Raw genomic sequence first — 243,793 nt, 5'->3', positions numbered from 1 at the left:
GCATCTCAAGTACAAATATCTTTTCTCTAAATCCTATGGAGTCAAGTGTCTTTCCTTCCTAGGCAGTAAATGTGGCCAGTCTGACACCAACCCCTCTGCCCAAGCTGATCTTCTGTTTAATTTGGTCTGTTTAATGAGAGATTAAGGAAAGGTAAGAGGACTGTCAGACTGGCCCCAATGGGACATGTCTTCACACTTGTGTCTTCTATGAAATAAAACCACAACTAAACAATAATCAGAAGGTGAAAGAGGAAGACTCTCGGTGGTACAGACAAACATTCTCTTTATTAAGCTACACATGAATTTTTCCATTAGTTAGAGAAAGAAATTGGCAGTGTCTAATAGATCACAGAAACCTCACCAATTGGTAATAGAAAGGCTTAGAAAGATCTGGCATTTTTTTTAGAGATGTGTATAGGTTTTGTGTGTGTGTGTGTGTGTGTGTGTGTATGTGTGTTTAGTTTTCTTTTGCATTTTCCCCCCCCAGATTTTAATTGAAAAAGGGTGCAATTGGCTTTTTCCAGCAAAGGTACTGCTTACGGGTGAAATGTGAAGACTTCCGACTGCTTAATCAGAGTAGAAATGACAAAATGTTGGTCATGAAAATGGTGGCTTTTAAAATAATAGAAACACTACATTTGATTTTGTTTTTCATATTTTTTTTCATTTTTTGTTGCTTTTTATGTGTGTTTTTAATTTTTATATCATTTTTTCCTAGTTTTTTGTCTTTTTTTGTTTGTTTTTGCAGCACAAACAACAGAGAGAGAGGGGGGGAGAGAGAGAGAGAGAGAGAAAGAGAGAAAGAGAAAACAAGGAATACCAGCACAAAACATAAGGATTGGAAAACCAAGAAGGGAATGAAATGCAAAATGAAGAAATGGATTCACGGGGAGCATGGAAACTTTAAAATATAAAATGAAATCAAATTCCGAGAGCAGAATTAAAAAAGAAAGAAAGAAATGCTCCCAACTCAATTAACCCATTTTCCAAAAATAAAAGACTGAAAATGGATGTATGGTACACAAAGTGGCCTTCAAAGAAGAACAAACATTAAAACAAGATCACAGGGAGTAATTTCGGCCCCTTGGACCAGTGACAGCTGTGCTTTTGTAGAAATGAAATACAAAACCAGAGAGTGAACAAGACAAGCAGAACAACCATTATTAAAACCCTTCTTCCCCACCCACCCCAAATAAAATGTACCCCATTTTGTTGGCCGGTCCTAAAGTGATGGTTGCGCCCGAAAGAGTTTTGGGAGGACTTTCATGGAGGATCAAGGGGAAGGAGGGAGTTGCAATGACTATGATTATGAAAATAAACCTGGATATTTCCCATTGGTGTTCCTGGCCGTTTTGGTGCATCTAAACTTATCTCTTATCAGCTTCAAACCTAAGGTGTGGGGAATGACTTGGTCATAGTGCCTCCCTTTCTCCATGTCCTGTGGACAAAAAACAGCACCTGTTATGATAGGGAGGAAGGATTGGGAGGCAAGACCAAATTTCCCCTAATTTCTGGGTCATTTGCTCTACTGCCTATTACGAGGTGGGCAACTCTGGTGCTCCTTTGGCTAATTCCCAAACATTCACCAAAGCAAAACAAGGTTTCCCCTTTTTCACCATCAAGGTTCCGATGGGGCCATCACAACCATCTTGGAAGCCTTCCTTAGCATTGGTTCACCCCATTGGCGTGTTTGTGTGTGTGTGTGTATGTGTGTGTGTGTGTGTTTGTTTGTTTGTGTGGGGAGAGGGAGTGAGCAAAAGATGGCATGTAGGTATATGTGTAGATAGGCATATGTGGATATGGAAGTGTGGTTGGGTGTTGCTTGCATGTGTCAGCTGGAAGGACTTGAGCAATCCTTCTGTTCTTCCCCAGCACTTATGTTGAGCAAATATTTTTGATTATTATTCTCATCTTCTCTTTTGGAGTTGGCTTGTTCGCCTCCCAAACATCAAAAGAGTCAGGCAAAGACTCCCTTTCATGGCGTCTCATAAAACTAGCCATGATTCTAACACAGCAGACAATGCAAAAAAAACCAAAACAAAACCCCAAACATGCTTGTGTCAGCCTGATGCTGGAGTTTGGGAGCAGAAAGTCTACTCTAGAAAGGTCAGAAGATGGCTTAGGCCTGAACACAAATGCTGGTGTTGCATGCATGGATGGAGGTACCCCAAAGAAGCACTAAAAGGAACCGTTCTCCTAGTCACAGCCAAATAATAAATGTTATTGGTTCTAGGTTGGTTCTAGGTGCTCCTACCCACCTAGCAGTTTGAAAGCATGCAAATGCGAGTAGATAAATAGGCAACCTTTCAGTGGGAAGATAACAGCGCTCCGTGATGTCATGCTGGCCTCATGACCGTGGGAATATCTTTAGACAATGCTGGCACCCGTGGCCAAGAAATGGTGATGAGCACCATTGCCCTAGAGTCAGACATGACCAGACAGGGAAAACTTTCTTTTTAATAAACGTTGTACTAACTTGGTGGTGCATTGCTCCTTGGTAAGAATTTGGCCTTGTCGTTGACATCCAAGGCTGAATGTCCTCCCCTCACTTGATGGGGCCAATGTGGCAGGTCCAACTTTCAAACCACGGATGGAATTTTTTTTTTCCCTTTCTTGGTCTCCCTTGTGGATGGGAAGGGGAAACAGAAAAGACCAAACATATCAACTTTAGCTTGGGGACAAAAAAAAGGAAAGGATTTCTAGCAAGCTAAGAGTGGGGTGAGGTTGCTGTATAGTGTGGTCTCTTTGTGGAGGGACGAAGGGGAAATCTGTGTTTCGTGCACATTTTTTCTTTCAATTTTCCCTTCGCCTTCCTTTGCTTTTAACCTTTCCAAAGCTGATTGGACCAACGAACTGGGAACTCTTGGTGGTAATGTACCTTGAAGAAACTTTTCCATACATAAAGGTATCTTTAAAAATCCTTTAGAGCTAAGGGGAGAGGAAAAAAAGCCTTTCCTTAAAGCACCCTACGCATAAATGCCTTTAAAAAAAATAACATTGCTACTTTTTATTGTTATTTATTCTTTTGTTAAAAGAAAATGGTTTCCTTTTTAAACTTGCAGGAGGATACATTCTTAAAGATGCGGCTAGACGCTTTAGAAAAATTAACTGTTTTGATCACTCGGTTATTCTTATTAATTATTTTCCTCTATATTTCCTGAAGGAAGGGAAGAAAAACAAAAGGAGGCTGAATTATCTGCTGTCGAGTTACTTAAACAGGAAAGAAGAACTATGTTCTTGAGATAGGGATAAGGGAATCCTTTGAGGCAAACTTGAAATTAAGAAGTGCATCTCTGTATGCGTCTGTCTGTGTAATCACGATGCCTTTTCGGTTACCGACTCTCATGGTTCATTTTTTAGTCTCTTTGTGTGTGTGTGTGGTGTGTGTGTGTGTGTGGTGTGTGTGTGTGTGTTTGTACGTGTGTGTGTGTGTGTGTGTGTGTGAGACTCGCACTTTGTTTTGCCTTTTTTTTTCTTCAAATATTTTATTATATATTATTTATTTATTTTTTTTCCTCTCGCTGCGATTGTTTCCAAATATGCTGCTTGCTATACAGGATGGGAGGAAGGGAGAAAAGGGGAGGAAGAGGGGAGGGGTCAGTATAAGCCGCAGCCTCGAAGATTGTTGGCAATGATGATGTCGGTGACGGCATCAAATACGACCTGGATGTTGCCTGTGTCTGTTGCACAGGTCATGTGACAATAAATCTCCTTGTTCGGCGAACGGTTTTTGCTTTCAAATTGTGCTTGGATATAGGCTGCTGCATCTTCGTACGTGTTGGGTCCTGCGGAGAAGGGAGAATTCGTTTCAGTTGGTTGTTAGGAGGCGTGGTTGGACTTCGACGGCCAACTTTGGTGTAGTGGGGCTAGAAGCCAGGCGCTCCTGAGTTCTAGTCCTGCCTTAGCTAGCTGGGCCAGCCATTCTCTCTCATCCCTAGGAAGAAGGGGCTAGCAGGTGGCTCCTGTGCCCAAATCTATTTGAAGAAGACTAACCCATGTTTGAGAGCCAGGTGTGGCGGTCAAGGCATTAGACTAGATGCCAGGAGATTAAGAGGGGAGAGAGGGAGGGAGAGGGAGGGAGAGGGAGCGGGAGAGAAAGGGAGGGAGAGGGTGGGAGGGATAGAGGGAGGGAGGGGGAGAGTGGGAGGGGGAGGGGAGAGAGAGGGGAAGGGGAAGAGGAGGGGCAGAGGGAGGGAGAGAGGGAGAGAGAGAGAGGAAGGGGGAGAGAGAGAGAAGGAGGGAGGGAGAGGAAGAAGGAGGGAGAGGGAGGGGATGAGGGGGAGGGAGAGAGGGAGGGAGGAGGAGAGGGAGAGAGAGGGAGGGAGAGAGGAGGGGACAGAGACCTTGTCTAATGATGGGTTCTGGAGAACTTGGTCAACTGTGTTTTAAAAGCAGCCAATACGTTAATGCAGCTTGGCAGTTTCAGTTATATTGATCGACAATGACATTGGATACAGCTAGTATGGAGAAACTGGATTATAAGTAGTCCTTGACTTCTGACCACAACTGAGCCCAACATTTCTGTCGCTAAGTGGGACAGTTGCTAAGGGAGTTTTGCCCCATATTGCAACCTTTCTTGCCACCGTTGTTAAGTGAATCACTGCAGTTACTAAGTTAGTAACATGGTTGTTAAGTGAATCTGGCTTCTCCACTGACCTTGCTTGTCAGAAGGTCACAAAAGGGGATCCCGTGACCCCAAGATACTGCCACTGTGATAAGTGGGAACCAGTTGCCAAGGGGTCAAATTTTGAGCATATAATCACGGGGATACAGAAAATAATAAGAATAGAATAGAATAAGAAAGAATAGAATAGAATAGAATAGAATAGAATAGAATAGAATAGAATAGAGTAAAGTAGGGTAGGATAGAACAGAAAATAATAAGAATAGAATAAGAAATAAGAGAAGAGAATAAGAAAGAATAGAATAAGAAAGAATAGAATAAGAAAGAATAGAATAGAATAAGAAAGATTAGAATAAGAAAGAATAGAATAAGAAAGAACAGAATAGAATAGAATAGAACAGAGTAGAGTAAAGGAGAGTAGGATAGAACAGAAAATAATAACAATAGAATAAGAAATAAGAGAAGAGAATAAGAAAGAATAGAATAGAATAGAACAGAACAGAGTAGACTAAAGTAGGGTAGGGTAGAACAGAAAATAATAAGGATAGGATAGGATAGGATAGGATAGAAGAGCAGAGAAGAGAAGAGAAGAGGAATAGAATAACAGAGTTGGAAGGTGTGAAAAGCAGTCATAAGTCACTTTTTTCAGTGCTGTAACTTCAAACAGTGACTGAACGAATGGTTGTAAGTCAAGGGCTACCCGTACTTTAAGTTGTATACAAAACACATTGTTATATCCATGGGCTCTTCCAGGGAACACAAGAATGCTTCCGTTTCCTTCCCAGGTGGGATCCTCTGGCCATTTTAGTGGCTATCCAGTCATTTTCTGAAAGTAATCTTGTGATTCTTTGATATGATCTGACCCCAAATTGGATAGTCCTCAAAACCAGCAAACCGTCTCTGGATTGACCAGATTGGTCTGCTGCAGAAGAAAAAATGGAGCTTTCTAGCATTCCCAGGCCGCAAGTGAGTGTTGTACACCCTAATAACGTTCACATGTTATTTCAGAAATAAACATGAAGTGACATGTTCATCAGGATAGGTTCTTGTTCTAGGACAGGTTGTGCAAACAGGTTTATTTTTTGCACAGATTCTCTGTAATATAAGGAACATCCACCCTCTACACACACACACACACACACACACACACACACACCAACCATGCATTCCCTGAACAGGCCTCTGGGACGTGGATTCCATTCAAGTCAAAATGTGGAGCCAACTGCATTCAATTCATTGAAGTGAAGCCATGATGTCATTTGCCCCATTGAAATGCCTGGTGTCACTCACTCTGACAGCCCCCCTTGGAACAACTACAACCCTGAAAGGGGCTTTTAGCTGTGGGGGGAGGCTGTGGCAACTCAACCCAAAGCGAAGCGACATGGCAACTTGTGTGTTGTTCTCCAGAAGACCAGGGTTTTGTTGCTTCACAAAGTTTAATTAAAGGCATCTTTGGTTTGTAGCATCACTCAAGCATTCTCCCATTGCATCTTTGCAGAGTTCCCAACTCCAGTGTGTTAACACAAGACTGGAATCCTTTTTTCCTCATATCCTGAAAATGTCTTAATTGCACCGGGTAATGGTGCTGTTTCTTGGTGATTATGACAGTGGAGGGAAGACATTTTAACCAACCAGAACTCAATTCTGGTGTATTTGGGTGCAAAGAAGATAATGCCCTCAAAAAGCCAATCTTGATCTTTTAAAAAGATTATATCCATGCCTAAACTCATGTTTTGAATTTCACTTGAGAACATAAAGAAAGATCCTTCAAGATTTGGCTATCCCTGTGACCTGTGGCTATTTTAAATTATATTTTAAAATTCTGGAGCCTTGTCCAGTTTAATAAGACAATGCCCATATTAGAACAAGTTAGTATTCCACAGAACCACTGGAATATATGATACAAATGGTTGTACAAAAAGGAAGTAAAGATGTCTAGTGTAACTGATTAAACAAACAAGGGAAAATGGAAATAAGGATAAATGTATGTATAGCTATGTATATATGTAAAGTAATATAATTAAATAAATATTGTATTATAATTGTAACAATAAGTAAGGATCTAGAAACCCTGTTCTAAGGCTAAGATAAGGCCCTGTTACTCTTCATTCATCCTTCTGAATCAAAACATGGAATTATTGAATGGAATCAAAGTAGATGCCTTCAGAATGATTAAAAGAAAACACTTTGGTTGCCATTCAGAGACTGATTTTGCACTTATGCAAACAGGCTATTTCTGACTGGAGCCCAAAGAAAGCTGGCTGACTCAATTTTTTTTGTTTAAAAAAACCCACCAAACCGTACAGTTGAACTAGATTGATTCAACTTCAATTTTTCACATCCACGGTGGTGCAATGGTTAGAGTGCAGTACTGCAAGCCACTTCTGCTGACTGCTGGCTGCCTGCAATTTGGCAGTTCAGGCCTCACCAGGCTCAAGGTTGACTCAGCCTTCCGTCCTTCCGAGGTGGGTAAAACGAGGACCCCAAATTTCTGAGGGCCAGAAGCTGACTCTGTAACCAGCTTAGAAAGGGCTGTAAAGCACTGTAAAGCGGTATATAAGTCTAAGCGCTATTGCTATTCAAAAGGGATGAAGGTTGTGTTGCACAATTTTAGAAGACCACAAGAAATGTCTTGAGAGCAGGGCTGAATTAAGAGCAATAGCAAGAGCACTTAAGACTTATATACCACTTCATAGTGCTTTATAGCACTCTCTGAATAGTTAATGCCAGCATACTACTCTCAAGAATCTGGGCCCTCCTTTTACTGACCTCAGAAGGATGGAAGACTGAGTCAACCTTGAGCTCATCAGGAATGAACTGACAACAGTCGGCAGAATTAACAATACTACGTTTTAACCACTGCATCACCATCGTGCAAGAGGCCAGGATCTTCATGTTCTCTACTGTTTCAAGAGACTCTGATTGATCTGTGAGTCCAATGTTCCTAGGTGTCTAGTACAAGTCACAATGATGTCCTTTGTTATGTCATTGGTGTGATGACATCCCAGTGCCTGACTTGTCAGTCCCCCTCCCACGGGGATGCTTGGATTGTTTAGCCCTTGCAATCTAGAGGTCTATTTTTCAGCCTCACTAACTTAAAGTTGTCCAGGTTGAAAAAGAACCCATCTAAGAATCCTACACGGAGCCCTCCTTACCTGTGTATTCAGGGAAGCAGATGGTCAGAGGCGATTTTTTGATCTTCTCACCAAACAGGTCTTTCTTGTTGAGGAAGAGAATGATGGAGGTATCAATGAAGAATTTGTTGTTACAGATGGAATCGAAGAGCATTAAAGACTCGTGCATGCGGTTCTACATTGGAAAGAAGGAAGGAGATGGCAGAAGAGGAGAAAAAAAGAGGAATTGGAGAGAGAGAGAGAGAGAGAGAGAGAGAGAGAGAGAGAAACTAAGTTAAGCTTAAAAGAACAATTGCCAAGCCAGCAGTGAAAACAAAAGTTAGAGAATCCTGCTGGATGAATTATCATTTAGGCTGAAGAAGAAGTAAGAAAATTGGAGGTTAATTTCATTTCCACGAAGGACCTGGGTTTTGTCCCCATCTTCATGCTGGTGTCTCTTTTTTATATCACCTTGAGCACGCAATACAAAATTTTAAAAAAAGCACGAGGTCATGGCCACTTTTTGAAAGTCCCAATGCTTTCTTCCTAGTTTTCTTTCTCTTTTAAGCCATCCAGAAAATTCACCTCACATGATAGAGTTATTGAGAATAAGGAAGATGCTACACCTAGTTGAGGAACTGAAAAAAGTCAGAAGTCACTGCTTTCTTATCATTTTTATCTTCTCTTACACCTTTCTTTCTTTCTTTCTTTTTCTTCCTTCCGAAGTGGTACCTATTTATCTACTTGCATTTGCAGGTTTTCAAACTGCTAGGTTGGCAGGAACTGAGGGGAGGATGGGAGGTCACCCCATCGCATAGCACTTGGATCTCAAACCTGGCTGTTGGTTTTCCAGCTGACAAGCACAGCATCTGAACTGCGAGCCATCACAACGCTCTGTCTTTGTAGAGGAAAATCCAATAAAGTGTCTTGGACACTAGAAAAGAGCTGGCATTTTATTAAGATTTGGTAACTAATAAATACATGACAGCCAATAAATTATTACAATAAGAATCAAAAGAACTCTCTGATTGGACTGAGGCACATTCACACATCATACAAAATGATCATTAATACCGTTGCGGCCGATCAAACATGCAAACATGGAAAAAAAATCATAATAAAAAGATTCTGCATCTAATTTGCAAACATAAAGGAGAGGTTCAGCAAACTCTTGTCTCCTTCAAAACTCTTATCTCTGTAAAGCATTTTAAGCAGCCAGCAGGGAAAAAGGAAGAAAAAAGAGGCATGTTAGGGGAAAAAAAAGGAAATATCAAGAAGACTGGATAATATAGTACAGGGTTGCATGGGACTCTCCAGATTGGCTCCAGACTCATTATTACTTTTTTTTTTTATTGAGACAGAAAGGAAAAATCATTAAATACATGTAGAGGTAAAGATACCTTTGTGTTGAACTCAACTCCCTGGAAAGTCATGGACATGTCCATGCACTTTCCTTGGCAGTCATATATTTTATTTATTTATCTAATGATGCTCATAACACGCTCCATTTCCAGGGAACTCTGGGCAGTAGAGGATAACAACCATCATAACACACATACTTTTGCCATTGATTTCTACCTGCATCCTTTTTACTTCCTTGTAGCCCTGAGATTCTCTGAATGTCCCCCATCAAAAGCCCAACTGGCCCAATCCCATTGAGCTTCAGAGCTCAGAAAAAGTTGGTCAGATGCTCCCACCTGCTGAGACGCCTAGTGATAAGCCTGATAAAACAATTTCCAGGTTATATCTGTACATCTCTGATCCAACAATTTGGGATGGCCAACGTTGGAACCCAATTGACTTATTCAATACTGGTGTTGTGGCCTATTGGTCACTGACCCCTCCAGCAGCCAAATAAGAGGAGGAGGAGGTGATATGGGAGTCAGAGTTAGCATCAGGGCAACCTGGGAGCTCAGAGGGGGAAGAGGAATGGAGCTGTCAAAAAGAGAGACAGAGGTGGAGTCTGGGCCACCAGTCAGCCCTCAGATGGAAAGTCAACAGCTCCCAGGCTGATGAGAAAGAGGAGGAACAGCTGGGTCCAGTACCTGACACACAGATGCAGAGAAGTCAGAGGAGAGGAGAACAATAGAAATCTATGAGCCAGACCTTGGGACGGAAGATCCGCCACTGCTAGCGAGGCCCCATCCTAGCTCTGGGGATAAAAGGCAGGGGGTAGAGATGAATAGATGTGGCAGACAACTATGCATCTTCTGGCTGGCCAGACTTGTTAGACTACGAGAGAAACTTTGCTGGGGCTGCCGGCATTCCTAACAAAGGAACCTTTTGAGTTCACATCAGGGGGTTTGTCGTGTTTGGGAAGCTGGGTCAGAACAGTTGGCAAAATGCCGCCAAAAACCAGGAACGAGATTTTTCTGCCGTTTTGAAGTGGAAAACAGAATAGAATTGTAACATAGGGGTTCTGCTAGTTCAAATGTTTTTCAATAAAATGACAAAAAGCAGTGTTGGGCCAATGCAACTTGGTGCATGCAGAAAAGGGTTGGAGGAGGTTGTGCTATGGCAGCATGATGCTGCTCGTGCCATGTGCCCCCCTTGGTTTTCCTGCCACTATAGCATAACCCCAAAGTAGGTTTAATGCAGTAAAATATCAAAGCTCCCCGGACTGTTCCAAATTAGGAAATGCAAAGGATTACAGTCCCCAACGCCCCCGATCTGGGCACTGGCACCAGTCTGTGGCATGCCAGAAATTGGCCCTTTATTGGGCCTTGCAAACAAGCTGTGGGATGCAGGCAGCATGGCCACAGCTTGCTGGGTAGCATGGCCACCACAGCCCCTCTGGACCACAGAAAAACCACTCTCCACGGAACAGGTCCCTGATGCTCAAAAGATTGGGAGCCACTGGATTACAGGGTTGTTTAAAGAAGGAAAAAAACCCACAAATCACAACTTCCTCGTTTCACACACCACACAAACCTATAAACTAAGGTTTATGGACCACATGGGTGGAATCTAGACTAAAAGGAAAGAAGTTACATTACAACTTACTGTGATGGGTTAAGGCAGCCTTTCTATATAGTATCACTCATATCTTTGTGCCGAAGAAAAATTGAAAACAGATCCCTAAGGTACGAAGAGGCCCCAAATCAGTTGTTTTACATCACACACACACACACACACACACACGCACACACACATCACTTTACAAGGGGCTACAACATGTTATGCAGACACAGAGAGTAAGATCTCTCTTGAAATGTCCAAAAAGTTTTGCAAAACATCTTCCCATTTTGACCATCGTTATTAAATAGGATTGCTGGATACGTTATCCACCATGAGCATCGTATTACCTAGAAAGCTTTTAACCATTAACACAAAATGTCTTATAGCCAGCCCTTCTCTGCAGTGCAGAGATAATAAAAACCCAGCAATTTACGGCTTTGAGGCTCTGTTTGGTGTCATAGGTATTTGTTACAAGCCACCGTGTTACCACGATGACACGCGGCACGATGACATCATCCTACCGACAATGTCAGTAGGCAATTCACATCAGTTGAGTCAAGTTGTTTGTGCTGATGATGTCACACAGCACAAACGTCCTTTGCACCATGAACAATTCTCTGCTTATGATCTTCAAACACCATCAGAGTGAATAAGACCTTTGGGGGCACTGAAGGCAATATAAGATGTTCACATTATCAGTCACTGCAACACTGCAGCTCACCTTGCCATGATAGCGATCAAAACCTCACAACCTCACCTAAATCCACATTTTAAAGATCACACCACACCTAACCGTCCGAATTCAAAATTGTTTGGCTGCAGAAGTCAAACAGGTATTCTTAAGGGTATAAATGTTGCATTTCCACAATAGCTGTTTCACATTCTTTATGGCCAACACGTTTGTGCATATTCACAAAGTTAAATCCAGGAAAAGCATTTTCCTTCATTATATTTTGGCATGGATTTCAGTACAGGTAGTCCTTGGCTTACGGACCACAACTAAGCCCAAATTTCTGTTGCCAAGTCAGACATTTGTTAAGTGAATTTTGCCCTATTTTGCGATCTTTCTGGTCACGGGATCTGGCTTCTCCCTTCATGTTGCTTGCCAGAAGTTCGCAAAAGGGGAACACGTGACCCCAGGAGTGGGAGGAGGGCTGCAAGTTTCTGACCCTTCACATTGTGGGCAGAGTTTGGGGAAAAAAATCTAGAAATAGTGACTTAGGTAACCACGAGTATAATAAGATTTTTCAGAAATGAGAACATTTCTGCATCCTGCATTTTCCACCTGTAGCAAATAGAATATCCATTAGGCAGGCCGGCCACACAGATAATTGGGTATGCTATACAAAATGAAACAATAGCCATAATGTAGATGCATCATTGGAAGTTTGGACACACCAGATTGGGGACAGAAAAACAAAAATCTAACTATGTGGTTGCCAAGAATCAAAACCAACTTAACAAGCAAACAACTAATCCTCCATCAGTCAGCAACCTCTTCAGGTTGTGGCGTTTATACATTGCAACATTGACCTTTCTTCTCACTGCATTACTGGAAAGCAGAATTATAGCAGACTTAATGCATGCAATATACACGCTTCTCATATGAATAATCATGGCTTAATTCACATTTGCAGAAGGCACTCGCGCTGAAGAAGCCAACTATTTCTTTGTGAGTCTGACTCCTTGGAAGAAGCCCTTTGTCACCCAGTACTGATTTACTGATAAATAGAGTAGGACTATCTTGCTCGCTTGCAAAAGTTAAAGGAAAAGAAATAACACAGTGTGTCATGTTTGTTGTGGCTACTCATCCCTGCAGAGGACAATTATGCAAGGATGAACTAAGAATATTGCTAGGTTTAGCAGGAGCATGTCTCTATTTGCAGGTTAATTACCCTCTCTCTTTTTGTGGCAAAAGAGACAATGTTCTGTTGAGTTGCTCTGAGATTAAGACAATAATGCAGCTCCCTCCAGGGTCATGGGGAATTCCACCTGTTCTAGAACATGCCCTGCTACAGGAGGCTATATTAAGATTTGAAAAGCCAGAGATAAAAAAATGCTTTAAGATTGGGAAACACTGCTGAAATTAATATGCAAGTCTTGAATTTGGGATTTCCACCAAGGCATCTGCATTGATTTAAGATTCTCAGCCAATGTGACTGGGCAAGATAAGTAGAATTTTACTACTTTTTAGTTCCTCAAAGGGATTAACTTGAAACTGAGTATGTGCAAATATCTAAGGATGGAAAGAGCCTGTGTTGTAGCAATCTAGTGCATTTTCTCAGTGATAGTTAGATAGCTCTGCAAGAATTATGCAGACAGGTTAGGTGCCCTCCCAAAATGCCAAGATTGAACCTTCCCAAATTCCCAAGCAGAACGGTCAACCATCACATCATTTTAATACATTTGGAAGGTACCAAATCTGTGTTTCTCACATTTTAGGAGAATTTTTTTTTAAAAAAAAAAAAACTAAAATTATTGCAAAGATGTTCCAGGAAAACCACAAGACCAGCTATCCTTCAGAGCAAGATAAGTGTAATCTCAGCTATTTTAAGATGTATGGACTTCATGTTCGCTGGGGAATTTTGGGAGTCCATGTACCTTAAAAGTGTCTGAGGTTGAAAACTCTGCCCTAGAGATACAATCAAAGGCCAAACCTTTTAATTTAGGCCTTATTCAGGGAAAAATAAGATGTGAATTTGCTTCAAAGCACAAACACAGCTCTGAAAATATTTGATAGGAACACTCTCAAAATATTACCTGCCTGCACCACTAGTTAGACAATGTCTCTATTCCATCTGTGAAAATATGACAGTCGGCTTACACTAACACTTAGTCCATAGTATGTTTTGGTTTAAATTAGGCAACAAAGATAAAAAGCAAAAATGAAACCCATACATTCAGCATTAGTCTTCAATAGTTAAGCCTCTGATACCCAGATACATTTTCCAATAACACGGAGTCCATTGTTCGCGTTCTTCTATCAAGCATCTACAATTGCAGTAATTTTAAGTTCCCAACCAAGTTTTTATTATACTTCTATTTATTTATGCATTTAAAGGATGTATATGGCCGCCTATCTCCCATAGTGGTTCATAAAAACAGAATAAAAACAGAACGCCCCTTCTCACCCGATGCCAGAACAACCAGCTATCAAATTCCTGGCTTCAATTTATTGAGTTGAATAAATTGAATAAAAGTAGAAGTTGATAATCCAATTGTGAATTTCAGACTTAGTTTCAGACTTAGGTTTCCAACAATACCGCATTTAAATTCAACTCTCCTCTAGCTCAACTCTATTTTTGCCATTTTTTAAATGTGGTTCCTTCTTCTTTCCTCTACTTAGGTCCCCATCTTGTCTTTTTTATTTATTTTTTCTTTCTGAACACCCTTCTTTCTTTTTATTCTTTCTTCCTAGTCATCATTTCCAACCTGCATTTTACTCCCAAGAGCTTCCAAAAGAGTCCACGTGGTTCATTTGAGTACAGGCAGTCCTCGAGTTACAACAATTCATTTAGTGACCGCTTGAGGTTACAATGACGCTGAAAAAAGGGACTTATGACCGTTTTTCACAGTTATGGCCTGCAGCATCCCCATGATCATAGGATCAAATTTCGGATGCCTGGCAACTGATTCATATTTATGACTGTTGATGTGTCCCAAGCTCATGTCATCCCATTTTTTGACCTTCTTGACAAGCGAAGTCAATGGAAAGGCCAGCTTCACTTAACAACCGTATTACTAGCTTAACAACAGTGTTTCATTTAACAACTGTGGCAAAAAAGGTCTTAAAATGTGGCAAAATTCACTTAACCATCTTGCTTAGCAAGAGTAATTTTGAGCTCACTTGTGGTTGTAAGTCAAGGATTACCTGTAACATTTTTAATGGCACTTTGTTGAAGACTCAATTATTAGTCGCTCTTTTTTTTTAAAAAAAAAAATCACTTCTAGTCTAATAATTAACAAACTGGTTCCAAACTTTGCAGAAGATGCACAACAGATTCCTAAGGGCAGGCTCATATCTTTTAACTTATCACTTCAGCATTTCTGCTCTCATCCATTCGCCTAAATTCCATCAGCTGAAACAAAATTGCATTATCCTGTGTCTCTAATCTGCAATGGCCATCTGATGCCTTCAACGTATCGCTTGAACATCCCTCCCATAATCCCCAGTTAGCACAACTAACCATCAGGAGGGTGGATTATGGGGAAATGGAGCCCAATAAATATAGGAAGCATCCGATAAGAAGATCTTTGTTTTTCTACTGATATTTCTGATTCAGTTAATCCACTTGCCTTCCATAGATGCACACACATCTAGCATTCTTCTATGGTTTCAAGAAAGTCTTACTAACTGGCCCAAAAGTCGTAACCACCTGATAGATTAACAGAATAGCAGAATTGGAAGGGACCTTGGAGGTCTTCTAGTCCAACCTTCGGCTCAGGCAGAAAACCCTAGACCAGTTCAGACAAATGGTTGTCCAGTCTCTTCTTTAAACACCTCCAGTGTTTAGAGCACCCACAACCTCTGGAGAACCTAATCCAAGACTTTCCCCAGTTGGTTTTGCAAGCATTTCCTCCTGGCCTTTGAAATATGTCTTTTGCTACTTTTCCCATTCCAAAATCAACTTCCTTGGACTTTCTATCTGCCTTCGTTCAAACTGAGGAGTCTTCTGCATAACTCTTAGCTTCATTATCTGTCTTGCTTGCTTTTTCTTTCATCTATTTACTCCCATATTTCCTGTGGCCGATTGCCCTCTTCCCCTTTCTCATGGCACTTTTTGACACTCTTGTCATCTCAAAGCAGATTCCAACCTCCATTGTCTCTTCTTCACTCTGACCATCGTGATATCTGATAAATCTGCCTATGAGCCAGGAACACTGCCTTGGACCATAATTCTGCTGGATATGGTGATAAACCGTTCTATTTATTTATTTGTTTGCATTCTGCCTATATTATTTTAATGCAAAGCGACAAACATATCCCACACAACTTCCTCCTTCTTTGCCCGGCACAACCACCCTGTGAAGGTGTGTTGGGCTGAGGGAGACTGGTCCAATGTAACCCAATCAGCTTTGATGTCTAAGGTGGGACTAGAATCACCGTCTCCTAGCAATTGGTCCAAAGTCACCCAATTGGCTTTCATGGCTCACAATCTCCTGCTTTCTAGCCTGGTGCCTTCACCCCAAGACCAAACTGGCTCTCCTTACTTCCTTTTCTCTACTCTACTTCCTGTTTGATTGGCCTTGCACCTTACCTTTCTAAAGGAAGAACATACACAAAGCTGGCTTTGAATTTAAACGGCTCCTGTGATGGGACCTTTGGTGTACCCATCCAAATAGATGGTCCCTTAAATGTCCTTCCTATTTCTTTCCATGAAAAACGAAACCTTTGCTTAACACACCATGTTCTTTGAGAACCCTTCATTCATGGTTAGCTACCCAGAATTGTGTGCTGTAAGATGGGTGGCTATAAGTTGTGGGAGTTCCATCCCTGGATGTTTTCAAAAAGATGAGGAAAACTGTGATCCTGGGAGTTGAAACTGCGCAGGCTGCTCTTTTATCGGGTTTAAGAACTGGCCAGTGATAGTCTATTCCTGGAATGTGTGAACTGGGTGTATGTTTGCCCCAAGGGCAAAATGAATATGTGCAATTCTTGCTCTGGAAAGTCATCATTCTGATGTTTCAGATGTATTTCAGAATGGAAAAACAGTAAAATTTGAAGGCAAAAAAGTCCAGGTTGGGTGGAAGGGAAAAGATTGGAGAGGAGGAGAGAAACAATGGGGAAAAAAGCCAAATATTAATAATATATCTATTTTGTATGGTCTTAAGCTTTTTGAGAAAAAAGACATCAGAGCATTTAAAGGCAGGAGGAACAGAGGTGGGAAAATGGAAACGAGAGTTGAAAGTTTGAACAAGATTTGGGCAATTTTTATGAAATTTCCTTCAGCGTTTTTCCAGAGCTGATTATTCACTCTTTATCCCTTCATGCGTATGCAGTGGGAAAAAAAAACACACCCTATGAATGGAGGCACAGACAGCAATTTCCCTTTTCCCCACCATAAAACACCAAAGTGGAATAAAGAACCCAGGCTCCCCGACATCTGAAACAAACGAATGCGTCTTAGGGATACATACGAGAGTAAGGAGACGGAATCAAACAACGCAACGAATTGAGATTCTTCTACAGAATGGGGGGCCGGGGGGGAGGAGGAAGGAGAAAGGGACTTTTAATATAGTCCACATCCACGCAAATTATTGGCAATTATGACATCAGTTACAGCATCAAAGACAAACTGGATGTTGTTGGTGTCCGTGGCACAGGTGATGTGAGTGTATATCTCTTTGTTGGATGACTTATTCTTGCTCTCGTACTGCGTCTGGATGTAAGTCACCGCATCCGGGAAGTTGCTGGGTCCTGCAAAGGAGAGAAAGAACAGCCAAGAGAAAGTATGATTCTCCCCCGACTCCCCTAGAAGAGACTGTCAAATGGTGGCTCCCATTGACAGGTGGGCCAACCAATCCAGGGGAAGAATGAAAGGTTTTGGAGAAGCAAGGTTTGAATTTCCTCAAAAGAGTAGAGTAGAGTAGAGTAGAGTAGAGTAGGATAGGATAGGATAGGATAGGATAGGATAGGATAGGATAGGATAGGATAGGATAGGATAGGATAGAAATCAAATCGAATAGAACAGAACAGAACAGAACAGAACAGAACAGAACAGAATAGAAGAATAGAAATAGAAATAGAAATAAAAATAGGATAGGATAGAAATCGAATCGAATCAAATCAAATCAAATCAAATCAAATCAAATCAAATAGAAGAATGGAATAGGATAGGATAGAAATAGAAATAATAGAAATAGAAATAGAATAGAATTGAATTGAATAGAATTGAAGAATGGAATAGGATAGAAATAGAATAGAATAGAATAGAAGAATGGAATAGGATAGGATAGAAATCGAATCGAATAGAACAGAACAGAACAGAATAGAAGAATAGAAATAGAAATAGAAATAGAAATAGGATAGGATAGGATAGGATAGGATAGGATAGGATAGGATAGAAATTGAATCAAATCAAATCAAATCAAATCAAATAGAAGAATGGAATAAGATAGGATAGAAATAGAAATAATAGAAATAGAATAGAATTGAATTGAATAGAATTGAAGAATGGAATAGGATAGAAATAGAATAGAATAGGATAGGATAGGATAGGATAGGATAGGATAGGATAGGATAGGATAGGATAGAAATAGAATGGAATAGAATAGAATAGAATAGAATAGAATAGAATAGAATAGAAGAATGAAAAAGGATAGGATAGAAATCAAATTGAATCGAATAGAAGAGGATAGAAGAATGGAATAGGATAGGATAGAAATCGAATCGAATAGAACAGAATAGAATAGAAGAATGGAATAGCAGAGTTGGAATCAGAGGTGGGTATTCAACAGGTTCTGACCAGTTATGTAGAACTGGTAGCAGAAGTTTTGAGTAGTTCGGAGACCCGGCAAATTCCACCTCAGACTGGAGATTTTACAGTATCCTTCCCCTGCCACGCCCACCAAGCCACGCCCACAGAACCAGTAGTAAAAAAAATTGAATCCCACCACTGGTTGGAAGGGACCTTGGAGGTCTTCTAGTCCAACCCCCTGCCTAGGCAGGAAACCTTACACCGCTTCAGACAAATGGTTATCCAAAATGTTCCCAAAACATAAAGTTTTGGATCCTATAATGATAAAGAATTCAAAGCATGTTTGCTTGGAATTCTTAAAGCTGTACACAGGTAGTCCTCGACTTACAACAGGTTTTTTTGGTGACTATTCAAAGTTACAATGACATGGAAGAAAGTGACTTATAAGTTATGACCAGTTTTCATGCTTATGAGTGTTGTAGAATTCCCTGATCATGGATCAAAATTCATGTTCATGACGGCCACAGAGTCCTGGGATCAGGCGATCCCCTTCTGCGACCTTCTGAGAAGTCAAAGGAGAAGCCAGATTCACTTAACGACCATGTTATTAGCTTCACATCTGCAGTGATTCACTCAACAACTGCAGCAAGAGAGGTCGTAAAATGGGGCAAAACTCACTTAACAATTTGTTTTGTAAGTTGAGTACTACCGAGAGAGAGAGAGAAAGAGAAAGAGAGAGAAAGAGAAAGAGAGAGAAAGAAAGAGAAAGAGAAAAAGGAGGAAGAGAAAGAGAAAGAGAGAGAGTAAGAGAAAGAGAGAGAGAGAGAAAGAGAAAGAGAAAGAAAGAGAGAGAAAGAGAAAAAGAAGGAGGAAGAGAAAGAGAAAGAGAGAGAGTAAGAGAAAGAGAGAGAGAGAGAGAAAGAGAAAGAGAAAGAGAAAGAGAGAGAAAGAGAGAGAAAGAGAGGGAGAGAGTGTTAGTTCCATCCATTGTTTTTTGTCTTATCTACAGGTGCTTGGGAAAATGTTGGCCCTCTTTTTCTTGTAGCAGCCCTTCAAGTATTGGAAGACTGCTATCTCACCTCTAACCCTTCTCTTGAGTAGACTAGGTATACCCAATGCTTGCAATCTTTTTAGTTTCTAGGCCCCTAATCAATTTTTGTGGGTCTCCTCTGAACTCTGAGCTTGATGGGAATCCCCTTCTGATTTACAAAACTCAGCTCCATGAGTGAATTGTCCCAGGGCTAATACAGGAGTGGGTGGGGTATGTGCCCATATTATTAAAAATATGTTCCCATCATTGGAGGTTAATAATAATAACGAAAGTTTTAGGGCTTCTTCTTCTTCTTCTTCTTCTTCTTCTTCTTCTTCTTCTTCTTCTTCTTCTTCTTCTTCTTCTTCTTCTTCTTCTTCTTCTTCTTCTTCCTCTTCCTCTTCCTCTTCCTCTTCCTCTTCTTCCTGTTCCTCTACCTTCTTCTTCATTCTCCTCCTCCTCCTCTTCCTTCTTCCTTCTCCTCCTCTTCCTTCTTCATTCTCCCCATCCTTCCCCTTTCTCCTCCTTCTCCTCCTTCTTTCTCCTTCTCTTCCTGATCCTCTGTCTCTACCTCCTCCTCCTCCTTTCTCCTCCTTCTTCATCCTCCTCCTCCTCCTCCATCTTTCTCCTTCTTCCTCCTGCTCCTCCACTATGCCTTCAACTCATTCTGAATAAAAAGTTCTGTGCTCTCCTGAATAAAAATTCAGAGGAGCACAGAACTATAAAGAAAGAAACTGATGCAATTCCTTTAGTCCACTGTTGTTGGCGATGATAGCAAAATGCTTAATAAATTTTCCTGTTCTGCAACCAAAGCATGGAGTCTAGGTTAGGATGAGGAAAAGAACGTCTCCTTAGCTAATGCTTCTTTTCAAAGAAAGGTGTTAGGTACCAACAGCATCCATGTTACGCACACATTGGACTTCTTCTTCTTCTTCTTCTTCTTCTTCTTCTTCTTCTTCTTCTTCTTCTTCTTCTTCTTCTTCTTCTTCTTCTTCTTCTTCTTCTTCTTCTTCTTCTTCTTCTTCCTCTTCCTCTTCCTCTTCCTCTTCCTCTTCCTCTTCCTCTTCCTCTTCCTCTTCCTCTTCCTCCAAGGTCCTCGTTGTAATCTGAACCTCTTCAAAACTATCTCTGAGTTTATTATCTGATTGTGATTTAATCAACTCTAAGGCCATATTTAGATATTCTTAATGCTTCCCTAGCCCTTTCAAACACAATTTTAATACAACATCTGGTCTATTTGTGGACCATAGTTTGAGAATGTTTGCCTCAACAAAGGGCAAACAGTTGAGTCACAAAACACTCTTTCTGTATATATTTATTTATCTTTTTTTAAGTGAAAGGATGTGTTTTATTTACCTGTATAATCTGGAAAGCAGATAATTAAGGGGGATTTCTTAATCTTCTCTTCAAAGATGTCCTTCTTATTGAGGAACAGGATGATGGAGGTATCTGTGAACCATTTATTGTTACAGATACTATCAAACAGCTTCAATGATTCATGCATGCGATTCTGTAACATAAAAGAGATAGCATGTCAGGCCAGGATGGTTACAAAGCCACCTTCAACATGTAGGGAAGCATCTAAAATTAAGAAAGAAAGAAACTCAAAAGGAAGCAGACAACAATGGGTGCAACACAGCCCATATTTAAACACGGAAAAAATATATGTGTATGTATATGACAACTGGGTTTGCACAACACACTTAAAGAACCATCTACAGAAGAAACTCAGTTTGATCAGTTTTAACTATGGTCAGTTTTTCTTTTTACGGCTTCGCTTGTTGAATTCACCAAATCCTTTTGATTGGGGGTAGAGTTTGATTTGTTGTGTGAACCCAGGAAGTGGGTCTACTCAACAACAGTTAAGTGTGTTGCATGAAACACAGCCAAGGAGACGCCGTTGGTATAGATGTGAGCTTCGGTTAACAGCACCAAAGCATGTGTGGCTTTGTTTTTCTTTTAATAAAGCTTTATGATTTTGAATAATATTTAAAAATAAATAAATTAACAGGATTCCATCTCAGATAAAATCACCATGCACATGCATTTCGATGGCTGAGTGGAGGAAGGAACCGTTATTGCCCTTACAGGCTGCAAATTGAAGCCGGAAGCAAATCATGCAGATTTGTTAGAACAGATCAGTAAAAATGTTGACCGTAGGATCATTGATTGCGTGGGACAGTATTTGACTGTAGACATTAACCAAGGATGGCTGGATGTCACCCTTGAATTAATCCAGAGTTGAAAGCAGTCTAAGAGGGAGAAGGCTCTTCAGGACAATAATCTTGCTGTGTGGTTTTGGGGCCTTTTTGTTATTTCATTTAACATTTGTTAGTTGGTTGGTTTAATATCAGCATCCTTGAACTGATACTTTTTGGAAGGTGGGGTTTGCTCAAAATCATAGCACAAAAGAAACCAAGGACGAAAGAAAAAAAAAAAAAGAAGGGAAAAGGAAGGGCAAGGAACTAGGAAGACCATACCTACGAATAATGCGAATATTTATAGATTGATTAAGTTTAGTTCATGCCTCAAGCGGAAAGATTACATGAGATTGTAATTTGGAGTTTTCCAATAATGGGAAAATAATAATAACAAGGGCCACAAATTCAAATGCAAGAATGAGAGGAATGTGAATTTCAGTTTGAACGCATGCAGAGAAATAACAATACGTGGATAAGTGATTGTTAGCAAAAACCAGAATTGATGCGTTAATTAAGGAGTGACAAGATAAAGGGTATATGGTTCACAGCAAAATCAGCCTGGGTGTGTCCTGTCCTTCAGCTGCTTTCAACTCGATGGTTTTTCTCAGTTCAAGAGAAGCTTCATACCTGCCAAATTGGAAGGGGGTCTCTCAAAACCTCATTATTTTTGCCTTTGTTCTGTTAGATAAGATCAGTCGGCCCAGGGAAAGTGACGGTGAGGAAGCCTGCTGGAGTTGGAAGCAAGAGGCCCAAGGTGGAAATGGAATAGCAGAAAGGAGCAGCCGTAACGGAGGTAGAAGCCAACCCAGAGAGTCATAATGGGTTATCGAGAAGCAAAGCAGATATTAGACCTGAAAGGTGGTCTTTGTTTTGGTCTTGTTGGGGGGGCACCACGTCAGGTGCCGTAGTTCCTGCTGAATGCGGCTTGGTACAAATTGCAACTAACCAAACAAAGAGGATAGACATAAAAAGAGAGATACTTTCAAGTGACGGGAAGATCTGTGGAAGGTCCCTGAGGTAAAATCAACCCCTCTCCCCTCTGTGAAAAAAAAACACAATCAACCAGGACTTTTCAACACAACCATCAAAGCATGGATTTTCAAATCAAGTTCCAGCGAACATGAGGTATCTTTGAAGCCCGCCTAGAGGCTCATCAAAATGTGAAGGACCTTGAAGTGGGAGTGAAGAGGGGGCATTTCCCCCCTACAAAAGAAAGCAGGGGAAACTCATTGTCTGCTCCAAAAAAGAGTCAATGGTGAGAACTGGAAGACTGGATTAATGTGAATTAATGACGTGTTGTGAGAAATGTGCCCAAATATTCAGATAAACGGAGGAATGACAGAAAGAGATTCGGGAGGTAAAACGTTAAAAAACAACAACTCCTGTACGAAGCTATTCATCTCTTCCACTGAGTTTTTATAGCCACATAGATGGTGTGGCAGAGTGAAGTTAATGAGCTCTCATCTACCACCACAGTTCAAGATCCTTTGAAAGCTCCTGGATGACCATTTAGATAGTCTTAATTTAGGCTGATGTGCCTTTCTTAGTCTGTCCCAAGTCTGGGCAAATGGACCCTCCGTTAATTAGTAAATTTCAATTCTTTCAGAGCATGGGTCCAACTCAAAATTAACTTCTGGAGAACATTCTCATAGGACAAAAACAGCTTAAACGTCTTGCTTGCTTTTGACTAGCCTGGCATTTTCACATGGGCAGAGCACAGAGTTGGTTGACAGGAAGAGAAACTCTTTATATCATGACACCAAGAGACAAACCACACCATCTATGTCATTTGCACGTTGGCCTCATCACCTATTTGATTTCTGTGAATTCTAAAGGGTGCCCATTTCTAAAGTCACAGCGTTCTACTCTACAATGTATGGTTTTATAGACACATCAAATGGAATGGATATAACCTCTGTAAATATATTTGGAAGACATCCGGCTAGACCAGTGTTTCCCAATCTCAATAATTTTGAAATGGGTAGATGCAAGGAACCGAGAACCACATGAGGAGTTAGTCAGAATGGTTTCTTTATTGTTGCTCACCTCTACACAAGAATCTTGCCAGACTAAAGCACAAATCTACATATCTGTTGAATATACCCTGTGTCAGTGTTCCAACTAACCAACTCCAAACCAATAAACTCCGAGACAGGCATTTTCTCAAAGTTCCATTTTATTACAGTTGTCATATTGGCACATCTGGGGAAAGCCGAATCTGAGAGTTCTGGGTTTTCCCTTCCCAAAAGAAAATCAAAGATCTATCCCCTGTTCCCAGCAGTCCATCCCATGGTCCAGTCAAAACCAATCAAATTTCCTAACTATCGTGTGAAAGTCATTTTTCCCAGATTACTGTTTTGCTTTAAAATATTACAGCGTAGAGACAGTTCAGACAACATTCCTAACCAGGCCAGTTAAAACACTACGGTTTTATTTGCACAGTACACTATACTTGCTTATTTTTCAGTTTGGTTAATTTTTTTGATGGTTCAGCATATTGGGTCAATCATTCATTCTTTTATTCATTCACTCATCTTTCAATTTAGATCAAAAACATAGGAAAATTTAAAAAGAAGCATATTGTAAGTACCCAGAAAGACTTTAAAGAACGATAAAACCCATTTCACAGGAGCTCAACCATTACTCAACTCCAAAGCTTGAGAGCATAGCTACGTTTTCCATGTCTTTTACACAACATCAAGGTGGAATTAGATGAATCTCTGGTGTTTGCACAGGTATAAAATGGTGTCACTCTATAAAAGGAACCCTCATCCCTTTGTTGATTCAAACAGAGTTATGTTTTAAAGGTTTCATGAAGTGGATCAGCCATGATCTGCCCAGGTTGAGTAACTGGGTCCAATGCATTGTGCACCTCCAGAAAGAAAGTTAATTCAATAATCAAGTTAAGCACCCACCCTTTAGTAGTTGAAAGAGGAAAACAGATAACAATATGGAAACAATATGTTCTGCAGAAGGCCATACAAGCAACTGGTACAATACAATGGTACAAAACAACTTCAGAGGAGTGCAGCTTAATCTTTTTGAACACCAGGTAATTTTTTCTCTCTGCTGCAAACATCTATAAAGCTGGCTACCTGTTTCTTGATCTAATCCATTTAATTCTAAGATCCAAAGACTCTAAATTAATCATCCTCTTAAATCAAAGAACAAGCTTCACCCACCCAATTTTGTCCACCCTCCCAGCTTAGAAACAGGCAGCTGAATCTTAAAATCCCTTCAGTTATAAGCAAAGGGGGCAGTTGACTTTTTAAACCTACCCAGTTCAAGGAACATCCAAAATTAACTTTCCAGGTAAGTATTTGTTTCCACTTGCAATGTCAAAACCTAGAGTCATGGGGTAGAGATTTATGGTACGAGGAAGCACAGGTTGAAAGAAGAATCACAAAGTTATTTAATAACTTTTCCCTTCCCTTTTCCCTTGCTGTTTGTTTTCGAGTTTCAGTCTGATTTTTATCATTTGAAACTTTTAGAAATGTCCCGAAACTTCTTAAATCTCATGCCAGGATGAATCAAGATAGCAACATTTTTATGTACATGAAAGAAGGATCTATGTGCTGAGGACGTGCCATGCTATTCCAATAGTTCTGGGAGATACATCACCTGGAAAATTTTGGACTTGCTAATATGCACTTTTCTTGAGTGTATAATTAAAAGGCATTGGTAAATTGTATAATTTAGAGGAATATTAAAAGTACAAAACAAGCAATGAGTCAGAAGTTTAAGTACTGTACATGCTTAGGAATTGTGATTGAGAAAGAAAAAGCAACGGATCTATAAGAGCTAAGCAAGCCTTAGGATTTTCTCTGCCCCAACCCAAAATTTATTAATTTTCCTGCCTGAAAAGATAAAGAAAAGGAAGGAAGGAAGGATCAGAAGGGCTAGGTTTTCACCAGTTCAAAATTCCTTGACACTCCACTGTACATTTATTCAGAGAAACAACATACAGTAATCCATAACTTGAATAATTTTAAATTTGCAACTTCTGATATGAACCAGCTATTACAAAGATACTGCCTTCTCTCTCAGCAAAATTTGAGTATTTCCAGACAAAGTTTTCATGACCCAACCACCTTACTCCAAATATTGCATTTCACAGGGATTAAATAATTTTTTTTTTTATAAACCGAATACATAAAATAACAAGGGGTTCAGGTAATAACATTCTCCATCTGTCATTCTCTCCCTTTCCTGTTTTATGCCCCTTGCCCTCCACCCAATTCATTAAGGAGAGAAAAATTATTGTTCAACATATTTCCCTTAATATCACATGGGGTTCTGCTCTATTTGGGAGAAATAACGTTCTTTTATTTTGGGAAACAGGTTGCCAGATTTGAAACCTCATGTGATAATTTTGCTGGACAGATTGCTACACCTGAAATCTCAGTCCTAGCATAAAGGAAAGGATTCCTTACTCTTACATGTCTTCTGTATGATTCTTTACATTCCTACTCCTGCCCCGTCCCTGTGAAATCCCATTCTTGCTGGCTATGTATGGAGATTCTCAGTCATCCGTAGACTGAGAGTGGATCATGGCTGACTCAAAGGTGCTTTTCCAAAGGCAACTGGAATTTGTTTTTCCTCGAAGATCTTTCCCTTCTCAATCAAGAAGCTTCTTCAGTTCTTCCATTCTCCACCATTCAGTCAGAACTGTAAGAAGCTTCTTGGATGAGAAGCAAAACATCTTCAAGGAAAAAAAAAAAGGAAGGCCAGCTGCCTCTTGAAAAAGCACCTTGAGGACGGTCTTGCTGGCTTGAATCAAGAGGAAGTGAGGAGGATATCTCGGAAGCTCCAATAAGAATATTTATTAGTAAATAAATACAGATAGTCCTCAACTTATGACTTCAATTCAGCCCCAAATTTGTACTGTTAAGTGAGACATTTGCTAAGTGAGCTTTGCCCCATTTTACAACCTTTCTTGCCACAGTTGTTAAGCGAACCACTGCAATTGTTAAGTTAGTAAGACGTTATTAAGTTAATCTGGCTTCCTGGTTGACTTTGCTTGACAGTTTGATGACTCTCGCAAACAGGCACAACCTGGTATCTGTTTCTATTAGTTTGTTTCAAATATTTTCTTTTCTACCTGTTCTGTTCTTTCATTTTCATTCTGTCAGCACCCAGGACAGCAAGTTATCTCTCAGGTCTTCCTCCCCTTCCCTCTCAGCAGAATAAGAATAAACAATAAAACTTTTAAGGTTGTTTTAACCCCCGCTTTCTTTGAAAAAAAAAACTGTTATTCATCAGGGATACCTGGTCAGATACAACCAACGAGAGAGGATAAGAGTTCTGGATAAATTCTTGAGTTACTGTAAGGAGTGAATGAACTGAATTCCTGGGCTATGACCATCCTGCCAATTGCAGTGGCTTAAACCCAACTATGGTTGGAGAATAAGGGATCTCCATTGCATCAAAGGAAGACATGTGAAAAATAAAGAATATTGTTGGATCCTTTGGGCTTAAGAAAGGAGCCCGATGGTGTGGTGGCTACGAACAAAATGCAGGAAATCGAAGAGCCATGGCAGGGATTATTTTAGCCGGGGAACTACTCACCGTTGTCTCATCTTCATGAAGTACCTGGTCATACCCACTCAGAGCGACACAGAAAATGATTGCCGTGACATCCTCAAAACAGTGGATCCACTTCTTACGCTCCGATCTCTGACCCCCAACATCAAACAGCCTTAAGAAGAAACAAGGAAAACTCTCCATCATTTCATCCTAGCACAAAAGGGTATAAGTGACTTCAAGTGACGCTTATGCTCTGGTTGGCAGGTCCAGGGCAGCGCTCTCAAAAAGAGGTAGGAAGGAGAAAGATGTGGATAAGACAGGGATTACAGATGATCAAATGGTGCTTGTAGGTCATCTAGTCCAACCCTCTGCCCAAGCAGGAGACCCTATACCATTTCTGACAAATGGCAGGCCAATCTCTTCTTGAAAGTCTCCAGCGATAAAGCTCCCACAACTTCTAAAGGCAACTTTTGTTCTCACTGTCAGAAAATTTCTCCTTATTTCCACGTTGAATTTCTCCTTGTTCAGTTTCCACCCATTATTCCCGTGTCTGGCTTCAGGTGCTTTGGAAAATAGCTTGACCCCCTTCCTCTCTGGCAGCCCCTCAAATATGCTATCATGTCTCCTCTGGTCCCTCTCTTCACTAGACTAGCCATACCCAGTTCCTACAACCGTTCATCGTATGTTTTAGCCTCCAGTCCCCTCATCATCCTGGTTGCTCTTCTCTGCACCCATTCTAGAGTCTCAAAATCTTTTTTATAGTGTGGTGACCAAAACTGGATGCAAAAGGGAGCAAAAGTAAAGTTCACAGAATTAACATGCTTATACTGTACAACTCATTTTGCCTTCTGTTCCTCTTGCACTTTTCCTTTGTTGATTTTATTGCAATTTCTTTGTTTGGATGATTATGTTGGGAGTTGTTGGGAGTTAGGCAGCCTATAAGTTTGATAAATTTTTGCCATTGTTGTTAGATTAAAAATGGAAAAGCCATTTTGGGGACCAAATCAAAGATTTCTTGATTGACTTGAGGTTGATATCTTTAGTCTAGGTCCAAATAATTTTAAGGCTTATTTCATAAGCTATGAACATTTTGAACTTTCGTTTCTTATGAAATATTCCATAAAACATTCAAGAAATAAATGTCCAAATTAGAGGAAGATTTCAAAGCTTTTTGTAACAAGGTATAAAGCAATGAGACAGTTTGGTGTAATGGTTCAAGCTGCTGGATAGGAGAACTGACCCAAAGCCAGCTGGATGATTTCCTCAGCTGTAGATTGAGAAGTAAAATAATATCTCAGAATAACGTGCTGGAAAACAATTTCTGCAAACTTTCCTCCCAAAACTGAAAGGACTCATTCCTAAACTCATAGACTCATTCATATGAGGCAGAGAATTCTGCAGAAACTGAAGGAAACCTAAAGAAAATTCCTGAAGTAATTCTGTTGAGTGGGCATTGCTTTGAGACTCCACAGCTTAATTTGTACTGGTAGTTTTCAGAAAAGGCACAAAAATGCAGAGACTTTGTAAAATAGAAATATATGTTTGTTTGTTTGTTTGTTTAAAATCCATCGGCTCTAGTCTCTTTGCATTCTAACTACATCCAGTGCAGGTTTTATTCCACCCTTCAAGTTTGAGAACGACTTTTTGTGGAGTTGTGTAGGTAATTCCTAGGGTTGGGCAAAACTTTGGATTCCTCTATAAGACACTCCATTGGAGCATGTGGGGGGAAGAGGTGGGAGATAAGGCAAGTTAGAGGGGAGGGAAGGGAAAGGAAAAGAAAGACAGAAACAAAAGGAAAGAAAGAAAGAAGGAAAGGGAAGGAAGAGAAAGAAAGTGAAGTGAAATGAAGGGAAGGGAAGGGAGGAGGGAAGAGGGAAGAGAAAGGAAGGGTGCAGATGAGTGATAGTGATGACCAACTGAACCAGCCTGTATCAAGCCCCACCTACCATGGCAGTCATTTTGTGGCAATGCAGACCACACACAACACCCCCAATGCCTGCCCATTGGTAAATGAAAAGGACAAGAGCCACGTCCGTTGATTATCTACCCAGTCAGGGTGATTCTTTCATGCTACCCGCATTCTTCTTACCTGAAATGGAGGTTTTTGAATGTGAAATGGGTTTCTACAATGCCAGTTGTTTTGACCCTGGTTCGAAGGATGTCTTGCTCTGTGGGCTGGTAATCGGCAGCTCCAATTCGATCTAAGCAGTCTAGATAGCTGTAAAGCAAAAATGCGAAGAGGAGGGATTAGGATAAAAATATGACTTTTATCTCTAGCAATGCTGAAGGAAGACAGAACAAAACAAATAAACGTGACGAATTATTATTTACGTTTTATACCTCTCCCTCATAACACCTTATGAGCTTTCCTTTGTGGTCTTTGTTAAACCAAAAATTTTACTATCTTAAGGTTTCTTTTCTTTTTGTAAGATTAAAGATTGTTTTGTTAAAAATATAGATATTAAATTAATTTTAAAAACATATAGGAAAGTTGCTTCAGATATGGAGGAATTTCTTGAAATTCCCAAGGAAGAATTCAATATTCTCCTCCATGTACAAAAAGGAACTGATTTCTTCTTTTTCTTTTCAAGTCTCTCCTCAAAGCCCTTTTAGGATGTTTTTGGAAGAATTTTAAAATCTTCATTCATTTTTTTCTCAAATAAGATGGAAACTCCTTTATGCTACGGCTCTAGACTGAATTTTTGGATGTAAGCATCTTGCAACAGGAGCTTGTCTTTTTATTGTTAATCTGTAAAACGCTATATTGGATATTCCTAATATCTCAAAAAACAGAAGGAACTGTGCAGAGCATCACATTTGCATCAAAATCAACACAATTGCTATCACATTTCCTTTCTTTTCTCTCTGTTTATTTCAGCTCCATTTTACATTTTATAATTCACCAGAAACCCATAATTTAGTTACTGAATTGACCCTGATCTTTTCTTCAATTACTGCATTATATTTGGACGCAATATATTATTTTATTATACATTGTTTATGTTAACTGCCACCAACAGCTGAGTTGAGTACTGCAGGGGGAAATCAGTAAAATAAGGCAAGATATTTCATTACCTAGTGCCCGATGATGCTACCTGGTTGGGTAGTGAAACATTTGCAAGAAAACAACCAAGCTCAGAGAGAACCAAGGATGCCACAGTTCAACGCTGAGTTATATATGTTCTCTTTTATAAAACAAGATAATCAAAATAAATATGCCAGATCTGAAATTCGTTCCATTCTTTCCTTAAACTAGAGGATAAAGACTATGTTTGAAAACTAAAATGTTGGAGTGTCAAAAATGTAATTCTTACTGTTTATAGATTTCCAACAGTAGCAGTGGAAGACGTATAGCTTGGGAAGCTGAGCTAGGTCAAATTTGTCCCCAAAATTGAGTTGGGTAAACTTTCAATAATTCCAAAACAAATGAATCAAGATTCAAACTAAATCTGACCCACCAGATTGGGAATTGTGGACCCATTGAATCAGAGAGTTGAAGCCTAGAGTTTTTAAATGTTTCATCAACCAATTCTCCAGCCAGCATCCATCCATTGCTGTAGCTTGCATCTCCTGCTGGCTGAGGAATTCTGGGAGTTGAAGTCCACACTTCCCAAAGTGTGCAAGGTTGGGAATCCTTGCTCTAGGATCCCCATCCTTTCCCCCCTGATTTGGCAACCTTGGCAAGTGCTAGAACAGATTAACAGAGTTGGAAGGGGACCTTGGAGGTCATCTAGTCCAACTCCCTGAGACCAAGACCCTACACCATTTCCGACCAGTCTCTTCTTGAAAGCTTCCAGTGATGAAGCTGCCACAAGTTCCGAAGGTAAATTCTGTTCCTTTGGTTGATTGTTCTCAGAAAATTCCTCCTTATTTCCAGGTTGAATCTCTCCTTGATCAGTTTCCATCCATTATTCCTTGTCTGGCCTTCAGGTGCCTAGGAAAATAAGTTGACCCCCCTCCTCCTCTCTGTGATAGTCCCCCAAATATTGGAACCCTGCTATCCTGTCTCCCCTGATCCTTCTCTTCACTAGACTAGCCAGGCCCAGTTTCTGCAACCCTTCATTGTATGTTTGAGTCTCCAGTCCCCTCATCATTCTGGTAGCTCTTCTCTGCACTCTTTCTAGAGTCTCAGCATCTTTTTATAGTGCGATGACCAAAACTCCAGGTGTGGTCTTACTAAGACTTTGCAAACTGGTGTTAGTACCTCTCTTGATTTTGATTGTATCCCTTTGTTAATGCAACTTAGGATGGCATAAGAGTTGAAACTTCAACTCCTGTAAAATGTGGCGATCCAAATACATTTCAGAGATCTGTTTTGAATGGAGGACCTTACTCTGCCTTCTAAATCAAGGGGTATAAAAGACACCCACAGCTCCGAGAAATGAAACGTAAGCCAGAAGGTTATCAGCCTTTTAAATGTTGCACTTTTAAAAGATAGATCCCCCTTTAAGAGCAAGCTAAACAGCAACGTATAAATACTTCTACTGAGTACAAAAATGGGAACACGCCCAGATTTCAACACAAGAAGTTTTCTCTTTGGCTGGATCCAGTGTGGTCTCCCTCTCTTCATTTTAATCTTTAATCACTTTTTTTTGTTTTCTCCCATAATTTCACGCTGCTTGTTAGAGAGAGAGAAGGGGGGGGGGAGAGAGAGAGAGAGACTGGCCAGACAACACCATCAGTTTATTCCAGCTTTCATGACATTTTTTGCAAGGCTGGGCCTGCTTCGACATCTCTAAAGGCTGGAAGCGCCAAGAATAAAAGGGCTTTGAAGGTGTTTGGGCCTGCATACAGATGAGAGGATCTGAAAGACCGAAGTTGGCAAGAGTTGGAGAGGGGAGGGCAATCCCTTGTCGAGCTGCAAGTTGAGAGAAGGCAGGTTGTGCTGCTGCCAGACAGTGTTGGCTCTTCAAGTTGAAAAGCAAGGTGTGCATTTATATAATAAAGCAATAATAAGGAGAGGGATCCTTTTCCCTTCCCTCCCTCCCTCCCAAAAGCAAAACCCAAAACATGTCAAGCATGAATGTTTTGCAAAAAAAAAAAGCTTTGTTTCAAAGCTTGGGAGACGCTACTGAGAAGACTTGCCTCTTGACCCACACTCCTGTTATGATTATTTATTATTATAATTATTTGTGTATGATGTTGTTTCATGAGCCAGGAGACCACAATGCTATTGCAGAGTAGCAGTTTGGCTACTAAGATACCAGTTCTGCTGTAGCAAATGCTAAAATAGAATTGAATAGAACAGAACAGAATAGAATATAGAATGGAGTGGAGTAGAGTAGAGTGGAGTGGAATGGAGTAGAGTAGAGTAGAGTAGAGTAGAGTAAATAGATGATGTGCAGTGGTTAGAATGCAGTATTGCAGTCTGACTTTGCCCACTGCTTGGAGTTCAATCCTGACCCGCTCAAGGTGGACTCAGCCTTCCATCCTTCCGAGGTGGGTAAAAGGAGGACCCAGATTGTTGGGGGCAAGAGGCTGACTCTGTAAACCGCTTAGAGAAGGCTGTAAAGCACTATAAAGTGGTATATATAAGTCTAAGTGCTATTGTTTCTCTCTCTCTCTCTCTCTCTCTCTTCCCCCCCCCCCCCCCGTTCATCCATCCACGATGTGCAGTGGTTAGAATGAAGTATTGCAGGTTGACTCTTTCCACTGCCAAGAGTTCAATCTTGACCAGGTCAAGGTTAACTGAGCCTTCCATCCTTCCGAGGTCAGTAAAATGAGGAGCCAGATTGTTGGGGAGAACATGTGGACTCTGTAAACTGCATAGAGGGAGCTGAAAAGTACTGTAAAGCAGTAAATAAGTCTATAAGTCTGTGATCTTGCTATTGCTAGACTCAAATGTCAGATTGTGCCAATGCTTGGGAGTTGAATCCATTTCTTCAGCTCCTCAGTAAACCAAGAATTTGCTTGAGATCAGCAACGGGAGTGATATGCCATTGTTCAACCACATCTGTTTTCTCTAAATGTGATATTCACTGAAGATTTTATATAATTTTTTTCTTTCACTGAAATTTCCATTGTTGCATATCAATTGTTTTGTTTCAATTCTGCAGCCATTTAATCATACAGCATTTAACTGGTTTGGTTTCTGAGTTATATTTCATCAACAACTTATAAATAAGGCCCCTTTAAGGGTGCTGAGTTTTGTTTTATAAAGTTTTCATTTTAAAATCCCTAAATGTTCCGCTGTCTTTCTTTCTTTTTAGAATTTGAAGACATTGGGACTAGCCAGTGATTCTGACCCTCGGGATAGAGTCTCAAATGATTTTATCTTTGCTCTATTGACAAGTTTTTGCAATCTGCATTTTTTTTTATCTCTCACCAATCAAATTTCTTTACATTCTCATCTTCGTAAAAATAAATAGCCAAGCAAGAGCTGATAAGTATGAGCTAATTCCCCACCACCACCCTATATTTTTAAAATACTGCTCATCAGATGATCTCCTATAAATTGCCTATTTATGTTTCTGTCAAGCCAAAGATATCTGCGTAAATCATCTGGAAACCTTTCTCCCTTTCACAGAAGGAACACAGCATTAAGGGAACAGGATCCTGCCTGTTATTCAGGTTAGGCAACTGGCTTGAAAAGATAATTTGAAATTTGGTTCTGCCAAACTGCTTCGTTCCTCTAAATCTTTTAATATCTTCTGTTTAATCCGCAGTCTTTTGTCAAACCGTATACAATTAGATTAATCTCTGCCAGTCATTTAATACTCTTGTCTTTAATTTTTATTAAAATCACTTGAAACTGAAAGTTAGATTAGTTTGGTCTAGTGGGGAAGGCATCAGCTAGAAAGTGGGAGACAGTGTGTGTGAGTTCTAGTCCTGCCTGAGGCATGAAAACCAGTTGGATGGCTTTGGGACAAACACCAAGAGTATCTTAATATGTGATTTTGTACACGGAATTATCAACTGTCAAAAATGTTCTCTTTTCCAGTCACACCACCCATTTCAACTGAGATGTTTGGAGCATCCAAAGAACAATTCTCATGGATAATTTAAGTACACCAGGAGTTGCTATAGCAACAGCCATATTTTCAGGTACCTGGATCTGAAACTGTTCAAAAATTCTGATTGTTTTCACTGAGAGAACATTATTCAAGCTGTCAAAAAGCGCATCAATCTCCCAAAACAAATACAACCCCCACTCTTCCAAAGCAAAAAAACCCACCAAAGGACATTTAGGGTGGGGGGAGGGGAACCCCAATGTGGTTGGTCCACCAGGAGAAAAGTAAAGTATTCATTGGTAGGAAATAAAGATTAACCAAAAGGACATACCGGTAAATGGTTATGGAAGCTCCAACGTTCTCCAGAACTTCTCATTAGACACTCTATAGAATATCTATGGAGATTCTCAGTCCTCCAGCTCATGGTTGTCCCAAAGGTGCTTTTTTTCAAGAGGCAACTGGACTTTCTGGTTTTTCTTTGAAGTTGTTTTTTTTTTCCTCATCCATGAAGCTTCTTCAGCTTCAGAGCTGAAGAAGCTTCATGGATGAGAAGTGAAATGTCCTCAAAGAAAAAACAGAAAGTCCAGTTGCCTCTTGAAAAAGAACCTTTGGGGTAAAGAGAGGGATAAAAGAGGTGGTGAATAAACCACAAGCCAGATTTGAGGCATGGGATTGGTGGCTTAAAGTCGGTCTCAAGATGGTAACTGTAAACCCAACGCCTCCCGCAGTATTAATTGTTTTGGAAATGGGCTGTACCTAAAATTTAGGGATTGAGAATCTTGAACACACAACCCAGTGTCTGGAAACATTTCTTCTGCTGTTGAGCTTTTGGTTAGCTTCCCAGATGGAAGTTAAAAGAGGACATACATTTGCAGAACCTATAGATTCATTTGTATAAATGCAAGTGTTCTACAGTTTGTGTATCTGGAGTTTCACTGGCCTTGGCTTGCTCTCTGAAAGACAGTATTTCATATTTGAAACTAAATCTCTGTCAAAGTGATCATGATACATTTGGGTTCCACTGTATGAGAGGCAGATGGTCACAGAGAGAATCTTGTTGTGTAAGAGTAGATGATTATCTGGGCTTATTCCTCCCCATAAGAATGTTTAATTATGTAATAGTCCAGTTCAGGTTTGGTTTTCAAGACAATGAATTTGGTTGCGATGTTTTTTTTTAAAATTATATTGCATAGAGAAATTGGGACCAGCAAATTCCTTCCTACCTACCTTCTTCCCTCCCTCCCTCTTCCTTCCCTTCCCCTTTCTTTTCCTTTCCTTTCCCTTCCCTTTTCTTCCCTTTCTTTTCATTCTTCTCTATTTCCTTCCCGTGCTTTTCTTCTTCTTCCCTTCCCCCATTCTCCTCCCTTTTCTTCTCTTCCCTTCCCTTCGTTCCCCTATCTTTTCCTTTCCTTTCCCTTCCCTTCCCTTTCCCTTCCCTTTCTTTTCATTCTTCTCTATTTCCTTCCCGTGCGTTTCTTTTTCTTCCTTCCCTCCCCGCCTTCCCCTCTTCTCTTTTCCTTTCCTTTCCTCCTCTCCTCTCTCCTTTCCTTCTTTCTGTTCCTTTCTCCTTTCCTCCTGAAACTCCATTAAACCAAAGCCTAAACTCTCTCAATTCTAGTGCCAGGGACCATGGTCTCTTCTTGATTTTGCTGAACCTTCGGATTATCCCAGTTTAATAATGTATAGGTCTACTTGCAGATTTCTCATGCTGCATTGATTTTTTGAACAAAGGCTATTAATTATTAAGTAATTACGCTTTCCCGAGATTCTTGGGCTCTCCACTGCTTACTGCTCTTATTCTGCAGAGCAACATGATAGATAGTGGCATTACAAGCCTCATATCAAACTATATTTTATTTAAGCCATGGCTTCCTCATGTTTTCATCTTCCTTTAAGGCTTTATTAATTGCTGCTGCTGCTGCTGCTGCTGCTGCTGCTGCTGCTGCTGCTGCTGCTGTTGTTGTTATTATTATTAAGCTATTTTTGCATCCACGCCTTCTGACCCCTGGCTGAAACGAAGCACAAATCTCCTGCAAATCTTACCTCCATGTGGTATGTGAGCTATCAGTGGCAGGCTGGTGAGCAGATCAGCACAAGTGCAGTCATTACCGCCGCGCGGTGATACAGTAATAGGCCCTGTTATTGATTTCCCCCTCTAACTGTATACTCTGCTTTACTGCACTCGCTCGGCTTCTTTTTGGCTCAGGTGCAATTTAGCCCAAAAAGAACATTGAATAGCAGAGTGCTGAAGAGGTTTATTTCACAAATTACCCATAATAATAAAATGCCTGGCCTCCTTGATCCCACTTTGCTAGAGAAAAATGGAACGGCTGTCTGGAGAATGGAGAGAATTTTGACATATTTCAAAATTAAAAGCTTAATCACAGAAGTGTCAAAGTTTCTCTCTCCCTCCCTCTCTCTTTTGTCTGTTCATTATGTATCAACCTGTCATCTATCTATTGTCTGTCTTTACCTATCTATATCTATCTATCTATCTATCTATCTATCTATCTATCTATCATCTATCTATCTACATCCATCTCTCTCTCTCTTTTGTCTGTTCATTATGTATCAGTCTGTCATCTATCTATTGTCTGTCTTTATCTATCTATCATCTATATCTATCTATCATCTATCATCTATCTATCTATCTATCTATCTATCTATCTATCTATCTATCTATCTATCTATCATCTATCTATCTACATCCACCTCTCTCTTTTGTCTGTTCAATATGTATCAGTCTGTCATCTATCTATTGTCTGTATCTATCTATCATCTCTCATCTCTCTCTCTCTCTCTCTCTCTCTCTCTCTCTCACCACCTGTCATTTACCTATTGTCTGTCCCTCTGTCTAATCACCTGTCTATCCTAGCAAATCACTCAGGTCCAAATTACCTCGGTCTTATATGCTTCTAAGCGTGTGCACCTAGGCTCGATTTAGGCCTTCTTCTTCAAGCAAATTCAAAATCCTTACTTCCTTTTGTCCAATCTGCCTTCCCGCAGCAGATGGCAGCAGAATGTGCAACCCATCAAAGGGCCCGGGATTGGATCAGTCGTATACCCTTTGCTGAGATTCTGTGGGGCTTTTCAGCAAGAATGGAGCTTTGAGATTTTGTTTGTCTTTTATTCGTGGGAGAAGGCCATTCAAGCAGCGGCAGAAGGGTCAAAAACCACAAAAGGAGCATCATGCGAGCTCTGCCTTCTTCCCCCGTAAGTAGCACGAGGTTGAAAAAGGAGAAGCTTGATCTCAACGATGCAACGCTATCCCCTCCATGACCTTGGCCTCTGGTGGATCTTGTCTCCTTTCGGGAAAACCATGACCTGGATGACTGAGAATCTCTACAGACTCTTAGCTATGCAATTTTGGATGGATGCCCTTGGAATAATGGTGTGGGAGTAGGAACGGATTTCCAGAGGAAAAAATTTCAGACTACAGGAACCATTTGCATTACTCAGGTGACCCTGAGGACACAGATAAACCTCCAAGTGGCCTCAATGACCCTCTAAAAGGATGCAAATGACCAGCTGTCTGCAAGGAGTATAAATCCTTCCCTTCCCCACCATCCCGTCAGAGCTGAAGAAGCTTCTTGGAGGAGAAGCGAAACATCTTCAAAGAAACAAGAAAGTCCAGTTGCCTCCAGAAAAAAAGCACCTTTTTTTCCTGGATGGCTGAGAATCTCGACAGACAATTATCGTTGTAAAAATGGCTAGTACATAGTAAGTCGATAAAAGTAAAAAGTTGAGGCTGTAATATCTAACTCTACTTATTCTATCTTATTCTACTCCTCTAAAAATAGTCAGAAATTAATGCTTTCCTTTCTTTTTTCCCCTTTCCCCTCTACTGTTTTCTCTTCCCTTTTTCTTCTCCCAATTGAAATTTTTGCTTGTGTTTTAACTTATAACTAGTGTCTGATAAACTTAATAAAATTGTTTTAAAAAATTGCTTTGTGACTGAGACTAGATTTATACTTGGCAAAATTTACTGTTCCTCCCTATTATTTTGTGCGCGACAACTGTCTAGGTCAAACTCAATTTCATTGAGGGCTGTGTTTGACCTCAGAGGGCAGGGGGCATGGCATACCGGGGGTGGGTGGGGCATGGCCATGGTGGGACTCGTGTTGGGGGCACCTGTCGTGACCAAGTGCTAAGGCAGGATTTCCCTGAGACCCTCCCTTAGTCTCATCTCCTTCCTTCCTTCCTTCCTTCCTTCCTTCCTTCCTTCCTTCCTTCCTTCCTTCCTTCCTTCCTTCCTTCTTTTTTGTTCCCTCTTCCTTCTCCTTTCCTTCTTTTTCCTTTCTTGCTCTCTTCCTATCTTTGTCTTTCCTCTTTCCCTTTCTCCTCTCCTGTCCCTTCTTGCATGCTCAAATGAAAAAGAGGAAACACTTCTCCTTTTGTTTTCTTTATAGTTTGTTTTGCTAGCCCTCTGCCAGTGGAGCCTGTTTTTGCAGTCAGAGGCACTGCAGGCTGGTCGTTTGCTATTTTAAGGCTGGCATTGTGGGCCAAATCTAAGCATCCCATGAGCTGGATTCGGCCCCCGAGCCTTGAGTTTGACACCCCTGGTCTAGGTACAATGACTGCTTGCTAAACGCACATGATTGTATCCATTATCCCAGAAACATGAACCTTAAGGTGAGCTCGACTTATGACCCCAATAGGGACTGGAAAATTCATTCTGAAGTAGTGCGGTTGTTAAGGAAGGCATCACATACTGGTGACTTGCAACCTTCTTTGTTGGTTTCCCCAGTGAACTTGCTTGTCGGGTGTTAACTACGAAGTTTGCAAATGGTAAACATGTGATGGTAGCAGGCTGTGACTGATATAAATATACGAAGGTTGCCCAGTGCACAAATCACAATCAGACCCTCCCTTAGTGTCTTGACCCATAAAGGCAGGGAGGAAGGTGGGGAAGAGATGCAGTTTTGAAAAGAGTGCAAGATTCTTTTAACGCAGCAGTCTCCAAACTTGGCAATTTGAAGACTTATGGATTTCAACTCCCAGAATCTCCTCAGCCGGCACGGGGGATTCTGGGAGTTGAAGTCCATAAGTCTTCAAGTTGCTAAGTTTGGAGACCCCTATTTGAATGTAACTGTCAACTCATAAAATATTTCTCTGGTCTTTTAGAGTTGCCAGCAGGAAAGTGGGGCGGAGGGAACAGCTTGCAAACCGAAAGTGCATTCCATAAATGTTTTCAAAGATAGTAACTAGGTGACTGAAATTTCTGCCATGCAAAATTCTAACTGGAGAGCATGATTTTGATGACTCTTGGCTATGGATGTGTCCCATTGGAGAATATGAATTATGATACACCCAGGAGGTGGGGGGGAAACCAGGGCCAAGGATGACAATGAATTATGTGTCAGCTACACCCAGGCAGTGCCAGCATGTTTGGTCCTAATAAATCTTTAAGCTTTTAAAATCCAGCTAGAATCTCATGATTTAAACGGGGGTAACTACCGGAGCCCTGACAGTAACCTTACAATGAAGGTAAGGCTGGCAGACAATCCTGGTTGCTGCTCCTTGTTTAAAAGGACCTCTAAGTGATGACCAAAACTCACTATTGAGCAGAGTCATTGAGCTGATATTCTCGGGACCGATTGAAACACTCCTGGAGGCCAGTGTCGGACCACAGCCTCATCATTGCTGAAAGCAGCTCTGGAGAGAAGGGCTCCGTGTCTTCCATCCGGCTCACCACATCACAGACCATCTTGGCATCAGCCTAGGAAGGGGGAAAAAAAAAAGCACACGTTTGCACCAACACGGGAGTGGAGGGAAGGAGAAGTCGGCTGACCTGCATCTCTGAAACCTTCAGGCGTGTCCACAGAATTTCACCGACATGGATTCACTTCGGGGAGCACCAACTTTAGTCACCACCAGCCTTTCTTGGCCTTTCTCCTTGATGGACCGAAGTCCATCAGTTCCTGCTTGCTACGTCACCATTTTCCATCCAATGTACGTAATGTCAACTAAAATTTTTTTAGTTGTCAGCAGAAAGGGAGTGGGGCAAAGCAGTGCATTCCTTAAATGCCTCAGATAATCACCTTGGCAGCCTAAAGCTGTTGGCGCGCAAGAATATTACTGGAGACCCTGATTGATGACTCTTGGCAATGGATGTTTCCCATTGGAGAATATTCATCTGGGGGTGGGGGGAAGACCAGGGTCAAGGGGAAAATGAATGATGTGTCTTAGTGTCAGCTGCACCTAGGTAACGCCGGCATGGCCACTCCTAATAAATCATTTTTTTTTACTGTAAGAGATGCGGCTAGAGACTTATGATTTGAATGGGGGTGGATTTGTTGGAGCCCTGACACATAAACCTTTGGGGCATTTTATCACACTGCCAAATATATTAGATGAAACAGAAGAAGGAAAGAGGAGGAAGGAGGAAGAAGGAAGGAAGAAGATGAAGAAGAAGGAGGAGGAGGAGGGGAAAGAAGGGGATGAAGAAGGAGAAGGAGAAGGAGGAGGAGGGAGAGGGAAGAGCGGGAGACAGAAGGAGAAGGAGAAGAAGGAGGAGGAGGAGGAGGAAGAAAAGAAGATAGAAAGAAACAACAACAAGAAGAAGAATTGGAGGAGGAGGGAGGGGGAGGGGAGGAGGAGGAAAGGAAGGGGAGGGAGGAGAGGGAGAAGGGGAGGAGGAAGAAGAGACTCCAGAAAATTGGGACAAGTTGCAACATTCCTGCCCTGCAATGCCATCACTGCATGCTTTTCATATGCCTGTGTCATTTTTTAAAAATAAACTTTATTAGAAATTTGAAAAACATAATAAAAATGAACAAGAACTAATATTTAGAATGGCAAAAGAGGAAAAAAAGAGCGAAAACAAAAGTGCAGAAATGACAGACAAGAAAAAAAAGTTACAAAGAGTGACTTTCTGATTTTCATTTACCACAGTTATAAGTCGACCTCATTTTCTGAGTTTATATGTTTCTATGTTCTATTAATTCTAATCAAATCCATAGATCATAACTTCATTTTTTTCCTCTTCCTTGCAAAAAATCAACAAGGGATTTCCCATTATCACTGAACTTCAACAGTACTGAAGTTGAAATAAATAAAAACAAACAAATAAAGTAATTGTATATAACCCTTATGAGAATCAATCCAGCCCATGCCCACATTTAAAACTCTCACTCTGCAGAGCCATTTAAAATGCCAAAAGTAATTACAACCAGCAAATGGCAGGATAAAAAATATACCAGAGATATTTACTTCTCGAGAACTATTCCATGCACGCACATCTGACTCCTTTTTTCCTCCTCTCTTCCCTTCCTTACAGTATCCTTGCAGCTGTGCCTCCCTCTTTGGGGCAAGCTCTATCTCACTATCATTCTGCTATGGAAACTGTTTTCTAGAATGCATTCATTCATTTTCTTGGATGTACCAGTGTTGGGGGCTGCTGGCTAACACGAAGCTGAACACATTTGCCTGTCCTGTCATTCAAAAATGCAGGGTGATCTATAACGGTGCTGCTATAATTTAAGAAAATTGCACATTAAGAGGAAAACACTGCAGGTGTTTGCCATGTGCCTACGGTCAATGTGGCAACCTACAGCTTGCTGACTGAAGCTTCTCCAGGGGTTGGGCGCGAAAGACAAATGGCTCTGGACAAATGATACAGAAAACCCTTCACATCCCAATCATCTCAACTGCCTTGGCTTTCTCCTCCAAGTGTCAGCGTTCCAGCCAAACTCTCCATCTCATTCAGCACTCAGAAACAAAGTTCACCCAAGTAAGAATTTATTAGAGAAGTCATATTGGCACACCTGGGAAAGCCCTTCCCAAAAGAGAAATTCAAAGATCCATCCCCTGCACCCATCAGTCCATCACATGGCTTACAGATAATCAGAGTTGAAAGGGACCTTGTAGGTCATCTACTCCAACCCCCCACCCCTGCCTAAGCAGGAGAGCCTACACCATTTCTGACAAATGGCAGTCCAATCTCTTCTTGAAAGCCTCCAATGATGAAGCTACCACAACTTCCAAATGCAAGCTGTTCCACTGGTTGATTGTTCTCACTGTCAGAAAGTTTCTCCTTATTTCCAGGTTCAGTTTCCATCCATTATTCCTTGCCTGGCCTTCAGGTGCTTTGGAAAATAGCTTGACCCCCTTCTCCTCTCTGTAGCAGCCCCTCAAATATTGGGAAACTGCTATCCTGTCTTCCCTGGTCCTCCTCTTCACTAGACTAGACATGCCCAGCTCCTGCAACTGTTCTTCATACGTTTCAGCCTCCAGTCCCCTCATCATCCTGGTTGCTCTTCTCTGCACTTTTTCTAGAGCCTCAACATCTTTTCTTGATAGTGTGGTGACCAAAACTGGTTTGATTGGCCCAATCAAAACTTTGTCCCAACTGGAGCCATTCTTTCAGACACTCCTCTCCAGCTGTAGGGTAACTTGTCTTTGACTTTTAAGAAAGAACGTTGTTGAGTCTAATCTTCTACTCACTAAGAAAACTCCCCTCCCAAATTCCCAGGCACTAAATGTGCAGCAGTGTACGGCAGCAACCAAAAAAGCCAATGCAATCCTAAGGTGCATTAACAGAGGGATACTAATACCACTCTATAAAGCCTTAGTAAGGCCACACCTAGAGTACTGCATCCAGTTTTGATCACCACACTATAAAAAAGATGTTGAGACTCTAGAAAAAGTGCAGAGAAGAGCAACCAAGATGATAAGGGGACTGGAGGCTAAAACATATGAAGATCGGTTACAGAAACCGTGCATGACGAGTCTAGTGAAGAGAAGGACTAGGGGAGACAGGATAGCAGTCTTCCAATATTTGAGGGGCTGCCACAGAGAGGAGGAAGGGGTCAAACTATTTTCTAAAGTACCTGAAGGCCAGACAAGGAACAATGGATGGAAACTGATCAAGGAGGGATTCAAACTAGAAATAAGGAGAAACTTTCTGACAGTGAGAACAATCAACCAATGGAACAGAAGTTGCCCTCGGAAGTTGTGGGAGTGCCATCACTTGAGACCTTCAAGAAGAGATTGGACTGCCATTTGTCAGAAATGGTGTAGGGTCTCCTGCTTTGGTGGGGGGGTGGACTAGATGACCTATAAGGTACCTTCCAACTCTGATTATCTGTTATTATCAAATGTGGCAGCCTCGAAACTTCCAAGTACAATGTGGCTTCCAAGGCTGACACCAAGAGGATTTGCCCAGGGGTGGGATTCTACCAGTTCGCACCTATTCGCTAGAACCGGTTGTTAGAGGAAATTACTGGGCTAATCCTGTAAGGAAAGCAGGAAGGAAACGTTCTGGTATTGCTTACAGAAACTGCCTCTCCATTAACCCTTATTACATTCTTGGCAGGACTAGACTTCCTGTCTCAGGAACTTCTCCGGAGTTTTTTTCCCCCCTCCTTTGCTGGTACTTTGCTTGTGTGGAGTGACCATTCAAAGTTACAATGGCACTGAAAAAAGTGACTTATGACCATTTTTCACACTTACGACTGTTGCAGCATCCCCACAGTCATGAGAAGTCAGGTGAGGAGATGTGTGCCTCGATATGAGTGATACTGAGTTGGCCACGCCCAGCCAATAACATGACCACCAAGCCATGACTACCACCTAAGCCACGCCTACCATTTTAAGCCACGCCCACAAAACCAGTGGTTAAAAATTTGAATCCCACCCCTGGATCTGCCCACTGAAGTTCTGTAGAACAAGCTTCAGAATCTTGCCCTTGATCCCAAGTGCCATAGTCTCATTCCCAAGGCACCGCTATCTTCAGGAAGGTGGCACCATCAGTTGGAGAAGATTTGAAAGTCCCCAACTATTTTTGTGTATAAAAAAGAGAAAGATGAATAGCTACCATAACACAGACATAAAAAAAGGAACTTCACACTCCACTGAAAGGGCACCCAGCCTGGTTCTTCATTATGTACATTTGTTCGTTGAGTTAATAAGCAATTAATAGTCCAAGCAGAGATGTTCTGCCTTTCGACTGGTCACTCCGGGGCGTCTCTCAAACTGTGAATGACCTTAACAGATCTTCTTTCCCTCTCACTGAGCCCAGCAGGTAAGAGTTCGAAATATGGCCTGGCTGGATGTTTCTTCTTTTCGCTTTTCCCTCCAGCGTCCTTGGAGGGAGGGGGCTTCTCCCCTCCCTTCCCAAGCCTGCCCAGGTGGTAGGATTCAAATTTCCTACCACGCTTTGCCATCTGCACAAAAGTGAGCCACTGAATAAAACGAAACAGTGGGAAGGGGAAGGGTGGAAAGGGTATTTTAGCAGCCCCCGTCGCACTGGGGTTTCGTTTAATGAACACCAAATTGGTATTTTAGAGTTAAAAGTGGAGAAGGAGGCCCTTGAGGCAAGGCTGGAACAAAAACTTTTTTGAATAGACAGATTGTGACCTAATCTTTCCTCCTTGGTTTTCTTTCTCTCTCTCTCTTTCTTTCTTTCTTTCTTTCTTTCTTTCTTTCTTTCTTTCTTTCTTTCTTTCTTTCTTTCTTTCTTTCTTTCTTTCTCTCTCTCTCTCTCTCTCTCTTTCTTTTCCTTCCTTCCTTCCTTCCTTCCTTCCTTCCTTCCTTCCCTCATTTCAATCTTGAACTACAAATTCTTCTTTCCTTCCTTCCTTTCTCTTTCTCTTTTTCTTCCTTCCTTTCTTTTTTTTCTTTCTTTCCCTCATTTCAATCTTGAACTACAAATTTTCTTTCTTCCTTCCTTCTTTCCTTCCTTCCTTCTTTCTTTTCTTTTCCTCATTTCAATCTTGAACTACATATATTCTTCCTTCCTTTCTTTTTCTTTTTCTTTTTCTTTTTCTTTTTCTTTTTCTCTTTCTTTCTTTCTTTCTTTCTTTCTTTCTTTCTTTCTTTCTTCTCTTTTTCTTATTTTCCTCTCTTTGCAGATGCTGCCCCTGCATAATCCACAGTGCTTGATAAGTCCATCACACAGGATCTTTAGTGTACTGATTTATTTCAGGCAAAATTGAGCACGGAAGGAAGGTGAGCAGCGAAGTCTCCAGTCAGGATAAGGAAGAAATGTATGTTCTTTGACCCAGAAAGCCACTTTATTTCTCTCTGTCTTTGAGACAAAGGATTTATTAGTTCAAGTCATTGCATTTCCGAAGTGAGGGATTCTGAATGCTGCACGCAGTAATGAAGCGTCCATTTGTGGAGGCCTGTAGATCTAAATCTATGCGCAAAATGCATGTTTTTATTTTCCCAATTTCAGTGGTTTTCACTGAAGCTGCAAAGCACCCTGATTTGATTTGGCCAGCTGCTTAGCTGCGCAAAACAACAGCAACAATTTAATTTCAATCAGAACAGAGCTGGAAGGGACCTTGGAGGTCTTCTAGTCCAACCCCCTGCTCAGGCAGGAGACCCTATGTCATTTCAGATATGTGGCTTGTCTACCGTGTGGCAAATGAAACTCCAGGGACATTATTTTACTAAGAGTCTAACTGTATTGAGAGATCCATACAGGCCCAGAAGCAGCGAAGCCAGCTCTGAGGTTTTCATGCGAAAGCCCGCATAGTTAATAGCAATAGCATTTAAGACTTATATGCTGCTTCACAGTGCTTTATGGCCCTCTGCAAGCAATTTACAGCTTCTTGCCCCCAACAACCTGGGTCCTCATTTTACCCACCTCGGAAGGATGGAAGGCTGAGTCAACCTTGAGCCTGGTGAGATTCGATCTGCCAAATTGCAGGCAGCCGGCAGTCAGCAGAAGTAGCCTGCAATACTGCACTCTAATCCACTGCCCCCCCACCACCACTCTAACCACTGCAGCTCTTAATTTCCCCTATTCCATAAGGGCCACCTATAGTTTATTGCCCACTAATAAATAAAAGCATTCTCTTTTATTTTGGGGAAGCAATTTGCACCTTTGAAAGGTTCCCATCCCACAGCCTTGAAGTGTCAGGATTTTCTCAGGCTGCAAGTGACTCACGTAAATTCATCCCCCTCCCAGGCTCTCAATACATTCCAAGCATTCTCCTTTCCCTCCCTCCTTATATCTGTTGTCAAGTTGTGAGTAGAGGTGTGTTATGAGTCAGCCTTGACATGGCTGCCCAGTCTCTTCTTAAAGACCTCCAGTGATGGAGCACCCACAATTTCTGAATGTAAGCTGTTCCACTGGTAAATTGTCCTCCCTGTTAGTAAATCTCTTTAATCCCAGGTTGCTTCTCTCCTTGATTAGTTTCCAATCATTGTTTCTTGTCTTGCCCTCAGGTGCTTTGGAGAATAATTTGACTCCATCTTCTTTGGGGTGGCCCCTGAAATCCCGGAGTACTGCCATTGTCACCTCTCGTCCTACTTTTCTCTAGATTAGCCAAAACCTGCAATCGTTCTTCATATGTTTTAATCTCCCACCCCCTAAAATCATGTTTTGATTTCCTCTGCACTTTCTTTTGCAAAGTCTCAACATTTTGTGGGGTAATGTGGTGGCCAAAACTGGATGCGGTATTCCAGACGTGATATCAACTAAGGTTTTATAAAGTGGTCCTAACCACAATAACAGCAATAAAACCCAGGTTTTGGCTCACATGTAATTATATGCAAAAAAAAAAAAATCTTTCTGATCTCTGGATTAAAGTAGCAGGCTATCGATCCAACCCTTTGATCCAGGGTGGCGGCTTAAGGCAATGCTCCAATTTGTATCATCCCATCCACAATGGTCAGAAGGAATCTTTATCCTTCTGAACAGATGTAAAACTTTTAGAGACAGAAAGATGGATAAACCAGGGGAAAACAAAATCTGCATCAAATTCAGGTGTTCACTGAAATGATGGATGGCAACGCCTTAGATTCAGAAAACAACGTTTGTGAAAACGCTCCCCAAAGGTGCTTTTATTTGCAGAAAAGCACAATTCAGGGGTAAGAAGGGAGTGAGAACGGGAAGGAGGGGACAGTCCAATATTTGAGGGGCTGCCACAGAGAGGAAGGGGTCAAGCTATTTTCTAAAGTGCCTGTAGGCCAGACAAGGAATAATGGATGGAAACTGAACAAGGAGAGATTTAACTTGGAAATAAGGAGAATTTTTCTGACACTGAGAACAATCAACCAATGGAACAGAAATTACCTTCAGAAGTTGTGGGAGCTTCATCACTGGAGGCTTTTAAGAAGAGACTGGACTGCCAACTGTCAGAAATGGTGTAGGGTTTCCTGCTTGGGCAGGGGGTTGGACTAGATGACCTACAAAGTCCCTTCCAACTCTGTTAACCTGTTAAAATCTGTGAAATCTGTTAAAGGTTGGACATACCTGGCTTAGGTATTTTTGGAAAAAAGGCACACCTAAAATACAAACAGCCCTTGATTTTTTTAACCATTTGTTTAGTGACTGTTCCAAATTACAATGACCCTGAAAAATGTGACCTACTTTTACAACCATCATGGCCTCTCCACGGTCATGTCATCACAATTAGGGCACTTGGCAACTGGCATGTATTTATGATGATTTCAGCCTGCCAGGGTCATGTAATTGCCACTTTCTCAGCTGGTTTCTGACAAGCAAAACCATGGGAGGAGCCAGATTTGCTTAACAACCATATGGTTCACTTAACAACTGGAGCGATTTGTTTAACAATTATGGCAACGACTACAAAAAAAAAAGACATAAAACCAGGCGGAACTCATTGAACATCTTGCTATGAGCAGTGGTGGCACAGTGGCTAGAGTGCAGTACTACAGGGCTGCTTCTGCTGACTGCTGGCGGCCTGCAATCTGGCAGGTTGAATCTCACCAGATTTAAGGTTGACTCAGCCTTCCAGCTTTCTGAGGTCAGTAAAAGGAGGACCCAGATTGTTGGGGGCAAGAGGCTGACTCTGTAAACTGCTTAGAGAGGGCTGGAAAGTACTGGGAAGCTGTATATAAGTCTGAAGTGCTGTTGCTATTGCCCTTCCTTCCTTCCTTCCTTCCTTCCTTCCTTCCTTCCTTCCTTCCTTCCTTCCTTCCTTCCTCCCTCCCTCCCTCCCTCCCATTGGTTAGAATGCAGTATTGCAGGCTAACTCTGCCCACTGCCAGGAGTTGATTCTGACCGGCTCAAGGTTGACTCAGCCTTCCATCCTTCTGAGGTGGATAAAATGAGGACCCAGATTATTGGGGGCAATAGGCTGACCCTGTAAACCGCTTAGAGAGGTTTGTAAAGCACTGTAAAGTGGTATATAAGTCTAATGGCTATAGCTACATTCCTCCCTCCCTCCCTCCCATTGGTTAGAATGCAGAATTGCAGGCTCTGCCCACAACCAGCAGTTCAGTCCTAACCTGCTCAAGGTTGACTCAGCCTTCCATCCTTCTGAGGTCGGTAAAATGAGGACCCAGATTGTTGGGGACAAGAGGCTGACTCTGTAAACCACTTAGAGATGTTTGGAAAACACTGTGAAGCAGTATATAAATCTAAGTGCTATTGCTATTCCTTCCTTCCTTCCTCCCTCCCTCCCTCCTTCCCTCCCTCCCTGTTAGAATGCAATATTGCAGTCTGATTCTGCCCACAGCCAGGAGTTTGATTCTGACTGGCTCCAGGTTGACTCAGCCTTCCATCCTTCCAAGGTGGGTAAAATGAGGACCCAGAGGCTGACTCTGTAAAACAATTAGAGAGGGCTGTGACGCACTGTAAAGCAGTATATAAGTAACTGCTATTGCTTGTGGAGGGAGGGAAGGAAGGAAGGAAGGAAGGAAGGAAGGAAGGAAGGAAGGAAGGAAGGAAGGAAAAAGAGAAGGAAAGAAGGGAAATGAGGAGGAGGAAGGAAGGAAGCCATGGTGGCGCAGTAGTTAAAATGCCATATTGCAGACTAATTCTGCCTACGGTCAGCAGTTTGATCCTGACTGCTCAAGGTTGACTCAGCCTTCCATCCTTCCGAGGTGGGTAAAATGAGGACCCAGATTGTTGGAAGGGCAAGAGGCTGACTCTGTAAACTGTTTAGAGTGGGCTGTAGAGCACTGTGAAGCGGTATATAAGTCTAAGTGCTATTGCTATTGTTTAGCAATGGAAATTCCAGCCCCGACTACAGTTGTAAGTCAAGGACCAACTGCATCTTTCTGAGTTTCTTTGGAGAGGACCATGTGCTGAACATGACAGCTTATTATCTCCTTCCTTGGGGCAGCCCATGCAGCCTACGGACCATGTCCAGGCCACCACTGCACACTGACAAATATCCTACATTAATTGCAGAGTGGAAACACCTTCTGACATCAGCCTCTAAACTAATTGTTAGTTCCAACACAGCACAGCTCATCAGCCTATCCCTTACCCTGCGTAAGCTGTATTTAACCACAGATGTGTGGCTGGCAAGCTGTATTTTAAGACAGCGTAGACACGCCACTTATGTCTACCCCCTAATCGCATTTTCTTGGCCTCCTCTATTGTAGTCAGAAGCAAAGAGGAGCTTTAAAAAAAAAGAAAAGAAACTGGACTTGGCTTTTTTTCTTCAATTTCAAAACCGAAGAAGCTTCTTGGATGAGAAGCGAAACACTTTTCAGGGAACAAAACCGAGAAAGGCCAGTTGCCTTTTGAAGAAGGATCATTGGGACAAGCATGGCTTGGATGATTGAGATAAATATTCTGATGATTGAAATAAATATTCTGATGATTGAGATAAATATAAATAATCTATTCATCTATATTCTGGCAGCCTGAGCCATGCTGGCTGGGCTCATAGGAGCCAGCGTCCAAGTATCTCTGGAGCTGGGATTCTCCACATAGCGCTGCAAGATTGTAAAGAGAGGTGATTTCCGAATTAATGTCTCATTTTTCCTGCTGGAATATTTTCTGTGAATGAAGGGGACATGACAGAATTTTTTATAAGCTATAATGAAAGAAAGCAGGCTTCTCCTCAAATGCCAGGTTTTTCTTTTATAATAAAAAAAGGAATGATATCGTGATTCTATTGCTGATTGAACTATCCTATGCTTTCAGAAGTTGTGGGTTCTCCATCACTGGAGCTTTTTAAAGAAGAGGCTGGACAGCCACTTGTCTAAAATGAAATAATCTAATAAAAATGAAATTCAATGTAGAGAACAGTAAAGTCGTACACTTAGGCAAGAAAAACCAAAAGGACACTGGGTGAAACCAGGCACCCAATATAGACTGGGTGAAACCAGGCTCGATAGCAGTAACTGTGAGAGGGATCTTGGAGTCTTAGTGGACAACCAGCTAAATATGAGCCAGCTGTGTGCAGCGGCAGCTAAAAAAGCCAATGCAATCCTAAATTGCATTAACAGAGGGATACAACCAAGATCAGGGAAGGTACTAATACCACTCTATAAAGCCTTAGTAAGATCACACCTAGAGTACTGCATCCAGTTTTGGTCATCTCACTATAAAAAAGATGTTGAGACTCTAGAAAAAGCGCAGAGAAGAGCAACCAGGATGATTAGGGGACTGAAGACTAAGGCATATGAAGAATGGTTGCAGGAACCAGGCCTGGCTAGTCTAGTGAAGAGAAGGACCAGAGGAGACAGGATAGCAGAATTCCAATATTTGAGGGGCTGCCACAGAGAGGAGGGGAGTTAAGCGGTTATTCCAAGCATATATGGATTGTGCTTATTATTATTATTTGTTCATAGGAGATACGGATTGTGCTCATTATTATTATTTGTTCATAGGAGATACGGATTATGCTCATTATTATTATTTGTTCATAGGAGGTAGGGATTATGCTCATTATTACTATTTGTTCATAGGAGATACGGATTATGCTCATTGTTGTTTATTAATGAGAGATATAGATTATGCTTTCTCCAGAATTTGCACTCCTTCTCTCCCAGGGAATGTACTCACTGAGAAACAAACATCCAAAGTCTCTCCTGGTGAGACCTAAGATGCTCTTGGAGTATCATCATTGTCCTTATCTCTCCTGGAGCGGTGACAGCAACAGCCCAATGATTGCAACAAAAGTTTCCGTTGCCTTGTCACAACAAACCGACTTCCCAGATCTGACTCACAGCAGATCCAGTTGGGGGGTGTCTTTATCTCTGTCCCTGCAGTGGAACCTCTTACGATACCTCAAGGAAGGTTTAAACTCTGGTGATTGGACACCTGCAGTATTTCTTTGTGGTGGTTGTTGTGGCAAAGATCTGCAGTGGCTTTCTTAGGCGATTCATCTCGATTCGCCTTTCTGGTCTACAATCATCCTTCATTTCAGTTGCAAGTAGTCCTTGCCTTACGATCACAACTGAGCCGGTGGCTATGTGAGACATTTGTTAATGGAGCTTTCTCCCATTTTGTGACCTTGCTTGCCACAGTTGTTAAGTGAATCATTGCAGTTGTGAAGGTACTAGTCCAATGGTTAAGTGAATCTGACTTCCCCATCGATTTGGCTTTCCAATATTTGAAGGTCTGCCACAGAGAGGAGGAAGAAGGGGTCAAGCTATTTTCCAAAGAACTTTAAGGCCAGACAAGGAACAATGGATGGAAACTGATCAGGGAGAGATTCAAACTAGAAATAAGGAGAAATATTCTGACAGTGAGAAACAATCAACCAATGGAACAGAAGTTGCCTTCGGAAGTTGTGGGAGCTTCATCCCTGGAGGCCTTCAAGAAGAGACTGGACAGAAATGGTGTAGTCTCCTGCTTGGGTGGAGGATTGTACTAGATGACCTATAAGGTCCCTTCCAACTCTGTTAATCTTAATCAGTTTTGGTCACCACAGTATAAAAAGGATGTTGAGACTCCGGAAAGAGTGCAGAGAAGAGCAACCAGGATGATGAGGGGACTGGAGGATCAAACATAGGATGAACAGTTGCAGGAACTGGGCCTGGCTAGTCTAGCGAAGAGAAGGACCAGGGGAGACAGGATAGCAGTGATCCAATATCTGAGGAGCTGCCACAGAGAGGAGTATTTTTAGTATTTTTTTTTAGTATTTATTTGATTTGTCAATCACTTACAAGATACAGGTATAAGAATAAACATAGTTTTGAATACATGAGATAGATACTTATAAGAAAAATAAAAAGAAACAATAGGAGGAAGGGGTCAAGCTATTTTTCAAAGTACCCAAAGGCCAGACAAGGAATAATGGGTGGAAACTGATCCAGGAGAGATTCAACCTGGAAATTAGGAGGAATTTTCTGACGGTGAGAACGATCAACCCATGGAACAGAAGTTGCCTTCGGAAGCTGTGGGAGCTTCATCCCTGGAGGCTTTCAAGAAGAGACCGGACAGCCATCTGTCAGCAATGGTGTAGGATCTCCTGCTGTGGCAGGGGGTTGGACTAGATGACCTACAAGGTCCCTGCCAACTCTGTTAATCAATCTATCTTGGATTGTCAGAAGGTTGCAAAAGGGGATCACATGACCCCAGGACCCAGAAACCATCATAGGTACATGCCAGTTGCCAAGCATCTGAATTTTGATCATGTGTCCACTGGGATACTGCAATTGTCATAAGTGTGAAAGCGGTCATAAGTCACTTTTTTCATTACTGTTGTAACTTCGAATGGTCACTAAATGAATGATTGTAAGTTGAGGACTATCTGTAGAAACGAAGGCCAACCCTGTGCAGCTTTGGAGGTCATCCAAGGTCAGCAGATGTTAACATCTATTTAGCCAGGGGTTAATGAAGAAAAGGCCATAAACCGTCTGTGTCTCAATCACATTTATCTGAATGAACCATGTTCTTGCTTCAAAGGCTGCCAAAAAAAATAAAATAAAAGTACCTTTTCTTTTAATTATCCTAGAATTATTACTGATGGTTTGGCACATGGCAAAGTAGGATCAGCTTTGGAAATATATTAGAAAGCACTGAAACTTTTGAATACACTTTAGGTAACTAATGCCAGAAAAAGGATCTGTAATCTATAAAGAGGCCTCCCATGTACATGGGAAATGGGATAAACATGATACAAGAGAGAGAATAGAATAGAATGGAATGGAATGGAATAGAACAGAACAGAATACAGAATAGAATACAGAATACAATAGAAAGAATAGAATAGAATACAGTAGAAAGAATAGAATATAGAATAGAATACCGAATAGAACAGAATAGAATAGAAAGAATAGAATAGAATAGAATGAAATACAGAATACAATAGAAAAAATAGAACAGAATACAGAATAGAATAGAAAGAATAGAATATAGAATAAAATACAGAATACAGTAGAAAGAATAGAATGGAATGGAATGGAATGGAGTGGAGTGGAATAGAATAGGAATAGAACAGAACAGAACAGAACAGAATAGAATAGAATAGAATAGAATAGAATAGAATAGAACAGAGCAGAACAGAATCTATTGATTCTTGTTCTGCCTTGTGATGCTTTGGAGAATAGGTTGACTCCTCTTTGTGGCAGCCCCTTAGATATTGGAACATTGCTGTGGTCTCACTTCTTTTCATCAAACATACCCAGTTCCAGCAACCTGTCAACTCCTAAAGCATTGCCATTGGAACCCTGACACAACCGTTCTTCATATGTTTTAGCCTCCAGTCCCCTCACCATCTTTGTTGCTCTTCTCTGCACTCTTTCTAGAGCCTCAACATCTTTTTTTACATTGTGGTGACCAAAGCTGGATTCTAGACTGAGTGAGTTTTATTTTGATCCATTCATTTAGGCTCAGACCATTCAGGGAAATTAAATAGCATATCCAGTGAGAAGAAGGCCAGGAATAAGCAGTGGGGGAGGGCAGGAGGAGCAGCAGGTCTCCAGAACTGTCAAGTTAAACGTTCTTCAGCTGATGAAAATCGTAGATTCATTTTGACATCTCTACTTGGAATCGCTCGTCCAATTAATCTTTCTATTTCTTTTGCACACAGAAATGTGATAGGTCTATAATAATACCTTCCCCCCCCCCACCAGCTCTTTGTTCATTAAGGCATTTCTCCTTTCCTCCGATAAAAGAAGGCGTAACCTTGGTGTAACATTCACACAAGAAGCTTAACCACGTCAGGAAAAGCTGGGTTTCTACACACCATGGGTAAACTTGGTTAGGGTTAACCCTGGGTTGGTTGGTTGAGCTATTTTAGTGGTTTAGTGGCATGCTTGAATTAAACTCCTTTGTTTAGTTGACAGTTCAGATCTTGTGGGAACCCAGTGAATATCCCATTCTCTGTTGTCCTGCTCTCAGTCCCTGGGTCTTCGCCAAAGAGATGTGTGACAAAGCCTAACAGGTTACTCTTGAGATGATCAGCAGTGGGATCCTTACCTGTTCCACTACCGGTTTGGTGATCACACACACTTTCCACACACCAGCTGAGGCCTGCAGGGCCCATCAACTGAGAGGAGAAAGAAGAGACAAGCACAGGGGCAGGTGGAAAGGCCGATCCTGTGCTTTTCTCTTCTTTCTCCTCTCAGTTGATGGTTGGAGGCTATTTTTTAATTACAGGCTCGGCTGGACCGGTAGCATACAACCACCGTCTTGCAGTGGTCGGATTCAGGTGTTTTTTTTACTACCAGTTCTGTAGGCGTGGCTTGGTGGGCGTGGCAGGGGAAGGATACTGTAAAATCGCCAGTCAGAACTGGTATTTGCTGGTTCTCCAAACTACTCAAAATTTCCGCTACCGGTTCTCCAGAACTGGTCAGAACCGGCTGAATATCACCATCCACCTGTCTTGGATGGTGTATGAAGGTTATGAGAAAGGACCAGTGGTGGGATCTTTTACTACTGGTTCTTTGGGCGTGGCTTGGTGGGCGTGGCAGGGGAAGGATACTACAAAATCCCCATTCCCTCCCCACCCCGCTAACCTGCTTTCCAGCTCCGTTTTCCTGGGCAGGGCAACCAAAGAAGACCCAGCCGATAAGCTGGGACTCGATGGGAGGTAGAGAAGAGATGGGGTTAGTGGGGCCAGTCAGGGTAGGATTTGCTGGTTCTCCAAACTACTCAAAATTTCCACTACAGGTTCTCTAGAACTGGTTAGAACCGGCTGAATCCCACCTCTGGAAAGAACTACCTTAATGCTGGATAACTTAAATCTGTGTCATTGCAGGGTTGGGGATGAGATGGAAACAATTGGCAAGGGGAGAAAGAACACAGAATCATAGGGCTGGAAAGGGCCTTAGAGATCTTCTAGTCCAATCCCTGCTCAAACAAGAGACTTAGATGACTTCACTCAAATGGTTGTCCAATCTCTTCTTGAAAACCTCCAGTGATGGAACAACTTCAGGAAGCAAGCAGTCCACTGATTAATTATTCTGTCAGAAAATTTCTCCTTACTTCCAGGTTGGCTCTCTCTTTAACAAGCTTCCACCCATGCATTACTTGTTCTCCTGCCCTCAGATGCTTTGTAGAATAGGTTGACCCTTTCTTCTCTGTGACAGCACTTCATGTATTGGAAACAAGTACAGTGGTAGCTCGGAACTCATGGTAAATTGGTTTTGGGAGGCACAACAAGTACTAAAAACAATGCGTACCAAACAAATAATGTGTCAAGCCCCTGTTGGAATCTGATTCCAAGGAGGAAGCCAAGCAGTTGACAGGGAGTTGGAGTGTGGCTCCAGTGGCTGTGGAAGAAACTGGGGAAGGACACAGTCCAGCTGGGCAGAGCAGGAGAGAGGTAGAGCAAGGGAGAGGGAGTTCAGAGGAAGACCCAGACCCACCCCCTCTTCATCCTAGGACACGCAGGGAAGAATAGAGAAGAGAGCAACATGAGTTGCTTGGCTTATGGGGGAGGAAAGGGTCCTGATTCCCTTCATTAGCTGCAGCTAGGAAAACAGTGTTTAAAAAGGCAAGCTACGCACAGCAAAGTTGCTGGAAGCAAATTGTCAGTTATCTTTTATGGTCAAGGCTTATTTGGGTTCCTGGAATCTTCCCAATTGTGTGTGTTTTGTTAGCCTTTCAAGTCTGCAATTCCTTCTCCTGTCCTGTCCATGCTGCAGCGTGGTTTGTGTGGATTTTTATTTACAGTTTGTATGTATTTTGTTTTCAGACTGAATTTCCTCCACTTAAAGACTGTTCTTGGGAGAGATTTTTCTAAAGCCAAAGTTAACTGGACATTGGGGGGCAAAATTGGAGGTATTAAAGGGACTTTTCTTACTTTTTTTGACTGTGTTGCCTTTGTGCCACGCCCCTTTGGGTCATCACATAAAGTGACTTAACATGTGACCCTTTGTTTCAACCAAAAGGGAAGCGGGTCATGAGGCAGTTGACATTGACAAGTTCTAGCTGGGGTGTTGAGTACCAAACGACAAGTATCAGGACAACTTTTCCACACCAAAATGCGTCGAGTCCCAAATTCAATGAGTTTTTAAAACGTCGAGTACCGAGATAGTGGTTGAGATATGACTGCAATTCCAGAGATGATCAGGACATGTTTGACTCCACTATGGCATGATCCCAAAGATCAGTCCTTCCTTCCGTTCTGCTTAAATAAAATGGCCTCTAATGTTTTCTTTTTGAGAATAACTCCCTGGTGGCCCCAATTTCCTGGAAGACATTTTGTCCCTGATGCACTATGAAGGAGAAGGTAGTGAGGGACACCTTGAATGAAAGAAACTATGGCCAGAGATGTGCAGGCTCAGCTCCTCTTTGGTGGCCACATTCTCTAGCAGCGACCCAGAGTTCTAGATCTTTGTCTGAATAATAAAAATAGCATTGTTTCCCCCTCCCCATCCATGCCGAGTGGTCTCTGGCCTGCAAGCATCTAAAGGGCTTTGTTACCAAGGAAACAACTTGTCTCCTAGCTGCAAAAAGGCCACCAGACGAAAGCAGCCTATAGAAAACGAACAAGGGGACAGGGGGATGACAACAATGACAGGGGGAATCTACCAAGCAATGGGAGAGAGGGAGGGAAGCAATTTCTTATGGAAGAATAAAATGCAACAATAAGACAAATTAGCTGAAGAGATTCAAAACATCGACTTAAAAACCAAACTGTGAAAATCCTACTAGCTAAGAATATTCAGGTTTGCCGAAATCAGCCTAGGCTGTCTTAAAATAGAGAGACAATTTAATCTAGTGGTTGAGACTTAAGGTAAGTGGTTATAAACTGGGAGGCCAGGAGTTAGAATAGAAGAGAGAATAGAGCTGGGAGGGACCTTGAAGGTCTTCTAGTCTAGCCCCCTGCTCAAGCAGGAGAACCTATACTATTTCAGATAAGTGACTGCCTGGTCTCTTCTTAAAAACCTCCAGTGATGTAGAACCCACGATTTCTGGAGATAAGTTGTTCCACTGGTTAATTGTCCTCCCTGTTAAATATGTCTACTAAATGTTGGAAATGTGATAAAAAAAACTGGGCACATATTATCACCTATGGTGAATGTACCCAAAAGCAAACATTTTTGGGATGAAAGTTAAGTTAAGACAGCATATAGATTGCAAGCAGAATTATTTTTGTTAGGCCTAATACCAGAAAAATATGACAAAGGATTTGATATTACATACTCTAATAGCAGCAAGAATTCTATTTGCACAACATTGGAAAATTGAGGAAACACCTACAAAAGAAGATATAATTAAAAAAAATATTGGACTGTGCAGAAAGGGACAGATTAACACTGAAGATAAAAGAAAAAGAAGACGCAGAATATTTTCAAACTCGGGACTTGTTTTATCAATGGTAGGATAAAAGAGGTGGAAATTAGGCACTTAATAAGTATTACTATGTAAACGAATTGACCCAGACAGTACGCTATTCATTAAGTACATATTGTATGTGAAGAGAAAAGCATTAGCATTTCCTACATCATTGTTATTAACACGCTCTGATGCTAAGGGGTTCTACTCCCCCTCCCCACCTGAAAATAAATCTGTCCCAAATGCAAAACACAAGCAGAGGAGAGGAGTTTTAGATTCCCAGCAGCAACCAGCTTTAGTATAGAACAGTGGAGCTAAGCCACGCCCAGGCTCCTTTGCTGTCTCCTTGCTCACATAGGCAGAGGCACAATTTCCTTATTTTCCTCCCCCAAAACTAAACCCGATCACATAGTTTCATAGCGAAGCACACACATAGTGAAGTGTGTGTGTGTGTGTGTGTAAAGAATTTTGATCACGCGACCATGGGGGATGCCGTAATGGTCGCAGGTGTGAAAACAATCATAAGTCACTTTTCTCAGTGCTGCTGTAACTTTGAACCGTCACTAAATGAATGGTCGTAAGTTCAGGACTACCTGTAATCGGTTTCAGCTCAGCCTTGCCAGAGGGAGCCCTGCTTTTTGTTACTAACATGGAATCGATGTTACTGATTCCTTGATTGAGACAAATTCCTTGTGGGCCCAATCCCCCTTGGCCAATGAAGAATTCTAACTTGCTGGCTGTGTGGTGCCAACGGTCATCCAACTTTCCTTTCCTCTCTCCTTCCTTTTTCGCTCCCAGGCAGGCCACTCCCGGGCAAGGCGAGGACGCAGGGGCATCCCTGGGTGTCTGCCAGCTCCCATTTAATGCCTCCACTCATCACTTTCAGATGGGAAGTGTTTGCTCTGCCAAGGACCTGCCATCTTGCTGGCCAGAGGGAAGCAGAGCTGATGGGGTGAATGAAAAGGGAGAGAAAAGCAGAAAGACTCTTATGCCAGCTGGATTTCCAGTTGAAAAGGGGAGAAAGGGGCTGCTGTCCTTCACCCTCGATATGGCACTTTGGGACAGGCAGAGACGTTGGCAAGAATGCCTGGTGGCTTTTGTCTTTCCCAGTTACTTAAAGAGCTTCATGGTGATATCTCTCTCTGTAAAAATGCAAACTCGGAGAGATGATCTTAGCAGAGTAGATTCAAAGAGGAGGCTTGAGTGGATTATTACCGAGACTCTTTTTTGTTACGGGGAGGATTTACTACAGAAGATAGGAATCTGGTCAGGTTTATACTTAGGCACTCTACAGTACCCCTTTTCTCTCATGTTTATGGAGTGCCCTCTCCTCATTTAGCGACTGCAATCTGTTCCAACAACCTGGAACAGACTTACCTGTACACTAAGTGAATGTGTGTGTGTGAGTATGTGAGAGGGGGGGGGGAAGGAAAGAGAAGGAGGAGGAAGAGTAAGAAAAAGAAGCTGAAGAAGAAGAGGAGGAAGGAAGGAAGGAAGGAAGGAAGGAAGAAGAAGAAGAAGAAGAAGAAGAAGAAGAAGAAGAAGAAGAAGAAGAAGAAGAAGAAGAAGAAGAAGAAGAAGAAGAAGAAGAAGAAGAAGAAGGTACAGAGACCTGATGATCGTTGTTTGCTGCTTTCTCATTCAGATAAAGTCCTCTGTACAGAATCCTATGCTTGGCACATTTCCCCCCCTTTTCCCCCATCCCAGGGTGGAGAGAGATTGCTTGAACAACCTAGCAGTTCCCTAAAAAGTGCTAACCACAAGTCAACAAACTCAGCATTGTAACCTTAATGAGTTGAGTAGAACCCTCCCAGGCAGCCCTGGTACCTGAAACTGACTAGAGCACAATCAGTTTCACCTTGAAGGCTTTTGCTACCAGGAGCACCAAATGAGGTTGTAAACATGCATGGTTTTTCCCTCTTTTGAATTACTGTTGTATTTGAGAGGGTCCCTAGTGCTCTCTAAGCTTGGTTGCTTTCTTGAAGTTGTTTCATTACCCAAGCCAGTTACATAATGAGTGCACTGATGATGCTACCTAGCTTGGGTAATAAAACATCTGCAAGAAAATAACCAAGCTCAAAGAGTGCTAAGGGCCCCTCAATTCAACCCTGAGCTACAAATATTCTCCTTTATCAGTACTGTTGCATTTGTAAACAGTTGTTAAACAAGGACTGGTTGTAATAGGAGTTTTTTCCTGGCTTTCTCAGCTTTCCTCAAACGTAAGATTTTGGTAACAATATCTTGAGCTACAAATATCCATCCACCCATCCTTCCTTCCTTCCTTCCTTCCTTCCTTCCTTCCTTCCTTCCTTCCTTCCTTCCTTCCTTCCTTCCTTCCTTCCTTCCTTCCTTCCTTCCTTCCTTCCTTCCTTCCTTCCTTCTTTCCTTCCTTCCCTCCCTCCCTCCCTCCCTCCTTCCTTTTTTCCCCTGTATTCCCCTTCCTCCCTTCCTCCAAGATTGATAACAATCTTGCTTGATTTTTGAGAACATCCAGCCTTGTTGGGTTCTGTCTTCCCATCTCAGAGAGGCCTACAAGCAGAGAGCAGATGTGGCTTGCGCACAAAATGAGTGCATATTATTTTTGGGTGGTGCAGGAAGATCGAACCAATTAGAGGAGAAAGGTCCCTCTGTAGCTGTTAGCTATTCACAAGACAATTCCGAAGACAATTTGAATTCCAGGTGCAGGTTTTAAAAATAACATTATAGGTTTTTAAATTGTATGCTTCACATGAGGGAGGGAAGAGAATGGTGTAAAATCGTGAGTGAGGGACTCTGGAGCTATCTTTATTTCCAAGAATGCTTCTAGGTCCCACCCAGCTCATAGAAAATAAATGGATGAGGTGGTTAGTCTGGTGTTTTCTTTGGAAACGTGTCTGCAGGGCAAGAAAGTTAAACTGGAGGTGGCAGCAGAAGTAGAGAAAGAATTAATTCCAAATGGAACCAGTGAAAAGATTTCTTAATTTTTCTGGGGGTTGAAGTCCACAGGTCATAAAGTTACCAAAGTTGGATTGGTCAAGGTCGAGATTTTTAAGAAGAGAGTGGATAGCCATTTGTCTGGAAGGGTATAGGACCGTGATGGCGAACCCATGACATGCGTGCCGGAAGTGGCACACAAAGCCATTTCTGCCGGCACGCGAGAGGTTGCCTGGAGGAGCCCCACTGTGCATGCGTGTGCGCCCCCACCAGTCAGCTGATTGTTGGGTATCTGCTGCGCATGCGCAGGGGAGACGCACATGGTAGAGACTGTTATGTATATGTAAATAACGGAGCTGGGTTGACAATATATAAACTACAAATATATAAAATACTGTAATGTATTATGCTGTGTTCTGGTTGGTTAATTATGCTACAAGTTGCTATAAAAGGGAGCTATAGATCATGGTTTAACTCTCTTTCTCTTTTTCACTGATAATCTATCTCAATACTGATACTGACTGACTACGGACTGATACTGACTAACCCTGTTTATTTGATATTCTGTTGATATCCAAGGTTATCTGTTGTATTATGGTTTGGTATTTGTCTGCTGTAAAAGACATGGAACCGGTAAAAAGACTTTATAACTAGATGTAAGAAGACTTTATAACTGGATATATCTGGACTGTTAAAAATGTGTATGACATGGACTGTTTATTGGACTGTGCTATTTCTTCAAGTAAACATTAATGCAACTTGTTCAACTCTGTGTGGATGTATATTTCTTCATAACCGTTCTCATAATCCGTTTTCCGTGTGCATATCCTTTTTATACAAGGGTTACTCTGCACATATCCTAACAGAGACGGATGTGCATTTGTAGGGGGTGGGGTGCAGGGGGGGTTACAGGCGCATGAGCAGGGGTGGGTGGGCGGGTCACACATGCATTGCATCATGGGTGCAGGCACATGCGCATGCGCACTTTTGGCACGCAACATGGAAAAGATTAGCCATCACTAGTATAGGGTCTCCTGCTTGAGCAGCAGGTTGGACTAGAACAGGGGGGTCAAACTCAAGGCCCAGGGGCCAGATCCGGCCCACAAGGTGCTTAGGCCTGGCCCGCAGGGCTGCCCTGCAAACAGTGAAGGACTGGCCCACAGTGCCTCTGCCAGCGAAAACAGGGGTGCATGTGGCCCTCCCAAGCTCCGTTTTTGCTGGCAAAGGGTTGCAGGAGGCCGTTGCAGCCTAAAACAGAGTTTGGGAGCCTGTTTTTGATGGCAGTTGCTTTGGCCACCACAGGCGCCCCTGACACGAGTGATATTGATCTGGCCACGCCCACCCTGACCACCCCACCAAGGTCAAACACAACCCTGATGCAGCCCTCGGTGAAATTGAGTGTCAGGTTTAGAAGCCATATTGAGACCAGATGCTCCCACGCTGCCACATTTTGAGCCTGGGAAAATGGGAGGGGGGGAATTTCTTGGAGTGTATGCAGTTAGACAAAATAACATTCTTTTTCTAAGTCAAGGTCATGTTATTTCTGCACCTGGCTGAGGGGACGTCTCAAGTTGGGATAGATGGCGATTGGGGCATGTGATGTGATGATGGGTGCAGGGGACGGATTTGTAGTTTTTTTTACTTATTGCAAAGAAGCCCGGAAATTTCAGATTCAGGATTCCCCAGTTGTGCCAGTTTACTATCCGAAATAAAAATAACTTTTGAGAAGATGTCTGTCACGGAGTTATTGGTTGGAGTGGAGGTTTTCTGGAACGCTGACATCAAGTTTGACACCCTTGGACTAGAAGACCTTCCAGGTCTCTTCCAACTCTGTCATTCTGCATTCTTCACAGTACTGGAGACTATTATTTCTTCCTGCCCTACCATCACCCTGAACATTTATTTATATTGCTCCCTAGTGACGATGAAGATTTCCGCACTGATGTACCATACAAATTTAATCATGACTGGCATGTTTTTGTTCTATCCAATATAAATGTATTTTTTTTCCTCATCTGTGAGGGATCCATTAAGAGAGACGAATCCTTAAATCATTCGGGAGGTAATTACTTGGAGTGGCTCACAGCATCTTGGATAATAAAGTAAGAAAGGGTCGGGGAGCAGAAGACACACTTGACAAGGCATACAAATTGTGTCTCCTGGACTTACATCACTCACGGATTGGTGAGGAAAGGAGTAGGCCAAACTCTGGTGGGCTGTGAACACCCCCTCCCCGCCTTCCATAGGCCTGGAGCTCTGAATCCATCAGAGCATCACATGGCTTCAGCAATTCAAACCAAGGACTGATTTGATTTCGCTAAATTCATTTGGTTGATTTGGACCAATTTTGAAGTGTTTCCTTGTAAATAGAGCAAATTGGTCCAGATTAAATTGAGAATAGTTTGTAGGTTCAAGCCTCTTATTTTATGAATAAGGTTGAAGGTAATCATGTCCAATTATCCCACCCAACAGCTAGAACGTATAATAATGTTGGAAGGGTTTTTAGGGACCTTGGAGGTCTTCTAGTCCAACCCCCTGCTTGAAGAGGAGATCATATATATCATTTCAGATAAATAGTTGTCCAGTCTCTAGTCTCCAATCTCTAGCACCCACGATTTCCGAAGGCAAGCTGTTTCATTGGTTGATTGCTCTCACTGTTAGGAAATCTCTCCTTAGTTCCTTGGGGACAATTGGGACCAGTATTTCTGTTGCTAAGCAAGATGGTTGTTAACTGGGTTGCTCCTAATTTTATGACCTTTTTGTTATGGTGTCTAAGCAAATCACTGCAATTAATCGAATCAAATGGCTATTGGGTGAATCCTGCTTCATCCCTTGACTTTGCTTGTGAAGGATGGCTAGGCAGGTTGCAAATAATGATCGCATTATTCTGGGATGCTGAAACCATCATAAATACATGGCCCTTTCCAAGTGCCCAAATTCTGATCATATAACCATGCATAATCATGATCATAGGAGTGAGAGCTGCTATGGTTTTGAAGAGTCACTAAACTAATGATTGTAAGTCAATGACTATAGGTATGTGTTCAAAAGTCTACCTCTTCTGGACTTCTTGAGTCCACGCAAAATTTGGAAACAAATCCCGTTAGTTCCTTAGCCACTTTATTCTGCCTTTACTCTTCTTAGTGTGAGTCTCTATTAGAAGAAACAACCAAAAGAATTCATGTAAAGCAGAAGGTCCAACCTTGGCAACTTTTACACTTGTGGACTTCAACCTCCAGAATTCCCCAGTCAGCATGTCTGGCTGGAGAATTCTCAGAGTTGAAGTCCAGAGTACAGAATTGGAAGCATTGGAAGAAACCTTGGAGGTCTTCTAGTCCAACCCCTTGCCCAAGCAGGATACCCTATACTATTCCAGAAAAATGATCTCCAAACTCTTTAGTGATGGATAACCCACAACTTCTGGAGGCAAATTATTCCATTGATTAATTGTTCTCACTGACAAGAATCTTCCTCTTAATTCTTGATTGGCTCTTTCCTTGATCAGTTTCCATCCATTACTCCTTGTCTTGCCCTCAGGGGGCTTTGGAAAATAGGTTGCCCTTCTTTGTGATAGTCCCTTAAATATTGGAAGACAACTTTCATCTGATCCCTAGTCCTTCTCTTCGTTAAATTAGACATAGTCTAGTCTTAAAATTGCCAAAGTTGGCCACCCCTGCTATAAAGAAAGTCTGGGAGCTGTCCAGGGTCTTAACCTTAGGCAAAGCCTGTTTCCTCCTCCAGAACTGACCAGCTACATCTCACTTTTCTCTTTTGGCTGATGTCTCATCCACTCAAACCTTTGTTTGGCTGACCAGAGGTAAGATGTTCACTCTGCTGAAGGCCTTCTGTACAGGTAGCCTTTGCTTAATGACACTAGAGATTCAAAGGTATGACAGAACTACACAGAGCTACCTAGGGATCATATGTGCATTTTTGGACTTTTTGGGTGCTTGGCAAACAGCTCACATTTATGACTGTGATTTTTGCCACCAAGTAGAGGAATTCAAAACAAAAGTTTGGGGAATATTTGTGTGCATCCGTGTGTGTGTGTGGGGGGGTGCACATGGCCCATTAGGTTCTATTTGCCCGCCCCCCCTCTGCCTTTTAGGGAGGGATGGAATCAAATTTATGGGTCTCATTTTGTAGAAGATCCATTTAAATAGCATCCAAACAATGACAGATGTCGTCTCAAGTCCCATTTGTCTGGATTTGCCAGCTGTTTCTGCAAAACTCACCCCAGTAAATAAATAACAGGGAACAGGTGGATAAAAAATTAGAGAGCCCTGAGACTTTGCCTTCAAACTGACTCCATGTTCTTTTCTAAAGATGGATCCCTTTAAACACCCAAGTGGGCACTTAATTTTTGATTCGCCGTGGGTGACATGTAATCAACGTGTCTGTTGGTGAAATAGCTTTTGTTTTTTTGTTTTTTGGTCACTTCCCACTTCTCAGGAAACAAGGAAAGGGTGGAAGATACACCAAAAGTGGAAAAGGGAGGATGAGTCACAAATATATGAGGGTATTATCCTATTGGTACTGGCTGGGGGAGGGGAGTTGAAACTGAGCATTTCTATATTTTAAAAAATATTTTTTTTCTTTTTCATAAAAAACGAAAATGAACACAAATTAATAAAAAGCAAAAAGAGAAGGGAGGGAGAGAGGGAGGGAGGAAGAAAGAAAGAAAAAAAAGAAAGAAGGGAGGAAGGAAGGAAGGAAGGAAGGAAGGAAAGAAGAAAGGAAGGAAATAAGGAAAAAAGGGAGGGAGGGAGGAAGGAAAGAAGGAAGATAGGATGGAGGGAGGAAGAAAAGTTAAAAATGCAGAAAGACTGAAAATAGATAGAAAAAAGGCTCTTCTAATTTCTTCTGCAGCAAATATAACTACCGTATCTTTTAATTCATGATTACAAAGATAGAGCTCACTTATTTCTTTTATCTTTTTTTTTCTAATCAAAACCACAAACCATGAGTGTATTGTTCTCTGTTTCCTTAAAAAATGTCTATAAGGACTTTCCTGGAAACCATGGATCTAAATATTGTTTCTTCCCCAATCAAAGAGGATAATTTAGCTGTCTAAGTTCCAACATCTTCTCCAGCTTTTCTTCCATCAGGGGTCCTGCCGAACCTTTCCAATTTTCAGCATAGAAGGGTCTTGGCTGCAGTGATCACGTATACATTGGAGGAAGACTTTGTGTGGATCATTGACAAGTTGAACATGAGCCAGCAGTATAAGGCAGCTTCCAAGAAGGCTGATGCACAAGATCTGCCTTCAACAACAGCAACATTATTTTCTAGACTATGACTAAATAAAATTGATTGATTGATTGATTGATTGATTGATTGATTGATATAACAGTAGTCTTCCAGTGCTTGAGGGGCTGTCACAGAGAAGAGGAGGCCCACCTAATCTCCAAAGCACCTGGAGGGCAAGTAGCACAGGGTGGAAGCTTGTCAAAGAGACAGCCAATCTGGAACTAAGGAGGAATTTCAATGAAGCTACCAAAATAAGCCAAGGAAATCCTAGGCTGCATCAATAGAGGGATCATTTAAGGATCATGAGAAGTGATAGTACCACTTTATATAGCACTGGTAAGGCCACCCTTGGAATACTGGGTCCAGTTCTGGACACCATGATACAAAAAAGATGTTGAAACTCTAGAAAGAGTGCAGAGAAGAGCAATAATTAGAACTGCAGAAAAAACAGTTGCTACCAACCTGCCTTCCATGGAGGACCTGTATGCTACACGAGTCAAAAAGAGGGCTGTGAAAATATTTACAGACCCTTCACATCCCGGACATAAACTGTTTCAACTCCCACCCTCAAAAAGACACTATAAGGGCATTGCACATCAGAACAACTAGACACAAGAACAGTTTTTTTCCTGAATGCCATCACTCTGCTAAACAAATAATCCCCTCAACATTGTCAAACTATTTACTAAGTCTGCTTTACTATTACTATTATTATTAATCCTCCCATCCTTCCTTTCATCCATCCCCTCCCACTTGTGACTGTATGACTGTAACTTTGTTGCTTGTATCCTTATGATTTATATTGACTGTTTCATAGTATCATTTGATTGCTTATTGTACCCTATGACTATCATTAAGTGTTGTACCTGATGATTCTTGACAAATGTATCTTTTCTTTTATGTGCACTGAGAGCTTATGCACCAAGACAAATTCCCTGTGTGTCCAATCACGCTTGGCCAATAAAAGAATTCTATTCTATTCTATTCTATTCTATTCTATTCTATTCATGACTTGATATGCCAGCAACAAGCAGTAACAATCGTTTTCCACAAGGGAGCACTCTGGCCCTAGCAAATCACGGGTGACAAGTACTACCCAACTTGCAATTCTTGCAAAATACAAACATGTCTATCTCTCACAAACTCATCTCTCGCCAGCTCACAAGCTAAGACCAGCTAGGTTAGGGAATGCATTCGTGAAAGCCCAAGCTAATTCTCATATTTTAGCTACCCTATCCAAACAGCCATCCCTTAGATTAATATGTCCTTGGTGGGAAGGTATTTTGTCAGGAGTACCAGTTCGGCATCAAGTAGCTCTGGCTGAAAGCATAAGGTTTGAGAAGAATAAGGTAACTGTCTGCTGAAGTTACACAGAATTGCATGCACAGATCCTGCAATGGTATGTGGGAATGGCCTACCCAAAAAGTGTTTATCGATAGAAGATAATATTTGTAGCTCAGGGTTGAACTGTGGGGGCCTTGGTGCTCTCTGAGCTTGATGGTTTTCTTGCAGATGTTTCATTACCAAACTAGGTAACATCATCAGTACTAGAAGGGAGTGGAGTTTGCTCTTATTTTCATATACTAGTGGCTTATCCTGTCAGTGTTGATCAGTTGTTTCACAAACAGTGTTTTGATTGGTACCGGGTCTCTATAGCCTACAGGCAGAGAAGGGCTATTCTGCACCCCTCCCTCAAATGTTCTTTAAAAAGCAAAGTTTCCCAGCATTCCTTTAGGACCCTCCAACAGGCAAACTGTGGTTACTCATCCTAAAATGAATCCTCTTTATCTGGAGCTTCAAAATTTGCTGTTTGCTGAGGAGGTCTGTAGCTAAAAGTCAGCCTACGTTTAGTCTACATCTGACTTTGGGGATATTCCTTCATAGTCAAACAAAAGTGTATTTTCTGTGCAGTTCACACCCTTGCTCGCTGGATCTGGGTGTCACAAAGCAAAGCCCACATTTTGTAATTAATCCCTGAACCCCGTTTTGGCTGGCAGGGTGCTGCAGGAGACTGAGTGCTGTCACACCCATCCTGACCAGCCCTCAGCCATGCCCCCTCCTGGCCATGCCCACAGCCCTTCAAGGTCAAACACAACCCTGATGTGGCCCTCAATGAAATTGAGTTCGACATGTTGGCCTAGGGCAGAGGTGGGCAACTATGGCCCTTTTATGACTTGTGGACTTCAACTCCCAAAATTCCTGAGCTAGCATGGCTTGCTCAGGAATTCTGGGAGTTGAAGTCCATAATTCATAAAAGGGCCATAGTTGCCCACCCCTGGCCTAGGGAGTCAGGAGGAAAAATTGCAGGTAATCTTTGGACTAGCAGCAGTTCATAGAGGGAATGGGGGCATAGCAAATGTCTCAGAGGGGACACCCCCTAGTTTGTTGGGCTACAAAGACAAGGGGGAGAGATCAGATTCCACATTCTGTTAGAGGTACTCTTTGCTTAATGAGCGCAACTAGGATCTCCATGGCTAAGCAATGCAGGCATAACCAACAATGTCACAATGTGAACCCATTTCTTACTGATGGCAATCCCAGCAGTACCCATTGCTGTGGTTAAGTGAGAATCGTGGGACATTAAATAAGGATGCACAGACAACATTTTGCGGGCTTACATCAAGCAAAATCAATGGGGAAGCTGGTGGGAAATCACAAGTCCCAGAGAGCTCACAAACAGGCTGGTGGATGAGTAAGTGGCTGCTGAAGCATGGCCGGGTGGGTTGGTATCTGAGGCTGGGTGTGGGAGATGTCAGTGGGCCAATGCCAGCCCATCTCAAGGGTGCCAGCTGCCCAGGGTTCCAGCTAGACCTCCCAAGATCCTACCTTCTTTGTTTAGCTTTCATCTGAAGGCATCAGAGGAGGACAAACAACAATGGTCTTAAAAGTCCTTGTGCCAAGCAGAAGAAAGATAGCTAACGAGTTGTCTTCCAATTCCAATATCTGCATTCACATGTAATGATAAACCAAGATTGTTCCAAGCATACTAGCATGTAGTAGTTGGCAACTTGGGCCACTAGACTAGGGCTTTGGATGATAATGTGGAGAATATCCTATGGAGCCTCCAAAATATTCTTCAGAACACAAGGCACTATGAATGGAATCTCTCTCTGGAACTAATTCAAGCAACTACATCTTTTCCAAGGATTGCCCGTCAAAATTTGCTTTTAAGAAAGTGGCAATTTTCTTTGACCAAGGTTGAAAAGCAGCTCCCAGGCTGCCTTCAGAAGAACCAAGAAACCCTTTGCTCATTGCTATGAGAATCCAACAACCCATCATCCCTGTCAAAGGATGCTGTCCATGGTCCTGTAACTGCAATTACATTCTGCTGGCTGTGATAGCTTTCTGTAATTTAAGACAACTATATCTGTTTTCCAGTAACAGATCATTGGGAATTCTTGCACCAAGCTGGACTACAGCAATTGATTGTCCAAGTTCTGCTGCACTCCAGAACCTCATAAGCTCTGCCCTGAATTACACGATGGAAGAGAGGCAGGATATCAAATATTCATGCTCTGCGCTGCACAGAAATGTCATATATCTTTGGAGTTTCTCTCTTGACACCTGAAATCTATTATTGGCTCAACGTCCTAGTCATTAGAGCTTGGTTTTATTAGGGGACACGGAAAACTGATTGGACACGTTCTTCGTGCTCAGAGGCCACCTGTCATGGCCCCAATGGATCCCAATTTGAAGAAGGAGGAGTTGGAAATAGGACCATCCGACGAGGTTGGCACATCTCCCCTGGAATATTTGAAGAGGCTAGGGGCTAAGGCTGTCCTGGGCCCCTTGGGCATTAGGGGAGGTAATTGACCAGATGGGGAGCTGTCTACCCTCACAGAGATAGGAGAGGTTGTCTTTGTCAGGAACAATCATTTGCTTTCAGCATGCACTTCCCCAGCCTTGGAAAAAAAAACTTAGTCTAGACTTGTGTTTCTGCTTGTGTCTTGCCTTGTGGACTTGCCCTATGGATCTTAACTCTGGACCTTGCCAGTGGTGGGATTCAATTTTTTTTACTACTGGTTCTGTGGGTGTGGCTTGGTGGGTGTGGCAGGGGAAGGATATACTGCAAAATCCCCCTCCCCTCCCCACCCCACTAACCTGCTTTCCAGCTCCGTTCTCTTGGGCAGGGCAACCAACAAAGACCCAGCCCATCAACTGGGACTCAATGGGAGGCAGAGAATAGATGGGGGTGGGGCCAGTCAGAGGTGGGATTTGCTGGTTCTCCAAACTACTCAAAATTTCCATTCCTGCTTCTCCAGAACCTGTCAGAACTGGCTGAATACCACCTCTGGGCCAGTTGTTGTGGAATGTAACAAAATAATAAAGGACTCTACAGAAGCCTTCCTCTGTCTAGGTGAACCTGGGTCATAATGCCACCACCTTGTGCACCCTGGTTACACCTCTGTTCTGCAACCTTGCAGTTGGATGCACGGGTTGTGATGGGACCATGGGCCCTTTTCTTATTGGTTCCTTTCAGGAGAGAGAACGAATCGTGTGGCAGCATCGGCAAAAGGTGCAAGTTACAGCCCCACTGGGAGCAAATGGGACGAGGACTGGAGAAACCAAGCCAGCTGCAGAACACACCAAAATGTTTGGCCAAAGCAGAACATCAAATCCCTGGGGAACAGATGCAATTGGCTGTGGCTTTACTGAATGTGTGTGTGTGTGTGTGTGTGTGTGTGTGTGTGTGTGTGTTTAAATGCCAGCTCTTGAGAGGATTTTAATGCTTTAGATTAAGAAAAGAAAAAAGTATTCCACTGGGCAGGAGTTGCTGAAGCTGCAAGAATTGAGGGATGTAAAATTGCTGTCAGCAATCCTTGTGGGAAGGATGATGAGCTCAGGAGCTAACATAGTCCTGCTGGCCAATCCATCTGCATTTTTACAGCTTAATCGCTGAGCCACAAAGTTAAGCGTCGCTGTATTCCAAGTATCTAAGCAAGAATCTACCCCCCCCGCCCCCAGTTTATACAGTTCTGGTTTGTAACACCTCCAGCTCACTTCCCATAACCATTCCCCCCTCCTCTCCCCGTTACTTATGACAGCCGAAAGATGCAAAGCAAAGGGAGAAAATCTTTGGTTGGGACAATCGGCCGTACCACTTCTTGGTGATCACTATTATATTGAGGTAATCCAGATAAAGATCCACCATGAAGTTCTTCCCCCCTGGAATGTACTTCAATGAAAAATTAAAGCGCTTAAAGTACTGCGCCCAGCGAACTTGCTTGGGATACAGCTTCTGAGGCATTTTCAAAGCCTCCAAACTTTTATGATCCGTCCACGCCTTAAACGGGTGTTTTGCCCCTTCCAAGAAGTGCCTCCAGGTTAACAGAGCTCAGCGAACTGCAAAAGCTTCTTTTTCCCAGATGGCCCATCTTCTTTCGGTTTCAGTTAGTTTACGGGAAGTATATGCACACGGTTGCAGAGTCCCCATCTCGTTTGCTTGTAGTAACACCGCCCCGACTGCTACGTCACTTGCATTGGCTTGGATTACAAAAGGAGTGTCCCTGTCCAGGTGCTTGAGTACTGGTTCAGCAGCAAACAGTCATTTCAGCTTTTCAAAAGCAGCTTGATATTCCATGGACCACTCCAGTGGTTTACTAGGCTTTGGTTTCACCTCCCCTTTGGATTTTAGGAGATTTGTGATAGGCATTGCAATTTTTGCAAAAGCAGGGATAAATTGATGGTAAAAATTAGTGAATCCCAAGAAACTTTAAAGTTGTTTTCTGGTGCGGGGAGGGGCCCATTCCAAAATGGCATGAACCTTCCCTGGATCCATTTCTATGCCATCATGTGAGATGTGATAACCTAAATAGTTAATTTTTTCCTGGTGGAATTCACACTTGGACAACTTTGCATACAGCTCAGAAGCTCGAAGTTTTTCCAGAACTAATTTCACATGTTCATCACAAGTCTCCGTATAGATAAGAATATCATCAAGATAAACCAACACCCCTTTGTATAGATGTTCACAACACCTGATTGATCATTTGCATGAATACTGCAGGGGCCCCCTATAGGCCAAATGGAAGAACGTTGAATTGGAAACAAACCCATTGGGCAGTTAAAAGCAGTTTTCCATTCATCCCCTTCTTTAATTCGAACCTGGTAGTATGCTTCTCTCAAGTCGAGTTTTGTAAAAAATTTCCCTTTGGCCAAGTAGGCCAACATGTCCTTCATCGAGGGGAAGGGGTACACGTTCTCCACTGAAATAGCGTTCAGGTTTCTGTAGTCAACACATAAACGAAGGGAGACATCTTTCTTTTCACGGAACAATACTGGAGCTGCTACCTGGGGTCTAGCAGGTTGAATGAAACCACGTTCCAAATTCCTATCGATAAATGACCACAGCTCTCCTAGCTCCTGTGGCGTCATCGAGTACAGTTTTGGTTTTGGGAGTTTCACCCCGGGTAAAATTTTAATACTGCAATCTGTTGAACGATTGGCGTCGGGGGAGCTCATCTGAGGCCTTTTCACTGAATACTTCCTTTAAGTCCCAATATTCCCAGCTACTGATCCATCCAATTGGCAAAAGGCTATGGGCATTTTTAAAGTCTTTAGCCTTAAGCCCATTTTCTCCACTACCTCTGAGCTGATTACGCACCTTGTGCACCCAGAGTCTAACTAGGCCAGAATTTCCCCTTTGGCTCCTGACGTGGGTACCCTTAATCTCACTGAATGGTCATAGGACCCTTGTTTGGACTTCCCAGTGAGTCGTCTTCCGATTCGGATTCACTCTCTTCAGAAGAGGTTGGAGTTCTTTCAGAGGGGCGATCTCTACAACCTCCTCTGCTTTAAGAACCGTTTCGCAAGGCTTTGCTGGGGTTTTTTTCAGGTTTTCTTCCTTCTCCTGGCGTCCCCTTTGGTTCTAGCTTGGCACGGCAATCTGCAGCCCGGTGACCTTCCTTCCCACATCGGAAGCAAGCAGTGGTCTTGGGTTTTGCCGCCACTCCTCTCTTTTGAGGTTTTAAGGCTTCTCGGGGGCTGGTTGGGGAGGACTTCCTCCAACCAACCCCCCCCCCGGCGTCTGTTTCGGGTCAGATCAATTTCCACCACTGCTGCCAGCATATACCACAGCTGCAGCTCACTGGGGTCTCTTTTGGCAATACGGCTTTGATATACATCTTCATTTAACCCATCTTTAAAAGCTTCTATCAGGGCTCCCTGGGACCAGCCTCGAATATGACATGCCAGCTCTCTAAATTCCTGGGTGTAGTCAGCCACTGATCTCCACCCCTTATTTATGGCCTTCATCCTAATTCTGGCCTTACTTTCAGCAAGTGGGTCTTCAAACCTGGCCCGCAGAGCAGTCAGGAACAGGTCATAATTCATCAGCTGAGGGGTATTATCATTATGCAAAGTCACCATCTACTTTGCAGCTGTTCCCTCCAGAGCCCTGGTAACGCATCTAAATTTGGCTGCTTCTGAGGAAAAATCCCCTCCGTATTCCTCCATATGGCTCCAGACTTGTGCCAGGAAGAATCCTAACTCCTTGGGATCCCTCCCATATTTTACTTCCAACGGAGGCACCTTTGGAGTTCTATGTCTTCTGGCAATTACCCCTCCTGCTGGGGGCCCCTGGGCTGCTGCTGCCTGTTGTGCTAGCCCAGGTTGATTTATGGGGGTGGCTGCTCTGATTCTTCTGGCTGGGGCTGCCTCCCCCTCCTCTCCCTTATACCTTTGATCAGTTTGAGGTTCTCCGATAGCTTCATTTAGAAGATGCATGGTTTGAGTTAGTAAAAAATTCTTTCCTTCCTTCCTTCCTTTCTTTCCTGTGAGGAACTGGCGAAAGGCACCCAGCTAGCTTTCATGGCTAAAGTGGAATTTTTAAGGGTACTTCTATGTATCTTTGGTTATGTCCATGTGATGATGGCTAAGTAGAAAGTCTAAGACTTATGCTTAGAAATACAGGTAATCCTCGACTTACAATTGTTCATTTAGTGACCATTCAAAGTTGCAACGGCATTGGAAAAAAAATGACTTATGAATGTTTTTCAGTTAGACCTTTCCAGTATCCTCATGATCACATGATCAAATTTCAGGTGCTTGGCAACTGACTCATACTTATGACCGTTTCAGTGTCCTGAAGTCACGTGATCCCCTTTTGTGACCTTCTGATGAGCAAAGTCTCAATGGGGAAGCCAGATTCCCTTAATAACCAGATGATTAACTTATTAGCTGCAGTGATTCACTTAACATCTGAGGCAAGAGAGGTTGTAAAGCGAGGCAAAACCCAGGGAACAAATGTCTCACTCAACCACAGAAATGCTTGAGCTCAATTGTGGCTGTTAAGTTGAGGCCCACCTGTGCCGTTGCTCTTATTTGGTATTTAATGAAACAACCGCCTTGCTTAGCTGTAGAAATTTGGGTCCCAGTTCTTGCTGTAAGTCAAGGACTGCCTGGAATGAATCCATGCATTCAGCGATCTACAATTCCTAGAATAAAAAAAGGTCAAGGGTTTTCACAGAATCGGCGAAAACCCCAGAGAATTTCTGGGAAGCGGGAAGTTGCTAGTTCAAGCCTGCAGAATTGTCCCCCAGGAATCCATTCAAGGAGGCTTATGGGACCATAGAGTTGGTGTTGTTCTCAATCGGGATGATTCAACTTGGTGATTCAGCAGCCATCTTAAAATACTGGCCCTTAAAATCCACCAATGTGTACAAATGGTTAGACTAACCATGTTACTAAAAAATAACGAAGAGGGGGAGTTTTTTTACACTTGGGAATATATGGTACAGATGGTTGTATAAAAAAGGAAGTAAGGATGTCTAGTGAGGCTGATTAAACAAACAACAAGGGAAAATGGAAATAAGGATAAATGTATCTATAGCTGTGTATATATGTAAAGCAATATAATTAAATAAATATTGTATTATAATTGTAATAATAACATAAAAAGTAAGGATTTAGGAAACCAGTTATAGGTTTGCTTGTAACAAATGACTTTAATTGACACTAATAGTACACTGCTATGAAAACGTTGCAAACGTTGTTTGCTTTTAGATGTATCCTTTTCATCTCTTACTCTTTTCTTTCCTTCTTTTTTCTTCTACACCCTTTACTCTCTTCTTTCTCCGGTTTGCTAGCCCAGATGTTCTTTTTTTTTCTTTTTGTGTATGTATTCTTGATATGTTTTTAATTGTAAATTCAATAAAATTTATTTAAAAAAATAAGAAAATGTTGCAAAAATGTGAGAACATGTTTTTCTTTTTTAAAATATATTCTTTTTTTTAAAAAAAAACTTTCAATAAACATTATTTCCAAAAAAAAAACAAAAAAGCCTGGCCCACGCAGAGAGAAATCAGTGCTTTTCTTTTAAGAGGCGTTTTTAAAAAGCTCATTGCGGGTGATTTTCTGGAAAGCAGAATGAGATCGCAGGGAGGCCAGGCAACCAACCCAAAGGAGAAAGATGATGAACATGTCTCACGGTGGAGATTCTCAGTCTTCCGGGTCATTGGATGTCCCCAAAGTGCTTTTTCAAGAGGCAATTCAGGGGTAGGATGCAAATATTTTTACTACCAGTTCTGTGGGTGTGGCTAGATGGGCATGGCTAGGTGGGGCGTGGCCATGTAACTGGGTGGGTGTGGCTTCTTCTTTTTTGCAGCTCTCCTCCTCTCACATTCGGTTTTTTTTTTTCTGGGAGCAAAACTGGTTTCACTTATTCTCCAAATAATGGTTGACACTGGTGTAAAGAAAATAATCTTACACTTAACACCAAAAAACCCTAAAGAACTTATAATTGACTTCAGGAGGAAGAGAGATGTACATTTACCATTGTACATAAATGGCAAGGAGGTGGAGAGGGTTGGTAGTTTTAAATTTCTGGGCACTTCTATCTCAGAAGACCTCTCATGGAGTATAAATGCTAACATGCTTGTGAAGAAGGCACAGAAGAAGAGGCTGATAAATCTACCGCAGCATCTACTTCACTCCTACTACCACGGCACCATTGAGAGTGTCCTGACATACGGCATCCTTGCGTGGGATGGGAGCAGGATGAAAAAGCTCTACAGAGAATCATTAAAACTGCCCAGAAGATCATTGGGCTGCAGCTACCAATCCTGGATGACATCTTTACATCTCTCTGTTTGAGGAAGTTGCACAACATTATCAGAGACTCTTCCCATCCTGCTCACAATCTTTGTGAACCGTTGCCTTCTGGTAGAAGATGCAGAACAATTAAAACTCAGACTGCACGTTTCCTGAACAGTTTTTATCCCAGAGCTATAACTGCACTTAACAATGAACTTAAGGACCACCATCAGTGAGGTGTTGGACAGTATTACTTGGTCTGTTGTGTAGATGCTTGTGTGTTTTTTAGGCGGTGGAGAATTTTGGTGGGTGGGGAGGTGTTTGGGGATTGTCGTGTGGGTGTGCATGTTGAGTCTGGTCTCTGAGTGTTATGTACATTTTGTTGTATGTATATTGTGTACAATGTACACAATGTACACAATGTACAATGACAATAAAGAATTCAATTCAATTCAATTCAAAGCAGGGGTCTCCAACCTTGGCCACTTTAAGACTTGTGGACTTCAACTCCCAGAATGCCTCAGCCAGCAAAGCTGAAGTTGAAGTCCACAAGTCTTAAAGTGGCCAAGGTTGGAGGCCTCTGCTCCAAAGCACCCAAGGGCAGGATGAGAAGTAACGGGTGGAAGCTTGTTCAAGAGAGATCCAGTCTAGAACTAAGGATGATTTTTTTTCTTCTGACGGTGAGAACAATTAATCAATAGAATAGCTTTCCTCCTGGAGTGGTGGGGTCTCCATCATTGGAAGCTTTCAAAAATAGACTGGACAACCATTTGACTGGGATGGTAGAAGAGATCTCCTGTCTTGAGCAAGAGGTTGAACTAGACATCCTTTGTGACCCCTTACAGCCCTGTGATTCTACCTTCTATAGCTAGAGTACCGGAGGTGGATGAGCTACAGCAAAATTGAAGTAATGCAGTATTTTTCTTCCTCCCTCCTCCAAATCATCCTGCCACCCATATTTCCATTGAAGGCCTTCCATTCCTGGCTGTTGGTTGAGAGCTCCTGAGGTCTCTTGCAAGAGGAGGCCAACAGGATGGATACTTTGTCAGGAGTTCTGCAGTGTGCAGCAGTTGGAGAGAAGCCCAGAGATGCTTCCAACACTTTCAGAGCTCTCGGGAGAGTGGAAAAAAACTCCGTCCAACCAGCATCCGATCGCAGCTTGCAGTGTGAGTATTGCCCCAAGGTAACTTTGATTCTGCAAGATGTGATAATTGGAAGAGATTCAAAGCCACATCTCTCGCCGACTTTATAGGCATTCTATAACTGATGGGCAGCATCCAAGAAGGCAAGATTGAACGATCTTCCAGGAAAAAAAACACAGCCTCATAGATAGTGAAGTGACATCCTCACTCACAAGTAGATAAGCTGCATCTTTCAGCTTAGAATTGCCCAATGCCCAGCCCCCATTTCCATCGCCCTGGACTTTCTGGAAGGCCTTGCTAGAGAACAGGTGCAATCAGCCTGGCTTCCACAGAAGACCTACCTGAACATGGCATGAGTCAGAGAAGATACCTGCAAATATCTCACCTCCTGGACATAATGGATGGCGCTGTAGGGCACTGCATGCCAAAAGTACTAGACACAAAGACAGTTTGTCCCTGCAAGGTCACATTCTATTCTATTCTATTCTATTCTATTCTATTCTATTTTTTTACTACCCCCTCTTATTTGTACCATATTATGACTATGCTATTCTATTCTATTCTATTCTATTTTTTTACTACCCCTCTTATTTGTACCATGTTATGACTATTCTTACTCTGTTACATTGAGAGCTTCTGCACCGGAGAGAAATCCCTTGTTTGTCTAATCACACTTGTCCAATTCAATTCACTTCCAAGTGGGCGAGGCATCTGACAACTTTATACTACAGTGATTTAGAAATAGCAATAGCCCTTAGACTTATATACCTCTTCACAGTGCTTTCCAGACCTCTCTAAGTGGTTTACAGAGTCAGCCTATTTGACCTCAACAATCTGGGTCCTCATCTTACCCACCTCAGAAGGATGGAAGGCTGAATCAATCTCACGCCAGTGAGAATCGAACTGCCGAACAGCAGTCGGCAGTCAGCAGAATTAGCATTCAATGCGGCATTCTAACTGCTCTTTGCTTTATAAATATATACTCTATATAATATATGAAAATATAAACTCTATATAAACAGTGTAGAAGGACGAAAGCAGGTCTTAATTCCAACATTAGTCACCCAAGAGCAATAGCTCTTAAAATGCACCAGGTTAAAGGACCACCAATGAACGTTTTAATGTGCTAGACACACAATAAATCTGTATAATTCTGTTCAGTTCAGCCTGGCATTTTTTAAAAATGATTTTTCCTCCCCACCTTCCAGGCCTGTTCCGTCTCCAGATTCACATGACAAAACAGTTTCCTTCAGCATGATGCACGCGTAGAGCACCAAGAAGGATGGGCTTTGGATGATCATCCATCCACTAAGATTATTCAGCACTTAGTTTATCTCTTGAGCAACTTGAGAAGCCTGTAAGAAAAAGCAAGGCTGAGGGAAGTGCTTTGGAAAAGCAACGAACAGGTTTAGGGCCATGTTTCATCAAAGACCTGGTAGAACCACCATGGAGGAATGACGTTCGCAAGTCAAGCCACGTCCAAATGCAATTAAAAAAAAAAAATCTCCTTGATTTGACTAGGACTAGGACTCGGGCTCACCAAACACCAACAAACCACTATGAGTGGCTCCATTCATACTGAATTCAGTTCAGAACCTCCCAGATATCCAAACTAAGTCATCGTAAAACTAGGAATTCTGCTTTATCATCTTGCCTTTGTAAGATGAGAAAAGGGAATTCTTATTTCTCTGATGATTTAGTTAGATTATGTAAAATGATGAATAACTCACTCTTACCGGTGCATGCCGACCTTCCTTGTTTATCAATGGGAAGACTCCAAGCCAGGAAGCTCCTCCTGGCATGTGCCCAACAATACTGATTCCCAATCTCTATGGAGATTTACAGTCATCCACGTCATAGTTGTCCCAAAGGTGCTTGTCATGCCCCTGTCGGAATCTGATTCGGAGGGGGAGGCTGAGCAGCTGACAGGGAGTGGGAGTGTGGCTCTGTTAGCTGTGGAAGAAACTGGGGAAGGGCAAAGTCCAGCTGGGCAGAACAGGGGAGAAGTAGAGCAAGGGAAAGGGAATTTGGAAAAGGACCCAGGCACACACCCCTCTTCATCCTAGGGCATGCAGGGATGAACGGAGAAGGGAGCAATGTGAGTTGTGTGGCTTATGGGGGAGGAAAGGGCCCTGATTCCCTTCATTAGCTACAGCTGGGAACACAGCGTTTAAAAAAGGAAAGGTGCGCACAGCAACTTGTTGGAAGCAAATCGTGAGTTATCTGTTATTGTTGAGGCTTATCTGGGTTCCTGGCATCTTCCCAACTGTGTGTGTTTTGTTGGCCTTTCAAGTGTGGAATTCCTTATCCTGCCTTGCCAAGTTAATTCCTGCAGCATGGTTTGTGTGGATTTTTATTTACAGTTTATATGTACTTTGTTTTCAGACTGAATTTTCTCCACTTAAAGACTGTTCTTGGGAGAGATATTTTTCTCCAGCCGAAGATAACCTGGGCATTGGGGGTAAAGTTGGAGGTATTAAAGGGACACTTCTTATTTATGTGACCGTGTTGCCTCTGTGCCACGCCCCTTTGGGTCATCACAGTGCTTTTTTTTCCAAGAGGCAACTGGACTTTCTGGTTTTTCTTTGAAGACATTTTGCTTCTCATCCAAGAAGCTTCTTCAGCTCTGGTGGAGAATGGAAGGATTTATATTCCTGGCAGACAGTTAGTAATTTGCATCCTTTTAGAGGGTCTTTGAGGCCACTTGGAGGTTTACCTGTGTCCTCAGGGTCATCTGAGTAATGCAAATGGTTCCCATTTTGGGGGTGGGTGGGGGAATCGATTCATGGTGTGGGAGTATGAACAGATTCCCCCCCCAAAAAACCACCCAGTGTCTGCAAGGACCATAAATCCTTCCATTCCCCACCATCCAGTCAGAGCTGAAGAAGCTTCTTGGATGAGAAGCAAAATGTCCTTAAAGAAAAACCAGAATGTCCAGCTACCTCTTGAAAAAAGCACTTTGGGGACTGTTTATTCTCTGATATTCTATGTATGACTCAAACGTGCTCCCGCCCCCACTATCCAGTCAGAGCTGAAGAAGCTTCTTGGATGAGAAGCGACATGTCCTCAGAGAAAAACCAGAAAGGCTAGTTGCCCCTTGAAAAAAACAACACACCTTTGGGACATCAATTCCCAATGGAAAGTCAAATGGATCAATGGACACCCAGACATGGGAAGATATATAAAGGCCGCCCCCACCCTAAAATGCCAGGCTTTGAACTATCATGTCGTCAACAGGCAATCCTGAATAGGACTCGTGCCTCACACGGCATCTGCTTGGACTGTCTGTATAAACAGGGCTTAATATTACCCCTTCAGTGTGACTGTGAGGTCCCACATCATACTTTAGATCACATCATAACCAGCTGTAAGCCTAGGGCATACACCAGTCCAGCATCTGATTTTTGAAATATAAACGGTGCTACGCTTCAATGGTTAGATAACCTAGACATTGATATTTGAAAAATATGTGTATGAGAGCAAGCTGTTCCATTGATTAATTGCTCTCACTGTCAGGAAATCTATTTAGTTCCACGCTGGATCTTCCTCCAATGAACTTTTACACGTTGCTTCTTGTCTGTCCCCCTTGTACTTTGGAGCAGGGGTCTCCAACCTTGGCAACTTTAAGACTTGTGGATTTCAACTCCCAGAATTCCTCAGCCAGCAAAGCCAAGCCAAGCCAAGCCAAGCAAGGAATTCTTGGAGTCGAAGTGCACAAGTCTTAAAGTTGCCAAGGTTGGAGACCCCTGCTTTGGAGAACAAGTCAACTCCTTGCTTTCTGTGACAGCACCTCAAGTACTGGAAGACTTCTATCATGATTAGGTAATGGGACAATTCACCATGGTCAACTGACCGTAGCCATTTCCCCATGCCCATCTCCCCATGGCCAATCTGACATGGTCATTTCTATGCAGCCAATTTGCCACAGAACAACTCACTATGAAAATTCTGGGAGGGGGGGGGAGGGGGGAACTCAACAAAATAGATGTTATCCACTACTGTTTTTGTGAATGGAAAAAATGTCAAAGAAACAGTGACGGATAACATTTATCACACTGAGTTATCCCTCATGGAATTTTCCCAGTTGTCCCACAGCAAGTTGTCCCATGGCGAGGTGGCCGTGGTGAGATGGCTATGGTGAATTGTCCTAGATTGGGGGTCTTCAAACTTGACAGCTTTAAGACTTGTGGACTTCAAAACCCAGAATTCCTCCTCCTCCAGTGAGGTTACTTCAGGAATTCTGGGAGCTGAAGTCCATAAGTCTTAAATTTGCCAAGTTTGAAGACTCTTGACCTACAGACTGAGATGACCCTGTCTCTATTGGCCTTTCATAAGGTTGGGAAGATGCGGCTGTTTCTCTAAGCTAGGGGTCTTCAAACTTGACAGCTTTAAGACTTGTGGACTTCAATTCCCAGAATTCCTCCTCCTCCAGTCAGGTTAGTTCAGGAATTCTGGGAGTTGAAGTCCATAAGTCTTAAAGCTGTCAAGTTTGAAGACCCTTATCCTAGACACTTTGACATACTGCACCCAATTCTGGTCACCACGATACAAAACAAGATGCTGAGACCATAAAAGGAGTATAGAGGCGAGCGACAAAGGTGATAAAGGGCCTGGAAGCTAAATCGTGCAATGACCAGCTAAAGGAAATTAGATACGTTTAGGTGAACACAGAGAAGGTTTAGAGGTAACACAATGGATCTAGAAGAGGGCTGTCAAACTTGCAGCCTGCAGGCCAGATGCATCATGCACTGGCCATGCCGACACCCTGTTTGGCAAAGGAGAAAAAAGTCACAATATGTTCCGTGATGCTGTCGTGAGGACACAAGCTTGACACCCCTGGTCTAGAATAATTTACCATGGCCAACTTGCCAGGGCCAATTTGCTGTGGGATAACTTGTCATAGAAAACTCCACCCCGGGATAATTCAATGCCATTTCACCGTGGCAACTTTTTTGTTTCGTGATGAACAGAATTGAATGCAATATTCCAAATGAGAACCCACCAAGGCAGTATAAACCGGTACGATTACTTCTCGTGAACTCGATGCAATCTAGAAATGCCTTGATTTTTTTTTAATGATGTGAGAATTTAGGCTGGAATGATGCTGACATTTATCAGTCAACCCAATCCATCAACTGACCTAGATGACTGCTCATTTTAGAAATGCTGATGAATTGAAACCCAAGAGAGAAGACACAGTTTATTTCTGGTCCCACCTTCTCAGTAGGCCTTTTGAAGGGGTCTGTTGCTAGATTCCCATGTTTTGCCTCTATGTTCTCGCTTCTCTTTGTGCCCGCACCATGGTTGAATCGCCAACCCCACAGCTTCCCCAGTCTTCACCCTGCGTTAATGGCACAGCCTTTTCTAGGTCTCTTTTCTTTTGCCTTTCACCTCCTTGTGGCAACGCAAGGAGCCTTGGAGGCGTTCACCATATTTTATTAATGAACCACATTCACAGAGGCTGCCAGAATTTCTGCCAATGGAAAGAGTGGAGGTTTTGGGAGGGAGTGGGGGGAGGGGAATGTGCACACATCTGAGAAACAAAGCAAAATGACAAAAGTGCCTAAAAGCCCAACCTCTTCATTGCAGTTCAGCCCTCCTGATGCAAAGTCTTTATTCAGAAAAAGAAAGAGGAGGTGATGAATAGATAAGAGAGAGAGAGAGAGAGAGAGAAAGAAATGGCAGAAGTAAACTGTGTTCCTTCGGTTCAAAACCAGTTAAGATTTTTCAGTTTTGGAGATGGCTCCCTATCCATATTTCCATCTTCCATTCTTTCTTTCTGAGGCAATCCCCAATTATGGGCATTAAAAGTGATGTTAAAAGGTTGTGTGAAATGTTGCTTTCTTGAATATACTTTGCAGTTAAGGGGCCCAATACTTCTGGCAACTCAAAACCAATCTGTGTCTTGCTTTCTGGACAACAGAAGAGAAATCTTGATTTTCTTTTGGGCAACTTCTTTCCAAGAATTTGAAAAAGGACACCTTATTCTTCCCTTGAACTTTGCTTCCAAAAGTTAAACATTTCTAGTTTCTTCAGTTGGTCTTCTTAGGATAAGGATGCTGGGAGTTGTAATTCAGCAATATCTGGAGAGAAACCAGAAACTGCTCAGTTTCTGCAAGGGGTCTGCTTCATATAATCTCTACAAGCATTAGCCATCTTCAGTTGCACAGAACATGCCATTTTCATGGCTATGTTCACACAACCAGTTTGATATAATTTCTCCAGAGAGGTTGACGATGCATTAGAAACATGCTAAGTTTGCTTGTGACACTCTTAGATTAATATTTGTAGTTTATCATTTTATTCAGTCCTAACAGATTTAGTTTATGATTTAGCCGAATGTATGAATCTATGCAATGGATTGATTCAGCAATTGGAAGAAGCATGTTGTATGAAGACCGTCAAGAAAATACTTGAAGTTCTTTGGGCCATGTCCTGAATCACTGGAGATTCTGGGGACTGAAGCTGATATTTTTGACATGCAAAAATATGACATGCAGATCCGGTCACCACAATACAAAATAGATGCTGAGATACTAGAAAGTGTGCAGAGAAGAGCAACAATGATAGTTATGTGTCTGAGGGCTAAAATTAATGATGAATGGTTGTGGGAAATGTGTATGTCTAATCTAGTGAAGAGAAGGATGATGAGGGGTACATGATAATTGTCTTCCAGTACTTGAGGAGGTATCACAGAGAAGAGGGGATGGATTTATTCTTCAAAGCACCTGAGGGCAGGACAAGAAGTAATGGGCGGAAGTTGTTAAAAACAGATCCAATCTGGAACTGACAGCAAAAACAATCAATAGAACAGTTTACCTCCAGAAGCTGGGAAATCCATCAAGGTCCCTACCAGCCTTTATGGTTGCATGTTTCTATATTCTAGAGTAGGTGCTTCTCCCTGGAATCCTATTCTGAGAAACCTTTTCCTGAAATTAATTAATCATTTTAGAGCCTGTCAGATCCTATTTCTCTTGCTCTCTCGATTTTGTTTTGTTTTGTTTTAAATCAATTTTTGGCAGTTGCTTTTATAAAGGGTTTAAAATTAGAAAGAGGAATATGAAGCTTTAGTTGTTTGAAGCAAAATTTAATTAGGAAGCAACACACACCCGTCTATCTGGAAACTAATGTTACCAGAAGTAATTGGTTTGCAAAGATGTGCCTGACCACCATAGTCCTTTGATGAAGTGTGTCTCCCTAAGTTTACAGATGGAGCTTTCTTGCATGAAAGGGACACTTCCGATTCTGACCTAGAAGAGGTCCCTTCCTTGATGAGTCCTTGGCTGTATCTCCAGAGAGACAGCATCAAGATCACATAAAGTGATAGTACTAATGTAATACTGCACTGGTAAGACCACAATTGGAGTACTGCATCCAGTTCTGATCACCACAATACAAAAAAGATGTTGAGATCCTGGAAAGATCAACGAAGAAGAGCAACAAAGATGATTAGGGGGCTGGAGACTAAATCATAGGATGAACAGTTGAGGGATCCAGGTATGAGAGGAGAACTAGGGGTGACATGATAGCTCTTTGCTAGTACTTGAGGGTCTGTCATAGAGAAGAGAGGGTCTATTATCCAAAGAACCTGAAGACAGGACAAGAAGCAGTGGGTGGAAGCTCATTGGAGTGAGATCCAACTTAGAACTAAGGAGAACTTTCCCGTCAATGAGAACAATTCATCTGTGGAATGACTTGCCACCTGTGGGTGCTCCATCACTGAAAGTTTTTAATAAGAGATTGGACAAAACATTTGTCTGAAAGGATATAGGGTTCTCTGCCTGAGCAGGAGATTGGACTAGATGATCTCCAAGGTCACTTCCAACTCTGTTATTCTGTTCTCTTTTATATAGAAAGGTGGGAATCACATAGCTGACCTTGTTAGATTTTAGAAGCTGGCCTTGATTAGGACGTGGATGAGATCTGCTTCAGAATTTTGGAGCTGTTGGGTAGACAATACACCTAGAGAGAAAACCCCAGAGGGATGGAGTAGAAGAACTCTAAGATCTCTTCCAATTCTGTCTATTTTAATGAAAAGGAGGACTTGGGGAGACATGATAGCAGCCTTCCAATATCTCAGGGGTTGCCACAAAGAAAAGGGAGTCAAACTATTCTCCAAAGCACTTGAGGGCAGGACAAGAAGCAACGGATGGCAACTAACCAAGGAGAGAGGCAACCTAGAACTAAGGAGGAATTTCCTGACAGGGAGGACAATTAATCAATGCAACAACTTGCCTCCAGAAGTTATAAATTCTCTAACACTGGACGTTTTTAATAAGAGATTGGATAACCATTTGTCTGAAGTGGTATAGGGTTTCCTGCCTCAGCAGGGGGTTGGACTAGAAGACCTCCAAGGTCCCTTCCAACTCTGTTTATTCTATTCTATTCTATTCTATTCTATTCTATTCTATTCTATTCTATTCTATTCTATTCTATTCTATTCTATTCTATCCTCTACTCTACTCTACTCTACTCTAACTCCAACTCCAACTCCAACTCCAACTCCAACTCCAACTCCAACTCCAACTCCAACTCCAACTCCAACTCCAACTCCAACTCCAACTCCAACTCCAACTCCAACTCCAACTCCAACTCCAACTCCAACTCCAACTCCAACTCCTCTACTCTACTCTACTCTACTCTACTCTCTATTCTATTCTATCTCTATTCTATTCTATTCTATTCTATTCTATTCTATTCTATTCTATTCTGTTCTTAATCTACTCTACTCTACTCTACTCTACTCTACTCTACTCTACTCTACTCTACTCTACTCTACTCTATTCTTATTCTACTCTACTCTACTCTACTCTATTCTTATTCTACTCTACTCTACTCTACTCTACTCTACTGTTACTCTTTAATTCTTTAATTCTATTATCTTAGTCCGTGTCTACGTTAGGACTTTTAAAAATATTTGCAAGCCTTGGGGGACTCCCAAACATCTTAATTTTTCCTTCTTCCACAAAACCCCTGTTTAAGCTACGGATCTCTCAGGGCAGGGCTGCTGCATTTCCTTTGGTTGTAATTTCTCTCTTTAAAATTTTCTGCTCTGCTTTTCTTAGCTGGGGTAAAACTGTATCCATGTTGCCGGGCTGCCACTCCTTTAGCTGCGCCAATGTTTAACCATAGCAACACGAGAGGCTGGGAAAGCCACGGACCAGAATGATGACTCCGATAGGATGTTTTTGTTAAAGATTTCTTTTGTGCGAAATCCTAGACAGCACAGAAGTGGGAGCTCTGCTTCTTGCGCCGTTTCTCCTTAGACGCTCTTCAAATTCCTGGCGGTGTTTCAAAGCAACCCAGTATTTTTCAAACCTTCAGATGAGTTGCATTTCGGGATGTATCCATCACAAAAAACAAAAAAAAAATACAGTATCCTCTTTATTGACTGCATGAACATGGCAATATTCCAGCCTGTTTCCTTTCTTGTTTTTTTTTTTAATTTCCACAGCTTTTTATAGGGCTTTGCTTTTGATCTGTAACGACGTGTTAGTGATGTCTTAGAAGAAACAGTATCCTTCTAAACACCTTCTTTTAATTTGTGAAACAGTGCAAATGAAAATAAAAATTGACCTTTTTTTTTTTCAAAAAAAAGCAGATCGCTTAGCTTTCATACTCTGTCTGATGTGTTAATTTCCCTACCACAGACTTTTAAAACTGTTTTGTTGTTGCTGTTTGCCTCGGTGGGTGCAAAACACATTTTGAAATATCTTTTTGTTTCCTCTCATACTCTTAACAAGCAGAATAACAAAATAACAGTTGGAAGGGACCTTGGAGGTCTTCTAGTCCAACCCCTGCTCAAGCAGGAGGCCCTGTACCATGTCAGACAAGTGGCTGTCCAGTCACTTCTTAAAAACCTCCAGTGTTGGAGCATTCACAACTTCTGGAGGCAGGTTGTTCCACTGGTTAATTGTTCTCACTGTCAGGAAATTTCTCCTTAGTTCTAGGTTGGTTCTTTGATGAAGTTTTTACATTTGCATTGAAAACTACTTAACTGCCCAACATCTATAATTTCTCCAACCAAGTGCTCTTTTGATGGCAGCTTCCCAATTTTCCATCTGGTAATAGCAATAGTACTTGGACTTATATACCGCTTCCCGGTGCTTTCCAGCCCTCTCTAAGCAGTTTACAGAGTCAGCCTCTTCTCCCAACAATCTGGGTCCTCATTTTACCTACCTTGCAAGAATTGGAAGGCTGAGTCAACCTTGAGCTGGTCAGGATTGAACACCTGGCAGTGGGCAGAGTTAGCCTGCAACATTGTCTTTTAACCATTGTGCACCATAGATGGATGGAAGAAATGAAGGAAGGAAGGAAGGAAGGAAGGAAGGGAGGAAGGAAGGAAGGAAGGAAGGAAGGAAGGAAAGGCAATGGCAATAGCAATAGCACTTAGACTTATATGCCACTTTACAGTGCATTTACAGCCATCTCTAAGTGGTGTACAGAGTCAGCCTCTTGCCCCCAACAATCTGTCCCCTCATTTTACCCACCTCAGAAGGACGGAAAGCTAAATCAACCTTGAGCATGGTAAGGATCAAACTGTTGTGTTCTGCCAGTGGCCTGTGGAGCTGGCAGCAGAGTCGGACAGTGGGGAGGAACAGGTCCAGTCCTGGAGTTTGGGGAGGGCTTGGATGAGGGATCTCCATCTGACACAGAGATGGGGCCAGGGCCATCTGGGAGTTATGTGCCGACTCGGGAGCCTCCAGAATCTGACATCAGTGAGGCAGAGGAACAGGGGGAGCCTGTTCCCAGTGTGTGCTTGCACATAGCTGCCAGAAGGCAAGAACAGTTAAGATAAAAGGGGTGACTCAGGAGTAAGGCTTGGAGATGATTGGTCCCTCCTGTAAGACATAAAGGAGGAGCAAAGGGACAAGAGCCTTTGCAGGAAACAACTTTGTTCATTCTGGTTGGTTTAAACTCTGAACTCTGTGTTTACTTTGTTCTCCGCTTGTACAGCTAATTGGCAATTTAGTCGTTGGCAGCATGTCAAGGGAGATAAAGGTGGGTGCTTATCAGCCTTATTCCGAAAGACTGTGGCAGACTTCTGTTGGACTATTCACCAACTGTTTGGGACTCATTATGGGCTGTGAATGAATACAATTCATAGCCTTTGAAATAAAACAAAAGGTTTTTGGGACTAGTGTGTGATTGTTACTGTCTCAGGAAGCCTTGGTCAGAACACAAACTGCCAAATTGCAGGCAGCTGGCAGTAGCAGAAGTAGCCCACAGTGGTGGCACTCTAACCACTGTGCCACCATGGTAAGCAAACCTTATTGATAGGAAAAATTGAGATATAACATAGGGAAGTTTCCTTTTACTTGGCTGATTTTGCACAGAGGCAGATAAAGATCCAGCACAGGTACTCCACTGTGATCATTCAGTTACAATGATACCCCCATTCCCCAAAAAAGATACTTTGGTTCTGAAGTTCTGCCTCTCTTCTGAGATCACAAGACCCCATTTTGGGCGCTCAACCACAGCCTGTCTTTATGGCTACGTGCAGCATCTCACAGTCATGATTTATAACCAGGGGTGGGATTCAAATTTTTTAACCACCGGTTTTGTGGGCATGGCTTAGGTGGTGGGCGTGGCTTGGTGGTCATGTGACTGGCTGGGCATGGTCAACTCAACATCACTCACATGGAGGCACGCATCTCCTTACCTGGCCTCTCATGACTGTGGGGATGTTGCGACAGTTGTAAGTGTGAAAAACGGTCATAAGTCACTTTTTTCAGTGCCATCATAACTTTGAATGGTCACTCCACACAAGCAAAGTACCAGGAAAAGGAGGGAAAAGAACTCCAGAGAAGTTCCTGAGACAGGAAGTCTAGTCCTTCCAAGAATGTAATAATGGTTAACGGAGAGGCAGTTTCTGTAAGCAACACCAGAATGTTTCCTTCCTGCCTTCCTTACAGGATTAGCCCTGTAATTTCTTCTATCAACCAGTTCTCCAAACTGCTTAGAATGTTAACAACAACCGGTTCTAGTGAATAGATGTGAACTGGTAGAATCCCATCCCTGTTTAAAACCCTTTTGCCAAAAACAAACGTTTACTTCTGGGTTGGTTGGTTTGTTTTTTGCAAAAAATGCCCCACAGTGAACAATGGGTTCATTTAACCACTGTGGCATTCACTTAATAATAACTAAAAGAAGTTTGTAAAATCACATCCAATCATATGATGACGTACTTTACTGGGACAACTGGGCAATACAACTAAACAAAAGTACCCTGGGATTAAGGTAACATGGAATTTTTAAGAAAAGAAAAGTGAGCGGCGAAATTACAAAGGAACAAGAAAAAAAATAAGAAAATATTTTTGACAGCTAAGCAGGGCTTCGAACCAGGAAAGGAAGAAGCTGGAACTCAAGATTTAACTAAATTGGACTAAAATATTTTGGGAATAAACAGGCATAAAATAAAGCTCGACTTAAGATTGTCAAAAAATAATAATAATAAAGTTTACAAATTCGAGACTGGACTGTGCTGGAATATTGAGGTTCAAAAATCCCTAAATAAAAACTAGGGGGAAAAGGTGAAGACTTTGTATAATGGAGAGTGCCACCTTTTGACAAAAATTTGAGCTCAAACAAAAGGGAAAGCATCCTGTTTCTGAATGAACTTGTGTGGATATAACATTAAAGAAATATTGAAACAAAGTAAGAATCTTAGAAAGTGAAAGCAGAACCAGAATAAAGAAAAAATCTTCTTCAACCTATATTGAGACTGCAGCTTCCAGAGCTCCTAGCATGCTAGCTGAGACAAATAGAGATAGTCCTCGACTTACAACAGTTCATTTATGACCCTTGGAAGTTACAAAAGCACTGAAAAATATGACTTATGAGTTTTTCATAGTTACAACCTTTGCAGTATCCCCATGATCAGGGGATCAAAATTCAGATGGTTGGCAATTGACTCATATTTATGACCATTGCTGTATCCTAAGATCATGTGATCCCCTTCTGACAAGCAGACGTCAACGGGGAAGCTAGCTTCCCTTAACAACCGGGTTATTAACTTATCAGCTACAGTGATTCACTTAACAGCTGTGGCAAGAAAAGTTGTAAAAGGGGCAAAACTCACTGAACAAATGTCTCACTTAACAACACAAATGTTGAGACCAATTGTTGTCGTAAGTTGAGGACTACCTGTAAAGGAGAATATTTGTAACTCAGGGTTGAAATGAGAGGTCCTTGGTGCTCTCTGAGGTTGGTTGATTTCTTGCAGTGGAGTTCACTGATGAGGTTTCCTAGTTGGGTAATGCAATGTGTGCAAGAAAGTACGAAAGCTCAGAGAACACCAGAAATGGTTCTGACCGGTTCTGGAGATCTGGTAGCAGAAATTTTGAGTAGTTCAGAGAACTGGCCAATCCTACCTCTGACTGGCCCCACCAACCCCATCTAGTCTCTGCCTCCCATTGAGTCCCAGCTGATCGGCTGGGTGTTCTTTGGTTGCCCTGCACAGGAGAACAGAGCCGGAAAGCAGGTTAGTGGGGTGTGGGAGGGAATGGGGATTTTACAGTAACTTTCCCCTGCCACGCCCACCAAGCCATGGCCACAGAACCGGCAGTAAAAAGTTTTGAATCCCACCACTGGAGATCACCAAGGACCCCTCATGCTGGCTGAGAATTATGGGAATTGTGGTCCCCCCCCTTACATCATGTGGATCCTCTATCTCCATCTGCCCTCTGGAATCTCATGACATAAAGTCCTAAAAAAATTACATGCAATATGCTGACTCTGTAAACCGCTTAGAGAGGGCTGTAAAGGACTACAAAGCGGTATATAAATCTAAATGCTAATGCTAGTAACATCAGAGAAACAGAACAGAAAAATGCCTGAGAATCTAAGAGGAGTCGACAGGTTCTCCACCACCATTCCCTCAATATGCCCCTGTTGGAGACTGACTCTGGGGGAGAGGAGGAACAGCCACAGGGAGTGAAGGTGTGGCTCCGGAGGCTGGGGAGGAGGTTGGGGAAGGGCAGAGGCCAGCTGGGCAGTCAGAGGAGGAGCCAGGCCCATCCCCTCTCCATCCTAGGGCAAGGAGGAAAGGATAAAGGAGAGATGTCGTCTACGGGTGAGGAGAGGGCCTTGATCCTCTTCATGGGCTGCAGCTGTGACAACTGGATAAGAGGATGGACATGCGTACAGGCCAGGAAACAAAGCATGGAAATATCTCTACTTTATTGTTCCTCTCTGAGTTTGGCATCCTTCCCAGTGTGTGTTCTAATATTTGTGGACGTCTTCAAGCCCTTATCTCGCCTAGTTTGTGTTGTTTTTCACTCTTTATAGTTTAAATGGCATTTCCTCCTTCTTGTAACTGCTTGTGTGGGAGTTTTTTGTCTCCAGTCAAGGATATTTGGAGCTTGGAAGCCAAGTGAAAGAATAAAAAGGGCTTCACCTGTTTTTTTGTGACTATGTTTATTTTGTATCCCACCCTGGGTCATCACACAATAGAAGACTCATCTCACCATCTTCTCCTTTGCCCTTCCAAACACAGAAGGTCCAAGGCCAACTTTCCCTAAGGTTGTGTCGACCTCATGCTTCTCTGTGACATGTCAAGCATGTGCAAGTCTACAGCAGTGGTTCAGAGAACATCATGCCAAGGACCATGCTCATTATTTTTCTGAAGCTGCTAAGCCAATGCCCTGGGGACAGTCCGCCTGTTCTGCCAGAAGCCATTCGAGCTCGACCGTCGCTGGGTGAGGAAACCCTGTGGTTTATATGGGCAGGTGTGCACCAAACCTTTGCTAAGACCACAAAGCTCAAATTCCCACCAGAGACGGCAGGGGATAATGGCTGTTTCGCAGCACAATGCTGCACTCCAAACTGCAGTGGAATAATAAAGAAATAGAGGATCAAGATGAGGATAATTATTGGTGCTTCCAGGAATAAGTTCACAGCTAAACAACCCCCATAATTAGAGAACGCAGCTGAGCCATCTGAAGGAGATCATGGAACTGTATCAGCAAATCAGCTAAGAATTGCACAGAGCTTATAAGCATTTACTCGGAAGTAAGTCTCTTTCAGCATGACAACAGAGACTGTGACATTTCTGTACAGATACAGTCAATAAATAGGGTTTTTCTACCCAGATAAATATGCATTCTTATTCTAGTTGCATGAATCCAAGCTAGCGTTAATGCAACTGTGAATCTGATGCTACGGGGCTATTTTAGCAATCTCCCCCTCCTTTTGAGTGTTCGTCATTATTCTATAATGTTGATATTTTAAACTCTAATTTTAAGTTTTAATTTCAGATGTTAATTTATCGGTTATATTCTATTGGACATACTGCCCAGAGCTCCTCTTTGAGGAAAATGGGTGATTTAGAAATATGAAATATAAACAAACAAATCCATGTTTAGGTTTAGCTAAAGGCTGGTGGGAAATTTAAATGCATGAAAGCCCAGGTTCACTTAACTGAAGGTTCAGCTAAGCTGATTTATTGCTACAGGCCTCAGCACAGGAATCTCCTCAGCCGACGGTCAACACCTACTTTGAATTACATAAGATTTAACAGCACTCAAGAGGAGTGGGACCTAGATCACTTAGCGATTCTAGGCTGATGCCTCCTTTCACTCCACCCCAGGTTCTGCCATCCTTTTTCCTGCACACTTTCCCCCTTCTCTGGAGTAATGCAGAGATTTGCAGTCAAACAAACAAAAAAGCTGGCTGGTTTCGGTGCTAAGCCACCCCATAGAGGTGGCGAAGAAGGGGGAGACTGCCTGCAGGATTGAGGAGAGCCACATCTCTCCTCCTCAGCTGGCCATTACTCCCTTTCCTGGAGGCGGTTGCAGCGGTGGTCAGAAATGGCCACCTCAAAGAAGAACTCGACTGGAAAAGAATGTGCAGGAGGAAGATAAGAAGAGAAAGTTTTGGTTGACCAGGTTAAACTGCAAAAGCAACAACTAAGGTACTCTGGAATTTAAACTAAAAAAAAAGTAAGATTGTTCCCAAAGAAGACTTTGAAGCAGCGAAGGAGAGAGGAAAGGGAAAGGATTTGGTTTTTCTTCTTCTCTCCCTTTCCCTATACTGCCAGCTAAGAGATTTAAATAAGAAATTGGAAAAAAAAATCCACTTTGACATCAATAGGCATTTAAGCTGAAAATAAAATGTCAAAGAGATAATAAAGATTTCTGGATACTTAAAAGCTTTTAAAAGCAGGAAAGGAGAGAAAAAGAATAAAAGGGCAGGATCTGGAAAAAGGGAGGAGATTGCCTGGAATTAAAAGGAATTTACAGTAAAACCTCAACAAGACTTTTAAAAGATACATTTTAACTGAAACTTGGCTACAAAATAGTAGAACCCCAGGAAGAGAAAGTAGAAAAAAGAAGCATGAAGAAACAGCTTGGGAGTATTTGGATTATTTGTTGATCTCTGGATTTTTGGTTATTGCATTTGAATGACTAAAATAAATCAGGTGGTTGTTTAAAAGTGTTTAAAATGGCACTACTTTTAGATGAACTGAAAATGGAACTTAAAAAGTACAAAAAAGATGCACAAGAAGGGAGAGGTTCTTTTGGCTTCGTATTTCAATTCTTAGAAATGGAGATCTGGAACTATGAGAAACAACAAGAAATGCCTGCAGAACAAGAAGACTGGGACAAAGAAGAAGCCATCTTTAATGAGCAAGTAATTTTATGTGGGGAAAAAAGAGGAAAGGGGGGAAAGAGAATGAAAAGTTTAAGATTTGAAAAAACAACCAAGAAAAGGAATAACAACTTGAAAAATAAGTATAATATTAGAAGGCAACAGAAGAGGGGAATACAGAAGAGAGAATTAGAATTAGAGAGACAAGGGGGTAAAAAGGGGAGGGAGAAGAAGAGAGGGAAGAAGGAAAGGAAAAGAAGTTATAAAGGACAGAAACAAGATATGGAGAAACAGGGCCTATTTAAAGATAATGGGTGAAAATTTAATTGAAAAAGGGATTCTGCAAAGTTACATAAGATAGTATTGTTATATTAGAAATAATTTTAGAAAATATGAAACAACGTATGATTAAAATGATGGATAAAATACTTATTGTAATCTAGTGAAATGTTTGTTAATAAATAAATGAAATAAAATGAATGAGAGAATTGGATTAGGAAAGGATGGGAACATTTTAATTATTTAATGCTTTATAAAATATAAGGGAAGAGAAATAGGGGGAAAAATTAATTACGGAAAACTTATAAGTGTTCCCAAGGAAATATGATATTTAATTGAAAAATGTTAAAGATGTTAAGACTTTAATGACTATTAATGATAGAACTGAATTGGAATGGAATGAGTGTTTTAATTACATATATTTATAATCACTTTTTAAGAATATAGTGTACATTTTAAGAATGCACCAGGCAGAATTTGATTGGAAGTTATGTATTATATTGAATGTTATAACCTCAAGGTATATATTGAAGCTTAAGTAAGAGTTGAATGGATAAAATTAAAAGATATAAAGGTGTCATACTCCAATTAGTAACTACAGGAGAAAATTTGTTTAATGAGAAAAGAAAATATGAAATTGAAACAGGACAGACAAAAGTATAAATATAATGATTTGAATTGAGATGAGATAATTAAAATAAAATTGAGAAAATTAAGAGAGGAGAAAAACTATGTAGAAAATGTAAAACAATAATAAGATATGGAATAGAACATAAAAGTGAGCATGAAATTGAGTTTGTGTCTGTACAAAGAAGCGTAACCCGGGACCATGCTATTTTCAAAAAAAGATGTTTTATTTGTATTATGAGGTGTTTTTTTTGTGAAAACCCAAATAAAATTTTCAAAAAAATAAAAATAAAATAAATAAATAAATACTGGCAGATAGTGGTGAAACAAACAGGTGCCATTCTTAATTTAGAAAATCCCGCCCATTAATACCTCCGTCTGCTGCCATAGGGAAGTTTGAAAGAGAAGGTGAGGGAAGGTCTGTCACTTGGCTAGGAATAATATTCTGCCAGCAGGCCTGAGGAACCCAGAGCGGGATGGAGCCCATTAAATGGCTCCTGTGATCTGCTGTCACTGAGGTGGGAGGTGATTTTATTATATTAATTTATTTGATTCTTCTGATTAGTTTTACTATTTTAAGTGTGATTTTATATTCTGTAAGCCGCCTTGAATCGCCGTGGTGAACAGGTGGCAATATAAATCCAATAAATAAATAAATAAACAAACAAATAAATAAACATCCTAGATATCACGATTCTCCTAATTTGAATGTATGCCAAATATCAGTTTTCTGTTTTTGGACATTTCCATGGAAAGCTAAAACTTTAGAGCAGTGGTAGGATTCTTTTTTTTTTACTACCAGTTCTGTGGGTGTGGCTTGGTCTGTGTGGCAGGGGAAGGATACTGTAAAATCTCCATTCCTTTCCACTCCTGGGGGAAGGTTACTGCAAAATCCCCATTCCCTCCCCACCCCACTAACCTGCTTTCCAGCTCCGTTCTCCTGTGCAGGGCAACAAAAGAAGACCCAGCCAATCAGCTGGGACTCAATGGGAGGCAGAGAATAGATGGGGGCGGGGCCAGTCAGAGGCGGGATTTGCCGGTTCTCCAAACTACTCAAAATTTCCGCTATCGAAACTCTAGAACTGGTCAGAACCCGCTGAATATCATCTCTGGTGCTTTAGAGCGAGGGTGGGCAACCATGGGAATTTTACGACATGTGGACTTCAAGTTCCAGAATTCCTGAGCCAGCAAAGGTCCCCTCGTTTCGACCCTGAGCTACAAATATTCTTTTTATCGAAACTACAGTATCCAATAAATAATGGAAGCTGCACCCATTAGAACAGGAATGGCAAAAAATTGGAATTTGGCCATGACCCCTTCATAAAATATGATAATTAATAAGATACATGAATGTGCTGAAATGAATAGACGAACTAAACTGCTAAAAGAAAGGCAAGACAGTGAATATTACAAAACTTGGGATATCTGGTACGACTGGCTAAAGAAAAGGTGATATTTGATGATCTGGTAACATTTTGGAAAATAAGGGTGACGTGTACATAAATGTAAATAAACTATATGTATGCATATATAGAGTTTAAAATGACAAAGCAGTTATTATGACAATGTATAACACGCTATCAGAAGGAAAGTACAAGTGTATCTATTGCTCAAACAACGCTGCAAAATGTATATATATGTTTTTAATTTTATAAATGTTGAATAAACATATTATAAGAAAAAAGAACAAGGATGTCAAACTTGATTTCATTGAGGGCCACCATCAGGGTTGTGTTTGACCTTGGAGGGCTAGAGGGGCGTGTCCAGACCAATGTCACTTGTTGTTGGCGGCACCTATGGTGGCCTGGATAGGGCTGGGGGGATACATTAACGTCCCGAGCTCCATTTTAGGCTGCGATGGCCTCCTTCAGCCCTGTGCCAGCCTGGGAGGACCACACATGCCCCTTCCAAGCTCCATTTTTGCTGGCAGAGGCACTGCGGACTGGTCCTCCGCTGTTTCCAGGGCAGCTCCATGGGCCAGATCTAAACACCCCGTGGGCCAGATTTAAAAACCCCGTGGGCCAGATCTAAACATCTCATGGGCCAGATCCGGTTTGCAGGCTTTGAGTTCGACACCCCCGCATTAGAAATACACTTGCAGGATAAAATTCAGCTGGACAGGTCAGGTGGAGTAACTTCTCAAGCCCTTTCCATCAAAGAAATATATCACTGAGGACCATGAGGCAGGCGAGATTTTATGAACTGAAATCATTTCTTCGTTGCTACGGTTATCTAGATTGCAACTCACCCGTCTTTCCTTATCCCCATATTCTACGCCCAGCGTGTCCATGGCACGGACAATAGCTGCCAAAGATTGAATAGTGTTGCTATAGATCACAGGCTTGTACTGCTTCACGTCTTCTCCGGAAAAGCCATCTTCATGGATGATCCTTGGTAGGGAGAAAACAAAGAGGTTGGTTAAGAGGGAGGAAGAGAAAGCGTCATCAAAAATAAAACGGGTTTCCTTGGAGCCTTATATGAATGTCGTGCAGAACCAGCCCCAAACTGACCCTTTTTAACTGATTCCAAAATTTACTTCTGCAATTTCTTGGGAAGGAGAGGAGAGGAGAGGAGAGGAAAAAAGAGAAGAGACCTCATAGGTGAAGAAATGTATCTTTGTACGAAATCATTTGTGTATGATTATTTTTATTAATTACATAGATTTATACCCAAAGGCAGGACAAACAGCAATGGAGGGAAACTAATCAAGGGGAGAAGCAACTTAGAACTAAGGAGAAATTTCCTGACGGTGAGAACAATTCATCAGTGGAACGAATGGGTGCTCCATCACAGGAGGTTTCCTGCTTGAGCAGGGGGTTGGACTAGATGACCTCCAAGGTCCCTTCCAACTCTGTTATTCTGTGATATATTGCTTCAATCTGTCGGCTCCAAGAAACTTACAAAATCCCAATGCAGTATTTAAGGTTCATATATTAAATAAAATAAAATAAAAACAAATAAAATATAAAAATAATAATTGAAAAATAATAAATTAATCAGTTAAAAAGGAAACAAAAAACCCCAAATAAACTCAAAGGGTAGACTCGATGGACTACTCTACTAGGTCTTTTTCTGCCGTCAGTTTTCTATATTTCTAGGTTTCTATAATATTACCCCAAACAAACCCCAACTAACGATAATCTCGACAACTCACACCCACAATAATCAGTCTTTCATTGTTTCTGCACCGACCAGTGTTTTCTCAACCTGGACAATTCTAAGAGGTGTGGACTCCAACTCCCAGAATTCCCTATCCACCATGGGAGTTGAAGTCCACACCTCTTAAAGATGTCAAAGCTAAGAAACATTAGTTCCAGACCAAGCAGTCACAACTGGCTCTCATTTACTGGTTCCTTATCCTTTCTTCCATTTCCTCCCATGCAAAAGGGGCTCACAAATAAAATTATCGTGGATAAAATGTGGCCTTTCCCCCACTTATTTCGTTATGGCGTGGCTAAGGATGCGCACAAATGTTCTGTTTTCAACAACAGCCTCCTCCTCCTCCTCCTCTTTGTGCTCTACAACATCTCTTGCTCCTTTGGATTTTCCTGAAGCCAAGGGAGATACCAGAAGGGAAGATCTCCAGTGGGTATTTTTGAAAATAAAAAATAAAAAAGCACTGTGAGTAGCCACACAAGTTGCAAAGTGATCCAAAGAAGTCCAGTAGAAAACACAAAGGTTACAGTTGCCCCACCCACCATTTCCAGTGACTCACTGGGAAAAAAAAAAATTCAGAAGCAATCTTTGAGCCCTCCTCATCCGAAAAGGACAGTGGTTCCCTTATAAGTTAGTTAGTTGATTTATTTACAAGACTTATTTGGCTCCCTAGGAGCACAGAGGCTCGAGCGTGTTGGAACGCTGGGCAGGAGGTGAGGAAACCCATGTTCGAAACCCAAGAGCTGCCGTGGGGCGGGGTTGAGTTCTTGTCCTTTCCTCCAGCTCTTGATGGGGACATGAAGGTAAAAGTAAAGGTCCCCCTCGCACATATGTGCTAGTCGTTTCTGGCTCTAGGGGGCAGTGCTCATCTCCGTTACAAAGCTGAAGAACCAGCACTGTCCAAAGATGTCTCCATGGTCATGTGGCCGGCATGACTAAATGCCAAAGGCGCATGGAACACTGTTATCTTCCCGCTAAAGGGGTCCCTATTTTTCTACTTGCATTTTTCACGTGCTTTCGAACTGCTAGGTTGGCAGAAGCTGGGGCAAAGAACGGGAACTCACTCCGTTATGCGGCGCTAGGGATTCAAACCACCAAACTGCCGGCCTTTCTGATCCACAAGCTCAGAGTCTTAGCCTCTGAGCCACCGTGTCCCTTGGGGACATGAAAGGATCCCCCAAAGGGGGACTGTACCCAGAATTAGTTGGGGACATCATACCCAGGGTGACAGTGATGTCACGGACCGGCTAATCCTTTCAACTCAGAAGCACTCCCTATCTCATGCACAATAACTCTGGTACATCATAGGATTTGGGCTAGCTCCGTCAAAGCAACCTAAGATGGCTCTGAAGTCCGACATTCACTAGGCATGTGCCAACTGCAGACACCCAAATTCTCAACCATTAGGGTTCCCCACCTGTTTGCAGAAACATCTGCACGGCAGTCATTAGGGACAGTCTCCCCTGGACATTCAGAAAGACCAACTGGCCAACTGCAAAGAAAGTGGGGACGGACAACTACGTCCCATCTCTGCTCTTTCTTGCTATGTTGTTTATCTCTCTTCCTCCTGCTTCTCCCTGCTCCTCAGGGCCTCTGATCCTCCTCTGCCCAACCCTTAGGGGAAATTAGCAGCTAAAGGAGAGAGGTAATAAGCATTGATAAACAATCAGTGTGGCTCCAGATCCCATGATATTTTGCCAGCTTTTCTCTAGAGGAACTCAGAGACTTCATAACACTTGAAGGTGGACAGAAAGCAGAGCTGGCATCAAAGGCGTTCAGTACAGAAATAAAAATAAAGGCTCATAAAAGCTCCTGGTTAGGAATTCCTCAGGAAAAAAATATACACATAAATGATTAAGAGGTGTTATTTCTCACCTTTGGTACATAAAACTTTATGGGAAGGGGAGGTGCCTTTTCAGGCAGCTGGTAGACAATAATCCATGTGTAATAATGATTTTAAAAAAATTAAGCATGGCGCAAATCTCAAGAGATTTCACATTTTGTGAGAATTTGGCAAAATCGCCTCTCAGCTGTCCTGTAATAACACTGGAATCTCCTGAGATCTGGTGATAGCCTGAGATTTGGGTCATTAAATATTAAAATAGATTTTTCACAGTACATCAGAACACACATTGATGCTCTGCAATCGACTGGTACAGGCTTGGTAACAAGGGCTTTGCAAGGAAAGGTCCAGAAAGTAAGATGGAGGTTGCAGTTGGGGGATTGAAGCTGCATTGCCTTTTTTATCTGTGTTGCACAAACATCCTTGCTTAGCTGAGCTAGTAGGAACAAAAGAAAGGGAAGGAGGGAGGGAAGGGAGAAAACAGAGGAGGAGAGGAAGGAATGAAGGAAGGAGCAAGGGAGGGAGGGAAAAAGAAGGGATGGAGGAAGAAAGGAATAGAGGGAGGATGGAAGGAAGGGAGGGAGGGGGAGGGAGGAAAAAGGAAGGAGATAGGAAGAAGGAAGGAAGGAGAGAGGGAAAGAGGGAGAGAGGGAGGGACGGAGGAAGGAAGGAATGGAGAGAGGAGGGGACAGAGGGAGAGAAGAAGGGATGGAGGGAGGATGGAAGGAAGGAAGGGAGGAAAAAAGGAAGGAGATAAGAAGAAGGAAGGAAGGAGAGAAGAAAGGAGGGAGAGAGGGAGGGACGGAGGAAGGAAGGAATGGAGGGAGGAGGGAGGGAAGAGTGGGAGGGAGGGACAGAGGAAGGAAGGAAATCTTCCAGTTGTTCCAGAAAGGAGCTTTAAAGGCAAAAGCCCTTTGCACCTTCACTGATCTAATTAAGTGTGGTGTGGGAATCCAGCTAGGAATCCAGCATGGTTTCTTGCTAGCGAGAGGAATAAGGCTGCCAGTGACGCAAATTTCTCTTCACCGGGAGCAGATTGTCATACACCATAACAGCTTTGGATTGCAATAGACCTATTTATTATTAGCAGAACCTGGTCCAGAAAAAAAACCTCAAATGTGTGATTCCACAAAACATGGCTATCCAATTTCTAGTTCCCAGACATCAAGATATGAAAAAAACCCGCACATTTTAAACAGGCCATTGTGCTGGATATATAGAAGAAAGATGAATTTTTTTATTTCTCACAAATTCTGGAACAAATATTTGCTTTTTAGAAAAGCATAGAAGTGCCCCTTAGATTTCCTGAACTGTCTTAACATTCATGCAAAGATCATGATGAAATTGTTGAGTTCCTTGCTTCCTTTTTTCCATCCTTCCACCCTCCCTCCCTTCCTTTTCTTCCCATATCGCTCCTTCCTTCCTTCCTTTTCTTCTCATCTCCCTCCTCCTTCCCTCCTTTCTTTCTCCCTTTTTCCCCATCTCTCTCCTTCCTTCCTTCCTTCCTTCCTTCCTTCCTTCCTTCCTTCCTTCCTTCCTTCCTTCCTTCCTTCCTTCCTTCCTTCCTTCCTTCCTTCTAAGCAGGGTACTCAATAATATGGTATGATTAATTTCTTTTATTTGTTATTCAGTTCTGTATGTATTGTGTATACCTCAATTTGCACTTTAAAAATGTAAATCAGTTCTGCATTAGACATAACCTGTGTGTGTTTGTGTGTGTGTGTGTGTGTGGTGTTTAGAATGCACACACATTTCAAACAGGCTCTTTGCTGTGTGTGTTGCCATCCAAATCAATTCTTCCAATTCTTTAGCCCAAGGTTTAATTTCCCGTGTGTCATCTGAGTGAAGGCGGGAAACATTGGGCAGAGCTGATGAACTCTGGGGTATTAACCAAACCCAAAACAGAGCAAAGATCCTCTTTCTATCTTCACCCCAACCTTGCAAAAATAAGAGAGAGAGAAAAAAAACATCACGCTGAGCAGAAAAGCGGGATCATCCCTTCGGATAAACTGGACAAACCTTTTTACAGCTTGCAAACACCCTAGGAGGATCAAGGCAAGAAGTTTGCTTTGGCCCTGGAGGCAAATTGTGTAGCTATAAATCACACTGTGGCTTCTTCTGCCTTATTTTCCATTTTCTTTTTCAAGTAAAACAACAACAACAGCCACAGAATTTGGTCAGGTGAAGCCGGTAGTAGCAGCAAGTGGGAATCATGCCGCTTGGACTCACCGGCAATTTTCATTTAAAGGAGGAAACAGTTGGATTGCAGGAGGCAACTACAAGTTGGTACCAACAGGAGGTGGTATCTGGGCCTGCAACCGCCCCATGGGGGAATGAAGCAAAACAAATCAATGCACAGGCTTTGGGGAGAGGGAGGAGACGGGGCACCAAGATCGGCGAATTCCTACCATGAAGCTCACGTTGAGGTTTGTGGCGTCCTTGATGCTTTCTGGGCTTGGTGGCTTCCTTGAAGATATTTCATTACCAAAGGAGGAGGAGGAGGAGGAGGAGGAGGAGGAGTAGGAGAAAGAGGACTATGAGGTCTTTGGTGATTTTCATGCAGACCAGTAGTGGGATTCAATTTTTTTTACTACCGGTTCTGTGGGCATGGCTTGGCGGGTGTTGTGTGGCTTGATGGGCGTGGCTTAGTGGGCACGGCAGGGGAAGGATCCCCATTCCCTCCCCACCCCACTAACCTGCTTGGGATGGGATGGGAAGGAATGGGATAGAGAAAAGAATAGAATAGAAAATAGAATAGAATAGAATAGAATAGAATAGAATAGAATAGAATAGAATAGAATAGAATAGAATAGAATAGAATAGAATAGAATAGAATAGAATAGAATAGAATAGAATAGAATACAGAAGAAATAGAATAGAATAGAGCAGAATAGAATAGAGCAGAATAGAATGTAGAGGAGAATATAGAGTAGAATAGAATAGAATAGAATAGAACAGAACAGAACAGAACAGAACAGAACAGAATAGAATAGAATAGAATAGGAGTACTTTATTGGCCAAGTGTGATTGGACACAGAAGGAATTTGTCTTGGTGCAAATGCTCTCAGTGTACATAAAAGAAAAGATACATTCGTCAAGAGTCAAGAATCATCAGGTACAACACTCAACAATAGTCATGGGATACAATAAGGATACAAGCGACAAAGTTACCATCATACAGTCATAAGTTGGAGGAGATGGGTGAAAGGAAGGATGGGAAGATTAATAGCAGAGGTGGTACTCAGCCAGTTCTGACCAGTTCTGGAGAACCGGTAGCGGAAATTTTGAGTAGTTTGGAGAACTGGCAAATACCGCCTCTGACTGGCCCTGCCACCATCTCTTCTCTGCCTCCCAAGTCCCAGCTGATTGGCTGGCTCTTCTTTGGTTGCCCTGCACAGGAGAACGGAGCTGGAAAGCAGGTTACTGGGGTGGGAAGGGAAGGGAGATTTTACAGTATCCTTCTCCTGCCACGCCCACCAAGCCAGGCCACACTCACCAAGCCACACCATGTCCATTAAGCCATGCCCATAGAACTGGTAGTAAATTTTTTTGAATACCACCACTGATTAATAGTAATAGTAATGGTAATGCAGACTTAGTAAATCATGTTTGCTTTCCATCGCATGAAAAACAACCAATAAAAATAATGTTTGCAGAAGCCCTAAGAGCCTTACTTGAGGTTTTTAGCGACGGGTAGGTCTTAGACTGAGCCTTGCTAACTTCAAATTTATGAGACCATTCCCTGATGGGAGTAATATGTATCTATTTCCTCAACTCCAAAGCCATTCCAGCTGGTAGCCCTTTTATTTAATATCTTGGAGCCTGGGGGGGCATAGCTGGATTGCGGTGACACGATCGCTTGACCCGTGAGGACAAATAAATGATTTGGGAAGGGAACAAGGCGATAACAAGGCTGTGACATGTTACACCCAAGGGGATTTGGAAAAAAGAAGAAAATCATAAGCCAAAGGGGGTGTCAGATGGATTTTGGTTCAAAATCCGAGAAAGACACTCTCAGACTCCATTGTTATAGAGGAAAGGAACTTTTAATGGAAATCGAGTGGTAGCATCAAATAAATTCTAGATCTGAGGATTTACGCATGGAAAACACATATACAAAGTGATGGCAATGTTCCCACCCACCATAGTTCAAACACCCCATCCCATCAAAGATCTGTATAATGTCCTGTGGAGCATCTTCAGGTGGTGATACAGAGATATGGCCATTGACCTTGGCCTAGTTTGATAAAGAGCTACAGTTGCGTAGTAAGCAAGCAGGTAGGCATAAACAATAAAGTTTTCCCCAAATTATATAGTTCGTTCTCTAAAACCTCCAGCACATTTCCCATTCCCACAAAGCCCAATTATTTCACCCTCCCCCCGTTACTATGACAGCCAAAAAGAGAGCGAACGAAAGAAAAGGAGTCTTGAAGGCTGACAGGTGGCACGCTTCTCTCATTTTCTTGATATCGACTCTTCCCTCCACCATCATTGTTTCCACCTAAGCCCCTTGCCAGCTGCCTTGAGCCTCTGCAATGCCATGTGTTAGCTGCCACCTTACCCTTACTTATGCCTCACTACCAGGCACTAATACTGGTTGTCTGCCCTGAACTCTGGAGGGTGAGGATGGGATGGGGTAAGCTTGGTGGGGAAATGAAACTAACCTCTGCATCTCCCTGAGGTGCTGCCTCAAGGTCATGCAGCTGGGAGAAGAAGGTAGTTGCATACCAAACTTCAATTGAAGTGACCATTTTTGAAAACATCTTGCTTAAACCTGGTCATAGAGGGAGTGGGTCAGAGATGGGAGGCAGTTATGGAAGAGTTGAACTTGGGGATTGTAGCATGCGATTCTCAGTTCTGACTATGCATTATTGCAAGACAATTGACTTGTTGATTATACCCTATGACTATCATTAAGTGTTGTACATTATGATTCTTGATTCTTAATGAATGTACCTTTTCTGTATGTATACTGAGAGTATTTACACCAAGACAAATTCCTTGTATGTTCAATCACACTTGGCCAATAAAGAATTCTATTCTATTCTATTCTATTCTATTCTATTCTATTCTATTCTATTCTATTCTATTCTATTCTATTCTTTTTTGTTCTATTCTATTCAAACTATACCTTTGTCAGTAAATGGAGCAAGGATCATTTTTCTATTTAGAAGTTTAAGTGGTGGCAGGTCTGACAGCCATTCACTAATTTTTTGCCTAATCGGGCTACAGAAAAAGGCACAGTCATATTATATTGACATGAATCCAATATCTAATCTTCCAATATCTAATATCTAAGGGACTGCCATAAAGGAGTCAATCTATTTTCCTAAGAATCAGAAGTCAAGAAACAATGGAGGGAAACTAATCAAGGAGAGAAGCAACCTAGAACTAAGGAGAAATTTTCTAACAGTGAGAACAATTAATCAGTAGAACAACCTGCTTCCAGAAGTCGTGAATGCTCCAACACTGGAAGTTTTTAAGAAGAGACTGGACAGCCATTTGCCCGAAATGATATAAAGTTTTCCTGCCTTAGTAGGCTGCTATTTTGAGTCAAAATTTCAGGAAGGTTTGTGAAGCAGGCCTTAAAACGAGAGCAGGAAATTGGAAAAAGGAGACACCAAGAAACAGTGGAAGTCTGGAGGCCTTATCAGCTTTGGAAGCTGATCAGATCAAGGTGTGAGACGATGACTTCAAAGCAAGCAAAGATTAAAATACAGACAGCGGTTCCAGCCACGCTTTGCATGAATGTCGAAAGGTTTGCTCTCACAAGAGAATTCAAAGCTCCTTGGTGCGCTCATCTGCATTCATGACATGTCTGGCCAGACTGCCACAAGAGTTAAGAGCAGCAAGTACCAGGCTCTGCTTATTATTAGCTGATGGAGTAGACTATCTGAAGATCTGGGTGGGGGAAGACCCAGCTGGATCCTATTGTCCCTCAATACGCACTTTCCAAAAGAGAAACAAAGGGAAACGGCGTTCATGAGATCAAGCAATGTTCTGATCAGAGAGTCTTTGTTAAGGGGTGGGATATAAATGGCCGAAGGGCCCAGCTGTCCTCTTTCAAAGCTCATAGGGCTGATCCCCTAAAAAGATGGAAAGGGTTCAGAAAAATCAAGAACGGATTTAAAATACGCTAAGGTGCTCAACGGAGAGAGAAATAGAAGTCTTTTTTTTAGCAACAGGGAAACCATTTTGTAATTATTTGACTTTGGATGGAATGCAATGGTTGGAAACTGACCAAGGGGAGAAGCAAGCTAGAATTAAGGAGAAATTTCCTGACTTGTGGGAACAATTAACCAGTGGAAGGGTTTGTGGGGGCTCCATCACTGGAGGTTTTCAAGAAGGACTGGGCAGCCATTTGTCTGGAATGGTATACAGTCTCCTGCTTGAGCGGGGGGGGGGGTTGGACTAGAAGACCTCCAAGGTCCCTTCCAATGTTATTCTGGGTTTTTTTTTTTTTGACTTTGCAGAATAACCAAGCAATTGCTTTGATTCTGTCCACCATCCTATTAGCTTCCTTTGGAACATGCTTTGAATGGGTCACCAGAAAGCCAGAGGGAAAAGCTCATTCAGGATAGGTTGCAATGAAGAGGATCTGTGGCAACCTTTCCTAACTTGCCACGCTCTCCAAAGCTGTAAAGGGGGTGTAAGCGCCACCGGTTGGAGAGTGCTAGCCTTGGATATTAGGAGTTGAGAACACCAGAACAGCTCTGAAGTTCTTTGAAAGCTAAAGATCCATCTAGTCCAGGGCTGTCAAACTCACAGCCCACAGGCCAGATGTTTCACCCGCTGGCCATGCCTGGTTTAGCGAAGGGGCAAAAAGTCATGAAACGTGACGATACGAGTTTGACACCCCTGATTAATCCATCATTCTGACCCCACAACGCAAAATTCTCCATCCCCAAATGCTGAGTGCCATGAGGCTCAGCGTGAATCAAGAACTCCACTTCCAACATACACTAATTGCGATCTGTGGGGACAGGATATCACATTCCTGTCCATTCCTGAGGATGGACATATAAGGAACTGTGGCATAGGGAAGCCCATCTATGCAGTCTTTTCCATTTCTGACAGAACTGATCGTAAAACAACCTTTCAACTCATGAAGCATTCCTGGCTGGCTGTCGAGGAGCGGAAGAGGAGATCTGACGCAGCAGTTCAGTTGCTATGACCAGAAGAACATTCCACGCAAACCTTTCTCCAGATTGTGTCCCAGGTTACCAAGCCCAGCTGGCTGGATGTGTTTTCCACAGCCTGGGAAAGTGCTTCACTGGAGAATGTAATTTATGACACACCCTGAGAGGTGGGGGTAAACAGGGTCATAGGTGGGCAGTAAATTATATAGGGCACAGCCACACTGTACTTGGGAAAAGTGCCAACGTGCTGCTCCTAATAAATAATTGGATTTCTTTTGAAACTTGGCTCAAGGTTCATGACTTAATTAGGGCATCCATTGGAACCCTGACACACAGATATGCATGTATGTATGTATGTATGTATGTATGTATGGTATTCAGCTTTGTTCGGGTATTTTCCTATGTCATTATAGTTGTGCTTTTAAAGTTGTAGCAACGTTTTGGCAGAATCTCATCTGCCATCATCAAGCTTGTGTAGGGTTCGTCTGTACACAAGCCTGATGAGGGCAGATGAGATTCTGCCGAAACATCGCTACAACTTTAAAAGCACAACTATAATGACGTAGGAAAATACCGGAACAAAGCTGAATACCATACATATAGATACCCACGAAAACTTAAGAAAACATCTATATCTATATCTATATCACACACACACACACACAATTCTTTATTGGCCAAGTGCGACTGGACACACAAGGAATTTGTCTTGGTACAAATACTCTCTGTATACATAAAAGAAAAGATACATTCATCAAGAGTCAAGAATCATAAGGTTCCACATCTAATGCCATTCTCTGAGAACAGCAATTCAGACTCCTAAGAAAATATAAACATTGGTTAAAGCCCTTAATCAAGCCTTCTTCTGCTGTTGAGTAAGGACTCCATCCAGTAGAAGATGTTGTCCAATTGAGTTTGTCCTTTAGAGGATGAAATCAGGAAGTTTTCTTGGCACTATTACAGATGTGGTTTCCTACTGCCATCTGTCAGGAAGTTATTTTTTATTTCCTAATCTAGCTTAGAAGTCTGGTATTTTCAGTAATGTTTCATCCAAGTACAAATCAGATTTAGCGACACTTATTTCTGGAGATCACTCAATATTGGTTTGATGCTGCCACCTAGCTTGACTTGGAGGGTCCCTAAAATAAATCAAAGTATGTCTAGTATGTTTGATTTGATGATGAGAGCGATTAGGGGTGACATTATAGCAGTGTTTCAATATCTAAGGGGCCGCCTCAAAGAAGAGGGGGTCAACCTATTCTCCAAAGCACCGGAAGATAGGAAAAGAATCAATGGAGGAAAACTAATCAAGGAGAGAAGCAACCTAGAACTAAGGAGAAATTTCCTGGGAGTTAGAACAATCCATCAGTGGAACGGCTTGTCTCCAGAAATTGTGGGTGCTCCATCACTGGAGGTTTTAAAGAAAACACTGAATATTAGTCTGGAATAGAAATAGCACTTAAACTTATATATCGCTTCACAGTGCTTTCCAGCCCTCTCTAAGTGGTTTACAGAGTCAGCGTATTTCCCCCAACAATCTGGGTCCACATTTTACTGACCTTGGAAGGATGGAAGGCTGAGTCAACCCTGAGCCGTTCTCTTGGAACGACCAGTGAGTTAGTCTGCAATGCTGCATTCACTCTTGGTTTAGGATCTCCTACTTGAGCAGGGGGTTGGACTAGAAGACCTCTAAGGCCCCTCCCAACTCTGTCATGCTGTTAAGCATGAGCTAGCTATGTAGCACTCCAGATGGTATCATCAGAAGCTCTCAAATTTCCGTGGTACCATTTCTTCCAACAGCCATATGAAGTGGGAAGTGAAATATAAGATCCATGGAGGTCTACAGGTTGGGAGAAGTTCACTGTAGACCTTCAAAGCAGAAGACAAGGTGGCATCAGGTATTTACCAGCGTGTCCTATTTACCACCAGTCCCTCTGTGTTACATCAGGTTTTCTGATGCAACGTCAGCAACAATCAACCTGTTTTGAACACCAAACAGCCTCATCTGTTTCTCTCTTAAAATATCCTCTGAACTCATCAGAATCTTCAGTTCTCAGATGGTGGAAAGAATTCTTCGCCCAGGAGATTCAGAGGGACAGAATCTGCATGCTAAGTAGCCACTCGGCAAACGCTGTATAAATGCATGGATCTGTTTATGCTGCTCTTACGGTTCCGATTTTAGTTTATCAAAGCATAAAATACAAAAAGAAAATAAAAAAATGAAAATAAAGGTACAATGGGGGAGGGAAAGGGGCAGAAAAATCTAGGGTAGAAGGGGGAAAAAGCATTGACTTCTGACTCCTTTTGGTGCAGTAGAATAAGACAATAACACGAAACCTCAGCTTTTTACTTTTATATAATAATATATACTAGCCATTTCTATAACACCACGGTTCCAATTAAAAAAAGCTTTCAGGCTGTATTCAAAGAACAAAAGAGAGAAAAGAAAATCTTGACTTCCTTGAAATGAACATTAAAAATTAAAGATAAACAAAGCTTCTAAAGAAAAGATGTATGCGGGGATTATTATCATGACCTCTTTCTTACTGGCCTTGAGCTGAAATTTCTCCAGAGATTCATTTATTAAAAAACCCCTTTGTTAAAAAATAATAATAATTTAGACAAAGGTACTGATTTAAGAACAGCTTGGGAAGTAAGTTGTGAGGTGTGGATAATCAAACCAAATTATTGCTCAATGCCTATTTCACAGGAATGTTCCCAGACTGGCCGCTTGCCAACGGGAAAGACCAGATAAGGTTCATAGGCATTCGGACCTAATGTCAGGCCTGCCTCAAAACTCACGAAAGAAAACCCTTGTGCTTACATAACGACTTCAGACTAATTCACTGTTTGACCCCTTCCTCCCAACTGGGTCAGTTGCTCTCCAACATAAATAAAGCTTTTATCAGAGGGGATTTTAGGCAGTGTAATAGCAAACTCCAAGGGAAACTGAAAACACAGGCTATCTTCACGAGTGAAGGCAGATATACATATCCCAGGATAATATTGCAGGACCCAGTCTGGGTCAGTCACCGGCTCCAGAGGTTTTGTCTTCCAAGCTTGTTCCAAAGTTCCCTGAAAATGGGCTCCTCACAAGTCTGAAAGCTTGGAAGCAGAGGTGGTATTCAGCAGGTTCTGACCAGTTCTGGAGAACCGGAAGCGGAAATTTTGAGTCATTTGGAGAACCGGCCAATACCACCTCCGACTGGCCCTGCCTCCATCTATTCTCTGACTCCTGAGTCCCAGCTCATTGTCTGGGTCTTCTTTGGTTGCCCTGCACAGGAGAACGGAGCTGGAAAGCCGGTTAGAGGGGTGGGGAGGAATGGGGATTTTGCAGTATCCTTCCCCTGCCACGCCCACCAAGGTATGCCCACCAAGCCACACCCACAGAACCGGTAGTAAATATTTTTGGAATACCACCACTGAATTGAAGCATTAATGGAGAAAAAAAATGGGGATTTGGTACATTAGTGAGTTTTCAGACCAATAAACAAAGATGAAGATGTTAACAAACACAAGAAAATAGAGGATTGGAACTGATGAGTAAAGCAGGTTTTGAGATTGAAAAACAAATAAAACATCTAGCTATCACTATGACGAATACAAATTGTATCTCATTTCAAAACAACTACGTTAAGACATGGAATGAAGATTTTTTTTCTAAAAAAAAGAAAACCATGTTAAGATGGGCGAAACCACGAATACCATTGCTGGGGAGATAAAAATGAATGCCCTGCCTAGAACGATGTTTTTGTTCTGGTCAACACCTATATTGACAACTGATGCCCCATTTAAAGAGTGGCAAAAGCATATACTTATATTTATGCAGTAGGAGAAACGATGCATTAAATATAAAGTGTTGCAAGACATAAAGAAAAGAGAAAGGATTGGATTTACTTGATTTGAAATTGTGTTTTGCAGCTCGCTGTTTGGTTTGGATGAAAGAGGGGATAAATGCTGGGATATAGAAGGCTTTGGAAGATAGAAGAACATGACCTGACATTTGGGTGGCATGGATATTTGTGGTATGATAAAGTCAAGATTAATGTGGATTTTTAAAAATCATCATGCTAGATGTGCCATATGGAGAATATGGAATAGATAGGTTGTGCCCCAATACACTTCCGTGGTTCTTAGCAGATTTTATTTTCAAAGCTTTAACCAACTTCTTTTGTATATCCTTTAGGAAACCTTATCTAGGTCATTCTCTTGGCTTGCCATTTGTGTCTCTGCTTTAGCTGCTTCTTCTGTCTTATAATCCGTCCTTTTTACATTATCCAGTATTTCTGTTTCTAATATTTCCGGCAAAATTTGTTTCACACCTGTCATTCCTTCATTAACATCTTTAGGATATAATCTATTCATATCCACAGATATCATTACTGACATTGCTCACATTGTAGTTACTAATTTATGGGTCCATTCTTTGAAAATCTCCTGGATATTTCAAATGTTCACATTTTTGTTTCATTTTATAAATCCCCTCCTAACCAAAAACAAAAGTGAATTTATACTCCCCGCCTTTTCCTGTTCTGCCTAAAATCTTTAGTCCCCTCTAGTGTCCAATTTCTAAAACCATACATTCTAAATCTCTTTTAGACTTAAGACAGACAAAACAATTAGGTTCCCACAAAAAGCTGTATATTCTATACAATTATTTCCAAAATCTTATAGTAAAAGTCTTCAATATTCCAAATTTGTTAGATTCTGAATTTATTTATAACTTTTTAAGATCAAAATTTAGGGGTTTTTTTTTTCCTGTTTATTTCCAATTCTTTCCATCATTAAACTTATGATTAGTTTTTCTTTGGTTAAGAAAAGAAGGCAAACTCACAAGGTGGCTTTTCAAACTTGTTGTTTTGAAGAGATAATAAAGATAATAAATAGGCAATATCTGACAAAGATAACCAAGTGAAATTGTTCTGACCAAGGCTTTCTTAAACCGTAATTAAGCACACGCATAGTCCAAACAACTCTTGTTTTATTTCAGTGCTGGGAATTATGTTCATTCTTAGCTGGTAATGAGTCCCAAAAGTTCCTCGAGATAAGCACTCACCTTTATCTCCTTTAAATTGCTGCCAACAACTAAAGTGCTAAACTAACTGTAAAAAACCAACCGAAGTTAAAAAGTCCACACAGACCTTCAAGGTTTAATCCGAACAGAGCGAATGACTTTGCTTCCTGCAAAGGTTCCTGTCCCTTTGCACTTCCTTTATCACTTATGGGAGGGGCAATCACCTCCCAGCCTTACTCCCGAGTTGCCCCTTTTGTCTCAGCTGCTCTTGCCTTCTGGCAGCTCTGCACACTCATGCACTGGGAAGAGGTTCCCCTTGTTCCTCTGCCTTGCTGCTGTCAGACTCTGGAGGCTCTGGAGTCAGCACCCCACTCCCAGATGGTCCTGGCTCCATCTCTGCATCAGATGCAGAACCCTCATCTCAGTCCTCCCCGGACTCCCAGACTGGTCCCTGTTCTTCCCCACTGTCCGATTCCGCTGCCGTCTGCACAGGCTGCCAGCAAACTACAACAGAAATCAGCAACCTTAGTGTCCTTTAAAAGGCTCTGCCATGGTTAAACTGGCCAATTCTTTGGTGTTTTCCATGGTTATCTGCTCTTTTGGAGACATATACTTAGTTCATCATGCTTCCCTTGCTTGTCCAAATTAGTATGTTTAGCATTTGCATCCTAAAACATAGTCAGCATATATCTTACAAGTCACCAGACCTTTGGCAAGGCAAAATCAACACCTTCAAATTAGATTGACCCCTAGGGACTTCACGAAATATCCAGATAGTTTTATTGAGAAGAAAATTAAAGACAAAGAAGATCAAACTAATGACAACAGGAAAAGCAACCATCCTTAGCATCGACAATGAAGATACTGAAGTGGTGGGTTGCTTCTGCTTTTTAGGATCAACCATCAATAAAAATGGAACAGTCAAGAAACATGCAAAAAACAAGCACTTGTTAAGTGCAGCCATGAAGGCTTTGGAAAAAAATATTCAGATGTTGGAATGCCAAGATCAGAATTCTGCAGGCAAAAGGACTGAATTGGATTGGATTACGGTGGACTGTGGGTGGCCCGTATGGGGAAAAGGGGAGTTTACCTATGTTGGTTTCCATGGGAAAACCTCAGAACTGACTTTGCTTCTGCTGTGCCTAAATGGATCTTTCCATAGTTTTATTTTTGTTAATCTTATAAAGTGACAGGAGTTTCTTTTTGGGGGGCAATGTGCCTTATGGGATGGTTGGCAGACACTTTATAAAACGAAGGTAAGAGTTTGAAGAAGCAGGATAGGGAGAGTTTTCATGCTTTTGAACTTTGGTGTTGGAGAAAAGTCCTGAGAATACCACAGACGGACAAGAAAAATGGTTCATCAAACCAACCCACCGAAAGTTCTCATTTGAGGCACAAATGACCTAATTCAAATTATCCCATTTTGGACATGTTGTCTGAAGATCCAGCTCTCTGTTGAAGCTTTAATGAAGGGAAAGGTAGAAGGAAAAAAAGAAGAGGATATCCAGAGCTGGACTCCATCCAGAGATGGATTCAGTTCTAGTGGCAATGAGTAGATCTTTGGAGGACTTGAAAGAATAGGATAGGGACTGTTCATCGCGGAGATAATCTATCTATGTGGTTGCAAGGAGTTGAAAACAACAATGGTACATAATCCATCAATTTGTTGAGAAGAATAAAGAAATGGTTTGCGACTGTCTTCTCCCTCTCCTCCTTGCCCCCAACTTCTCAATCTAGGTCAGGGGTCAGCAACCTGCAGCTCTAGAGCCACATGTGGCTCTTTCATCCCTCTGCTGCGGCTCCCTGTCGCCGATTGGCTCCACAATTGATAGGGCTTTTGGTTAGGACAGGTAGAGGAAAAAGGACACTGCACTAGGTGGAGACTCTATGGTGAGAGAACCGGACTTCCAGTTGGCTCCAGAATTGAATGGGGGGCTTCCAGTTAGGACCTTTGTGGCTCTTTGAGTGTTTAAGGTTGCCAATGCAACTCAAAAATATTTATCTGGTCTTTTAGAGTTGCCACCAAAAAGCGAGTGGAAGAAGTAGTGCATTCCTTAAATGCTTCATAGATAATTGCTAGGCAACCGAAGCTTCTGGCACACAAGTTTATTACTGGAGAGCATGATTGATGACTCTTGGCTATGGATGTATCCCGTTGGAGAATATACATCCAGGATGTAGGGGAAGACCAGGGTCAAGGGTGAAATGAATGATGTGTCTCAGAGTCGGCTACACCCAGGCAGCACCAGCATGTTCACTCCTAATAAATCTTATTTAAACTGAGAGATGCGGCTAGAGATTTATGATTTAAATGGGCGTGGATGCCGGAGCCCTGACAGCTGATCCCTGATCTAGGCCTTAGTTCTGCCTGACTTCCCTGACTACTCCCTATTGAAACATTAACCAAATCTTGCCCCATTTAGTGTTTTTGAGGTAAGCCAAGGTCAGTCAAGGGCTCTCACCAAGAGTCCACCGAAATAGAATTGAACAAATTCACTTAGTATGAGAATTTGCCTATTTCAGCAGAAATTGGTCATGGGGTCTGCCCTTGGAACGGCCTCCTTCTCAGTGACAATCAATGCAGATATTATCTTGCAGTGATAGATCTTTGCCCATCCGACATAATAAATATAAACAGAAGTCTTCTCTTGAGTTACAGGAAGACTCACATGCAGGAATTAGTGTGGGAAAATTTAGGAATTAAGTCTCCTATTTGAAAAGCAGTTGCTACACTTTTCACCAGCGAGGAAACCTCCCAGTTATTAACCCTTGAGAACTGCATATGAAAACTTCACTTTTAAAAATCTGTCGCTTTGTTTAATCCGTTCAAAAAAGGCCAGCACCCTTGACGGCACAAACAGTGTAAAAAAATAGGATCATAATTGGAACTGGAAGGAAAAGTGTAATTCAGAGCTTTGTAGATGGCATCCTTTAAACGAAATGCATCTTTTTCTCAGGATTGCGCTCCTGTGACGTCAGGCTGGGAAACTCTGAGTTCTAGTCCTACCTTAGGCACAAAATCAGCTGGGTGACCTTGGGCCAATCACTTTCTCTCAGTCCAGGGAAGGAAGCAATGACAAAACCACTTCCGAAAAACTCTCCAAGAAAACTGCAGAGACTTGAGAATTGGACGCGATTGAATGGATAAAAATAAAACCTATGTTATTGCTGATTTGCAAGTTTTGATTCCTTTTGATTCCTCCTTCTTTTAATATGCAGTGCGTTTCTTCTTTTCCCCACCTGTTTTTTTTTTTAACTTGAATTTTCTTTCTGTATCAATTGATCCTCAAAATGAAGACATTTGAGCCCGAAGAGGAAATAATCTATACGGAACTGTCCAAGGTCCTGTAGAATCTGCCTACTTGAATACTATTGATCCTTAGGTATTCTTTCATTTGGACATTCTTGATCAAGACTCAGGATTCTATTTAAAAATGGAACTTATTAGGAACAAATTTAGATATCTTGCTGGCATGGATACATTGAAAATCTATATATGGATTAATACCAGCTGGCGCCAAATCCAATTAATGTCCCTCCCTTATAGATGTATAAAGAAAGTGTTCCTTATTGATATATACAGAAAGTTCCAAGAAATCCCAGAAAGTGCCAGTTTTTGTTTAGGCTATCTTGATTTGCCCATCCAAGAGTTTTTATAGGAGTAAATTTCTAGATCAGGAAATGGGCCTATCTCAAATCACTTTCAGTTCCAGATGAGTTACTTCTGGAAATCCTACAGAACACTGCTAGTGTCGAACCCCAAACAAGGGCAAAAGAAATCAAAGATGCAAGAACTACACAAATTTCAGCCACAGACCTTTAATCTTGGTCAGCTCTTGAAACTGCCGAGAGGGTCATAAATATGAGGACCAATTCTAAGTCCCTTTTTTTCAATGCTGTTGCAATTTTGAATGGTCACTGCATGAATGGTTCTAAGTCAAAGATTACCTCTACATGTTTCAATGTGTGTCAAGTGGGAGTTGCTAGCTGGACCTCTGACTTTTTTTGTCTTCTTGGAAGCCCTTGGCATCTTACCTGACTCACAAAGTTTGCATTTTCAAACAGGCCAGACAGCAAAGCTGTAGGGTGAGTCTGAAAATAGGCTTAATGTAACTTTAAGAAAAGTGCCCAAGGGCCAGGAAAATGAAATAAAGTATCTATGCATTCTTGACCTGTCCACTTTGGTCCTCCTAGGTATAAAGCGGGGACATCTAAGCTTAGCAACTTGAAGACTTGTGGAAGACTCCCATAATTCACCAGCCAGCCATGTTGAACTTAGTTTGCTTGTGGCTACGTAGAGATTCTAGGCCGATTCCTCCTTTAACTCCTCCCCCAGGTTCTGCCACTCCTTCTCCTACCCTAAGTGCCTAAGCAAGTTACATTAAAAATAAAACATCCAGGTAATAGAAATAAGATATCCAGAAATAATAACACCCCAACACACACACACCACCCAAATTGATTTATTCATCAAGCACCATAGGACAGGATAAGAAGTAGCAAATAGAAACTTATCAGAGGTCCAACCTAGAATTGCGAGTAAACCATGGCTGGCTGGGGAATTCTGGGAGTTGCAGTCCACAAGTCTTAACGTTGCCAAAGTTGGACGGCCCTGATACCAGGTCTGAGTCAAACTTGACGCAAAGTGGGGCCTCCTATCCCAATTTGCAAATCAATGGAGCAGTCACAAGACTCAGCCCTCAGCTCAATTTCCGCCCCACCCCGGCATGAAATTCCATGCTTTAAGCTAAGGCTGAAAACCCCAAATTTAACTACAAAATTACCTGCCCGCTGTGATTCTGAATACATGTTGAATATCTCCCCTGATTGTCCAGGACTAAATCAATGAGCCCAAGTATTTTGGAAGGCAGCACAGCCTGCCGGTTAATTGTGCAGAGACACAGCAAGAAATCAGTTAGATTGGACCTTCGTGTGTGGATCTGATCTTTTGCACCTGACATCTAGTAGATTATGGAGGGCTAGAAATTAAAAAAAAAAGTTTTCATAAATCAATCAAACCCTCTAGGGAATATAAGCATCCTAGCTGGACAACAATGGATTCTGCAAAATAATGGAGAGGAGAAGAAGCAAAAATAAACGATGTTCTCTATCTTTTCTATTAGATCTGCAGAATGATCTTTCACTCTTAATCTTTGTCCTTTTGGAGCTATTCCCCAGCTGAATCTTCTCAGAGTCAGTCAGAATTCTTCCACGTAGTAAAATGTGGTTCTTGGTGATACCACCTGTCTGCCAAATGTTTCTTTCTGGACAAGAGAGGATGTCCCGATGTGAATAACTGTAACTTTTAATCCAGTTTATTATCCATTTTGTGGACAGTCGTTTTCTACACCGACAAAATTCTACCGGATTTTAAATGAGATCTCCGGATTTAGACTTGATACATGGCTAAAAGGTAGAAAATCTTTCAGACCGAATCTCAACTTTAAATCCAGGGATCTCATTAAAAATCTAGCGAGCCGTTTGGGGGTTGGAAAGATTTTCAGTGCCTTGGATTTTTCTTCTTCTTTGTTTTATTGCAAAACATAGCACACTCATAAGCAGGGCTTTCCTGAAATATTCTTTCTCTCTTGCAGCAGTTCCTGGACTGACCATGGAACCTGATGTTATAGTCTCATAGTCAGTCCAGGAAGTGCTATAAAGGAAGCAGTTTTACACTGTTGTGAGCCCAATGGCTATTTTTTTTTTGCTATGTTCTCAAACTAAGGTCAAAGTAAAGGCCCCATTTTTTAAAAGTGAGTGACCCCTCCTCATTAGCTGCTCCAAGAACAAAACCTGGAGCACCCCCACAAATCAGATCCGAGCGATCCGTTTTACATTCCTAGCTTAGAATTTGTCCAAGAAATCATCATATTCATCCTCTTTTAATGACCCTATAATCCCTTGTGGGATGGAGTCTGGGCAACTGAATGGGACTGAGTGTTTACTGGCCGGATGCCCTTCCTATCACCAATGTGGAATTTTCGTTAGCAGGAATATTCTCAGTGTGCCCAGAAAGAGAAATACCTAGGATCGAACTCACAGCCTCTTGATTGCGAGGTGAAAACTCCACCTCTAGGCCACCGCACTACTCAGAATTTGTCCAAGCAATGCTTGGTGCAAATTTCAGTGGAGTAGTCTTGCACATTTTCAATAACCCTAGTGCCACCCTACAATATTTCACCTAGATGCAGAATGGATATCTTAATATGGCCAACTCACTGCAGCCAACTCACTGCAGGACAATTCAACGATTCGAGTATTTAAAATAATTAAAACCTTATTGTAATTTCGGTCGTTCACATTTCATTTTGTCCTTCCTTTAACACCCCATTTTTAACAGTTCTATCCCACCACTGCTTTGATATTAATGTAACTCTTGTTCTACGGTGAATTGTCCTGCAGAAAGTTGTCCGTGGCAAGTTGGCTCCGGCGAGTTGGTCTTGGCAAGTTGGCTACGCAGTTTTGGCTGCACTGAGTTGTCCTAGACCCACCTAGATGTTGGAAAGGAGGGAGAAGAGAGGCCTGTTCATCTAGGACTCTCCTCCGTTTGCTGTAGGACTTGAAAGCACAGCATGATGGCCTCTCATTTGATCCACTAAGAGCTCCCCCCAATCGCAGAGCAATGCTTGTGTGTCTTCTGTTCACCCAGTTTGTTTTACACTTGAGGAGGTCAGGAAATGATATTTCAAGGTGCTTTCGTGCAATTTGGAAATTCTGCAGCAATAACAGAATCTATTTTCAAATCGTCTCCTTTTCTCCTTCATACTCATTTCACTTTCATTCATAACCTACAAGGGCACTAGGAGACACCAGTTAACTTACCTGGTCTTTTCTGTGGACAAATAAATAAATGAAAGCCAATATTTTATACAACCTTTAGTATTTGTAAAAAATCATTTTTCATTCTTCCTTCCTTCCTCCCTCCTTCCTTCCTTCCTTTCTTCCTTTCTTTCTTTCTTTCTTTCTTTCTTTCTTTCTTTCTTTCTTTCTTTCTTTCTTTTTTTTTTTTCTTTCTCTCCTCCTTCCCTTGCCTCTTCTTCCTTCCTTCCTTCTTCCTTCTTCCTTCCTCCCTCCCTCCCTCCCTCCTCCTCCTTCCTTCCTTCCCTTCCTTCCTTCCTTCCTTCCTTCCTCCCTTCCCTCCCTCCCTCCCTCCCCTCCTTCCTTCCCTTCCTTCCTTCTTCCTTCCTTCCTTCCTTCCTTTTCTATATATTCATATATAGAAAATATATTCAGGGCCCACACCAAAAAGTAAATGGACTTTGTTCTTTGACAAAAACATGGAGAAATTTTCCTCAGTCTTATGGGTGTGTGTAGAGCACCCCAAAACATCAAGATGGCAGCCATAATTATGCAATCAAAGCTCCACCCCCTTTTAATGCATGCAACACACCTGGGGAAAAGCGGGGCAGGAACTTGAAGTCTTAAGGAAGAAAATAAAAGAAAGTGGCAACTTCACGATAACCAAACATTCAACTTGTCAAATGAAAAAGCTTTCCTCCAAAGCACTGGATACATTATTAGCAATTTTTACTTCCTTGAAATCACCCAAAATAGATTTGTACAGCATTCTGGGCCAGGCTAAAATGGGCTTGATTAGTTTGTGGGTCAAAGAATAGCAGGAATTCAGCCACTTTCTTAACATAGTAAACGAGGTCATTGTGCTAAGGTGTGATTTATTTGTTTAGGAAATGCATATTATGCAAACATCGAACCTGTAGTAGTAATTTTTTTTAAAAAAAAGCACATTTGCTATAATAAATCAAGTTATAAAAATAACATCAAATAATAAAAATAAGCAGGAGAAGTTACAAAAATACCCTTGCTAGAAATTGTATTTGCAAGCTACAATGTATATAAATTTCTGCCTCAAAATAGCTGCAAATCAGGAAGAAAAATAATTTGCATGGCCTTTTCTGTGGTGGCCTCAATGTGCTAAAATCCTGGCTCCCCTGTTACTGACCTACTATAAGCTAATTGTGTTTTTGTTTTGCTTGGAATTTGACATTTAAATTATAATTAATTATGCTGTGGGATTAACTGAGATTTTATTCTAATTATGTTCAACTTGTCAAATGAAAAAGCTTGGGCCAATCTGTGTGTATTTTTATATGCAATGTTTTACCAGATTTGACAGTATTTGATGCTATTATTATTTAAACTATCCAGAGTTTTGGAACAAAGGAAGGATATGATTGTTTGTTGTCTATTTCAGTCACAAACCAACATAAAGTAATACAATAATGATCACTCTAAAGCAGAAATAAACATATTGATAAAATAAACTAAAAATAAAAATTATTAGGGTAAAAATACAATGCAAAGGGATTAAAACCTGGGAAGAAATGATTTTTGAGGAAAGCATGTAAAAAAAATTGTTCAATCCCAAGAGTATCTGTAGGACACCCCAAAACACCGGGATGGCTGCCATAACTGTGCAAATCAAAATGCCACCCCCTGTTCACACATGCAATAAATAATAACCCAAGTTTGGGGGTTAGCGTAGTGTGTGAACTGCCCTTATGGATTAGAACATACTACTTTCTCAAGCACACAGGAAAGGAACTCTTAGTATTTCACAAGGTAGCATTGTGCCTCGCCGTCCTGATATTGGAGACTTTGATAACCCCTAGCGTGCCTGTGTGTCTCCATCATACATCAACCTCCGGATTTGTCAGAATAAAAGCTGGCTTTGTAATACCCCTAATCCCTTCCTTGTCCAAATTTAACTTTAACTTTAAAAATTCATCTTTTTATGTAAAGCATAAGCCTGGATTGGCCACTCAAAAAGACCAGAAGGCAAGACAAACAGCCTGAAATGTCCTTCTGTTGTTGCTGCTGTTGCTTTGACCAATGGATATGATACAGATTGGCTGCAAAGGGGAAACAGAGTTGTGTGTGTGTGTGGGGACCTTGGAGATCCTCTAGTCCAGCTCTCTGATCAAGCAGGAGAGACTGTACCATTCCAAACAAATGGCTGTCCAGTTTCCTCTTAACATGCATCTATACCTTCAGACTCGTTTGAAATCTATTTTTGTTTCCTATTCGCTGAACAATTGTAATATTGGGGATGAAGGCTGTTTTTAGAAAAAAAAAAGTGAGTTTATTAGGCTGCAGAGTAACAGAATAACAGAATTGGAAGGGATCTTGGACATCTTCTAGCCCAACCCCTTGTTGAAGCAGGAAACCGTATAATATTCCAGCCAAATGGCTGTCTAATCTCTTCTTAAAACCTTCCAGTTTTGGGGCATTCACAACTTCTGGGGGCAAGTCGTTCCACTGATTAATTCTTCTTACTGTCAAGAAATTTCTCCTTTGTTCTAGATTGGACCTTTAGTTTCCATCCTTTGCTTCTTGTTCTGCTTTCAGGTGCTTTGGAGAATAAGTCAATCCACTCTTTCCCTTATCACAGCCCCTCAAATATTGGAATATTGCTATCATGTCACCCCTAAACCTTCTCTTCAGTGCCCACACCCACAAAATGGAATTAATCACTTCCCTGCCACCTTTCTACACAAAGCCATAAACCTTCTTTTTCCAAATTCCCAACTGTGTTAGGATCGCAACACCTATATATATAGAGGAGGGGAGAGAGAGAAAAGAGAGAAAAAGCTGCTGAGAAAAGTTAAATAGACATTTAATTTCCTGTCTCTGGGCCCCCACCAATTTGCAGTGTTTATAAGCTTCCTTTTAAAACTGCACTCTAAATGTTTGCATTGGCCCTGATGTGTGATGCATTGTATATGTGGGAGCCACTCTTGCGTGAAATTTGGTTATCTTCTGTGATGAACGTAGGTTGTTCGTTTTGCCCAAAAAAGTCAGCAGCAGAATTTTCAGCATTTGTTTCAAAGTTGTAGCGGTTGAAGTGGCAAGGCAAATTGTATTTTCCAGGGCTGTTTTTCGCCTCCCTACAACATAAAGACTCAACCTCAGGACTCCCCATGCTGGCTGGGACATTCTGGGAGTTGAAGTCCACACCTCTCAAAGTTCTCAAAATTGGGAAAAACTGTTCTACAGTCTCAGAGATGACCTGGGCTATTCGGTTGCATTTTTATCAGCCTTCTGCAAGATTCCATCTATTTATTTATTAAGTAACTGGAGTGGAGACTAAAACATACAATGAACGGTTGCAGGAACTGGGCATGGCTAGTCTAGGGAAAAGAAAGACCAGGGGAGACAGGAGAGCATCTTCCAGTATTTGAGGGGCTGCCACTGAGAGGAAGGGGTCAAGCTATTTTCTAAAGCACCTGAAGGCCAGACAAGGAATAATCGGTGGAAACTGAACAAGGAGAAGAGATTCAACCTGGAAATAAGGAGGAATTTCCTGACAGGGAGAACAATCAATCAATAGAACAGAAGTTGCCTTTGGAAGTTGTGGGAGCTTCATCACTGGAGGCTTTCAAGAAGAGACCGGACTGCCATCTGTCAGAAATCGTGTAGGGTCTCCTGCTTGGGCAGGGAGTTGGACCAGATGACCTACAAGGTCCCTTCCAACTCTGTTAATCTATAATCTATAAATGTATAGGCCACCCAACTCACCAATAAAGCCACTCTGTTGATCTCCATTCTGCATTAATTTTTAAAAAATTCCATTCATTTCTGAAGTGAAGCTTCTATTTGAAAGGTGAGATGGTTTCATACTCAACAGGTGATCCACTCAAGCCAACCTTGGGTAATCTTGGAAACAACTAACAAGGGTTGGGCCTTGCTGCAAAACCATCAGGAAATAGGGAAGTCAAAACATATCCCCAAAGAGGTCTATGGAGATTCTCAGTCATCCAGATCAGGGGTCGCCAACCTTTTGGACCTCAGGGACCACCAAACTCATAATTTTAAATCCCACGGAGCAGAGGCCCTGGGAAAATCCTAAAAAAAGTCTGCAGGAAAATTCCCCATGCTGTTTTCCTACAGATTGATCATTCTTTATTTGGGATCGCAGGATACCGTCTCCAGCTCCATTCTCAGGGGGAGAGAGAGAGAGACTTTTGGCTTCATGCAAGGAAAGCAGCAGGAGCAGCAAAAAGCTTTCTTTCTCTCCCCCAAACTCCGCCAGAAATGAGTCTTTGTGCAGCCTCTTGGAGCAGGAGGCCTTGCAGGGTCCCAAAGACTCATTTCTGGCAGAGTTTGGGGGAGAGAAAGAAAGACTTCTGCTGCTTTCCTTGCATGCAACCAAAAGCAGAAGAAAGAAATAGAAAGAAGCAGCCTGGTGGCCAGTCAAGGGGCGTGGGGCGAGTGGGGCAAGTTTCCCCCCTCTGCCCTTTCCCCTCTCCTCTCACTACCTCGTGTTGTTTGCAATGCAAGCGATGCAAGCCTTGTGTTCCCATGTGCCACGTGGGTGGTGCAGCCTTGGGTTCCCACGCAGCCTGGATTAATTGCTTTGGGGGTGACATTTCTCTGCGGACCACCAAAATTTTGACCACTGATCCAAATCATGGTAGCCCCAAAGGTACTTTTTCAAAAGGCAACTTGGACTGGTTTTTTTGTTTTTTTTGCTTGAAGATGTTTCGCTTCTCAACCAAGAAGCGAAAGACGAAGTGAAGAAGCTTCTTGGATGAGAAATGAAATGCCTTCAAGGAAAAAACAAACAAAATCCAGTTGCCTCTTATAAAATCACATCTAGGATATGAAAAGAAGGCCATAGTAACTGTATTGTTGCTCCCAACAGCATGGAGGTATCCATGTATTCACTGAGAATCAAACTTAAGTTGAGGAACGTTATCAGTCCTGGGCAACCTATCAGCTGGAAAAGCAGGTTGTCAACATTGGCGCAGGGGATTGGACTAGAAGACCTCCAAGGTCCCTTCAAACTGTACTACTTATATACAGTTACTATTACTTGTTGATTTGCCCTAGTAGTTCCTAAAGACCAAGACAGAAGCTGGGGCTATGCCAAGAAAAAGCCATTATATAATTTGAATTTCAACCATTAGAGGGCACTCTATTCGTTTTGCCAGGTGGAGCGAGGAATTTTCCCTATCCTGGTCTATTTGTTTCTGAGACTCAGAAAGCAGAGTGTTTGTTTTTGGGGTGTATACGTCTGCGCCTGTGTAAATCCGCTGAGCCAGGGGTTTTCACTAGGGGTTTTCCAAGCTACAGAAACCAGGGAGGTGCAGAACGATTTGGACTTTAGAAACAGCCAGTCCTTTGCGACATCTTCATCACTTTTGAAGGACCTGTTCTATTCACTGACCATGTTCCTTAAGCCGAGAAGCTGCTAGGGGCATCTTTTCATAGTCCACCTGCTTTGTTGTTTTTTTCAGTGTAAATTTCTCAACTTTATTAAAAATTTCAAGATGGAATTCAAGAAGATAAGAAGATTTAGATCTCTTGTGGGTGCAAAGAGACTCAAGACTGATGATACACTTGATCCCTCCCTTAGGCTCAACTTTATTATAAATTTCTCCATGGTATATTTCCTAAAAATGTAATTACTGATGGTGTATTCTTTTAAAAGTGCAGAGTAAGGATATGTGTTTCAGTGGTAAGATTCAAAAAAAATTTTCTACCAGTTCTGTGGGCATGGCAGGACTTGGTGGGCTTGGCAGAGGAAGGGTATACTGCAAAATCCCCATTCCCTCCCCACCCCACTAACCTGCTTTCCAGCTCCGTTCTCCTGTGCAGGGCAACCAAAGAAGAGCCAGCCAATCAGCTGGGACTCAGTAGGCCGTGAATAGATGGGGTTGGTGGGGCCAGTCAGAGGTGGGATTGGTTGGTTCTCCGAACTACTCAAAATTTCTGCTACCGGTTCTCCAAAGCTGGTCAGAACCTACTGGTTCTGATTCTATGGCAGAATGAGCTATCTACCTATTTTTTGTTGCCGGTTCTGTGGATGTGGCTTGGTGGCCGTGGCTTGGTGAGTGTGGCAGAGGAAGGATATACTGCAAAATCCCCATTCCCTCCCCACCCCACTAACCTGCTTTCCAGCTCCCTTCTCCTGTGTAGGGCAACTAAAGAAGACCCAGACGATCATCTGGGACTCAATGGGAGGCAGAGGATAGATGGGGTTGGCGGGGCCAGTCAGAGGTGCGATTTGCTGGTTCTCCGAACTACTCAGAATGTCTGCTACTTGTTCTCCAGAACCAGTCAGAACCTGCTGAATACCCACCTCTGATGTGTTTAGGTAGGTATCATTTGCTTTTTCAAACGTACCTTGACCAATAAACTGCAGTTTCACAGATGTTTGCCTTAAGAAAAATGTAACAGGTTGAGTAGATCACGCTGACAGTAATCTGGGAGGGAAAATGCACCTCTTCTTCCCCTTTTACAGTCCAAGAAACTAGGGAGGATCCCTTCTCAGACCTTTGCCATGCCTGCCATGTCCCCATCGGAGTCTGAGTCTGCGGGGGAAGAGAAGCTGGAACAAGAGCTGACAGAGATTGAGAGGCTGGCTCCATCGGCCTTGGAGGAAACTGGGGAACCACCCCCTCCTGATCCGAGAGCACGGAGAGAAGAGAGAAGGCGAGATCAATGCAGACTGAGCTGGCTATGAGGGAGGAGAATGCTCCACTCCCTTTCACAAGGCACACCTGAGGACTGAGGTGTAAGGAGGTGCCGGTGGGAGGGGCATTTGTCAGGATCAAGCATTGAATCCGTGGAGCCTTCTGCACTTGCCAACGCCTGGGAGATGGCTTTGCTCTGTCTTGTGACGCTTGCCAGTTTGCCTGCTTTGCCGAACTTCTCCCTCTGGTTGGCTAACTTGGCTTCTTGGACTGCTGGCCCTGGTTGCTAGTTAGCTAACCCGGTTTACTGAACTACTCGCAGCCAGAGGCTTTCGAAGGTACGTGTGAGGGCTTTGCTCCAGGACTTGTAGTGAATGTGGGAATGTTTGGGGGCACATTTGGAGCAATAAAGAGGAGTTAGAGCTGTTCTCTGGTTGTGTTGCTTTCCAGCCAGGCTCCAAGTCATCACAATGGCCCTGTTCCTTCTATGGGGTGACTTGCCTCTTATTGAACCATTGCCTAGTTTGCAGGTCTTCCTCCAATCCCCAAGGTCATTCCCACATGCTATTACAACTGGATATAAATTACATGAAACCAGTCTCTGCTTTATTCATGGAAACGATATCCTGTACTCTAGGACAAGCTTCTTTTTGTATCCTAGCATCCTCAGAGATCCCCAAAAATCAATTCCCAAGGGAGCCAGAAAAGTGACACGTCACCCTATCAGAAACAGAAAAATCTATCCAATGACAAGGTTTCCTAAGGAAATCTATACCTTGTCATTGGATAGATTTTTAGGGAAGGTTATATATCCTCAGGCTGGGCCATTTAACGGAATAGGTCAGATTTCCTTCAAGTCAGATTTCTCCAAGATATCGTCTTTGCAAGAAATACTAAAGGGTTTTGCCAATGCTTTGTTGCTGTTGTTGTTTTCAATTTTGCAATCCAGCTTTCAACCCTGAGTTTCTCTAGGACTCTTATCCAAGCACTAATACAGTCCAAACCTACTCAGCTTTTCAAGGTCAGCGAAGGTAGAGCAGGGGGGTTGGACTAGAAGACCTCCAAGGTCCCTTCCAACACTGTTATTCTGTTGTTTTGGTTCATCATGCAGTCGGCCAAATGTTCAGACTGGATTTGGCATTTTGGTTTACTCATCGAGTCCTTTGCAAGGACCTGGGGACAGACAGAAGTGGATGTTTGATGGCCTTACCAATAACATTGCAGGATGTAAGCTGTTCTGAGTAAAGCTGCCTTTTGCAATTGACTGATGGTGAATTTGTCAACGCCAATGGTGTTCAACTGTGTTTGAACACCAATTGTTTCGGGATTGCACTAAGGCACCTATTACTATTGGTGCTACATTTGCTTTCTTTTGCCACAATCATTCTACTTCTATTTGCATATATTTGTTATTTTCTCCAGTTTTTTTCTTTTTTTCTGTTTGTCTCCAGGCACTGCCACATCCAATATCCAGACATTATGGTTGTGGCAGCACCTAGAGACAAACAGAACAGAAGAGAAAGAACTGGAGAAGACAACATTAGTACTATAAGGTTGTCAAGATATCAGGACCTAGCTGCATATTCTACCCATAGAAAATTATCCTCCATTCCAGCTCTAAACCTTTATTGACGACCTACTTATTTGTGGTATCTCCAAGAATCAACAAAACCATCCTCCACAGCTACCACTACTTATTACCCCAATCGATAAATCAGGGATGATGGGAACTGTTGCCTTCCTTCCCTTGTAAATGTAGAGTCGTTTGCCAGAGTTCATCACAACAAACCAGACTGTATTTCAGAAATTGTTTTTTTTTTTTAAAAAAAATATTGTTCAAAGCCACTTTGAAAGCCAAAACCTGACTTCAAAGGCTAGATGTTGTTATTTTGAATGAATTTCAGGACATGAAAGAAGTAATCAGGAGACAATGTCCTTCCAATTTGTTTGCATGCCACAAGGGTCCCTCACAAGCAGATGAGTTGAAACAAGATGTACCCTGAGTAATCTGGGATTATTTACATGCAATTTCATCATTTAATGCATATCGCGGCCTTTATATTCCGGATATGCAGAAAATAAGTCTAGTTCAAAGATCACAGCTCGCAATTTACTGAGAACAATGCAAGAGAGGTAATGAGGCGATGGAGTGAATTCATACAAGTAGTTCAGGATAACACAGGTAAGTCCTTGACTAACTACTTGAACTGAGCCTAAAATCCCTATTGCTAATAATGGAATGGAATGGAATGGAATAGAATGGAATAGAATAGAATAGAATAGAATAGAATAGAATAGAATAGAATAGAATAGAATAGAATAGAATAGAATAGAATAGAATAGAATATAGAATAGAACAGGAATAATAGTATAAATAGAACAGAACAAATTTATTGTCACTTTAAATGTATACTAATCGGCATAATATATTAAAATAAAATTTCATTGCATAGAGCTCTCAAAGGGTCACCACCTCCAATATATAGTACATAAACATGACTAAATGGATAAATAAATGTAAAATTATGCACATACCTACAAATATTATATGACACAGAGAAATAACACAGTCTAGTTTGGATGTATACATGTACATGATGAGAAAAATGAGTATTGCGAGTTTACCAGACAGATGGCATAGGGAACGAAGCTATTCCAGAGTCTGGTATTAATAGCAATAGCACTTAGACTTATATTCCGCTCTGCAGTGTTTCACAGCCCTCTCTAAGTGGTTTACAGAGTCACCCCCAACAGTCACCTCAGAAGGATGGAAGGCTGAGTCAACCTTGAGCCAGTCAGGCTTGAACTGCTGACAGTCAGCGGAGTTAGCCTACAATACTGCATTCTAACCACTGTGCATGATGGATTGATGGGTGGGTGGGTGGGTGGGTGGAAGGAAGGAAGGAAGGAAGGAAGGAAGGAAGGAAGGAAGGAAGGAAGGAAGGAAGGAAGGGCAATAGCAATAGCCCTTAGACTTATATACCACTTTGCAGTGGTTCCCAGCCCTCTCTAAGTGGTTTTACAAAGTCAGCCTCTTGCCCTTCCAACACTCTGGGTCCTCATTTCACCCACCTTGGAAGGATCAAAGGCTGATGGTAGAAATGCTCAATCCAACTTGTCTAAGATAGGAAAAAGAACGGTCTAATTTGGCTTGGTGGGTGTGGCAGGGGAAGGATATACTGCAAAATCCCCCTTCCCTATCCACCCCATTAACCTGCTTTCCAGCTCCGTTCTCCTGTGCAGGGCAACCAAAGAAGAGCCAGCCGATCAGCTGGGATTCAATGGGAGGCAGAGAAGAGATGGGGGCCGGGTCAGGCCGAGGCGGGATTGGCTGCTTCTCTGAATTACTCAAAATTTCTGCTACTGGTTCTCCCGAACTGCTCAGAACCTGCTGAATACAATCTCTAGTCACCACCTCTAATATACACTACCCGGTCATGACTGTAAAGTCATGCAAAGACTGTAAAGTCATGAGAAGCCAAGTGCAAGGGGCGTGCATTAGTGCACATCGTGCCTACCGTCCCCGTCCTATTGTCCCCATTTATTCGTACCTTTTTTTCCTGTATTTTTACTCATGTTTATACTTATACCTATTATCTTGTAAGTGATTGACAAATCAAACAAACAAATCTCCAAGTATGCATATACCCACATATATTATATGACAGAGAGAAATCCATGTTTTAATGTAGGGGCAATCTTGATGCAGGTGCATCTTTTACCCCTCTTCCAAACCAGTGGTCCCCAGTCTCCATTCCGGACACAGAGGAGGGCTGGTTTGAAAGAGGAGTCCTTGAGGGCATCTACATTAAGACTGAAGCGCTCTCTCTCGACAGAGCGGAAGGGACACGATGACCCCCATCTCCTGTTTACAGTACGGCCCTTTCAGCCGTTCCCAGAAGGTTCCAAACCTATTTGCACCATTCAGGAGAACCTGAGGGCACCAATAAACCCCCAAGTGTCCTCAACGACTCTCAGAAAAAATGCTAACGACCAGAAGACTGCACGGAATTGAAATCCTTCCATTGTCCCCCATTCAGTCAGAACTGAAGAAGCTTCTTGGAGGAAAAGTTGAAATCTCTTCAAGGAAAAACAAACTCCAGCTGCCTTTTGAAAAAGCACCTTTGGGTCCACCCCGAAATCCCCTCCTTCTAAAACGCAGGTAGTCCTCGACTTATGACCACAACCGAGCCCCAGACTTCTGTTGCTAAGTGAGACCGCTGTTAAGTGTGTTTTGCCCCATTTTACGACCTTTCTTGCCATAGTTGTTAAGCGAATCACTGCAGATGTTAAGTTAGTAACAAGGTTGTTAATCTGGCTTCCCCATGGATGTTGCTTGTCATAAAGTTGCAAAACAGGATCGCACGAGATTCGGATACTGCAACCCAGTGGTGGTATTCTACTGGTTTGGCCCAGTTCTGTAAAATTTTAACTTTACAGATAATAGATAATCAGCGTTGGAAGGGACCTTGTAGGTCATCTAGTCCAACCCCCTGCCCAAGCAGGAGACCCTATACCATTTCTGACAGATGTCAGTCCAATCTCTTCTTGAAAGCCTCCAGGGATGAAGCTCCCACAACTTCTGAGGGCAACTTCTGATCCTTTGGTTGATTGTTCTCCCTGTCAGAAAGTTTCTCCTTATTTCCAGGTTAAATCTCTCAGTTTCCATCCATTATTCCTTGTCTGGCCTTCAGTGCCTTGGGAAATAGCTTGACCCTCTCCCCTCCTCTCTGTGGCAGCCCCTCAAATATTGGAAGACTGGTATCATGTCTCTCTGGTCCTTCTCTTTACTAGACTAGACATTCCCAATTCCTGCAACTGTTTTTCAGCCCTTCAGCCCTTAATAATCTTTGTGTCTCTTCTCTGCATTCATACTACTCTTCATTCATCTCAGTGATGGTATTCTACCGGTTTGGCCCAGTTCTGCCAAGACAGTAGCAGCGATGACTAGCAGAGACTGAACCAGTTCTCTCCATCTCTCTGCTGTTGGGCCTGCCCACCCGCCCAGGTTCCTTTATCCTCTAAAGTTGAAGCGCAGCTGCTTTGCGCAGCACAGCAGATTGTCGCACGGCAGCTGCTGAAGCGACCGGGATCGTGCAGGCTTGCAGAAAGCGAATTAGAACGCCTCTGTGCCTGTGCAAAGTGCGCGTTTGGCACACGCATGCACGCAAAGTATGTGCACATGCCCACCGAACCAGTGGCAAAAATATTTGAATCCCACCACTGCTGCAACTGTCATAACTATGAGTTCGGTTGCCAAGCGCCTGAATTTTGATCACATGGCTATGGGGATGCTGCAGCGGTTGTAAGTCTGAAAAACAGTCATGAAAGTCACGTTTTTCAAGGCCATTTTGACTTTGAACCATCACTAATTGAACTGTTGTATCAAACAGCCCCGGACAGCCAAACTATTATCTATTTCTAAGTCTGACTTCTTCCTTCTTTGGGTAATCCAAGGACTAAAATTTTGACAAATTGTCTTTGTGTAGTTTGGAAGGTGGTTTTTTTTTTTTTTTTAAGTTAAAATGTTACAGAACGTTTTTGGACTTCTCATAAGCACAGTAACCCTACTTACGTTCTTTAAAGTCTTATATTTTTTGAACAAAAAAAAGTTTCTACTCTGCATTTGAAGGAGGAGGTTATTAAAGTGGAGGAAGTCCAGGTGACAGCAAGAAAAAGAATGAAGGGAAAGAAAACTTAGAAGAAGCAATAAGACGTATTGGCTATGTTTGGCTTGAGGAAGAGAAGACTGCAGACCGACTGGAAAGCTGCTTTCAGAGAGAAAGCAAGGCAGAATCATTTGATGTTGCAGAAAATAAGGTAAGAATGCAGAACAGAATGGAGAATATCAGAGTTGGAAGAGACTTTGGAAGTCTTCTAGTCCAGGGATCTCCAACCTTGGCAACTTTAAGACTTGTGGAGTTCAATTCCCAGAGTAGCTGGCTGAGGAACTCTGGGAGTTGAAGTACACAAGTCTTAAAGTTGCCAAGGTTGGAGATCCCCGGACTAGTCCAATCTCCTGCTCAGAGACCCTATACCATTCTGGACAAATGACTGTCCACTCTCTTCTTAAAACCTCCAGTGATGGAGAACCTACAACTTATGGAGACAAACCCTTCCACTTCATTAATTGTTATAACTGTCAGGAAATTTCTCCTTAATTCTAGGTTGGATCTTTCTTCGATATGTTTCCATCCATTGCTCCTTGTCCTGCCTTCAGGTGCTTTGAAAAATAAAATCAACTCCTCTTCTTTGTCACAGCCCCTCAAATATTGGAAGACTGCTCTCCTGTCTCCCCTGGTCCTTCTCTTCCCTAGACCAGCCATGCCCAGTTCTTGCAACAATTCAGTCTCCAGTCCCGTAATCATCCTGGTTGCTCTTCTCTGTACTTTTTCTAGAGTCTCAACCTCTTTTATATGGTGGCGATCAACCCACAGACTTCAATAATAGGAAATAAATGTTGGTTGGATGCCCTACCTCATGACAAGAGCTGTTCAACAATGAGGCAGACCACCTCGGGAATTGAGGAATGTCTTCTCGGGAGATGTTTAAAGAGAGGCTGTTAAATTATTTGTGCAAAATGTTGTGGTAGTGAATTCCTCACTGGGTAGGAATTTGAGCTACATGTACACCAACTTTTGTTATTATAACGATTCACGAAATTAGAACAGGGTCCAGTTTGTAATTCCCTGTGTTTTGACTGAATAACAGAATTGGAAGGGACCTTGGAGGTCTTCTAGTCCAACCCCCTGCCCAAGCAGGAGATCCTACACCATTTCAGACCAATGGTAGTCCAATCTCTTCTTAAAAACCTCCAGTGATGGAACATCTACACCTTTGAAGGCAAATTGTTCTACTTGTTAATTGTCCTCACTGTCAGGAAAATCCCTCTGTGCACTAATGGATTGAAATCAATAGTTTCCTGATTATGAAGGTCAGATCCCTCTGCCTATACACAGAGAGAGAGGGTGGGGGAGAGAAAGGGAGGAAGGAAGGGAGGGAGAGTGAGAGAGGAGAGAGAGAAGAGAAAGAAGAGAGAGGGAGGAGGGAGGGAGGGAGGGAGAGAGAGAGGAGAGTGACAGAGAAGAGGAGAGAGAGAGAGGGAGGAGGGAGAGAGAGAGAGAGAGAGGGAGAGAAGAGAGGAGAGGAGAGAGAGAGAGAGAAGAAGGAGAGAAAGAGAGGAGAGTGACAGAGAAGAGGGAGAGAGAGAGGAGAGGGAGGGAGGAGAGAGAAGAGGGGGGGAGAGAGAGGGGAGAGTGACAGAGAAGAGAAGAGGAAGGGAGATAGATGATAGATAGATAGATAGATAGATAGATAGATAGATAGATAGATAGATAGATAGATAGATAGATAGATAAGAGAGAGAGAGAGAGAGAGACCCAAGGAAAGGCCTGCAACCAAGCCACAGATCATTTATCTTCCTTAGGACGATGGTGACTGAGAGTGTTTTAGTCTGAGCCAGGGATGTTGCAGAGCGAAAACAGATCCTTGCAGCGAAGTGCCAACTGACAAAAGGGCTATAAATAATCACTTCCACCCGGGAAGAGTGGCTGTCATAACTGGGTGCTGGAGTGCTCCTGTCACACACTCAGAAATCAAAAAACCCCTGCTCTTCATTTGCTAAAGTTGTCCGTGCCATTCCTCATTCTGAATCACCAGGGCGTTTTGGGCTGGTCAGAAATTCATAACCAGCAGGGGGGGGAAGGGCCTCTTCCACCCTCACACCAGCCCCCCTACCCTCCCTCCCCTCCCCCCCCAGCCCCTTCCCTTCTCCTTGCTGGATGGGCAACAAAGCACAGCTAAAGCTTTGCAAAGGATCCTAATAAACAAGCTTGTTTTCTTGCAGCACAGCCTGCTTGCTTGGTAAACAGGCTCTGGCCAATGGGGATGCATTGCCATAGGAGAAAGCAGAATTGGGGGGGTGGGGGGTGGCAGAGCAATTTTCAGATGTCCCCAAGGGTCCTGGAGCTGCATGTATTTCTTACAATTAAAGTTGCATCAGGTACCTTCAGAATCTACCTGAGACTTGGCACAGTTTCCTTCGACTGGGAGAAGGATTTTTCAGCCCCTGTTCTGACCCAAACCTTGTTCCAAGGAAACAAACACGAAACGGAGGTAACAGCAAAACCTATTAATGATTCCTCCCGAATTCCGTTCCTTCCCGCTTAAAAGGCTGTTTCAAACTAATTGTCTCTGATAAGAACGAGCCTTGCCAAGGTGGTGCAAGGCTGCCAAGAACACCAGATAAAGTTGCCAAGAAATATTTCAAACACAGAGTCTCCAAACACCAACCAAGATATTCCGGACGTGCACAAGGCTCGAATGCAAAAACATCTTTGCTTCCTGCAAAGAACTCCAGTTTCTCAGCTGGCTTTTTATCTCTTAAGGGAGGGCCCATTACCTTGCAGCCTTACTCCCAAGTTGCCCGTGTTGCTGCAGCTGCTCTTTCCTTCGAGCAGCCCTGCGCGCGCACACGCCGGGCACAGGCTCCTCAGGGGCCTCTTCATCACTGCTGCCAGCCTCCACAAGCTCTGGAGGCAGAACCCCACTATCCAATAGTCCTGGCCCCATCCCTGCATCGCGCGCAGGCCCCTCGTCTGAGTCCTCACTCTCCGAGACCTCAGCTGTCCAACACCTGCTGCTGGCGAACCACGACAGCCACAGTTGTCTTCCATTGTTGTGAACAGAGGCTAAACGTGCCAAACCCAGTCTAAATATTTAGCTGCTCACCAGGCCACTATATCATTAATGATTTGGACATTGCAGTACAGGTCGTCCTCAACTTATGACCACATCTGAACCCAGAATTTCTGTCTGTTGTTAAGCGAGACATTTGTTCAGTTGGTTCTGCCCCATTATTACAACCATTCTTGGTAAGGGAATCACTGCACTTGATAAGTTAGGAACACAGTTGTTAAACGAAGCTGGCTTCCCCATTGACTTGGCTTGTCCGAAAGTCGCCAAAGAGGACGCCAGGACACTGCGACAGTCGTAAATATGAGCCAGTTGCCAATTGCCTGAATTTTGATCATGGGACTGCAATTGTCTAAATGTGGTCCATCAATCGCTTTACCATAAGGTAACAGGCAGCACCATATCATTCTGTAACTTGCACGAATGATGCAATTTGGATCCTTTGATGTCATAGTACATCTGTGGTATTTCTTCTCTTTCCCTCAGAGTGCCATTGAGCACTAGCATAATTTTGTTTTTAATTAGTTAGCTTACTTTATTGTCCTTGCACCTCATACAACGAAATCAAACACCATCTTCAGTGCACATCACGACCATGAAAATAAACACAAACACATATCCTTTCACATTCCACACATTGAATTGAAAACCCCCGACACCAAGGGGTGGGATCCGACCAGTGTAACTACTGGTTCGGTGATTTACGATTTGCACGTGCGCGTGAATCGTCATCGGGCGGGCGAGTGGGCTAAAACAGCAGCAAACACAGAACTGGTTCTATGTCTGCTGCTCTTCAGAGCAACTGGTTCTACAGAACTGGTAGAATCCCACCCCTGCCTGACACCGCACCAACACTGCACTATACAGCAGAATTCAACAGAGCTCCTGCCCTGGGATAGAAGCTCTTTTTCAGCCTATTTGTCCTTGTTTTTATTACCCTGTATCATCTGCCAGATGGTAATAGTTCCAAAAAAAAGGGTTCCCAGGATGAGATGGATCTTTGAGGATGTTTTCAACTTTCTTAAGGCAGCTGGAGCTATAAAGCTCTTCCATAAATGCCGTCTCCACGTCATTTTAAAACCACCCGAACATCTTTTTAATCTCTCTTTCCCTCTGCGGAGTTTTCCTGTCCCTTTATGGTAGCTGGCAAGAACCTTCTTCCTGCCAGTATTTTTTTTTTTGGTGGGGGGAGCTTTTTGTCATCCATATCTCTGTCCAAGCACCTTGAGGTCAGCGGAGCCAGTTCCAATTGTGGCGGCTTTGAGCCGAGCAGCTCCAAGCGGAGAGGAACATCAAAATGCCTTTTGCACATGTGCACGGATGGCCCAGAAGATCTGCTCCTGGTTTGGCAGAACGGACTTGGTGATTGGCCTGGAGTCATGCAACTAGCTGTCATGACTAAGGAGGGGGTAGAATGCACGGTGTCCCTCTTTCCAGCCTGGCATCTTAACCATTAGGCCAAACTGGCTCTCTGTATATATTTAGAATAGAATAACAGAGTTGGAAGGGACCTTGGAGGTCTTCTAGTCCAACCCACTGCCTAGGAGCAAACCCTACACCACTTCAGACAAATGGTTATCCAACATCTTCTTAAAAACTTCCAGTGTTGGAGCATTTACAACTTCTGGAGGCAAGTTGTTCCACTGGTTAATAATTCTCACTGTTCCTCCTTAGTTCTAAGTTGCTTCTCTCTTTGTTCTGTTTCCACCCATTGCTTCTTGTCCTACTCTTACGGGCTTTGGAGAATGATTCCCTCTTTTTGACTCCCTCTTTTTGGTGGCAGCCCCTGGGATATCGCAACACTGCTATCATGTCTCCCCTGGTCCTTCTTTTCATTAGACTACACATATCCAATTTCTGCAATCATTCTTCATAAGTTTCATATTTGAGGTGAGCAACTTGTACCCACACGCAATCCCAACCCCTTTGGGTAGCCCAGGGTACCAGAAGTGGTATTCAGCAGGTTCTGACCAGTTCTGGAGAACTGGCAAATACAACCTCTGACTGGCCCCATCTCTTCTCTGCTTCCCATTGAGTCCCCGTCTTTGTTGCCCTGCACAGGAGAACGGAGCTGGAAAACAGGGAGGGAATGGAGATTTTGTAGAATTCTTCCCCTGCCATGCCCACCAAGCCATGCTCACAGAACCGGTAGTAAAAAAAATTTTGAATCCCACCACTGCAGAGCACACTTGTCAATATATCAGTCTCCTATAATGTTCAGGTGAAAAGCACAAGGAAATGTTGACATCTGCCTAAACTGGACAGGCTGCCCAAGATTCAATCTCTCTCACCTTCTGGTGTTGGCCAGGCCATAAAACTTCCTAAATCCATCAAGGAGAACCCAACTACTGCAAAATCCCTTCTCTACAAATGAAAACTGGTCTCCAAGCAAGTAACAACTTCAACAACGTAATTAAATAAGCAGCCCAAACCATTTCTCCCTTTTATGGCTTCTTAAATACAACAAAGTGAAAGATTTATACCTTTGATGATCTGTAAATGGCTTTATCCTAAATTAGCCTTTTTGCATAACAAATCCAAGTTTTTTTTAAAACTGATGGATGTTGTAGATAAGGTTCCTATTTCTAAAAACAAATGCCTTAACACATTACTTTTATCCATTTTCCTCCACTTCCTTATTTTACCTTCGCCATGCCCCTTAAAATACAACTTTAGATTACTCTAAACCAGGCTTGTCCAACCTGCGGCCCAAGGGCCGCATGCGGCCCAGGTCACCTTGTAATGCGGCCCAGTGCCCACCCCAACCTTTGTGCCAGAGCCAGTGAAGAGGAGGAGGAGAAGCAGGCGCGAGGCAGGGTGAGGCGAGCGCCAGGCCAAGCAGCAACAGAAAAAGCAGGCGCCGTCAAGAGCACCACCTCCTGCTGTTGCTACCACCGCCATCGCCGCCGCTTCTGCCCCCGCCGCTTCTGCCCCGCTGCCACTTCTGCCCCTGCCGTCGCTGCCGCTTCTGCCCCCACCGCCTCCACTTCTGCCCCGCCACCACTGCTGCTTCTGCCCCGCCGCCACTGCCCCAGCCGCTGCTTCTGCCCCCGCCGCTGCTGCTGCTTCTGCCTTCCAGTCCTGCCTCATCCAGCCGGGCCATTTGCAGGAGGAGAGGTAGGCGCGAGGAGGGCGAGCTTCCCCCATAAAATTTGGCGGAAAATAAACCATGATAAAAAAACCGTGATAAAAAAACTGTGATAAAAAATAAATAATTTTTAATTCATAATTAATAATAAAAACATCTCACTAACTTCATTTCCAAATAAATTTAATATGTTAACTATGTTTTCTATGGTTTTTTTGGATGATCAGTTATTGTTACTGTTATTTTATTTTATGTGCGGCCCAAACCAAATTTTCATCTTCTAATGTGGCCCAGGGAAGGTAAAAGGTTGGACACCCCTGCTCTAAACTTTCTCCAAAGCCCCTGAAGGCAGGACAAGAAGCAGGGGTGGGATTCACATTTTTTAACCACTGGTTCTGTGGATGTGGCTTAGGTGGTGGTCATGGCTTGGTGCTCATGTTATTGGCTGGGCGTGGCCAACTCAATATCATTCACATCGAGGCACGCATCACCTCGTCTGGCCTCTCATGACTGTGGGGATGCTGCAACAGTCATAAGTGTGAAAAATGGTCATAAGTCACTTTTTTCAGTGCCATTGTAACTTTGAATGGTCACTCCACACAAGCAAAGTACCAGCAAAGGAGGGGAAAAAAACTCCAGAGAAGTTCCTGAGACGGGAAGTCTATCCTGCCAAGAATGTAATAAGGGTTAACAGAGAGGCAGTTTCTGTAATTTTTTTTTTACAATTTTTTAAACTACTGATTCTATGGGCGTGGCTTAGTGGGCATGGCTTGATGGGCGTGGCAGGGGAAGTGTACTGCAAAATCTCCATTCCCACTCCACCCCACTAACCTGCTTTCCAGCTCTGTTCTCTTGTGCAGGACAACCAAAGAAGTGCCAGCCGTTCATCTGGGACTCAGGAGGCAGAGCATAGATGGGGCGGCGCCTGTCAGAGGTGGGATTTGCCGGTTCTCTGAACTACTCAAAATTTCCGCTACCGGTTCTCTAGAACCGGTCAGAACCAGCTGAATACCACCTCTGCTCTTGCACCATTATAACTTTGAAACGTCACTAAGTTTGAGGGCTACGTGTATCCCTTTTTTGCTCTTTAATGGGGATGTGTGTGTGTGCACGCGTGTGTGTGTTCTGGAGCAAAAGACAAAAAAAGGAGTAGAAGCATATTATTTCATTTATTTCAGGCCATTCAGCTGGAAAATGAATCAGAGGAAAGAGTCCAGTTTCTCTAAGCTGTCTATTAAACTGACAATTGTCTAAGTACAGAATAGCGGTGGAGGGGGGTGCGGGTGGGGGATTTGGATCGGGAAAGCTTCCAAGAGTAACAGTTCTTCTCCCCCAGGGGATGTTGTTGAAATGTCCCAGCCGCTTTTGGCAAATTCAACGTACAAGTATTCGCTTACGAAATCAAGAGGGGTCAGGGGACAAGCAACAACAACCAGGGACCAGGCAGAAACAGGGGATGGACAGAAAAGAGAAAAGGAGAAACTGGCTCCGACTGCCAAACTCTGCAACGTTTTTAATTGCGGTACAAAAATAACTTGACGTTTCTGAATTCTGTATCCCATTTATAGAGTTTTCCACGTCCTGCCCAGGTTTTCATTCATATTTTCGACTCAACCTCCCGGCAGATTCTGTTCCTTTTCCTCAATTACTTGCTTTGGAAATTTTCCTTGCCGGGGAATAAAAGAACCCCCCCCCAAAACCAAAACCGGGAACAAAAGGTTGCAGGGCGAATATAATTGTCAGGGGAGGAGGTATTGTGGGCTTGAGTTGCAGTGGTGGAAGGGAATGCGGTACAGGTCGTCCTCAACTTACGACTTTAATTGAGCCCCACATTTCTGTTGCTAAGTGAGACATGTGCGAAGCAGATTTTGCCCGATTTTACAAATGTTTTTGCCACGTTTGTTAAGTGAATCACGTCAGTTCCTAAGTTGGTTGTTAAGGGAATCTGGCTTCTCCATTGACTTCGCTTGCCAGAAGGTCGCAAAAGGAGATCAAACGACCTCAGGATGCTGCAAACGGTCGTAAGTATGAGCCAGTTGCCAAGCGCCTGAATTCGGATCACGTGACCTTGGAGAAGATAGAAAGGGTACAGAGAAGAGCAACAAAGATGACCAAGGATCTGAAGGTTAAATTTTGGAGTGGGGGCATGGGAGCTGTCTTTCAATAGTTGAGCGGCTGTCACAGAGAAGAAGGGGCCGGCTTGTTCTCCAAAGCAACAGAGGGCAGGACAAGAAATAAAACAGGGAGGTTTGTTCAAAAGAGATCCGTCTTAGAAGTAAAGATAAATTTTTGGACAGTGAGAATAATTCATCAGTGGAGTAGCTTGTCTCCTGGAGTTGTGGATGCTCAATCACCAGATGCTTTCAAGAAGAGCTATCTGTCAGAATTTGTGTAGGGCAGGGATGTCAAAATCAAGGCCCGGGGGCCAGATACTTCCCATGGGGTGCTTAGATTTGGCATGGGGGAATGCCCTGAAAACAGCGAAGGAGTGGCCTGCGGTGCCTCTGCCATGAGTGGCTCTCCCGAGCTCCGTTTTCATGGGCAGAGGGTTGTAGGAGGCTATCTTAGCCGGAAACGGAGCTCAGGAGCCCGTTTTCCCTGGCAGAGGTTGTAGGAGGCTATCTCAACCAAAAAGAGAGCTCAGGAATCCGTATTCCCTGGCAGAGGGTTGCAGGAGGCTATCGCAGCTGAAAAGAGAGCTTGGGAATCTGTTTTCCCTGGCAGAGGGTTGCAGGAGGCTATCGCAGCCGAAAGCAGAGCTCAGGAATCCGTTTTCCCCGGCAGAGGGTTGCAGGAGGCTATTGCAGCTGGAAACGGAGCTCAGGAGCCCATTTTCCCTGACAGAGGGTTGCAGGAGGCTATCGCAGCTGAAAGCAGAGCTTGGGAATCCATTTTCCCTGACAGAGGGTTGCAGGAGGCTATCGCAGCCGAAAGCAGAGCTTGGGAATCCGTTTTCCCTGACAGAGGGTTGCAGGAGGCTATCGCAGCCAAAAGCAGAGCTCGGGAATCCGTTTTCCCCGGCAGAGGGTTGCAGGAGGCTATCGCAGCTGGAAACGGAGTTCAGGAGCCTGTTTTCCATGGCAGAGGGTTGCAGGAGGCTATTGTAGCTGAAAACGGAGCTCGGGAGCCCGTTTTCCCTGGCAGAGTGTTTGAGGTCCCAAGGGTGCCCCCAGCCTGAATGATATTGAGCTGGCCATGCCCAGCCTGGTCATGCCCAACCCAGCCCCCAGAGCTCAAATGCCACCATGATGTGGCCTTCAATGAAATTGAGTTTGACACCCCTGGTGTAGGGTCTCCTGCTTGGTTGGAGGGTTGGACTAGATGACCTACAAGGTCCCTTCCAGCTCTGTTACTCTCCTATTTCATGGCACATCATCAACCGAGCCCATCCAGCCTCTGTTGCACACAACGAAGAGGTTGCCAGGAAAGCACAAGCTCTCCCAAACCACCTTTTTCACACCCTGAAAAGAACGTGAGTTTTCAGCGTAAAACCATGAAGTCTTTGCACATTCAGGAAAAGCACTAGGTGTAATTCGCTCCTTCATCCCGACTCTCACCACGTCAGGGTGGCAGTGATGAAATGCAGGTGCCAGGCTTTGTCTTGTGAAATGTTGCAGGAAGGAATGAGACATTGAGAGCTGCAAGGACGTGGAGTTGGAGAAATGCATTTTGTTGATTATTCACACCGTTTCAGTTTTGCAGAGCCGCCCACTCACTGTGGAGCTTCTGCCATGAAGGAGCCGCAAAGCCATTCTGCTAAGAAACCCAATTAATGGAAGCTTTCAAATAAAAGCCTCCTTCCTCTTGTCTTTCATCTCATCCAAGGTTCTGCAGGCATCTCCCTGGATCTCCTCTTAAATGGGTATGTGACCACCAACTTGGAAGGGAGCAGGAAGAAGCGAAGCTGCCTAGGGAATGATAAGATAAAAGGAAGAGGATCCCACAATGGACTAATCGGCTGAGAAAGAAAATGAGAAAGGATTTCTACCCTAATTCATCAGGCAGTAAAAACAGAGGGTGGGAGATTTGTGCTTTCAAACTGGCAAGAGTTATCATCTTATCATGTTTCCTGTCTCATCTACTAGGGCATGGGTGGCCAACCTTTTGGACCTCAGGGACCACCAAACTCATAATTTTAAATCCCGTGGACCAGAGATCCTTGGGAAAATCCCCCCCCCAAAAAAAGTCTGCAGGAAAATTCCCCACCCCATTTTCCTACGAATCGATAGTTCTTTATTTGGGATCGCAGGATACCATCTCCAGCTCCGTTCTCAGGGGGAGAGAGAGAGAGAGAGAGACTTTTGGCTTCAGGCAAGGAAAGCAGCAGAAGCAGCAGAAGTCTTTCTTTCTCTCCCCCAAACTCCTCCAGAAATGAGTCTTTGTGAGACTTGTTGCGCTGGCGCAGCCTCTTGGAGCAGGAGGCCTTGCAGGGTCCCAAAGACTCATTTTCTAGTGGAGTTTGGGGGAGAGAAAGAAAGACTTTTGCTGCTTTCCTTTCATGTGTTCCCATGTGCCACATGGGTGGTGTAGCATTGGGCTCCCACGCAGCCTGGATTAATTGCTTTGGGGGTGACATTTCTCTGTGGACCACCAAAATTTTCTCGCGGACCACCAGTGGTTCCCGGCCCACTGGTTGGCGACCACTGGACTAAGGAGGTTGTTATTTCAATCAAATGATCTGCAGATATACTGCACTCCAGTTCCCATAATACCTGGGCAGTTTCAGCACACCTGGCGGGAGCAGGTAAGGAGAGGAGCATGAAGGGGAAAGGAATCCCAAGACTGGGATGTACATATTCTCAAACCGAGGTGGACAGTCTACAGCAGGGGTGTCAAACTCAAGGCATGTGGGCCAGATTCAGCCCACGGGGTGCTTAGATCTGGCCCCCGGGCCCAACCTGAGAAAAGCGAAGGATCGGCCCACGGTGCTTCTGTCACCCAAAACAGAGCTTGGGAGGGCTGCACGTAGCCCTTCTGATCTCCGTTTTCACTGGCAGAGGGCTTCAGGAGGATCCCCCAGCACTGCCCAGGCCACCACAGGTGCCCCCTGACACAAGTGACGTCAAGCTGGCCAGGCCCATCTGGCTCCGCCAAGGTCAAGCACAACTCTGATGCAGCCCTCGATGAAATTAAGTTTGACACCCCTGGTCTACAGACAATTGCAAACATCCTCAAAACTCAGAATAACAGAGTTGGAAGGTACCTTGGAGGTCACCTAGACCAACCCCCTGCCCAAGCAGGAGACCCTATGCCATTCCAGACAAGTGCCTGCCCAGTTTCTTCTTCAAAACCACCAGTGTTGGAGCACCCACAACTTCTGAAGGCAGACTGTTCCAACTTCTGAAGGCAGATTGTTCTAACTGTCAGGAAAAATTTCTCCTACTTCTACCGTGTTTCTCATATAATAAGGCTGGGTCTTATTTTTTTTTGCACCCCGAAAAAATGGCTAGGCTGTCTTTTTGGGGGGTGACTTAATTCTCCCCCCCTTGCATCTTCGGGCGGGTGGGCAGCAATGGCTTGGATGTTGACCTCGGCGTTGGTGGGGCACTTCGTATCGGGGTCAACGCAGGCATCACCATATCCAGCTGTGCAACAAAAGTCCTTCCTAATGGCAAGCCCCACCACCACCATTCCCCCCATTTCACATGTTTTAATATAGGCCTTAATTTGCGGGGAGGGGATTAATTTCATTTTATGCCTATAAAACATGCTGGGACTTCCTATTGGAGGAGGCCATATTGTTGGAGAAACAGGGTAGTTTAGATTGCTTCTTTCCTTAGTTAGTTTCCAACCATTGCTTCTTGTCCTGCCTTCTGGTGGAGGAGGAGGAGGAGGAGGAAGAAGAAGAGGAGGAAGAAGAAGAAGAAGAAGGAGAAGGAGAAGAGGAATTTATTAAATTGTTTTCATAATGTAATGGAGGGGGCTGGTCGATGAACAATCTGACACCATGAAGGGGTCAAAGAGCTGAAGAGTTTTAAAGAACCCTGTTTTATTTTATGTCACTTTGGAAATGCTAAGTGAAATAGCGCTGATGAGAATACTGGACAACAATAATACCGTAACAATAACAATCATAACACAAAACTACAGCAGACCAATTCTACTGCTTTTCTAAGTGACCCGAGCATTTTATTACAATTTTTATTGGATGCCCTAACCTTTCGTGAGCTGCAGCTCACTTCATCAAACATTCAGACACTGCTCAGGAAAGGGTATGCCCTTTAATAAAAGTCGCTAGACAGAAAAATGCCCCTTGACTTCTCCTGAAAAGTGTTACAAATGTATGGAAAACAAATGAATAAGCAAGCAGCCTAGGCAATTCTGGGAGTTGAAGTCAAGCCATCGTCAAGGTGCCAAGGCTGAGAAACTCTGATTTGACCTCTACACCAATCACCTCTCTGTTTCAGACTTGATGGCTTATGATTTACAAATTAACAGAACTTAGAACAGCTTTTATTGCCACACCTGCAATGGGCAGGCTCTTAGGAAGCTTGGGTACAGATTCACTTTGAATGTGCACTAATCAACATACATTGAAATGAAATTTCGTTGCATACAAGCTCTCAAAGGGTCACTACCTCCAATAGACGCTACATGAACACGACAAGATAAATAAACAAATAAAAATTATGCATATACCCACATATATTATATGTCTATGCCCCTGTTGGAGAGTGACTCTGAGGGAGAGGAGGAACAGCCACAGGGAGTGAAGGTGTGGCTCCGGAGGTTGTGGAGGAGGCTGGGGAAGGGCAGAGGCCGGCTGGGCAGTCAGAGGAAGACCCAGGCCCATCCCCTCTCCATCCTAGGGCACGCAGGGAGGAGAGATGTGGATAAGGGTGAGACGTGGTCTGCTGGGGAGGAGAGGATCTTGATTCTCTTCATGGGCTGCAGCTGTAACAACTGGATAAGAGGACGGACATGCTTATGGGTGAATGCTGGAAACAAAGCATGGAAATATCTCTAGTTTATGGTTCCTCTCTGAGTTTGGCATCCTTCCCAGTGTGTGTTCTGACATCTATGGACATCTTCAAGCCCCTATCTTGCCTGGTTTGTGTTGTTTTTTTTACTCTTTATAATTTAAATGGCATTTCCTCCTTCTTGTAACTGCTTGTGTGGGAGTTTTTTGTCTCCAGTCAAGGATATTTGGTGTTTGGAAGCAAAGTGAAGGAATGAAAGGGGTTTCACCTGTTGTTGTTTTTTTTACTGTGTTTATTTTGTATCCCACCCTGGGTCATCACATTATGTGACACAGACAGAGAAACAACACTAGTTCTGATGTATACATGTACATGGTGAGAAAAACAAATTTTGCAAGTTTACCAGATGGATGGCATAGGGAACAAAGCCGTTACAGAATCTGGTAGTAATAGCAACAGCACATAGACTTAAATACTGCTTCACAGTGCTTCCAGCCCTCTCTAAGCATTTTACAGAGTCAGCCTCTTGCCCCCAACAATCTGAGTCCTCATTTTACCCACCTCGGAAGGATGGAAGGCCGAGTCCACATTGTAATACTCAATCCAGCTTGTCAATGATAGAAAAAAGAACTGTCTAGTTTTTAAAAATTGAATCTGCAAAAGATTTTTTTTACAAGTTGCTTATCCACTTCTGTTTCAGAGGTCGCTTTCCCTCCATGCAACTGTGAGAAGTTTTATATCAAAATATATTTTGTTCTTTATACTGTTTCCCTCTTCCTTTAAAATATCAACAGAATCCACAATGGACTGAGAATTAGCATGTCCGCTAGATATTTGATAGTCAAGCTGAAATTAAGTTAATCAAATAAAAATCTTTTACCCAAACCCCCAAATAAGTTACCCACACCTAATCCACATATCAAAGGATAAGATCTGTAAACACAAATAGAATTAATTAAATTAAGTATCCCAGCGGAACTGCATGTTCACAAGAATAAACATCATAAATGACATACACACACCCCACACATAAACCCCTCAAGTGTCGCCCTACATACTTCCATACCAGGACAAGCTCCCCTATAAAATCTGCTACTGTACCCCATTTCTCTAGAGCTGCCCCTGAAAGGCAAACTCTTTGCTTTTACGAATAAATGTTTCTTCTTTCCTCACCGCTGTCCCTTTTTTATTTATTCTTGTGCAACCCTGTCCCAAATTGGAACCCCAAATTATTCTCCTGACACAACTTAATTGGTTTGCATCCATTTGGAGAGACAGATATTTTAAAGAAATCTGTTTGTTTCAAGGGGGAGGGAGAGAGGGAAGGATAGGGAGAGACAGAGACAGAGAGACAGAGAAAGAGAAAGGGAGAGGGGGAGGGAGTGAGAGGGAAGGAGGGAGAGAAAGGGAGAAAGAAAGGGAGAGAGAGAGAAAAGGGAGAGAGGGAGGGAGAGAAAGAGAGAAGGAGAGAAAGAGAAAGGGAGAGAAAAGAGAGAGAGAGGAGAGAAAGAAAGAGAGAGGGAGGGAAAAAAGAAAGGAAGGAAGGAAGAAAGAGAGAGAGAGAAAGTGGGAGAGAAAGAGAGAGAGAAAGAAAGGGAGAGAGAGTGGAGATGGGAGAAAAAAGAAAGAAAGGGAGAGGAAGAGAAAGAAATAGAGATAGAGATATAGAGAAGGAGAGAGAAAGAGAGACAGAGGGTGGGAGAGAGGGAGAGAAAGAGAAAGAGGGAGGGAGAGAGAGAGAGGGAGGGAGAAAGGAGGGGGCAACATGGCCTGTTGTGCATGGGTGGAGGGAAAGCTTGAGAAAGAGAACCTCTTCTGCCCATTCCGTTAAGCAAGCTTTACGCTTGAAAAAGTGCAGGTGTCAGACCCTGATTGGCACTGTGCAACAACAGCCTTGCTCAGCGTCAAAACCTTGGACTCCCCAACTGACCAGAAGTTTACAAAATCTTATAAATAGCACAGGAGAAGGCTGTGTAAACTAGCAGGAGTAAATCTAAATATTTAAAGTGTTAAACAAATGGGGCTCTAACACATTTTCAAAATCCATTATGCATCCCACACCGTGGCCTGTGACAGCTTGCATAAATACTGCAAAGGCAAGAGCGGGACGGACGGCCGGCCGTTAGGTCCACGGCTCCAGGAGACACAAGGAGAAACAAGGCAGAGTTGACTTTCTTCTCCTATTCCATGAAGCCTGGGGTCAGTGGCTTATGGAAGCCATCTTTTACTTGGACGCTTCGAGGCTGCCACAATTAGTGCCTGGGAATTTGGGAGGGGGGATTTCTTAGTGAGGAGAAGAGTAGGCTGGGTTTTCACCCTCCCCAGATTCCGGAGGCTTTCCTCGGGCCTCTGGGAGGGTGAAAATGGCCTCCCCCGGGATCCGGAAACCCTCCGGAAGCCAGAAACAGGCCTGTTTCTAGATTTCTGGAACTTCTGGGAGGCCCATTTTTCACCATCCCAGGGCCTCTGCATGGGCCCTATACTTACCTGCATCCAAAACAGGCCCCGTGATGACTCCTGGGAGGGGCGGGGTGGGCGGGGCCAGCCTGTTGGTTCAACTACTGGTGAACTAGATGTAAATTTAACATTCAGTTCACCTGAACTGGTCCGAACGGGCTGAATCCCACCCCGGACTTGAGCAATCTTCTACTTCAGAGGTCCCCAACTCTTCTGGTCAGTGGACTGGCTCCTGTCCATGGCATGCTGAAAAGCAAGCCATGCAAACAAGCGAACTCCTACGTGCGGGATGTAGGAAGCACACAAAACCACATACCTCCTCCCGTCCATGGAAAAAGCTCTCTCCACGGAACCGGTCCTTGGTCCCCCAAAAGGTTGGAGGTTGCTATTCTAGTGCAACCCCCTACTCAAGGCACTATACAATCAGAGATCAACCCTGTTGTAGGTAGATCCACAAACTAATCAAGCTTCTCTTCCAGAAACAGCTAGGGGCGATGTGATAGCAGTGTTCCAGTATCTCAGGGGCTGCCCCAAAGAAGAGGGAGTCAAGCTATTCTCCAAAGCACCTGAAGGCAGGACAAGAAACAATAGGTGAAAACTAATCAAGGAGAGAAGCAACTTAGAACTAAGGAGAAATTTCCTGACAGGGTGGACAATTAATCAGTGGAACAACTTGCCTCCTGAGGTTGTAAATGCTCCAACTCCGGAAGTTTTCAAGAAGAGATTTTTATTAATTAATTAATTAATTTTATTTGTCAAGCATCTATTAGATAGCAGATATAATTAGAACATGATTAGGATTACATGAAATGGGTATGAATAAAAGGGGACATTAGGACAGGGACGGTAGGCACGTTGGTGCGTTTATGCACAGTCCTTACAGACCTCTTAGGACAGGGTGAGGTCAACAGTAGACAGTCTAAGGTTAAAGGATAACCATTTGTCTGAAGTGGTGTAGGGTTTCCTGCCTACCCAGAGGGTTGGACTAGAAGATCTCCAAGGTCCCGTCCAATTCTGTTATTCTAATTCTAAAGCAGGAATTGTACCTCTTGTATAGGTTTTTTTTTTGTCTAGACTCTAGAGTAATCATTTGGCCTAGGTTAAGGGTGATGGATGGATTTCATTGTGTTGATTTGTATGTTTTATAGCAGGGCTCTCCAAACCTGACAACTTTAAGATTTGTGGATTTCAACTCCCAGAATTTCCCAGCCAGCTTTGTGGATTTCAACTCCCAGAATTTCCAAGCCAGCTTTGTAGATTTCAACTCCCAGAATTTCCCAGCCAGCTTTGTGGATTTCAACTCCCAGAATTCTGGGAAATGAAGTCCACAAGTCTTAAAGTTGTCCATTTTGGAAACCCCAACTTTATAGTTTAGCATCACGTGGAAATCCAACGGTCATTAAAAAAAAAACCAATCAGACTTAATTTGTCATGTTTACAAGTCCAGCCAAAGTGCAGGAAACATGCAGCAGACCAAACTAGAAGATGAACATTGAACTAAAGATTATTTTCTGTTTTAAAATATAGTTTCAGAATGTAAGAGTTGGATTTTTGGGTCTGATGGACACTTGGGTTGCACCAACAATCTCTCTGGTGCAACATCTTAGCTGCTCTTATTTTTGGAAATGACACCATGTGCCACTTTCAAAGCCAAGAGGCTGCCATAAACTTGATCACATTCACTTGGTGCTGTTTTCCAGGAATTGATATTCAGAGGAAACCCGCTAAAATTAGATTTACATTTTATTGACCCCGGTAGGGTCTATTTTGAGCACAAATGAGTCAGGATCCAAGTTTGTCAAATTAAATATTCCTTTCAAAATCCTTGATCTAATGCAATACCTAACAGAGTGCATCCAAATATCCTCTGGGTTCACATCGACTCAGAAATAATGTCTCTGTAATACACCGAGAAGCATTCCTAAGGTAAATTTATTTTTAAGGGCTCGCAACCCTTAATGGGTTAATCTGAATGTATCAGTTAACATGATGATTCACCATAGACTATTTTCCCTACTTTTAAAAAAGGACACCCACAGAATCACTTTTGGGGCTACAAACTTTATAAAGAGGACAAGAGAGGGCATTCTGGTTTAAATTTGTCAGGCAAGGCTGTCCAGATTGAATTCCTTACTCAGAACTTGGCAAAAGTAGATCTTTTAATGCTGACTTGAGTGAAATCATTTACAACAAAACATCTCTCTCTGAGATGATTAAATTATCTCTTCCTTTCACCATCCCTCACCTTAGGTTTGAATCTTTGGCTTTTCCCAACTTTTCCAAGCCAATACTGTAGAACATTACTGCACCCAGTTTTGGTCACCACGCTATAAAAAAGATGTTGAGACTCTAGAAAGAGTGCAGAGAAAGAGCAGCCAGGATGATTAGGGGACTGAAGGCTAAAACATACAATGAACGGTTGCAGGAACCGGGCCTGGCTGGTCTAGTGAAGAGAAGGACCAGGGGAGACAGGAGAGCAGTCTTCCAGTATTTGAGGGGCTGCCACAGAGAGGAGGAGTGGGGGTCAAGCTATTCTCCAAGGTACTTGAAAGCCAGACAAGGAATAATGGATGGAAACTGAGCAAGGAGAGATTCAACCTAGAAAGGAGACATTTCCTGAGAGCGAGAACAATCAACTGATGGAACAGAAGTTGCCTTCAGAAGTTGTGAGAGCTTCATCATTGGAGGCTTTCCGGAAGAGACTGGACTGCCATCTGTCAGAAATGGTGTAGGGTCTCCTGCTTGGATGGGGGGGGTTGGACTAGATAATCTACAAAGTCCCTTCCAACTCTGTTAATCTGTTAAATCTCCAGAACTCGGGAATGACCGCTTGCTATCTCATCACATGGATTCCTAGCAATATAGAACAAAATGGGGCTGATTAAATCAGGATTTCTTCAACTTCAGCAACTTTAAGGTTTGTGGAATTCAGTTCCCAGAATTCTACAACCAGCATGCTGGGTTTGGGGGGGGGGAGGGGGAACTGTGGAGGTTGAAGTGCATCCATCTAAAATCTTGCTGAGAATGAAAAATGCTGGATCATGCAAAAAGCACACGTCCTTTTTGCATTATAAGAACCAGAACGCCTTCATTGTATATTTGCTGCATTGAAATTCACAAGGAATTCTTAGTCTGTCCATGTATGTGTGCGTGTTTGTGTCTGTCTGTATTATCTGTCCGTCTGTCCGTCTATATCTATCTATCCATCCATCCATCTTCTTCCTCAGAAGTTGGCAAGAGTAGATATTTCTGTCTGGGATCGGCTAGTCTAGAGGAAAGAAGGAATAGGGGGTCATGAAAGCAGTGTTCCAGTATCTCAGGGGCTACCACAAAGAAGAGAGAGTCAAGCTATTCTCCAAAGCCCCTGAGGGTAGGACAAGAAACAATGGATGGAAACTACTCAAGGAGAGAAGCAACCTGGAATTAAGTAGAAACTTCCCAACAGTGAGGACAATTAACCAATGGAACAACTTGCCTTCAGAAATCATGGGCGCGCCCATTACTGGAGGTTTTTAAGAAGAGACTGGACAGCCACTTATCTCAAATTGTATAGGGTCTCCTGATTGAGCAGGGGGCTGGACTAGAAGACCTCCAAGCTCCCTTCCAACTCATTCTGTTCTGTTCTATTCCTATTGCTATTCTATTATTTCTTATTCTACTCTATTCTATTCTGAATCACCAAGAACGCCCACCACCAACACTGACTCAAAAAGAGCCAGTAGTCCTTTCCTTCCAACCCTAAGCTATAAATATTCCCCTTTATCGAAAGCTGAAGTGTTTGAAGCTTCCAAGAGGAGCCATTTGGCATTCTTCCTTTTTCAGGAAATATATGAATGAACCCAGAAATCTCGCTTAAATCAATGAGCTCAACGGTCTTTCAAAACTGGCAACGCTAGACCAAATGAAAGGTGAGAACTTTAGAAAGCTGCAGCTTGAAAGCGAGTCCTGTTCCATGGTGTGTGAATTGCTTCTTGTATTAAAGCTGGCATGTGCACCCAGCTGTGCTTTTCTTGCGTTGCTCTGTGTTAGGGGTACAGCTGCCAAGTTTTAGCCTCGAACATGATGGACAGAACTCGAGCTCCTTGTTCCTGGGTAATTGGGACGATATCCCAAGATGTTTGGCAATCTCTGAAGAATGCTTGGAGTGTTGGCTACCACAGAGGTACTCAAGAACCATGACAAGCTAAATTGGCTCCTGAATTAAAACGATGTGGACCAATGATTTAGAACTTTGTGAATGGTTAGATAAGAAAATAGAGAAGTAAAACGTATTATAAAAAAGGAATGGTATAATATGCAAGATAACCTAATGTAATGATATTATATAATTGAATATAATGAAATGAATTGTATGTTCTCAGATTTGTTAAAACTGAGATTTGCTCGATAAGAATTACATGAATTTGTAGTTGAGACTAATAACGATATAATAATAATAATAATAATAATAATAATAATAATAATAATAATAATAATAATAATAATAATAATAATACAATATAATACAATAAGTATAGTTGACATATAATACGAATGTATGTTTGAAAGGGTAAGACTGTTGATATTATGACATTGCACAAAAGAAATGTACCAACCAACACACTGTATTTTGGAAGATGGTTTTATGTTGATGTTTTATGTTTGTGTTTGTTTGTGTTTGTCTTTAAAAAATAAAAAAATAAAAGAAAGAACTTTGTGAAGATTAGTAACTAGAAACTTTTGCTGATATGCTGTAGGAGGAAGAGGGTGAGCCAATTATCAAATCTTTTTCAGCTTCAAAGTCAACTGGATGTATTTAAGGCTCTTTCTTTCTAACATACTTTATAGATTTATTCCAAAATAACTTAAGGAAGAGAATGATTGGGGGAAAAATAGAAATCATTATCTTCTTTTAATAACCTCATAATCTTTATTAATCTTTCTAGAGTCTCAACATCTTTTTTTACATCGTGGCGATCAAAAATGGATGCAGTACTCCAACTTTGACCTTACCAAGGCCTTATAAAACAGTATGAACACTTCAGTGATTAAGTGATCTTAGTGACATAAATTTGGGGCTAAAACTGTGGTCCTAACTGGAGGACTGCCTTTATTTACCAAGTCAATTTACCATGTAGGATCTTTTCCCCAAAGAACATCCATTTCAAGACGTTGTTTCACACTGAAATATATTTAGACAGGGGAATGTTGAGAGCTGGTACCCCTGTCCGAGGTTTCTTTTGTGAGATAGCTTTAAATCACACTTCTGTGCAAGGCTTAGTTTAAGAATGGAAGATCCAGGCAGGAGAGGGATGGAGCAGAAATAAATCCAGATGAAACTGCAGGGAAATTAATATTGTCCATTGGCCCAGGAGGACACAGAATGATCCGTCAAGAAAATGGGAACTGCTTTGGCGTGATTCCACCCCAGTATGAGATGCACTCTCTCGATGATGGTTGAAGACTCATCAAGAGGGAACTCCAGCCCTCAGCTAATCTTGCAGAAACCTCTTCCTGCGAGCTTCTTCTGCATGCTATGCATAGACGTAGGGAGTCGTTCTGTGGTCCAAAGACATTTTTGCACGTAGAAAGCTCACCCAAGATCTGATGCTGTGGGGCACAGCACTCATGCCGCACATCAGCTACGCATGCTGTGCCACCCGCCCAGTTGTAATGGTTGCTGTCTTTATGGTCAAACAAAGCCAGGCTTCAGCCCCTAAGCCCCCTGCCTATGTAGGCCAGACATAGAAAAATGTAAGAATCCATTCCTTCCTTCCTTTCCTCCCTCCCTTTTCTCTCTCTCCTACTTCTCTTCCTCCTTCCTTCCATTCATCCCTCCCTTTCCTTCCTCCCTTTCCTTCCTTCCATTCATCCCTCCCTTTCCTTCCTCCTTTCTTCCTTCCTTCCTTCCTCCCTATTTCTCTTACTCTTCCCTCCCTCTCTCCCTGTTTCCTTCCTTCCTTCTCCTTCCTTCCTTCCTTCCTTCCTTCCTTCCTCCTTCCTTCCTTCCTTTCCTTCCTTTCCTCCCTCCCTGCTTCCCTCCCTCCAGTGCTTTGGAGAATAATTTGACCCCCTCCTCTTTGTGGCAGTCTCTCAAATACCCTTAATCATCTTAATGGCACTTCTCTGAACTTTTTTCAAACTCTCAATGCCTTTTTTTGTAACGGGGTGACCAAAACTGGATGCAGTATTCCAGACGTGGCCTTACTAAGGTTTAATATTTCACATGATTTTGATTCTATGCCTCAGAACTGATTCCCCCCCCCCCCCCCAAAGCCTGGGAGAAGGTGGGGTGGGAGACTGAAGAGGATGGGGCTGGCTGCATCAGAGGAGATTGGCTCCAGGTTCTTGCCATGTTGTTTTTATGGTGCTTTAGTTTGTACCAAAGTCTCAATATCCTTTTTTGTCACTGGATGCAGTATTCCAGGTGTGGTTTTACATCAGGCAACAAGCTGGGCTTGATTGACCCCCTTTCCTGCCTGGCAACTCAAAGCAGTTGCTGTGTTGTGCTTAATGAGAGGATGGGCCCGGACTGACCCATATCTCACATCGCGGGTGAGGTTTCCAACAGGGGTGAGATTCAACCCGTATGACAACCAGTTTGGTGAGCGTGGGTGCTCCACGTTTAAAAAGGCTAATACTTACCTTCGACTGCAGCTGAAGAAAACAGCTGAGGCACGGCAATCCATTCTGCCGCGTGAATCAGCTGTGCTCTAACCAAAAGACATAAAGCACAGGAAACAGCAGGGGTGGGTGGGCCCACAGACAAGGAGTAATGGATGGAAACTGATCAACTTGGAAATAAGAAGAAACTTTCTGACAGTGAGAGCAATCAACCCATGGAACAGAAGTTGCCCTCGGAAGTTGTGGGAGTTCCTTCACTGGAGGCTTCCAAGAAGAGACTGCCATGTGTCAGGAATGGGGTAGGGTCTCCTGCTTGGGCGGGGGGGTTGGACTAGATGGCCTACAAGGTCCATTCCAACTCTCTTATTCTATATTCAATGGAACAGCTTGCCTCTAGAAGCTGTGGGTGCTCCATCTTTGGAGGTTTTAAAGAAGAGATTGGGCAACCGTTCGTCTGAAGTGGTATAGGATTTCCTGCTCAAGCAGAGGGTTGGACTAGAACAGGGGTCGCCAACCTTTTGGACCTCGGGGACCATCAAACTCATAATTTTAAATCCCAGGGACCACTAACCAGTTCTGTGGGTGTGGCCTAATTTGTGGGTGTGGCTTGGTGGTCATGTGACTGGCTGGGCATGGCTTGTATGTAAATATTATAAATATTTATATAAATATTGAATTTTTTATTAAAAAAGAGCAACTTTTTCCCAAAATCAGGCAGATTGAGTAGCTCACAGAATCACAGATTCATTCAGAGATCTATCTATCTGCCATCAGCTAGCTCAATCTGTCACATAAAATTTGCTTGCAAGCAAACTTACAAAATTAACTCAGAACACACCATGTATGTAAATATTGAATTTTTTTTATTAAAAAAAGAGCAACTTTTACCCAAAATCAGGCAAAGCAGGCAGGCAGATTGAGTTGCTCACGGAATCACTCAATGTTCTATCTATCTGCCATTGGTTATCAGAGTCTGTCACATAAAATTTGCTTGCCATGAGTCTGCACTGAATAACAGAACCTTCAGTCCCTAAGGGAGGTTTGGCTGTGCTTAAAAGCAGAGCTGAAGATCTAAAGACTAGCTAGAAAGCAAGAAATCCAACCATTTCCTGCTTCTTGGCTAATCTAAATCTCCTGGCACTGCAGAACAGCTGATGGTTGGAAAAAGGGAAAATAGAAATTTAGCAGGCAAGTTTGCTGGGTAAGGAGTGAGTGGGCGGGGAAGATTCCCGCGGGCCATGTGGGCGGTGCAGCCTTGTGTTTCTGCACAGCCTGGATTAATTGCTTTGGAGGTGTACTCTGAGGGTGAGATTTCTCTGCAGCCATGGCCCACTGGTTGGCAACTGCTGGCCTAGAAGACCTCCAAGGTCCCTTCCAGCTTTGTTCTTCTGCTATTCAAAGCCATGTACCTGGTCTTTAGGATGCCCTTCTGAAGGAAGGACGTCCATTGGAACCCACTGGCTAAACCTACAAAATTCTTTGCATCCAATGGAACAGAAGTTGCCTTCGAAAGTTGTGGGTGCTTCATCACTGGAGGCTTTCAAGGGGAGACTGGACTGCCATCTGTCAGAAATGGTGTAGGGTCTCCTGCTTGGGTGGGTGGAAGGTTGACTAGATGACCTACAAGGTCCCTTCCAGCTCTGTTAATCTGTCAAATCTGACATGCTCATTGGAGCAAACCATTTTGGATCCATCTGGTCATTGGAACAAGGGGTTTGCCTGAACCAGGAGAATCCCATCCCTGGTTTCCACTCATTTTTCCAAGTCCATTTATGTAATTAATGGAGCCTTCCTTCCATATCGTTGACCTGCCAACTGAGGCATGAAAGCAACTGTGTACTGGGACAATGGTGAGTTTCTCCCACACACTCTTTTGCCCATGGGTTGGATTCAAAAATTTTAACAACTGGTTCTTTGGGCATGGCTTAGGTGGTGGGTGTGGCTTGATGGTCCTGTGACTGGGTGGTCATGTGACTGGCTGGGTGTGGCCAAATCAATATCACTCACATCGAGGCATGTATCTTCTCACCTGGCCTCTCATGACTGTGGGGGTGCTGCAACAGTCATAAGTGTGAAAAATGGTCATAAGTCACTTTTTTTAGTGCCATTGTAACTTTGAATGGTCACTCCACACAAGCAAAGTACCAGCAAAGGAGGGGAAAAAAACTCCAGAGATGTTCCTGAGACAGGAAGTCTAGTCCTGCCAAGAATGTAATAAAGGGTTAATGGAGAGGCAGTTTCTGTAAGCAACGCCAGAATGTTTCCTTCCTGCCTTCCTTACGGGATTAGGCCAGTAATTTCTTCTAACAACTGGTTCTCTGAACTGCTTAGAATGTTAACAACCGGTTCTAGAGACTCGGTGCGAACTGGTAGAATCCCACCCCTGCTTTCAACCCTAGAAAGCCATTCAGAGCCAGGAACCCTCTGGACTAGTATATGCACTCCAACCCTTGTTTTTTAAGAGTGCCGATCCTGTTTATTCTCTCCAGCTGCCTTTCCTTGGACCATGGATGGATGGAAGCCAGGCAGCTCCTTATGACAGCCAAAGAGAACTTGATAAATGACCATAATAATAAAACTGTATAATCCTGATTCATTTCTTGAAAGGGAAACAAAGTGGGCCATAGGCCTGGCTTTGCTGCCTTTGAAATGGGCACAAGAGAGAGGAAAGGTTGCAATCCCAACAGGATCTAACTAGAAGCTGGGCAGCCATTCCTGGACAATTCTTTTCTCATCTTCTCCTAAACACCCAGCTTAATTTTGTTCCCTAATTTCTAGTCTCTTGCCTGGGTGTGTTACCTTCCTTCTCTTGTCATCTTTTAGGATATTTTTGCAAATAGCAAAGAAAGGTGGGTTTTTTTGCACCACACTTACACTTTGCTTCTCAGGATGTTTCTCAGACGGAAGCAAACATCTCACAAAAGAAGAAGGACTCACATGGAGCAGCTAGGGAGCATTCAGATCTCCTGGGCTTCCTTCAACTTCTCCCTTTTTAAGGGCAGCCTCCAAGAAAGAAGGAAAGTACCCAAGGAAAGGGAAATGTGTGTAACTCAGCAGGGTTGAAACGGGGAATCCTCGGTGCTCTCTGAGGTTGGTGGTTTTCTTGCAGACATTTCATTACCCAACTGGGTAACATCATCAGTGTGATGGGCCAGTTCAGTAAGCAGTGAAACAGGTCAACCCAACAGTGCAACCTGTGGACCAAGATAGGGAGTGAACTTGGCCAACGGGATGCGTAATTCGTCTCCTGATCTGCCAAGTTCACACTACTACGGAGTTCTTATTTCTCCATTTCATGCTAATCCCGATCTAGATAGAAACAGGGGCACCATACTTTATCCAACAATCAACACATGTCTAGTTGCCAACTTCTCACCTCTTTCCTTAAATTCCCCTTATGGCTCGTCCTTGTCAACAGCTTTAGTTCAAAAGAGAACAAATTCTCTTCCAAAAGACCCACAACCTAGCGCAGATCCAAAGTTTGCCAGTGAAAACACAACTGCTTCATTCCTTTCCCAGTGCTGAAGATTTGATTCTTCTCCAGTTGGAAATAAAAACAAGAAAAATGCATATCATGGGGTCTCTCTCTCCCTCCCTCCTTCCTTCCCTCCCTCCCCACCTCTCTCTCTCTCTCTCTCTCTCTCTCTGTGTGTGTGTGTGTGTGTGTGTGTGTGTCTGTCTATCTCTCCCTCCCCCTGTGTCTGTGTGAGTGACCTTTGATTTAGTGAGGCAACACAATGTCCCAGCTCCCAGTGACACAGATCAGCTTCGTGCCAGCTGGGGCCAGGCAGAGAAGTGTGCTTGCTTGGCCATGCAACACAACTATTGCTAATATGGAGGCATACTCCCCTGTTGAGAAAGGAACCGCAGCAAAAGCAGCCGAGGAATTTTTTTTTGAAAAACCATCAGTTATGCCACAGATACTTTATCATCCAGTTGATGTGCTGATCAGCCACATTCTTTGCTTTGTGGTTTAGCAACCCAGGCTAACCCAGTCCAGAGCAAACGTACAATGTTTTCTGCATTTGGATCTGTTGGAAAAAGTTTTCCTAAAAGGCTGCAGTGTTGAGCCGAACCTTTGGGGGTCAAATCACTTTTATGCAATAATTTGAAATGATAATACGGCTTTACACAGCAGTAGTGCGGACACACGTGGAATACTGCATCCAATTCTGGACACTGGGATACAGAAGAGACATTGAGACTCTAGGAAGAGTGCAGAGTAGAGCAATTAAGATGATGAGAGGTGTGGAGGATATTTTGAATGAGGAACAGTTAAAGGAACTAGGTATATCTAGTAGAACAAAGAACATAGAATAGAACAGGGAATTATGATGTAACTTTAGAGAGAGTTTAAAACATAATTTTACTTTATAATAAATTATAACTTAAAAACACAAACACAAACACACACATACATATAATACTTATCATCATCAGAAACTATAACTGTATAAATATTTGCATCTTTTTCTTTCTAATTTTCTTTTACTTCTTCCTCCCCGCTTTTCTGGCACTTTTAGCTTTCTCCTTGTTTTCTTTCTCTGTCTTTTCTTTTTTTTTTACTTTCTTTTACTTTGTATTAGTTTTTTAATCTTCTTTTTTTAAAAAAAAAAACTTTAATAAAATTATGCTGAGGGAAAAAAAAATCAATGCTCCATTCCGAACACCAGTTGCCTGTGCCCTCTTCCATTAGATATTACTTTCAGAGACACCTTACATATCACACAATCTGAAACCATGAAAGTCGCCAATGTCTCCTGATGTACACATCATTGCAATTTCAGGAAGCTCAACTTCACAAAGAATGGGCTATGCGAAGAAAATATTAAAGGGAGGGGCAGCAAATAACCACCACCTGCTTTCTTTTGCACTAGAGTATGCTACAAGTCAGCAGTGGCCCTGGATGTATTAGCAATAGCACTTAGACTTATATAGAACTTCACAGTGCTCTACAGCTCTCTCTCTAAGTGGTTTACTGAGTCAGCCTATTGCCCTAATAATCTGGGTCCTCATTTTACCCACCTTGGAAGGATGGAAGGCTGAGTCAACCTGGAGCCAGTCAGGATTGAACTGCTGGCAGTCGGCAGAGTTTGCCTGCAATACTGCATTCTAACTGCTGCATCACCACAGGAGGGGAGGAGGGAAGGGAAGGGAAGGGAGGAAGGGAGGAAGGAAGGAAGGAAGGAAGGAAGGAAGGAAGGAAGAAAGGAAGGAAGGAAGGAAGGGCAATAGCGCTTAGACGTATATACCACTTCATATTGCTTTTACAGCCCTCTCTAAGTGGTTTATTATCGTTCAACTTGCCCCCCCCCAACAATCTGGGTCCTCATTTTACCCACCTTGGAAGGCTGAGTCAACCTTGAGCCTGGTGGGATTTGAACTGCCAAATTGTAGGCAGCTGGCTGCAGCAGAAGTAGCTTGCAATACTGCACTCTAACCACTGTGCCACAGAGGTTCTTAAGCCTGAATTTTTCATGTCCATTTAATTGAGTTCCCCAGGAATGGTGCAGTGGCCTAGGGGTGGAGCTCTCACCTCACAATCAGGAGGCTGTGAGTTCGATTCTAGATAAAGGCAGGTATTTCTCTCTCTGGGCACACTAAGAATATATCTGCTGAACAAAACTCCGCATTGGCAACAGGAAGGGCATACGGCCAGGAAACACATTGCTAGCTCCATTCAGTTGCCCATATTCCAACCCACAAGGGACTATGAGGTCTTTAAATGAAGATGATCATTTAATCGAGTCCCCCCCCCCCCGCCTGCTTTTTCTACCTGTCCTTGTTCTCCAAAATCTTTTTGTCTCTTCTTTCTCCGCTATTCTTTGCATCATTCCTCCGATGCTGTGCACCAGCTGCAGATATTAAAGATTTAAAAGCAGCGAGAAGCCGAACGTCACCAGCAACTGCTGGGGAAGAACTGTGGCTTAAGAACCCCCTTCAGCAGAAACAAAACAAATAGCCAGAACACAACTCTTTTCCCCCCTCCCCTCCAAATCCACTTCATGCAACAATAACAAAAAAGATAATGACTTGCTTTCAACGGAATTCAAGCTTGATTTAGGCCTTATGAAGATTTTACAGCCAGAAAGTCTGGCTACAGCTAGTGTCCGCTCTGTTCGGTTGACAAAACTTTCTCTGTATTAAATCATCTGCTTTCACTGCATGGTTGGGGAGGTGGCAGGGAACCATATCCGATCTGGTGCTGCAGATGTTTAGCTCCAGATAAATGTTTTTTTGTATTATTTGCATGAATGGAGCAGCAGTCCAAGGGTCCTTCCTTCCTTCCTTCCTTCCTTCCTTCCTTCCTTCCTTCCATCCATCCATCCATCCATCCATCCATCCATCCATCAACTCAGTAACCTAATATATTGCAAGAAAAGAGAGAGGAATCCAGTTTTCAATTATCTTCTTTCTTCCCTGCCTAAAACTGGAATTTTTCTTCCTTCCTTCCTCTCTCCCTCCTTCTGTCCCTTCCTTCCTTCGTTCCTTCCTTTGTTCCTTCATTCCTTCATTCCTTCGTTCCTTCCTTCTTTCCTTCCTTGCTCTGTACAGCTACTTTATTTCTTTTTCTTCCTTTTTTCCTTCCTTTCTCCGTCCCTCCCTCCTTCTGTCCCTTCCCTCCTTCCTTCCTCTGTACAGCTATTTTATTTCCTTTTTTCCTTCCTTCCTTTCTGACCCCTGCCTTCTCCGCTCAAACTGCCAACCTTCTGGTTGACAAGCCCAGCATCTTAACAGCTATGCCATTATGCCCCTCTATCAGGAAGGATAAAGGTTTTCCCTTGTCCAGTCATGTCTGACTCTAGGAAGTCTTCTCTCTTCTCTCTTTCTCAGCCAGCATTGCTGAAGACACCTCCATGGTCATGTGGCCAGCATGATTATATGCCAAAAGCACACTGAATGCTGTTACCTTGCCACCTCAAGGGGTACCTATTTATCTACTTGCATTTGCAGGCTTTTGAACTGCTGGGTAGACAGGAACTGGAGCAAGGAATGGGAGCTCACTCCCACTTCGCAGCCTTTGGGTGTTGAGCTTTCCAGCTGACAAACTGGGCCCCTCTTCAGGGGAAGCCTAATCAGTTCTAAATCATGACATCTGTTGAGGCTGATGTGGGAGAGTTTGTTACCCCGCTTTGCTCTGTGGCAGAGTTCTCAAGATATCAGTCTAATGAAGGGGCCTATCAGCTTCTGATAAAACACAACAAGGGAGAGGACAAGTGAGAAAGAGCAATTTGTTATTTAGTGGAACTTCTCAACTATTGGTGAAAGCCAGATGTTGTGCTTCCGTATCCTTCTCCAGGCAACTAAACGTGGTTCACCAGAGGAAAAGAAAATGCCAAAAGGGATCATGGTTCAAATTCCAAGCATTGTTGCAGCATTGAGATGTGGAAGGATGTATATATCTGGTTCACTCATTTCATAGCAATAACAATAGCACTTAGACTTATGTGCACACCTCCATACTACCACCTCTTGCAATACTAGACAACACAGTATCAACAGTAGAGACCTTCCAATTTCTAGGTTCTACTATGTCACATGACCTAAAATGGACACCTAACATCAAAAACACCATCAAAAAAGCACAACAAAGAATGTTCTTTCTGCACCAACTCAGAAAGCTCAAACTGCCCAAGGAGCTGCTGATCCAGTTCTACAGAGGAAGGATTGAGTCTATCATCTGCACCTCTATAACTGTCTGGTTTGGTTCTGCAACCCAACAGGACAGACACAGACTTCAGAGGATAATTAGGACTGCAGAAAGAACAATGGCTACCCACCTGTATACTGCACGAGTCAAAAAGAGGGCTGTGAAAATATTTACAGACCCCCTCATATTCTGGACATAAACTGTTTCAACTCCTTCCCTCAAAATGATGCTATAGAGCACTGCATACCAGAACGACTAGACACAAGAACAGTTTTTTCCTGAAAGCCATCACTCTGCTGAACAAATAATTCCCTCAACACTGTTCAACTATTTACAAAGTGTACACTACTATTTCTGTTAATCTTCTCACCACTCATAATCCATCCCCTCCCACTTGACTGTTTCCTAGTATGATTTGATTGTTGATTGTACCCTATGACTATCATTAAGTGTTGCATGTTATGATTCTTGATTCTTAACGAATGTACCTTTCCTTTATGTATACTGAGAGTATTTGCACCAAGACAAATTCCTTGTGTGTCCAATCACACTTGGCCAATAAAGTATTCTAATCTATTCTATTCACAATGCTTTCCAGTCCTCTCTAAGCGGTTTACAGAGTCAGCCTCTTGCCCCCAACAATCTGGGTCCTCATTTTATCCACCTCAGAAGGATGGAAGGCTGTGTCAACCTTGAGCCTGGTGGGATTCCAACTGCCAAATTGCAGGCAGCCGGCAGTCAGCAGAAGTTGCCCGCAGTACTGCACTCTAACCACTGAATCATCAAGGCTCAATCTCTCCATTGAAATAAATGCTGAGAAATGTTGTGAGTGCATGTTATGGATCAGTCTTCCGCTGACACATATGAACTGGTTTGGGGTGTTTTATCCACATTCATTTATTTAAAACATAGAAAAATATGTTGGAAGGGACCTTGGAGGTCATGTAGTCCAACTCCCTGTTCAAGCAGGAGAATCTACACCATTTCAGATAAATGGTTGTCCAGTCTCTTTTTGAAAACCTCCAGTGGTGGATCACCCACAACTTCAGCTGTTCCATTGGTTGATTGCTCTCAACGTTAGGAATTTTCTGCTTAGTTCCAGGTTGCTTCACTCCTTGGTTAGCTTCCATCCATTGTTTCTTACCTTGCCTTTTGGTGCTTTGGAAAAATAGTATGACCCCCTCATCTTTGTAAAATCCCTCAAATATTGGAACCCTGTTATCATGTCTCCCCCAATCCTTCTTTTCATTAGACTAGATATACCCAGGGGCATGTCCAGTCTAATGAACGGAGGTCTCCAAACTTGGATACTTCAAGACGTTGGGACTTTAACTCCCAGAATTCCCTAGCCAGCAACTTTTAAATCCACAACTCTTAAACTTGCAAGTGTGGAGATCCCTGATTTAGAACACTCTAGGCAACTAAAAATGTCTTCCATTGATTCAGCCCACACACAATGACAATATATCTGCTGAATATAACTCTGCATTGGTGACAGGAAGGTCATCCGGCCAATAAACACTTGGCTCTATTCAGTTGCCCAAGATCCACCCTGCAAGGGGTTAAAGGATTGTTAAAAGATGATGATAATTCATTGATTCAGCCCACAGATTTTTCTGAGCCCAATTTTGCCAATGGTGGATTGACAATATCAGTTTTTGAGGAAGGCTCTCCTCGGAGAAGCTGAGGATCGAATCCAAAATTCTGTATGGGAAGACACGGGCTGTTGCCCCATTCTCATAATTCCTCTAGTGCCCTCTGAATAGCATTGCGAACCTCTTTTCTTAAAAGATGAATAATAATCAGGTAAGATGCACTGATCCATTAATGTGCAGTGAAGCTTGAAGTGAAGATGTGAATTTCATTATCAGCTAAATATTAAAGATAGTACAACAGAGTACGCTTAACTTGCGGGTTTCTGCAGATCAAGCTCACGTTGAAAGCACCAGGTTCAACGATGCCACTTTTCTCAGCCATTCAGTTTAAAATCTTTCCAACTTTCAGGAAATCTTCCTATGGGAAATGTTGTGTAATTGCACTTCCTTGGTGAGGCAATGATCTTCAAACGGGATTGAACGTTGAAGTGGTCTACAGCCTGCCTAGCAAGTCACATCGACTTCTTAAAGCCCAAGAGGAGAGAACCTACCAAAGGTTCCAATTGGGAGATGTGAGTTGCCAGAGATGCTGATAAAAGTTGTGAGGCTCAATTCCACTAGATTTTGCAATTTTTGCAACTTTCTTCAACTAACTTGCCCTGTTAACTCTGATTGTTATTCACAGATACTTAAATTTCCATCTGAATATGTATGTTTGTGCATCCTGGAATAAATAAATATATGTATGTATGTATGTATGTATGTATGTATGTATGTATGTATGTATATGTTTTCTGAGGTTCTCGCAGGTATTTGTATGTGGATCTTTGGTTGTTCGGGTTTTCTCCCGCGTAAGATTCGAAGTATCTAGGCAACGTTTCGATGAAGTCTCATTCATCATCTTCAGGCTTCTATCTTCGGCTCTGTGCTTCTCAGAGTGAAGCACAGAGAGAAGAAAAAGCTTGAAGATGATGAATGAGACTTCATCGAAACGTTGCCTAGATACTTCGAATCTTACGCGGGAGAAAACCCGAACAACCAAAGATCCATATTTATATATACACACACACACACACACACACACACACACACACATACATACAATCTGCATCAAGACAGAAGGATGCAGCAGAGTCAACGGAGGGAAGGAAGGAAGAAATAATATAGCTACACAGAGGTAGGGAGGAAAGGAGGAGGAGAGAGGGAAGGAAGGAAGGAAATAATATGGCTGTACAGAGGAAGGAAAGAAGGGAGGAAGGGAAGAAATAATATAATTATACAGAAGAAGGAAAGAGGGAGGAGGGAGAGAGGAAATAATATAGTTATACAGAGGAAGGAAAGAAAGGAGGAGGAGAGGGGAAGGAAGGAAGGAAATAATATGGCTGTAGAGAGGAAGGAAAGAAGGGAGGAAGGGAAGAAATAATATAATTATACAGAAGAAGGAAAGAGGGGAGGGAGGGAGGAAATAATATAGTTATACAGAGGAAGGAAAGAAAGGAGGAGGGAGAGGGGAAGGAAATAAATAAATAAATAAAATAGCTGTACAGAGGAAGGAAGGAAGGAAGGAAAGAAGGAGGGAAAGGAGAGAGGGAGGGAGGAAGGAAGTAATATAGCTATTCAGAGGAAGGAAGGGTGGGAAGGAGGGAGGAAGGAAGGGAAATTAGAGAAAGAAGATAACTGAAAATTGGATGTCTTTTCTTGCAATAGATTAGGTTACTGAGTTGATTTAAAGACGTGATTTAAAAATTGTGTGGCATTCAGGGAAGGGGGAAAAAAACCTTTCATGCTCACAATGGGATTAAGACAAGAACAATCCCCAACAATTTCACTCTCTGCAGTTTCTATTTAATGGAGACAGAGACTCATCCGACACCTGGCTTTTCAAGAGTAACCTCCTTCCTTTCTCGCCTCCATTTTCAGCTGATCCAAGGCAACTCCCTCCTTCCCTCCCAAAGCCTCCTCCTCAAAAAAAAAAAAAAAAACCCACTAGGGCAGCCGACCCAGGGCCAGAATCAAAGGATGCCTGAAGTCTGCAGCCTGCTCTCCGTAACCAACCATTTGTTCCTACATTTAATAAGCCGTATCTGATAAATATCAATGAACCGTTGACGTGTTTGCAGGGTTGCTAAGGAGACACACTGCTCCTGCATTTGCTCATTGGGCTGCAAAATAAACACTGCATATAGGAGGGGGCCCCATTGCTGACTTGGCCAGTGGAGGAAGGAGTGTGTACCCTGGGCTGGTCTTCATAGAATTGAGGATATAGAACCAATAGAGTTGGAAGGGTGCTTGGAGATCTTATATTCTAACCCCTTGTCTACGGCAGGAGATCCTATATCATTCCAGACAAATGGCTGTCCAATCTCTGCTTGGTAGAGTAGAGTAGAGTAGAGTAGAGTAGAGTAGAGTAGAGTAGAATAGAATAGAATAGAATAGAATAGAATAGAATAGAATAGAATAGAATAGAATAGAATAGAATAGAATAACAGAGTTGGAAAGGGACCTTGGAGGTCTTCTAGTCCAACCTCCTGCTTAGGCAGGAAACCCTACACCACTTCAGACAAATGGCTATCCAATCTCTTCTTTAAAATGTCCAGTGATGAAACACCCACAATCTCTGGAGGCAAGCTATTATTCATTCTACTGGTCAATTGTTCTTATTGTTACAATATTTCTCTTTAGTTCTAGGTTGGATCTCTCTTTGATAAGCTTCTACCGATTCTTGTCCTACTTTGGACTCCCTCTTCTCTGTGACAGCCCCAAAATATTGGAAGACTACTATCAGAACCATGATGGTGCAGTGGTTACAATGCAGCATGGCAGGCTAATTCTGCCCACTGCCAGCAGTTCGATCCTGACTGGCTCAAGGTTGACTCAGCTTTCCGTCCTTCCGAGGTGGGTAAAATGAGGGCCCAGATTGTTGGGGTCAAGAGGCTGTAAACCATTTAGAGAGGGCTGTAAAGTACTGTGACGCGGTATATAAGTCTAAGGGCTATTGCTATACCACCCCAGTCCTTCTCTTTATTAGACTAGACCTACCCAGTTCCCTCAATCATTCGTTGTAAGTTTTAATCTCCAGATCCTTTATAATGTCATCTCAGGTGTCATTTTATCAATGACACAGGTGTACTTTGAAATAGACATCCTCCAGATAGAGGAAAGGGGAGAAGAATGAGACTTTCTAATTTTCTGCCAAGGTGTCCATATGTATCCTTCTCCATAAAGGACAATGTTCTATCAGAAAAGCTGCCAGCAGTCTTTCCTGGAGATGAAAGTCTTCTCACTTGGGAGAGACACCAGCTCAAAGTCTGGTTGAAAGAGGAAGAACCATGAGATGAAAGAACAAGAGGCCCAGAGTTGTCCACCAACAGCTGGCAGTGCCTGGAGAGCTGAATGAAAAGCAGCCACATGGAGTGGTGTGGTTGCAGACTTCCAGTGAAAGAGATCTCCATTTTATTCATTATTTCTGATGTCTCCACCGACACACAAACATCGAGCCTTTCTTTGCAGAAGCAGCCAGCGAAAGACACAGCCAATAGATGTGCATCGCACGGCAAAACTTGCTTAGGACACCTGGATGTTTTATACAGATCTGTTCCATCTTCTGTTGTCGCTTTTGGCATTTTATGACCCCTCTGTAGCCCATCAGGTCGTGCCAGGAAGGACAAGGGAGGTGAAAAACAGCAAGCCAATATCCATGGCATTCAGTTAATGAATAGGGAATTTGGTTTATGACCGTCACATTTGCTTTATGACTGCCATGTTAATTTTATGAGCCAGGGTGGCGCAATGGTTAGAATGCAGTACTGCAGGCTACTTCTGCTGCCCGCAATTCGGCACTTCGAATCTCATATAAGTCTAAGTGCTACTGCTATTTCTATTGGTGTAGTGGTTAGAGTGCAGTATTGCAGGCCGACTCTGCCCACTGCCAGGGGTTCGATTCTGAGCAGCTCAAGGTTGACTCAGCCTTCCATTCTTCCAAGGTGGGTAAAAGGAGGACCCAGATTGTTGGGGGCAAGAGGCTGACTCTGTAAACGGCTTAGAGAGGGCTGCAAAAGCACTGTGAAATGGTATATAAGTCTTAAGTGCTATTGCTATTGCCCTCTCTCCCACCCTCCCTCCCTCCCTTCCATCCATCCATCTATCCGGGGGCAAGAGGCTGACTCTGTAAAACGGTTTAGAGGGGGCTGTAAAAGCACTGCGAAGCAATATATAAATCTAAGTAATAAGTCCCATTGCTATTAACAACTGCTGCAAAAAAGGGTCATAAAATCAGATCCAGTGACTCACTTTACAACCATCACACCTGTAATGGGCAGGCTCTTAGTCAGCCTGGGTACAGATTAACAGAGTTGGAAGGGACCTTGTAGGTCATCTAGTCCAACCCCCCACCCAAGCAGAGGAATCTACATTTCTTACAAATGTCATGCCAGTCTCTTCCTGAAAGCCTCCAGTGATGAAGCTCCCACAACTTCTGAAGGCAACTTCTGTTCCATGGGTTGATTGTTCTCAGAAAAATTCTCCTTATTTCCAGGTTGAATCTCTCTCCTTGATCAGTTTCCATCCATTGTTTCTTGTCTGGCCTTCAGGTGCCTTGGAAAATAGCTTGACCCCTTCCTCCTCTCTGTGGCAGCCCCTCAAATATTGGAAGGATGCTCTCCTATCTCCTCTGGTCCTTCTCTTCCCTAGACTAGCCAGGGCCAGTTCTGCAACTGTTCATCACCTGTTTTAGCCTCCGGTCCCCTAATCATCCTGGTTGCTCTTCTCTGTACTTCTTCTAAAGTCTCAACATCTTTTCTTATAGTGTGGTGACTGGATGCAGGATTCTAGGTGTGGTCTTACTCGGGTTTTATAGAGCGATATTAGTATCTCACTTGACCTATTATGGTTGTAAGTGGAGGACTTCAATGACAAGTTCATCAACCAAAATGCCAGTTTGGTCCCAATACATTAGACTTGCAGGCCTTTAATATTTTTATTTACTTGATTTATTTGATTTGTCAATCGCTTACAAGATAATAGGTTTAAGTATATACATAGTTATGAATACATGCAATGGGTACATATAAGAAAAATAAAAGATACAATAGGACAGGGACGGTAGGCACATTGGTGTGCTTATGCAGGCCCCCTACAGACCTCTTAGGAAAGGGGTGAGGTCAATAGTAGACAGTCTAAGGTTAAAGTTAAGTCTGGTTGCCATTTAAAGATTAAGGAAGCATTACCAAACTTAGCCAGGATGATCCCGTATTTGGCTTTGCAGCTCACAAAAAAACACAAAAATGCTGCATTTAGCCCAAAGCTAAATTAACAGAATAACAGAGTTGAAAGGGACCTTGGAGGTCTTCTAATCTAACCCCTGCTCAAGCAGGAGACCCTATACTATTCCAGACAAATGACTGTCCAGTCTCTTCTTAAAAGCCTCCAATGTTGGAGGACGCACAACTTCAGAAGGCAAGTTGTTTCACTGGTTGATTGTTCTTTACTGTAGGGAAATTTCTCCTTAGCTGTAGGTTGCTTCTCTCCATGATTGGTTTCTATCCATTGTTCCTTCTCCTGCCTTCAGGTGTTTTGAAGAATAGCTTGGCTCCCTCTTCTTTGGGGCAGCCCCTCAAATATTGGTACACTGCTATCATGTCACCCCTAGTCCTTCTTTTCACTAGACTAGTGAAATCCTGCAACCGTTCTTTGTATGTTTTAGCCTCTCACCCCTTAATCATCGGTGTTGCTCTTCTCTGCATTTAGGGCAGGTTAAAGAATGGTTTTTGTTTCCAGAGGCTTTCGTGATCAAATCAAACTTTTTTTTTTATTCGCGATCCAAAGAGTGATGAAAAATAGCCCTCCACAGAGATGGCAATCTTTTTCCTTTTTCAGCATATTTCAGATTTAGCTAGATAGAAGCATAGTTATTGCCGGCATTGATCAACTATTATTGGATTTTTATGCGCCTTTAGGACATCAGTCACAACTTGGCAAGAGGAGATGGGCAAATTGGGCAGTTTTAGCTTCTCATTTTGCTAATATCTCAAGTCTCATTCTGTTTGGAAAAAAAAAAAAGAATTCCTTTACAAAAAAAAAAAAAAACTGCCCTGTTTCTCCCAGCTTGTGCATTTCATTCTGCAATTTCCCCCACCCCGTAATGTATACTGTAGCTGTAAAGAAATTTCCCCTAACAGAATGCATTTTGCTGCAGTATTTTCAAGAATGGAAATATTTTTCCCTTAATATGCTTTCTTACTGCCTGCATGCCATATTGCAAAACACAAATAAAAACATAAAATGGATGAATTTCATGTAATAACTTTTTGGGTCATATCTCACTACAGAAATGTAGCATTAGATAAGTTGGCGTTCAAATATGAAGTGAAAAGAATTTTTGCCCTTTTTTTAAATTCAGTTATATTCCTGAGATTAAACTTCAATTCTTATGCTCAGAAACATTTATGCAGTAAAGCCTTAATCATGTCAAACCCTTTGCTGTTCAGCTTTGATTTGATGGGGTGACTAAAAACCCAAATTTTAGCCTTTTTCCTAATATCACTAGGAAATATCCTAATATCCCATTCCTTTCATTGCAGATTTTTTTTAAAAAAAGGCTTGCACTAACATTGGCCTGTTTGTCCATGAATATGCATTTCATTCTGCGATTTCCCCCCAAAACAGGCAGTTCTCAACTTACAACAGGACCGTCATTTAGTGACCGTTCAAAGTTACAATGGCACTGCAAAAAGTGACTCATGGCCATTTTTCACACTTACGACCATTGCAGTCCTCCATGGTCATGTGATCAAAACTGATTCACATTTATGACGGTTACAGTGTACCAAGGTCACATGAAGCAAAGACAAAGGGGAATCCGGATCCACTTAACACAACCGTTTTACTAACTTAGCAACAGTGATTCACTTAAAAACTGTGTCACAGAAAGGTCATAAAATGCGCCAAAATTCACTCAGCAGCTGTTTCACTGAGCAACAGAAATGTTCCGCTCAATTGTGATCATAAGTCAAAGACTAGGTAGAGATTTCCACTAACATAATGCCTTTTTAGCCATTTTTAATTGTAAACCTTGGGGAGCAGGGACATGCTAGGAGGAAGTTAAAAAAGACAAGATGGCGGCTGCCACTATTTGATGAGAGACCTTCCCTTCTTCTCTTACGGTAAAAGGCAAAGGTTCCCCTCGCAGATGCGTGCTCATCGTTTCCGGCTCTAGGGGGCACTGCTCATCTCCGTTACAAAGCTGAAGAGCCAGCGCTGTCCGAAGACATCTCCCTGGTCATGTGGCCGAAAGCATACAGAACGCGGTTCCCTTCCCACCAAAGGGGTCCCTATTTTTCTACTTGCATTTTTACATGCTTTCGAACTGCTAGGTTGGCAGAAGCTGGGATCAAGTACAGGAGCTTACTTCATTACAGGGTGCTAGGGATTCGAACCACCGAACTGCCAACATTTCTGATCAACAAGCTCAGCATCCTTAGTCACTGAGCCACCGTGACTTCTCTTACCTTGAACCCCAAACTCATTTTTAAGAAAGGTTTAGCTTCAAATACTTAGCCACAGCCACAATCTTCACTTTTTTACACACAAACACACACACACACCAATTTCTGAGTGGAAGAGCTTTAACATGCTGCATGAAGAAGAGACTTTACTTTAAAACATGGCTTAGCACAACGTGAGGGAATATAATTACCACCAGCCAAAGATTCTTCCTGTCAACTACAGTTGTTTGTGTTCTAATATCCAATTTCGATCCCAGGAGAGGCCAACTGTCACTGGGCTACAGAGATGATTACCTAGTAGGGTAATAAAATGTCTGCAAGAAAACAACCCAAGTTCAGAGAGCACCTCAGATTCCCCTGTACGGAGATGTGGGAAACAATTTCATAAGAAGAAATGTCATAGATTAATGGAAAGGACTTTGGAAGACACCTTACATTAAAAACATCATCAAAAAAGCACAACAAAGAATGTTCTTTCTGCGCCAACTCAGAAAGCTCAAACTGCCCGAGGAGCTGCTGATACAGTTCTACAGAGGAATGATTGAGTCTGTCATCTGCACCTCTATAACTGTCTGGTTTGGTTCTGCAACCCAACAGGACAGACACAGACTTCAGAGGATAATTAGGACTGCAGAAAAAAACAATTGCTACCAACCTGCCTTCCATGGAGGTCCCATATGCTGCACGAGTCAAAAAGAGGGCTGTGAAAATATCTACAGACTCCTCACACCCTGGACATAAACTGTTTCAACTCCTTCCCTTCAAAATGATGCTATTAGAGCCCTGCACACCAGAACAACAAGACACAAGGACAGTTTTTCCCAAACACCATCACTAAGCTAAACAAATAATTCCCTCAACACTATTTACAAAGTCTGCATTATTATTACTATTAATCTTCTCATTATTCCTATCACCCATCTCCTCCCACTTGTGACTATATGACTGTAACCGTGTTGCTTGTATCCTTATGATTTATATTGACTGTTTCCAGTATGATTTGATTGCTTATTGTACCCTATGACTATTATTGAGTGTTGTACCTGATGATTCTTGACTCTTTATAAATGTATCTTTTCTTTTTATGTACACTGAGAGCATTTGCACCAAGACAAATTCCTTGTGTGTCTAATCACACTTGGCCAATAAAGGGTTCGTTCATTCATTCATTCATTCATTCATAGATTAATGGAAAGAACCTTAGAGGACACCTAGTTCACCGTCTCTCAACATTGGCCACTTGATGTGTGGGCTTCAGCTTCCAGAATGAGTGGACTTCAGCTCCTAGAATTCCACAGCCAACCATGCTGGCTGGGGAATTCTGGGAATTGAAGTCCACATATCTTCAAGTGGCCAAGGTTGAGAAACACTGATTTGGTTCAATGGATTCCATTACAGGAATCCATACAAAGTCATCCAACCTCTGTGGAAATACCCTCAATGAAAGAAAGCCCACTATTTTTCCATGATAGCCAGTTCCATGGTAGAACAGTTCATACATTAGGATTGGGGGTTTAGATTGTGTATTAGATTGTGACTGCCTTCTGGAACAACTTTAAACAATTCTTCTCTGTCTTCTTCAGGAGAGCCCCACAGATCCTTGAAGGCAGCTGTCATATTCCCCTGCAGTCTCTTCTCTGATAGAATGGAACACTTGGCAGGGATCATGGAGATCAACCAGTCCAACCCTCAATGCCATGGACAAATTCACTATGAATGGATCCCCAACAGAAGGTCAAGTGGAACATCTGTTTGAACATCTCTGGGAAAGGAGAGGACACTACCACCCACCCTCTGAGGGAGTCTGTTCCATAGGTCAACATCTCTTGTATTTGTCTAGTATCATCTGCAGAGGAATTAGGAAGACGGAAATAAAGAATATGATTGGAGGTGATCTCATTAGATCATCCCCAAATAATGATGGTTAGGGATCTGGAGGCTAAACCGTACGATGAACAATTAAGGGAACAAGGTATGTCTAGCCTAATGAAGAGAAGAATTAGGGGTGACATAAGAGTGGTCTTCCAGTGTTTGAGGTACTGTCACAGAGAAGGGAGGTGTGACATACTCTCCAAAGCACCAGAAGGCAGAACAAGAACTAACAGACAGACGCCTATCAAAGCGAGATCCAACCTACTAAGGAGAAACTAAGGAGAAATTTCCTGTCAGTGAGAGAGATTAATCAGTGGAGCAGCTTCTTGGAGTTATGGGTGAACCACTGCTGGAAGTTTTCAAGAAAGGGTTGGACAACCATTGGTCCGGGATGTTATAAGGTCTCTTGGAAGTTCGACTTGAAGATTTCCAAGGTGCCTTCAGGCCCTTTGATGCCATAAATAAAATATTGGAATCTGACACAAGGACCTGATCAACTCTGCCACTATAAATGATGGCATTTGAGGGTTGAGTTGTTCCAACTTTTTTTTCCTTCTTAAGTAGAAAGTCCTAACATTTGTCCTGCTGTTGCTTAAACAAATGTGAGGATTTCAAATTCACAGCCCAGTTTCACAAATATGGTTTCCAGGAGCTCCATTGAATGAAATTATGGCAATTGGTAAGAAAATAATTAGTGTCAAACAATACAGGACACACACATATACTGGGGGGAGGGAGGGGGAGAGACACACATAGAGAGACAGACATACACAGAAAGAGAGAGACACAGAGAGAGACAGAGACAGAGAGACAGAGAAAGAGAGAAGGGGAAACAGAGAAAGGGAGGGAGGAATGGAGAAAAAGGGAGAGGGAAAGGGAGGGAGGGAGAGAGTGGGAGGAAGGGAAGCGGAGAGAGACACACAGAGAGACAGACACAGAAAGAGAGACAGAGAGAGAGAGAGAGAGAGAGAAAGGGAGGGGGAAAACAGAGAAAGGGGAGAGGGAGAGGAAGAGAGAGAGAGATTACCAGGTAGATTAGCACAGTTCCTAATATCCAAAGCTGCATATATCTTTTTCTTTCCTCATTTGTAGAGAATATAACATAAATTCATTTTTCTGATGTGAATTTCCTTCTGTTCATTCTTTAGCATCTGTATTCTCCCAGGTGGACTTTTCTGACACTTTACGCCCCGCAGTAGGAGCTCTTTATTAATCAGGCATTAATAAGTCACCATTAATTATGTAGCATCTTCCAAGCTGTAATTTTGGTGGCTTTTTTTTTTTTTTTCTGCCGAGAAGGTGGACAGGAGCAGAGCTTTTGGCTCAACTCGAGTTGAGGTCGCTGGATAAAGGGAGACAGGCCTGGAAGGCCGAGGTTGTCCCCAGAGGACCCCTCCTTTTAAATCAATAAAATTCACTGTCAGCATCAATCAATGGGGAGCTACCTGCTTCAAAGCGGTTTTTAAACTGACGGCCTTTTCAATGGGAGAATGTTGCGAGACTGAGACTAGTTTAAAGAAAAGAAATCTGAAGAAGAGAGAACCAGCCAGAACCAGAAATATTAGTACCACTTTAGAAAGGCCGCACCTGGAATACTGCATCCACATTGCAAAAAAGATGTTTAGGGTTTGGAAAAAGAGAAGAGAAGAGCAAGTAAGGTGGTTAAAACACTAGAGACTAAAATGTTAGGGTTCCAAGTAACAGACTCATATCAAGAAAAACTCCAAGACTGCAGATTCCTCAAATAATAGCTTTATTGGATACTAGCTCAATACCCGTGCTTTGCTACAAAACTATGTGATTGGGCTTAGTTTTGGGGGAGGAAAATAAGGGGAGGGGGGAATTGTGCCTCTGTCTAATCCATCGGTATTCATCTGGCTAGCGTCCTGTCAGTGTGTGAGAGAAACTATTTGGAAACTGAAAAGAGTATTTGCTGTGTGAGTAAGAAGGAGACAGCAAGGAGCCTGGGCGTGGCTTAGCTCAACTGTTCTGTACTAAAGCTGCTTGCTGCTGTGAAACTAAAACTAAAACTGAAATTCCTCTCTTCTGCTTGTGTTCGGTTGTTTTTTTTACTGTTAATTTGGCACTTTAGTTGTTGGCAGCGATTCAAAGGAGAGAAAGGTGGGTGCTTATCTTGAGGAACTGTTTGGGACTCATCACAGCCTGGGAATGAACATAATTCCCAGCATTGAAATAAAACAAGAATTATTTGGACTAAGGGTGTGCTTAATTACTGTCTCAGGAAGCCTTGGTCAGAACGCCGACATCTGACAAGCAGATCCTCACTGTGGTCCTAAATCAAAGACATTATTCTGTCCAGTTCAGTTCCTGTTGAAATGTAGCCATTCCTTCTTGATTTACATCCCAAACCCGGATACCAGTCATGTTAATCTGGGCTTTCTTTTTTTAGGAACATGAAATCTGGCTTCCCATTTTGGGGGAGAAAGGACACATTCTGTGCTTTCAAAATGCTGGCTCCAGCCTTCAAAGCAAGCACGGCGGGACATTTGCTTTTTTACTAAAATAGAAAATAAATCACTTTAAGCACTGCCTTCTGCTGCAGCCCAGCTCGAGTCCCTCTGCTAGATTTGTCAGGGGAAAAAAAAACAGAAGAATCCCTCATTCTGTTTGCAAGAAACAGCCTCTTTTCAGATTAATCCAGCTGTTCAGATGATAAGCAAAGAACTAAGCTGCTTGGCCAGCTGCTCATTCTTACCACCGGGCTCCTATTCCTTTCTCCATCAATTCTGCCATGAGCGCAGCCTTTTCTGACCTGAATCCATGGCTGCCGGGGATGATGGGTGATGCAGTGTGTGCCATAACTAGCATTTAACCTCTAAACTGGTCCAGATAACAGAACAAAGCAGAGCGCATCTACTCCACCTGTCAAGCTGGAGGAAAACTACAGTATTTTGCAGAGGAGAAAGGCAGAGACCAAGCAACAAGTGACTTCACTAGTGCAGTTTTCCAGATACAACACCCAAATGAGGATCTCTGAAAAAAACTGATTTTGTACATACCATTGATTTGAAAAAAAGAAAACCACAACTCTGCAGCTTTAGCCTTTTCTACCAGAAATCAAGATTAAGGACATGGAAGAGGATGGAATTATCACATTGATTTAAACCTCGATATCTTTAGCAATTAAACATATTTCTTCTCTTCCCTCTGCATAAATTAGAAATGAAGATTACAGATTAACAGAGTTGGAAGGGACCTTGTAGGTCATTTAGTCCAACCTCCCGACCAAACAAGAAACGCTACACCACTTCTAACAAATGGCCGTGTGCTGGTTAAACAGTATAAATATAGTTGGGAATGGGAGCTGTCCCCTTAAGGGAATGCTTCATGGGAAATGTAGTTAATGCCTCATGGGAAATGTAGTTCATGTCATGTGGTCACATCTGTAATCCTGATTGGTCACTGAATTGACCTCCAGTTGGGTTGGGGGAAGCCTTGGTTCACTCTTGCCTGGACCCAGCATCGTGTTGGGGCTTACTTGTTGTATCATTATGGGATGAAGATCACCATATTTTCACACTATGAAGACAACTATGCAAAGATTGGACATTAGATGAATCTCAACATAACTGTGAGTTATACCTTGAGGGTGCCTATTACAATCCAGTAAAGAAAGTTTGTATGGAAGCCTTTGTAGAGTTTAACTGTTTATCTTAGGCATTTTTGGAAGATAAATATTGACTAAGACAAGACAGGCAGTCTAGTCTCCTCTTGAAAACCTCCAGGGATGAAGCTCCCACAACTTCCAAAGGCAACTTCTGTTCCATTGTTTGATTGTTCTCACTGTCAGAAAATTTCTTGTTATGTTAAGGTTGAATCTCTCCTTTATCAGTTTCCATCCATTATTCCTTCTCTGGCCTTCGGGGGCTTTGGAAAATAGCTTAACTCCTTTCTCCTCTCTTTGGCAGCCCCTCAAATACTGGAAGACCCCTGGTCTTGTCTCCACTGGTCCTTCTCTTGACTAGAGTAGCCATGCCCAGTTTCTGTAACCGTTCTTCGTATGTTTTAGTCTCCAGTCCCCTCATCATCCTGGCTGCTCTTCTCTGCACTTTTTCTAGAGTCTCAACATCTTTTTTATTGTGTGGTGACCAAAACTGGATGCAGTACTCTAGGTGTGGCCTTATTAAGGCTTTATAGAGTGGTATTAGTACCTCCCTTGATTTTGATTATATCCCTCTGTTAATGCAGCTTAGGATTGCATTGGCTTTTTTGGCTGCCGCTGCACACTGCTGGCTCATATTTAACTGATTGTTCACTAAGACTCCAAGATCCCTCTCACAGTTACTGCTATTAAATTGGCTTGCTTTTAAAAACACTTGTGTTAGAAGCCTTCTCCCTTCCAAACAGAGAGCCTACATTTGCAGAAATTTGCAGGGCTGTTCAACTCGTGTTTGCAACCAGGGTGAAGTAAAATGGCTGCACGCATGTGGAATCTTGGGAAGTCATCGACACTCATTGAGCAACTATCCAAAGTTACAACGGCACTGAAAAATGTAACTTACAACCGGTCCTCCCACTTACAGCTATCGCAACATCCCGAGCAGTCAATTGCTCAAAAAGCAAAGTCAATGAGGGATTCACTTAAAGACTATGTGATTCACTTAAGAACTGCAATGATTCATTTAACAGTTCTGGCCCAAAAAATAAGGTCAGAAAATCAAGCACAACTCATTTAACAAGCACCTTGCTTAGCAACAGAAATTCTGGTCTCAACTGTGGTCATAAATCAAGGATTACCTATACCTACCATCTTCATTGAGGAATTGTCCTGTATTACATCTCTCTAAAGGAAAATGAGCGGTGCACGGTAGCTCAGCAGTTAAGACGCTGGGCTTATAGAATTCTTTATTGGCCAAGTGTGATTGGACACACAAGGAATTTGTCTTTGGTCCATAAACTCTCAGTGTACATAAAAATACATTCATGAAGAATCATAAGATTATTTAACGATAGTCATAGGATACTCAATAAGCAAACATAAACATAAAGATACAACTAACAAGGTTATAGTCATAAGTAGAAGGAGATAGGTAATAGGAAGGATGAGAAAAATAATAGTAATATAGTCTTAGTAAATAGTTTGACTGTCAACTAAAAGGATACTCCTTTGGTCTTTTTAGCTGCCAGCAGAAAGGGAGGGGGGAAACAGTGCATTCCTCTAGTGCCTCAGATAATCGCTTGGGCAGCCCAAAGTTGTTGGTGCACAAGAATATTACTGGAGAACATGATTGATGGCTCTTGGCTATGGATGTGTCTCATTGGAGAATATACATCCAGGGGGTGGGGAGAAGACCAGGGTCAAGGGGGAAATGAATGATGTATTTTGGTGTCAGCTGCATCCAGCTAACGCTAACATGGCCACTTCTAATATTATTATTTTCTCTGAGAGATGCGGCTAGAGACTTATGATTTGAATGGGGGTGGATCGGTAGGAGCCCTGACATTGACAGTGTTATGGGAATTAGTTGTTTAGCAGAGTGGTGGCATGCAGGAAAAAAAAACCACTGTCGTTGTGTCTACTTGTTCTGGGGTTGTTCTGGAAAGCTGGCAGCCCACGTTTGAGACCTGAACTCCATGCGACAGGGTGAGATCCCCTCCCTTGCCTCAGCTCCTGCTAACCTATCAGTCTGAAAGCATGCAAATACAAATAGATAAATAGGTACCACTTTGGTGGGTAAGTAACAGCACTACATGACATCAAGCAGGCCACCTGACCACATGACAATGCTGGCCCAATGGCCTTGATGAGCACCACCCCAAAAGTCAGCAATGACAACCAGAGTAAAATCCACAAAGAGTCCTTTTTAACCTACAGAGAATTTGGTTTTGCAGTTTAGAGACCCTAAAGTGTCTCACCATTGAAAAAAAAAACCCTGTATATGCCCAGTTTCCCCTTCGCCTGCGCATTTTGTTGTCTTGAATCCAGAGTCAACTCTAGACATGTTGCCGTTCAAGGCACGGTTATGTTCTAGTGCCCACACAGCTTGGCTCATCTTCCCATTTTGTTAGGGATTTTTTCTTTGAGCTTTAAGCTTGCAATTTTCTTTTCCTGGATACGTTCACCCACTTTTGCTGTGAAACACAATAAATAATTTTAATTGCATCAGCATCCATTGTGGGCATATGGCAATAATTCTGCGAAATTATATTTAACCCTCGAGCAGGTGTGCTGATAAACTGAGGGCACCGTTGCTGCTTTTCTGGGTATAAGCTTCGACAAACTACTCAGTGTACGACTCGCTCGCTTCAGGACCTTTTCTCTCAGATCTTTCTCTTGTTTTAGTAATATCAGTTTTCCCAGGTCCTTAGTTGTAATAGTAATTTTTGTTTTCAAGACTTGCAACAACCCTCTTGGTGTGGGCTCACTTCCACTCAATTGACCTTGTGGGTGTTCTTTAGGAAAAGCGTATGTTGAAAAAGTACGAAAGCAAAAAAAGGGAAGAAAATTAGACCTTATACTTCTCTTGTATTTTTGGAATTGAAATATACTTTTCAATTTTGATGCCCATTAAAATTTGGTACCCTAGGCCAGAGTTCCCCAATGTTTCCAGTTTTGTGGATCAGGGGGAGGAAACAGTTTGTGCAAGTGACTGGTTCAAGTGAGGATGCGCATACACGCACGTGACCACTTGCCGCTTGTTTCCATGATCCAGTTGCAAACCTAGCGGGCTGTGGCCCACAAGTTGCTACCCTAGGCAAATCTGCCCTGCTTGAATCATAAAATCAAGACACCTTCAACCCAGAAAGAGATTTGGTTCTTCAACAACAGTTGGGTGCAAATTAACTATACCTAGTTAGACTAAACAGGCACTTTGGTGTAGTGGTGAAGAGGCTGGCCTAGATATCAGAAGACTGTGAGTTCTACTCCCATCTCAGGTATGAAAGGCTGAGTGACTGTGGGCCAATCCCCAGGAGACACTTAGTTCTAGTCCCACCTGAGGCATGAAAGCTGGCTGGGTGTCAACTAAAAAATACTTCTTCGGTCCTTTTAGTTGCCAGTAGAAAGGGAGTCGGGGAAAGCAGTGCATTCCTTAAATGCTTCGGATAATTGCTTTGGCAGCCGAAGCTTCTGGCATGCAAAATTATTACTGGAGAACATGATTGATGACTCTTGGCTATGGATGTGTCTCATTGGAGAATATGAATTATGATAAACCCAGGGGGTGGGGGAAAACCAGGGTCAAGGGTGACAATGAATGATGTATTTTAGTGTCGGCTGCACCCAGCTAATGCCAACATGGCCACTCCTAACAAATCAATTTTTTTCACTTTGAGAGTTGCAGCTAGAGACTTATGATTTGAATGGGGGTAGTTTGTCAGAGTCCCGGCACTGGGTGGCCTTGGGCAATCATCAGGAGACAGTGAGTTCGAGTCCCACTTTAGGCATAAAAACTGACTGGGTGGCTTTGGGGCCAATCCTTCTCTCTCAGCCCAATCCACCTCATGGGGATGTTGTCGTGTGAAAAATAGGAGAAGGAAGGAAGAATAAGTATGTTCACTGCTTTGAGTTATTTATAAAAGTAAGCAAGGTGGAATTTAAAAAAATAAACAAACAAAAACAAAACTATATAATAAAAGCAATGATGGAAGACAGAGCCAAGCCCTTGATTAGCTCAAACATCCAGGAGACACATCCAGAAGACGTTTGATTTTGATTCAACCAATAATAAAAAAATGGTGATTGCATTCAAAGCAATGCCTTGATTGAACTTCCCTCAGATCAAAGATTCCCAGAACCCTATTATCTCTACATTAATGGAACAATTTAGAATCACAGCACATACACTTACTTCAACCTGGGTTCACCCAAGGCAACACCTGAGATCATGCAACATATTAAGCCCAGAATACCAGATCATTTCATGGTTTAACACGCTTGTCCTGGCAGCTTGACAGCAAGACGCAGAGGCAATGGCTGCTTCTGGTCACGTGCTCCATTTTAGTCTCAGCTTCCATCTTGTACAGGTAGCTCTTGACCTGCAACAGTTCCATTTAGTGACCGTTCAAAGTTACAACAGCACTAAAAAAAAAATGACCTGCCATTTTCCACACTCACAGCCTTTATGGCATCCCTATAATCATGGGATCAAAATTCAGGTGCTTGACAACTGGTTCATACTGGTTCATTGATGTGTCCTAAATATCACATGATCCCTTTTTCCAACCTTCTGACAAGCTAAATCAATGGGGAAGTCAGATTCACTTAAAAACCGTGTTACCGACATCAACTACAATTATTTACTTAACAATAGTGGCAAAGAAAAAAGTTTCTAAAATGGGGGCAAAAGTCACTCAACAAAGATCTCACTTAACAACAGGAATTTTGGGCTCAATTGTGGTCATAAACCGAGGACTACCAGTACGACACACCTCTCTCTAATATCTTCCCCAGATCAATCTCTTGCTATGTGCTGGACCAAAACTGTGCTGAAAATAAAATATGGGCTTTATTTTCATTCTTTGATAGCTGGAAACAATGAAAATACGAGAATTCCTCTCTCTGGTTTCAGGGCGATATGTAATTGTGAATGTTGGCAAACTATCTTTCTATCACTAGCATTGTGAAACTGAAGGATCAACTGGGTACCAACCCAGACATGGTATTTAACAAGAATATTTCTAGATACCCAGAAGCTGATTGTCTACAAAGCATGGCATCAACATTCAGATTCATCTCAATGTCCAAGAATGCTTCTGGCCCATCCATAATTCCACTGACCATGCATACAAAATTGGAACCTTGGAACACCGCAGCCCAACTCTTAACTTATAAATGTTCCCACGGATCTTCAAAACCATCTTAGAGGCCGACCAGCCATCTCAACAATTTGCTTTCTGATAAATGTTTGTTCTGTGATTGGCAACGCCCGCTATGGTAATCATTTGATGAACTGGCAGGTAAATCCATGCACACACCCAAAGCCAGCTTGGCAGATTTTCTCCAAATGCACCACGACATTACAAATGTGCTTGCAATCCTCTGAAATTGATCACATGGTAGTAACACAACCAAATTCTGAATTTTTAGACTAGGAGGTTGAAGAAATACCTGGCCGACTTAATTTGGGGTTGCTATTATCATTTCAAACTACCAAATCTAGGCATTATTTACTTATTATATTTTTAACCTGCTTTCCTTCTCAAAACAGCCTGGAAAGAGACACAAGAATAAATGATTTAAATGTATACAAATGAAATAAAACAAACAATAAACCTATTTCTCATAAAAGCCAGTATCTATATCTGTCTATTTGTCATCATCATCACCTTATAATCCCTTGTTGGGTAGATTCTGGGAACTGAATGGAGTTCGCAGAGTGTTTTACTGGCTGGATTCCCTTCCTGTCACCAATGTGGAGTTTTGTTCAGCAGATATATACCCAGTGTGCCCAGAAAGAGAAATACCTGCTGTTCCAAGGATTGAACTCATAGCCTCCTGATTGTGAGGTGAGACCTCCACCTCTAGGCCACTGCACCACTCCTCTATTTGTCTGTCTGTCTGTCTGTCTGTCTGTCTGTCTGTCTATTTATCCGCCCATCTCTCTCTGTCTGTATCATCTCTCTCATCTTTCTCTCTCTCGCTATCTAATTATTTATCATCTCTCTTGCTATCTATCTATCTATCTATCTATCTATCTATCTATCTATCTATCTATCATCTAATCTATCATCATCTCTCTCGCTATCTATCCATACATTATCTATCTATCTATCTATCTATCTATCTATCTATCTATCTATCTATTATTTCTCTTTCTCATTTGTTACTCGTTATCCATCTATCCATCCATCATCTATCTATCTATCTATCTATCTATCTATCTATCTATCTATCTATCTATCCTATCTATCTACCACTGTCATCTCAAAAGCAAGTGACTTTGGTGGTGCACAACAAAACTAAATCAACATCTAAATTATCCTTAACAGATATTAAAAACATTAAAATTATATATTATGGTTATAATATAAAGCATTATCAATATAATATGTATAAGCAGGGATACAAGAATTAAAGCATCATTCACTGAAATACTGTTCATTACAGTAATTCATGTTTCATATTTTCCTATGAAGGTCAATGGGACTTCTCAGGCCAATCTACAAGCTTGCTTGTGGAGAAAAATGAAAGAAGGCAATTCTATGTATGGAGCCTTCTGAATGGAAAGCAAAATATAAATTTAAACAACAGAGAAATAGTTCCCAGGAATCAATTTGTAATTATGACAGCATATACAATAGCTGAATAAATTTATTTATTTGGCAACATTATTCACCAGCTACTCTATTCAACAGAGTTTTAGGGTGGTTATTGTAGAGAAAAATTTAAGAAAGGAATGACCTAAAAATCTATACACAGTAAACCTAGTTAATGCAATAAAAGCAGAAACGGCGACATTCTTTGGAAAGTCAGAATGGGTTCGTGGGAAAGGGGTTCAATTAGCTCCGCAGAGATCAAATTCTACTCTTCCGTCTCAGGCGCAGAACAAGTATTATGTAGTGGTGAAGTGGCTGGATTAGCAGCAAAGAAAGCTGGGTTCCATAGGTAGTCCTCGACTTACAACTGGAATGGAGCCTGCCCATTCTGGTTGCAAGTCATGCGACAGTCATAAAAAGCATCCAAGCCACCTGGATTTTTTGCAGCAAAATTACAAAATTACAAAATTTCGCCATTGCAAAACGAATGCACCCAGTGGTAGGATTCAAATTTTTTTACTACCAGTTCTGTGGGTGTGGCTTGGTGGGCGTGGCAGGGGAAGGATATACTGCAAAATCCCCCTTCCCTCCCTACCCCACTAACCTGCTTTCCAGCTCCGTTCTCCTGCGCAGGGCAACCAAAGGAGACCCAGCCAATCAGCTGGGACTCGATGGGAGGCAGAGAAGAGATGGGGTTGGCGGGGCCAGTCAGAGGTGGGATTGGCCGGTTCTGTGAACTACTCAACATTTCCGCTACCCGTTCTCCAGAACCAGTCAGAACTGGCTGAAGACCACCTCTGAATGCACCAGCTGTAGAGTGAACACTGAAGTTGTTTGTTGTTCAATGAGACACGTTAGACTCTTGGGAACCCCATGGAGCAAAGCACACCAGCTCCCTGCACTGCGTCCTGGAGTTTAGCCAAATTCATGTTCATTGTCCCAATGACACTATTTACCCATCTCATGTTCCAAACCCATTGTTGGCTACCTGTTGCTTTTTGCTAAACACCAGAAGTCAATCCTGGTTTTGGGCAAAAGCATCATAATTCCTAGTCATAGGATCACGGGACACCACAAAGGGCCATAACTATGGGCTAGGTTGCCGAGTGCTTTAAATGTGACCATGGGACCACGGAGGTGGAGGCGGTTATTGTAATTTTGGAACCAGGTCATGAGTCCCTTTCGGCCCATCGTGGCTACTCGTAGACACCTCTCTCAGATGCAGAAGCTTTAACCCAAACTCTCAACTCAGTCAAGCTGCACCAAAGGACTCCTTGTGAAGAAAAACTAAGAGGAGGCAATACATGAACCTCTTCACTGAAAACGACTCGTACAGGTAGTCCTCGACTTACAACAGTTCATTTAGTTTTAACAGTTCAAAGTTTTAACGGAAAAAAAGTGACTTACGGCCATTTTTCACCCTTATGACCAGGGGTGTTCTTAAAAAATTTCAGCAACAGTTGCTGGGGAGGCGTGGCCATGGTGGGCCATGGTGGGCGTGGCCTAGTTGGCCTCCTGCACCATGGTGAGGGGGTGTTTTTGCCCTCCCTGGGCTCCAGATAATTTCCTCGAGCCTCTGGGAGAACGAAAAGGGCCTCCCCTAGGTTCCAGAAGATGAAAACGGGCCCATTTCCAGCCATCCAGAACTTTCAAGGGGCCCATTTTTCATCATCCCCGAGCCTCTGTGCATGCCCTGCACTTACCTGCATCCAAAACTGGCCACATGGGGGCTCCGGGGAGGGGAGGGGAGGGGAGGGTCAGAGTGGAGGGGCAGGACGGGGTGGGTGGGGCCGGCCAGGGGTGAGATTTGGCAGTTCACCGAACTGGCCATAACGTTAACAACGGGTTCTCCCAAACCTGGGCGAACCCGTAGCAGCCTACCTCGGCTTATGACCATCACAGCATCCCTGTGGTCATAATGCTCGACAACTGGCTCACATTTATGACGGTTGCAGTGTCCCAGAGTCATGTGAACAGCTTTTATGACCTTCGGATGAGCCAAATCAACGGGGAAACCAGATTCATCGCACAGTTGAAAAACTACACTGATTCACTTAACAGACGTGGTAAAGAAAAAGGGGCAACACTCACTCAACTAACATCTCACTTTACAACATAAACTTGGGGCTCAGTTGAGGTTGTAAGTTGAAGCCTGCCTCTCGATCTCTTGCCAACCATTTCAGTCTGTCTCCTTCTTCATTTACGGGGTTTTGCAAATCCTCCTAAAATTGCATCTCTGACCTTAGCAGAACTTCCTCCCTCAAGCCAACTTCTTCTGCAGAGAAGTTGTTGAATGTGGGTCTCTAATCTTGAAGACAACACCCAAGAGCTATTTTTGACTCCACGAACTGTGTGTGAGGAATGCATTTCCTGACATAAACATGATAGGATACATTGCTATCCTGTTAATGGGAGTGACAGACCCGCTGAATTTGTGAGTTTCCAAGCCCAGTGCTTGTAAATGTGGCTGGATTTCACAAATATTATATTTGAAACTATAGAAGGCAGACACTGAAATGTTTCCCTAGATCAAAAGCAAACCAATCATTGGCTTTCCCTGACTGGAAAGCCAATTTGACATGAAGTAGACAAACAAAGATTGATTTATTGTTTTGACCACAAACATTATAAATAAAATAAAGGTAACAAATAAGATAAATGCACCAAAGTAGACAACCATTAATAAAAGAGATTGCAATCTGCAAAATTCAGGTAGAATATGAAACAGTGTTATTACAGGAAATCCAAATAAAATAAAAATAAAAAATAAAAACTTTTAAAAATATTCTTTCTAAACTCTTAATAATGTTCATTTCTCTGGCCCAACTTGACCCAGATTAGAATACAAGCAGAGTGATCCCAATGTACAGAAAATGCTATCATAGACTCCCAGAGAACTATAAACCAAAAAGAACCCACTTTAAATCCTTTCCTGTCCATGAAAACAGAGGGTGACCTTCAGTTCATCATTAGTCCTGTCTCCTTGCCTCCATCATCTAATGCAAAGCAATTTTCCTGCATATTTTTTTTTCTTTAATATGTTGAATATTGAATTTGCTTTCAATATTCTCAGGAGAGGGAGTGTAAATGGTCATAGATGGACTCTCCCTTTCTTGATTTAATGATTAGGTGATCATGGACAGCATGCAAACGACCCAGGTTCCAAGCAACCATCCTTTCTCCGCTACAAGAATCTTCTTCTACTATATGACTTCTTCTACTGTATATCAAGTAAATAAAAGAAATAGCATTTAGACTTATATACCACCTTACTGTGCTTTACAGCATTCTTTGGGTAATGTAATGCTTAACAATGTAAGCATTTTTTTTTTTTTTTGCATCTTGCCCTTCCAACAGTCTGGATCCTCATTTTACTGACCTCGGATGGATGAAAGGCTGAGTTAACCTTGACCCGGTTAGAATCGAACTCCAGGCTGTGGCAGAGTCAGCCTGCAATACTGCATTCTACCCACTGCACCACCAGAGTTCTTATACAGTCACAGCAATAGGACCTGGACTTATATACCACTTCACCGTGCTTTACAGCTCTCTCTCAGCAGTTTTACAGTCAACATATTGCCCCCAACAATCTAGGCCGTCACTTTACTAACCTCAGAAGGATCCTGTTTGAACCGCCCCGATCTGTTTATGACTTTCCAACGGATAAGGGGAAAAGAGAGAAAATGTACTGGGAATGGGGAAACACTTGGACTATAAGTGTCCCGCAATATGTCGCACTGTTTAGAGCATCACAGTTACTTTCTGAGGAGGAGACCTTTGCCCATTTATAGAGGAGAGTGGTGGCACCTACCATGTTGAGTCCTAACCCTACAGAGCATTGACTAGGTCTTATGGAGTACCTTGGATGGAAACATGTGGCATGATGTAGTCTGACTTTGGAGATTGTGGGTTTTGATTTCAAGAAGTGAGGAGAAGAGGGTCTTCTTCTCAAGGATGTGAAATTGATATCCCCACAACACTAGAGGGGATTGCGTTAAGTGACCCTTGTGGCCCTTCTAATGCTACAAGAGCCAACTTAAGGGGTAAGAGTCGCATATGTGTAACCGTTCCAGAAGAGAGCAGAATCAGGATACAAATCAGACTGAGTCCAGCTAACCAACTCTAGGGGGAATGAATGAAAGGTCCTAGCAACTAGCCATAAGAGTATCCACAGTAAACAAATTCTAGTTCTAATGCGGAGTTTCTTAACCTGAGTGACTTTAAGATGGGTAGACTTCAACTTTCAGAATTCCCCAGCCAGTATGTCTGATTGGTGTCAGTGTTCCAACTAACCAACTCCAACCCAATAAACTCCAAGACAGACATTTCCTCAAAGTTCCATTTTATTAGAGTTGTCATATTGGAACACCTGGGAAAAGCCGAATCTGAGAGTTCCGGGTTTTCCCTTCCCAAAAGAGAAATCCAAGATCCATTCCCTGCACCCATCAGTCCATCACATGGTCCGATCAAATCTTCATCCTAACTGGAGACATCCTCCCGGTCACTCCCCTCCAGGTGCACAACAACATGTCCTTGACTCTCTGAGAAAGAATGTTGTTATGTCTAGCCTTTTACCCCACTATGAAATCCCTCCTCCCAAATTCCCCGGCACGGAATGTGGCAGCCTCGAAGCTTCCAAGACCCCCAAAAATGGCTTCCAAGGTGACAACTGGGGGATTCTGGGAGTTGAAATTTACACATCCTAAAGTTGCTGAAGTTGGGAGTCCCTGCTCTAGTGCTAAGTAGGCTCCAACTGATCAGCTATAAAGGAGAAGGAGAGAGCATGGCAGCACGGTGGTTAGAATGCAGTATTGCAGGCAAACTCTGCCGACAGTCTGGAGTTCGATCCTGACAGGCTCAAGATTGACTCAGCTTTCCATCCTTCCGAGGTCAATAAAATGGGGAGTGTTGAGGGCAATTTGTAAATAATGCTGACATTGTAAACCATCCAGAAGATGCTGTAATGTGCTATCACTATGTAGCCCAGCCTTCATGCCGCCTCCTTAAATCAGATGGTTTTCTTTGGCTTCATCCAGAGTGCTGGCTACTCAGGGATAACAGCCCCGTCTCAACTGCCCCTTACCCCTGAATAGCATTTGCAATCCGGTGCTTCTGAGCCTTTCAACTCTCTCTCCCATCCATTTTTTTTTAAATTATTTTATTTTATTTTACAACAAATCCGTCTTTCAGTTATACAATATGTTGACTGGGTACATATATCTTGTGCAAATATTTATATTTAGTATACATTTCTTACTATGATTACATTCATATTAAAAACTACTCAACCTTATATATCTTATCATTATAACAATATTCATTTAACTTCTTACTTTATTTTCCATCGTTTATAAAATAAATCCCATATCCTTTAATAATCCGTTTCTTCTTGTTCTTTAATTGCCAATGTTAATCTATTCATTTCTGCACATTCCAATATTTTCATGATCACCTCTATCTCTATCGGAATCTTTTCATTTTTCCAATTTTGAGCAAATACAATTCCAGCTGCTCTTAATACGTGTATGATTAAATATGTTTTTTCCTTACTATAATTTTCGGGTAAAATCCCCAATAAAAGAATCTCGGGCTTTAAGTCTATGTGTTGTTTTGTCATCTTTTCCAACCATGTGTTTATTTTTGTCCAATATATTTTAACTGCTGTGCATGTCCACCACATATGGTAATATGTTCCGGGTGTCTGGTGACATTTCCAGCATTTAGCTGATTTGTCTTTAAACATCTTTGCCAGTCTTGCCAGTGCAAAATGCCATCTATAAAATATATAGATTTTCTTTATATGCTGTTGACATTGTTAATTAATAATTTCTATCCCATAATTTCTGCCATTTATCTAATTCTATCCCATAGCCAAAGTTTTTTCCCCAAGCTATCATCATCTCCTTCACCTGTTCTTCTTCTAATTTCACTCCTAGTAAATAGCTATACAATTTCTTAATCATCTATTCTTCTGCTCCTGTTAGGATTTTACCTCATTCTGTCAATTCATTCTAAAAATCATTTTTCATATCTGGAATATATTTGCATATATGAGTACCAATTCATATCAATCCCTCGTTCAGTTCTTGTTTTGTTCTGAGTTCACTTCTTTCATTTAAAACATCTTTATGTCTAACAACATTTCCCGTTTTAAAAACATTTGGGATATATAAACGCCTCCATCGTCGATAACCGGATTGGTATCTTCATCTCTCTCTCTCTTTCTCCCATCCCTGTTGCTCTTCAATGCTTTTGCTCAAATGATTCCACCCTGTGTCTCCGCTGTTACCTCCACTCAACTTCAGAGGAATCCCTACCTGAGCTACTTGACCTTATCTCACAATCGGTTGAACTTCTTCAGGCTTATCCTCCTTGATGTCCACTCACTGTCCCTAGGGGGCGGTGTTTGGAGGCAGCTTGAGATTTGAGGGTTGCCATGACAACCCTAAAGCCCAAGGCTGGCCCCGTTGCATAAGTGGGGGGGGAGTCACCCGTTAAACCTGGTTTATACCTATTCTAGATTTGTTTTCAGACCTGGAGAGTGCAGAGTCCAGACCTGGTTAGCATGCAGGACTGCAGCAGTACAAATCTCCTCTTCTCTCCTCTTCTAAGCCCTGTAACTCTCCAAGGGACCTCCCACACAGCTGCTTTAGCCATTGTTGGACCATAACAAGAATCTTTATTTAGCTTCGTATACAATAGGTGGATTCTTTTGCTCCTTTTTGTTTTCTTCATGCTTAACGAGCCTCTCCACTTGCGGTCAGAAGCAAGCATTTCCCAACTTCATGCTCCTCAGCCCCATCGTTATGGGAACACGAAGACCTTCGTGGGAAATTACAACCAAAGAGACCAAGCAGAATAGTTCCAAATATGGAGATTCTGCAATCCCCAAGTCAAATGAAGCCCACGTCTCATGCCCATCCTTAAAAACACCGTCTCCTTCCATTTGAACGTCAGCAGCATAAAGCATCTACAGAGAGTATCTGTGCATCTCCAACCGACTGAAATAAAAATTGGAACTCAGACAACCGGCTTGGAATTTGCCTCCAGTCTTACTTATCCCTTTTCGTCCATTTCAATCAAAGGAAAACTCTTCCCAGACCACACTGGGCAGATTCCAAGCTCAGACTGCCTTGAAGGGATGGAAAATGTGCAGGCAAATATCGCATCTCCAGCATAGGACCGCTGCTCTTGTGTGCCAAACAGAGCCCTTAGTGCAAAATCCAGAGATTCTGCAAGGCTTTCATCCAGTGCCAATACGCACACTTTGGTTTGAAAGTGCACAACATCACCCCCAAAGGCATCAATTTCAGTCCAGTTCTAATTCCATGCACTCAGAGCATCATATCGGGGCATGCGCCTGTCTACACAATAAGCTTGTCCTCCAACTGACTTTATACCATTAGGGGATATCCATGAAAACTGTATGATAAAAGCATTTTCACCCTTAAAAAATAAAATATTGCCACCTGGTTTGAAGGCTGAGATAATCAGAAAATGGAAAACAAATCCAATCATTCAATATGTTTTGGATTATGGTGGACCTCAACACTTCCAAAATTAACCATCAACAATGGATATGAAAATGGCCAAAAACAGATAGATAGATAGATAGATAGATAGATAGATAGATAGATAGATAGATAGATAGATAGAGATGGATGGATGGATGGATGGATGGATGATGGATGATGGATGGATGGATAGATGTAGACAGATATAGATAGATATAGATAGATATAGATAGATGATATAGATAGATATAGATAGATGATATAGATGGATGGATAGATAAGATAAGATAGATGATGGATAGAGAGATAGACAGTCAAACAGATAGAAATAGATTGATAGAATACTCTCATTTTTAAACTAAGAATCCTTTCAGAGACACATTATTCCTGTTTCCATTCCTGCCCCACCCAACCACAAAGTTGCACAACCAAGTTACTTGTTTCACCAATCTGGACATTTTGGGCCCTTTTCAGAGATCTTCAATTTTCACCCTAGAGCCTTGAAAAAGTGAAGAGGAAATTTTTTTAAAAACCCATCTCTGCCCATTCAGTAATATCTATCAACTAAGGTTTAGACAACTAAGCCATGAACCTTGGCAGTTGAAAGTTTGTTTATTCCCACTCCTCCCCTTAATTTAATAGGAAAGCAAACATTTTCAGGTTAAACCATGCCTAATAACAAGTTTGATTTTCATAGCAACTAGCCTGCCAGGAAATATGCAACCAGGTCTCTGTTTATTTTTCCAGAGTGTGAGTAAACCCACGCCAACATCAGTTCAAGCCTAAAGGGGTGCCTGCTTATCTTAGCTTATCTCAGGCCAGATATGAGGCCCCAGGGTAGCCTTAATCTGGAAGATGAGGAAGGAAGGACAACATCAGTCTAGAGGTTAGGGACAACATTCTGGGAAAAAGAAAATCAGGGAAGTAATCACTCACCTGAGAAGATGTCAAGAGATGTCTGGAATATCTACCTGACTCTGTGGTTTCTTCCCCAAACCCCCAAAACTTTAACATTAGACTGTCTACTATTGACCTCACCCCTTTCCTAAGAGGTCTGTAGGGGGCGTGCATAAGCGTACCAACGTGCCTACCGTCCCGGTCCTATTGTTTCCTTTATTTTTCTTATATGTGTCCATGTATTCATAATTATGTTTTTACTTATACCTATTATCTTGTAAGCAGTTGACTAAATAAATAAATGAATGAATGAATAAATAAATAAAAAATAAATAAATAAAATGTTTTTAAAGAAGGGACTCTTATGACTATTTGTTATTCCTTTTTTATAGTTTGTAAGTCGGGTTCTAATAACTCATTAAAAAGGTAAAGGTTCCCCTTGCACATATGTGCTAGTCATTTCTGACTCTAGGGGGCGATGCTCATCTCCATTACAAAGCCAAAGAGCCAGCGCTGTCCAAAAATGTCCCCATGGTCATGTGGCCGGCATGACTAAATGCCGAAGGTGCATGGAACACTATTACCTTCCCACCAAAGTGGTTCCTACTTTTCCACTTGCATTTTTACACGCTTTCAAACTGCTAGGTTGGCAGAAGCTGGGATGGGTAACGGGAGCTCATTCCATTACATGGCACTAGGGATTCAAACCACCAAACTGCCGACCTTTCTGATTGACAAGCTCAGCGTCTTAGCCACTGACAACTAACAACTCATTAAACTAAGTTAAAAGGAGGTTGGGCAACTTATAGTTCATGTGTTGTGGAAACCCAACCATCCTTTTAGCTGCTCAGACGATGAAATTGATCACCAGATCAATATGGCCTATTGATTTAGGCATAACATGTAAGCTGAATTCTACTCCTTTCTGTAACAGGACAGTGTGTGCAAACTCAGGCATGGGTAATAGTGAACAACAGTTTTGTTATCCTCTGTCACACACCTCCCTGAGATGTTTTGAAAAAGAGCTCTCTCTTTGGCATGTATAGTAATTTATATTTACCTATCAGGCTATTTATGACACCAGAAACTCAAGGGTTGTGTCCTTACAACCAGGTCAGTGAAAGACCTAGCACCTAACATCTGTAACATTTGGTGAGTTTTTAACTTTGGTTGTTTCTTGTTGGTGTTGTGATTGTTAGTGACTTACAAAGCCAGGCCGGTTCGACGAATGGCTTAGCCTAATGGGGTTTGTTGTGTTGTGTGAGCAAAACTAGAATTGGGCTAGAGAGTTGGAGAATCTTCATAGTATTTATGACATCAAAAGCAAGCAAAGGAAAGTTGTAGGTGCTCCATCACTGGAAGTTTTGAAGAAGAGACTGGACAGTCATTTCAGTCCAGAATGGTATATAGTCTCCAGCTTGGGTATTCTATGTCCTGTGATATATGACGATGAATTTAAAAGCTGCAAGGGCACTAAATCAGCGAGGGAGGACTTGGGAAGGATCAAGGGAGTCCATCCCCTTGACAATAGAAGATCTTAAGCACAGGATTGTGAAAATACTCTCCCACCCCCTTCGTTTCTGTATAAATTAAGGAAGGAGAAATAGTCGGACTCAGTATAAGAAATTTGACAGGGGTTGAAATTAAGTATGAGACTAGGACTATGAGATCCAGGCTGCAAAAAAAAAAAAAGATTATGGCTGGATGAGGAATTCTGGGAGTTGAAGTCCGGAAGTCTTAAAGTTGATGAGGTGGGAGACCCCTAAATTCTAGCACAGGCTTAAATTAAGTTCTATAGCAGGGGTGAGCAGCTGTTGCAGTTTTACAACCTATGGACTTGAACAGGTGGACTTCAATGCTGGCTCAAGAATTCTTGGAGTTTAAATCCACAGGTGGTAATGTTGGCATAATTACCCACCCTTGAGTTCAAGCGAGCTAAACTTAGGAAAGGACTCGAGTGAAGTATTAGTACCACTTTACAAAGTCTTGGTAAGGCCACATCTGGAATACGGCTTGCAGTTTGGGTCACCACATTACAAAAGAGATGCTGAGACTTTGGGAAAAGAAAGTGCAGAGAAGAGCAACTAAGATGATTTGGGGACTGGAGACTAAAACATACGAAGAACGGTTGCAGGAACTGGGCCTGGCTAGTCTAGGGAAGAGAAGAACAGTGGGGGACAGGATAGGAGTATTCCACTGTTTGAGGGGCTGCCACAAAGAAGAGGGGGTCAAATTATTCTCCAAAGCACCAGAAGGCAGGGCAAGAAGCAATGGATGGAAACCAATCAAGGAGAGATTCAACCTGGAATTAAGGAGAAACTTCCTAACAGTGAGGACAATTAATCAGTGGAACAGCTGGCCACCAGAAATCATGGGTGCTCCATCACTGGAGGTGTTTAAGAAGAGACTGGACAGCCATTCGTCTGAAATGGTATAAGTTCTCCTGCTTGAGCAGTGGGGTGGACTAGAAGACCTTCGAGGTCCCTTCCAGATCTATTCTGATTCTGATCCTGTTGTCATTGTCTCTGCATGCCTTAGCACAGCCCATCACTCCAGGGCGTGCGTGTCTTGTTTATTATCTTGAGTTCTAAATCCATTCCTCGTTTTGTCCGAGCAGAGCCGAACCTTTGCCGGTTCTTGCCGAGGCAGCTGGCTTCGTCGCCGAATGCCTCCGAAAGGCCAGGCGAGTCCCACGCCCGAGCTTTGCCGAGCCGAACCGAAGGTTGCCGAGCTCCCTAGAGCCCATCCCGTCTTCCAGGCTCTGCCGGGCGCTGTCCACCGCCTGCACCGCCTGAAACCTCCCGCTTATGTGAACAGCCCCGGCAGGCTACAGAAAAGCCACCGGGGACACGGGCATGCACGGGCAGGCTGGCCGAGGGCAGGCACCCAAGATCTCTCTCTGTGTGTGTGTGCGTGCGTGCATGTGTGCGCGCAGGTGTGGCTTGCGTGCAACTCTCCCCCCCCCTCCGCCCCAGGCGCCATTCTTCCTTAGCAACCTGCAAGAGCTACCCGAAGGCTGCCGAGAAGGCCATTTTGCAACGGGCGGGGGGGGGGGAGGGGAGAGGTGGGGAAAACACCCCCTGCCCTTCCGCATTGACTGTCGCTTCTCCCTTCGTCATCTCCTAACCATCCGGCCACTCGCTCCCCTTTAGCCGGGGCATCCAGCTTAAAGAGACACCCGGCAGAGGAGCGCCCAACTCAAGCAGAGACCGTCTGTACGCGAGAGTGCACACACGCACCCCGGTGCTACACCTGGTGTATCTGCTTCCCGCGCCCCGCCCCGCCCCTCCCCACAAGCCTCCTGGGAGCTCAAATCGGCGCCATTGAGAGAGAGAGAGAGAGAAGCGGGGGCTGGGGGGGGGGGAGAAACAGGTCCGCTGCAAGGGGGGAGGAAACCCCTTCTTACGACCCGCACTTGTTAGGAATCGCTGCCACATTCACACGCTCCGCAATACACGGGTGTCGACGGGGAGGGGACAGAGAAGCGGAGTGGGGGGAGGGGGCTTGGCAAGGCGTCCATCTCCTGCTCCGGCTTAATTTGGCATGGCAGCCAAATTCTGCCCTGATTAATTAAAAGGCAGGGAAGGGCTCCAAACGAGAAAGCTGCGGGGAAAAGAGGGAGGGAGGCCTGACGGAAACTAGTTTCAAATCTGTATTATCAGGTGCCTTTCCATGCCGAAACCCAACCCTAATTAGTCCCGTAACAAGACCCCAAAGGCTGGAAATGCGGGCAAATGGAGGCCCGGTCTGGGAAGCAGATATTTGGAGGGTGGGGACAGGTAGGAATGCCACAGAGGAATTTGGTGCCAGTGCACGAATGCCTAGGCCAGGGCTAAGTTTCCTCTCCTTCCGACCCCACCCCATCGCTCCTGGCCACCCTTCTTCGCAGGAGGGAGGGAGGGAGGGAGGGAAGGAAGAAGACAGGAATTTCAGATTTCAGCACCACGGAGGCTGAACAGCACCTCACACCTGGCGCAGCGGGTCCCTGCCAGATCTCAGCCAAGGGGGGGGGGAGGGGGTTTCCTCCCCTCTTCTGCCCACCTGCGCCTCAAGCTTTTGCAACAGCTGCTCCAGATGTTGGGCCTGGCCAAGCCGGGCCCCCTTCAAAGGCACAGCGAGGAGACCATCTCTCCTCCCCATCCTTGGTCTTTCCCGCCTCAAACATGGTGGAGACTCACTCACTGAGCCTTTCCCCACCAACCCATTTTTATTTAGAAGGGCGTGAAAAGGCACAAACGCTTGTATTTACACCGGGGAAAGGCGTTGCCAGACTCCTGAGTGGGGTTTTTTTGTGTGTTTTTTTGCTACCATAGACCAGCGGCTTGGCTCCTAACAAATTCATGGAACCAAAGAGCGGGTTGCCTTCCTCTCTCCCCGCCCCCCCAGCGGTCTCCCACCCCCAACACAACATCAAAGGGAGCTAAGCGGAAAACACTTTTAAGAAAGATTTTTTTTTAAAAAAAAAAATTTGGACTCAGTTACAATGCAAATATTTCACTTCTCTCACTATGAGGGTAAGGGATGAGCCTGACTTACTTCATCTGCTTCACGATTGTGCTTTTCCCGGATTCCCCAGCCCCTGTTGGGACAAAATAGAAGGGGAGGGGGAGGAAAGGAGGGGGAGGACATTAAAACCTTCATAAAAGCAAAAAAATATATATAAAAAAATCTGGCCTGTGTGAGAATATAAGAAGATAAAAGCAGATAACGAGAGAAGAGAGAGAGAGAGGGAGGGAGGGAGGGAGAGAGAGAGGGGGAGAGGGAGAGAGAGAGGGAGGGAGGGGGAGAAAGAGTGGGGAGGAGTGGTAGTACTAATGGCTGTGCGCGGCGGGGATGGGTGGGAAGAGGGGAGCCAAATATTTGTGTTTGTGCAATTGATGTTTCAGTGCAAAAAAGGCGAGAGATGAAGGAGATAGGTTTTGTTTTAAAATAAATAAACAGTGGGAGGGGTAGCAAGACCCCTACCTGTTGGGGAGAGGTGGGGAACTGGGGAGGGGCTGAGATGGGGTTACATTTGAGCCAGTCCATCCAAAGGTGCGGCAGAAGATGGAGCGTGAAAACACACACACACACTCACACACCTAGTTGGTGAAAGGCAGTGATTTATTTGGGCGGAGGGGGACGGATAAAGAGGGTCTAGGCAAACGGGCCTTCGGCCAGGCATCAAAGCTACACCTGGAGGGGGAGTGAATCGCGACCTCAAAGGGACCAGAGGGGGGGGCTGCAGCGGAAATCGTGCCAAGGGGCAGAGCAGGCGGAGGGGGTGTCGGGGGCGCCGAACCACACCTGAGAGCAGGCAGACGGGGGTGGGGGGGGAGACGTGAGTGTGCAAATCTATCTTGTGCATGTGTGTGTGTGTGGAGGGGTTGTGGAAGAAGGGAACGCGCGAAAGGGATGGGGGACGGGGACGGGGCGCGGGGCGGGGAGAGAACGGAGAAAGGAAGCCCGGCTTTTGGCTTACCTAGCAGGAGCAATTTCACGTCTTTGGCCGCGCTGATCCCATCTTCCTTGAGGTTCTTCTCGATCGCTTTGCTCCTTTCCAAGGCGGCCCTTTCCTCGGCGCTCAACGTACATCCCATGGTGGCCCCAAATCGGGAACGGTGCCGGGTGGACGGACCCTTCTCCTTCGCCTCTTCCCCCCCACCCTTTCACGGACGATCCCCACCCCAAAAAAGAAAGAAGTGGGGTGGCGGGTGGGGAAAGCCGGCCGGGAAGAGCTCGAGGTTGCAACGCCAAAGGCCAAGGGGAGGAAAAATCCTCTCTCTCTCTCTTTTTTTTTTCGCCCCCTTTCTCTCTCTCTCTCTCTCTCTCTCTCTCTTCTCTCTCTTCTTCCCAGCCCTGCTCTTGGCTCGCGCCGGCGAATCAAGGCATCCAAAGGAACCAGCCCAGCTTTGCGGGAGCTGCAGAGGAGCCGGTCGGGAGGGCAGTGGGGGCTGGGGGTGCGGTGGGGGTGGGGGTGGGGCCGCTGGGAGAAGAAGGGAAGGGAGGTGGCTCGCCTGCCGGAGGAGTCGTCGGAGGAGGAAAGCGGAGCGCTCGAGAGAGCGAGCTGACCCCGCCGGCTGCAGCGCTCCGAGGGCTCCGGTAACCGGTTGCAGAAACGGGAGAAAGTGCTCAAGATTTTGGATTTTTTTTGTTTTTTCCCCTTCCTCCGCCTTTCCTTCTTCAAGCGCAGAATTTCTCGCGGTCCGGTGCTTTTTTGTTGTTGTTGTCTTGTTTTGGTTTTTTCCTTCCTTCTTTCCCTGCAGTTGGATTGGGAGGGGGTTGTTGTTTTTTTTCTCCCTCCCCCTCTTCCTCTCCCCTCCCCCCTAATCTGGGGGGTCTCTAATGGGCGGCGGCGGCGGCGGCGGCGGCGATGGCTGCGAGCGATCGCATCGTTCAGCCCGTCCTAATGGAGAGAAATGCAGAAAGGGTGGCGGTGGGGGTGGGAGTGGGAAGGCGGCCGCGCGCGCGCGTGTGCACGCCAGCCAGCCAGAGGAGAGAGAGAGAGAGAGAGAGAGAGAGAGAGAAGAGGAGAGGAGGAGGAGGAGGAAGAGGGAGGAGGAGGAGGGAGGAGGGGCACAACGACGAGCGAGCCCGGGCTCTGCGCTGTGCTGACTTCAAGGGGCGAGGCGAGGCCGGCTGGACTGCTGACGTCTGTGGCTCCCCGTCCGCGCATGCGTGCTGGCCAGACAGTTCAGACCCCCGGGGTGGGGCAGGGTGGGGCGCTTTTTTTGCGGTGGGGGGATGAGGAGGAAAAGGAGAAGATGGCTAGGAAAGGAAGAGGTCTGTCCTGCCAACCTCTGAGCGCGGGGTGGGATCAGGGACCCCCCCACACCAACAGTTGCTGCTATACTGAGATTTAGCCGCTCTTCCCCCGCCCCCGGCCCGGCTTTTATTCGGTAGGGAAAGTGACGCTCGGGGGGCGGGGGGGGGAGTTTCGGTGAAGAGAAAGTGAATGCGCGAGATGCAACCGAGGAGGCTCGCCTGCCCCCTTCTGCTTTGAGTGACTTCGCCTTCCCTGCCTTTTTAATTAAAATGCAGGCTTGGTTTTATTTTATTTTTTAATTTCATGTCCAAATAGGTGCGGTTTTCCCTATCTTATTTTTTTTTAAATAGGCACTTAAAAAAAAAAAAGGATAAATTTTATTTTTGCCACCCTTGGTGCAGGTGCACGAATCGTTGCGTTTTCAAGATGCATTGATTTCCCTTCGTTTTATTTTTTTTCCGCCCCTCCCGAGAAGGGACGCGGAGAAAAAACCAAACCAAACCCTGGAGAATCCAAATGCAGGAAGGTTGAGGGTCTTCTCCAGAGAAAGAGAGCGCCCCCCCAAAAAAAAGCGGAGCAAAGATTGAACTCTTCTAATGAAGTCCTTTTGCTCCGGGGTAGGTGGTACGTAGGGACATCGGGACCGCTTAGAACGGGAGGCAAAGCCTGAGAACCACGTTTGATCGCAGTCGTGGCTGGAAACAGGAATTGGAGACATTCCAGTCTAGAGCAGGGGTTGCCAACCTTTTGGACCTCAGGGACCACTAAACTCATAATTTTAAATCCTGCAGACCAGAGACCCTGAGAAAATCCCCCAAAAAAGTCTGCAGGAAAATTCCCACCCGGATTTCCTACTGGTCGACCATTCTTTATTTGGGATCGCAGGATACCGTCTCCAACTCCGTTCTCAGGGGGAGAGAGAGAGAGAGAGAGAGAGACTTTTGGCTTCATGCAAGGAAAGCAACAGAAGCAGCAGAAGTCTTTCTTTCTCTCCCCCAAACTCCGTCAGAAATGAGTCTTTGTGAGACTTGTCCTGCCAGCGCAGCCTTTTAGAGCAGGAGGCCTTGCAGGGTCCCAAAGACTCACTTCTGGTGGAGTTTGGGGGAGAGAAAGAAAGACTTTGGCTGCTTTCCTTGCATGCAGCCAAAAGCAGAAGAAGAAAGAAATGGAAAGAAGCAGCCTGGTGGCCAGGCGAGGTGCGTGGGGCGAGTGGGGCAAGTTCTCCCCCTCCACCCTATCCCCCCTCCCCTCACTACCTCGTGTTGTTCACAATGCAAGTGACACAAGCCTTGTGTTCCCGCAGGCCATGTGGGAGGTGCAGCCTTGTGTTCCCACACAGCCTGGATTAATTGCTTTGGGGTGGACATTTCTCTGCAGACCACCAGAATTTTCTCGTGGACCATCAGTGGTCCACGGCCCACTGGTTGTCAACCACTGGCCTAGAGAGTATCTCTTTAGCCAACCTTGAATGCCTTATTCAGTAAGCCATGTTTAAGCCATGATGCTGCATGAATCGAGTGGAGAGGTTTGTTCTCCGCTCCTGGTATCCAGGTGGCTTTGCCCAGCTAAAAGAAGGATCTGCAGATCCATCATGGATAGTTGCCTTGTGTTAAATTGACCCTTCTTCATTTCCCTGGGCCAAAAGAACACTCGACTGTTGGTGTTGTTAGAAAGTGTCTACCTAGGCAGTTATTGAGAGCTAGTCTAGACAGGCTAATGCTTGGATGTGTGATGATGGGGAAATCTCAGGTGGGAAGGTTAGACCGAGAAATTGAAAATCACTACTGGAAAAAAAAAATAACGGCAATTCATCTTCCTATGATGCCAAAAATCCTGCATGGATGTGCCCATAAAACACGTCCATTTTGAAAGTTGGATTCCATGGTGTCCTCTTTAAAATCAGGAAGACACCAGATGAGTAGCCTAGTGAAGAGAAGGACCAGGGGAGGCAGGATAGCAGTCTTCCAGTGTTTGAGGGGCTGCCACAGAGAGGAGGAAGAAGGGGTCAAGCTATTCTCCAAAGCCCCCCGAAGGCAAGACAAGGGATAATGGATGGAAACTGAACAAGGAGAGATTCAACCTGGAAATAAGGAGAAACTTTCTGACAGTGAGAACAATCAACCAACGGAAGAGAAGTTGCCCTCAGAAGTTGTGGGAGCTTCATCACTTGAGACCTTCTAGAGGAGACAGGACAGCAATCAGTCGGAAATGGTGTAAGGTCCCCTGCTTGGGTGCGGGGTTGGACTAGATGCCCTCCCTTGCAAGTCTTGTTATTCTGAAAAGTCAACCATGAAAGAACAGGCCAGAGGAGATGCAAAGAGGCCAAACATATTTTGAAGCAGGAATAATCACACAAGCAAAGTGATTTTTTTTGGGGGGGTATTTGACCACAACACTGAATGTGCACATTATTCAGGGTATCCAAAAGTTGCATATAACTCTGCTAAGCCATATTTTAACCATGTTTGTAAAATGAGACTCTTGGCACGGGGCTGGGCTTCTATCTTACTGGTACGTTTACAGACCACAGTCATTATTTTTACACTTTGTTCTAAGCCAAAAGCAAAGAAATTACATTAAGGCTTAGGTGTGAACCAAAAGAAAATTGTTGAATTCTCCACTGAAATTTATGCCCAAAGAGATATTTTGAGTGCAGAAATCAGCATCTCTAATTGCATTCAGCTGAATGGTGGATGCAGGTATATCTTCATATTTATTTTTATTTATTTTGATATGCATGCCTTGTCTATTTATACAGTCAAGGCAGCTAACAATGCATTATAATTTTTAAATTAAAAACCATTTTTATAGGGTAGAAAATAGAATAGAATAAACTACAGAACAGAATACAGAATAGAAGAATAGGAGAGGAGAGGAGAGGAGAGGAGAGGAGAGGAGAGAAGAGAAGAGAAGAGAAGAGAAGAGAAGAGAAGAGAAGAGAAGAGAAGAGGAAAGCAGTAAAAATTAACAGTGCCAACATCCACTCCATACCTTTCTCCTTGTTGCTTTCTGGAGATGTGAGACCTTCCTGTGATGTCTGCTTTTGGTCATTGATCTAAAGTTGCAAAGCCCTTTGCAAATATGATAGGAAAAAAATGATATTTTTTTAAAAAAAATGTACAGGCAGCAAGAGGAAGCAAAATGCATAGATAAGGTTTTTAGTTTTTAAAAATCTGTAATTATCACCTTTTTAAGTTTTCATATGATACTTTCCAGGTGGACAATAACTGTACCTACTGCACCTGTTCGACAGAGAAGGAAAGGCATCTCCTTCTATTACTACTACTACTACTACTACTACTACTGCTGCTGCTGCTGCTGCTGCTACTACTGTTTCTAAAATAAAAATTACACACTTGCCTACTTGAAAAGCAAAGATGGGTAACAAAGATGGGTATCTCTGAGCTTGGTTGTTTTCTTGAAGACATTTCATTACCAAACTAGCTCACATCATCAGTATTAGTAAGAATTGGGATTTGCTCTTATTTTATACTCAAGTGCCTTGCCCTGTCAGTGTTGGTGGGAGTAGTCTTAGTGGTTCCTTGTTTGGGCAATTGTTCTTGATATCCCCTTCTAGCACAGATGATCTTACCTAGATGGGTAATGAAATGTCCACAAGAAAATAACCAAGAGAGCGCCAAGGACCCCTCGTAGCTCCACCCTCTCTGCAACCATGGGGAGAAGCGGCATCCTAAGGTAGAACCCCAAATTCTTCTTAAAAGCCCCAAGGAAAATGGGATGTGGGCTGAGCCGATCCTTCGATTACATTTGAGTCAAGTGTTTGCTAATCTAAACAGAAATAAATGCAGGGCACCGAAATATAAATACATCACCAAAAACATTTCCACAGAAAGGCACCCCCTGCAGAGTTAAAACACTGAGTGACTGCAGAGCAATTGAAGAAAGAGGAGAGCTGAAGTGAGGGAAAGGTGATTGATTTATTTTCAGAGAGTGGGGCAGGGGTCTCCAACCGTGACAACTTTTAAGACAGTGGACTTGTCAACATAGCTTGTGAACTTGTGAACCCAGCATAGCTGGCTGGGGAATTCTGGGAGTTGAAGTCGAGATGTCTTAAAATGAAGATTGGGGAACAGAGAGAGAAAGGAAAAGAAGGGAAGGGGAAGAAAAGGGAGGGGAGGAAAGGAAGAGAAAGGAAGGAAAGGAAGCTAAAAGGAGGAGGAAGGGAAGGGGAGGAAAGGAAAAGAAAAGGAAGGAAGGAAAGGAAAGAAAGATAAAAGGAGGAGGAGGAGGAGGGAAAAGGAAGGGAAAGTGGAGGGAAAAGGAAAGGAAAGGGAGGGAGGGAGGGAGAGAGATGCTACGCACTTAAACAATTCACCATAAACACATGATGGTGATGGTTGTTCAAGAAAAATATTTAGCTTGGCAGCCACCTGATAGTTCATAGCGCTTACATCCTTGGTGTATTTTTGACAAAGATACACTGCAGACCCATTTATATCAATCTGGAAACCTCCCACAGAGAAGGCTGGGAATTGCAGTGTGGAAAAGGAGTGCGCAAATTATCTCAAACCATCTTTAGTTTGTAAGTGTTTCCCTCCATTGGTAGAATGACTTGAATGAAAGTTGAGAAAACTAGCTTTCTGTGGATGTGATCTGTAGCACCCTGTATCTATCCTGATGGGGACATGCTGGTTCTCTGAATAGCCATCGCAATAGCCCTTAGACTTATATATCACTTTATAGTGCTTTACAGCCTCTCTAAGCGGTTTACAGAGTCAGCCTCTTGCCCCCAACAATCTGGGCCCTCTTTTTGCCTACCTCGGAAGGATGGAAGGCTGAGTCAACCTTGAATCTGTCAGGATTGAACTCCTGGCAGAGGGCAGAGTTAGCCTGCAATATTGCATTCTAACCACCATGGTGCTTACCTACCATCTATCTATCTATATTCCATCCATCCATCCATCATTTTCTCTCTTTTTCCCTTTCTCAATTGTCTGTCTGTCTGTCTGTCTGTCTGTCTATCACAATAGCCCTTAGACTTACAATACTCCATTTCTAACAGGAAGGAAGGAAGGAAGGAAGGAAGGAAGGAAGGGAAATAGCACTTTAGACTTATATACAGCTTCCCAGTACTTTCCAGCCCTCTCTAAGTGGTTTACAGAGTCAGCCTCTTGCCCCCAACAATCTGGGTCCTCATTTTACCCACCTCGGAAGGATGGATAGAAGGATAGAAGGAAGGAAGGAAGGAAGGAAGGAAGGAAGGAAGGAAGGAAGGAAGGAAGGGCAATAGCAATCGCACTTAGACTTATATGCTGCTTTACAGTGCTTTTACAGCCCTCTCTCAGTGGTTTACAGAGTCAGCCTATCACCCCCAACAATCTGGGTCCTCATTTTACCCACCTTGGAAGGATGGATGGCTGAGTCAACCTTGAGTCGGTCAGGATTGAACTCCTGGCAGTGGGCAGAGTTAGCCTGCAATGCTGCATTCTAACCACCATGGTGCTTACCTACCATCTATCTATCTATATTCCATCCATCCATCATTTTCTCTCTTTTTCCCTTTCTCAATTGTCTGTCTGTCTATCACAATAGCCCTTAGACTTACAATACTCCATTTCCAACTAGAAGGAAAGAAGGAAGGAAGGAAGGAAGGAAGGAAGGAAGGAAGGAAGGAAGGAAGGAAGGAAGGAAGGAAGGAAGGAAGGAAGGGCAATAGCACTTTAGTCTTATATACCACTTCCCAGCACTTTCCAGCCCTCTCTAAGCAGTTTACAGAGTCAGCCTCTTGCTCCCAACAACCTGGGTCCTCATTTTACCCACCTCGGAAGGATGGAGGGCTGAGTCCACCTTGAGCCTGGTTGAGATTTGAAGTGCCAAATTGCAGGGGCAGCCGGCAGTCAGCAGAAGTAGCCTGCAGTACTGCACTCTAACCACTGCACCACCACGAATATAGAGGATGGGGCAATGTTTGGTAGAAGAGCACAGAAAGCGGCCTAACCGGACGGCTCATAGAATAACATTCGATAGCTTCTTTAGGCCAGCAACCAGAGGCTCGTTGGAAGGATCCCAGCTTTACCACGGTTGATGGGGCAACAAATTACAGGTAGTTCTCAACTTACAACAGTTCATTTAGTGACTGAAGTTAAAAAGTGACATGGCCATTTTTCACACTTATAATTGTGGTCACATGATTAAAATTCAGACGCTCGGTAACTGGCTCATATTTATGAGTCCGTTGAAGTTTCCTGGGGTCATATGGTCATTTTTTGGTGACCTTCTGACAAGCAAAGTCAATCTGGGAAGCCAGATTCACTTTACAACCATGTAGTAGCAGTGATTCACTTAACAACTGAGGTCGTAAAACGGGGCAAAACACACTTAGCAGATGTCTCACCTACCAGCAGAAATTTTGGGCTCAACGATGGTCGTAAGTTGAGGAGTACCCGTGGCTGAGGAGATGCAGGGATTTATTTGCAGAAGTTCTCCTTGATTTGCCCTCCGGTCTCTCACTGCTGTCCTTCTGCATCTTCTGCCCTGTAGGAGGTGGTTTACCTTGACTTCATGGTAGACTCAGCTCCAGAATCAGGTCACCTTTGGGGTGACAGGACCAGTACTTGTAGCCATTCCAGCAACCTAGAAAGAGACATGAGAAGGGACAACAGATGAGTGAGACTTTCTGGTTTTTCTTTGAAGACATTTTGCTCCTCATCCAAGAAGCTTCTTCAGCTCTGAAGAAGATGTTTCACTTCTCACCCAAGAAGCTTCTTCTGCTCTGACAGGATAGTGGGGAATGGAAGGATTTATATTCCTTGCAGACAGCTGGTCCTTTGCATCCTTTTAGAGGGTTGTTGAGGCCGCTTGGAAGTTTGTCTGTGTCCTGAAGAAGCTTCTTGGATGAGTCCTGAAGAACATTCTTGGATGAGAAGTGAAACGTGTTCATAGAAAAAAACTGGAAAGTCCAGTTGCCTCTTGAAAAAGCACCTCAAGGACAACCAGGGCCTGGATGACTGCAAATCTCGATAGACCTTTGGATGAATGAGGCTTGAGAACCAGGGTACTTTCCATGCAGACCTGTTTGGCTGCCTATCTTCTGTAACCCGTCCGAGCAACTTTTTGATTAAAGCATGAGATACAACTGCTTTAATAGAGATACTGTAAATATCTTTATTTTATTTATTTATTTGCTTTTTATTGTTTTTATAGTTCATTTCTATGGTTGTAAGCCACCCGGAGTCACTGAAAGCAAGTTGGGTGGCTAAATAAATTTAACTAAATAAATATATACACAAATAAACAAGGGGCAATTGTTAAAATGAACAATGACAAAAATATAAGACTGTCATCCGGCATATACATTTTTTATCTTCCTAATTTACACATCAGCTCATCAAACTGAGCATGAGCCCAAGAAAAATGCAGCGTTTAAAATATTCATATTTAATATCCTTTGGCAGAGAAGAAGCTAATAGGAAAATGTCAATATAGCCAGGAAAAAATCACCAGATATACTTATCAACGTTTTTTTTTCATTATTAGTTTTACAGCCAAAGCATTTTTCCACACTTTTAATACAGTGAAGAAGCGGGGGGAGGAAGAGAGGAGAGGAGAGGAGAGGAAAGGAGAAGGGAAGGGAAGGAAAGAAATGAGATTTGGGTTGCTAGTATTTTGCAATTAGATACAGAGCAGTTGCTGTGTTCCATGCCTTAGAAAACTGAATGGTGAAAATCCTTGTGAAATATATTTGAATGTTTTTTTTTTTCAAAAAACCTTTAATCGAAAGAATTAGCTGATTCGGTGTATTCACCAAAGATGGTAATATAGATCTATTTTTTGCACAACCCACCCAGTCAGTCACACCCACCCAGTTCAGCCATGCCCAGTGAATGGTGTCAAGCTGGCCACGCATGCCCAGTCAGCCATGCCCGCCCAGTCAGCCATGCCCACCCAGTCAGCCACACCCACCCACTCAGCCACACCCACCCACTCAGCCATACCCACCCAGTTCAGCCATGCCCACCCAGTTCAGCCATGCCCAGTGAATGGTGTCAAGCTGGCCACACCCACCCAGTCAGACACACCCACCCAGTCAGCCCCACCAACCCAATCAGCCAAGCCCAGTGAATGGGAATAGAATAGAATAGAATAGAATAGAATAGAATAGAATAGAATAGAATAGAATAGAATAGAATAGAATAGAATAGAATAGGGATGGGATAAGGGATAGGATAGGAGATAGGATAGAGTAGAGTAGAATAAGAATAGAATAGAATAGAATAGAATAGAATAGAATAGAATAGAATAGAATAGAATAGAATAGAATAGGAATTCTATTGTCTAGCCTATATGGAAGAGAAGGATTAGGGGTGACAGGATAACTGTCATCCAGTACTTGAAGGACTGTCACAGAGAAGAGGGGATCGACTTATTCGCACCGCTGGTGAAAATGGAGCTCAGGGGGCGCTGGCAGCCTTGCCATCAAAGGACTGGGGGGAGGGATGTGGAAGGGGGAACAAATGAGCAATAAATCCGTGTACATCTATTGTGGGAATTAGGGAGTCGGTATGAGAGCAGAACTACATGGAACCAGTTCGTGCCAGGCATCTTCAAGATTGTTTACCCTGAGCGTGGAAATTTACCAGCACACACACATTCACAAAACATCTCAGCGGCATTGCTTTGGCTGGATTTGGACTGGTCATGGGGGGAGGGATGGGGAGTGAAAGAAATAGCTTTGTATTGATGTGCGGGAAATTCAGATTCCACCTGACTTTACTGCAACCAGCATCTTTTAGTAAAAGTACCTTTTGCCTCAATCAAATGGAGTCGAGGGTTTTTCTTTTCTAAGGCATCAGACCGGGGCAGGTCTGACAGTAACTATGGTAGCGTAGCATGCGTGTTATGAATGAGCATTTATGGGTGCAGATGCACTTAGTTCTCCTTTACAAACTTTGTCGTTAAAAGGACTAGGAACAGGGCTCTTTTTTTGCAGTTGAAGTTGTTTCCAAAAAGAGATACATGCGCGCGCGCACACACGCACACACACACACACAGAGTGTATGTGAACTGCATCAGTGTCTGTTCTCTTCCCAACCCAGATGGTGAAGCATCAATTTGATTTCCAGACATCTTTTTCAGACCTCTGGGATGCATCTTTTGGCGAGATCGTCATGTGCCTTGGGTAGTTCTTCGTTTAATTAGCCATGCAAATTCAATCTGAGAGTTTTGTATATGGAAATCATTATTCTAAGAATTAAGAGAGCAGCTCAGAAGCGATCCTTCTGTGTGGCGTGGCGTGGCGTGGCGTGCAGAGGCGCTCCAAGTTGAATCCTGTCATCTTCTCAACGTAATTTGGTTGCTCAAGTCTCATTAGCTTCCAAACCAAATTTAAAGAATGCTGCAAACCCCCAGCCAGGTGGACAGGCCTGCTCTGGAATATATTGAAATTAATTTTTAAAATGTTGGGGGAGGAACAGCATGTAAAGCAAAATGTTGTGGTCCTTATACATTTCTTGTTTCCTGGGAACTGTAAGACAGTTATCAAGACAAGCAAGAGACAGTCTCCTCCTTTTAAAATAAAAAGGATTGTATATTTCCCTGTAAGCAATCGCAATGGCACTTAGACTTATATGCCACTTCACAGTGCTTTACCGCCCTCTCTAAGTGGTTTACAGAGTCAGCCTATCACCCCTCAACAATCTGGGTCCTCATTTTACCCACCTCGGAAGGACGGAAGGCTGAGTCAACCTTGAGCCTGGTGAGATTTGAACTGCAGGCAGCCAGCAGTCAGCAGAAGTAGCCTGCAGTACTATCAGGCAGTAACATTGATGTGGATGAAAGAATGGATTGTATTGAAAAATGTTAGACTGTTAACATTGGAAGGTCATGATTTGCAATTGGGATGGCATGCATTTTTATGGTACAATGAAAGTAAGGCACATGTATATTTCCGGAGACATTATATAAGGGATTGCATTATTAACAATATGGGAAAAAAATAAGGGAGTACCATTATATGAAAATACCAATCTGGTTATCGACAATAGAGACGTTTGCATCTCCAAATGTTTTTAAAATGGAACATATTATTAGACACAAGGAAATCTTAAATGAAAAGGGTGAACTGAAAACAAAGCAAGAATTAGAGGAACAAGGGATGAATATGAATTGGTATTCGTATTTGCAAATACATTCAATATATGAAAAAGATAGTAAGATGGATGGGTTTTATAAAGAATTAACTGAGCTAGATAAAATCTTAACAGGCACTGAAGAGAGGATGATCAAAAAAGTTATATGGTTATTTATTAGGAGTGAAATTAGAAGAAGAGCAAATTAAAGAAACAATGATTACATGGGGGGAAATTTTGGATATGGGATAGATTTGGATAAACGGCAGAAACTATGGACTAGAAATTATAAACTACCAATGTCAGCGGCCTATAAAGAGAATTTGTATAAGATGTTTTACAGGTGGCATCTACCCCCAGCAAGAATAGCAAAGAAGTTTAAAGATAAATTGGCGAAATGTTGGAAATGTCATCAGATACCTGGATCGTATTACCGTATGTGGTGGACATGCATAGAAGCTAGAAGATACTGGCTAAAATACACACGTGGTTGGAAAAAATGATAAAAATGAATCACAGAAACTCAGAAAAAAAAGAAAAAAATATTGTGCTTTTTAAACTTCAAACATCCTGACTCTGAACACAACAGGTATATTTCATGTAAATCTCACTAATAAATGAGACCTGGACTTACAACGTTTGTTTCGTGAGTGTTCAAAATGACTTGTGATCGTTTTTCATGCAACTGTGGCAGTAGCACTCCCCCCATGGTCACATGATCAAAATTCGGATGCTTGGCAACTGGCATGTCATTATGTCAGTTGCACTAATGTCACCTGATCCCCTTTTGTGAACTACTGACGAGAAAAGTCAACAGGGAAGCCAGATTCACTTAACAACCATGGCGCTAACTTCACAACTGCAGTGATTCACTTAACGACGGAGGCAAGAGAGGTCATAAAATGGGGCAAAACTCACTTAACGACTGTCTCACTTAGCAACATAAATTTTGGGCTCAGTTGTTGTCATAAGCCAAATGCTTTTCCTGATTCCAGGATCCCTCTGGAAATCCACCTGCCATAGTTTGTGCTCAAAACACCCACAATTTTATTTATAAAATGACAACTCTACAGAAGGACCAGAACAGCATCCTAATGAGATTTACACTTCTTTCCTAGAAAGGTTTTCCTTTCTTTGTTCTTTTTTTTTTAAACAGGAGAAAATTAATCATCAACACACCACCACACTCAAGGTTAAGCAGCTATTAATAACTACTGTACTCGAAAAGGCATTTGGAAAAAGTTGGAGAGGAATTCATGCTACATCAGTGGCACTTCTGGGGAGAGCTCAAAGGATTTTCTCTTCCCCTTCCTCCTCCCCCAGGGAAGGTTAACAAGGTCCCAAGTTCAATGTTGGCCTCTCCAAGGATGTATAACAAAGATCACCAGCTTAAACCTTGATGAACAATTAGCGATTAATGTGGAGGAATCTTCCCCAGTTTATTGTCCCCAGGTACATGGGAGTTATAGTTCCTGGAATTTCAGCCAGCATAGCCATTGTTACTAGGAATTCTAATTTCTGGTAATCTGGAAGAAGCATCGAATCATCTGATGGAACATGGAAAACAGCAGATTGGGAAATTCTAGTGTAGGTTATAAAAAATGAGTTAAACCCCAATGATGTTTGGAAGTTCTCTTCCAGATGTGTGGACTTGAGATTTCCTTGTGTAAAAGAACGTAGAGATAACCTTGGAGAAGAATGAAAGAGCTGTTAAAAGTATTACAAAAATATTACACAGTCCTTAGAAAGACAGAAGGCCGAGGAAGAATCTCAAAATAACCTCACCTTCATTTGGAGAGATTATGTTGTTTTACCTTACTATAATAAAGGATATTCCTGAAATCCCTGCTAAGCCTGTTTCTTGACCAGGCTCACTTTGAAGGACTGCCATCGATCTTGAAAGCCTGTCCAAATTTCTCTCTGTCCCCTCTGATATTCAACGAAACGAGATTATTCTGAGTTTCCATCTCCAAGGTCAGCTCCATAATCCTTTACACCTCAGCGCTGACAATCAAGAACAACATCTAATACCTTTTCATGGACTTATACAAGCATGAGAAACTGGGAAAGTGTATAAAGTAAGCCTCTTTGCCACTATGTTACACAGACACATCTATATCTATATATCTATTTATATCTATATCTACCTATCTATCTATCATCTCTCTCTCTCTCTCTCATCTATCTATCTATCTATCTATCTATCTATCTATCTATCTATCTATCTATCTATCTATCTATCTATCTATCTATCTACAGAAAGTATCTACAGACCCCTCACATCCCAGACATAAACTGTTTCAACTCCTACCCACAAAACAACACTATAGAGCACTGCACACCAGCATAACTAGACACAAGGACAGTTTTTTCCCAAACGCCATCACTCTGCTAAACAATTTATTCCTTCAACACTGTTGTAGCAATATAAGAAACTCATATTCCACCCAAGAGACAAAGCACCAGAATTTTATCCCTTAGAAAAATCAGATACTTTTTTTCTGCATCATTACTGTTGTCAGACTGAAACCCAACGTATATAAGGAACACTGCCAAATGTTATACCAGTACTATAATTATGAGAGTTCAGATGGTTTCATCAAGCAGATGTTGTTATTAAGATTTTTCTTATAATTGGTTCCCTTTATTTGGATTGTTTTCTGGGTATCCAGTTAGGGTTTTTTGTGTGTGTGGGTCGCCCACCTGCTTGTGGGCAGCCCTGTAAGTTAAATAAAGCAATTAAGTAAATAACATCTAGGACCAAAAGAAAAGTTCTTTGTTGATGACATTGCTAAAGTTGCTGTTTTTATTGTTGTAATATTCCAGCCTTCAAAAATTGTTAAAAAATGAAACATTCTACATCAAATTCTATTCCACCAACCTGAGTCAGGTACAAACAACCAGATCTACCTGTGAAAGGAACAATCCAGTGATTTCTTTGCGTTCTACTTCTATTACAGTGATCATGTTACCTAATTGGGTAATGAAACATCTGCAAGAAAACAACCCAGCTCAAAGAGCACCAAGGACATCACACTATATCTCAAGAGCTTGAGATCCAACTGCCATGGGAAAGGGAGGGCACTCAATCATTTATCTCTTGCCTTTAACTTCCAAAGTAACACAGACTCCAAACCCAAAAAATATAATAAGAAAGAGTCATCCCTGCAGCAAGAATGGTATTTCCCCAGAAGTGGAAAGAGAAAGAAATTCCTAGTGAAGATGAAGTAATGAATAAAATTCTGACGTGCCCTGAAATGGATAGGCTAACACTAGAAATGAAAAGTAAGGATGAATCGGAATATTATATAATTTGGAATAGATTTTACGATTGGTGGGGACAGAAAGGAAGGGTTTAAGAATGAAAAGAGCTGTTAAGAGGACATCTGTGATCATGAGATATAAACAATACCAAGAATGTTGGAAGATATAAGTAAGGATGAGCAAATGTATATATGTATGTGTGTGTGTGTGTGTGTATAAGATTTATGTTCTACTATATTTCACTAGATTGATGACAAAAAGTTATGTCAAAACGACTCCACCATGTTCAGTGTTTTTATATGTTTTATAAAATATTTATATAAAAAAAGAAAGGGTAGGGCACTAAATCATTTATCTCTTGTCTTTCACTTCCAAAGTAACACAGACTCCAAACCAGAGTTTAGTGGAATTTATTATTACACTCTTTGGACTGTAACTGTAGCCCCATCATGTCACGAGAGAGGCTATCGAAATTGTCCTACCAGCTGTGAAAATTTGAGGATAAGAACTTGTGTAGGACCTCAATGCTAGCTGTCGTTTCTGTCTGAATCGAGCCAGAATTCGTCTCTCATCACAATAACTCAAACCAATTCATACCCGTTTGGAAGACTGCGTATCTCCAATTTGGTTTCTCAGCAAAGAGGTTTGCTGCTGTTTTCAAAGTGAGATGAATTGTTTACCTGCTCAGGATATTTGTGAGATGTTGCATTGTGCTCTTCCAGTCAGCCAACCCAAGTGGGACTATTATTTCCCCAGGGTATGTAGCTGAGCTGAGTACCCTCAATTTTCATCAAAAATATTTATGGGCCATGTAAGTTCAAGCCAAGAGGCAAATGTTTTGAGTAGGGCAGCTCTTCACCCACAGCTAGGAAGCAGTTTATCTATCAAAATAATTATTTTGAAGTTAGTTGATTTAGCATTAAGGTGCTCAGCAATGTGGGAGGTTCTATTTTTCAGACATGCAGGTACATAATTGACTTCAGTGCCAAGTGATTTCTTAAATTTGGACTGTATGCCACAAGGAGGAAGAGTACTAAATTTACTTTTTGTGGTTTCAGCAGTTATAAGCCGAAAGAAAGGCTGTGTACAGTACTTATATGCAGTTAGAGACCATTTTTTCATGGCATTGCTCCAAGAAGCATATATTTTATCCATTTATATCTACATACACAAACAAAATTGAAAAATTCCCAACATTCCCAATCATCTCAAAGGTGGGTCTCAGGGGTGGGATTCAAATTTTTAACAACCAGTTCTGTGGGTGTGGCTTAGGTAGTGGGCGTGGCTTGGTGGGTCATGTGACTGGGTAGACATGGCTTGGTGGTCATGTTATTGGCTGGGCGTGGCCAACTCAATATCACTTACATCGAGGCACGCATCTCCTCGCCTGGCCTCTCATGATTGTGGGGATGCTGCAACAGTCGTAAGTGTGAAAAATGGTCATAAGTCACTTTTTTCAGTGCCAGAGAGAGAGAGAGAGAGAGAGAGAAGCCACAGGATTAGCAGCAATTGCTCTCTTAAAAGTGTAGCTGGCAAAAGAGCAAAACATCTGTTATAATAGATCCTGCAAAAACTAGGTCACATCCCTGGACATTTTAATAATATAAAAAACCACTTAGCTTTAATGTAGCTATCACCATTTTGTTTTAAATTCCAGTGCTGTGGTCTTGCCGAAACCCTCACATGTTCCCAGGAACACTCAAAATAATGTAAAAAGAGGTGGGGGTGAGATGTAACTGAAACCTGGTTGGGGAGAGGCTGGTTCCCTTGGAAAGGAAGACGTTCTCACATGCTCATGTGTTGTTAAGCTCTTTGTAACTTAGTAAGGATCTCACGCTCTAACTGAGAATTTCGTCTAGATTCTCTTGCTCTTCATTTCCTCAAATTGAGGCACTTAAATGATATATCTGCTTTCTTCTGTCTCTGTCTCTCTCTGTGTGTGTGTCTCTCTCTCCCTCCCTTCCTTTATCTCTCTCTGTCTCTCTCTCTCCCTCTCTCAGTCTCTCAGTCTCTCTCTCTCTCCTCCATTCTCTCTCTGTCTATCTCTCTCTGGGTGTGTCTCCCTCCCTCCCTTCCTCTCTGTCTCTCTGTCTCTCTCTCTCTCTCCCCCCTGTCTCTGATGTAATATGAAAACTGATTGTAGATCTCATGTTAGAATATATAATTAGCATCAGAGGACTGGCAGGGGTGTCAAACTCAAGGCCCGGGGGCTGGATCCAGCCCACAGGGTGCTTAGATCTGGCCTACAGGGCCACCCTGGAAACAGCAAAGGACTGGCCCGCAGTGCCTCTGCCAGTGAAAATGGAGCTCACAGCCCTCCCGAGCTCCGTTTTTTGCTAGCAGAGGGTTGCAGGAGGCTGTTGCAGCTGAAAACGGAGCTCGGGAGCCCGTTTTCACTGGCAGAGCGCTTGGGCTGCCACAGGTGCCCCCAACATGGGTGACGTCAAGGCTGGCCATGAACCCAGGCTGAACCTGGGTGAACCCATCCTATCCCCCATGAGGTCAAACACAACCCTGATGAGACCCTCAATGAAACTGTTTGACACCCCTGTTCTAGTGCAACCCCCTTGCCAAGACTGGAGTCCTTATACCAACGGTCTCCAACATTTCCAGCTTTGCTAATCAGCTGGGGGACAGGGGACAGGGGGTGGTTTGACATGAGCAATGGGCAGGTGCATGCGCAGCTCCTTTTCTGCACAAATGGAGCTGCGCATGCATGCTTGCCTGCCTGCTGTGTGCGCAAGTAAAACTGCACATGTGTGAGCATGCTCACCTACTACTTCCATGGCCCGATTCTGAACAGGCCATGGCTCAGTAGTGTGCCGTGGCCTGTGGGTTGGGGACCTCTGCCTTATTCCATCCCGGATAGATGGAATGGTACGTGGGAAGAACCTGGGGAAATGGGCCAAAGAGACACTGCGTAGGGAACAGTGACATAAGAGAAGGCTTATCCACAGCTGGATAGTCAGGGGTGGGATTCAAATTTTTTAACAACCGGTACTAAGGGCATGGCTTAGTTGGTGGGCGTGGCCATGGCTTAGTACAAGAAAACAGGGCTGTGTTTCTCTGGATGCCTGCACTGCTCCGAAGACAAAATGGATGATACCGTCCTGGGAGCTCAATCTTTCAGGAGAAAAGCTGTACTTGCTAATTCAGTTTGAAGTTATTTGCCAGAAGTAATATTGCAGGTTCAAAGCCTCTTCACTTCCCTATCAGCTGCTAAACAGCTTAGCTATCAGATGCTCACCTGGGTTGCTTCGTAGGTTTATTTTTTATTATCTATCTATCTATCTATCTATCTATCTATCTATCTATCCATTTATTTCATCTATATGCCAACACCTCCACCTCACCAACAAGGAGGCTTTAACGGCTTACAAATGGTTCTTCCCATTTCAACTGCCATTTTGACATTACAGGGAGTCCTTGACTTACAACCACAATGGGAGGGGAAGAAGGGGAGAGGAGAGGATGGGAAGAAAGGGGAGGAGAAGGGCAAGACAAAGGAGGAGAGAAGGGAGAGGAGAGAGGAGGGGAGAGGAGAGGTGAAAGGAGAGGAGAGGAGAAGGGAGAGAGGGGAGAGAGGAGAAGAGAAGGGAGAGAGGAGAGGAGAGAAGAGAGAAGAGAGAAGAGAAGGAAGAGAGGAGAGGAGAAGAGAAGGGAGAGAAGAGAGAAGAGAAGGGAGAGAGGAGAGGAGTGGAGAAGGGACAGGAGAGAGGAGAGGAGAAGGGAGGGGAGAGAGAGGGGAGGGGAGATCTCTTCACAAGCTCATATAAGCAGCATCTAGCGGCATTGGCAAAACCTGAAAGCAATGGACAACCAAGCGAAGAGATCGTCTCCCCTTCTGCCTCTCCATCCTCACATGCAACTTATTCCCTTTGGGTGGCTTGTTTACACACACTGCAAGTTGAATTGAACGTGCTTGCAAGCAGTTGGTTTAAATTGACGAGCCAGCGCAGAGACCTGCCAACCTCCTGGCCAAAATATTGTAAAACCATGCCATCGAAAGGGCTTTTCTGACGTATCACTCTAGCCCTGGCGAGCCCTTCTCCGATTAGCAACGGACAAGAATGCCAATTGTCCACAGAGTGCATCCACCCACCCGATTCCACCCCCCCCCAAAATGGGATGCTGAGAGCCCACCAGAGGCCTGGAAAGCAAATAGCCCATAGTTTCAGCATCTCCTTGTAAACTCTTTGGTTGCCATGGTAACCCAGCCCTGGAAATTCTTCAAAAACAAGCCTGGACTTTTTGGGTTTTTTTTGACAACAGCGTGTGTATGTGTGTGTTTGTGTGTGCGTGCATGTGTGTGTGTGTGTGTAGAATGAATTGTGCCATCTCCTGGTAATCAGAAATCTAGGCTTGAAGTTGTGTTCTTTTCCATTCAAAGAAGCCCCTTTCCCAAAAATAAAAATAAAAATGAAGAAGCTTTCTTTATCCCAGCCATTCTTTACTGGCCATGCGTTTTTAATTTTAATTATTTTTCTACATTTGTTTGCTGCCCGTCTTGTTGCGTGGTGATGCTGGGCAGCTTACCACATTTGCTTTTTTAGGGACAATTTTTCTAAAGTGGCAATGTAAAGCACTTGGATCAGATCTTGCCAAAACAGAGCTGGAAAGCTGCTAACCAACCTTTGGAAGTTAAGGAAAGGGAAATGCTCTGAATCGATTTTAGATCGGGTGTCCAACCATGATGGCAAGTTGAAGACTTGTGGACTTCAACTCCAGAATTCCATAGCCTGCCAGCCAGCCTGATCTGATCCAAGTACAGTGGTACCTTGGTACTCAACTGAATCGAAACTCATCGAATTCAGTACTCAATGCATTTTGATCTGAACGTTTTGTCCTGATACTCATCATTTGTTCAGTACTCAATGCACAAGCTAGAACTTGTTGGTGTCAGCTACCTTGTGACTCCATTACATTATTCCTTATGGGAAAAACCTGCTTGGTATTGTTCTGACCCAAACCCTTTTCCAATAAAACAAACATGAACCAAAGGGAACAGAAACCTTTTAATGATTCTTACAAATTCCTGGTTAAAAGGCTGCTGCTATCACTTTGATAAGCACGAGCCTCACCAGAACTGTGCAAGGCTGCCAAGAATAACAGATAAGGTTACCTAGAGATATTGTACAACACAAGAGTCTTCAAATGCCAACTAAGATACTGCAATGTTCATGAATCTCAAGTTTCAAAACGTCTTTGCTTCCTGCAAAGAACGTCCGATTCACAGCTGGCTTTTATCTTCTTGAAGGAGGGGCCATTACCTTGCAGCCTTACTCCTGAGTTGCCCATGCTGCTGCAGCTGCTCTTTCCTGTGAGCAGCCCTGCGCACATGCACACTTGGCACAGGCTCCTCGGGAACCTCCTCATCCCTGCTGCCAGCCCCCACAATCTCTGAAGGCAGCAGTCTACTCCCTAATGGTCTTGGTCCCTCATCTGAGTCCTCGCTCTCCTCAGCCGTCCACACCTGTAGCCGGCTAACCACAACAGGTATTCATCCTTTTTGACACTCATTGCAGCTTCTGGAACCAATTAAAGAGGAGTACAGGTAGTCCTCGACTTACAACAGTTGGTTTAGTGACCGTTCAAAGTTACAACAGCGTTGGAAAAAATGACTTAGGGACCATTTTGGATTGTTATGACCTTTGCAACATCCCCATGATCACGGGATCAAAATTCAGATGCTTGGAAAATGGTTCATATTTATGACACTTGCTGTGTCCTGGAGTCAATGCAGTAATCCCTTTTTGTGACCTTCTGACAAGCAAAATCAATGAGGAAGCCAGATTCACTTAACGACCAGGTTACTAACTTATCAACTGCGATGATTCATTAACAATTGTGGCAAGAAAGGTCATAAAATGGGGCAACACTCATTTAACAAATATCTCACTTACTATTATAGTTAGCCGGCAGCAGGTGCAGATGGCTGAGGAGAGCGAGGACTCAGAGGAGGGGCCAGGACCATCAGGGAGTGGAGTGCTGCCTTCGGAGACTGGGGGTGGGTGGGCTGGCAGCAGCAATGAAGAGGTTCCCGAGGAGCCTGTGCCAAGTGCCCGTGCATGCAGGGCTGCTTGCAAGAAAGAGCAGCTGTAGCAGCACGGGCAACTCGGGAGTAAGGCTGCAAGGTAATGGCACCTCCCACAAGAGGATAAAAGCCAGGTTTAGAAAAGCATTCTTTGCAGACAGCAAAGAAGCTCTGAAGCTCAACTGGTGGACATCTTAGTTCATGTTTGGAGAATTTTGTAAATTAGTCCTTATTTCTGGGTTTTTGGCAGCATTGACGAACACCTTGGCAAGGCTCTTTCTTGTCGGAGCTAATTAGTGGAAATCAGCCTTTTATCTGTAAAGGAACAGAATTTGTTATTAAACTTTAAAAGGTGGAGGGCTGCTGCCTTTGTCTGTGTTTGCTCTTTGGGAACCTGGTTGGGTCAGAACACTTACCAACAGAAATGCTGGGCTCAGTTGTGGTTATAAGTGAGGACTACCTGTACTGAGGTACCACCGTATTTTACTTTGCCAGTTAGGAAAATGTCCCTAAAAAAACAAAAGTTGTAAGCCAGCCAGAGTCGCCTCCTAGGAAGATGGGCGATGAAAACATTTAATAAACAAATATAATAAAAATGCACAGCAAGCGAAGAATGGCTGTAATGAAGAATGCTTTTCCATTATTATTATTATTATTATTATTATTATTATTATTATTATTATTATTATTATTATTATTATTATTATTATTATAAAAGGTGTTTCTTAGAAAAGTCAGTTTCTGATTCCCAAGCAATGGCATAATTGACTTCGCCATACCCAGACAACACACAACCTTGGCAAATATAAGACTTGTGGTGTTCAACTCCCAGGGGAATTCTGGTAGAGCTGAAGTCCACCAGTCTTAAACTTGCCAAGGTTGGATTCCATTTTACATTATAACATCGTGCTAGAATTAGGGAGTTTACAATGGGCCCCACATCCTAGACAACAGGGCCTCGGGCTTCGTGGCTACATCTGAGCTGCAGTGGCGCAGTGGTTAGAGTGCAGTACTGCAAGCTCCTTCTGCTGACTGCTGGCTGCCTGCAACTTGGCAGTTAGAATCTCACCAGGCTCAAGGTTGACTCAGTCTTTCATCCTTTGAGGTGGGTAAAATGAGGACCCAGAGTGTTGGGGGCAATAGGCTGACTCTCTAAACTGCTTAGCGCGGGGTTGTAAAGCACTGTGAAGTAGTATATAAGTCTAAGTGCTGTTGCTATTGTCCTTCCTTCCTTCCTTCCTTCCTTCCTTCCTTCCTTCCTTCCTTCCTTCCTTCCTTCCATCCATCCATCCATCCATCCATCCATCCATCCAGTATTGCAGGCTGACTCTGCCCACTGCCAACAGTTCAATCCTGGTTGACTCAACCTTCCATCCTTCCCAGGTGGGTAAAATGAGGACCCAGATTGTTGGTGGCCAGAGGCTGACTCTGTCAACCGCTAAGAGAGGGCTGTGAAGCACTGTGAAGCAGTATATAAGTCTATTGCTATTGCTATTCCCTCATTGCAAGGTCCATCCTTGGTTTCTGATTCTGCAACGCTTGGCCTGCTCTTAGTCAGAAATCACAAGGAGGCGAGGAAGACCAGGAGCCAAACCGATTTTACCCTGCACTGGCTGGGAAGGAATTGTTTACATTTGCCTGTTCATGTCTTCTGGAATCTCTCTTTCTTTCTCTCTTTCTCCCTCCCTCCCACAGCCCAGAGCTCTATTTTTAGCCCTGCACAGTGGAACAGCCAAAGCAGAGACATATAAAAGGACAGCATAGCGTAAATACCAACAAGTCTTGGGATCCAAAACAGCCTATCTGCAAATTCTGTAGGGTGTGCGCACAGGTGTGTTGAGGAATATCACAGTAGAGGTTAGCAAAATCAGGGCAGAGATATCGATCCTTGGCATCCATCCCGATAGGTAAGAGCTTTGTTATGGTCACTTCCCTGGGATGGTCAAGAGAGAGATAAGGAAGCGAAGAAAGGTTGCAACAGCTTTTGTCCTCGGAAGTTGTGGGAGAGCCATTACTTGAGACTTTCAAGAAGAGATTGGGCTGCCATTTGTCAGAAATGGTGCAGGGTCTCCTGCTTCGGTGGGGGGGTGGGGGTTGGACTAGATGACCTACAAGGTCCCTTCCAACTCTGATTATCTGTTATGAGATTGGGCATCAGATTAGCCTCCTTGAGGTGCTGAGGCAGCCCATTGTCCAATCTTGCTGTGGGTGGACACTCGCTGCCTTTCCGTCTGGTGAAGAGGATTGGTGGATGCCCGCAAGGGTGGGATGCAAATATTTTTACTACCGGTTCTGTGGGCATGGCTAGATGGGCGTGGCCATGTAACGGAGTGGGCGTGGCTTCTTCATTTGTGCAGCACCCCTCTGCGCTCTGTTGTTGTTGTTTTTTTCTTGCCTCCTGAGCCTCAGGGAGCCCGTTTTTCCTCCCAGGAGGCTACCCTGAGGCCCAGGAAGCAAAAAACGAAGTGCAGAGGGGCGCACAGCACACACACACACACATGCATGCACCCTTTTTGCCTCCTGGGCCTCAGGGAAGCTTCCTGGCCAAAGCAATAAGACAGCGAGGGGGATCCCAGCACAGCTGATCATCAGAACAGCTGATCATCAGAAGGGGAAAAAATGAAAAAGAAAGACCAGTTTGACTTGAATCAGTTGCTGCTGTTTTTTTTTTACTACCGGTTCGCCCGAACCAGGCCGAACCCATAGAATACCACCATTGGATGCTAGCCAACCCAAGGATGCACCTGCAGTCTTTCTTGACGGTGGTGGGGAGGCAGGAATATACACGGACACGCAGACATACGCGATGCATGCATGCACACCCAGAGAGAAAGGTTGCGAGGAGACTGCTCACTTTCCCAGCCCTGAAATAGACCTTAGGCAGAACTCTCCATTTCTGAAAGAGGACAAACTTCTCTTTCCCAGGACAGCTTCAGCAAGAAATCTGGGCAGGTCATCCTGGACCCATGACTATTTTCTCCTTCCTTCCTTCCATCCTCCTGACTCTCCCAGATTCTTCTCCCTGCTCCATCCATCTTTCTTTGAGCTCTCGCTCGCCGCCTTAGGGCGCTGGTGCTGAGGATAATTCCTTATTACAGTTTTATTGCATTCATCAACGTACAAGGTTCTGAGATCTACTCCATCAGCAACACTTCCTCAAGACTAAAACTTAAAAAGAATTCCACCAGGGTAGAGAAAGTATAGTATACGGTAGAACAAGGGTTTTGGAGTCCTTTCTACCCCATTGTATTGACAGGGGTGTGTGTGAGAGGGAGGGGGAGGGAGGGAAGGAAGGAAAGGAAAAGAAATTGAAAGAAAGAGAGAGAGAGAGAAGAAACAAACAAACGAACAAACAAATAAAAAGGGGGGGGGAGGGAGGGATCTTGTTGTGTGTCCTGGTGTGTTTGCTGGTCAGTACTGGGAAGCATGGAGTGAGCTGCAAAAAAATCCATTTTGCAGAAGGAGAGTGCTTTTAATAGAGTAAATCACTAATATCCTGATCCACTGCCTAACTCCCTGCCCCAGACAGCAGGGGAATGTGTGTGTGTGTGTGTGTGTGTGTGTGTATTTGTGTGTAGAAAATTTGTAGAATGGAGAAGAGAAGAAGAAGAGGAGGAAGAGGAGGAGGAGGAAAAATATCTTATTTTGCAAATTTCAATTGGGTCCCATTTTTTTTCCAGTTTTTGAACAATAATCCATGAGTGAGTGAGTTTTTATATTGCTGCTGTGCCCATTAATATGTGTGGAAGTGAGCTTTCCTTCCTTCATGCAAAGAATTTGTTTCCAGAAGAGACACTGTGCTCCGACTGAAACCACATTCACCAAATGAAAACGCCAAGGTTGCCTTGAACCAAGTCCCTGCTCACAGTCCAACGATTGGCACCTGAGTCCAGGCTCACCAGACAAGTCCCTTTATTTTCTCAGTGAGGTTTTTCAGAACTGGTTGGTCACTGTCCTTATTCTTCCCAGTGCTCCAAGAGAGGGACCGGCCCAAGGTCACCCAATGGCTTTGTGGGACTAGAATTGATGGTGTCTTGGTACCTAGCCTGAAGCCTTCACCACCAGACCAAACCGGCTCTCTCAAAATAGACCTGACGTACCATTATAAATAAGCAACTTCTAAAAATAGTTTCCCCCTCCAAAATCCCAACGAGGAACTCCCTGTCCTGGCCAAAGTGCATGATGTGGTCTCACCTGCTTTGCATTCTCTTCCTGCTGCGCTTTTCATCTGATGCAGAGATCTTTCAAGAGGCGGGTTGATTTTTTTCCTCTAGAGGTTACAACTCTGCGATGTCTCTTTGGTCTCCCTTCTGACTAACTGGTTCCAATCTAAGAAAATGAGCCAACGGTTTCTAAGATCAGCCAACATTCTGGGTCTAACTCAAAGTGTTGTTTATGGAGATTCTCAATCTCCCCAGTCATGATTGTACCTAAAGTGTTTTTTCAAGAGGCAACTGGACTTTCTGGTTTTTCTTTGAAGACATTTCACTTCTCATCCAAGAAGCTTCTTCAGCTTCTTCATCCATGAAGCTTCTTCGGAGCTGAAGAAGCTTCTTCGATGAGAAGCTAAACTTCTTCGAAGAAAAACAAGGAAGTCCAGCTGCCTCTTGAAAAAGCACCTTTGGGACATCCAAGGTGTAGGTTATCACCTTTGAAACCCTTCATGGTATGCGTCCAGGTTACCTTAAGAACCATCTCACTAAACCTCCATTGTGTCAGGGTTCCGATGGATGCCCTAATTAATTCATGAGCCTCGAGCCAAGTGTCAAAAGAAATTGAATTATTGATTAGGAGAAACATATTGCATTTTTCCCAAGTGCAGTTGGCTCTGCCCTATGTAATTTACTGCCCACCTATTTCCCCCCCTCCTCCCAGGGTGTGTCATAAATCACATTCTCCAACAAAGCGTTTTTGCGGGCTGTAGAAAACATGCCTCTCCTCTCCTCTCCTCTTAATTTTGATATTTATTATTTTAATACTTTATCAAGGAGAGAACCAACCTAGAAATAAGGAGAAATGTCCTGATAGTAAGAACAATTCATCAGTGCAACAGCTTTCCTTTAGAAGCTGTGGATGCCCCATCACTGGAGGTTTTTAAAGAGACTGGACAGCCATTTATCCAGGATAGTATAGGATCTCCTGCTCGAGCAGGGGGTTGGACTAGAAGACCTCCAAGGTCCCTCCCAACTCTGTTATTCTGTTACATATTAAGAACCATAGATAATACAGTAAAAATCACAGATTGGAAGTAGGAGTTATACTAAGTTCAATCAACACTAGAAATTTAATTTCCCATAAAGTTGAAATATAGACTAACATAACAGATAACACATAGGAGTTGGAAGGACTTTATAGGTCATTTAGTCCAACCCTCCCCACCCCCAAGCGGAAGACCCTACACCATTTCTGACAAATGGCAGTCCAATCTCTTCTTGAAGGTCTCAAGTGATGGCACTCCCACAACTTCCAAGGGCAACTTCTGTTCCACTGGTTGATTGTCCTCACTGTCAGAAAGTTTCTCCTTATTTCCAGGTTGAAGCTCTCCTTGATCAGTTTCCATCCATTGTCTGATGCTTTGGAAAATACCTTCCCCACTCCTCTCTGTGGCAGCCCCTCAGATATTGGATCACTGCTCTCCTGTCTCCCCTGGTGCTTCTCTTCACTAGACTAATCATGCCCAGTTCCTGCAACCATTCATCATATGTTTTAGTCTCCAGTCCCCTAATCATCCTGGTTGCTCTTCTCTGTACTTTTTCTAGAGTCTCAACATCTTTTTTATAATATGGTGACCAAAACTGGATGCAGGACTCTGGGTCTGGTCTTATTAAGGCTTTATAGAGTGGTATTTGTACCTCACTTAATCTCAATATGTCTCTGTTAATGCAAGTTAGGATTGCATTGGCTTTTGGGGCTGCTGCTGCACACGGCTGGCTCATATTTCCCTGGTTGTCTACTAAGACTCCAAAATCCCTCTCACAGTTACTGCTATTGAACCTGGTTTCACCCAGTCTATATGAGTCCTTTTGGTATTTCTTGCCTAAGTGTAGGACTTTACTTTTCTCTACACTGAATTTCAATTTGTTAGATAGGGCCCAGTGTTCTAGTCTGTCAAGAGCCATCTTTAATCTTGAGTCTATCTTCTTGAGCGTTGGCTATTCCTGCCAGATTAGCGTCATCTGCAAATTTGGTAAGTTCCCCTTCTATTCCCTCATCTAAGTCATTTAAGAAGATATTGAAGATAATGAAGACTAGTTGGGGGGCATGGAAAGACACTGAATTTCCAATGATCCCATTGAAGAAGTTCTGGGAAGGAGAGACACTGTTAAGAAATGGATAGAGACAGGAGAGAGTCTAACTGCAATTCAAAATAAAAATGAATACATACATACAATATACATGTACTCGGGTGTAATCTAAGCCAGTATGGTGTAGTAGTTAAGGCATCAGGCTAGAAACTGGGAAACTCTAAGTTCTAGTCCTGCCCTAGGCTCAAAACCAGCTGAGTGACTTTGGGCCAGTCATTTTCTCTGGGCCCTAAGAAGGAAACAATAGAAAACCACTTCCAAAAACAACAGAACTGTAGGGACGTGTCCAGGCTAGGAGTGAGCATTGACTCAAAAATATATACAACAAAGACAAAAATAAAATTAGATCTAGCTAATATATCACCCTCAAGTATTTTACAAGTTTCCCCCCTTAGATGCATAAGAAATTATAATCCAGTGGGGCAGTGTGCAAAGGCATTGAAGGGAACAGAAAGAACATTCTTGTTCTTTCTTATTCTTATTATGGTCACTGACCAAAATAATATATAGTTACGTAAGGGTTTACAAAGCTCCAGTGGAAATACATTAAAAATCTGATAAAGCAATAAATACAAATACTAGCGTACTAAAAGGATACAAGACTACTGAAGACTAAATTACTAAATCATAAAAAAAAACCTCTGCAACGACATAGGAGAAAAACATATTAGGTATAAAATAAGGTATAACATAAATAACCTTATTACAAAAATAATTTGCCCCATAACCTCATTTGTTTCTCATTGTTATACATCCCGTAGGCTAATGACACAAGGGCTAAAACAATGCTAGCAACTGTAAAAGTGTCAGGAATGCACAGTTGCGTGCGCCGAATATTTATGAATCTATCCAGTGTGTAATAAAAGCCAGAGGACTGTGGAAAAATGTAGATCTGCATTTTGTTTATATGTCTTTACAAAGCAGTTTTTTTTTATTAGAGGACAAATGCCGGAGAGGATCAGGAACATGTCAGATTCTGCAATGTCATATAGTCCCAAACGTTCAATATATTCAATACAGTGTACATTTACTCTATATTTATTAAAACTTCTGGAGACATCAACAAACACTGAACATTATTATACTGATTATATTATATTATTTTACTGATTAACCCTTCTTTATAAGCTCCATTTTAGCTTGTGCGTCCTAATAACTTGCAAACTTGCTGCATCACGTTAAGACATAGACATAGAATAATAGAGTTGGAAGGGACCTTGGAGGTCTTCTAGTCCAACCCCTTGATCAAGCTGGAGATCCTATACCTTTTCAGACAAATGGCAATCTCTTTCTTATACAGTTGACAATCAGATAATATATGTCTATATTCTATCACTGGAGTTCTGCAAATACAAATGTGTTCCTTATAAGAGACTTGGTTAAATCTTCCTTATTTAACTATTCTGTTCAGTTGCTCGATTCTTGCACAAGTAAATATCTCCCTAAGATGTTTAGACATTTCTGCCTTTACATGTTTGTCTAACTTGAAAGGTGTGAGGACCCAAAGGGGCATGGCACAAAGGCAACACAGTCAGATAATCAGTAGGAGTCCCTTTATCAGCTCCAACTTTGCCCCCAGTGTCCTGGTTACCTTCTGGCTGGAGAAAAAACTCTCCCAGGAACAGCCTTTGGCTGCAGAGAATCAAGTCCAAAACATGGTCAAGAAAAACTATAACTATAAGTCCAGTCAAGGCAAAATAAGGTGATTAGTTCAACAGGGCAGGAGCAAGAATTCCAGATGTGAAGGCATGGCAATAACTCAACACGGTTGGGAAGGTGCCAGGAACACAGATAACCAAAGTCAACACAAGATAAACTCATGTTTTCTCCCAGCACTCAGCATGCATTTCTTTTAAATTTGCATTCCCAGGTATGGCTAATGAAGGGAATCAGGGCCCTTTCCTCCCCCGTAAGCCATGCAACCCACATAGCTCTCTTCTGTGTGCCCTAGGATGAAGAGGGGAGGGCCTTGGTCTGAACCCCCTCTCCCTTGTTCTACCTCTCTCCTGCTCTGCCCATCCAGACTTTACCCTTCGCCAGTATCCTCCACAGCCAATGGAGCCACTCTCCCATTCCCTGTCAGTTGTTCGTCTTCCTCCTTGGATTCAGACTCCGACAGGGGCATGACAAAAGGCATGCATATAGCGAATCATTCCTTTCAGAGTTCTGATCTTATGCCAGGATCTTTTTCTGCACCTATAACCAGGATTCTTTGTGCATCAATCTCATCACACAGTGCCCTTTTCAAGAAATCCAAGGATCTCTTGAAAGGATCTCAGACATTGTGGGAGCTCCATCACTGGAGGATTTTGAGAAGAGATTGGACAGCCATTTGTTTGAAATGGTGTAGTAGGGTCTCCTGCTTGGGTGGGGTGTTGGACTAGATGACCTCCAAGGTCCCTTCCAGCTCTCCTAATCTGTATCTGGCTCTTCATATATGCACAGAGTTTATGGCTTCATTTGAACACAGTAATGACTTCAGTTTGGTTCATTCACAAATCGATTCCATATTTGACTTCTCCAGGGAATTCAGGCTGTCAAAGAGTCTTGATGGAGTCTAAGCAGGGGTGGGATTCAAAAATCCCAATAACCAGTTCTCTGCCCGGTTGCTGGGTGGGCATGGCCACGGTAGGTGTGGCCTACCAGAACTTCCGGTTCAACTGTTTTTCACCTTCCCCAGAGTCCGGAGGCTTCCCTTGGGCCTCTGGGAGGGCAAAAACGGTCTCCCCTGGGCTCTAGAAGCTGGAAACAAGCCTGTTTCTAGACTTCTGGAGCTTCCGGTTTGTCCCGTTTTTCACTCTCCCAGAAACTCCACACTTACCTGGATCCAAAATGGTCCACCTGGAGACTCCTGGGAGGGCAGGGCAGGTTGGTTCAACTACCAGTTTGGCAAACGAGATGTAAATTTAACTTCCGGTTCTCCTGAACCGGGCCGAACCGGCTGAATCCTACGCCTGCGTCCACTCATTTAAGGAGAAGCTCAGACTATGTGAAGCTTGTCTGATTCCAACATTGTTTCAGTCACAAAAGACCTCATTTTATTTTACTGGATTTTCTCTTCCCCTGGGTGCCTTTATTTGCTCCTTCCTCTAGCTGTTCACACTTTTCTGACTGATCCAGTGTTTAAATGTTACAGTAATTTTTATTTCTTTCTCTGGGTGTCAACTTGCATACCGCCATGTAATTACACCGTAGATTCCCAGTGCTTAAACGTTATAAGATGTAAAAGCATTCTTTTAAATATAGGTTGTATTTTTAAGACTGTTTATTTTTAATTATCTGCTGCATGGCTGCTCTGTTAATAGAAAAGTGGGAGAACATTATCATAAAATGAAGACGCTGACAGGGAGGAGAGCGGGTCAATGCCAATAAAGTTAATATTTTTGTAAAGAATGATACGAAAATTAGGGGAATTGACCCACTGAAATGAGCAGCAGGCAATAGACCTAACCTACAGGAAGAGGAAAGCTATGCCATTCCCACTGGCCCTGAGTATTTTCATCACCAAGGGACTGGTGAACTGACAGGTTTCAAAGGCAAGGGATTATCAAAGCAAATGGACAACAAAGCAAGTTACAACTTTGTGCCTGATTTCTTTTAACAGAATAACAGAGTTGGAAGGGACCTTGAAGGTCTTCTAGTCTAACCCACTGCACAGACAGGAAACCCTATACCATTTCAGACAAATGGCTGTCCAGTCACTTCTTAAAATCCTCCAGTGTTGGAGCATCCACGACTTCTGGAGGCAAGTAGTTCCACTGATTAATTGTTCTCACTGTCAGGACATTCCTCCTTAGGTCTAAGTTGGTTCTCTCCTTGATTAGTTTCCATCCATGGCGCTTTGTCTTGTCCTCAAATATTTTGGAGAATAACTTGATGACCCTCTCTTCTTTGTGGCAGCCCCTCAGATATTGGACGACTGCTCTCATGTCTCCCTTAGTCCTTCTTTTCCTTAAACTAGACATTTCCAATTCCTTCAACCGTACTTCGTACGTTTTAGCCTCCAGGCCCCCTAATCACTTTCTTGTTTTTCTTTTGCATTTCCTTTCAATTAATTTTTTATCGTTAAAATGGCCAAATATTAAAGAAAAAGTGTGGGTTGAATGATGCAGTGCAAAGAAAGAAAAAGAAGAGAAATAAACTAGGTAAAGGTTAAATACAGTAAGTTTCCCAGAGAAGTGAGCAAGTAAAGAAAAATAATAAAGAGATGAGATTCATGTCATCCATGGCACAAATATCTATAAAGTCAGTTATTAGGATTATTATTAAATCCAGATCATGTCATAGCATTATATTCTTACAGTATAAGGTTCTGGTCTCCCAAGTAAAAAGGGGTAGAAATTACTAAAGAGATTAAAGAGTTCTGTTTGGAAGGAAATGGTCCTTAAATTTAAACTCTATTATTGCTTTTATTTGGAAAGATATAATACGGGTAGTCCTCCACTTACAACAGTTCACTGAGTGACTGTTTGAAGTTACAACAACACTGAAAAAAACGATCATTTTTCACACTTGTGGAAGGAGAGATGTCCCTTGTGGATTTCAGAAATATCAAACCCTGTTCTGTGCTGAGCTAGGTCAAGGGAAGAAAGAGCTAGTTAATATTAGGGATTGTTCTGTCTTTTATAATGACTGGCTGAATGTATAAAGACAGACAGGCAAACTCTACAAAGTCTTCCATACAAAGTTTCTTTCTTGCATTATATTAGGAATCCTCAAGGTAACTCATGGTTATGTCGAGATCCATCTAATATCCAATTCTTCGCACAGCTGACTTCATAGTGTAAAAGAATAGTGATCTTTTATCCCATAATGAAGGATCAAGGGGGTGAGGCACCAGCAGGCTGCTGGGGTCCAGGCAAGAGTGAAGGAACCTCCCCACAACCCAACCAAGGGTCAATTCAGTGACCAATCTGGATTACAGATGTGACCACATGACATGAACTACATTTCCCAGGATGCATTAACTACATCTACCACAAGGCATTCCCTTAAGGGGACAGTTCCCAATTCTTAACTAACTATCCCACTTCCCAATTAACTATATACTGTCTGGACAGCACAGGGATAGTCAGAGGCTAAGCTAACCAATAAAGGAGAATATTTGTAGCTCAGGGTTAAAATGAGGGGGCCGTTGGTTGTTTTCTTGCAGATGTTTCACTTCCCAAACTAGGAAACACTGTCAGTACTAAGGTAACCTCCTCTGGTTAACAGTTCTATGTGAGAACAGAAGAAAGAGATCATCATCTTCTTCTTTTAATGACCCCATAATCCCTTGTGGGGTGGAGTTTGGGCAACTCAATGGAGCTGAATGCTTACTGGCCGGATGCCCTTCCTGTCACCAATGCGGAGGTTTTTTCAGTAGATATAGTCTCATTCTATCCAGAGAGAGAAATATCTGCCTCTAAGCAGAAGAAAAATAGTGAGTTAATCCCATGTGGTTTGTGAGTGCTCTCTTGGCAGGTTGTGTATGTGTGTCGGGAGGGGGGTTGGCCTAGACGACCTTCAAGATCCCTTCCAACTCTGTTGTTATTCTGCTTTCTTCTCCAATGTTTTGTGACTACTCCAAAGTTTTGTAGGTTTTTAAAAACTCCATCACAGGAGGCTTTTAAGAAGAGATCGGACAGGCTGTTTGTCTGCAATGGTATAGGACAGTGGTGGCTAACCTTTTGGGGCTCTTGTGCCAAAAATTGTGTGCTTGCTCACGCGTGCACGCTCACGTGCCAGCACCCAGAAGGCAATGCACATGGGGCCTCCCACGCCCCCTTCAAATGCACGCACGATCCCCCCCACACACTGCCCCCTTACCTGCACTATGGCTCCTGGTTGATTTTCGGCCCTGAGGCCTTTTTTGGCCTCCCAAAAGCTTGAGGGAAGCCTCTGCAGCCTTTGGAGGCCGAAAAATGGGCCCGTTTCATCACTTCTGGTATTTCCGGAAATACAAGAAGTGAGGAAAAGGGCCTGTTTTTCAACCTCCAAATGCTGCAGAGGCTTCCCTCAAGCCTCTGGGAGGCCAAAAAAGGCCAAAAACAGGCCAAAAATCAGCTGGGAGGAGCGCGCATGCGCAGTGCAGGTAAGTTTGTCTGGGGCTCGCGTGCCCACACAAATGGCTTTGTGTGCCACCTGTGGCACGTGTGCCATAGGTTCGCCATCCCGGGTATAGGATCTCCTGCTTGGACTAGAAGACCTCTAAGGTCCCTACCAACTCTGTTATTCTGTCTGTCAGGACTGTGTCCATGACACAAGAGAGGTGTTGGGGAGGAGCATCAACTTTTAAATGGTGGGAAATGTGTAGTTTCCTCCATGATATAGTTACCAAAATAGTTGTCTGAGTAAATAGGAATTCATTAGACCAGTGTTTCTCGAAACTGGCAACTTTAACTGATGTGTGGGCTTCAACTCCCAGAATTCCCCAGTCAGAACTGAATTCAGTGCAAATATAGCGGGGGCGGAATTGTTCCCAATGACAAGAACAACTAGACACAAGAACAGTTTTTTTTCCTGAAAGCCATCACTCTGCTAAACAAATAATTCCCTCAACACTGTCCGACTATTGACAAAGTCTGCACTACTATTACTGTTAATCTTCTCATCACTCCTTATCACACATCCCCTCCCACTTGTGATTTTAGGACTGTAAGTTTGTCGCTTGTATCCTTACGATTTATATTAACTGTTTCCTAGTATGATTTGATTGCTTATTGTACCCTGTGTTATTAAGTGTTGGACCTGATGATTCTTGACTCTTGATGACTGTATCTTTTCTTTTATGTATACTGAGAGTATTTGCACCAAGACAAATTCCTTGTGTGTCCAATCACACTTGGCCAATAAAGAATTCTATTCTATTCTATTCCAGTCTATTCTATTCTATTCTATTCTATTTAATGGTGATCAGAGAAATAGAAAAGGATAAGCAGGAAACTTTAAATCTAAAATTTGGATTAGAAAATCACACGTATGCATTTGAAGTTAAAGCATTCATTACTTTGATGAGAGTTACAGTCATTCATGAGATCAGGAAATCACAATACTGTACAGCTCCACCTCTTGTGTGGAAGCAAATATATTTAAACAAACAAACACAAACAAACAAACTTACTTGGCTAGGTATTTTGCATATGCAAAAATAAAGGTCAGCCTGTGTATTACAATGTAGGTTGAATCATTTGGGATCCTTTGCCCACTTCCAGAAGCCATTGGCTCGTTGGCATCTACAAGCAATGGTCAAAATATATCCACGTTCTGGTGTGATAATCCAAGGCCTGCTCCCACCCCGTTTTTCTTAATAAATCCTGTTAAACACCATCTATGAAATTGTGCTCAGAAAAGAACCGCTTTCAATTTAGGCAGTGGCTAATGGACCTCATGTTGGATTTAATTTCAACATACAGAAAATTAAGCAGGATTAATTACGTAACATTATTATGATTATGCCCCTGGTGCTTGATAATTTTCCACTTCTGTTGCATAAAAAAATGACAACAGCAACTTTCAAAGGGAGAGGTTAAGAGATCAAACCATGTTCCCTGGAAATGGCACCTGATTGGCAGAAAGAAAGATAAAAAGAAAGGGAGGAGGGAGGAGGAATGAGAGAAGGGAGGGAGGGAGATGAGAGGGAAGGAAGAAGGCGATGAGAGGTGGATGAAAGGAAGGAGGGGATGAAGAAAAAGGAAGGAAGGAAGGAGGAGGGAGAGGAGGGAGGGAGGAGGGAGGGAGGGAGGGGGAGGGATGAGATGAATGGAAGGGAGGAAGGGAGGGAGGAGGTAAGGATGAGAGATGGAAGGAAGGAAGGAGGAAGGAAGGAAGGAAGGAAGGAAGGAAGGAAGGGAGGAAGGGAGGGAGGGAGAGAGGGAGGAAGAAGGAAGGAAGGAAGGGAGGAAGGGAGGAGGATGAGATGAATGGAAGGAGGAAGGGAGGGAGGAGGTAAGGATGAGAGAGGAAGGAAGGAAGGGAGGAAGGAAGGAAGGAAGGAAGGAAGGAAGGAAGGGAGGAAGGAGGGAGGAGGAGGAAGGAAGGAAGGAAGGGAGGGAGGGAGGACGGGAGGGATGAGATGAATGGAAGGGAGGAAGGGAGGGAGGAGGTAAGGATGAGAGATGGAAGGAAGGAAGGGAGGAAGGAAGGAAGGAAGGAAGGAAGGAAGGAAGGAAGGAAGGAAGGAAGGAAGGAAGGAAGGAAGGAAGGAAGGAAGGGAGGGAGGGAGGGAGGAACGGGAGGGATGAGATGAATGGAAGGGAGGGAGGGAGGAGGTAAGGATGAGAGAAGGAAGGAAGGAAGGAAAGAAGGAAGGAAGGAAGGAAGGAAGGAAGGAAGGGACTCTTTATGATTTCCATAGCAAAAAAAAAAAAAAAGCAAACAAAACCTCTTTTTTATCCTGAAAAGGACTCCCAAACCGCATCCCTCCCTCTCTTTATGACTCCGCTAACTTTGGCAAGCTCCTCCCAACTTCAATTAAATACGGTGCATTTTTGGTAATGGTAGGAAATTAGCTCCTCCAATAAATTGCCCGGTCTGTGAGAATAATGACTTCCCTCCACCGTTTAATGAACCCCTCTGACCCTTCCTGGCATCTGGAGGAGCCTCAGAAGAGGAGGAGAGGGACCCTACGGGCTTCGAAACCGGTCCATTTTCATTCTTCCCCCTCCGCCACCCGCTGCCCTCCTTGAAAATCCCAAGTTTCCAGCCTCTCTTTTGGCCTCTCCTTCCCTCGCTGTGCTGATTGATTGATTGATTAATTGATTTGTTAAATGGACTATCGGATAAATATAAATATATAGGTATAGCCGAGGACAAGAGGTGGGGAATGGATGTGGTCCTTCCCCTGCTCTTCTATCTCAGCAAGAGAAGAAAGTAGCACAGGAAACATTGTCCGTTGATCTCTCCTCCCCTCCCCTGCCCTGCCCTGCCCTTCCCTCCTCTGCCTCGATATAAAAAGAGAGGCTCCATTTGCTAAATGCCAGGAGCATCTGGCACAACTGTCTCTGCCAGGCTGAGCAGCACAAGGAAGGCTAACAACAGGCACACATAACTAGCTTAAAGGGATTTTTTTTGAAAAGAGAGAGAAAAAAAAAAGAAGAGGATAAACATGGTTAAAAAGGTTGATGGAAACATTTTATGCCCCAGGAAGAAGTGGTGATGGGAGGGGCAAGGGGTCCTTTTTAAGGATCATTTGTTGAGAGCATGTCACTGGATTAACAGAGGAACAGAGTTGGAAGGGACCTTGTAGGTCATCTAGTCCAACCCCCTGCCCAAGCAGGAGAGCCTACACCATTTCTGACAGATGGGAGTCCAGCCTCTTCTTGGAAGCTTCCAGGGATGAAGCTCCCAACACTTCCAAAGGCAACTTCTGTTCCATTGGAGGCAAAGAGGTTTGTAGGTTTAGCCAACAGGTTCCAACGGACGTCCTTCGTTCAGAGGGGCATCCTAAAGACCAGGTGCGTGGCTTTGAATAGCAGAAGAACAAAGCTGGAAGGAAGGGACCTCAGAGGTCTTCTAGTCCAACCCCCTGCTTGAGCAGGAAATCCTATACCACTTCAGACAAACGGTCACCCAATCTCCTCTTAAAAACCTCCAAAGATGGAGCACCCACAGCTTCGAGAGGCACGCCGTTCCACAGGTTGCTTTGCTAGAACTTTCATGAATGGAAACTGTTCCTTTGAGGATGTGCTTCACAGCTTCACGGAGTAGGTGAAAAGAGAGGCTGTCTGGTGTAATCAGGAGATTCACAGGCATTTTGGCCAGCTTGCCATTGAAAGCTTCGCTTTCCACCCTTTACAGCTGGCTCCAGTGTTCTTCTCGGTGACAATTTGAAAAGCAAACTCTCCTACTGTACATCCAAACTATTTCTGATTGTTACGAGCTTGTAGTCTTAGTGGACAACCAGTTAAATATGAGCCAACAGTGTGAGATGGCAGCCAAAAAAGCCAATGCAATCTTAAATTGCATTAACAGAGGGATGGATACAATCAAGATCAAGGGAGGTACTAATACCGCTCTATAAAGCCTTAGTAAGACCAGACCTAGAGTCCTGCATCCAGTTTTGGTCACCATGCTATAAAAAAGATGTTGAGGCTCTAGAAAAAGTGCAGAGAAGAGCAACCAGGATGATGAGGGGACTGGAGACTAAAACATACGAAGAACGGTTACAGGAACTGGGCCTGGCTAGTCTAGGGAAGAGAAGGACCAGGGGAGACATGATAGCGGTCTTCCAATATTTGAGGGGCTGCCACAGAGAGGGGGAAGTCAAGCTATTTTCCAAAGCACCTGAAGGTTAGACAAGGAATAATCGATGGAAATTGAGCAAGGAGAGATTCAACCTAGAAATAAGGAGAAATTTTCTGACAGGGAGAACAAGCAACCGATGGAACAGAAGCTGCCTTCAGAAGTTGTGGGAGCTTCATCCCTGGAGGCTTTCAAGAAGAGACTGGACTGCCCTCTGTCAGAAATGGTGTAGGGTCTCCTGCTTGGGCAGGGGGTTGGGCTAGATGACCTACAAGGTCCCTTCCAACTCTGTTAATCTATTAAAAAGCAGGTGCAAGATAGATCTATCTGCAAGAGGAATATAAACTAATGTCCCATGCTCATCTGGAGGATGTGGTTGGCTGGCCCCAGGGGTGACATTGGAGAAACATAGCTTGTTTCCCAGGTCCGGTTCGCTGGAAGGTTGATTCCTTTGTTTTGCATGCCATTTTGTGAATCACTTTGGAAGGGGGTTATGAAGAAGTATTGGACATGCTAAATGATCAAAGGATTGCGCATAAAGAAACATTTTGCAGAGATCTCCCAAACTGAAATCAGGCATTGCTGGATCCTTAGAAACAGCCACTCTGACTATCTCTGCTGCCATCTCAAAACAAAGCTGTAAACAAGGCTATCTTAGGCAAGACACATGCCCAGGCATGTCTATGCACCACGAAGAGGAGAAGACTGGCCAATGGGGACCTCTTCTTCAGCAGATCCCAGGTGGCTAGTAGACCTGTGCCAGTAACTGCTGCAAGGAATCTGCTACGATGCTGTGTGTAGCGCATAAAATGGTATCCCTTAAATCAGGGGTCTCCAACCTTGGCAACTCAAGACTTGTGGACTTCAATTCTCAGAAATCCACAGCCAGCAAAACTCCATCCATGGGATGCAAGCACAGTGGTGGTATTCAGCCAGTTCTGACCAGTCTTGGTGGACCAGTAGGGAAAATTTTGACCCACCTCTACTCTTACCTCCTACCAGCCAGGGGCCTGTTTTACTGGTTGTTTGAACTACCAGGAATCGTAACAATGGGTTCTACCAAACCAGTGCGAACCGGTAGAATCCCACCCCGGGAATTATCCTTCAGGAAAAAGCCATTAAGCCACAATTGGAATTACTCAACACCCTTTCAGAACACAAGCCCCTTCATTGCATCACTCAAACTTCAACCAAACATAGCTCAGACAAAGAACTAGGATTTGTATTTTGCCTATAGAGCCAGCTATGACCTCTACATAACCCCTACATGGCTCTCACCTCTCCTGTATTCTGCTGTTTATTAGCTCAACTGATTCGCATGGCAGAGCAGATTGCCACGCCTCAGCTCATCTAAAAAACAGTACAGCTCAACAGGAAAGAGCCGTCCCTGAGACCTACGCCTGCACGATTCATACATTTGGCGCGCACACACAATAGGCACACCTGCACAACTCACCACTTGATTCAGAGGGTGGAGTTTGACCACTGCACATGTGCGTGTGAAGCAAGCTCCAAAGCAAGCTCCAAAATGGTAGGAAATATTTTTGAAACAAACCACTGTGCAGGCAGCATGCAAAACCATGGTCACTTCGGTGTGCAGACCCTGGTGCCCAAAAGATTCCAAACCGATTGTACAGAACAGAGTAACAGAGTTGGAAGGGACCTTGTAAGTCATCTAGTCCAACCCCCTGCCCTAGTAGGAGACCCTACATCAGTTCTGATGAATGGCAGTCCAGTTTCTTCTTGAAAGCTTCCAGGGATGAAGCTCCCACAACTTCTGAAGGCATCTTCTGTTCCATTGGTTGGGTGTTGCTCATTTAGACGTTGTTCTTCCTTTATCACATTACAGAATAACAGAATTTGAAGGGACCTTAGAGGTCTTCTAGTCCAATTCCCTACTCAAGTAGGAGACCCTATGCCATTTCAGACATTTCAGCCTCCAGTGATGGGGCACTCACAACTTCTGAAAGCAACCAGTTCCACTAATCAATTGTTCTCACTGTCAGGAAATGTCTCCTTAGTTCTAGATTGATTCTCTCCTTGATTAATTTCCATCCATTTTTTCTTGTCCTGTCACCATGATGGTCCTATTTGCTAGCAAGATTCAAGTCTGGGATTTCTTTTTTACAGGTTGCAGGATGCATAATCTTCTCACATTTTCATACTTGGGCGATAGGTAAAGGTAAAGATTCCCCTTGCACATACGTGCTAGTCGTTTCCGGCACTAGGGGGCGGTGCTCATCTCCGTTTCAAAACCGAAGAGCCAGCGCTGTCCGAAGATGTCTCTGTGGTCATGTGGTCAGCATGACGAAATGCCTTCAAAGGCCCACGGAGCGCTGTTGCCTTCCCACCAAAGTGGTCCCTGTTTTTCTACTTGAATTTTTACATGCTTTTGAACTGCTAGGTTGGGAGAAGCCGGGAGAAGTAACGGGAGCTCACCCCATTACATGGTGCTAGGGATTCGAACCGCCGAACTGCTGACCTTTCTGATCAATGAGCTCAGCGTCTTAGCCACTGAGCCACTGCGTCCTGCAATGCTTGGTTGGTAAATTCAGCAAAAGAGGCCACTTTCAAGGCAAGGAAGTTCCACCTTCCAGAGAGTTTGGCAGAGGGTGAACCAGGAGCCAGATGCGTCCTCTCGAGGTTGTGTTGTGTGGTTCCTGAAGTTTCTTTCTGATAAACTGCCAAAATCTGGGACTCGCTTGGCAGATAGAAATCGATAATGCAGGCTTTACAAATAAGCCGGTGGAAACCTTGCAAGATACCATTTGAGTTTTAATCTAAAAATGCTTTCTTTGAAAGTCATGGGAGAAGATTCCGGCTACTTCGTTTCCTTGGACCACTCACAGCTGGGATCTCTTGTTTTAAGTCTATTGTATTTAAACTATTTTCAGCATTGCATTTCTATGGTCAGAATGAAGGTCTAGCTATATCAACCCTCCCAAATTCCTTCCTTGCTGCCTCCATCCCTCTCTCCTTCCCTTCCTTTCTTCCTCCCATTCTTCCCTCCCTCCCTTCCTCTCTCTCTTTCTCCTCCTTTCCTCCCTTCTATCATCCCTTCTTTCCTTCTTTCTTTTCTTCCTTCCTATCCTCCTTCCTTCCATCCATCTCTTATCCCACCCCTCTTCCTTCCTTTCTCCCTTTTCTCTCCTCCCTTCCTTTATTCCATCCATCAATCCATCCATTCATCTCTTATCCCTTTTCTTCCATACATCCAATTCTCATCCCTCTCTTTCTTTCTTTCTTTCTCTCTTTTTTCCTTTTTCCTTCCTTCCTTCCTTTTCCTTCCATCCATCCATCTCTCATCCCTCCCCTTCCTTCCTTCCATCCATCCATCTCTCATCCCTCCCCTTCCTTCCTTTCTTTCTCCCTTTTCCCTCCTTCCTTCCATCCATCCATCCATCCATCCATTTCTCATCCCTTTCCTTTCCTTTCTTTCTTTCTTTCTTTCTTCCCTCCCCTCCCTCCCTTGGTCCCTATTTTCCTTCTTTCCTTCCTTCTTTCCCTCCATCCCTCTCCTCACTCACTCCCTTCACTACCTCCCTTGCTCCCTCTTTTCCTTCTTTCCTTCCCTCTCTCTTTCTCCTTCCTTCACTATCATACACAAGGCCCTAAAATGAATCACAATTCAAGAATAGCAACAGAAGAGACACTGACATCAAACTGAAATTGCAGATTATGTGGTTGTTGTTTTTTTTATCAATTTAGGTTGAAATTTTGCCAGCGTTTTTGAATTGGACTGAAGAATCAAAGACAAATATATACTTAAAGCACACATGAAGCAAATAGGTGCACAACAATTCATTACGTTAACAGAAATGCTTCCAAGAATATGTCAAAATGGATATGAATACGCAGCTTCTAAAATAACATTGAGAAATGATACAGAAAGAAGATAGAATGAGGTGAAGGACAGCAAAAGAAGACGACAACGACCCCACCGGTGGGATTTGGCCTTCCTTACCCAACAGTTTCTCATGGCCACATGGTTTCTTCTCCATCATTGCTCATCAAATATCCTTTAAAAATATATATTTTAAATATGCTTTGATTATGAGTGCAACCAATCTATAAATTATAAGTTTATCAAGGGTGGTTAGCAGTTAGTAAACATTTTGTTTTGGCCTATTTCCAAGCCAGTTTTTAATGAGTTTACGGTGTCTGCGTATAACTTTCCAACGCTGGCCCTTCTGCTCATGGATAGAATTCCTTAGTGTATATTCCTTTCGTTTCCTTCCCAAAGTGTTCATTGTAATTTCTCCCAAGGATCTGCCTGATAGCTTTCAAACCAAACACAATGCATGAGCTATAACAGATTCCTCTTTTTCTGAAGTCAAAGAGTTCAGAGGGTTCCAAACACAAGAAGACAATGCGCCCTATTGTGCTGTCAAGACTGTTGGACAACAGGTTCTGTGTTGAGGGTACCACCCATACTTCTGGCACTTGTGTCTACCCTGAGTTTCAGTCTCCAAACACATTTGTTCTCTGTCCCTGGCTTCATCCCCTTTAATGATGTTGTTTTGTTATTTTGTTTAGCAAGGCAGCTAGTCTGCTGTGAGTGTCAAGTATGGATTACATTACTGCAGCCTGGTGCTTTCTTGTGATGTATTGTTTGAGCTGTGGGGGCACAGTGGTTAGAAGGCAGCACTGAAGGCTAACTCTGCCGACTGCCAACAATTCAATCCTGCCCAACTCAAGGTTAACTCAGCCTTCCATCCTTCCGAGGTTGGTAAAATGAAGACCCAGATTGTTGGGGGCAATATACTGACTCTGTAAACCACTTAGAGAGGGCTAAAAAGCACTGTGAAGCGGTATATAAGTCTAAGTGCTATTGCTATTGCCCATCCACCCATTGGTCCATCCATCGGTCCATCCATCGGTCCATCCGCCCATCCATCCATGAGCAGCAGTGGCTAGAATGCAGTATTGCAGGCTAACTCTGCCAACTGCCAACAGTTACACCAGAGCAGTGGTAGTGCAGTGGTTAGAATGTGGTATTGCAGGCTGACTCTGCTGACTATAAGGAGTTTGAGTCTCACTGGCTCAAGGTTGACTCAGCCTTCCATCCTTTGAGGTGGGTAAAATAAGGACCCAGTTTGTTGGGGGAAAGAGGCTGACTCTGTAAATGGCCTGGAGAGGTTTGGAAAGCACCATGAAGTGGTATACAAGTCTAAGTGCTATTGTTATTACAAATTGTATTTCTTTATGTGGGTCAGTAAACTGGGGTTATAGCCTTAAAATATCCCAGTTAGATCAGATTGTCATTCAGCGAGATGTTTTCTGTGGTGACCAGCCATGTCCTTCCAAAAATCTACATCTATCAAGAGAACCTTTTTATACAAAAAAAAAAAGAAAGGACTGTGATTTGCTTTCCTAAATCAGCGAAACCAGGACAATGCAAAGGAAGAATGTGTGAACATGTTGTTTGAGAACCTTTGATGACTCAAATTCCATGACCCGCTCCTCTTCTTCTACCCTGCCCTTCCCTACCCACACCCTCAGGAGAGGAAGACAGCTATGATATCAGATATCGCTGATATAGATATATATATCGCTGATATATATACCAGACGAACACAATACAGAAGCCTGATGATGGAAAAATCAAGGCAGCGTCTTCTGCTCGGATGAGTCATCTCACTTCAGAAGAATATTTTTTGACAATTTCCATCCTTCATCCAAGGCTAGACTGAAAAAAAAAAAATCCATTGCAGAAAAGGATGTGTTTGGTCCCGAAACTCAATTGCGGAGAAAGGCAGGAGGAAAAAAGATGAATGCCAAATTTAAAAAATAATAACACTACAAAGTGGTTTCACAAGATGCAATTGTAGTGATTGAGGGAAGGCGACGGTCATGGTTATCCACCCTAACGGTCAATGATTGGAATTGGGTGATAGATCCCATTATTACTGAGCCTATATTCTGATTTTTATCAATATCTTGCTTGTTGTCATTGTCATTGTCAGGATCACGTGCAGCTCTAGTACTCCTCTACAAGGCCTTAGTAAGACCACGCTTGGAATACTGCATTCAGTTCTGCTCACCACAATACAAAAAAGATGTTGACACTCCAGAAAGGATGCAGAGAAGAGCAACAAAATGATTAGGGGGATGGAGGCTAAAACATACGAAGAATGGTTGCAGGAATTGGGTACATCTAGTCTAGTGAAAAGAAGGAATAGGGGTAATATTCCAATATTTGAGGGTCTCCTACAAAGACGAGGGGGTCAAACTATTTTCCAAAGCACCAAAAGGCAAGAGGAGAAACAATGGATGGAAACTAACCAAGGAGTGAAGCAACCTAGAAGTAAGGAGAAATTTCCTAATGGTGAGAGCAATCAACTAATGGAACACCTTGCCTTGAGAAGTTGTGGCTACTCCATCACTGTAAGCTTTTAAGAAGAGATTGGATAGCCATTCATCTGAAATGGTGTAAGGCATTTGGTGTCTCCTGTTTGAGCTAGAAGACCTCCAAAGCAGTGGTGGAATTCAGCAGGGTCTGACCGGTTCTGGAGAACCGGTAGCGGAAATTTTGAGTCATTCAGAGAACCAGCAAATACCACCTCTGACTGGCCCCGCCAACCCCATCTCTTCTCTGCCTCCCATTGAGTCCCAGCTGATTGGCTGGGTCTCCTTTGGTTGCCCTGCACAGGAGAATAGAGCTGGAAAGCAGGTTAGTGGGATGGGGAGGGAATGGGGACTTTGCAGTATCCTTCCCCTGCCACGCCCGCCAAGCCACGCCAGGCCATGCCATGCTCACCAAGCCATGTCCGCAGAACCGGTAGCAAAAAAATTTGAATCCCAACCTAGAACAGTGCTCCAAAGTCCTTTCCAACTCGACTATTCTAAATTCTAATTAATTAAAGAGAAGTATGGCCGCACGCATGCAACAGTGTGAACTAAATAATGCAACTTCAAAGAAGGGGGACTATGGAAGCAGCAGAGGTGGGAGTGATCAAATCCTTATAGTTTGCATGCTGCACTGCAGTGCAAATACTAAAAGAAGAACTTATTTTACGGTGTCATGAAATGTTAGCAAAAAAAAAACCCAACCAAGCCCACAGAGCACCAAGGAGCCCCGAGTTCAACCCTGAGCTACCAACATTTTCTTCTATTGGAAGTAATATGGTGAACATACATGTATGTGTGCATTTGTGATCTACTGATACCTGCAACTTTCTGGGTTTCTGTGTCGGAGTACACTGGGAAGCATAAAGATCAGGCTACGTCCGCTTGACCTCTGGGTCTTGTGACCCGAAGGGAAAGAGAACAGGGTGGAACAACTGCAATATGCCAAGGCATTGCTTAATTGCAAATAGAAGGGTCCTGAAACTGCCCAAATCAGGAAAATGAAAGAGAAATAAATAAGGCACATCTATACTTTACTACAGAAACCTTCCTCTTTCTAAGGATCATTTGAATGTATCTTACAGAGTTTTAAATCCCTTAAAGGGATTTTTTTTCTTGACATGCACTGGGATTAAAATTCTAGGATAAAGTACTACCGTATATATCTGTACTCTGTTTCTTTTTGTTTCATCTTTTCTAAAGATGCACCCAGGGATTTGTTTTTTCCTCCACTTTATATCATCTGATGCAATCTCTCTCCCCCTCTCTCTCCCCCTCTCCCTCCCTCCCTCCCTCCCTCCCTCCCTCCCTCTCTCTCTCTCTAGGACTCACTCTCTGACAGGGTTCCAACTAAGAAACCCCAACCCAATAAACTCTGACACAAGCTTCCAAGGCTGACACTTTCACTCTCACATTCTTTCCTCCCTCCTCCTTCCAACCTCCCTTCCTTTATCTCTCCTCCCTCCCTCCCTCCCTCCCTCCCTCTTTCCCCCACTTCTCCTACCACCACATATTTGATCCCCAATGGTTCAGTTTTCAGACAGTTATGATGCTGAGAGAGACAGATAAAGTTTTCAGACAGTTATGATGCTGACGGAGACAGATAAAGTCCTACTGTGTCGTTTCCTTCCGAGGATCCATTAATTTAGAGAAAGAAGAGAGGAATGAGAGAGACAAAAGAGGAGGGGCTGGAAAAATCTGTGATAAAGAGAATGACTCCCCCCCCCAAAAAAACATTAACCATATTGCCTGCAGATAATCTTCTCTGCTCCGTTGTTGTGGAAAACTAATTGAAATGCCAATTTTTTTTTAAAAAAAAATAAGACAACAGTCTGTTGTTGCAAATCAGGTGGAGATGTCTGCTGATATCTCCTGATACTGGAGAATGATTCTTTTAAGCATTCCCTCTGCTTGAAAAATTCACAGTCGTCACTGCTGGTTAAAATCTGAAGTTTGGATGGGCTGTTACTCTTAGCACACACAGCTTGGCTCCTTTCATTAGGATTGCAGAAGACTCATGGATGGCTAGAACTATCTATCCAGATTCTCTGTGATTAGAAAATGGTCAAACTTCCCTGATATCTGATGTAAAATGGGACAACTCATCATGGCCAACTTGCCACTGGACAATTTAACAATTCAAATTAATTATTTAAAATAAATAAGAAAATCATTTTAGTTTTTTACATTCGTCTTTCATTCTGGCCCTCCTTTTACATCCTTTCTTTGGTGATTCTATTCCACTATTTCTTTGATAGGAGTGTAACTTTTGTCCCGCAGTGAGTTGTTCTATGGCAAGCTAGCTGTGGTGGTGAGTTTGTCGTGGCGAGTTGGCCTCATCAAATTGTCATAGACCTTACTTGATGGCACAGACCAAGTTTCAGCCCCAGTGGCTCAGTGGTTAGAACGCAGTATTGCAGGCTACTTCTGCTGACTGCCGGCTGACTGCAATTTGGCAGGTCGAATCTCACCAGACTCAAGGTTGACTCAGCCTTCTGTCCTTCCAAGATGGGTAAAATGAGGACCCAAATTGTTGGGGGCAAGAGGCTGACTCTGTAAACCATTTAGAGGGCTGGAAAACACTGTGAAGCGGTATATAAGTCTAAGTGCTATTGCTATCTTCCTTTCCTCCCTCCCTCCCTTCTTCCCTCCCAGTGGTTAGAATGCAGTAGTGCAGGCTAAACTCTGCCCACCGCCGGTGGTTTGATCCTGACCAGCTCAAGGTTGACTCTACCATTCATCCTTCAGGGGTTGGTAAAATGAAGACCCAGATTATTGGGGGTGATAGGCTGACTTTGTAAAACTGCTTAGAGAGGGCTGTAAAAGCACGGTGAAGTGGTATATAAGTCTAAGGGCTATTGCTAAGTGCTACAGCCCATGTTTTAAGAAACTGCCCTTTTTCTGTTGCATGTTATACCTTCAGGGAGAATAAATACCTTGGGAAAGTCAGAAAAACACCTTGTTTCACAAAGAACAGAAGTAGTTTGACAATCTTTTCTTCTATCGCAGAGAGAGAGGGGGAGAGGAAGACAGGGAGGGAGGGAGGGAAGGAGAGTGGGAGAGAAAGTTCCCTAGTCCAGCCCTTCTTACCTTCTCAAGATCTGCCAAACTCAGCTACTCTAAACAGAAATGAAAAGGAAGGCACACAAAAGCTGGAGATAATTTCACACACTACGTAAGTCATATTTTACATTTGCCACTGTTGTAGCAATACAAATGTTCTCAGTTAAAAATAACTCCCCACCCTGGAGTTCTCAATGATGGGTGAAGAACCCTTCAGGGGCTTGGAGGCATTGTCCACAGTTAACTAGCCAGGCATCGCTCAGCTTCAATATTCTAATTGGACATTGGAAATCCTTGTTATTGCTTATCCTTCTAGTACATCTCGGACTGTCCTCTGGGCCAAGCAACCATAATGAGCACAGTGAATAGGGAGAACATTTTCCGGCTTGCTTCTCCTCATCTAGGGTGAGGAAAGATCCTCATACCTCACCCATTTAAGGAGCCATGGAGAGACCCTTTCAGAGGAACCTCAAGTTGATCCCTGGCTCTGACGGGTCACCAATTTGGGAAGACACGGCTTACAGGATGAGATCTTTAAGAACTGGTATGCCATGAATGCTCTGTCCTACACATTGGCAAAAAAAAAAAAAAAATCAGAACACCAAATACAAGTTATGTGGAAGTGATCTCGTAGATGGCCCTCACTCTGTCAAGGACCTAGGGGTACTTATCTCAAACGAACTAAGCCTCAGAGCTCACTGTAACAGCATTGCCAAAAAGGCTTTAAGAGTTGCTAACCTTGCCACATTATATAAGGAAAACTTGTTCAGAGTATTGCAGCGTAAATTCAGCACCAGAAAAGTAAACACAGATGGCTGAGGCTTCATTTAACTTCTTTATAAACATATAAAGTAAATGTTACAATACCAGCTGTAGATTTCTCCAACATTTCTCCAAACTCAAACAGAAGCAGGCATGTTACAGGTTCAGAACAGAACATCAACTCAAGAGTTCAGAAACAGACATCAGCTTCACTTTAGTTCAGCAGGCAAGCAAGACACACAGCAGAGGAGAGAAGCAGTTTCATTTTCAATAGACAGACTCAGAGGTCAACATAGCTTCAGAGCTTAATACAGAGCCACGCCTAGGCAACTTCTAGTTTCAGTTTCCAAACAGTCCTCATTGGCTGACTTAGTTGCTATACCTATTCATTGGCTAACCTTCTTACCATGCTCTATTCCAGTTCATGAATATACTCTGACAAAACTTATATAAAACTGTGTTTTTTTTCCCCCAAACCCCCAAAACTTTAACCTTAGACTGTCTACTATTGACCTCACCCCTTTCCTAAGAGGTCTGTAGGGGGCGTGCATAAGCACACCAACGTGCCTACCGTCCCTGTCCTATTGTTTCTTTTATATATTTTTATTTTTCTTATATGTATCCATGTATTTATAACTATGTTTTTACTTATATCTATTATCTTGTAAGCAATTGACAATCTATCAATCAATAAATAAATAAAAGATTTTTATAGGTAAAACCTCCCCCAAGCAAGACTGGCTAAAATGTATAAAAACCTGTCACCAAACTGTTGGAAATGTGTCCAAGAACATGGAATATGTTTCCATACATGATGGTCTTATAAGAAAACCCAGGAGTTTTGGCGTAGGATCCAGATGTAGTTAGAGGAGATGACTGGATGGAAAATAGATTATAAACTGGAATTATTTTTACTTGGAATTATGACAGAAAGGTATAGTAAAGATGAGATTTATCTAATAGTACATATTATCATGGCAACAAGAATGACTTTTGCCCAAAAATGGAAAGATAGAGAAATTCCCAGTGAAGGTGAGGTGATAAAGAAAATATTGATGTGTGCTGAAATGGATAGATTGGAATAAAAAAATAAGGATGAGACAGAATACTACAAGATATGAAATAAATTTTATCAATGATGAAAAAAGAAAGGAAGGACCCAGAATAAAAAATAAGCAGGATTTGTAGAATGGGTAATTACAGATAAAAACTAATTGTACAAATGTCTATAAAATATGTACTATATATTATAACATGTATAACAAAAAGGAATGCCAAGATGATCACACATTGTCCAATGTTTTAATAATTTAATCAAT

At 43.0% G+C, this 243,793-nt stretch overlaps 1 protein-coding gene across 2 annotated transcripts; it reads right to left on the bottom strand.

The window, feature by feature from the left end:
- Positions 1 to 266: 266 nt before the first annotated feature.
- GNAO1 (G protein subunit alpha o1) lies at positions 267 to 195,307 on the bottom strand. Of its 2 annotated transcripts, none has more exons than XM_087940499.1 (8): positions 195,106 to 195,302; positions 194,181 to 194,223; positions 96,294 to 96,435; positions 39,379 to 39,539; positions 28,960 to 29,088; positions 26,913 to 27,042; positions 7,780 to 7,933; positions 267 to 3,785 (listed from the first exon to the last, which is right to left on the bottom strand). In XM_087940499.1, the coding sequence occupies exons 1-8, from the start codon at positions 195,221 to 195,223 to the stop codon at positions 3,598 to 3,600; spliced, it is 1,065 nt and encodes a 354-aa protein (XP_087796625.1). In that variant the 5' UTR covers positions 195,224 to 195,302; the 3' UTR covers positions 267 to 3,597. The 2 variants fall into 2 exon arrangements, with proteins under 2 accessions (XP_087796625.1, XP_026570205.1); XM_026714420.2 differs by lacking the exons at positions 267 to 3,785; positions 7,780 to 7,933 and adding exons at positions 13,156 to 17,113; positions 20,500 to 20,653 and having other exon boundaries at positions 195,106 to 195,307.
- Positions 195,308 to 243,793: the final 48,486 nt, after the last annotated feature.

This window comes from Pseudonaja textilis, chromosome 11 (assembly GCF_049901715.1).
Source record: "Pseudonaja textilis isolate UNSWEBS1 chromosome 11, rPseTex1.2, whole genome shotgun sequence".
Taxonomy (NCBI): Eukaryota; Metazoa; Chordata; class Lepidosauria; order Squamata; family Elapidae; genus Pseudonaja; species Pseudonaja textilis.
This window is presented reverse-complemented; position numbering and strand designations above follow the sequence as displayed.

Coding starts and splice junctions, on each gene's coding strand:
- GNAO1 (XM_026714420.2), bottom strand. CDS start 195,223: ATGGGATGTACGTTGAGCGCCGAGGAAAGGGCCGCCTTGGAAAGGAGC. Junction 27,043..28,959: donor TTCAAAAACCTCCATTTCAG/GTAAGAAGAATG, acceptor TTTCTTCTTAAG/GCTGTTTGATGTTGGGGGTC. Junction 17,114..20,499: donor CTGCTTTCCAGATTATACAG/GTAAATAAAACA, acceptor TCTCCTTTGCAG/GACCCAGCAACTTCCCGGAT.